The following is a 221,089-nucleotide window of genomic DNA, read 5'->3' on the forward strand; positions in this document are numbered from 1 at the left end:
TACTTGATTTTTTAAATTCATAAAATGATTTCAGTGTGCCGCACTGTTTTTATTAAAGATCATCGTCTACAAAAATTTGACCCGTAAATCTGTCTGAAAAATTGTGAAACCAAACGAAACCGGTGCTATATAGATAATAAAAAAGTCAGTTAAAACTCGATTCTGTAAGTATCACGTACAGACGTAAGTCGCCATATTTATTTATTCATTGCGATAAAATAATTAATTTATATGTATCGAGACCTTACTTGTTTCTGTAGAAGTTTCCATTATCGTTCATGTATGTATATTAGTAGTTAGTTTTATTCTAAAAACGATTAGTCATGGTTGCTACTACAAAGACATTTTAACAATCATAAATGATACAGTCTAACATATGCCGATCAGGTAATAATAGTGTGCGTTGCAACGATCCGAGCAGAGGTTCCCTGTGGAATATAAGCCTCCTCCACAGATTTTCAATAAGACTGGTTGAAGCGGCCTGCATCTAGCGTCTTTCGATGATCTTAATAAAGTGGTCAGTTTACATGGTGGAAATTTTACACTACGCTCGCTGGTCTGTGGTTTATATTCCAGAATCCTAAGGCACCAGCAGTCATCTGTTCTGTGTGTTATTTGACCGGCCTACTATAACTTCAAGTGACCAATTCGCTGGGCTAAGTCATATATATCATATAAGTCATATTTTCATTTGTCAATGGATAGCCTCATTTCTGATTCAAACTCTCACTGAAATCACGAGCATAGGCCTCCAATTGTATATAGCCTCCATTGCACGCATGTAATGTAACAAACAGTATATAACAAAGTGATATATTAATTGAACTATCTTACAAAACCCGATCGCAAAAATTTCCATTTATTAGATATGCAAAACCAGTTAGTGCTTGCGATATTCATGCCCTCAATAAAACACCAATGAATTTAAATCGACATTGCTATTCCTGTGTGTTACCTATTTTCTAAGTGGAAATCTATTTTAAATAAGAAGACTTTTTGAAAGAGTCCAATGTCCACGAAACACTATAGTTTTATACTGGAACTAAGTATATAAATGCTTTTACACGTGGTTATCGAAAATGTAAAAATGTGGGATGGTCTATTTCTGAATGTAGCAACACCGCATTATCATAACTTTCAGGCCTCTTTAGACATCAAAAACCCTCTTAAAACCTAAAAGATTTTGCTTACTTAAGAGTTAATTCATATTACTAAGTATTCTGTCGATTTTACTTTTGAATATACAAATTATACTTTTTCCTAAATTATTATTGCATAATATTACAATTTTTTCTAATGTGTTCAATATTTATTTGCACTATGCTCCTCCAAAAACTTTTCCTTATATACTCCCTTGTCGTATGTGACAACTCGAATTGATAACGTTGACAGTTTGTTGGTACGACCTTGATTTATTTTAAATTTTGGTAGCGAAATGTCATCGAAAAAAATGTATTGTGTATTTTTAAGGCTATCCTAAAAACATTTTTTTAATGCTCGAAAGCGATTAAATGAACTACGTATTCACTAAATTGCAAGCAAGTAAAGTTTCCGTAAAAGAAAATGTATAATAAATTATACATGGCGGTTTTAAACAGATAAAAAAGCTTTAAAGATGCGCTACTAATGTACACTCTATTCAAAAATCAATGGTTTCATTAATGATTTAATTCACGGTATATAGTCAGAAACAGAATTTTCAAAATACGATTAACTACATATTAAAATTTATAATATATTTTGTACCTGTTCCCGCAGACTTTATACTGCTATAAATTATTGGTTTGTTGCATTATAATAGAAAAAGTAAATAATGTAACAAATTTCGCTGTGTTCATTTTTATCCCCTATAAAAATTATTAGAAATAGATGTAAAAGCTTTTAAAGCTTGTTGCTATGAAATTTTCAAATGTTCATTGAAGCTATATATTAACCCTTTTAAAACATTTACACCTATAACCTATCGCCATGTGTGTGTATAAAATGATAACACGGTCACGTTTGTCATTTTTCGGTATCAAATGCCGAGTCTTATTTCCCTAGAAATTTCATCAGTTCTTTCATAAACAAGAACACATAATCGCTTGTCAACTATTTATTATATGTCACACAAAATAGACTTAAATTTAACTATCCAGTCAGGTTGTAAAAAAGCGTAACAAGAATGAAAATAAAGAAAATATTTTGGTTGTTCAATTATTCAAAAAGACAATAAAAATAATATTTTTAAACTTTATAAAATAAATATCACGATTAAAAGAATAAACTCGCTGTAATAACAACTCCCGAGGCACATTTAAATGAATACTATGTGCGTAAGCACTGCCCTAAGCATTGTTGCATAAGGTTTCTTCAGTGTTATCAATACTCTTGAGAGTCGCTCACACCCAAAACCTGTTCACTGATAATAAAGCAATTACCTTCGACTTCATGTAATAGAGCGGTCTAATCACTTTCTGTTAATGGCGAATAAATGGACCTTAGACATTACACATCGATTGTACTACGTATACTCAATTCAATTCTTTTTTAATAAATTTTTAAATTTAACACTATTATACATCTAATCTGGCAAGACTGGCGGCCGCTGGACTTTTCAGGTTCTGGAGTGGAGACCATGGAACGGCAAGTGCAGCATAAGACATAACCATAAGATGGATTTGGTCATCGGATGACCTTGGATTCTAGTTGTTTTGCAAACGATTTATTGGGAATTCATCGGGAAAGATTACATCTAGCAGTGGGCATCCTACGGCTGTAATGAGGATGATGACACATGAAATCGTTAAATCATGGTAACAAATTTGTAAAATTGATATGATTCGTTAGTCTGACCGTATCAGCAAAAAATAACGTTGTCATTAAAAATAAGAAAATACCAATTATAAAAATATAACACATTCTGGTCAAATTTAGATATTGTAAATGTACATTAGTTTAGTTGATGTTATTGATGTGTGGGTTGATGAGTTGTTTTTTTAAATCCCATAGATGGTATTGATTATGTAAATAGAGGTAGTAATTACTACAGAAACACTTAATCCAAAGACAATTTTTTTTTAAATTTGCTCGCCGTACGTCACTGTATCTTACTTATTTATATTATTTAATATTTACCTTTTCACGACCTGTTTACTTAAACTTTTTTCTGATATACTCGTCTCATTTAAAATGTTATAGCAATAAATTTTCTAGTTCTATAATTTATTTAAACCTTTAATTTGCACTAGAAGTAGTTTACAAAAGCGTAGTAAAAATTTTCGAACGTGTATTTTTTAAAGAATAAATTATACAAAACGTTCGATTTTCTTTCACCCCGTATATTAGTGTTCAAATAAAGTAGAACTTAAAACTACAAGAATAATTAATTATGTTTAAATAAAATGTATCTAAAAGGAATCTATGCGGACGAGGTTACTAACAAAATCGACTACAACTTCACAAAGCGGTAAATAGATAACGATAAACCATTTAATTTTTTTGATATAACCTGTGTAATGTTCCATCTATCAGGTATCAGCCAATGAAGATTATGCCGTGGAAATATATATAAAGTGAGTAAAACAAACGTGTTGCAATAAAATTTTGTTTTAATAGTTGTCTGAATGTGATGCAGATCGCACGCGCGCTCCGACCTGTAACAATTATTTTTTAAACCTGATTAAAATAAGTTAACTTTAATTTTCAGTAACGTATAAAAAGACATTCTGTGATCGATATGGGCAGTGAGAAAAAGAATTATGTGAAGAAAGAAGAAAAAATGAAGAAGCAACCGACGGCTAAAGAATCTCCAGGAGTAATTCAGCGGTTGTTCTTCTTTTGGACATTTCCCTATTTTTATAATGGAAATCGTCGAGATTTAGAAGAATATGATTTAGTGCCGGCGAAGTCTAAATATAATTCTAAGATTGTTGGTGACAAATTGGAAAGGTTAGTGGTTTTTAATTATTTTAAAAAGTGTAATAATAGGTTTTCTTCTACATCTCGTTACTTATAGATATGACGGTTATTATAAAAAATCTAGAATACTTTCTTCAACAATATATAACAAAAAATTGTTATTTTTAATTTAAAACTTGATAATAGCTGGATTGAAACCAAAAGTTCCATCACGCATATCCTACATTGAAAGAGTTTAACTATTTTTGAGTTTAAATCATTTTAAAATAATTTTAATAGACAAATTTTCATTGTTCATAGTATATTTGCAATTTCAATTTTTTATATCTATCTATATAGTTAGTTATATGGGTAAAACATTTTAAACTCCACGATAGATTTTATAAATATAAGTGTATTTATATATGCTCCAGTGGGAAATTGTTTTGATTTAGTAAAATTTTAATTTTTATTGTTATTTTTTTATTTCTACACATATAATCAATTTTTATTATGTTTTAATAATGAATCATTTTTTCGAATTAAAATTGCCAAAAATTTTATTTTATATTGTTAAGCGATTTTATTCTACTTTAAAATTAGGTAATAAATATAATGAACTAAACAAATAACGAAAAGAAATCTGTTCATAATCGGTTAGCAAATTTTATTTAATAAAGTGAGTCAGATACTCTTTAATAGTTGGTGTCTTGTTGAGTATGCCGTTCTAAAAACTCATTAATCCAATTTTTTGTTATATTACGTTGTTATAAAACGACGCGTATTTTAATGACAATCAAATCTTTAAGTCATTACTAATAAAATTATACGTGGATTTCCTATATATCAAATATTATTAAATAAATATACACGATATTTATTTTGCTTCGTTAAATAATAAAAGAAAAGCATATACTTAAATACAGTCACTATCACTGTAAACGAGATTTCTATGGTTTTGCATTTAAATAATGCAAGACCATAGAAATCTCGTAATAAAAATAATAATTTAAATAATTAATGCTCAATTAATTCATTAATAACATTCAAACAATAACAGATTACTATGATGCGTAAGCACGTATCTCAATATTTACATTGTACTTGTTACCTTCCCGGCAAAAAAGGTAGTATTATCAAAATAGAAATACTGAATTAAGTCCTGTCGTGTTTTTTTTTATTAAAAAATGCAATTGACTTTAGTTGTAAAGCTTTATTACTCACAAAGATATTAAAAACATGTGTACTTATGGTTCTAGTATGACTGTTGAAAATGTGGCACGAAATTTGTAACATACTTTTTTATTTAATTTTGAAAAAAATGTAGACGTTAATGAATAAAATTATTTTAGGGTCATACCTCAAGACTCTTAAAAAAAGTTTTTGATGATTGACCTTAATTCGGTTTTAGTTTCCTATATTTTTTACTATTCGATTTCTATTTAAGTTTAATTATTTTCATTCTAATAAATTTAATAATAACTAAATTAATAAAAATATTCCGTGTTAGAGAAAACAGTTCATAATACCTTTTTATGGAGAGAACTGAAAATAAAATTTTAGTTTGTTTTAACAATTTAAATGACTTCTAACATTTAAATTGTACAAAATGAGCAACTGTCTTATATTTATTTATCGCGATGTGTGACTGTAGAATTTGTTTTAAATAAAAATATTGTTCTTAACGGTTTTAGTTCACAGCTGAATAAATATACAATTTTTATTAATGTCAAAGAATTCTCGGCGTAATGTATGAATGTCCAACGAACTATAAATTATATTTTCTAATATAAGCTATTGTATTGTGACATTTGTTTAAGCAGAATAATTGAGCATGCGTGTTAAATTGTAATTGTCTTAATATATTATGAGCGTTCCATATATTTGATTATATATTGGGCGTTGCATAAAAACGCGTCAAGATAAATGCCATTAATATTTTTCATTAAAAAATAGCCTAAAACATGGTGCTAATTTCTTTCAACAATAAGTACTTTTTTTCTTTTTAGCCAATAGATGCCTACTACAAGGCATAAGTCTCCCCCAAAGATTGTTACTACGTTAGTTAACTTAGAACAATATGAAGTTTTACGACTTTTAAAAGATTGTTATCATAGTCATTTCATAAAAAAAATATTCTTAATGACAAATGTCTAATTTAATAATTGCTTTTCTAAAAAATATGTCGTTCTATACAGGGTTTTAATTAGAAAGTTAAGTAGTATCATGAGTTTTTATTTACATTATCATAATTTTTTTTATTATGTTAGTTCAATTACGAAAATTTGAAAAATAGAAAGTGAATAGCATAACTTAGAAGATATTTATGTTTAAAATTTAAATCTCGTTTCATTAATTAGGCACTTACTTCATGCTCTGTGCTTTCACAAAATTAATAAAACTTAACTTTTTACGCAATGTTATCATGATACTGCTGAATTTTAAAAATAGATAGAAAATATTACTTCACCAGATAACAAGTACAATATTTAAAGTGAACATTTTCTTATTGTTACAATTATAATATAGTATTCGTCACGACTCAACAATAGCTACGAAACAATATCATGACCGGCAGCAATGAATACATACTACATTTTTATATACAAGCCTGTATTAAAGTTAGATTTTCGTACTTTTAAATTAAGAATTGTATTAACTTGTATTGAGAATTTGTACTGAAGGGTAAAAGATATTCAATTATTTTGATGTTTTACGCAAATTAAATATACATGCACGTCTTTGAGACTGTGTCGATGGGATCACGGATTCAACGATTTTGATTTATTAGGCGGTACCCCGTAATAACCAAAGATTGGATAGTTATGTATCAATAAAAATAAATTGTAGATTTATGGTTTTTTCGTTCTAGTAGGAATTACTTTAGTAGTTTATCTACATTGTAGTTCTACACATAAAAGAGTTTACAACAATAATTCGTGGTTGTTATAAAGATAAGAACTCTTAAAAGTTCGTTCTTTGTGACATGTTTTTAATTAAACACATTTACTATTGCAAATATCTATGTTAATACTTTTCCGCCCGCCACGTGTTAAGCTTAACGGCATTAATTCAATTAAAATTGTATTCTTCATCATTATTATAGCAACTGTAGAACGTTCATAGCAGGAAAAATCTTCCTCCATATATTTCATATAGGACCTGTTCGAAATGTCGTGTCTCAGGCGCATTCCGACGGTCGTACTTACGGTAGTCAGTTTGTCAGATGGAGGTTTCTACTCCAGACCTTAAGGTACTTAAGGCCATCTGTTCTGTGGGTCTTATGACTTGCCAACCGTCACTTCAATGACGTAGTTAAAGAATTTAAAAACCATTAAAAAATTATAATAGACCGGAATTTCTAATGTATCAGTGGGATGAAGTGTGAAGGTTTATTAATATTTTCTAATTAAAATTTCCTTATCTTAACCTCTCTCTCAAAATTTAGTAAGTATTTAATAAGTATGAGAAGATAAAAGTCTCTTTAAGAATGATAAATTGTAGACGCGCGTACATGTTATTTCCGATAAATAATATATTTTTGCAATTAGTTTCTTTACATTGACCCAAATATTCAATGTCTTTTTTTTATTATTTATACTCCTTTTACTCTGAGTGATAACGTGAGTAGGATGTTAAACTAATGATAATTTTATCTAAGTACAACTTACAACTTAGTTCCTTCGGGTTTTAAATAACAATAACAAACGCAGCGTCGAGAATACTATTTGGAGATGTAGTTCGTCTCCTAGGCGCAGTAATTGATTATTGTTTACTCGCTATGGCAATAGAATAAAAAAATTGTTTGTATTTTTAATTGAAGATATATAATGTATTCCTTTCCACAAAAATAACGAATAGACCTAACGTCAGATGAAATATACCGCCGAATTATGTAATAATAAGAATTATGTACGCTAAAAAAATGTTCTGTCAAAATTATGGTGGTAATCTATTTGTTCTTTTAATTTTACTAACTTTTTATATAAACGTGTGCATGATTTTTATTATTAAACAAATTGTTACATGGTTATGAACTAAGGGAGATTGCCGCCATTTATATATACAGAGACTAGCTGTACCCTGTGAACGAATGTATTCTCGCCAAGTTTTATATCTATACGTGTTATAATTGCTTCTTTATTATTAATTTTCTAATTCTTTATTATATTTTCAATAATGATGATGATGATGAAAAGCTACTGTTTGAAAATATTTTTTGATGAACACTTCGTAAATCTTCCTTGCGGGTGGAAATTCGGAAAATCCTTTCTTAGTTGATCTGTGTTTGGCAAAAGAATATCCCTACCAACTTTCTAGTTTCTAAACCTTATGTTATATATATATATATATATATATATATATATATATATATATATATATATATATATATATATATATATATATATATATAAAAGGTTCACCCCTTAAAATATTCTTAATTCATTACATGTTTAATTACTTATGGTTATTTAATTATATTAAAAATAAGTTGTGTAGATTTTTTTTCATTAAAGTCGATAAACGATATTTTATTAAAAAAAATAGGCTTCTGAATCTGGTGATAGAGCATGTATTTGTCTAACCTCAAAAAAAATTAAATGTAATAATATACGTATTTTTAATATAAGCTTTGAAAATTTCGCCGTTATTCAAATTATTTAAGAAGTAGTACTTAAGTTTGAGGATAATGTTATCTGCTGTTAAACTAAGATATAATTTTGAGAGTAGTCTGTTAAATAATCTCGGTTGAAGATAGGAGGCGGTCCGCACGGTGTACGTAATATTATCAATCAGTACGTTATATTCTGAATAAGCGTATAAAGTTTTAAGATGGCCACCAAAATTGACATACTCCCAAAAAAGTATATGACATCATTATAATATTTCTTTAAGATAAACTCCTAATCTTGATAATAATTGGTCTGCAGTCTATCGTTCTTTAACAAGTTTTTTTTTAAGATTATAACACTAACCATTATTTCGGCCCATTATTTATTTATCTGATGTAACCATTGGTTTAACTAACTGCAGTTTTATTTTATATTGACAAATGTTATTTTAGAATTCTATTTTAAAATCCTCGATAATGTTTTCAAGTTATAAAAAAATGTAACCTTACTTTTCGCGTCTAATACAATTAAAAGATACACATTTGCTTAATACGTTCTCATTGTACTTTTTTTAGAAATTGGTTACTAGAAGAGGCGGCTGCGAAGGCTGCCGGCAGAAAGCCATCCTTTATCAAAACTCTTGTGAAGACCTTTTTTTGGTCATTTATGCCAGGCGGAATCATACAGTTGTTGTCTGCAGCTATTAAGTAAGTAACTTTTATTGATTCTTTTCCAAATTTATTTCCTTAATCGCATTCCAGGACAATGTCGTTATTTTAATTAATACGAGCGTTTGAGTAGCCGTGAAGCATAGAAAATTATAATAATGTTAATTAGACGCTGATAACATTTTTTTTCTTTACGTATGAAGAAAATGTAGCTTATTTTTTATAGCATGACTACGATATTTTATGCTATTTTAAAATAGCTATGTACGGGGAAGTGTAGCACTCACGGAAAATAATTTGTATTTTTATTGTTTAAAACCGGAGTAAATTCTTAGAAATCCAGAGTATTATTCAAAGTGTTATAATATTTATAAAATTATTTATGTTCTTGAATTTTTTATGTTAACACAGGACTGGGACGCCCTTGTTGTTCTCCGAATTGCTTTCGTACTGGTCAGTAAATTCAACGACCACGCGACTAACTGCTACCTACTACGCTCTTGGAATGATCATAGGCAACTGGATAGCAGCCTTTTTGGGACATCATGGCAATTTCTTGTGTCAACAATTTGGAATGAAGCTGAGAATCGCTATCAGTTCTCTTATGTTCAGAAAGGTTATACACTTATAAATATTCTATCTTGTATTCATAACATGCTCGAAATGTCTTTTGGTAAAACAGTCGTAATAGTTAAAATACCTCTTCTACAGTTATAATTAATAGGTATATTTTTTTTGCAATATTGCAGGTAATTTTAATAAATTTAGTTTGAAGTTAAAAAGTTTTTTTACATAAAGCTTCAAATTTACTAATTAACTATAAATATGTATATGTAGAAGTTATATATTACGTAATAAATGTAGCCTGCATTGTATTCTTACAATATTTCATATGCATTACGTGTAAAAAATAGCTTTATACTGACTTATTGTTTCAATAGTTTATCAGTATAACTATCGTGGAATGTTCCATTGCTTTGAATTAACTTTGAGTTTATTGCAGATAATGCGGATGAATAACGGAGCGTTGGGCGAGACGACGGCTGGAAAAGTTGTGAACATTCTTTCAAATGACCTGCAGCGTTTTGATTTGGCATTTCTCTTCCTCCATTATGTTTGGATAATTCCGCTGCAACTTGCTGCAGTCTGCTATCTCGGTTACCTGCAAGCCGGCATTGCGGCTATAATTGGGTTGGCGGCTTTACTTATCATCGCGCTGCCTATTCAAGGTTATTAAAAATATATAAATACATGTTCTAGCGAAAACAATCGAGGATTAAGAATGTACAATGTACATCATCAGATATAGTCTATTTTATCATGTGTATGTAACCTACATAGGTAATAATTTATCTACGTCGTAACGTAATCTATAATTGTTAAACCGCTATTAATGATATTAATAATTAAATACATATTATACTTTGAAAGTAGTGTTACAACCTAACAATTTTAATGCATTCATTTAAGGTCTACTCTACTTTTAAAAGATGTAACTTGATTTGATGTACTATTCGTTAACTTGTGAAAATTTAATATTCTTAAAATGCCGGAAATATATTATATTTGGACTTTCAACAACATCATATGTTTAAGTAACCATTGACATTTCACCGCAAAAGTAAAAACATGTTAACAAAGTAAACATTTTTTTAAAGGTGGTCTTGGAAGATATCTTGGTACAATAAGATTCCGTACAGCAGAAAAAACAGATGATCGTATCAAAATAATGAGTGAGGTTATTAATGGAATACAGGTAAAAAAGTATTATATCGTAGTATATATTATTAAGTAGTATATATTGTTTTCTGTAACATATAACTTAGGCTCTATTAAAATAAATTGACTACACGATATAAACTCCACAAAAATATTTAAATTTATTATTAAACGTTTTCAATTTAAAATTATAAAACTTTAGAACCTTGTATTTGATTTTTTTCAGGTTATTAAAATGTACGCATGGGAAATTCCTTTCCAAAAAGTTGTCGGTCAGAAACGAAAGGACGAATTGAAAGAAATTAAAATAGCTTCAATCCTGAGAGTGATTTTCCTCGGATTCATGATTTTTACTGAAAAAGCGGCACTTTTTATAACAGTACTTGCTCTAATTTTATTCGGAAATGTTTTGACCGCAAACACCGTAAGTGTATTTTTTGAGCGTAATCATTTAAAATATTTTATAAAAACCGTAAAAAAGTCAACGCACTTACAAACACATTATTACTGATCTATTTTTCACAGATATTTAGACAAGCCATAAATATAGATTAGGATATGGTTATCATAACACAAACGTATTTTTCCTATCATAAAATGACGAGGTATCATCCGTTCACTTGGTCCCAATTTAAAACAGCCACTGCAGTATAACAACATTTTTAAATCAACATTACATTTAATATCTCAATTAGGCATTTATAATTATTTCTTTTCTATTGAATCAGCAATATCGTCCGTATCTCTGCTTGCTATTCGAGTTTTTATTAAAAACTTGTGGCAAATGAGAATCGTTATATTCTATAGTTATTTAATTAATAGCTACAGCATTCGTTTTCATGCATCATTATTATTTTCCCGCTTCTCCCAAAGTGATCTAATGAAGTTGGTCAGGACCGGCTTGTGACTAGCCTCTTTCGACGACTTTAATCAAGGTCCTCTGTCGTCGAGAGATCATCCTTGCCATAATAGGCTAAACAAACATTTAGAAATTAAAGAAAAAAACAATTTAGTTATACAACTACTTGGAGGTGTAAATTTTTTTAATTTTTTATTCCAGATATATCCATTACAACAATTTATGAATGCCGCTGAATTTAATATTACGTTAGTACTACCTTTAGTGTTAACTTTCGTTGCGGAATTAATGGTCTCATTAAAAAGAGTCCAAGAGTTTCTTGCTTTAGGTAAGTTAACGGATTACTTATGTTATATATTTTAATGCTTAGCAAGCATTTTTTATAGCATCGAATTTCGAAAAACTGTTTTACCAGTAATAACCATCAGAAAATACAATTTGAAACACGTGGTAATAATTATATATGTATAGTGTTAAATTTGAGATATGTATAAACAATTGTAAAACATTTTAGAAAATAATCAATGTGTTTTGCAGAGGATCGGGTTGATTTAATTGCTAACACAGATCTACAACACAATCTGTTTCAAAACGTCGCTGGAAGCTTTAGAAAATTCAAAGAGCCCGCAGTCAAACCTATTTCGTATCAATTAAAATCAGAACTGTATTCAAGTAACGGTAAGAAGTATTTTTTGTTTCCTTTCACAAGATCTTATTACATTTTTTCTTAAGTATATACTATTAATTCTATTCAAACATAACATAGGCTTACGATATATAGATATTATAGTTTGGCTAAAATTGAGGTCACTTGAAGATTTCGCACGATAACATGTCATTAACTTTGCTCATAGATAACCTAATAAGGCATTCTAGTTCTAGTGTTTCGGTTTCAAGGGTGCCATATCCGGCAAATTTTCAAAGCTACATATATAGTATACAAGGTGATTGATTGTAGATGTGAAGGTGTTAATGTATAGCTCTTTTGATGTCAATGAATGTATGGCTTATGCTAAAAAAATTCAATGGTTTCAGAAATATTAAATAAAAACAATACTAAGAAATTCGTATTACTAAACTTTAAAATTAATTATTGTTTACTAAATGTCCTAACAAATTTTAAACTGCATTAAGTTATTGCTGCTGTGGGATTCCAAAAGAAAAAAAAAATGGTACATATTTCAGAGTGATCAATTCATACAGAATGGTCGGAAATAGGTCTAAAAACTTTAAAGCTTTTTTCTTAAAAATAAGCTTTGCATTCACTCCTTAAAATCTTTTACACCTATAAACAATAACCTTGTGTATTTCAATGTAGCTATCTGAAAGAAAAGATTAACAATTATGTTTTCATCATTTTGGGTAATATAAGAATCAGGTAGGTAAATGAAGGAAGGTAGCTACGATTACAAACTGTGCTACAATGATTTCTTAAATTGGTGTAATGTATCTTTCATTCGTAAGTAATGTAAAAGATCTACCTGTATCCGGGTTGTAAATATATCCTTTGTTCTATAATACTATAAACAAATCAAATGTTCTATCTAAATAACTTTCAAAAATTTCAATTATCAAAGTTTATAAAATTTGAGGATTCTAATTAATAACTTTATGAAATGATTGAAAAACAAGTGAAATTAATAATAAAGCTTTTATTTTCTTAGGTTTTACACCAGCGCCGAGGCAACTTCGTAGAAGCCAATCGCAGCCGAACTATGACATGGCAGTGGAACTGCGGGACGTTAGCGCCAGTTGGACTGGCGACCCGAATTTCTTGGCACTCAAGAATATATCTGCACGCATACGCAAAGGGAAGTTTTACGCAATCATAGGAGCTGTGGGGTCGGGGAAGGTACGAACAAAGCTTTTTTTCTTGTTTTTTTTTTTGGTTACTCTGTTACATAACAATTAAATAATTTGATTACTTAACAACTCTGAAAACTAAGACATATTTTAATTGACTTTTTATCACACACACTTCTTATGCCTGCCTTTACTGCGTTGGCGCGTTTGCAGAGAATAATCAATGACGCCCGCTGAACCCCTTTTGGCAATGGTAGCTACATATTCTTGATAGTACGACGTATAGGTCATTAATATTCATACAACAAATACGCTGCTTAGTAACTTAATTATAGGTTTTATTTAGAACAATGGCAAAATTAAAATAGGTCTTTTCGATTGGAAAATTTCAGTTCAGTTGCATAAGTAATTCTAAAGAAATTTGTATAAATTTGAATATCTAATTTAGATCTGTGCATAGCATATACTTATTTCGATATTATATAACAAAACTATACGGGATTTATTAATCAATTTAGGATAATTTTATGTAAAAAAACTTAGAAGTCTATGTTGCTCAACAAAGAATAAATTAAAATCAAAGTTTAATTAATACCTTGTAATATTTTTTAGTCCTCGTTATTGCAACTTCTACTGAAGGAATTGCCCGCAGCTACTGGTAGCGTTTCAGTCTTCGGCAAAATTTCATACGCAAGTCAAGAGGCGTGGCTTTTCCCGAGTACGGTTAGAGAAAATATTTTATTCGGCCTGCCGTTCATCAAGGAAAAATACCGCAATGTACGTAATAACAATTGTTTTAGTGTACTTATAAAACATATCGCTTTGTGTAAACAACGTGGTAAGAATTATTGTGCAATATTGTGTTATCAATATAAACGTAAATAAAGTTGCTGTATTCACTACTAAATATGTTTATACTTTACGTTGTTAATAACAACATGGATATTAAAACGTGAATTAACAATATCAAAGAGTTGTATTTTTTAATTTTTGCTTTAATTTAGTTAGGTAAGTTTTTTTTTTAATTGTAGTAAGAGTAATTTGGCGTAATTTAAAATGAACGGCAAATATAATCTGATTAATTTTTACAGGTATGTCGTGTTTGCGCTTTGGAGAAAGACTTCAAACAATTTCCTTACGGCGATCAAACCCTAGTTGGTGAAAGGGGTGTATCTCTCTCGGGGGGTCAGCGAGCTAGAATCAATTTGGCTCGCGCCGTCTACAGAGAAGTAATTGATTTTTTATTTGTACAACTACAAGCAATCTTTTTCAGAGCACACTTTACTCCCAAAATAAAATTAAACCCTGTTCTATGTATCATTAAAACTTTTGTGCTAAGTGTTTTGAAAGCTCCTAAAAGTCAATAATTGATTTATTAAACGTAATAACAAAATAGAAAAAGTTTCAAAACTACATTTAATGCAAATGTTATTAAATAAAAAACATAAGTTTTAATATTATTTTTTTACATTTAGTCTACGTAATATTCCTTTTTATTTGTGAGTGAAATTTTTCAGACATATACATTACAAGCTTGTGATTACTGGAGATGAACATTTTCTAAGGAACGTTCACTATAATTATTTAATCTAATCATTCACAAATACATTTAACAGGCAGATATTTATTTACTGGATGATCCATTGTCGGCTGTGGACGCAAACGTGGGCCGACATCTGTTTGAAGGTTGCATAAATGGCTATTTACGGGGGAGCACAAGAATCTTAGTTACACATCAAATTCACTTCCTGAAAGCCGCTGACTTTATTATTGTTCTAAGCGAGGTTTGTTTTTGAAGTTATATTATTCCAATAACTTTCGTACAAGCTTGTTTTTGTTTCTGACAAAAAATTCCTTCCCTTTTATTGATATTTTCAGACAAACAAGTTTCCTTTCTTTTTACGTTTAATTATATTCCAGGGTGGTATTGAAAACATGGGAACTTTCGATGAACTGGTGTCATCGGGTAAGGAGTTTGCAATGATGTTGGCTTCTTTACAAGAGGGGAAAGAAAAAGACAATGAAAACAACACAGCTGGGGTGAGTACTTGAAACTGCTTCCAAGGTAACTTTAATATTAAGAAGCTTTGGAAACCATTTAAAGTTTAATTTACAACAAATGGAAAAATAGTTTTCAAAAATAGGTCCTGCAAAATATTTAGCCTGTCAGGAATATTCCCTTTCAGATATTTCCATTTCATATGCATATATGTATATATTTTGTTATATACATATTTTGGTAAGGTTTTAAATATGGTGTTTATGAGAACTAGCTGTGAAAATGTTTGAAACTAGAACGAGTCTGTAAGAACAAAGCTCCTCGAGTTTGCCGAACTCGAAATGCCGTTTTAAAATTCAATAGTGGAGCAATGTCGTCTTACAGGTTTCAACATATCAGTTGCTAATTTATATACGTTTTTGCTTATCGTGTTATTTATTATAACATGTGCTATTTTACTGACTCACAATTAGTTGGCAATTTTTAATCAATGCTACGTAAAAAAACAAAATCTATAAAAATCCTTGAAAAGTCAGTTTAATTTTTGATTAAAACGCTGTACATACCTGTTCTCTCATTAATATTGTAACTACTTTTATTTGCTTGAACGACTTGATTATATAATATATATAAGAGATATATATAAGAGCCAAGATACCATACCAAGATCTCATCTTGGTATGGTCGTTTCAGCCCATAGACGCCCACTGGAAGACATAGACCTCCCCCAAAAAAAAAACCTAGGGGAATATACCATAATCTCCACCCTTAGCAGGCAAATTCAAGATTACAGTGTGGTATTATAGTACGCAGGAGATACTGCTGCCCATTCTCTGGAAAATTGTTTATGAGCAATTCTATAAAAAAAAATTATATACAAAAGTGTTAATGATATATAAGACTGAGGCGACCTACGATTGCAACTTTTAGTCCTGCTTTTTGTTACTTTGTTATGGGAAGAAATGCAAATATGTTAATTAACATTATCTATTTATCAAATCGGTCAATCGAATGCACATACATGTGTATTAATATATGAAGTTAATACAATTACTATTTGCTAGGTGTGGTCGTAGTAAATGAAAATAAATAAATAATATTATAATTAATTATTCTATTATTAATTGCAATAAATAACGGGAAGAAGGTAATAATAGAATGGTTTTAAATATGACAAAAGTACAAAATAGTGAAAATTGTTACATGTTTTTGGGTGTCAAGCGCTCGTTTCTATTTGTGACCGATTTGATTGTGATAAATTTCTGATATTTGCAACATACATTGCAACTTGTAATTATCAGAAAATTATAGAGAAAACACTTTCAATTTTAATGAAAACTTAATAATTCTTTGTAAATTTTTTTGCAATCACAGGAGACGAGGTATGTACTCGAACGTTATTGAAATTGTTTTAAGTTTTCTACATTTATCATCAACAACGCATATCAAATTTATGTTAATAAAAACTTTTTCAAATGATATATTTGTATATTTATGATTGAAATACTTTTTTAAAGTATATCCTGACGTTATTGTCCTTATTGAATCAAAAGAAAAATTAAGTTCATCCGTGCATAGCGTATATATAGTATGTAAGTTACTACTGATAGCCGATAATTATTATTATAAAGCAGTAGATTGGACTGCGTTAAAGTAGATATACAAACACATAAATAATTGTACCAAGGCAAATAACAGCAGTCTTTGTATAAAACAACCAAGTATTTAACAATCACTAAGGGGAATGTTAATTTAATGAAAACAATTTGAATATAAATACGTTGTTAACCCTGTGATACAAGTGTAATTCTTGACTTTGATATTGTCTTTTAATAGATTTTATTCATTAAACAACTGACCATTTTAATAACAATGTTATATATTACAATATTATAGGACAGCAGAACGATTTTCTGACTTCAGTTTTTATAATTACATAACTACTATAAAGCCCTGCCATTTTTTTAAATTTATTTACCAAACCAGTTGTAGTGTATGCGTTTTGATGCCTTTTCTTGGAGGAATGCAGAAGTTATTTAAATAGGTTTCAGTTTGTCACTATTACATAATACTCATTGTTTACCGTCGGGTAGGATTATTATAAAGTTCTTATGCAATAAACGGAAAAAGGTTTGATCAAAGAAATAGTTTTATACAAACTAATAAGCGTATTATGTTAATGTTTAATATTTATTACATTATTTCAATCATTTCTTTTTGTTTCAGAAAGTGGATGAAAAAGAAAGGCCAATGACAATGAGAACAACATCAATCAACGAAGGAGATGAGCCAACTCAATTTGAGGAGCAGAAAATGGCTGCCGAAGAAAGGCAGTCAGGAAATCTTCGTTGGGAAGTTGTTGCTACATACTTTAAGTCTGGTGGAAATATTGGCTTTATCCTCTTTACAATATTCGTTGTATTGATGTCATCTGCCTCAGCTGGCGTTGTCGATTACTGGGTTAGCTTTTGGTAAGTTAAGATGATATTAATGTAGATCAATACCCAATAACTTTTAAAACTTGATAAGAAATGTCAAAGTCAAAACATATTTTTTGTTCATAATAACATCAATAAAATATACATAAATTCTTTAATTACCTTAACATTTTAGGTCTAATCAAATGGCGACTTACGAAAAAGAAACAGGAGGAGATGACATGGGTAAGCATGCAATTATTGGATATGTTGTATATGATATACATATATGTATGTATGTTATATATGATTTATATTTATATATATATATATATATATATATATATATATATATATATTTGATATGAAATCACAAATAACTTGTAAGCTTTTTAAATTGAATAGTTAGCATATAAATTTCCTTGTTTGAAAATTTTGTTTATTGTATTGTTTAGTGTATTGATCGACAGAAAATAATAATAAAAAAGAAAAGAAAATAATCGATTTTTGGAAAAAGCACAAGTCATAACATATTACACGTATTAATTTTTTAATTTCAGAACCTGGTTTAGATGTGCAAGTTGGTCCCTTAACCACGGGACAGTACTTAATCATACACGGCTGCCTTGTGCTGATATCGATTTTAATTACAAACTTCCGAGCGATACCATTTGTTCAATTATGCATCAATGCATCAAGAAGGTTACACAATCTTATGTTCTCGACTATGTTAAAAGGCATTATGCGGTTCTTTGATACCAGTTCATCAGGTAATATTTTTACTTTTCATTATTATAACGCGACTTCAAAAAACTCATTTTTAACATATTTGCAATTATATACTTAATACTTACATAAAACTTATTCATACACAAAAATAATTAAATTATTTGAATGCACGTCTAGTGAAGTATTAAATTTCAAACGAAGTGTTTGAAATATATTTCAAATATGCTTAAAAATTGCTCTCGTAATCTATATCAGGACGCTATTTGTCGCAACAAACTAAATGTTATTAACAACAATTTTTCGAAGAAAATTATTGAGTCTAAAGTCCTTGTTTAAAATAAATATTTAGTACGTCTCATTAGCGTCCCTAATAATACAAGAAATACTTTTAAAAATGTGTTTAATTTAATTTAGTTGAAAAGCGTCATTTTACATTTTTTTAATTTTAGGTCGAATCCTCAATCGTTTCACTAAAGACATAGGTGCGGTGGATGAGATATTACCAAGAACTTTATTGGATGTGCTACAAATATACGGAAATTTAGCTGTTATACTAATACTGAATGCCGTGGCCTTGTACTGGACGTTGATACCATCAGCTGTACTTCTTATTTTGTTTTTCCTTTTCGTGAAGATATATACTAAAGCTGCTCAAGGAGTTAAGCGACTCGAGAGTGTCAGTAAGTTAAACATTGTAATACACATACACACACGCACTGAATTTTGAGATGGAACCGCTATTGTTAAATATACAGTACAACATGAAATAATAACAAAGTTGTAATAATTATGTATTTGATTTTTCTTTTAATTAACTTCTTACAACAAATCTTACTTTCAGCTAAGAGTCCCGTGTTTGGAATGGTGACGTCGTCACTAAATGGTATCGCTACAATAAGATGTTGTGAAGCCCAAGACCGTCTCATTGATGACTTCGACACACATCAGGTCAGTATTCATACTAGTATAAAAATAGTTGTCCCAGGCCCTCTGTGAAAACCATTTGAACGCCCCCGTCAATCACCCTAGGGGTGAAATTTCGACAAGTTTTGGCTGATCTCTACTCGGCGAAAGGAATTTTCGAACTAAAGTACCTTTTAGATCTTTAAACCTTGTTCCGAGATATCGTGATGAATAGAGCTGTTCCAGAGATATCTTGATGGTTTTGAACTATTTAATGAAGATTTGTATGAAGTAGTTCCGTAAAATATCCCTAAGTCGTTGTGTTTAGGGCGCATACGGCATTCGCACATTATTTACAAACCTTGGACTTGTCGCAAAGATAACCTTTTTTTCTCTCGTAGGGAAATCCCTGATTATAAAATATATACCTATTCATTGTGAGGGCGATTAAACTGTAATACTGGACTCTTACTTCCTAAAACCTCACGGCCGTCTTTAACCCTTTTGTCAAAATTATGGGAACGTTTTAATATACCACCGAAATTTCACGGCAGTGGTCTAGTGCCTCAACCTCGTATCGTACAGCTGTAGCCCGTTACCTGCTTCTAGGGGTACTAAGTAGTACTGGGTATCTTTCACTATCCTATATCAATCTCCTAAAAATAATTAAACTACGCATTAAATAGTTATTTTTTTCAATTGATTTAACTTACTTTTTAATTTGTAATGTATTTATCTGCAAATTATGCACCATACTTATTGTATTTAAACAGTTTTGTGATTTTTCTTTTACTTAGATAATATTTAAATAAGCTGGGGTGTATTGTTACGCACAATAGACTAAAAATATTATATGTTTTATATTCAATTTTAATAATTTATAAAAACGCTATTTGCTTTTAGCTGGAATATATTTACGGTTTCGTCGATTCATCTGAGACAGGTTTCACAGAAAAAAAATTTAATTCCTTTTAACGTTTTTTTAGGATTTACATACTTCGGCATGGTACGGATATTTAGGAGGCGGGTGTACATTTGGATTTTATTTAGATACAATGTGTCTAATTTACATAACGACTGTCATCTTCGTATTCCTGTATCTTGATTTTGGTAAGATATAACTTTAATAATTTTTAATTTATAAAGATAGAAACAATGTCTTCTGTGACTGGCTTATTTTATTTATTATCTTATATTTGTACAAAAAATAATAAGGGACATAGTTTTCTCTATTCGTTATATCCAATTTCGGAGAGTTCTAGAACTAATATAATTCAAATTGTCATCTACTCAAAAGGCGATAAATATCTATTTTTTTTTAAATAAAATGTTTTATGTTAATTAAACATACAAATGACGCTTCTTTTAAAAACCGAAACTAAGCCAAGGATTAAATAAACTCATTTGATTTTTTAATGATTATTTAGATGACGTTTCTAAATTTGTGTTTTTCTTAGAGGGAGTAACCTAATATTTATCCGGTGTATATTTCAGGTGATCTGATTGCCGTGGGGAGTGTCGGGCTTGCTGTAACTCAAAGCAACACACTGACTGCCATGTTGCAGCACGGTGCTCGGATGTTGGTGGAATATGTCGCCCAGCTTACCAGCGTCGAACGTGTGTTAGACTATACCCGAGTTGAAAGTGAACAAAATCTTTTTGAAGGACGTAAGTAGTTAATATTAAGTAATCCATGTCGACATTCAGTTTTTTTGACCTTCCTTGTTCTTTTTCTTACCGGGTCTTATCATTAATATATGGTTAATTTTCGGAATTTAATCTCTCGTTTTCTCCCGTGGATCTTTTTCAAACGTTTCGTGTAATCGTTCATTTGACTGAAAAATTGTTATAAGTTAAAATCTTGAATTACGAGTGAATAATAAATAACCGCTTGTTAATACCACTTATGAATTTATAAGTTTATATTTAATATACAATATCAAATCAAAGTCAGTTTGTATATATACAAATAATACATCATGACATATTTTGTAAGGGGTGGGGAAGAAGGCCAGACAGCAACATTATGGGCTTATTTTATTTCTTGTGTTAGCTGTACATATATATTCACTTTGCTTTTCCTTTGAGAAATGTGTTTATAACAAATTTAATCTTAACGGCCTAGTTGACAAAAGAAAAGATTTATGTTCATTTAGAACTCTAAAATTGTAAATTGAAATCTTATTTTTTATCTGCGTGATTTTTTTTCACTTCTTTTTTTTTCACTCTTCACACACACACAATTTATTTTTCACTAATAATATGTGTCATCACATTTTTAATTAACGAAGTTATTTAAATTCTATTTATTAATCATTTCATTGTTGACAAAAAATTTACATAGGTATTATTTTAGACACTACAAAAAGCCCTTTTGTAAACAACTTGTAGTATTCAAAGGGGAAGCCAACTGCCGACGTTGCGAGAGTATTCTAAGTCAAGGGTTTAAGTAAGAAAGCTTTAATTTTAGGTCAAGGATGTAGTGTGTTACACGTGGCTCAAAAACATTGTATAAATGCAAACATACCATAGAGAAATATTTATATTTTTAGAACGTAACATTCTAAAAATAATTTTGGAATGCCAGAAACTATGCCCCATTTTAATTTACTTTTTGTACCTTGTATGTTTTTCCGCACAATTTCGAAGCACTGGTAGACACGGTTTATCATATTTAAGATGATAACATGGATTTATAATTTATTTACGCGAATATTGTGAAGTTTTTAGTAAAATACAATAGACTAGTGAACAGGGAATTTTTTAAAGTATTCTTATTATAATTATAGCTACACCGATTCCTCCAACTTGGCCCTCCGAAGGAAGAATTGTCTTCCAAGATGTGAGCTTACGATACGCTCTTGATGAAGCCCCAGTACTGAAGAATCTAAACTTAGTAATAGAAAGCGGTTGGAAGGTAAATTAAAACTATAAGACTAATATTATAATATAATAATAATTGAAACATATTAATATAATTAATTACTTGAAGTTTCAACAAAGGACATATTTAAAAATATATCTATAAATCGAAATATATATATATTATATATATATATATATATATATATATATATATATCGTGTTATTCGCTGCAGCAATTAAAGTCTTTTGTTGTAAAACGCCTGATTTCAATCCTTTGAACCATGAATTTTATCTCTTTGATGTAAACTATATGTTACTTTTCATATAATACACTGGCTGTATATTTTATGACAAAAAATATCATAAATATATTTAAATTTTAATACCCTGTGAAAATAACTTTATAATAAACAATAAATATTCTTTGACATGCTATTATATGCATCTCTGGTTAGTAATCAGTTGTAGCATAAATTACAATAATTTTTTTCAGGTCGGCATCGTGGGCAGGACTGGGGCCGGTAAATCTTCCTTAATATCAGCTTTGTTTAGATTTTCCTTTTTAGATGGCACTATATCAATTGACGGAATCGATACATCTATGGTTGGAAAACAGGTAATTGTCTTTATAGATATTAATTTTATTACAATTTATTATAAATCGTTGCGTTTATCAACACCTGTTATTTTTTCAACACGACTATTACTGACTTGTTTAACAAGCTAATTAGGTTATTAGTACTTTCTATCTTTATCATTAAACAAAAATAACTGGTCCCATAAACAATTTATTATCTCCATTAATAAACATTTTTTCATAATTTCTTTGTAGCTACAGATAGTTTAGTACTGTCGCAAATGTAATAAACCAATTGAAATTTTTTCCAGGGATTACGTTCAAAAATTTCCATCATACCACAGGAACCAGTCTTGTTTTCAGCTACAATTAGATACAATCTTGATCCGTTTAATATATACAGCGATGACGATCTCTGGAGAGCTCTGGAACAGGTAAAAATCAATAAATATAATAATTCGTTAAATTCCATAACTATTCACCAGTATACATTAATGTTTGATTTTACAGGTGGATATGAAATCGGCCGTCCCGTCTTTAGATTTTAAGGTAACTGAAGGTGGTTCTAACTTTTCGGTCGGTCAACGACAACTCATGTGTCTCGCGCGTGCGGTTCTCCGCTCAAATAAAATATTAATAATGGATGAAGCCACAGCAAATGTTGATCCACAGTAAGTTTTTGAAAAATGATATTTAAAATGTATTATTTTTTTCTTGTGGTACAATAATGTTTCATTATTTACAGGACCGATAATTTCATTCAACAAACTATACGGCGTCAGTTTGCATCGTGCACTGTTCTTACAATAGCTCACCGTTTGAACACTATCATGGATTCTGACCGTGTCCTCGTGATGAGTAGCGGTAGAATTGCAGAATTTGATCACCCGTACATTCTCCTATCAGATCCCAACAGTAGTTTTTCGAGCATGGTACGAGAAACTGGAGACAAGAGCAGTCGGCAGCTGTTACAAATTGCCCAAGAGGCGTATTTAAAAAATAATCTGAAAGAGAATATAACATGAAATTGAATATGTAAATGTAAATGAGCCCAAAGATATTTTGTACGCGAAGACGTTTCTTCTTTATAAAACAAAATATAAATAATATTTTTAAAAATAATTTGTGGAATTGAATCATATATCTCAATAAAATACTGCCATTACCATAAGTACCTATAAAATTCAAAAAGTTGTATAACTTTATTGAAATAAATGTAACGCTGCAATAAATCATATTAAAACAAACATTAGTTTCGGGCGTCAATTTAAGATCATTTCTATTACACATTGTTTTATAAGGAAATATTAGCTTTATAGCTGTTATTCCGTTAATAATAGTTATTTATCCTTTAATCACAATCTCTCAACCTAACTTTAATGCCCCGCTATTTCTAGGTAATTCAGATTTATATTTTTGTTTAAGTTAATCATACTGTCTATACTAAAACAACAATTTATGAAGCAAATTAAAAGGGACATGTATATAGTGCATGAATGAAATTAAAATAATTGTGTCAAATATTAGATTGGTAAAGTTATAATAAATCGTTTAAGTCATTATAAAGTAATTTAGAATATAGAATTTTACATCGGAATATTATCTTGGTGCCAAAGAACAAGGTGTAGTCATTGTATGTATTAAAATAACCTCAAATTTGTGCCGTACGGATATGTACAAATGCAATGTACCTTGATATGTTTAATTTGAAACTTTTTATGTGAGAAAGGTGTGAATGAAAATTTATGTCTCAGTAATAAAGAATCCCAGAATAAACATGTTATTTTCCTTCACCAACAAAGCAATCTCCTTCTTGGATGATAACACCGAAAGAGACGATATGCCAAAAATACTATCAAAAAAACCAACGTAAAGAACAACCAAAAGATTTTATTCTGGACTAATATATCTGTCCATTCGGCACCACATCCTTTGCAACACGAATACTGATTCATGACTTAGCTTAATTTGTCATTTTAAAGCTTTATTAGCTTCTAATAATAGATTTTACGTTGCTTTTGAAATTCTTTAAAAGACATTAATGACATCACAAACTACAAACAGCAGAATAAAAAGTTTTAATATATTGTCTATAGAATTAATATCGATAACCAATGTTACTTCGAAAAAATTTGAAAAATAAGGAGTCACGATTAGCGTTGATTGAACTTAGGCAAATTTTCACAATAATCCATATCTTTTATGTAGGCTTAATATTATATCATTTTTTGATATTTTTTATCTTTAGCAATGTAAGTTCTGGATTCATTTTTGATAAGCGTATAGAGCCATAGTCTTCTTTAGATAACTAATTCTTAAAAATATTAAATCTGAAATTGCCATAATGTTACCTCTAGTGTACGAATAAACCAAGACACTTCTTTTCAATTTATTTTCTTATATGTTCTAGGAGTGCATCAACAGTAATTATAATTTTTTGCCACAAATAAGCTCATAAATCACACGTAGTTGGCCATCATGAACGGTTGAACAGAACTACAAAGTTTTAAGCACACCTTTTGCAATAAATAATCATGTTAAATTCTTCATTAGGAGTTTAAGTGCAACCTCTTACTTGTCTACAGTAATGACACCGATACAAAGACCACGCCAAATAAAGGATCACCAACAATAAAAAACCTGCTCCAAAGTAAACATAAGGATTGCGGGTTTCAATTGAATCACAACAAGGTTTGTCACCGCAACAACCCATTGTTAAAACTGTAGGGGATTGTTACAAGTCTATTTATATCTCACTGCAATACGGAAAATATGACATTTTTGTTATTTTAGGCTTACATTTTGTAATTTTATATTTTACCGTTTCATGACATGTATTGAATATCAATAAACATGTGACATTTTTAATCAAGAAAGGGTTATCAGTATGCAAAATCTTTCTCGGAAGCTGAAATTTTTGTTTATTTGTAATTGTTATCATTTTAAAGAAAATATTATGCATATGACAATTTTTATGCCAAAAATTATCATGCGGCATCCAAAGTGTTCATTTTTTAAAGCAATATAAGTAATCATTTGAGATGAAAATAAAAATACTATAATTTAGCAACACAGTATTACTATAATTGTCAAAATTGAATTACAGATTTTGATGAAATTAGTCATGTATATTTGTTTAATTTTACTTTGTTTCCAATCGCTAATCGCCTCTGATTTTCCTTTGATAAAATATACGCCATTAGCGGGCGGAGGTGAGCTACCGCCCGAGCACGCTGGCGAAGAAGATGATAAACAAGTATTATCGAAGAAGGTGTATTCGCAAAAAATATTAACAATTTTCACGACCCAAAAACAGCACTGAACACATCACTAATGGCGACATAATTGAAATCGACGTTCGTATTTAATTTCGAACGCCCGAGAATGATTTTGCATAAAAGTAATATGGCCATAGTTGCCAGCAATACAGAGCATAAACGCTAATAGTTATCCAATTAGCGAAATTGATGATGGTTTTAAATTAATTCTTTATACTGTAACAAAAACTTTGATAGACTCCGTGTAGTAAATGTAAAGTAATCTTTCGACATTGCAAAGGATACAACGGATACAGTTATAACCTTTTATAAACTAGAAATATAGAGACTAGTGATGAAAGGAGACAACAAAAGTATACACTGTTTATTAAATAAAACTTAATATGAATTCAAAACTTTATTAGTTTTTAAATATTCTTAAATCACAAACATGTACTACATACATTATTTTCTAACATATATGTGCAACCGGTGAACAAAACATCTTATTTAAAATATTTTAACTAAGCTTACTATTTAACAAAGACTTAATTTTACAAAAAAAAACTTACAGGGCCAAGGTCATATTATCAGCATCAGAATCTTTATATTCAAATAATGGATGGAGTTACTTTTAATGTTAGAACTTGATAAACTAATGAGGAATATTGATTTTCGCCATTTTTGGCTATCACTATAATAAGAAACTTTCGTTACTAAGTCGACACACAAGTATCCTTTACTACAAATTACTTGTCGGGATTCAGCTCAAAATATTTCGCTTTAGCGATTTCGAACAACGTGTTCTTCATTTTATCTCCGGTTTCATTGACCATGGAACTAAATTTACTATTAGGATTTAATAAAAGACGGTAGGGATAATCGAATTCAATCACTTGGCCTTTATCCATTACGAGTACTCGGTCTGAATCCATGATAGTATTGAGACGGTGCGCGATAGTCAGCACTGTGCACGTCGCAAATTCACGCCGAATCGTCTTTTGAATTAATACGTCGGTTCTGAAATATTAATGTGTACTATCATCACGACAAATAATGAAAAACAGAAATAACGGTATAGTCACTATGTATTTTTTGCTATTAATATACAATGATTGGTTATAAGTATAATGGCTTTGGGTTAATATAAAGCTCGCTTGATGTTAATAATGTACTGTACACCTTATCCAAAAAACATTGGTTTCAGGATTAATAAATAACCTTTTGAAAATATAGTAATAAAAAGCGTTTTCTTACTACATTATCGGATAAATTCGGATTACTGAATATTGAAATTAATTATTATTTATTACTTGTTCCTACAGACTTTGCCAGAAGTTATTTGCACAGAAGTTTTTTTGCTGACAAAATAAAGTACAAAGTACATATCGGATACGATGTTCTTCTTCAGAAATTATATGCAGTGACGGTATCATGCAATTTACACAAAATGTTTGTCTGTCGGGATTTTAACCCGCGATACGATGTACGCTATGTAACACAAATGGATTTGTAACGCCTAACGGAGGAGATTTTTAATTTTTGATGTCCAGAAATTTCTTCGTGTCAGTGTTTACAAAGTGAATTGATTGTGTAATTGATTGTAGATAGTTATTATAAAGCTTATTATTAGACACTCACTGAGGATCAACGTTGGCCGTTGCTTCGTCCATAACGAGGAGATTATTGGAACGTAAAATAGCTCTCGCTAAACACACCAGCTGTCGTTGACCAACGGAGAAATTTGCACCACCTTCGGAAACTTTGAAATCCAAAGCAGGAATTGCATCTTTTAGTTCAATCTAAAATTAAAGAAAAAAAATCTGTATAAAATATTACTTATTAGCGATACATAGAAATAGAACAGTGTAAATAAGTTATGAATTCTTGCTGGGAAATACTTATGTATATTTAAAAATTTTCTTAAACGTATAAATGCAGCGTAGGGCGACCCACATGGTGGAGCAGACGACCTTGTTAAGGTCAAGACGCTGGATGTAGGCCGCTTTCCATCGTTCATTTCATTGGAAATCTACGTGGGGGGCCCTATGTCCAATAGTGAAGGTTTTACCGCTGAAATGATGATGATGATAGTATAAAATTGCAATGTATCATAACTATCCATAAATAATGAAATAGCTGGAATGGTGAAACACACCTTTTTCTGATTTAAAATAATAATGAATTGTCAAAGTTAATCTTTAAAACAATTAATGACCATTTTTACAGTGTTTTGGAGCGTATTGTGTAACAAATCTTTGTGGGATTTCGCAAAGATTTGTTGCACTGTTATGAGCAGAACATATTACATACAAATCAGATGAGAGCAATATTAAGTTCTTAATTCCGTACTATTAAAAACTATGTAATTTGTTAACTTAAATTCCATCATAAATAGCAAGAGACTCCGCTAACTTTCAATTGAATAACGTATTTAAAATAACAAGTAATAATTTTTGTCATATATTTTTTCAAACCTGCTCTAGAGCTTTCCATATTTCATCGTCAGAATAAAGATCAAAAGGATCCAAGTTGTATCTCAACGTCGCAGAAAAAAGAACGGGTTCTTGTGGAATGATCGAAATCTTTGATCTGAAAACCTGAAACATACATTAAGTTAAATTCGCCTGAAGAGAAAGTAAATACGAGTGAACGTAAAAATTCATTTAGTCACAAATACAAGGTCTTGCTGTTTATTTTTAATCATTACATTTAGAGTATCCAAATGTATTTCAAGAACTTCAAAAATTAGTGTAGACAATGTGTGTTAGACACTGTTTTCCAGAATTACAGCATCCGAAATAAGAATAACTTGCAACTTACAAGCAGGAAGATAAACTAAAAATATTTCGGATTATCATAGGGGAACATAAAGAATAAAAACTATTATGCAAGAATTTGATAAGAATCGTGTATAAAAAAGATCTCATATATAATAGGAAAATATTCCATTGAAGGCTATTCAGATTAATATGTTCATTTAAAATATATTGAATAAATTAAATCAAAAGTTTACCGATTTTCCTATTCCACTGGTGTCAAGTCCATCGATTTTAATATTTCCATCGATTTTTGATAAACGAAACAGAGCTGCTATGAGCGACGATTTACCGGCACCAGTTCTTCCAACTACTCCAACCTGTAAAACCGGCTTGTTTAGTATCTTCCAAAATTAAAATAACGATGATGTTTGGTAATAAATATCACGAACTTTCCAACCGCTTTCTATTTCGAAGTTCAAATCTCTCAAAACGAAGGGGCCGTCGTCATCGTACTTCATGCTAACATTTTCAAATTTCACTGCTCCTTTCGATGGCCAATCTTTGGGGGGATTGATAGCTAATAAAAATACAAAATAATATTACACATTTCTATAGTGATTTACTAATTAAATAAATCTTAAGAATAACTAAAGGTATGTAATCTGTGCAAAAAAAAAACAAATATTTTTTAAATTCAAATTACTCACGTCCTTCCTCCATATTCTCCTCGGATGGTAATCTTGAATATTCAAGTACTCTCTCCACGGAAGTCATTTGCCCTAAAAGATCGGCAGTCATTCGCGCGGCCATTTGCAAAAGCATCGTGAGAACCATCGATTGGCTTACCGCCAAACCAATGCTCCCAACGGGAATCGCATCACCTAAAATTATTATTTATTTTATACCTAAACATATTTATGCAAAAATTCAAAGAGGCATTTGGAATAACCAAAATACTACATTTTTAAATATTTATTAATGTGTTTTATAATAAGCAATCCAAAAACACGTTTAATTTCCCAAGCTCTAAAAAAATTATTGTACTTACCGAAGTCAAAGAGGAGAAAGATTGTTATAATGATTCCTAAATAAACAAGGCATAACACGTCTAAATATAAACCAAAGGCTGTAGAACCTCCCAAAAACGTAAAAAATGCACTTGTATTAATATCCTAAAATACAATACGAAATTAAATAAAACAGTCGGAAGTGTTATTATAAATATCATGTACAACATTTACCTGTACTTTATCGAAAATAGCGAGTAACCTATTTTGTGAATTCGAGCTTCTAATGGTTGATAGTCCAGCAATTGTTGAATTAATCATGCTGAAAACGGGACTTTTAGCTGTAATTAAAAAAAAGTATTTGTTTATTTCCTTCCAACTTAGTGCCGATGACATTCTCTAGCAGACAAACGTTCCGCCGATGTAGGTGAACTAATTATGTAAATATCATGAAAAAGAAAGAAAATAAAAATCAAAATGAAAACAATAATAATAACGAAGATAAAAAAGTCATAATATACTAATGACGTCCCCTCACTGTAATGGTACATAAATATAATATAATACATATAATAATAAATTCCAATTATATCAGAACAGTTTATAAACCTTTGATTTGGATAAGCAATGATTCCTAATCATCTTAATATCGAGATGGAGGTCGTTTGAATGAAGAACAAATTGTATTGCAAAGGAGGAGAAATTCAGGGATATCAAGTCTATCTGTGGGACATTTAAATAAACTATAGTTAGAGGACCGAAGAGTTTTTTTATATGTACAGACTACGAATAGAATTGAGATGGTAGGAAGGAAGAAAATAGGAAGATGAAGTGGGAGAAAAGAGTTAAGAGAAAAGTGTAATTAGTGCACGCAGGAACGGCGCTGTCGGATAGGTGGACATTTTATCTTCCTAAAATATGGTCGATTTTGTGAAGATTGAAAATGAATCGAATTCATTCAGAAGGCGGTCCAGTTTATTCAGTAGATCTGCTTTCAAATCAAAATAGCATAATCACCATAGTCAATTATTTTTATTTCTGCAATTTTTAAAAGTAATTATTAATTATTGTGCAAAATTTTCAAAAAAAATTTATACCATGTTTGAACTGTAGCTTATTAATTTTAAGTAATAAATATTTTTACAGATTATTTATACGTTTCTTTAGTTTTTTTGTTATATTAGACTGAGCGTGTCTGCAATAACACCTATTGTTGATTTTTCTATTTCTTTGTTTCTTGATCACAATCCTCTAGTAATAGTCAATTCACGCTTCTCTCATAGACACCCACGTTTTATTTAAATGAAAACATTGATGCAACAATCGTCGAAAAAATGTAACTATTCCACTCCTTTGGTGTATACATTAGAAACGACAAAGTAAATCGTCTTAGTTAGCATGCAAGGAATGTTTCTAATAATAGGTTAGATTGCCATCTTATTCTGATAAGAAAAGAGAACGGAGGAACTGAATCATGAAAATCTCAGGCCTTCTTCCAAAAAAGCAATCTGTAATTCACTGGAAGCTTGGGTAAACATCGTCTCTGGCTGTACGTCTTGTTTACCATCTTGTGCCTTGCATCACCATCATTTCTGCTGATAGATACACACTGCAAGACATAGGCCTTCCCTAAATCCAGCAACTTTCCGTGAACTTGATGTAGTCGGTCCACCTAGTGCGTCCATATCTACCCGCTTTACGCTATGCCTAAAATCTATCCTAATAAAACTAGAACAAATACTACCACTAAGTAGTGCTCTTTCATTATAATTGCTTTATTTCAAATGATTTATTAATAATGTTTATTTATTTTAAATACTTACTGGTGCCCTCTAGTCTTTTAACAGCTTGTGAGGCTTCTAAATATGCTTTTAGTAGAAACATGAACAAAAGGAATAGGACTAAAGTGGGTATTAGGGTCCACGACAGAGCTATAGCATTCAATACAAGTATACTTGTTACTGATAAATACATCTGTAGTGTTTCCAAAAGACTTCGAGGCAATAACTCGTCCATAGCGCCCATATCTTTTGAAAATCTGTTTAAAATTCGCCCTGTAAAAAATTATATTAAAAGATTCATTTTGACAGACTTCTTTTCAATCAAAGCAAATTTAAAAAGTTATATATATAAGCGTAAAAGTGCGTAATTATATATATTCTACAAATCTTTTACAGACAATGCAATAGATGTATATCAGTTTAGTCCATAGCCTACGAAAATAACAATAATACTTCATTACTCGTCTATTACACATCTGCCTTGAGATTCTATTATGGGTAACGTACTACTTAGGTATCACTTTAAACTAAAGCCTATGAAAAAAATATAATTTTTCCATCACGTTCTGATATCAAATATCAATTTATTAGATTTGCAGATCAGATATTTCACATTAAAATGTAATAAAGTTCTTAGCATTAATTGTATAAAGTAAGAAAACATTAATGAAACCTACCTGAAGAGTTTGTATTGAAGAACCGCATTACCGCATTAATTAAATTTTTAAACACTGTGTTATGAAGATTCTTTGAAGCACGGGTAGTCATAGTAACAAAAGTTATTATCCTTATATGGGTTATTACAATAATGAACAATATAATACAGCCGTAAATCAATAAATATTGTCCGGTAGTCAAATTTCCAACTTGAGTGTCCAAACTTGGGTCTGAGTGGGAAATAAAAATATTTTAAATTTATTTAAATCTTTGAAACAAACTTCTATGCAAATAAAAGGTATAGATAGTAATAAATTTAAGAAAGTGTGTTGAAATTTGATTAATCATTAAAAGGCATTTTTATTGATCATATATATATATATATATATATGATCTTTGAATAGTAAACATATGAAATTTACCTGGAATCGAATCCACGGGCAAAGATTGCTCATATAAATCAACTCGGTTCGTCCTGTAATTGAATTTTTTGGTAAATTTTGATACAGCACAGTGTTCTAAGCAAATTTATAATTGCTGGGACTTTATTATAATTCCATAGTATCATCTGATAAGTTCTAAGGCACTCTTAAATCGTAATACTTAATGAGTGACAGTTCAAGCCGAGGGCTCGCCTTTAAGCGATCGCTTTACGAGCTCACAGCGACATTTCGATACGGTGAGGTAAAAAATGTAAAATATTTTAGCGCCTCCAATATTCTGCCCAGTAAAATTATAAATTCCAACGACCGAACAGGACTTATCGATGTTTAAATTAATTGACTTCATGTCGCTACGAATTGAAATTTTTACGGACGTACGCCGTAGTCATATTTAAAAATTTAATAAAAAAAGTACGCTAAGAGCATTTCTGTACCTTTAATTATTACATTATTGCTAGCAGACTTTAAAAACTATAAATCAGAACGTAGTAGCGACAAAAAGTAGCATACCAAAAACTCAACCAATAATCCGCTGTTGTAGCTGAAGCCTGCGTCAATAGCAGGGTAAAAAGTGCTAAAACAAGGGCCCAAACAGAGTTGACTGAACGGAAATAGTTTGTAACGACAGCCCATTTTAAACTGCCTTTAGCCCTTTCTTCTGCCTCTTGTATTTGTTTCGTTTCATTTTCATCACCTTCTTCACTTTTTACAGAAACTTTGGATACTTCTCGTTTTACCAATGGTCGAGTAACCTATTTGATAACTTAAGTTTAGTACTCAAAATAATTGATAAATTTATGATAGTATTACTTGTACATGTGCTGTGATCACAAATAGAAAACAAAACGATTATCTTTTATCTAATGATACAAGAAACCAGTGGCGTAGCTAGGGGGTGGCGAGCGGGGCGGCCGCACCAGGCACCACAAGTAGGGGGGGCACCAAAGTTGAAAATAATTTTTTTGAATTTTTTTTTGAATGATGAAAATGAAATGTTAGAAGAAAAATGAAAACCATAAATTAAAGTAAATAACATAAAAAGAATATCGAATTTTACTATTTTTATGCTAAAAAAGTTGTTAAATAATATGAACACTAAAAAAAATAAACGGTTACGAATTATAATATACACAGTGTTTAAGCCTTTTCATTTACAAAACACATAGTGTTTTTTAAAAGGGCCCTAAATGACAAAATAATAAATTATTACATTATTGCAAGATTATTTAATGATAAATAGATTAAATAATCTTGCAATAATGTCAATAGAACATGAACTAGACGACACTATTGATTTTGAAATGTGATTAATGACTTTGCAGGCCAAAAAGCGAGTAATGTTCGTTTATAAATTTTTATTAAGATCTAATGTTATTTTATATATATTTATTATTATTTTGAACCAAAAAAAGATATATTAACAACATTTTGTTCTGAATTTTGAAATTATTTAGACTCTTTAGGGGGGGGGGGGGGGGGGGGCACCAAGCCCCAAATACCATAGCTACGCCACTGCAAGGAACTACTATAAGCATAAATTTCATAATGTCGATAAGAAAGCAAATATTAACAAATCGAATTGATTTTTTTGAAAAATTAATATGTGTAATTACCTTTGCAGAACCATCTTCATCATTACTCGATTCGCTTAGACTTTTTAATAGCAATGAAAACTCTTTTTCCGATTTAACCAATTCATTGTAAGTACCCATGTTTTCAATTGAACCCTAAAACATATTTGTCCATAAGTTGAAGGACACTGTACTCGAATTTATAATATTAAGTATACTAACCTCGTTAAGCACCACAATGTAATCCGCGGCTTTAAGAAAATGAATTTGATGCGTGACCAGGATACGCGTGCGACCGCGTAGATATCCGTTGATACATTGGTCAAACAACTGCCGCCCAACATTAGCATCAACCGCTGACAAAGGATCATCAAGTAAATAAATATCAGCCTAAAAATAAAACAATTATGAATTATTAGTTACATTAAACGACGTATTTGAAAGCTGTCGATGAGTCTCAAAACTTACTTCTCTATATACGGCTCTAGCTAAATTAATTCTTGCTTTTTGTCCTCCAGAAAGAGATACACCGCGTTCTCCAACTAGAGACTGATCACCATACGGAAACTGTTTGAAATCCGGTAACAGGCAACAAATCTTACAAACCTATTAACATAAAAAATTAACAACTAAAATGGTTATACATTTTATTTTTCTCAGAATATAAATAAAAGGTTAATATACAATAATTATTTTAACTTACCTCCTTGTACTTGAGCGCATCATATGGTAATCCAAAGAGAATATTTTCACGAACTGTTGCCGGAAACAACCACGACTCTTGACAAGCATAAGATAATCTTCCATCCACGGTAAAGTTGCCGTTGCTAATTGGAAACTCTTTTAATAGCACTTGCATTAAAGATGACTAAAATCAAGAAAAAATGTTTAGTTTCTGTAAGACTGATGATACCACAATCATACACAATTTAATTATATTCTTATCCTTTTGTACCGACATATAGCAATTTTTATGATGAACATTATCGATAATAAAAGCATCTTTCACAAAAATATTGTATTTATGCAAAAATATATATAAAAAAATTCCAGACCCAAAACGTATTCACCATTTTATTAAACTTAGATTTAGGGTTTATTGCATTCATTTGTTAGACAAATTTATTTACAATATTCTGTTGATAGCTAAATTAGCAATAGAGTACTAAATAACCAGATATACTTCATTATACTTAATAGAAAGAATAAATCTCACTTTTCCACTTCCAACGGATCCAATTATAGCGCATAGTTTTCCTTTACGTAATCGCATTGATATGTTCTTAAGGGTCATTTTTTCGTTAGAATCACTCCACGAAGCACTGATTCCATTCAAAACCACAGCGTGTTCATTGGACGCGGAGATTTGAGAGTCGTGTTCTGAATTGTAATTAAATCAATTATATTAAAAACATGAAGCGCGAAACGATGACGCTAGATTTTGAACTTTGATCTGTAATTCTCTTTAGATTTTGATAATATTTCTTAATGACTTCCTTTAAATTTTATGTAATAAAGTGCCAAATAACATTAATATCCAATATAAACAAAATTTTATGTTAAGGATTACTGACCTAAATTTTTACAATGATTAACTTTATTTTTAAAGTCACAATCAAAGAAAAAAGATATTCTTAGTATTAATTATTTTCTTGCTATCTTGCATATACTAATAAATGCTAAATATGTAGTGAAATAAACTTACCGGCAGCAGAAATTGTTGATGTGTTATTGTTAATTGATAAATATTTCTTTCCAATAACGTGATCATTCATTTTCATAACGTTATCCCCATTGAATGTTACTGGATTGATATTGCCTTTAGTATTTTTCAATTGCTTTACATCATCCCTCTCTTCTGTACATCAAGAAACATAAAAAATCACCATCATTATCGAGTAATGCAAAATTTTATAAATGAAATCATCGTTTCATATTAAAACAACGATTTAAGGAACGCGACTTAAAGGTTTTCATATAGCGTAATATGTCAAGCATAGATGCTTGACATTTGCTCGAGTCCGGCTTTAATATGGAGAGGTTTCTGACGAACACATCATCAATATAAACTTCTGATGATGGACAACATGTTAGCCCTTTTACCGAAAATATTTATAGGTAACTCTTAGACATCGGTGGCAGCCCAGCGGTAGAGTACTGGGACATGCGTAGGTTGCATCGTAGGTTGCCGGGTCGATTGTCGGGATATAATTTTACATAATTCGCAGCTTGTGCAATAACTATAAAGGATTGTCACTGCTCACAAACAAGTCCAGAGGATGGGCAGCAATTTTCTCTACGTACTATAATACCAAACTACGATCGCCTAGGCCTATGCCCTATAGTGGGCGCTTATGGACAGAAATGACGATGGCGACTCTTAGTTAGTTTAGGTTTTCATTTACAATAATAATTAATACCTACTGCAAGGATGCTAAAAGCAAGTAAGATATATAACTATATATAAAAGTAAGATAGATAGGCATATGAATAAACAGCATGAATATTAAAAAAAGCAAATAATTATTTATAAACTGTCATCAAATAGTCACTGTAACTGCATTTGTTGTCCATTTATATAGATAACGGCCTAATAGCCGTGAATATGATGTGAGTGTACCAATCTCGCCACATCTAACGTCTAGACATTTCATAAATGTCAACCCAAGTAAGAACTACTCTTTGTGCTTTTCTTTGACTTTATAATAGCGCATAGACGATGCTAGTAGACTATTACAAATATTACGTCACTTACCCATCATTAAAACTTCCTGAATACGTTCCAAAGATACAAACATTTCCGACAAACTTGCTATAGCTATAGGAAGAATAAAATTCAAGTTCATTTGTACTATACTGAAAAATTGTTGAATTGGATATATCTGCAAATAAGAAAATAAAACTGTAGTAAATATTGTATATCTAATAACAAATACGGGATGCCCACTGCAAGACATTGGCCTCTTCCAAACATATACCATAATAAGGGGATATACCATAATCACAATGTTTAGCCGACGGGTTGGCGATCGTAGTGTGGTATTACGGCACATAGAGGACGCTGCTGCTCATCCTCTGGAAACTTATTTGCGACCAGTGGCAATCCTATATAATTAATGCAGAAAGTGTATAATATTATAATACGTACCACTGTAGCAGTAAGCATTGAGCCAGTGAGGACTATGGTAAGTGACGTAAGAAACAATGTACTTCTTTCTGTAAATAACATAAAACCCACAAAAACGCTGCGGATGAAAATAGATTTTTTCAATACTTTTAATTCATTAATTCTGGCCGCGTTAACTATAAACTGGAACGGTTTCTCCCATGCGTACATTTTTATAACCTATAAAAGCAAAAAAAAATTGAGACATCTTAATAATATTAACATAAATATTAATAAGCAGTGACCAAAGTACTCCAACGATTTTAAAACAGATATTTAACAAGTTAAACAATCGAAATTGTACTATCGGTTATAATTTAATTTGATTCATAAAATTCAATATACTTTTTATAGTGTTAACAAGGTAATTTTGAAAACAATATATATATAAGATTGGGATTTGATACCGAGGCTAAAGGTTCTCTTGTCGATGATCTTCGATAAAGGATATTGTTACCTTTAAGGACTTTACGTTTAATGCCTGATTATCAAAAATCGGTTCTCCGTTATTCTTAACTCACCCCAAAAACACAGCAGTCGTAAATTATGAATGATCAATGAAGTAAACAGCAGCTTACGCAATAAAATCAAATAATTTAATATTAAATAATATATATTTCGAAAAATAACACTAAAAGTCGTTTTAAAACAATCATTATAATTATCATTTCAGCCGTAGGACATCTAGAGCTAGACCCATAAAATAATATTTCCAATAAAGCAGCTTGCATCCAACATCTAACGATGACCTTTAAACGGTGGGCGCACGTCTTACGCTGCTCTTGCCGGTCCATGATCTCCACTCCTTAAGTCTCCAGCAGCCATCTATTCTGAATGCTTTGTCGCCTGCCCATTGCCATTTCAACTTGTACCACAATAGTACACAATTTTAAAAAAATAGACTATTGTTATCTTTAACGTACGTACCTGAATTCCGTTTATGAATTCCGTCATTAATTTTATTCTCTTGTCAGTACGCTGAGCAGTCTGTCGTCTTATGACTGATGTAAGTTTAGTTAAACCGACTAAAATAAATAAATAGTATTTAATTTTTAAAAGTACAATATAATTCCATGCGATTTTTTTAAATTATTAGTATTATCTTACCTTGAATGGGAAGTACAAGTAAAAAGACACCGAAGAGTCCTACGTATGGCGCAAATCCAGCCGTGTAGTAGAGCAATACCATAACAGCACATAACTGGATAGGCACCAGCCAGAAGTAATGTAAGAACATAAATGCGAAATCAAACCTGGCCACATCGTTCGATAGAAGATTTACTAATTTTCCTGCAGCTACTTCACCCAGAGACGTTTGACTCATTCTCAGTACCTATAAAAATTATACATATATAGTAAGAAGACTGTTTAATACAGATCTGTTCAGCGCTATATTTGCTTACGATGATTTTCATTAAAATTGCGCGCAGTATTCATGTTTTTATAAACAATTAATACGCCTTACTTTTAACGATATCACTTACAAGTATATTATTCATTTTTTATCATTTTACTTTGTATGTCATTAATTATTTTAAGGTTATCGAGATAGTCTTTATACATATTGTTAATGCAAAATTATTTTACACTTCAATAGTATTGTACAATAGTAGAAGTTTTTCCTTCCTTCTGTTCGCCAGAAAATATTTTTTGTGATTATAACTTAATTGTAAATGTGGACATAAAAATATAAATGAAAATTTATTTTAACATCATCGTTACATTGTTTATATTTAACAAATATAGATAATACTAAAGTGTCTTATACTTTTTGATGTATACTTATGTGTCGAATAGGATTTTACATTGCCAACAAATGAATGAATACCATTGTACAAAACAATATAAAATTATATATTATTATGAGTTATCTATTATAAATTTGTATATAGTATGGTGAAGTAAATCCGGATTAAGGTTGAGAGGCAAGTAACACTAAATCGTATATTTAAGGGGAGGCTGTCCGCGTACTGTGCCTCTCATAGAAAATTCATTTCTTTTTATCATTTCTTATTGATAACTCATTAGTCACTGATAATAATTTGATATAATAATGTCATACCTTTCTATAAATTATGGATGACGTTGCAACTTTAATTCTTAAACTGAACGTATTGACAAATAACGAGTTATGGTGCTGACTTAAGACTCCTATAAAGTTGAGACCCAACATTCCAACAGCATAGTAACTAGCCTCTTCAATACTTATCGTAGATTCTGCAGACCAGTAAGATAGCAGTTGAGTAAATAGTAACGGTTGTATAGTTCTGCAAAAAAATCATACCGACAATTACTCATTACGTATTCGTTAAAGTATTTTATAATTTCTTAGTTATTTTCATTATTGTTACTATTGTAGAATAAATAGTGTATCGCGGCTAATAAATACGGTTACGTATACTAAATCGTAGCAGTTATGCATTTTATATATTTATATATATATACTCGTTGAATTTACGTTACAATAGCTGACGCCAAAATAACAGTAAATTTTTAATACACAAATTTAAATTACTTATTGAAAATACCAAAAACTTTACGTAATATACACTTGCAGACAAGAATATAGGTCATTAGGAAAAAAAGCACTTAAAGCTTCGCGATTTTTTTAAACCAACTAAAAAAACGCAACCTAAGTTTTTTTACGCCGACATGTTTACTAAGGACTTTTTCACATACATTTTACGTACCAGTTTCTATAGTGATTAACACCATATCACTTAACGAGGTTTTAAACTATAACAGCCATAACCATACGAAACCTTTTCCTCGGAACAAGTTAAAATTAAAATTTTCAATGGCTGCCCTTAAACTTTTCGCCACCCATCATCTACATACAATATAATTTTTGATTCCGCTCGTTCCTTTTCACCCCATTCTTAGTCAATGTACGCGCGTGAAACGTAATCTTTTAAGTTTTGAACCATTCGCCGGTGTGAGATCAAATGAACTTAGCCGCCTTACAGTCTGCTCCCTTTCGATATGTCCACAAATCTTCAGATCTTTCAAGAATTATTATACTATGACGTTATGAACGCCTTTTAAGGTTTTGATTTGATAGCTTAAATACAAAAGTGTTAAAGCAAAGGAAAAAGAAAAACATATTAAAATATGTTTTTAAATTGAAGATATTAAAGTTTTAACTTTGTTGTTACATACATTTTAAATAATTTAAACTTTTATCACATACAACAATTAAAATATAAAATGCTGTTAATTTAATACGTTGTATATTTATAAGTTACTGGTTTTTTAATGACACGCATTATTTGACCGCAAGTCTAAAATTAAAAAGTAAACTTTTGAAAATTACTTCATAGTTATATTGAAATAATTATTATTTATTCTAACCTTATAAAATAAATTATTACAAGAACTGTATTAAAAAAGAATTATAACATCAACAGATATTTGTTGTAAAAAATTTGAAAAGTATCATAAAAGATCACATTACTTGCGATAAAATCAGATTAATTTTGAACAATAGTCCAGTCCCACACTGAAGAGGAAGCACTTTACCGCGAGATATGATAAAATTCACAAACCGGAAGCACACCCAGCCTCGAAATAAATAATAAATGTGCCCTCGCTACTCGGACCCACTCACTGGTAATAGTGATACTCTATTTATAGTTTAAGAAAAATTGCTAATCTTAAAATGTGAAAATGAAAATCATAATAATTTTAAGATTCTGTAAATTAGTCGAAACTGTAATTTTTTATAACAAACAAAAAAAAAATCTTCGTAATATGTATTTTATATAAGTATAACAAAGTTATAATTTATTGTGATATTGAAAAAATAGTTAAAATCTCAGATAACTTACCTTGCACTTGTGTTTATTAACAAAAGTATTGCTCCTGGCATATATTCCAACCAAAACGAGCGTACTAATGATCTCCATAATGAAGGTTTACGGTTCTTCAGTTTTGCTTGGTCTAATTCTTCCAACCAATACCTAATAGAGAAACAAAATGGTTACAGAATAAATAAATCAATGTATTATCTACAAATACAAAAAAATACAAATTATATAAAAGAAAATATGTTTTTCTATTTTTTGTCTTTGTTATTACTCTCATATATCATTATATGATATATGGTACAAAAACGTATATAAAAAATAAATGAAATGGTAATACATTCGTACCAAAAGCTCTGTTACTTCCTTATGGAATTAAAATTTAAAGTACTGTGCATAAATATTAAAACTGCAAAAATATTTTGTCGTAATATAAACTGTTACAATATTAAATATTAAAAAGATAGTTATATTGCTGCATTTCAAAAATATAATAAATGCGAAAAATACGCTGCAATGACGCTGAGCGGATACAGTGCCATTTCAGCTGAAATCTGAAGAGTTTTGATAATTTTGAAAATAACGCGTTCGTTGTTATTCATGTGTTACGCTGCTAAAAATTGTTAAAGATTCGTTCTTTAAAGACCTTAATACTCCTCTTACGGCCTTGGACTTGGTAAGCGTCCAGAATCTAACTAGACCCCGTACATATAAAATTGCCATTAAATTAAGCGTATCATTAAATTAAGTGCAAGATCATCAACAAACAGATTCGGTAAGAACCCAAGCTTTTGCAATAATCCTGTTATGCGATTACTTTGAAATATACATTAATATAAAAATAATCTTTATTACATACGCTAGTTATTTTTTTCTATTTGATAGCGACTGGCCACCAATTTCTGACAGTTCAAAGTCTATTAGGACAGATAATAAATAGTAACTTATACTTAATATTTACGTTATCTATTATTTTTGAAATGACTGACTTTTTGATAAGATATTCCATACATACACGTAAATGATTTATACATTCATCCCTTTAAAATCAATAATTAACAACACTGCTTAAAAAACACGATTTTTCAGTCGTAAAATTTAACGCCATAACTTTTTATTAGAAGTTATCGTAAACTAAAATAAAACATAATTTCTTTGACCTACATTAATAAAAAACTCGCCATAAAATAAGAAGTAAGTAAACAAGCGAATAGGCTTATTCCTAGGTTATTTTGTAGTTTTTTCTTTAACAAGTAGTTGAGTATCAAAATACTGCTTTACTTGAGTATCACCCAAAATTGAATTATCAATCACAAAATTAATAACAATTGACGTATGGCCCTCGATTACCAAAGTTTAAATTCGTCGTATTTTTTTACAGCGCGAAAAGTTAAAAGGTGGACACTGCTATCGACGAAATGGAAAGGACTTATAAGCGATAAAAAATGTTGGTCGACCATATTATAAGATTAAGAGAAGATATTTCGCAAATCGCAGGAAGGGACTGGGTGAACAAGGCAAAATATTACATACATACATAACATATTTTATGCGTATTTTTATTTTTTTATTTCGTGCCTATATTTCGTAATAATATAAAACATGTACGTACACGTATGATATCACGCGACAGCGCTAGGACCGTAACGTTATGAGGTTACGAAATATATTAGCTGTGTGTATTAATTATATTATTTTAATATAATAACATGAAAATATAAAATTATTACAATAACTCATAAACTAACAAAAAAATTAATTACTTGTTTATATACAAATTCACGATTTTTTGCAAAAGATAAAATTTTTTATAATACACTTGGCTGTCCATGTTAGATTGCTTATACCTTTATTTCTGATATTAACTTGGTGGTAAGTTTTGCAAAAAGATTCTTAGATGCTTTTGTCGCAATTCGCCACCATTCTATATGCAAGCATTATTGTAGTCCTACCGAAACCGTTGTACCGCGACACAGGAAAGCGCGGCGAGGTGAGCTCCAGAAAAAAAGAGTATGAACCCCATCCCCACTTTTTTCCATTGTTTCTATTTTATTTTCGTTCTCCTCTCTCATCCTTCACAATTTCTATTGCTACATCCTCTTTCATTCACTTTCTTTTGGTTTCTTTCTTTCATTCACAATATTTACACACATCGCCTCTCTTCTTTCACCAAATTCCTTGGTCCTATTTTTTTTTAATTTAACTTTTTCCACTTAATTTATGTGACCTTATATTTTTTTAAACTAATCTTTATTTATTTTTATAACCTCCTCGACAATTTTCCTACAATAATCTAGAAATTTGCGGCGGCATTCTAATCTGCTATTAGAAAGGCGATGGTGCAACTTTCCACCCGTTATTTCAACTCTACTTCACACTCATATCTTTCTATTGCGAATACGGGACAGCTGGTTATTACGTGCACCAAGGTCTGGTCCACAACTGGATCACAGATGCACGAGCGACTCTCCCTAAGTTTGGTTATATATAGGTACTCAGCGAATCCGTGCCCCAAGAATTTTTCGGCCAGAACCGTGTCCAGCTCCACAGTGCACAGTACGCGGTAGGCGTCCGGGAAGAACTTCTTCGCTGTCGAAGTCATCTCGCCTTCCACATACCTCCTATTCCACTAGTCAAGCGTATTCAGCATTAACTGTGGTTGGACCGATGAAACGAGAGATTTCTCTTATTCTGGTCTTCTTTTTCTTTTTGGGGCCCCGTTCTTGGCCAGCTGATCCGCTCTCTCATTTCTAACTAATATGTGCTATTTTATAAAATTGTAAATACCCTATATTTACAATTACACCGGGTTATCACTTTCAAAACCAAAAATAAACGTAAAAATAAAGGGCACAATAACAATAGCTTTGACTAAAGATGCAGCAAGCATTAGAAATTATGTCAAGATTTGGTAACTATGTCATGTTACATTTCATTATTCTTTATTACATGCACTTTTTGCTTGTTTTCTTATAAATGAAAATCATTCTGTCTAAATACAATTAAAACAAAAGAAACCAGGAAATAAAATTGCAACTACGGGAAATTAAAGAAATATTGCGAGTACGATTTTCATAACCAATATCTTTTCTTGGATTCACATTTTGAGTGAAAAATAATTGAAGCCTATCAAAGGCATTATTACTTCTTGTTATTACAAGGTGAAATACATTAAAACGTTTTTATGTAAGGTAAAGTTAGAATGGTTACAGTTAAAGTAACCAACAGGATAATCGATATCGAATTAGCGCAGTGATTACGGAAATAAAAAAGTTTATAGGTGAATCCATTTTAATTTTTTTCTTAAGCATTAACTTAAAATTAGGATTCTCTCTCTTGTCTATACAGACGTATTTAATTATAATTTTAATTCTGTATCGTTCTAAGACATCTTAATTAAATTATTTTATAAATTCATCCTTTCAATCTCACTGCAAGGCATCGGACTTTCCCAAAGATATCTATGGGGGGTATACCATAATCACCACGTTTGGCAGGCGATAGTAGTGTGGTATTATGGTGCACAGAGGACGCTGCTACCCATCCTATGGAAACTCGTTTTTACTTTACTCGTAATTACTATGTAATTAATGCATGATGTGAATTACGTAACATTGTACCCTGGAAATCGAACCCGCGAGATACGATCGCAAGTGTCACTCCTCTACCGCTGGGCTATCACTGCTCGCTACCCGCATAGCTACTATTCAAGAGATTATTTACATTTATTATCTTAAATAAAAAGATTGAATATTTAGAACTAACACTTTATTTGGACACCTTTATTAGAAATTCGTTTTTAGCTAAAACTTACATCTTCACGCGTTACTTTGTCACACAGAATACATTATATTCTTGTTATTTTAGTATAATTTCTCAAGTAAACCCTGTGTAATATTCACATTTACCTCTTGGGATCTAAATAGAATGCAAGTGGTGTCTATACAACTAGCCTTCTAAGTGAATATAAATTTACCCTACACGTAAATATTATAATATAAAATAAAAATATAGTCGATAAATTGAAGTTTAATTAAACAAAAGTAAACTGAAACATCGTAAGCAGTAACATTCGAATTATATTCAAATTAAAATTGTATTAAAGATTCATTATCATTATCAGAAAAGTTCTACTCTTCTTATTTTCGTACTGTCATTTACTTTTTTTATAAAGCGATAGTAAACATTACTTAAAAGAAACGTAAGATAATAAATGAACAGAAATTCAACGAGGTCACATTAAAGGAACCTGTGTTCGAATGTTATCGCACACACTTATAAACTACATCCTGCATGTGACATATATCGTGTAATCTTTATTATTGTTTACTTCAATATAAGACTACTTTCAATTATAATTAAAATGAAGTATCAACTCATAAATGATTTCTAGTTTTTTTTTGAAGACCCCTTGTTAATATACACATTTGAGCTTTAAGGACCCACTCCGTCTCTTTAGAACCGAGTGAACTGACGCGTTATCTTCAATGAATGACTCTGGTGCATAGATATTGTTCACGAAATTTGTCTAAAAGAGCAGGCAAACAAATTTTTTTTTACTGTTTATATTGTTCACGTGAACAATTGCTGCATAGCTTGTCTGACCAAAGAACAAGGCGTTTATCTCTTACTCTATGCTTTTTCCTCTCTTAATTTATTGCAATCCTTATTAATGAAAAACCCACTGTAACGATTAACTCTTGGTTTCAGGAACATAACAGATATAAAAGATCCAATTTCCGACACGATTAACAATTTCAAATACAAATTTCAATACCATTTAAGGCAATAAAAAGCCACAGTATTTGAAATTCGGTTAAAATATGTGGAACTCATCTAATATAAAGCTTCCTGATGCCAAAAAAACTGTGCAAAATATTAGTTATAGTAGTTTCTTCGTTGAAGAACATTCCTCACGCAGATCATAACTGAGATAACTACTTTTAGACTGGTTAAAACATAAGTAAAAACAAGCAAGTTTTATTTGAACAAGTGAACGATTCTAAAATTACTTTATTGCTGGCTAAGAAGTCGTATCAAAATCATGCAACAAAAATGTTCACGTGTTAAATCCATAATGAAGCTGAAACGTAACGTTAAATTTGACTGCAATTTGTGGAATAAAATGACGGAATAAGTTACGTAAATAGGCTTAATTATCTATTTTCAAATTTTTAAAAATTTTTTTGCCTGATATTTTATTTAAACTGGCGGTCACAGTTTTTAATAAGCGCAAAAAAAGGACGTAGATGAAATAAAGTTAACACATTTGGTTCAAAGACGAATCAGTGATTTTTAATGTTTCCTATCCACTTCTTATTATCTGTATAATTCTTCATGTTTAAATAGTCGCTGACTATTTAAATATACTTCTAAGAAAGCCCGCATAATACAGAATAATGTTAATAAAATAAAAAATGACATTCTGTATTATATTAACATATTTTGACAGAAACATACTTTGTGAACAATTAAAGCCACAACTGAAAAAATGTATACTTACTTCTCGGCTTATATATATTATGTCTCTAGATATATTAACCGCATTTTATTTATACATTTTTAATAATAGCGTTATATTCATTTACGTGGATAAAAAACTATTTTAATCCCATTAAAAAATTTATTAAAATACCTTAAAAAGTTATTTTGACGAAAACTCTTATAGGAAAAAACTTGCCGTTATATTTTTATAACATAAAGACCAAAAAATATATTTGGTAACAAATATTACTGAAACTGACTCAAACAGACCAAATCAAAAAAAATGCATTGCTAAAAATATTCGAAAACTCCATGTCACGGTTTTTAAGTTTGAAAAAATATGAATTAGACGTCACAACGCATGATATCTTGTTAAACAAAGAAATAATTCATAAGCCGATTCTAATATTGACTTCACAAATATCAAGAAAACGTTACAGCAATACAGCGATAAATTATAAACTTTGAGGAGATACAGAACAAAACGCACTATCATCCATATGCGCACTTTAAAGTTATGTACGTAGTAATATTTTCTTAAAAAGTAAATTATTATTTACTGCCTAACACCAATATCTTCATCAAATACTTACAATTAATACTTTTAACTTTTTACTAATCGTTTAAACGTAAATTCTAAATTAGGTTTAAAAAAATAAATTCGCATGTAAACCTAAAATCTAATATATAAAATTCTCGTGCCACGGTGTGCGTGATTGAACTCCTCCTAAACGGCTCGACCGATTTTCGTGAATCATCGCGTGAATATTGGCCAGGGTGGAGAATCGGCCAACTTCTATTTTCATCCCCCTAAATGTTAAGGGTGGTCTACCCCTATTTTTTGACAAATTTGTTTTTATTTTTTATGGCATAGCATACAAAAATATAAACAACCCTAAATTTTCACGCTACTACGTTCAACCCTTATTTTTTATTTGTTTATTAAAAACTTTGATTTTTTTTGCAAAACAACGTTTGCGGGATCAGCTAGAATACCTACAAAATTTTAAACTTTTAACTTATCTTTATTAATCCTGAAAAAAAGCACTTTGGTCTCTTTGTCATATAGTAAAACGATAAAGATAATGAACATATTTCTTTCGCCGACTTATATCAACAAGTGAAATACAATAAATCTATACCAAAGAAAAATTCCTAAGATTTTTACTTCACTATGTTTATAATGGTTTTAGTAACATTCACTACTTTAAGATTAAAATAAGAAAATAAATGAAATAACCATCTTATGGCAATTCTATAAAAACAGGTCACAAAATCAACATTGTTTTTAAATTTATTTAGTTTAGAGAATAACATTAATATTAGGAAATCGCTAGTTGTTACGGTGCACGCAAGATCATTAAAGTTCATTGTCGTAATGATTGTTTTTTTAATTTAATTTAACGAAAAAAATCCTAACAAACAAGATAAAAAAACTTTATTTAGATAATCCTTACCTTTCAAACTTTTCACCGAGGTAATCTGAGTCGTATTTCTTTTTAGGAACTATTAAATCACTTTCTTCTACGTCTCTTATATTACCTCTATACAACACAGGAAGCACCCAACAAAGAAAAAGTCTCGAAATTATATTCGGATTATTCCTTTTTCTTTTCAACTTTTCATCACTGTTATCCATTTTTGTAAATAAGAATTACTTATCATTTACTTACAATAATTATTATTTGCTACCGAACGGCTCCAAGCATGAAGGAGTATTGCTCTTTAGCTGATTAAACACAAACGCATATATATACCTATTAATCGCTTAGACCCAATTCGTAAAAGATATCAACAATAATCAGGCGCTAGTGATTACTGTTGATAAGTGTCGCAATACATTGAATTACAGTCAACGTTTATTTTTATTTATTTTTTTAGTTTCTGGCGTGTAGTAGAATTGTCTTTGGATTGCGTTTTTCGGTAACTTTTTTAATTCGTGTCGGGTATATTAATTAATTATATACCATTATGTATTAGAAAATATCTATTTTTTAACTTTTACACGCTATTTAATTTTGTACAAGGTCATGTAAACAAAAAATAATACAAATATAAGCAATGCTGACAAAAATGTGTTAGTACTATTTCTGTCAAATGTTTTCCATTATAACTTAAAATTCCTTAATTTTTAGTGTTTTTACGTTACAATAGATTAATGTAATTTGTTACATAAATTACCAAATAACGCTCAACTTGCAATCCTTTCATCAATATTAAAGTATTTTTATCAGGACTAAAGCTTTCGTTAACGAAGAGTAACATCTAAACATATTAGTATTAGATATAATGAGTCGCAATTAAAGCGAAATTTATTTTAAATACAATGAAGAAGTGTTGGAGCAAGCAATTCATGGTAAATGATACGCCCTGTACAGAACAATAGACCATCAGTAGTCAACACACATCAAGACGTGAGCAGAAATCCGGTAAATTAAATATTACATATTATTTATTTACTTTTTTTTCTGAAAAAAATAAATATTTCTTTAGTATTTCAATGCTAGTATTTAACATAATTTCGTACTTGTAATATTAGAACTATAAACTCTACTCCAATCTCAAAACCCTTCCTAGAGTATGCTAAGTATCAAATTTTAAAAAATAAACATCTTTAACTATAGATCTCAGAAAAGAATGAAAATTCAATTTAATATAAAAGGTGTATTTATTACCAAAATGTTCCATAAGTAGTTTTTACAAAAAAAAACTTTAAAGTTATATTGACTAAAAATGGACTGGACACACGTTGGGATTTAATGAATCACAAGTACACTTTGAATTCTCTAATTGCCGGCCTATATTATCAATTAACATTTTAACATGACAAATTGGAACCATTTCACAAGTACAACTTTGAGTTTTAATATCACTCATTAAAGCATCGTCGCTATCTGTTAGCGTTCTACTTTTTTCTATAGGTAAATGTAATGAGTCAAATAGTTTTTCTTTATTAGAACAAGCTTCTTTTAAATTTGGACAAAACGATGATTCACAATCATCCCAATCATCGTAACTTAAATAGTCTACGTCGTCATAGATATAGATGTGGGACGTATTAGTAAAATTATGAACTGCATTTTCTAAATTATGATTAGATGGTTTAAGCTTGATTTCATCTTCATTTTTGTTTGTATCCATTTCTTTATTACATGAAATCTTATTTGCCTCTTGCAAAAAAGAGTCAACGGTTTTCAAATCACTGGAATTACCTTCTACGACGCTTTGCATGATGTAAGACATATTTTTGTTTGCTTTAATTTTCCAAATATTATCAGTCTTAGCTTTGCTGTTCGCTAAGACAGACTTTGCGCAAACGCATGGACCTAACATTTTATCACACGGACAATCTAAAGTATAACCGATGTACGGAATAGAATTTTTTTTAATTTTAACTTCTTTACTAGTATAATTAACATTTTCATTATCTTCTGGAAAAATTGACATGAACACTTTTTCGTCGAGTATGTTATTCAAACTAACTGTGAATTGACTTGCTATATTTTTGGTATCTAAAAGTAACTTATCATTGTAGAAGGAACTATTTGCACTTGCTCCCTCAATTTTTGCCAAAGTAGCTTGTTCATTTTTGTCTTCGAATTTCACAAAATTTATCGACGCATTTTCTGTATTTGCATGATTCTTCAATGCATCGTAAACAAATATTCTCTTCGTATTACTGTTAATTTCGTTTGAATGCAAATCACTACTAGCTTGAATCTTTTGAGTTTGTTTTCCCTTTAAAGATTTTTGTTCCTTTTTCAGAATATTTTTGTTATAATACGTATCCTTTAATTGTTTAAAATCATTTTCTATCAATTGACATACTTTTTCTAGCATTTCAGGCAAAACAATGTTAGAATTTTTCATTGTAACCGAACAAGAACATTGAATTCGTTTAATTTTAATCCGTAAATACTCTTGTAAAAGACTGCACGCACGTTTCCAACTTGCATCAATATCGTCATTTTTACTGTTTTCACAACATTTACATGCTAATTCATTATTCATTTCTAGAATTATTTGTTTTACTTTTTTAAGTATTTCATTATACATACGCTCTTCTTCATGGGGTGCAACACTCGACTTACACATGGAGGACTTAAATTCTTCAACCTTTTTTTGTAGATACTCAGTTAACAACTCAAAGGTATTAAGTTCTAAATCATTATTTTCTTCACCTTCATTACAACAAATGCAATCATTTTTTTGAGTGAGTATACACATATTTTTGTAAGATACTTTCTTCAATTTTTCTGTTTTTAATTCGTCTATATTATTTTTCGGTTCTTTTTGGCTTTCTTGTCCAGTACACTGACACGCGTCAAGAAGCAGACGATGAGAAGTTACATTTTTCAAAATTCGGTTATTGCAGGGGTTATTACTATCATTATTACTTAAAGTCACTCCCAAAAATTCGACGTTACAATTAGAATTGAGGGGAATCTTAGAATTATCTACTATATAATTTGCTAATAAATTAAAATTATCCCGTTTGCCTTGGAGTAAAAGGCTTTGCACACTGGTCGGCATATTACAATAATTTTTTTCTATGCTTGTATATTTACAGCATTGATCATATGTTAGATTGTCCTGTTTATAAATAAATCTATTATTTATAAAATTTAAATAACGTTTGTTATAATTTTCTGTGGTTGTTTCATCGATGCCTAGTTTTTTATAGTATTCTCTGTCATATACACCTGTTTCCACGTTTTTGCAACTAATATTTTCAGTATTTTTAACATCCTTCTCTTCCTTACACATTTTTGAAATAACGTTAAATTGTTCAGAAAAATTAGAAGGATTTTTAAAATGACTACCGTCAACAAAAGTTTCCACACATTTATACGATTTACATTCATCCAATGTATTTGTAAACACGTCTTGACATGCTTTAACGTGATTTTCGACCTTGGGTTTACAATCGGAAATGTTTTCTTTATTAAGTAGATGGTTTAATTTAAGCTCTCCATGGAGCAAAGTATCTAATAATTTATTGAGCGATGTATTTGATGGTGTTTTATTTAAACATAAACAATCTTTGGAGCAAGGGATATCTTGAAATGTTTTTAGGTTTGTCTTCGAAATATGTAAAGGTAATGTAAAAAGATTATCTATCTCACTACAAGGAAAGGAAACTTTGTTTACGCCTTCTATTTCACTATTACTTTGTTCCTGAATACTAGAAGTGTCTACCACGTTTTTAGGTAATGGGTCTTTTATATTTTCATCCTTTTGAGGCTCACATAAACATAAATTAACTGCGTATGACTGTGTCTGTCTCTTAAAATTTTTTCCACTGTATTTAACAGAAATATCCGGGTTTATACTATTTTTCTTTGCATATTCATTTAAGGAGTTACGTTCAGTCTTATAGCTTTTGGGGCTGTCCAATGATATAGTAAAAGTGTCATTTCTGTCCGTGCTGACAGCCCTGTTATTAAATTTTTGGTTGATGCCAAATCCCTTTGGTTTTTTGGATTCAAGTAAGGTACTATTACCAGGGCCCTATAACAAAAAAATAGTAGTTAAAACAAAGAGTACAATTTAGATTAAAAATGCAAAATAATGTTAAAATTCTAAATTACATATGATCGTTGAACCTTATTATTGTTTCGATCTTTTGTAGATTTTGAAAGGTTTTTCTTCGGTAGTTTCTGTAAGAGTAAATTTCATTATATTAAAATTAAATAATATATGATGGCGAAAGTTTTCTAAACTGATAAAGTACCATTTTTCGCTCGACCGTCGGAACGTGTACTTGCATGACTTGATTTTTATTATTTCTTTCAACTATTGGGCTAATATTTTCTTCAGTACTCTTTCCTACATGAAGTTTATTCATGTGTGTGTTAATTATACATGGGTATGTAGAAGCTGTTAAGTACAAAAGGAACATTTTTAGTAATGAATGAATAAAAAATACGTTTTTAATTATGAATATGTACTAACACTGTAAAACCGAACATATTATGTCTAGTTTTTCCTACGAATTTATATATTCTTATTATATTTACATATTCTATAAAATTAAAATAGACTTACGTGTCGGAGGGTTTCCACATTGACAAGGCGGTGGTGTTCCGGCTAAGATACCTTTAGCCTTTTCTATTAATTGATCAGCTTTTTCTTGGAACAACTGTTCGGCTAATTGTTTTGCTAGTTTCTGGGCTTTATTTTCTAAAGCCTGTTGCTGCCATTCTTCTACTTCAACGTCATTTGGAATCCTCGAAGTCTCGTCCACACATGATGTTCCAACCCACTAAATTATGACATGGTTTAATTTAGAAGGATATTATTTTTATGAATCGACTACAAACTAGACTGTAAAGTTTTTTACCTTAACGTGGTATTTTTCGATCGAAGAAGCTATTGCAATATCAAGCTCTCCGACGAGCAATTTCGAAAAGAAACTTCCAAGATTCGACTTAACTGGAGTGGAGCGGTCCCAGCTATGTTTGTCTTCCAAACATTTTAACAATTGACAAGGCATTATGGATCCATTGTCACCTAACTCTGATTGCAATCCTCCAAAAAGATCTTTAAGCAAATTCGATAGAAGACTACTACGTAAAGATGTACAAGAACATGAATCCTGGAAATGAAAAGAGTATTATAGGAGACAAGAAAAAATAATGTTTACCAAAAATCTTACTATAGCAAAACGTCGTACCTGAATGTTATCTTCAGACGAACATCGACATATAGCAGCGAGCGAAGGGGTTCGTTTCACTTCCACGCAGGTGTCTTGTGGGAGTTTACAACGGCATTCCAAAAGTTTTTCTTTTATATCAGCAAGCTCATCTGTTTTTTTCTTTATTTCCGCTATTTGCCCTTGCATATGATGATCGCACATTATTTTACAAGCATCAAGATCTTCTAAAATATTTGATTTATTTACGCGTAACTCATCCAGCTAAAAATAATCCGATTCAATTTATTGAACAAAATTGTCTCTAATTTTTTACTCATAAATATTAAAAGTAAAATAATACATTTATATCTGATCTGATTTAATGATAAAGAAACCTGTTCATACGATACACTATTTTTTTTTTCATATTTAAGTGAAATAATAATGTCGCAAACCAGTTTCCACACAACACAAATACCACACTTGTTTGACAGATAAATAATTTAGGTAACATTTAATAACACGTAAAATCCTATGTTCTTTTTTTGCAGCAGTAAACAAAAAAAATATTTTATGAATAATTCTTCCAAAGCATGTGAAAAATAAAAGATTACCATAATATCTGCAGGAATGCAAGAAACTAGTTATTTTGCCATTATACAATAAAGATCATAAGAGATGTTTATGTACAATAACTATATAACTTCAACGTTAAAATAAGGTATTGAAATTCTATTCGAAATAGAAACAAATTAAAACCGCAAAAAAGTGGAATCGTGTTTAATTAAACAGTGTTTTACTGAGTGAACGAACTTCACTAAATTTGTCAAGATACTTCTTGCCCGTGGGATGGGTTTTTATACGATTTACTTTGAAATTTGCACACCTTATTTGGAACGCAACGACTATTTGCTCACCAGAAGGCTTTAAAGTTATTGTTTTATTTTTCCATATTTCGTTGAGTTTTATCTATAATATGTAAATCTATAATATGTTGTTTCTATATGCTGTCTTGTCAGTTATTATTAATTCAGAGGTCACTTCATAACGTTACCATGTTTGCACAAACGTTTTACTCCCAGTTTTGTGTAATATTTATTGGGGATATTATCACGATAAGCTCATCTGTTTTATAATATATGTATGTATATATATGCGAATATTATGTTTGTTAGGTCACTATAAAATCATCTTTAATTTTTGTAATTTAAAAAGTCGAGATGATCAAGGCGCACGTACAACGGACTGTAAATGTTACGTCATGCCGTAACAGTATATATACACTCACGCTATACATTATCACGGCTATAGTTTTTTCTACTCTAATAGTTTTGAGAATATCACAAATTGAACTAAGTATTAACTTAAATATGATTATATTTAGTATTGACTCGTTTTTCAAAATAGCCACCTCGACAAAATTTATGAACACTTTTGTGACGTACAACCATGAAGACAATCAATAGGTTCACTCTTCTTTGAAAGACTTTTCCACGAAGTTTTTAGATGCAGTCACCACTTATTCGATAGTTGGAAACCGTACTACATAAAGTTTATTTTTTATTTTTTGTAATAAACATAATTAGCAAGGTGTAAGGTCGTGACTGCAAAAAGGATGACCCAACGACGCCAAAACTGCCGTAATTTGGTTGTTTATTTGGCCAAATTCGTTGATTTTCGAGAATAATTGTTCACCTATATGGCCGAAGAATTTTGAAGCGGCCAAAGCAGTGATCTTTTCCTTACGCTTCTTCCTGTTTGATCTAGGTAATTCTAAAGACCATTGTAAAATTTGTCTTGGTTTAAGCATCATAACTGTGCAAAATATTTTGAATTTAACTTATACGGATGCCCAAGTTTGCGCGAATATACAGGTGCATAACTCTCTTGCCAGGCTTTGCCATGTGCCGCATAACTTCAAAGTGAATTTCATTAGCCGCTCTCGAAGGAAGTCTCTCACATCGATCCTCAATCCGCGACCACATTTTAATTCGTTAAAACAGTTAGTAGTACAGTAGCGCGAAATAGAGCTTCAAAAATTAAAATTTTCACTTGTGATACCGAAAGGTATTTTAAGTTCCCGTATATTTGAGATTGACACCAAACTACACGCACGACAACAACGTACATGCACGTCTCGTTAGGACAGTAGTTTCAGTAAGTCAAGATAATAAACTATAAAGGCAGTATGGATTTTAAGCAATAGCAACAGTATTACGGGCCTTTTACTAAGTGACGTAGAAGTAGAGTAATATATGAAAGAGATATTATTATATTACTCTTTATATATTTATGATATATTCGAGATATTTTAAGAACTATCAAATTGACAAAACAAATATACCAGTTGGACTTTTTTTAAACGTTTGCATTACAATCTCTAGAAGTGTTATCTCCTACATTGTATTCAAGTTTTATTTTTACATAATAGTGTAATTCATATACAAAAATGTTGTTTAATTACATATACTCGTTAGAAATAATATATCACTTATGTGTATATTCTATCTTACTTTTAAACGTCAAAGAACGCAGACTGAATGGTTGGGCGAAGTTAACATTTAACTTTAATTCGAAACAAAAAATTTTAATGGGTAATAATATTATTTTAATGATATTATTTAAAACTTCTTCCGCTATATTCTCCAAAAGTACCGGTAGCTAAGTAATCTTAAATCATTTTAATTTTTCGGGAAAAGTTTACAGGTCATTCTTATTTGTGCACAGCTCACAATTATAACCAATTCGTATGTACATCAACATACGAATTGTTCATTTAATAGATTATAAAAAAACACTATTTGTAGTGCTCTCATTTGTGTAAAGCCTAAGAAACGGTCGCCTCTTAGGAACGGATTCTTGCATGTGATACCTGTACTATTTTAACAAAAATACATTTGTACGTGTAATATATTTTTTATCCATGAATAAATAACAGATATAGTGATTACTACCAATTTACGAAATATAATAAAAGCTATATTATATATATATATATATGAAAACATCAAATGATACTCAAAAAATGAAATCTAGGACTAATTACTAGTATATTACAAGAGTAATTATACTTAGCAAAACATCACATCAAACTACCAAATATCACATATTAGTAAGAATCAATTATGGTAAATGGTAAATATCGTCTGATAATTCATTCTTTAAGAGTATGAGATGAAAAGATTCGATAAGCAGAATAACTGAGCGATTTTAATAAATTTTTTTAATATTACAGATTAAATCACAAATTTTTAACCTCGTTCCTGATATTTGACGATTCTGCTTCTTCCATTAAAAGGCGTTTTGATATCTTTGCAACTTGATCTTTTAAGGCTCCTAATTCGTTACGTAAAGCCCTTTCAGCCTCACATCTAAGTCCACGAAGCGACTCAGCAGTGTCTTCTAAATTTTTTACCTTCCTACGGACTTGCTCTTCTTTAAACTTAAAAGAAATATATTTATTGTTATTTACATAATTCCTCAATTACTTGAAATTGATTATACAACAGTTTTAAAAACAATTGTACAAAAGGCGATAGTGATACTAGGGAGCGTTTTTTGCCAGACTATATATGTGCTGAGCAGTAAATAACACACATGACATTTACAAACACTTGGTAAAATATTTGAAATCTTTAATAATACGGACAAAATTGATAGAGGGTAATTGATTTAGTTAAGATACTGTTAAACTTGGATTTGACTTCGAGGTTATCGACCATTTATCATAATTAACAAGTCGTGTTTTTCTTTGCTTAACTCGGCTTTGAGGTTTACTAACCCGAAGGTCTCTTTCTATCTGCGCCGCGCGACATTGATGTTGCGCAAGACAGGACTCGGAACATGCCATATCCTCTGTTATCTTAAACTTCTTCCTCGCCCTCTCACAAACTTCTGCCTCCACTTTCTTTAAACTTTCACCTTCCTTCTGCACAACCGCTCCTCTTTCTTCTAGCTGTTTTGATAAGACTCCACAAACGCTCTTGTAATCATTTCGTTCTTCAATAGAATTCTTTATCTAAAATTGAATTTAATCAATGTGACATTCATTAAATTATAATTTACGATTATTGTTGTACGTGTAACCTTGCAACGTGCAATTAAAATCATGCAAAAAGTAATTCAACAACTTGGTAATAGTTCCGTTTAAATTTAACTCTTCGTCGTAAAATTATTTTTATGTTTATAATTAATAAGGATTATATTTTATATTGCAAAGCGTATTTTTTGGTCTACGTTACATTCTAGAATCATCACAACGTTATATCATCAGACGCATATGGTCGGTGGCAGCAACTTTTAATGTAACACAGCACGGCTCAATATCCCAACGTCACTGGATACGCGCCCTTCAAAATTAAACACAATAACATTTAAATCTACGTAATCACCGAGACTATCGCTATATAATTATATATAAGAAAACTTGAACATGTAGAAAATATTTTCTTACACAATATTGATTCAAGTGTAAAATGTCTTCGCCGACGCAACTTCGACCGCTTCCCGAAATTTCGAAATTTCAACGTATTTAATACTTTAAACTTCTTTGGATATTGTAGTTAAATATCACAACTATCGAGAATACGATAAATATCGTTGTCGTGTGGTACATTGCTAATTGATTTATTGGTCAAGTAAAATTATAGCAAATGGAATTTTAATTATAAAAATTCGTGATCATACTTTGTCTTATTGAAATTTATAGGATATTGCAAATTTGTTTATTTGCAAGCAATAATGTTTCGACATCTAATAATATAATAGGAATCGGCTACGAAAAATTTTGACGTAAATATGTCGTGTAATGATGATAAACAACTTAATAAAGAACGATCTAATGCGATAAGCGATATTAGCTATTACAGTTCCGGAATTAAATCCTCTACTTTTTACTAAGAAAAAAGCACAACGGTATATACCGATTTTATATAAAGACCATAGCTTTGCGCGTAGTGTAAATAAATCTTACGACTCCATTACTAGAAATTTGAAATAATCTTTTAAAATAAATGACTAATGAAAAGAATGAACAGCCTTTAAGTCGTTTTTTTTTTACTTCAGGCATCATATTTTGTTTACAACAATGAGATTTTGTTAGAAAAGTAATCTTGATAGCTATTGTTAGAAGTGAAGAGCAGTGGCAGCCCAACGGTAGAGGACAGAGACTTGCGTTTCGTCCCGGGTTCGATTCCTGGAACACAAACTTATTTAATTTACACTTTGTGCATTAATTACATAGGATTGCCTCTGCTTAACAAGTTTCCAGAGGATGGGCAGCAGTTTCCACTGTGTACCATAATACGACACTGTGATCGCCAACTCGCCTGCCAAGCGTGACGATTATGGTATATCCATCTTGAAAAAAAAGGATAATAGTTCAACAACTTTGAAGGAGGCCTTGCGACAAGGGTCTATGGCAGAAACGATGACGACGAGACGACGACGAATGAAAGAAAGTAATTTTAATCTTGCTTATTACTTTTTTCTGTTGTCTATTTTCCGTATATAGATAGGATATCTTTATACCTGTTTAGATATATCTTCTTCCTTTTCTTCAGCAAGCTTAAGGCGACGAATGTAATTATTTTCCAAGTCTCTCCAAGAAGTCTCAGCGCGTGTTAACAATTTCTGACGTTCCTCCTCGCGCTTAGCCAGCTGTTGAAGTCGTTTTTTGAGTTCACAAGTAGACGCATCCATTTCAGCTAGACGTTGTTTGCACGCGGACTTAACGCAACATGGCTAAAATTAGGCAGCAATAGGTTATATTTTACCTACATAAAATTTGTTAACCACTAAATATAAAATTAGTTTGTAATGAAAGAGTAAAATGTTTTTGATTTTCGCAGGCTATTGCATAAAAACTGATACGAATTACACATTTATATTTTATACACAAATTTTAGATATAAATTAGCTTTTCCAAAATAAATTATAGTGCATAAACGATACAATATATATAAGCTAAAGGTCACAACTTTTATAGTATTGAGATATACGGTAATTTCTAAACTATATTTAATGAGTAAAAATTACAGTCATATCTACAATATTGATTAATAATTAATTAACATATGTATATATACTAACACTATAATTTCCTAATATGGTTTCCCTGTACTTAAGTAAATATAATTAATAACAATTAACAAAACCAACACTTTAAAAATATATTACTAACAATAAATTTATAGGAATTATAAATATTAATGTGTTCCATTCGATGTATATAACAAGAAATTACGATTAACTAAGCACTTAATAGTACAGATTTAATTTACATTAACACCGCTTAGGGGAATCGTGTTATGACGGAGGTGCATATATCGACTTCTATAATAGCACTTACATAATCAATACATAATAAAAATATACTATTTACGTATTGTATTACAAAGGCATAACATCATAGCAAGGTACTCGTTCTAGATTATTCTTAATAACTAAAATACGCAATGAATTCTTCAAGATCAATAAAATATACATTCGATTTGAATCATTAATTGCATAGCAGAATAATATCATTCGTTTAAAGCGAATCGATACATAAATCATTTCAGACGTTTCGTACTGTTATCTAAGAAAAAGAAATATTATCTTTATCAAAAAAATACCTTTAGGTACATATATAATACATCAAAGTATCTCAGCTTTTTATCCTCAAGAATTATCTAATAAAAATTAGAAAGAAATACATGTACGGTGCATTAAAGACTAAAATCGTTTACCGATATGCAATATTGCAGTTGCGATCTGTTTTAAAATAAGAATAAGACGTTTTCTAGAAATTATAATACACATATACATAGAAATTATAATATACATATACAATGGAAAATATATACATAAACATATTAATAAACATGAATACGAATTAAGTTCCCTACTTTCGCTTGTAATTGAAATTAAAACTAAACTGTAAATTAAAACATGCCATAGTTTCTGCATAAAACCCGCCAAAATTTTTAATTTTTTTACGTACTGTTCCAATTTAAAATACAAAATTTTATTTACCCAGTTAAGAACCTTAGATGAATAAGAATTAAGATTTTACGCAAACAAAATAGCAGGCAGCACCTAGTTAAATATAATTAGTCCGCATATGCATAAACTTATCTATTTTAAAATCTTCCGTATGTAACGAGCAACTGAATTGCAAGCAGAAAATATTCGGAATAATCATGACGTTTCTACCGGATAATGTAAACCTAGTTAAATTTAAACACAATTTTAAAATATAAAGATCACGTCTTTGTTTTAAATATTATGAAATTAATAGTATGACACATTTTTTATCTCTCTACAAAAATATTAAATAAAGCATATATGAACTATCAAATCAGTTAAATGTTTGTCTGCTATTCATAAAAAATTGCGAAACTAATGAGTTCAATGTACAAGTAATACCTTGTTTTAAATTACATTACTACGTTTTATTATTTTCCTTGTGTCGTTAGTGCGACGAAATAACTTATACGATATCCGTGATTTTACATAAAGCGTAACTAACCGTCTCTCCTTTTTTCTTTGAGTCAGTATTTGCAGGCTTTGACGGTTTGGGCTTACACATGTCACAACGCATAACAATTTTCGTTTCAACAGGCATTTTCATGAAAGGTCTTAATTTCAAGCACTGTTCTGAATCAGGTGATTCAATCTTATTAAAAAGTTCTGAGTCTTGTTGTCCAACATTTGGCACGTAGGTAATTTTATCAGTACTAACAACATAATTAACCTCTGTGACTAATGTTTCACTGTGTTTTGCATAAACTCTGTCCAAATTAGTTTGTATAAAACTGGAATAAAAAGTATATAACAATTACGAACTACAAAAAACTCTTTAGCATAAAACAACGCACAACCCGGTAACGCAAAATCTAATAACGTTTCTAATACCATAGGTATAAGACTAAAGGTATAAAGAACATTAAGATATTCTATGAAAGATAATTAAATTGACGTAATAAGAAAGAACTGGTGTATACAAGTATAAAATGTAAAAAAACTTCATATTTAAATGTAAAGAATTTCAGAACAAAGTTTTCAATTGAGAGGTGAATATAATGTAAATATCTTACATAACCTAAGATAAGGTTAGCATACCAAAGATAAGGTTTGTCGATTAAATAAAATTCGTTTCTGCCAACCTCTTTCCTTTAACCTTACATGTAGGATTATGTTAAACGTTATGCACTGTCATTATTGTAATGGGAACAGAACCCGCATCAATTTCACTCGAAAATGGACCGCGCATAATGTTCCCTTGTAGAGGTCATATGTAATAAACAAACATACTGGTACAAACTGTTTGTGTCCCCATGGCCCATCTGCTGCCACGCCAAGAGAGCACACGCCAAATATCGCTTGTCAGGATAGTTGGATATCACAGAGTTCACATCCCACAAATTTGATTCCAATTGCTCTTGCATTGCTGTTATTTCTAACTATAAAACACTGAATTATTGTTACATCATAACGTAATAAAATTAAAAAAAATTCCTTATGTTCTATGATATATTATTCACAAAGGTCATTTACGTGTAAATAAAACACTTTAATGTACACGTAAATGACCGTTTTGCTTATCATTTTATACTATGTATAACGTGCTTCTATATTTTATTAAAACATTTTAAAATATTCTTGGAGAATCATTAAATGCAAAGTAGGATAAAAGAAACGTTCCTGAAAAGTGATCGTTACCTTCAAATCTATGTTTGGATTGCTTCTCAAAACTTTAGAAACGTTCCAAGCTATTAGCGAACCCATCGATTGATATTTCTCATCTACTTCTCCGGCGTCAAGTTTTTCGATTCGCGTACATTTCTTGAACAACTACATAGTGTCAACATTGGATTGGCTCTTATTTATATAAGATAAATCTCTTATTTATATAATATAAACATCACATACCTTTTTACATGAAATTTCTTTGTTGTCCATACTGTAACAGTACTTTTTGTAATTAAATAATTTATAGATAATTGTTTCTGCCCTCTGGTCACTTTATAATTTTACAATTTTTATAAATTATTCAGTTAATACAAACATACATTTTGAAGCAAAATTTACATTTATGGTTTTGCCAAATTAATTATAAATATATGACGTGTGTCCAATTACTCGTTCTATCATTTGTGACGTTATTTTTTAATGTATTCTTCTTACTGTCTGGTCACAACGATTTATTTAAAATGTTCTATGTATTTTTTCAACTATAACTACAAAAATAAAAATTCAAGTTTAAATCTGTTTCAAGCTATCTATTTTAAAGACGAAATATCCAAGTTTTCTCATATGTAAATCAAATCTAAGTTTTAAGAAAAAAAATCTAATTGTTTCACCAGCAAGTTATAAATATAAGTATTTTTGCTGGTTAGGGATATACATTAATCTTCTAAGCTTTTTTTAATTTTGTCTTAGAAAAACCTATTTTCTGCTGTGGAACCGTGCAAATTACGTAAAATAATTATGCCATTCAAAGCGCTCTCGTTGGAAGTCATCAGGTCTTCGTCTTCCACATATCGAATAATATCTTCTTTCAGTTACTCAGTTTATTCTTTTATCTATATTTCTAAGTTTGTACTTTCTTACTGCCTTTTGTTACTGTTTATATCCAATAAAGTTAATAAGTATAAAGGGCAAGGGAGTCTTTAATACTTATAAAATATCAATGATCTATTATTTAAATTTAATTTACTGTTAATGATGCGTCTAACGACTATAGTTTTAATCTATAATTGACCGTGAGTATTTAGTGATAAAATATCTGTTATCAAGACTAGTAAATGATAAACTGCAATTCTGGTTTAAGGAAATTTTTTATATGGACGTTTAACAAAATCGAATCACTGTGCCGAGAAAATTACTTAGCTATTATACAATTATAGAAGCGTGGAGTTTACTCTGATAAAATATTACGTTATATTTGTTACAGTAAACATTGATATCATTTCAGTTATCGTAACAGTATTACAAAACATTTATCCCCGTGTGTACACATCAAACTACTCCCACTGAGTAGTTATCGGCGATATATGTCGCACTGAAAGATCAGATGAAAGAACTAATAATTATAATGACTTCTTATGAAAATACTATTGACAGTCAGAATGACGAGCAAAAAAGCTTTATTAAATCCAATAAAGATAAAGTTATGTGTATCGAAGTTTTCTTGTTAAATGTTAAAATACACTGAATAATTGTGGCAATAACAAAATAATAATTACTGGCCGACGTCATTAAAAATGACAAAAATATATTTTTCATATTTTGATTAAAATGTGAAATATAAAACATTACTTGCCATATTTTGTGAAAAAACTTGTACGATTGTGATGATTTACATTTTTTGTGCTATTTTATTCCAGATCTTTCGCATAAATAAATGATAATGAAAAAAATTACAACACTTAAATTTATTAAGTATTACACCCAGTATTATTATTATCTAGTCAAGGAAATTTGTTACTTGTGAAAACAGTTTTACTTATCATCAATTACATATTTTGTTCCTGAATATACCATAAAGCTGTAAACGACAAACTTGCCCGGGTCAGTGCTTCGGTCATAATTTTTTTTGTGAGATAAATAAAATATGTTCTTCTCAACTACTCACATAGTAGACTAGCTATTTCAACATCGCCACTTGAAGATAAACTATAGTCAGTACTCGACTTTTAGCTTACATTACTGAATGTAAAGAGAAAAGTCGCTTACATAAGTGTAAAAGATTAACAATGCGAATTTCATTTTTGTAATGGTTCACATATCCGTCTAAATACCGAGTAAGCTTTCAAATAATTAATATTATTACAAAACAGGCTAGTCTAAGAGTCTTTTACACTTGCCGCCATAGGCACCAACCATTGAACCATTATAACGGCATTTTAATCCGTTTTAAAGAACAAATAATCATATTATCTACTGTGTCTTGAAGTCGCTCGATTTTTCTTTTGTAACAACGCGTATTCATATTACTGATTAAAAACGGACTTTTTTTAATAATAATGCACGACCGTGTGAAGACACATGGCACTAACATGTTTTTTTATTTTTCGGGCTTCATTGGAAAGCTTACTGTCACTGTGTCTATAACCGCAAAAAAAGTTATTCTCTAACTTTCTTTACGAGATCGAACCAGGAATGAGGAAGTTCGTAGACGAACGAAAGTAACCAAAAGATAAGTGTAGCGTTGAACATCCACCCAGAAAGTGTACAAACGAGCTTTTTAAAATCGTCGGAAGGTACTGAAGGTGCAAGACGGTTCCTACCGGGATTATTGTAAATCTGTGGTGAAAGCCCATGCCCAGTAGCGGACATCTTACGGTTTAACTGATATGTTGATGAAATAAAATCAATATTTTTACGAAAAGTAACGGATTTTTGGGATTATTCGGATTAACAGTAATGACATCGCAACTTAAGTTAAAGTACGCCCACTGTTAGTTTTAAATTCAAGGAAAAAATTCCTGAAAATAGGTATTATACGTAAAAAATACAACAAGTTTGGCTATTATATCTACATATTTTCAGATCATCAATTTTGTTAACATTTTATAAAATTAAAATAATAAAATAGATTATTAATTTTAACGTTCATTTCTCGACATAATATAATAATAATGAATAAAAATGACGGTGCGAACGATTTCGACTACTGCGTTTGCAATAGTGGTAAGGTTATGGAATATTTTTCGTATCAACCCAGGCATCAAAATGAACTGCACATTAATTTGAGTGCGCCACTAAGTACACCGGTAAATGTTCGGTGGGCTGCCAATACCCCGCAAAAAGTTGAGATATGACCTCAATATTCTTTTATAACGGGTAAAACGTTTCGTTTTGAGTTGTGATACCACTTTCGATTTCATGGGGAATGCGATGTCTTGAATTGCGTCTTGAGGGCGCCAGCCAGTTCTACAGACCTAATTTCTTGATAAGCTTCATTTGAATCTCTTTAATGCGGTTATAATTCGCATTTCAACGTATCAAAATTATTAGATCGATTAAATTACATGTTATGTTTGATGACACCTATGAACAGACAAACAACAAATATAATCATTCTTTATTTATTTATCTATTTACGTCATCTTAATTACTTTTGAATTTTTTTTTTAATTCAAAACACTTTCGGTCACTGCAAAAATAACAACAATGTTTCAATAAGTATTTGCAAATATGTTACAAAAAATAAATCACTGGCAACTTCATAAGAAATAAGTAACGCAACGATGATTCATCATGTATAACGTAAGTACGTTGGCATGTACAGGCACCCTTTAAAAATAAAAAGAGTGAAGGGTCGATACTCCTGGCCGGCGTCGGCGCCAACAGCCGGTTCCCACTGCTAACGGTCCAAGCCTTCCAAGTATAGCCAGCATTAGCTCGATGTAGGTACTATTTTTAGCACAGCCTCCATGTCAACGAGATCGTTGCTTTTGTGCGTCATGTGATGTGAGAGGAGATGCCCGCTCTACAATGCCTATTTTAATTGAACTACTCCGTGCTTAATTAAGCTTTAATCTAAGCTTTATTCGATTGTATTACCTTGATTTTTTGGGATTTTATACAATCTACTCAACAATCTATTAAACAATCATTTTTGTACTTAAAAATCAATATTTTATTAACCTTACATAAGTATTTTAAAGATATGATTATTTAGAAACATTACTTAAATTGTAGAGTCATATGTAGATATGAATATACTTGTAAATTTTACAGAGGCATTAACATCTTAGTGGAATAAAACAAAACAAATTCAAACATCAGGAAACTAAGTCGCAATCTTGTCAGTGTGTTTAAGAATTAAATAACTTCTTCCTTTAGTAGCGTAGCGTTGTTAGATAACATATTATCCTTATCATTCAGAAGTTAAAAATCATCGTGCTGTAGTAATTAAAGAGATTTGCTTCAATTTAACCTTCTAATAAAAAAATATGACGAAATAATAATACGCTTAGTTATTAATTTCTGTAGATATGACTGTCGGGTGAAATTAAGGCGCGACTACGGCGAAAATAATTTGTAGTAACTTTTATAACTCGCCTGCCGACTATTCGAATAATGCAAAACCTCAATAAGTTGTATATACAGATACATTTTTGGACGATAAAATGCTTTGGGACATTGATAATTACTAATAAAAAGTAAAAAAAATAAAGACATTTTTTTACTTTTTATTTAAATCAGTAGAAGTCACGCTGGATAAACGTAGTAATTCCACCTTGTTACAGGGATTCCCAGAATCAATCTGTGTTACGTAAATATTTGCGCCGTATAAGAATCATCTCGTCTTGCTGCATACACTTAAATGTTTGCATCAAATTAGTACCAAAATCATTAAAAAAGGATTGTTTTCAAAGGCATCGTAAAAGAATATTAAATTTTTTTGACTGCAGCAAACATTTCATTTATTTCACTACTTCAACTGACATCATAAGCACATTCTATTTTAGGGTAAAAGTTAATACTACCAGTAACTAACTTAATGGGGAAATAATTGACCTCTATATGTTCAAAATTATTCATCGTTACAAAGCCGCCATGTTGTATATTATTTATTGCCACTGTTATTAAAAACGCTTCAGAAGAGCCTTTAAGTAAAGCGGAGGTTCCTTAGACTGTAGAGATCCAAAGTAGCGACTACTATTAGGTCATAAACAGATGTTACTTATAAACAATTTAATAAAGTATAAAAAATATATTTTGTTTGGTGCTTAATAAAGGGCGTTTAACATATCGAGTGCCTAACAATTCTATATCAGCTTCTATCTTCTCTCATAAAAGACAACCACGCTTATTTTTGGTTTCTCAAGTCGCAGGTTTGAAACCGGTCGGTATAATCCTAGTTTTTTAGCGCGGGCCCATAATAGATGAACAGAACCCACGCGCTTAAAGTATGCTAACGCCGTGTTGATGGGAGGAAACTGTTTATTAAATAAAGAAGTAGAAGAAGAGCAAGTTTCAAAAGTCATTTGATTAATATTTGTGCGAGTAGTTAAAAATATTCATCATCTACTTATATAACAATTATTTTAACTTCTCGTACTATGTATTAATAAATAATAACAATTTTTAACCTCTATCATGTAATAAATCTTATTCCAAATTCCTATAAGTAGAAATTCACATACAGTAAATAAAATTGTTTAAAAATAAATTTTCTATACGTGTACGCTCAAACTGTAGAATTAAAACAAATTGTTTCTCACTCGGTTGAGTCAAATCAATTTCAACACACAGCTTCTAAGGTACATTGACGGCTAAATTTTTATTTCGTTGTTGTATGTACCGGGCAAATTATGTTATAGAGTTTCGTAAAATTTTGATAACATATTTTTAAAAAATTCGTGTGAAATTAACAAAGATCTTGCCAACACAATGTTTGTACTAATTTAGGGTCGAAACATAAGGTTGTAGAAATAGTATATTAATTTTGCCTGATTGCCCCAACAGTACTGGCAAAATAAACATTTAATGTTAAGCAATAAAAGAAAGTTAAAAATTTTCACTCTTGCAATCAAAGTTAAAACAAAATAGTCAAATAGGTCTTTAACAGCTCTTTTCATTATGTTAATATTTTAATTTTGTATACAATTATGTAGTGCCACACGTGGAAACTAGCGACGTCTTAATAATAGAAATATAAGTTAAACACATTAAATTACTGTGTGAATTTTACAGAATAGAATGTATTTGCAAATTAAATCTCGCTGCGTGCCATCTACGTCACTAGAGGAACACAATGTATTCGCCATACTTTTGATCTTATATTCTATGTCTAGAAAAAGAAATATATTTAATTCATCACAAATAATGCATTTATTTTTTGTATCTGAGAGGGACATATGTAAATGATTCAATCGATTCCTTTTTCTTTCTTAACGTTCCTGAAATGACGTCGAAGTACTTATACGCATTTTTTGCCATATTGGTGTAATAAAAAAGAAAAAAACATATCGGGTGTAAAACCAGATTATAGCAAAATTTTAAGAACCGGCAAGTAATATTAGAGTTAAGATAATTACGAAACACAAAACTTCTGCGTTATATCTTTCTATTAAATAAAGTAAAAAATTGCTTACTGTTTAAACATAACGTAACGATATTATAAGTATAATGCTATGCATACCGTAATATAAATGAAACAAGAATCGTATGTAATTGTAACAAATCGAAACCGGTTTCTCTATTCTTATAGCCATCGAATATGTTTATAATTTCCACTAAGATCATAAATTGCATTATACATAAGCTAAAACCGTGAGCAATTCTAACTCGCAATAATCATATTTGCCTAGTGGAGCAAGTTAGATCCTCACGCTAGCTCCTTGCAATAAACTCACTATTTTGCATAAAAAATTAGGGAGGTTTTTTCGGATAGTGATTCAATTTATGTTAAATAAGCGTTGCTGAAGAATATCACCTAATAACACAATGTAAATATATATTGTGTTATATTTATTTGTAAATACCATTATCTAGTTCATAATTTTGTGAATATGCGTTCATTAATACAATACAAACATTAATAAATAGTTTTCGTATGACATAAATTTTCTTCAATTGAGCAGGTAGGAAAAGAAAAAATTAAATTTTATAAAATTACCAATATTCCCTAACAAGTTTATCATAACTAACATAAACTCATTTGGGAACGTAGAAATTTTATGTCCGTGATTTAAAACTATTAAAAATAAAAAAGAAACAATTCTGTCAATTTATAAATATCGATTGGATGAACTTGTCGTTCGCGTACGAAGCTGGGTCCGTTAGTTTATTATGAATGATTACCAGTATTGGGTCTCGGTTTTTTCCAGTTTGATTGTATGAAGCAATACCTACACGTGTGGGTAAACGCACCGGACAAAGTATTGCGCCTGCGCAATTGCTAAACTGATTAGATGGCTGCAGAAAATACATATTACTTTTCATAATTATTATCTTTAAAACTACATGTTACTTAAAAATTGTACATGAAAAAAGACACGGTAAAAATTATATTGATCATAGATGTAATATCACTTAAATTCAAATTTGCTAACGTAAGCGGCCTGTATATTTTTTATTTACATAAAAAATTCTTGTTACTGGTTTTCCGGTTTGGTGATTTACCTTTGCCATACTTGAAACCTTTATTATGTTTAACAATTTGCACTGTAGTACTATATGTTTTAGCAATCAAGTCTTTACGCTTGTCATTGACAGATATTCATTGTTTTGTCTTATTTGAATGTTATATATTATAAATTGATAAACTAATACATCGCTAGACATGGCTTTCCTCATAAGGAAATAAAATTAAAAAGCCTTTTAATTCCATGTCGTTATTTTTACATTACAATGTTGGTAATACTCTTAAGGAAACCTATCGGTTAATATATTTATTTTGGTTACGGACCACTCTTTGAACGAAGGTTTCCTTCATCGTCTTCCATGTCTCTGTCGTTCTGGCTAGCTAGCCTTTCTCTGGTTAATTGATTATGTTATCAGTCCACTATCTACTTGGTCTGTCTATATTTCTTGTTACCACTGATCGCTTCCATATTGAAGCTTGTATAGTCTACCATGGCTTTTAAACTTTAGTTTTAAAGTTCACAAGGTAATTTAATGTTTTGCCTACTCAGTTCGCTTTTAATTTTGTGTATTTTTCTCAGAAAAAAATATGCATCACGCCATACTTCTTTGTGTCGTTCGAATTTTACTTAACTAAATAATGCTATTTGTAGACTCGTGTCCAGTTGCCATACAAAGCAATGAAATATTTTTTTTAAACTTATTCGATATTTTCATTTAAAAAGTCCTTTTAAGTCATCAAAATTTATTGCAGGCTGTGTTTGCTCTTCGTTTAATTTCGTCTGTATTGCTTTGTTTGCTAATTGATAACAATTTGCCTAAATATACATATTTTTGGTTTTAGTTATGTTCATGTCTGTGTACTTTCTTGCTCTTGAGAACTTGATAAATACAAAATAATAAATATTATTAACTCTAAAATATCATTAGTAAATCTGCGATGGGTTTTAACACAATGATTAATTTTTAGGTATTGTTTCTGCAAATTACGTTCTGAAATATACTTTCCCATACTACAATAAACAATTATGGCTACCCTTGTCTAACGTCTCTTTCTATTTTTATCGCTTTTTCTCTTTTTTTTATTTTAAGTTTTCATCTGCTCACAGCGCACACTTTCTTTATGACATTTACATATTTATTTCTGTTTTAAGGCTTAGATCATTTCAGATACATGTGACTTATTCTATCAATGCAATTAGTCATCACGGCCACTATAGATTTTCATTAGACCAGTTAGAAGCGGCCTAAATCTAACCAGCTTCCGTCAATTATAGTATACCTTGTGGGTGAATGTCTTACAAAGCTGCGATGTAGTTACTAATTAAAGTGGATAACATTAGTAAAAATATTGATTTTCAATCGTTTGTCTTCATTTCAAGGCGTATTTTCGTGAAAGGCGTCATCATCATCGTTTCAGCTGTACGACATCCACTATACGCAACACACAGGCCTTCTCAATAGATTTCAAATAAGACAACCCAGCGGCTTCCGATAACCTTAACAAGATCTTCTATAGACCTTTACCGGTTTAAGCTCAAGGAGGACCCCTCGTGCTTCTGTGAACCGGGCGTAGAACAGACCGTGGTCCACCTGGTAGCCCACTGTCCCGCATTCGGAGGACTCCGGGTCGACTCCGAATGCCGGTTGAACGTAAAAATAAATGAGGGAAACATCGCCTCTATGTTAGAAGATGCCAGAAGTAGGTAATAGTTTCTAAGTTTTTGTAAAGTAATAGTTAAACATGTTACAAAAATAAACAAGTAAAACAGTGTAAGCATAAAACTTATAAAAATATGAAATAATGTAAACAAAATTGTAAAATAGAGAAATAATAAGGCGATGTATGATGTATGAGATAGCAAAGTGCACAAATTAGAACGAAAGATAAAGATAGAATAAATTGTAGAAAGAAAGAATGGAACTATTGATTATGTAAAGAATGATAGTAGAGAATGAAAATAAAAAGGACAGTGAAAAAAAAATTAGACAAAAAACGACCCTGTCCTTCCCAAAAAAGGGAAACGAGAGGCCCCCAATGGTGGGGAACATTTAAAAAAATAAAAAAGAATCTTCTGTTCACTTTGTGGGTGGACGACGTCCGCTGCGCGCTGGTCTTATTCTCCTCTCCAGAAACTTAAAACTCTAGCGACCATCTGTTCTGCGCGCTTTTAGGCCGAGCACTGCTGCTTTAATTTGCCAATCCGCTGAGCTATGCCGGTTACTTTCATTCATCTACGAACCTTCTCATTCCATTAGCTAACTAACCTAAAACCAGAGAAATATATTTTAAGCCGGTTCGTAAACTTCTTTATTTGGATTTTTCAATTTTTTCTGCTTTACTGAACATCATATAACTAAACTATTTATACTACTAACTATTTATACGAAAATATTTATTATAACAGACTATCTGTTATAATAAATATTTTCATAAATATTATCTCCTTTAACACAAATCTTATTATTGTCGATAACCCTCTATACTTGAGGGTGTAAATAAATATTTTTTCCATAGATAGACATTAAAAGTAATAATATTTTAAGAATTTTTAATAGATAATCATATCAAAGAAAACGTAAAATCAAGATAACGTTTACTAGTTATGCCGAGGGACTCACGGGTTACACCGAACGTCGCACGAGATATCAATAAAATTATATTGTACTTGCTTTGTAGTTGGCGCTTTGTAGTCGCTTCGTATGATGACCCCATTGCATTACAATAACTATTCAATGCGGTAGTCTGCAATCACATGACGCCGGAACCACCTAAACTCGTTCCTAAACTAAATCAAAATATTACTCAAGATATTTATGTTTTATTTGATGAAGATGAATTTTTAAGGCTCCTCGGGTAGTTAAAGTACTCCAAAACTCGCTAACAAAACTTTAATCCAGTGATGTAAAAAATTACTGCGCGAAACAAGGGAACCAAAAAGTTAAATAAAGCGATCTGAACTGAATGCTATATGCGCTCTGCCACCTCAAACATGGTAAAGCTATAAATGCCAACGGGCAAACAGAATTTCTTAATAAAAAAATAATAATGTACAATCATCGATCTCTCAATACACGAACGGATAAAGCGTATCCTACGTGAAATGCGGAAACAGGGTTTAACATGTTTTTGAGCTAAGCTAGGCCTGGTGTTTAGATGTATCATATTTTTGGACTCTTTGGTGGCTAATACCTTTAAAAGAAGTTGGAAACTTATGACAATATTGCCATGATATATTATAATGGTTGCTTATATTCCATTACCTTTTACACTCCACACCATGCAAAAACTTATGCAGTATGTAATAAATATATGTTGCGAATAATCAATTTAGATTGCTTATGCTTCAATCGTCGCTTTATATGGACTGTGGAAATGAAATTGAATAAAAAACTGTTCCACATGAATATTTTTTTAATTTAATCTAAAAATAAAGGAGTATTTAATATATATAAAACATCAATTAATATTTTTAGAAACAACAACATTCTGTATGAATAGTAATATTGATATAATCGTAAGACATATTCAGACGACTTAAAACGACCAAAATAAATTATTTTTGGCAATATATATATTATTCGGCAGATAAAAGTGGTATTTAATGGAACAAAGAAAATATTAAATCAAGTTTAGTTCTTCGAGAATGTAGTCTAGACGCGATTGATAATAATTTACAACACAGCAATACAACTTACTAAGGTTGTCTAACACATTTTTACCTTCTCCGTCTAAAGAATGCTTGCAAAACAAATAAGATCAAAACGAAGTAGAAATGCATAATGATTAAATAATAAAAAGCATAAGCAGTCATTTTAAGTCCAGCGATCCTTCAACAACAGGCTTCGATGAAATCAGTATGCATATATTCTTTTGTTTTTTCTGTTTCGTTTTTTTTTGTTAGTTCTGTGTGTATCAAGTGTATGTTAACAAAACTGATAATTTATTTAACAGCATCACATGTTCTTTATTATAAAAAGCAATTTAATAAAATAGAATATCACAGAATTCGTTAACATTTTAGCTATCGAATCATTTTCCCTTCAGTTCCAAGGAAAATTCACCATAGAAAACAGGTGATATAATATATATACTTGCGACATTTTTAAGTTTGCACAGATGTAAGCCAAATCCTCCGACGATATTTGCCTTATTGAATTATTGTGTTACTCATCTGTATTGTTACGTTTCTCTCATTCAACAGAAGGTTGTATGCTAACCCATGTTTTACTCTCATTGCACATGCAATTGAGTTTCCAATCTGTTTCTGTCAATACAGAGAACAGTGTAACTTCTTTTTCATTCCTAATAATAACAATTCAAAACGACTCTGTAGCAACAAGATCTCAAATTGTTTTTTTTTTTATTTTCTTGGACGTAATATTAAAGGAACCACACAAGAAGACATCTTTATATATTTTAAGCTTTACATAATCTCGAAAGAATTATTTGACCATAGAATGAACTACAGATCACAAACCTTTACCAAATTGAATGTAAAGGTAATCCCAGTCATTCCCCTACAGTTTGTGTCTCAAATATCTTGAGAAATATTTTTTCTAACTTCTCTATATAAAAGGTCATTTGACTTTTTGCAAGCACCTGAACACTAGTTTATTCTCTTTTACGAAATATCAAGGTCAAAATATTATTCTATTACTAAACGCAATTTAAAGTTCTTGTTTTGTGCATATAATAAACAGTGACAAAAAACCAAATTGGATTACTAATACGAAAAGTGATTGATAAATAACTATTATGAATAACTTTTACTGAAAATGTACTAATTATTGATGCTATTATTATAACAAAGTAAGCCAAACAATCTCGTTCCAGGTTATCTTGTTATTTGCAGGTTGAAGATAAAATAGTAATTGAGGAGAGCTACAAAAGCTCTCCGACTAGTGTTAATGAGGCTGTGAAGAGTAAAATACGTCATCATCAAAGAAGACACTGGCGCCACTCAAACTGTATTCATATAAACGTGAAGGTAGCGCGCGCGCCAGTCAGTGGAAAAAAGGTTGGCGTTCCGTCCGCGTCGTCAATTGTCAGGCGCTGTGCGTATGCGCATCCCGGCCCCGGCGCCAGCGACGCGACATATTATTGTATTCAACAAAAAAAATGCTGCATCTCACGCAGCACTAACTTCGAAGCATAGGAAGCTCGGACATAAGATTTAATTAAATAAATTTTCGTTTCCTTTGTTCATTTGAGACAAAGCATTGAAAAAAAAATAAAAATGGTCAGTGGCAACAAAGACCCCAGCGATCCCATGAAAATACCACCGAAAAATCGTGAAAAGAAGACCAATAATTATAAACGGGCAAATGTTCTGTCACGGGCATGGTTCGTTTGGATGATGCCAACGTTCTGGCGTGGATACAAAAGAGACCTCTACGATTCCGATCTTACTAAACCAAAAGACAATCACTTATCGGACAAACTTGGCGACCGCTTGGAAAAGTAAGTATTTGTTTTAATTTTTATTTTCTTTTAAATTCAGTCCTCTTTTAAATTAAACTTGTTATTTAATTTTAAATGTAATGTAATGTAATTTAATTTAAAAAAAAACTTGCAGTATCGTCAATTCATTTTAAATTCATAATTTGATGATGACAATTAAACGTTTCGCAATATTTGTTTAAAAAAAACATTTAAACATTATCATAAATAATTTATATTTACATTTATGTTATCAAAATTGGTTAGATCGGTTTAACTTAAATGAAAAATATTTCCTATTACTTTATTTATTTAAAGAACTCTTCGAACCAAATTATTTTTTATTATCCACTTGATACAATAAAACGATTTTCATAACACGTCGAATACTGACTGTATAATGTAACATATTCCCTTGTTGTAGTTTTTGTTTAAAAACTTATTTACGCATGCCATTTACTCCAAACACACCAATTAACAAGTAAAACTAGTTGTACGTTCAGTTCGCTATCGTAGAATCTAAATAACAATTGTATTACATGATATCCACAGTGTTTTTACGCTTAAATTTTCATTTAAGAAGTAAATAAAAATAATGTGAAATTTTACATCATGACTTTCTTCAAATTTTTACGGAAAGATGTCGCAAACTGGTCGATTATTTCCTAAAACATCATTTTGTCAAGAAATTCATGTTTTACTTAATTAAAAAAATTTATTTACATAGAGCAAAAATTTAATTATATAATACCGGAATTACAAAAAATCCTTTAATTATAGCTCGCATAAACTTTGTTTAAAAATTGCTCTTTATAAAAATACATTAAGCTCATTAAGTAACCATAGTCTCTTTTTCTGACAACATTTTTTTGTTAAATCTTTTCACTGTACGTTAAATATTATTATTATTATTATTGAGACTTAACAATATATATTTAATTTATTACATTAACAAAAAAACTTTAACAATACGTTAACGAAACCGGATCATGCCAATTTAAAATACGAACCAAAAGAAACTTGCGAATCTCCAAAAAAAAGTTAAATCAACTTTAAACAACTACTTACTTAAATAATTAAACAATGAAAAACTAATAAAATTTAAATATTTTGAAATTCTTTAATCAAATAAAACAACAAACAGTTGGTTTTTTTCACTATAACACTAATTAAATATATGAACCATGTTCACTGTTCATAAATATTATTTGCGTAGTAAAGTAACAATGTTCACAAAGTTACTATAAGGTTATTTTAGGAACCTTTTCCATGTGCAAAATGAACTATCACCGTTACACTAAGATACTTTTGGTATTTTCAATAGACATTTTTTTTAATCCGCTTTTCTTAGTACAAAACATTGTTAGTCGACTCCGTTTTTAATTTTTTTTTGTAATACATCCTTCCAGAAACTTTCAGCATCGTAATTAACTTAATTTGTATAAATAGTTTTTTTTCAATGTACAGCTATACCACAAAAAACTAATTGCGTCTTATATAATAAATTTGCATCTTTGTCTTAAATAATTGCGCCAGCTTAAGCATGAAAATAATATGTACGTATTCATTCTTTAAAATTTTATCATTCGCCGTAATTCTCTGTGTGAAAAAATATGATTATTTATTTATCATTTAATATGGTTAAATATATAGACGTTTTCTACATTCGTGAAGAAGTTATAATATGTAATAAGCCAATATGTCTAAATTCTCGTCACTAAATATTATAATTGCTTATTATTTTTAAATCGCTTATTGAATAGATTAGTTTATTTGTCAAATGCTCACTGCGAGACAGAATTAAGGAGAGGTTTGCCCTCCAAATTTTAACATTCCTTTTGAAAAATATTATTATTAACAAGTGACTAACTAGCCTCAATTGTTTATGTTATGTTGTAGTAGTTAAGTATAGTACCTTATCATTAAAAGTTCGTCAACAAAAACTATATCAATCTACATCGTAAAACTCATCACCATATGTTTAACTGGTATCTTCTTGCCTGTTACCTGAAACCTGTTATAAATATAACTTGAAATTTTTATGCAGCCCTTATAAATCCACTAACCGCGATACGATAAAGAAAAAACTATAACGAATTCCTTTCTCCCTGGTCTATTTATAAACGGACTACGATTACATTACTCCCGTCGAGGTGCATTTACCTTAAGGATGCACGTTTTTATAACATAATGTTAGGTACATGCTTTATTTAGCTTGCCCATCAACGGAGAACAGGTCTGCGATATTTTTTACAGACTTAGAACCGTGCCTTTTTTTGCTTTATCAAGTTTTAAACTTTAACTACGCTTCGTTGTGTTAAAGTTAGAGAAGCAATTCTGCTCTTTATTAACTAACAATTAATTTAAAAGAAAGTAGAACTTATATTATTGTAAACATTTATTAAGTAAATTTGCTGTAAAATTGCTCAATAGACAAATGTTAGGTAAACTTCTTTGTTATGCTATGTAAATATGAGCGTAAATAAGCTTGAGATTTACGCGCAGTATTTGACGCATTAGTATAAAATTAATGTTAATCAACAAGTAAAACATATGACATTATTTTTCCTTCTGAAGCATTACTGGGAAGTACGGAAAATGTTCCATTAGGTACGTTCGAATTAGTTTTACCCGGCAATTACTTACAAAATGATAAAGCAAATATTGTTCTCAAAAGTCCTCATGAAGATGTTAAACATTTATAAATGTTCTTAGTAATAAAGATTTTTGTGGCATCGCAAATTACTTTTTATAATTATATTAACATTCTTAATGGTTGTTTCACAATTAATATGATTCAACAAATTTGAAAATAAACATTAACAACTTTATTTAGATTTCGTACAGGAGTAGTAAAATTGAAAATAAGTTAGAATTATTTCGTTTTGCGTTGAACCTACACATGTACTCTGTTTAATTTAAACTTCTTACTATTAGTTAGTAATCGTTTATACTTTTATATATTGCAGGACATTGTTTCAATTCGTACAATTGGTTTTAAAGTATAATTTATTTAAATTTAAAAGGTGTGGAGTGGACAAGGTAATTAAATAGAAATTTGTATAAATATCTTTACTGCATCTTCACAGTGTATTTTGTTATTCAAATAGCTAATAAACCAATTTCCTGTTTAATTTACCGCATTTGGGGTAATTGTGATAACATACCTTCCTATTGGCTAATGTCGACGATGACAACGGCAGTTCGATAACTATCTCGTACGCGACAGGAACCGGCCCGTCATTAACCAATTCCAGATGGTACTTTGGACCCGTTTAGTTAAAAGCATCTCAAATATGTAAAGATAACAGGTTCTCCACTACTTCCGAAAGCAACTCTGCACTTCACTCATTATTAATTATTTATTATTACTTAATTATGTGCATAACGAAAAGATTAGCTATTAATTATACAACAAAACTGGTTACGATTGTTCTGTTATAATTTGTTATTTAAAAACTGTTTGAAAAAAATTATAACTTTTTTTCATTAACTTACAATGCTTCAACAGGTTATTATTGATTTACTTATTTATTGTTTCTAATTGATCCTAATATTTTTTTTTAATAACTTAGTATTTCAGTTAGGCCAACATCTCTATCGTAACATCTTGTGTAATTTACTTTAATAATTTTTGTGTTATTGATCCACAAAGTATTAATTACTTTAGATTTAAAAAAGCAAATACGAGAATAACCTATATGATAATAACCTGCTTATTAATAAATAATGTCACCAAAATAATAAAAAAAAATGACCAATCTATTATTATTGTAATTATTGTATTTTGGTTTTAGGTCTCATACTTTCCTCGTTATCCGCCCATAGAAGGAGGCAGAATTAAAGTTATTATGCTTGGTACCTAGATTAATAAAATATATCTTAATAATAAATAAGATTAACTAATAATAAATGTATCCCTCGTGGTTTTACTCCCCACCTACTGTAACTGTACTAACTACACAAAAAATATATACAAATATCTCCGGTAATCAAATCATTTTTTATGATAACTTAGTGCGACTGTGGTAATTACATAACGATACTGTTTAATTTATCAATTACGATTCGAAATTAAACTAATTTATTAGAAGAAATAGTCTTCTTGTCAAATTCATGTTTAGGACAAAATTTAATATCATTTTATTTAGATACTATTACTTTGTAAATTTTTTTATTTTGTCGATTTCTTATTGTGTTTCCAATAATAAATTATATTATTTCTTTTTTAAATCTATGTTATTCTGTTAAACTGTTTTGTTCATGGTTGTCTATTAAATCATTTTATTTCCACTTATTGGCTGTTTACTCGGTACCGTCCAGAGTAAACTACAGTTACCGTTGTGTCAATCGAGAAGCCGGCCACCGGGGACGGTTGGTTCACGGGAGGCGAACAATACACAAAGGCCTAGAATCTGTGAGAATGGGAAGTATTAATCAAGGAGAGTCGCGACTTGTTAACGCGTTACATGGCAAATATAACATAATACAATCAGAAGCTTAGTCACCACGAGTGACATACAGCGGCGTGCCATGCGCGGTCGCCAGTACCAATTACTAAATACCAAAGGCCAAGTACGCATTGCGGCAGATCAAGTTCGATCCAAGTATACATTACAGTTGTTATAGTTTATTATTATAGAAACTGTTGGGACATATGTATAGGGATTTTTGGTTTGAACCTTAAATTAAACGAAATTCGGGTGAAGAACAAATTTACATTTGTATTTTACGTCTAGTCCACAGCGATAAAATCGTGTTAAACTACTTATATTGAATGTTAATGCTAGTCGTGTTATATTTAAACATTAGTCAGTCACCTTTATTAAACTGAACTATTTTATACTAAGCTCACGTGAGAGAATCATTCTGGTCATTACGTAAGAAACTACAACGAAAACTGGGTACAAGACTACTCAGAGAAATAAAATATAGCAGATATATTATTTTCCGCTTCATCTGTAAAAACTATTGATAATTTTCAATTACAAAAAAAATAATCGCTTAAATATTGTAATCTTGTTTGTAGTCAAGTGTGCCTTGAATGAGTCACATTGTTCCCTGAAGACCAAGATGTTGTGTCTTCGTGACAACAATTGGGTATCACGCCACATTTAGTACACGTAACAAAACAGCAATACCCAGTAATCTTTAATCACACCACTGATTTTATTTATGCGTGATTATAAATAATATTATTTTTTTTACATTAAAATAAATTATCTAGAATATTTAAAGTGCCACCACAAATCTGTGTAACACGCAAAAACAGTTATTAGCGCGGCAACAACTTAACTACAGCTTTGAAAGTTAGTTTTCATTATCACCAATAATACAGACTATACAATAAACATTAAATTAAAACCAAAATAAAGTCACTGGGATCGTTTACGTCTTCTATTATTTCATGGTTGATCAAGCTTTTAATAAAGCAATTTATTAAGCTATTTATCCTGATCCAAGGTGATTTGTGGCAGAAGTTGCATCATCTAATCAAAGTCAACAACTTGCTGCAAACAATCCTGACGGCGATGCTGCAACGTCGCGTGAGCACGTGAACGGGCAAAACACCGTTCAATATCGTCGCCATTGATTTCAAAATTTCCTTATTGCTATAACTTAATAGTTTTATAGAATTATAATATTGTCATGACTTTAAATTTTAAATAGCAAGAAGTTGCTATGGGTTGCTTACAATGTATACAAGATATTATACTCTGAAACCTAGTCAAATACTTAAATTGTACAATATTCGGTACTAAATATTGGCTTTGATTTTTTTATGTAATAACTAGTATATACGAAATACAAATTGTACAAATTTGTAGTACAAAGGCCAAACGTGAGTGAACAATGCAAGCGAAGGTTACTAGTTTTATGGTTTCATACCATTTTGATACTTTCTGTACCAAAATATATAGGATTAAGGTTCCTAAATTAAAAACAGGAAAACCATGAAATATTAAAAATATGCCATAGAACTGATCTATTCTTTGCACGAAATATTTTCTTAGTATTTGTAACAGAAGGCGACCGTTTACTTTTTGGTTATCAAATGTGAATGTAATACACCATTTGATTGCTGTTAATTTACATAATACAATATTTGCATACTAACAGCTTAAATATACGGGCGTTCTACTTTAACACTTTTCTCTACATAAAAAGTACACAAATGTTTTTTTTTTAATCAATGCACATGACGTAGGTACTTATTGCTCGGACCATATAATTATTATACACTGTTTCAATATGTACAATAGACCACGTGTTATACTATAAACAAACTTGATCACATTTACATTTAACTCGGTGTTACGAATAAATTCTTTACTAGCAGTTGATACAGGAAAAACGTAGAGGTGGAATTTATTGATAGATTATAATAAAAAAATTATTGTTGTTACATTTTAAATTAAATCATTTAATAGTAATATTACAGGAAAATAACACGTATCAAATGGTGTGGAGAATTATCAGCATGCGGTAGACGGTACATAAACACCCGTATTTGTACTCAAAGATAGATTATAAGAAAAAGTATACAGATAATAATGTTCATCGGCGCCTTTCCCAAGCGATTCATTCTAGCATGTACGTACAGTGACATCCGCGGATATTACCAATGAGAACATTATTTAAGTATCCTGTCGGTCACTTAACTATGTATCTACTTTTTATTCTTCCAATTGTCACTTATATGACTCACGTTTGTATGACACGAACTTTGTAATTATACAAAGTAAAATGTAACACGTATATAAAGTCATTCATGGATTGTTTGGGTACAGACGGAGAATTTTTAAACTTTTAACAATTATTGTATGCTTATTCTCCTTTTTTGCTATCGGTGATATTTTCCGCTTTTATTAGCAATAGCTAATTGATTTAATTCGGAGAACAAAATTTCCATTTTTCCGATAACTCCCTAAACATCCTTTTAAATGTGTGATTGAAAAAGGCATCTTGTAAAAACTCTGAAAGTTATTAGCGTTGGATATCATCCAATATATACAAAAATATATATTACATTGTAACAAGCAAACAAAACGTTCCTGTGATTATAAATGGTGGAAGTGCTTATCCCACAAAATTTACTTACAACATAACCTCATATAAACAACTAGCAACCAGATATATAGGTACAAAATATTTTCACAAACAACAATGAAAATTGTTACATATTTTTTTTAATTTTCTACATTATCTTTGAAATAACAATACTTTAATATACATTAAGTTATAGAAGTTACTATTATTTAATCTTATTAATTAACTGAATATTCTTTATTTAAATAGTAATTTCTTTGTTGTAATTATAACGGTTAATTGCAAAGAATTTCAACCACTTACGGTTAACCGACAAAGAGACAGTCTTCCAAGACTTGAACTATTTACATCCTCGTCTTTATAAAAAATATTCTAACAAGTCAGGTCAACAAGGTCAACGTTGACCGAAATTATTGCACAATTTTTAATAACAAAGATAACATGTAATAAAAATTAAGCCATTTAGAAAAAATTTCCATAAATTATTTCGTCCAATCTTTAGCGTCCTTCGCAGATTAAACATAATAACCGGTTCAGTTCACTTTCATGTATAATATTAGCATTTTCGAAGATTAAATATTATTCACACATTTGTACTTATTCATTATTCAAAAATAATAATTTAAATTGAGGTGGAATCAATAATGAAATGATGTAATAAGTCACCTTAGCATCAGGTTTCTGGATTCGGTCATATTTATGGTGTAACTCACGAAACTAGAGGAATTTCCTTTACTAGACCTAGAGATAAGAAATTGTATCTCTCCTTATTTCGATTCACCACATGCGCATTGCAAAGAAAATATATTACACATCGATTCGAACGAGATCCACGCCGTAGGGTCTGCAGTCTCTCTTTGAAATAATTGACTTAACGGCAGGAATACTACTAATAAACGAATATACAATATATTTATATTCTAACATAAAATCATCTTCTTCGTTGATGACACAGAAAGTTTTTAGAATTGTCCAGTTTAAAAAAAACACTTAAAAATATTTTTTAAAAAAGAACTGTTGAATAATCTTTCACGTACATTTATTTTCATAAACGTGCAGAAAGTTAAAAATCACGTTTCAGTGTCATTATGAATTTACACGTAAATAACACACAAATTTTGATTGTATATTTTTTTTACGATTTTCGTTGCGGTATCACTCAACTACATTTTACAACTAAATTTTGCTGATAAAGCATCATCTCGTGCTAATAACAAATGGTTTCACGAGTTTAAACGTGACCGTACAAATCGTATGGTAATCGTACGTGATGTCTTGCTTGAGGGAAAACCGTCAACACCTTCTACCGAAACTAACACCTAAATTCTGCAGTACATGATAAAGTCTAATAATAGAATTACCTACCAGTAAATTCGAATAAGCTTGGGCAACTGCATGCTTCAAAATCAAAAAATATTTTGCACAATCATTTAGGCGTTAAGTAGTGTTATAACAGATACCTAATATCTTGACCAAAATTTTAAAATACTTTCGCATTTAAATATGCTGTTTGATATTGTCAAAGGTGACGTAACATTGATATTTAGGTATTATTCATAAACCAAAAGATAATCTTCACGGTGGATGTTTGCTTTAAAAGAATTGTCTGCAAAAATTAAGAGAGGAATAAGCATTGGGAAAAGGTCATGGCCTCTTTTTTAGCAGGTCAAACTATAACACAATAATTGGTCTAGAAGATAAGAAAATAGTAACAGCATTACACCAGCATTTGTTTGTCTCTACTGTAAACAATGTCCACGAATAAAGTCCTTTTTTATGAAAACAAAAGCGTCTGTACATCCGAGTATTTGACTATGGCAGGTGTGAAGTTGTAGGAACATCCATCCTTACAATCCCGAGCTTGTACCGTGCAACTCAAACTTATTTCCAAAAATTAAAGAAAAACTTTGGGTAGCATGAGAAGCGGTGACTGCATTCTAAAACGCGATGGGAAAGACACTTAAAGAGGAATGGGCCACTACCTTTCTCAACTGCTAATAAATTGCAACAATTTGTAAATTTATCAACGGTACTATTTTGAAAAACAATACATCATTTATAAGTCAATACTTAGTTCAATTTGTGGTATTACTTGGTAACTATTCAAATGTATCCTAACGTCTACAATAAAGAACATTAAATAAAAATTAAAAAATGATTTATAAAAACTTTCGGTATAACTTCTGTTGCATAAATAACAGAACCTAAACAAAATATCAACATTGCTATTGCTAAATAATTTAATACCACTAATTTAAAATAAAAATAGGCAATATTCTATACTAGACACAATTATGTTAATGTCCAGACGTTAAACGAGAATAAGATAAACCTTTTGAAGTGTTTATACATTAAAACTATTTTTAGTTTTAAATATTTAATTAAAATATCCTACAAAAATACCGTTTTAAAACACAGACGTTAAAGCACGATACCGACGTCTTGTGATAGTAATTATTAACAATTACGGATTGCGAAAAGGCAAAGCGTCAAACCAAAATAAGGACAAGGCAAAACATCTATCAATCTAAGTATCACAGATAATTTAACAACAGCCTCACAATTTGACATATTACACTTATGTTAGTCCAGTATAAACGACTATCGCGTATGGTCAGCAAAACCTAGTTTTACAAAGTTTATTTATTTAATCTTTTGTAGAATATTTGGGATTAAAAAGTTTTCAAAAGCGATAACTATGACATAAATAATGAACATAATGAAATAATGATAAATTCGTAATTATTTTCAAAATTATTTTATTAGTTTCGACCACCATAATCGACCTGAATAAACTCAACTGTCTAAAAATAAATAATGGAAAACTTGCAATTTGTTTATCTTTCAGCTTGATATTTGTTTAACAAAGTATTTTAACTGCTCTGTGGTTAACGTTTAACGTGACCAACGCCGCTTCAATCTAGTGTTTAAGAAAACATAAAGAATGAGCTGACAGTGAATAAATACATAATTAATGAAAAGGTCTTTGTTTTACATTTTTATTGATTTTAATTAACGGAACCAAATTTTGGTTCCGATAATTAAAATTGATAATTAGTTCCGTTTGGTAACGCAACCACAAATTAAATAGCAAAATGAATTGAGTGAAATTTAATGGTAGTGGATAAAATAATGCTACATGGATGGTGCAGCAAAAATAATGCTAGATCCACATTGTTACCTTGTTTGGAAATTAACATCACATTCGATATTAGCATAGTCTCACTACGCATAAAAAAATCAAAAACTTTTTCATGTACGTTACTTTACACTACCAGTTAACGTAAACATAAGTCTTAATTATATAGTTTTTTTTCTTGTAATTAAAATTTTAAGTATTTCCGTTGAATCGGATAGATAAACATATTTAAGGTAAAGAATGTAAATGTATGTATCAACTGAAATGTGGATGTACTAATACGTTCCATATCGAAATCCGTTAAATCCACATGGCAGACCTTTAAATTGTAGTATCAAGCAATACTAATTATTTAAATAATTTACAATTAAGCTACTCAATTAGCCAATCGTTTTATAATGTTAAAGATACAACTTTTTTCTATAAAGGCTGAAGGTCGTACACCCAGTGATTTAAAATTAAAATCCTAAAATGCTGCGTAATCGTGGAAAAACCATGCGTCTGAGGATGCCATGTACGAACATTAATGTTAACCATTCAGAATCAATTCACAACTATAGTTTGTCATGGTGAACAAAAAAAATATTTAACTACCAGCGATAGACCATTAAACCCATTTGAGTTTTTTTGCACTTTCTTTTTAAAAAAATTGTTTATACCACGTAAGGATGTTTGAAAAACAACCGAGCGTATACTGTTGTTCTCGTTTAAAATTATGTAGTTATATCTGATAAATTGACCATAAAATTGATTTAAAAAACAAAAAAACTAAAATTTGGAATAAAAACTTTTACATTAATCAATCAAAATTTAATTTGGATTCTTTATCGAATTTTTAACTAATATTCCTACCTCTTTAAATATAAATAATCAACTTACTTTAAAACGATACCTTATTAGTAAATTAACAAATAAACTAAAAAATCAAATGATACAGACATATTTGTGGATCTGCGTTTTAAAAAAATGTATCGGTTGTAAAAAATTCAAAACTAAAACATTACAATGACATGAGTGTCATGTATACTCAACGTTTAGAAATGATAACATTAATATCGGTCACTAGTTTGAGACGAGAGGTCCATATTTGCTTAAAACGGGGCCAAAATTTAAATACTTCATGTACTTGCTACATTAACGGATCTCTTCATCACTGTTAATTAAATATACATTGTTCATAAAAGTTTATTTCTAAAAATATTTTATCTCGAACTTTCATATTTGCATAGCTACCTGTATAAGGTGATCACTTCGAAATACATTCATGTTTTTTTCTTTGAATTTCTTTTTCATGAATTTTGACGCTTTTTCTTACTATGTTATCATTACGCTTTTTAATTTTTTTTTGAAACTATAGTTAGAGTGTACCATAAAATAATTATCAACAAATAAGCTATACATTCAACTTTTGAAAGCTTTTACACCTATAGCCTCACCCTGTATACGAGTATAAATATTGTAAATCACAACAACATAAACTACTGCCAAGATTATCGAAATCATTAAAATTAAAAAAATACACTAAATAATCACAAAATATTGTAATTCCTGGTGGAATAGGATAAAAAACTATATAGCGCTTCAAGTTTTAACATGTGGTTTTTTGAGTTAAATTCACAAGCAAAACAACAAGTAATGTTCTATTTCAGCTTTGGCAGCACAGTATACGCATACTAGCCTTGAGGTATCCGAATGTTATAAATAATTATTATGTTAAAATTTAATACGATTAAAGATGTTTAAAAATTTTTTTAGCCTTATAACTTTTAAGCAGACACATTTATTATAATGAATAGTTTTATACAACGAAAACACACGCGCAAAAATAAAAAAAATAGCGAGAGTTTAGGAGCTATGATTTGATTCAATCGAATTACTTTATTTAAATATTACGGAATACTAATGAACATGCACTGAAAACGCTTTCACTTTATATGTCGTTCACTATTTTTATGTACTCTAATTAACCATTACCATAACTCTAATTTACCATTCGAATAAATTTAACATTTAAATATTAGGATTAAATAATTCTTTAATTATTTTTTCAAAACTTTAATAAAATAAATGCTAAAACATAGTCCTGAAAGTTGTAAAGTCCGTCATACTGGTACATATACAATTTAAATCTATCTATAATTGAATTCATGTCAGTCAGAAGATGAATATGTGAAGAATGTTTGTATTTTTATTTGGTTATCGTTGTAGATAAAACTGTTTTGTTTTATTTCTCTATAAATTATTTATACAATGTCAAAGCAGACAAATTACTATTCTTTTAAATCTAACATATTTATGTATGATATAGTGTATAAACTGCTGAAGAACGCACGTAACAGATCACATGATGGCATCAATCGCCGTGACATAAAAACCTGCTTAGCTTTAGCACGGTTTCATTTTTTTTTCAAACTATTCGTCCTCGCTATCGCACTTGATCTTGAAAGGAATCTTCAATCAGTATGTTAAGAGATGTTCAACCGCCATATTTGATTCAATACATTATACAAATTAGTACTATTACTTTCAAATAACTTATGAAAAAATAACGCAAAATTTCGTTTAAATCCTTAACCATGTAGATGAATTTTATACATGAACAATGCATCTAAAATCCTACACCGAAACTTTACTCAAAATGAAGAATAGACACAAATTTAAAGTAACAAATTCGAAATTCATGCACAAGGAAATTGTCTTATGTTTGAATATTCCATGCGTAAATCGACAGTTGCAAATATGAACTCTATGCTTCTCTTTTGTTTAAAAGTGATAAAATGATAATAATCGTAAACTTTACAGACTACAAAATTAGTTTTTTGTAACTTTTTATTTTGATTTGATATTTATTACTATTACAACCAGTCCTATTGGAAATCTACGAAGGTGGTCTATTGTTTTACGGCTGAAATGATGATGATAATGGAACATAACCTTTTTACTATTAAAATGCACCAATTAACAATTACTTCATTGATAAATGTTTAGTTCATTTTAATCTGCTCAATACAAGTCATTTACACATTGATATTCCGTAAACGGCGTAGTTACATTTTTGTAACCTTTACAGCATATTAAGATTTGTACAAGTTGCCAACACAGTATAATAAACGCGAAAACTGTGACAATGACACAACGCACCGGACGCACATAGCGTCAGACGTATATTATTTCATTTAGCACTATTAACTCTTACTTGTCAATCTTTGACTTGTACGAAACTTGAACAAAATACTAAATTATATGATATCTAGATTCAAAACAATGAGCATCAACGTGTTCACATGTGATGATCACTTGCCAAAGTCATGATACTTAAAAGTCAAAGATTAAATGTCTCATAATTAGCATATTTAATGTCGGAGACATTTAAATAAAGTAATCAAAAATAACAAAAAAAAAACACGCTACTAAAATAAATAGGCAAGAACATTTATCTTTCGAAATTAAATATTTTTATTACTTGCTCTGATGACCGATTCCTTTAACAAAATGCATCAACCTAAATTTAATGTTTTATTTGTTCTGTATGCTTTTGATTTAACATTTGTTTTATTATGAATACTAAATGCGTATTGTAATAATGGCTTTTATCGTCATTTTGAAAAACTGAGATTATTAAACTTTTTTGCAAATTTCACTCTTTACAACTTTTAACCTTAATACAATAATATACATATTTAATGCAAAAAAACTGTTTCAAACATATTAATAATTTAGCACATATTTGTTTACAGGAAATGGTTGGAAGAAATCGCACTGGCGAGCAAACAAAGCCGGAAACCATCGCTGCTTCGTGCGATGACCAAGGCGTTCTGGTTAAGCTACGCTCCTTCCGGCATCATGTTTCTTATTCAGGCTCTCATCCTCAAGTAATATTTAATTTAGTATTTACTTAAGTCATTTTTCTAAGTAATTGAATACATGGTTCTTGGCATTTGAATTGGCACGTCGGAAATATCTTTCATCGTATTTAACCACTTTTTATTTAAGAAAATTTACTAGATGCTTCGCAAGACCGGTCATCGTGGCGATCTTTGGGTGAGGTCTGTGCCCTGCAGAGAGCGCGTACCGGCTGACATAAGGCCATAGTTGCATGTAGCAATTGTGCTTATAAAAAAAAGACTCTGACGTGACAAATCAAATGGGCACTAAATCTTCGTAATTATTATAGTGCATCTAATGTCTAATAATAGTATTTAATAACACCATACAAATTGATAAATTTGATACAATCCCAACCCAACGACACTGCGTTCATCAAATCTCTTTACCCTATTGTATTGCGGATACATCAGCTAAAGGAAAGCAATATCATACCACCCAGTTAACAAATGAAAACACGTCGCTGACATTTCAATGGATTCTGGTATCTAATAAAATTATACAAATGAAGGAAGATATGATATTTCCGTTTAATGTCATGGTATAAAACGACTACGCAAATAATGACAAACAATAAAATCTTAAGCGTTATAGGTAATTATTCTGATCTAAAATTATCACATTGCTGTTATTAAAGAAATTATATTATTTATTAATAATATTTCGTACATTTTTTATTATTGATTCATGAAATCGTGGGAAACAAAAGTTGTGTATTATATACTAACGAAATTCTCTTTTCGAGCTGACCAAGTAAAGATCATCATCAACGTTTCAAACGTAGAATGTTTACTGCTGGACATAGCAATAGCAGGCCTGCGTGCTTTTCTTACGATACGAGCGCACAGACGACCTTCGTCTCTGCACCGACTGTCCGTGTAAACATTAATAATAATTAAGATTTTAATCTGTTCGATGTAAGCTAACCTTAAGGAAATTTATTTTCACATAAAAATATCTTCATACTCTAATGGTAATAACAAATATATATGATCTTTCTTTCGTATGAATGAGTGTAAATATTATAGTTAATGTAACATTCACTATTTCATATATTACCAGTTTTGTTATGATCTAATAAGACGAGTATATCTCTTGTCTCTTCTATAATAATTAATTCTAAAATAATTAATATTATGCGACTCAAAAATTTAAAAAAGTATATTATGATACATTTGTATCTGTTAATAAACATCTAAAAATTTTATACATTATTATGGATAAAACGTATCACCAACCATATAATGTCCATCTTATATTTTCGTGACTACATTATATATATAAAACTCATATATCCACGGTAATCTATAAATTACATATTTTTATTCTATAGTGATTATTTCTTTATCAGACCCTTCCAACCTGTAGCGTTAAGCATGCTATTGGCGTACTGGGAACCAGGTTCGAACATGACCTACGAGCAGGCGGTGTATTGCGCCGCTGCAGTCATATTGATGTCTCTACTCATTGCGTTCCTTAACCATCACGGCACATACTCCACCCAGCAATTTGGTATGAAGGTCCGCATTGCGGCGTGTTCCCTTATATACCGAAAGGTAAGCAACTTTTGACATTTTATTTTCGATTTTTTTATTATTGCGGAATATGTAATGTAATATTCCGCAATAATAAAAAAATCTATTTGTTAATAATTTCAGTATCAAATTTAGAAGAAAGCAAAAATCTTGTTAAATACTCTATCTTACAATACCCGTGACCGTCATTCACTTATCAAGAGATCTTTATTATGTGTACGTCAGTAGCAAACGTAATAAAAGCAATTATAATAAAAATATAAACATTTCAGCAACTGGAATCGCAAAGTTTATTTTACAAAATTATATATACCGATGAACTTAAATCACAAACCATGAATGTTTTAAAAAAATAAGTTGAAAAAATGTCAATTAAAATATTTTAGATTTTAATTCGTAAACGATAAACCGTTAACACACTGCATACATAATAAGGAGTGTATTAAAATACCGTACGTAGTTATTTATATGTATAATTCACTATTAAATATACTTTCAAGGAAAGAAATAATGTAAATTAAATTAATATAAATAAAATACTATTATATTGCTTTTCTTATTTTCTATCGAATAAATTTAAATTTAAGCTAAATAACAAAGACCTTTAGTATTGTATTTTTCATAGGAATAATAAAATAAGGTTTTACTGGTAAAAAACATATATTTTAACGCGGTATCTCTAAAATGAGTTAACATTTTATCCTAATTCTTATATATTTATGTTATACTGCATGCACGACTTCGAGCTAAAGACACCTTAAATTATATACTGCATACTCATTCTTTTCATGTAATTATCACGTGCTAAGTATATGTCACAAAGGTAATTAAAAGACTCTTGTTTGTTTTAAAAGGTGATGCGAATGAGTTCCGGGGCTCTTGCGCAGACAACGGCGGGACAAGTTGTAAATCTTCTATCCAATGACGTGAATCGCTTCGATTACGCGTTTATCTACACACATTTTATCTGGTTACTGCCTCTGCAAGTCATCGTTGTTTGCTTCCTAATCTACGCAAAGATCGGATATGCTGCCATCATCGGCGTGGTCGGAATAGTCTTGCAAACGATTCCCGTTCAATGTAAATATAATAAGCCTTTTTTATCATTACTCAAAAGAAAATTTGCTTCTTTAAATAACACCTACGATATTTGCGCTCATATGATAATTTAATTTTACGGGTTGTATATTTAAGATAATTTAATTTAAATAATTGCCAATTACTTACATAAACGACGAAGAAAAAATGAAAGACCAACTGTTAACAGTTAATTTATATTGCAGCTTACATGAGTAAAATAGCAGCTCATTTGCGAATGAGAACAGCATGTAAAACTGATGAACGAGTACGCATTATGGATGAAATAATTAATGGGATGCAGGTATGGATTTAGTAACACGCATAAAAGTTAAGATCTTCAAATCCAAATAGCATACTATATTCTTTTATATTTAGGGAATTTTAACAAATCGACAACTCTCTTTTTTCTCTCGTTTCGAATAGATAATATGAAATGATCTGTAAACATTTGAGTATCGTTTTTATAAGCTTCTTAACACAGTATATATTTTTTTACTAAACAAATTTCAAACACAAATTTGTAAAAAAAATGATTAAAAAACCTTCCAATTTTAGGTCATTAAAATGTACGCATGGGAGAAACCGTTTGAAAAAGTAGTGGCGTTGGCTCGTAAAAACGAAATTAAGTGCATTACATCCGCATCATATCTTCGCGGTGTCTACCTGAGCTTCATGGTCTTCACGGAAAGGCTAACACTTTATATTACATTAACGTCGTACTCCTTATTCGGCTATCAAGTTACTGCTGACATCGTAAGTGTATTTTTATTTAGGAATAATGTTAATTAAATTCAAAAATGGATTTTGGTCAGTTTTGTGTATTCGATTAAATAATTATGTAAATTACAGGTTTTTCCTTTGGCGCAATTTTACAACACACTACAAGGAACCCTATCAATTATAATGTCAAACGCTGTGTCCTTCTTGGCGGAAGCGCTGATTTCAGTGCAGCGCCTTGAAGCTTTTATGTTATTTGGTACGTGAGACCACTGGTCTCTGCTTGGCATGCATGAAACTCGTATACTTTTGGCCTTCTAATTTATTACGAGTCTCAAATATGACATTGACTCGGACACTGTATATAATTATAGATATTTCTGTAGATAGAATTACTAAATTAATCAAAGCGTCTTGATGCACGCCGATGTAACAAACTTTCGCCAAATTTATTTAATTAAGCCTTAAATAATTTTATGTAGACACAGTTGCGTGTAAGTCAACTACATATAAGAAGAATTAGATATTATGAACGTAAACAAGGCGTTGGTTTCCACAGGCGTTCCCGTTGGCTCAAATGTTCAACATTCTACAAGCAACTGTAGCCATCCTCATGCCGATGACACTTTCACAATCAATGGAGGCCTATACTTCTGTACTTCGTATAGAGGCTCTTTTACTATTGGGTACGATTGTAAAAAATGATTGTCGTGTGAAGCGTCTTAAAGTGTCGTCGGTTTTGTTTGATGTTTAAAAATTTAATACCTGTCTGCTATGTATTAACAATGCTGCGATTCTGTCTTGATTATCAAACACTAACACCTTCTGCGTGGGAATTGTAACAACATACGGAACTTTCAACGGTCTCTCACTAGTAACAAAATTTATCCTTATTGCTTTTATTGTGTGATAATTTTTTTTTAATTCCTTTTTAACAAATAAATTTTTTTACCCAAACAGCTTGAAACATGTATTTTGTTGTTAGGTTAATGTATGTAAACCATTCATAATTTCTTTTATTTAAAGACATTTTTATTTTCTTTTAATTTTTTTACTGACTGTTTAAATATCCTATAGATGAACGCGAGGATCTGCGAAGTGTTCCTGATGTAGATATTGCGAAACTGGTACAACGAGTGGAGAAGAAAAAAATTAAAAATTTGAGTGAAATCGACCTATGTCCTGACACATTTAAAAGCATTGATGAAGATGGAATTTATAATCCCGGTGAGAATATTTTCTTTAATTCCATGAACGGATTCACAGGGGATTACTTTTAATTTTACTTTTTGTCAAATTAAAAATAAATTATCTCACTGTCTCAATAGATTCAACTGTGTTTACGGACAAATATTCGTTAACATTCTTACAACAAAACTCTTTGACTAACAATCCTCTTAGTTATATATTTAATATTATTAGCTGCTCTGCTCGCAAATAAATATACTCTTTGTTTTACAAATCAAAACTTCTCTTTTACAATTTAACAAATTTAAATTTAGAGGGATCCGACATTGCGCGATTTAGTTATTTATTCTGTGTGCTATTCCACTCGATTATACATTCGTCGCGACGAGTCGTTCTGTCTGGTGATTACACGTTGAAGCCTATGCAAGCTAAATCTTTCCAAACGTTATTTATAGATGACAACAACCGCTTAATAATGATGAATGAAAATAAATAAATAATTCAATAAAACAGGAACAAATTACGCTGTTCAAACTAATAAAAAATATATCACTCTCACTGATCTTATAAATTACAATCACGTTTAAACTTTAAACATGCTTCGCTCGATGTGGAAAGCGATTGAATCTCTCGTTTTCACACCAAGCATTTAAGTCACGGGTCCATTGACCCCGTCTTTTATACAAATATAAATTATTCATTATCATTTAACCGATATATATTAACGATTTATATATTATATATTAAAGGAGAAAAATATAACTTTTCAAGTTTTACTAATTAACAATTACGAAGTAAATCGTAAGATTTAGACACAATATCCAAACATTTTCCTATTACATATTATATTACATTGAGTCACGACAATCGACAGCCAGTGATGGTAAGTATTTACACAAACACAGCGAACGTTTGTATAAGTATTTACAACAGAATAATATACACTATGAACTTAATACTGATATTTGTGGCAATACTAGTAGATAATACTTAAGTAATATGCTTCAATAAGTTTAAAAAGGCAAGTAATATATCCAATTTAATTATTAATAAGCAAACAAGAAGTATAAAATTATAATTAAGGTAAAGCGATAAATTTGTAATTAAAATTAAAAAATGGACTAAAGGTATAAAATTTCTTAGACGTCATTTAGCCAATATTCAAACTAAAAATAAACGATGTTAATTATAGTAGCAATTCTAACATTTTTTAATAAAATTTAGGTACTGTCATTTTTTATTTTTAGTATTGATTATAATTATGTTATTTTAATAATTTTAAAATGATTTATTTTTAATACTACTGATTTACATCTACTTACTCTACAAATTAACATATTACTACATATGTTTAATTAATTTACATGAAAATTATAAAGGATGTAATCAAACTGTTTTGTAAATTACACGGAAAAACTTAAAAATCATCATAATTAATAATAAATGGTTTAAGAGTTTTCAAAATAATATTATTCCTACTTTTAATTTTAGGATTCGAATACAACGAGAAAGGGTTAATGAAGCAAGCGCTGTCCACCGTACCTCCGTGCCCAGATGTAGGAATACTCCTGCAAGACGTAAGTGCTAATTGGACTGAGGGAGGACCAATAACCCTACACAATATCAATTTAACAGTGCCGAAAGGTAAACTCTGCGCTATCATAGGCTCCGTTGGATCCGGCAAGGTATGTGAATTTTTAAACTTTTAAGATATTAGAAAATTTCTATTTATAGTTTCGATGACGTACTATTAAAAATCTTTAATTTCAGAGCTCAATTCTTCAACTGCTCCTCAATGAACTTCGTCCTACTCGAGGACGTATACATCTCTCCGGTCCATTGTCTTACGCAAGCCAGGAACCATGGCTTTTTGTGGCTACTGTACGTCAAAACATACTGTTTGGCCTGCCATACCATCCCAAAAAATATAAAGAGGTAAGTTGTAATTCGAGAACCATTATTACATAGATTACTACATACATATAATTCGATAAATCGCATGTAAGCAGCACTCTCAAACCAGCAAAATAATGCAATAATTTTTTCAATCATTTTTTAAATTTTCTTTTTTTTATTAGATATAAGTTAAATGTTCGTTTCAATAGATTTAACAATCTCGCAGTCTTCTGAAGGTCTTCTGAAAAGACATAAATATTTAATTACACATGTCTGCAAATTAAAGTACCATTTAATCTCAATTTGTGCCATCTAATGAATTGCAGGTTGTTAAAGTCTGTGCTTTGCAAAAAGATTTTCAACAATTTCCTCATGGAGATCAGACCTTGGTTGGTGAAAGAGGTGCTTCCCTATCAGGTGGACAACGTGCAAGAATTAATCTCGCCAGAGCGGTCTACAGACAAGTAAGTTAATATTTAAATTGAGAAATATATTCTGAAAGTAAGTCAGATAAATAAAATATGTATAAATTTTGTTACATAAAACGCGATAACCGATATCGGAGTATTCAAATTACAATAATGCATTTTCGTAACAAGCCAATTAATTATTTTCTCCCTTTGGACTAATTTTATGTTTGCTAAATTAACTTAAATAAAATTAAATATAAAAAGAAATCCCACTGATAGAGCGAGCTCTACGCTCTAATATTATGAATTTGTAAAAATTTTTATGCAGTATTCAGGCAAAGTAATTTTAATTCATTTTTGAGCATCTTTTGTGATGTTGATTAATATCACAAATGATACTCGCGATAAAGTTATTGACTTTACATAAAATCTTCATCATTAACAAAAAACCGTTTTTTCACAGGCCGATATATATCTTCTAGATGATCCTTTGTCTGCAGTCGATGCTCACGTGGGCAAACAATTATTTAACGAATGTATCAATGGTTATCTGCGTCACACCACACGCATCCTCGTTACTCACCAGCTGCATTACCTTAAAGCTGCCGACTACATCGCAATCGTGAATAATGTATGTTATTGCACACATTTACCTCATTATTATTTAATCATGTCGATTTACTTCTCTTTGGAATTGCAGTGTTCTCATGTTTTGACCCACCTGGAAATATTTAAAAGACGCAAGAGTCTGTTAGATGAATAGTTAACAACTGTAACCAATATCATTGTGGATTTTTATATATCATTTATATAAACTTTTAATTCTTACCTTTGATTTACTATTTACAGGGTTCTATCGAAGCTAAAGGCACATACGATGAATTGATAGTTTCGGGAAAAGACTTCGCTAAACTGCTTTCTTCCACTCAAGACGAAAACGACACTAACGAAAATGAAAAACCTGCCCCAATGTCTCGAAGAACTTCTGCCCGAGTAAGTATGAAAGACAAGAAAAGATAGGCCTACAAGTAGTGCCAATAATTTATTTTCGTAGCTTTGAATAAGTGTTATTCTTGTAAAAAATAACATTACGTTATTTCGTTGAATACGTGAGAAGTCACATTCTTTCAAATTTTTCAATTAGTTATAATTTTCTACACCATGTGAAATTGTAAAATTCTCATTCAACAATCATTCTCGATCTATCTTGTATATATTTATTTACTATCTTCACACATTTTGCAATTACGGACTTAACGCCTTATAGACTTTCTCTACTTGTCCGTCAATCGTGGACTCGCCAAATGAATATCAGGAAAACAAAACAACTGTTAAAAAATGTGCACACACAAGTGTATTGCATATAATGTACAGAATAAATGCACGGAAACTGCAATCGACTTCATCGATAAAATTTCGCGCTGTACAAACGTCTATCCAGTGAATGTGTAAAAATTAATAGCGTTTATTGGCAATTTGATTCTTATATTAATAATTTCTATTCATGTTCATTGAAGCGAAAAATATCTTATTTGTAAAAAAAAACATTTAAAAATTAATCTTATTTTTAGTACCTTACAACTACAGATGTTTACGTACGGACGTAATGTTTTCTTTTTTCTGGTAACTGAATTGTTGTTAAAAAATGTTAAATCCTTTTATTGCATTGTGTTGCTAGACGAAACATATTTTATAATATAAATTAAAATAGTAAGGATTGAAGTGTAATTTTTCTCTTACTTTATTTTTAATCTTAATAGCTTTCGACAACTCGTCGGCCGTCTTTAGCGGAATCTACCACGGGTTGCGAGATACCTGCACAGGAAATGGAAGAAGAACAACGTGAATCTGGCTCTATGGGATGGCATGTCTACGGTGCATACTTACGAGCCGGAGGGAAGACTCCTAGATTAATATTTATGGTCTTACTTTTGGTGATCGGACAATTATCTGCAACGCTTTGCGATTACTGGGTTACCTTTTGGTATGTTTACCTTTATTTTTTAACCTTTTGTACTTGTTTATTTTACCAACTTAATCATATTCCACGATTAATCATCACGGAATCTGAATTTCTTATACTGCCTGTTATTTACAACGTTTTACTTATAAATTAATCCAAATTTCTTTACTACTTATTTGCAATTATTATTTATATACATAGAAGCAATTAGACACGTGCCCACTAACTGACGATATGTTTTTTAAAGATAATGTAAACAATTCATGTAAATTAATTATGAAATAATCCATAAAATAAAACTGCTGATATGTTCTTACCGTTTAATGCATGAAGAAAAATTACTTGTTATCAATAATTGCAATTGCAATGTCGAGGCCAGCCCCTCATGTCTTATTATTTATTAAAACACTTCATCTATTCCTGTTTTTTACCTTTAAATATACATTTTGGAATAATTTACAAAACTTAATTATTATTACAGGACAAACGAAGTAACTCGGCAAAAGGAAAGAGAGACCAACAATACTATGATTGACTATGACCGTGTACCAGAAACTACAAACAGTACATTTAGTATTTTAGACTACTTCTCTGGAATTGAAATTCAACCAGGTTAAATTTTAAATCAATGTTTTTTATTAATTTTTTCTTGACTTCTGATCAACTGTCTTACCAAACATAATGACATAGAGATATAGATAAAACCTATTCTCACTGGAATAACTAAACTCTAATTGTTCTTGATAAATTTTCTTAATAATAAATTTAATTATAATATGAAACATCATAAAGCCTTATTTTAATTCATATAGTCAATGTAAATTGCTTTAATAGTTATTTAATTCCAGATCTTAACCTTCACGCGTACATCGGGCCACTTGATACATCTCACTACCTGTATGTGTATTCTGCACTTATTTTATGCTGTATATTCTTCATTACTGCGCGCGCTTTCATGTTCTTCAAAGTTTGTATGACTGCATCAAGGAATCTCCACAACGACATGTTCCATTCCATGCTTCGGGGAGTGATGCGATTCTTTGATACCAACTCGTCAGGTAACTTGCTTAAATTTTCATAAACAAATACATAATAATAAATTTATTTAAACTTTTAATGTTTAAATCATTTTAATACATCTTAGTGCACACACAAGCGAGATTGTTCGAAATCTAATAAAATATTTGTATCTTTTAGGTCGTATCTTGAATCGTTTCTCAAAGGACATTGGTGCTTTAGACGAACTTCTGCCGCGTTTCTTGTTAGAATGTATTCAAATATATTTGGTAATGTTCAGCATCTTAGCTCTGAACGCAGCTGCCTTAGTATGGACATTGTTACCAACGACAATCATTCTACTCTTGTTCTACACAATTCTACAGATTTACCTGAAATCTGCGCAATCCATAAAGCGACTAGAAGGCACAAGTAAGAATTCAATAATTATTGTTATACATTCGTGTAAATTATCTTATTTTGCATTAAAATTGTTTTTGGGAAATTTCAGCGAGAAGCCCTGTTTTCTCCCACATGTCAGCAACACTTAACGGCATAAGCACAATCAGATCTGCTGGAGCACAACAGAGATTGATTCAAGAGTTTGATCGTTTCCAGGTAACACATAATAACTGACACACCCTTTCATTCGGCAAAGTATTTGACACAAAGACTATGCCTGTAAATTAACTCATATCATCATCATTTCACTGACACCTCCACTGCTGGATACAGACCTTCCCTATAGATTTTCAATAAAACCAGACTCTTTTCACCTAATATGTCTCAGCGGCTACGAAGGTTTAAAATTTGTATTACCAGTAATTACTAACGTTAGAGAAACGTCTTTCTCGGCTGGGCTCATTAGGAAGGTCACAATCGCTCACAGACCCGTAGACAGGACTGTCTTTCGGATTTCTCTACTAGATCAAAACAGGAATGTGGATTTTCAAAGTAACCGGCATGGCATTCGCTGGGAATTGGCAAGTTGAAGTAGCAGTGGGAGGCCACGTAGCGCACAGAACTGAAAGCCGCTGGGTTTATGTTAATGAGTAGAGATAACGGTTCGGTAAGCGCAGCACAGGAAGACGCTGGATGCTTGCTTCCATCTGGTCTATTTGGAACTGATATATTTTAAATTATTCTTGTCACAAAATTGAAAAGATAAATAATAGATACAATGTGATACAATTAAAAAAAAAAACAAGTAGCAAAATAAACCTGTTCTTCTTGCAGGACATCCACACGTCGACTTGGAGCAGCTACTTAGCCAGCGGTGTCACCCTCGGCTTTTGGCTTGATTTCATTTGCGTCATATATCTGACTATTGTTATCGTAGCATTCCTCGTTATCGACAGCAGTAAGTATTATGTTATAGTTAAATTTAATTTTATTGAAATCGAATTCATTAATAAAAATTATTTTACTATTTTTTTTTACGGATAATAACTGTTTGTCATCATGACATTTCCAGTTTTCGCTGATAGAGAATGGTACATACAGCACTTAGTGTTAACTTATAATGAATTCACTAAGTTCAAGGGCTCTTTTAGTAACGCGGCACAGGCCATGACAAACATATTTCACTAGATTAAGAGGCCGCTAAGCCCTTAGGCCGCTTGGGCAGACGGCAGACTAACTAAGCGAAGGACACTGGTCCTTTGTTGTGTATTGACACATTTAGCATTCTGATTTAAGAATGCTCGTTCGATGTAATATTTAATCTACCGTGTACCTAAAATTAAATAAACAGAATTTTTAATAACATTAAGGTGCATAGAATAACACCCTATAATTTTTCCTTGCATTCTGTAGATCAAAGCTATGTGCTTTTGTAACAAAAAAGGAAATTAAATAAAAAAGTAAAGTTCCCTCTATTATAAACGACAGCTATGAACACCAATACGCGATTATTCATCTCTTACCCTATATAATTTAATTTTTTCTCAGAAACAATATTTTCCGGAAACGTTGGCTTGGCGATTTCCCAAACACTCATTTTAACTGGTATGCTTCAATTCGGCGTGCGCCAGACCGCCGAAGTCATTTCACAAATGACCAGCGTTGAGCGTATTTTGCAATACACTCATATCGAACGTGAAGCGCAATGGGATAAAGGAGGTAAATCATAATCAAACAATACATTAATTCATTCATGTCAGCAGGTATATGCCCACCACAAGGCGTAGGTCTCCCCCAAAGATGTCTACGATGACCGATCTTGTGCTCGCATCCAGCGACTTCCCGCGACCTTGATCATGTCATCGTTCCACTTAATGAGGAACCACTTAGTCGAAAACCTTTCGGTAAATTTCGGTTAATTTAAAGTTTTATACAGATCAGGAATATTTAATTGTATTAATCTCTCTGTTGTAGCAAAAGAAACGCCTAAAGGATGGCCATGGCAAGGGCGTATTGAATTCCGCAATTGCTATATGAAATACACGCCAGAAGACTTGCCAGTTTTGAAAAACCTTAATCTAGTTATAGAAAAAGGCTGGAAGGTATGAAAATTTTGTGCTTCTAATTATATTTTTACAGAAGTAATATGTATCTTATTACATAAAAATCTCTATTTTTCACTTCTGCAACAAATAGTCATTACACGTCTTTAAGGAGGATCCGATCTATGAAGCCTTACAGTTCATGTTATAACGATAATACTTACTATAACTGGCTTCACAGTGCATGACTAATCTAGCAACAGAATATGAAATTGCCGTCTTATGTAGCCGTCGAAGAAGTTATAATATAATGGCTTTTTCCTTAGATAAATACCTAGCTTAAAAGCGATACTAAAATGTATAAGCTAAAATGACTTTTATGACTGAATTTAGTCTAATGACATATATACATAACTTAGAAAAATGCAACTAAGCAGATTTATTTAAATTTAAATTATAATTATAATTAGTATTTTTATATAATATGTTTATCGCACACCATATTAATATACTATTTAGCTTATAGTAGTTGTAGACGCGAAAAATATGTGTTCGTGTATGTTGTGTTTTTGTGTGTATATGTGCAAGAACAATCACAAGATCATGTTTTTCTTTTATTTTCAGGTGGGCGTAGTAGGACGTACTGGGGCTGGCAAATCATCTCTTATATCTTCCCTGTTTCGATTAGCAATTGTCGAAGGTGAAGTACTTATTGATGATGTTGACACAAGCTATCTGTCACTACAGGTAAAGTACAAAATTACTTTTATTCTCCATAAAAAGAGACTGTCTTTAACTAAATTATATCTATAAACAAAATTAAATTTATTATCCATTCATTTATATTATTATTCACACAGGACCATTCATTGTAACCACTTGTGTACGTCAAGAGAAGAATGCCAAAATAGCTTAATTTGACAAAAACTAAAATCAGATTGAACTCTCCTAAATTCGCCCTTTTCTGAGAAAAGCCCGCAACAAACTAAACCGTTTTTTGTGGTTACAACATGCTTAATACAGTAGTAAAGCAATTCCTTTATGATCACTTTAAAATTTCTTTACTATAAAAAAAATTCTAACTTTTGTGTTATGAACTTTTTAAATTCAATACAAGATAACTTAAGAGACATTAGACTTGAGTGTATTGTAATATCGTCCACAATTTTTATTGTTTTTCATATTAATTAACTTACTCTTACAGGAACTGCGGTCTAAAATCTCTATAATTCCACAAGAACCCGTCCTTTTCTCGGCTACTGTACGATACAATTTGGATCCATTTAATAATTATGAAGATGAACAACTATGGAAAGCTCTTGAAGCGGTAAATTATATATTCTATAATGAACTTAATTCTAAGCATTTCTATTTCCTAGGCATTTTGATTTACTTAAATATATTTTTAGGTGGATTTAAAGGAAGCAATCCCGGCACTAGACTTTAAAGTGTCTGAAGGCGGATCAAACTTCTCACTGGGTCAACGGCAACTTGTATGTCTTGCTCGAGCTATATTGCGAGAAAATCGTATTCTTGTACTCGACGAAGCCACAGCAAACGTTGATCCAAAGTAAGTATTCTTAGACATAAAAACATAACCTCACAGAAAAATATTATCATTATCTACAATAACCGTCAACAAATTATTAAATTAACGTAATTAAAAAAAAAATACTGGTATAATCACAAGCAATTCCATGTAAACATTCTAATATGGCTATAACTTTATGCTATTCACGATGGGTACATATTTTAAAACCAACGACTATAAAACTTTTTAAGCCTATACATATCATTTTTTCTGACCTCACCAGAGGTAGTCTATGTAGGACCAGATAACCATATTACACTCATTTTTATAAGTATTTATACATGTATTCATATTAACATTCACAGGCGTTTTCATGTATTAGGCAAAAGTTTTATGAACTGAAATAAAAAAATAAATCAATACTTTTGCAAACTTTTTCTCGCGGCTTATTTGATTAACATAATTAGACTACAAACAATATGTAACAGATGAATGTTTTTTCATATTAGGTACAATCCTTTCGGGTAATTTTAAAAAGGTCTGGAAGGAAAGCTCAACCCGAGCATCCTTCGCGGAGACAAAGCTAAGCCAATCCTGGATCGCCTCTTTGCTCAATTTAATAGGAAATATAACAGCCTAACCCTAATATTTATAATAATAAAAATGTTATTTACTGGAATTACTTGCTACTTTACTCATTCATTATATTTTTTATTGCAGAACTGATGAATTTATTCAAAATACGATAAGAAAAAAATTCGCTGACTGCACAGTGTTGACTGTCGCGCATCGCCTCAATACAATTATGGATTCGGACAGAGTTATGGTAATGGACTCTGGTAGATTAGTAGAATTCGATCATCCTTACCATTTACTCAACAATCCAGAAGGGCACTTTACCAAAATGGTAAAAGAAACTAACGAGAAAATGTCGGCACAGCTTTATCAAATCGCGAAAAACACTTTCCTCAACAATGGTGGAGTGATTGAGTAAAATTTAATTTTACATATATTTAGTTATAATAGTAATTCATTCGAGTAATGTAATTATATTCAAATTATGCTTTAAATTTTTAATTTACGTACAATTTGTAACATAATTTGTCATTTGCTTCTAATAGAAAAGACTACGGTTTTAATCGTAATATTAACTGTTATTTAATAAGCTGCTAGGAAAAAATCATTATATAATAATTTTCATTCTCACCTTTGCGCTAATATATAATAATAATTAAAATTAATATTGCCAAAAAATCACCAACACTATTTATAAAGTTCGAATATTAAATAAAAGATTTAAACAATCGACATAAATCTTAACCGAATTAATTGACTCCTTCATTTTCAAGATTCTTGTTAATAAAATTAATATCAAAATTAAACTGATATAAACTAAAGTAAATATAAACATGTAGAAGAAAATATTTTTTATTTGTCGATAATTTAACTAATTAAATTATAAACAAATAAATAAATCTAGGATTAAGGTTTACTTTTTAGAGTATTTAATTATAAGTAAATAAGTGTTTGATTGCTGTAAATAGAAATTTGTTTTTAATGTCTGCTCTTAAATTTAGATTAAATTAGTGATTGAAACAAACTATTTTTCATTAGGCATAGTAATATAAAATCTTATGTTATTTAATTTATTACTATTACCATTAATTACATTTATATAATAGATATGTACTGAATATTATCGTTGTGATTTACTGCAGGATTAACCTCAGATAAAATAAAAACTATCCTTGAATAGTTATTTTATTTCCAACTTTTATTATTACTTTTTCTATTTTATAAACAGTTTAAGAAAAAAATCATACAAACCCTGAAAATTGTAATTATTTGACCCTTTAATTACTTCCTCATTCTAAATTCATAGCACTGGGAACTATGGATTTAGAATGAGAAAGTAATTAGATTGTCCAGGTGGACCCTCAGGGGTTCCTAGGAGACTTAATGATGGTCTAGGTTGGCATGATAAAAAATTGGGGTTCACAAATCAAGGGCCTACAAAAATTTATCAGCAATCAATGGTGAAGAACTAAAATCTAGGCTTAATATCATCTAGGCAAATATTTTAAGTAGCTCACCCACTGTTACTTGTAACTACTTGAATATTCTACATTTAATATGTGCTGTGACTTACGCTGCCACAAACACAATTTCAATGATATGGTAGACAGCTAGCCGCAGGAGGTCCACCAGAATCAGTAAAATTTTGATAGTAGTTTATAAGCAAAAAGGTCTAAGAATCTCTGTTCTAAATAATATCTTCCTATAATATGAAGGTACCGCTTTTCCACAGACAAATAACTACTTTTAGTATTTGTTGCAGTTTACTGTACATAAATAAATATTTTGGGAATATTTTTCAGTTTTACTTCCAAATGCATGTATTTTAATTCAGTTAAATACTTCCTCCGATGTTAAACATTGAATGAAGATAGTATTTATTTCCAGATTATGCACAAGCTCAGTGAGATTTTCTGTTCTATTAATATCTTTTCCTTATTCTCACGTATTTTATATATTATTATATTACATTGAATAAAATTATAATGTGTTTTAATGTTACAGGTGACAAAATATTATGAATAAAGTACTATGAAAATATTAAATATTTATAACCTACATATTTCCAAATTACTTGTTAAAAACAATACAATTAGTTGTCATTAAGACTAACATAGAAAACTATTTATTAGTAATACAACTTTTTTACACATTCTTACCATAAAGCATGCACATGATTTTTCCCATATAAGATAGTAAATAGAACAAAAACATACTCAGTCATCCTAAATAAAGGAATACCTAATTTATAAACAAAATTTAAGATATAGAAAACAAATCATAACTTTTTTCATAACAGTAAACCATTTAAACAATTGAAGACAAATACCAGTATATAGCAAGGATAATAAAAAGAAACAAGTATGTTTATGTACTTTCTTTATTAAAGATCAATGTGTTGGTTTCATTAAAGCAATACATCAGGTATGCAGTAAGACATGTCAGCATATACTTAGGATTCACTCAGGTAGCCTATAAAACCATGATAAAAGTCATAGAACATAAAATTTCTTATGATTACATTACTCACTAAAATATAACCAAAACCAACAAAATGATAGATTTTATTGAGGGAATGTGCCCATGTTAATCATCTTAGTCACACACATTTGTTAAGGCTGGAAAACAGATTTATAAAAATTTTAAATGCAAGCTAGTAAAAACTTCTAAAACCAATTTTTAAACTCGAGTACCTCACATACATTACTTGTAAAACAGGTGGTACTTTAAGGGTGCAAATAACTGCCTATTCTTAATAAAAGCTACCATAACATACTTGATATAAAAAGCACATTACAATAAATTTATTGTTCCAATGGGTTATCTAGCCAGTGGAAATGAACACCAAACTTTACTCAATATCTGGAAGATCTTCTTCTTCCCCAGAGCTTGAGTCATTTTTTTCGATGTCCTCATCAAAATCTGAGTGATTTCGACATTGTTTATTTGAAAACATGTCATTCATGGAGTCCAGATCATCTCCGCTTTCATCTTCATCTTGCCATCTATTGAAGTCAACCTTGAGCCAATGGTGTTTCTTTTTATCGCTTGTTAAGGACGGCCAAAATGGCTCATCAGTCTTTTCTTTGATAAGAACAACTTCGATGAGTCTTCCTTTATTAACATGTGTACTTTTTTCGGGGTCTATTTCAGCAAATAGAGGTATTTCAACTTGATTCAGTTTTTGTTCCGGAGCGCAAATACCTTTGAATGACACTGTTGTTTTGGCTAATTTTATGTCGGGTTTATCACACTCCACGTTAAAAGTCAAATACACACGAGCACTGCTTTGTGCCCATGATACCGATGGAGGCGTTGCAATTTCTGTACTCATTTTACTAATAGTTAGTGTAAAAACAGCACAATAAGGCAACAAGTTAAAATTAATTAACAAGAACGTACACCGGTTACTTTAAAACAATATTTCCTAACAAACGCAAATTCACGCCGAACGCGTTTCAAGTTAATTATAATAATTTGTAAATCCGGGCCTTTGTCAAATAGAACAAGTTGGGTTGCCAGTGACGTGACGAAATGCTCATATTGAATTTTGAAATAAAATATTAGATTGATATTTTAATCTTTCTCTTGCATTTATTAATTATGACTTTTTAATGTAGAAAGGCTGACGCGTCTGTAGTTAATATTTTCTATTTAAAATTTATTTCAAACTTCGATGATATACTAATTTAAACATAATCTGAGTTACAGTCTATAGTTTAAACAAAAATTCGGTTACAAACCGGGTAATAATCACTAATAAATATAGAAAAATATTAATTCATTAACAAAAACTTCACTCATATTAAATTAATTTATTATATTATTCAGTGATATAAAATAAATTAATCCTTAAGAGACTGAAGAGGATTTAAATAAAACTCCTCTTTTAACTAAGCCACATAATAGTTAAATGATGGCCCTGCAAAAAAATATTCCCTTTTTTTAAATCAATTGACAAACATTTTAATTGTTTGCAAATTAGAAGGTATTTTTTTATGATTACACATTTATCAGCGGGCTAGCGGGCGGTGCACTTTGTTGCATGACTACCACTGCATATGCGGAAGTGGCTAAATATTGGTCCTTTTCTTAATTGCTCTCTATTCTCCATTTCCGGAACCATTATCTTATGAATTTCGCTGCGACTTCGGCAATACCCTCCTATAAGGCCATCATTATGGTTATATTCTCTGAGATCGGAGCTTGAGGGGGTGCATCACGTGCGGACAGTCTGTCTCACCTAGAATGGATTATCTCGAAAACGCCTTTATATTTTCAATCCACCATCAGGAGATGGCTTGGGTCTTCAGGTATTTAGTCACTTCAGTAGTCCTCCAGACTGTCGATTATGGTCTGGGCGTAAGAGAGGAGGAATGATTGCCTCTCCTTTGAGTGATTTGGGAATCTGCCTTAAGGCGACATTAATTTCTGGGAAAGCGGTATTCAATTTCTCATTAAAAACTTGGGCATACTTTCTCGCGCCTCGTGTAGTTTATGCGTGAGCTTGCGGTTGGAGTCGAAGAAAAACCAGTCATGCGTACGCATAGCCGCGTTCTTGCATCGATCAATCCTCGACGACTGATTGTAAATGCCTTCTGAGAGAACCGATTTGCATAATCGCACCATAATTAGTGGATGTGTTGACAAGGATAGCATCGTTGAATTGTTATATAGTGTTGTACAAACTTTGTACCCATTATCTGCTTATTTTCGTAGCCGGATAACCCAGAGCCGTTTTGAAGTAGTACTGGTATCGACCAGGCCTACCATGGCTCAGATCATCGTATCTGACTGTAGCTCATGCTTTACCGCGATGTTGACATTCGACAAGAGTACTTGAGTACAGGGAGATTTATACCTTTGTAAGGGGAAATATCTAATAAATAGGTAAGTGCCCTTAGTTTAATCGGTCTGAGAGAGCATTTAGTAGTTTGTACTAAACAATGTTTCGTCTGGTGTTTGTCAAAGTCGCCAACCAGAATTAGCGCATCTCCTATCCAAACAGTGCTTCAAACTTCGAACTGACTGAAAGAAGTATGGGATTGTGTTTATTTAATTATTTAACATTTACCATTTTCTATATCAGTAATAGCATTTTCTATTTTCTGCGTATTATCGGTGTTACATATAATTATCCATATTATATCTTTCATTACTTGTCTATGTCGATGAATATTGCAAAACATTTATTATCCAGTAATAATATCATCATATTGAAGTAGTAAACACGTTTCTGAACTGTTATTTTGAGATTCTTAGATAAGATAAAAAAAATATGAGGAAAGAAGACAACCATGGACATCATTGGATATATGAGCGTTGATAGTGCCCGAAAATATCACTCTAATTTATCACAATTGAAAATTTTAAGAGAAATTCGTTTAGGAGAAAGTTACTTTGACTTAAACCACAACATAAAAGCTGCTGACAAACGAACTACCGATAATAACAATGAGATGATAAGTCTTTTATTACAATTCCTTCAGGATAAAAACTCTTACTTGCTATTGTAAACCAAAAACATAGATTTTATTTGTTATAGAAGAGTTTTGATAAGTGTAATGTGTAACGCTTTTGATGCAGTTGAGCCCGTACTAATTTCAGCTTGTTTATACAAAGGTTCTGTATATTCATGTTCACTAGAAACTTCCCAAAAAATATTGAAAAGCCGGAATCAACAATATGTGTTGTCAGGTAGTATTTTAATCAAGGTCACAAAGATTTAAAAAAGTTTAAAAAATCCAGCTATCTAAGTATAGTTTTTCTGAATACTGGCATATCTCCATTTTAAGGAAAGAAACTAATAGAATAAGAATTTTGAAGTAGTAATTTAATAACCAATTGGTTATGTATAGACAGTTTTGCCCTTTTCTAATCATTCTTTCCTTCATGAGTATGACTACTGGGGCTTTAACAAAATGAATTTAGTATATTTCTTTGAAAAATTGGTTTATTGGTTTCTTTTAGATTACTTACAATAAATGATTTAATTACTAAAAGTACATCAAACTGTATCTGTACATAATGGTGAAAAAAATAAATAAAACAACATAAATCATTGAAATTAATAACCTAATTCAAATTTAATATACTGTTACTTGGAATGTAGAACGAATTTCTGTACACCGAGAGGCAGTACGTACGTAGTACAGTTATATGTCCGAAGGTCCTTGCACACGTCAGCGTGCAAATAAAATGCCTTAAAAACCAAGTTGTGTGTACTGTTTACCTTTAACTACCTAGAGATTTATTACAACCATATCTTGTAATCACAGAATGATATATAAAAAAGTTTTGTACACGTTAACTACCCATTATTTATACTTTTACCTTTTCCAAACTATGGTTATCTGTAAGAGATTGCCGTGTGTGGTAAAACCGTCCCTTTTACTTTTTTGTTTATTATCATAAAACTATTTAAATGTATCCTAGCGTGAACAAAAAAGAATGTTAAACAAATAAATCCAACGTCCTGACATCAATAGCCTTCGTATTGGCTTTGTACTTAGGGGTAATAGAATATTTATATTTTACAAATATATTATTATCCTCAAGTGTTAAATTTAATTTACGGCCAATAAGAATCGCAAAAGATTATGTGAAAATATCCATCAAGATATGTATTATTCTCGGTGTATCTCCTAGATGTCGCCATATAAACAAGCAACCTTACGAATGATATTTGATAATAAATGTAAAAGAAAAATTGACACAACTGTCATCTATCGATTTGTATGAAATTTTTAATTTTTAAAGAATTTAGTAGGTCTAAATCTTTAAAATGCATAAACGGTACTCATAAAGAAATAAAATGGATTCTTCCAGTATAAATCAAATACCTTTAATGAAGTCATTCAGTGATAAACAGTCATGTTAATTTTTACTTTATTGTCCAAAAGAGAATGTGGAAGTTTTAGAGTACCTTTTCATACTTCCTGTTCAGGAACCGACCCTGTACATGCAAGAACTGAAATGGGCAAGAATATACCTGCTCGATCAAGTTCCAGCAAAATAAAAGAGTTGAAAGAGTCGATAAGTTTTTCCGATCCAAAAGTTCAAGGAGTGTTGTTAATTGGACTTTTAGTTGTACTTTCTTTGGCACTTTGGTTCGGTTTTACACACGGTTGTTTATCACGTCGTCGTAGAAGACGATCCGTCTGTCGTAGGTAAGTTGCGTTGACTTTTAATGGTAAAATATATATAGCGGGCTGTATGCCTATATTAAAGACCGCTATTATGTTATATGCATAAGGCCAAAGTCCCCCAAAGTATAGCTTTACTTAATGATGTAATAAAATTGTTATAAACAGACTTCTAGTGATAACATATTTAGGTTGACTTATTTACATTGTTTTGGGAACATTGAATTTTGTTAACCTTAAGGTTAAATTTTATCAAGTGTCTTAAATCACTATCGCTCTATCTGTTGCTAACTCATGGTAATTACTTAGGGTCAACCATTAGGAACAGGCCTCCGCTATTGAAGTGCTCCCAGTGAGCTAAAGCCTTAAGATTTCAAAAACTATGTGTGCCATCTATGTTGTGATGAACATGATGTTCGACCCAGGCCAGGCTTATACAACGTTGTCAAGCAAATTAGTTAGATTTAAAAAGTTTATTAATTTTGTCTATAAGTTTTTTTTTAACATATTTCTCCCTTAACTCACGTTTTGTCTCTCCATGAGGAGGTTATGAGGCGGCATATATTTTGATGTCATATAGGAGAAAATAGTCCGACATTAACAGCATGTCAAAGAACTGGAAAAGTCTTACTGATGCTGTTGATCATAGAGAACACAAAACTCCTGGCGACCCAACAATTGCTTATTTTTGATAATATTTGCAACAATCCATCATAACCCTAAACTCTAATTATTATAAAGTACCAGTCTTTCGAGCAAATTTCAATGAAGCAAAAAAACACTGCTTTCTCTCTACATTAAACAACAAAAGTACTTAATTGGTACAGTTAATACCATGTTATAATTTTAAATATTTATTAACTACATATATGCAATGTCATAGAGGAATAATTTATACTGGCACACACAACAGTACAACAACAACAATTACTTGACTATAACCTGGATTTTAAACATTAAAAGTAAATGCAAAGAAATACATCTTGAATCTCAGTTTTAAATATGTATTTTTTTAAAGTTAAATAAATTAAATAAACATGCTTCTTTTGAATTTCAGGTAATGAATCAATATCAATCTTAAAGCCAAAGCTCGACAAATAAAGCTTTCACTAGTACCATGGAAAAAATACTTTTATTAAATAAAATATAACACCTCTATCAAAATAATTTAACCAGGCAACATCAAAGCAGTTCATAATTTGCAGGTAAAATAAAAGCTTTGTGTACTTATATATACTTTATTTAATGGAATAAACTTTGACAACCTTGTATATAATGAAATTATTGACGTAGTATCGCCTTATGTAGATATGAAATAAGTATGTACTAAAAACAGTAGCACACTATTAAATGTATCTGAAACAAACAATGAAGGATGAAAGATACAAAAGCAATCTTATATTTGTTAAAATAAAAATTGTGAGTTTTTTTGTCTTGTCAGTCTATAATTCAATGTTAATTAAATTCATTCTATTATATTTAAGTTCAACTGTATGTGTACACATATTAACAGAAATTTCCTCAGTAACGACATTTGGCATGTATTTTCAAGCTTTGCATGAAAACAGGAACCTATTGATTGAAAAATTAAAAAAAAATTGACAAGTCACTTTGGAAAAACATTGTCTGAAGCAGTGATTCCCAAAGTGGTCTATATCGACCCTTAAGGGTCTACGTCAGCGAAAAAAAATTTGAGGGTCCATGAAATGAAAATGGGGGTCCACAATAGTGGATCTCAACGCATACACTGATAGTACCTATTTACTTACATCATACTATCTTATAATATCAAAATATTTACATTATTTATAAAAGTACCTATGAAGTAAAAAATTATGTTTATTTAATGTTACGTATATTTTACATAACATATACAAAATTTTATCTTGAGTCGTTTTAATTTAAATTCAATTAATAAATGTATAAATTAACATGTGTTTTTACTAAGTTAACACTAAACTTCACTACAGTTAGAAATTTACAGGAAATCAATATCAGGTAAGTAGGGGGTCTACCCAACACGGAAAAACACGGCAAGGGGTCTACGACACAAAAAAGTTTGGGGAACTCTGGTCTAGAGCATGGATGCACAGACCGCGGCCCGCCGGTCGAATACTGGTGGCCCGCCGACAGCAAAAATAATACTCTCGTACATTCAAAAATTATTGAATTCTAATTATTATCAATTCTTTATTGTCTTTAATTACCTATACTTCTGGCGGCCGGCCCGCCATCAGTTCATGATTTGCCCGAGTGGCCCCTAGTCTTAATAAGTCTGTACAATCATGGTCTAGAGCAATGTGGAATAGAACACTAAGAAAATAAAACAGTTGTCATAATTCTGTAATTTCCAAAATTGCTGCCATGGTCCATATTTAACACCTTGTGCAGAGAATACTTATCAGTACAAATAATAATAAAAATTATTAAAAGCTAGGGTGAGAGCATATAATAAAATCTATCTTGGAAACAAAAAGGTTAGTAATATTATTACGATCTTTGTAATATTTCCTTAACTGGGATGTGAACCTATATCTTTACTATTAGTTTATATATATTAAAAATACCATTACCATTAGATAGTTTCAGGTTCATCCCATGTGCCACTTCCATTACCCCAATCAAAATCCTCTTCTTCTTGGCTGCCAGTCGTCTCACCTTTCTCTTCTTCCCCAACTTCCATCTCAGCAGATTCCTCTGTATTGTCATTTCCTTCTCCTGTTTAGATACAAAACGTTAAGTAAAATTGCAAAATAATTACTAAATATTTCTATTTCCATTTAAATACCTTTCTCACCACCATCCTCCTTGATGTTTCCTTTGTCTGGAACTATAATAGTTGATTGTAATTTTTAAATAAACAACATATATAACAAGAAATAAAGACCCAAGAGATAAATACCTTCTTTGCTTCCACCCTTCATCATTTTTAGAATATGTTGCTTCTCCTTTGACAAATGTCGTTTTCCATTTAAGTGCATGGTCATTTGCTCCGAGCAGGTAACAGATGTCTGAAAAACGTTTAGGAATAGGTTAGTGGTTTCAAAAATCACGTTTGATGTGTTTAAATATATCTACATATTTAAACACATCAAATTTGCTATAGATCTTTGCATTAAAAACACTGTGGCCTCTAGATTAACATAGTGTTTAAGAGCATGGCATATTCTTTAGTTCAGCAAAATGCTTCTTATCAAAATTAATAAAACAAAAAACTGTGATCAAGGATTCTGATAGTCCTCTAACAGCAGTGCAATGATGCTAAAATTTTACAATTGAAGTGTTTGCACAATATTCCTTTGGCTATAAACAAAAATAGCAGCACCTTTAAATAATAGTGATCTACAATAATAATATATTTTATTGTAGCAGACCGTGTCACCACTAACGCTGAGTTAAATCGTTTTAAATCTATATTTTGTTTCAAATACCTGTTCATTCACAGTTTATAGCCTAAGTTATCAGTATGTATAATGTTAATTTTAAGGTCCTTAGTATGGAAATTCTATGTCAAACAAACGAAATGCAAGTTGTTTTGACGCAGAGTATGAACATACCTTGCATATCATACAATATAGATCTGGTTGTGAAGCTTTAAGCTCTTCTAGCTCCACCCCTTTTTCCTCATCTTCAACGGGCTTCAAATTTTTCTTCTCTCGCCGGATAAGCTGTTCCCTAAATTAAAACATTTACTTATTATTTGTAAAATTTAAATGAATAAGATTTATTCAGGACCAAGTTCCGTCAGTTTTAATTTTTTTTAGCCATATATCAAAATGAAAAAGCAACTTATTATTATAATTAAATTGTTCTATATATTGGATAGTTCGTTATTCGAATCGACGACTGCCTATGAGCTTTGATGATTTGCTTTTAAAATTAAGCAAGCATTTTTTTAACTTTTTTACTCAAATATAAGGCATACTTAATTTTATGTAGAATGCAGTGTGTGAAACCTTGTTGCATGAGATGCAGAGAGCTAATACAAAAAAAAGGGTTCTAAAGCATTACTATAAATGTATGTATTAGGGGAATCGGAAAGTAATGTTGCCTTCCTAAATTAAATTCACAGGATTACAGTTTTAACAAGTTTTTATCTCTAATCCACAATATTCACCTTCGTTGTCGACAACCTTTTGCCATCTAGTATACAAATTTTCAATGCAGGAGTGGTAAAAATCAATCGGTTTTTCTGTAAAATATGTTGGGATAGCATTTTGGACATCATCAAAATTTTCGAATTTTTTGCCACTAAGACAATGTTGCAGTGATCAGAATAAATGGTAATCCGAGGAGGGAGGGATTAGTCCAGGTTTTAACATTTCAAAGTGAACCACTCCGTGTGTATTCCACCAAATACACAGAAGTGGCTTTTTGGGATGTAAATCCGGGTTTGCAGTAGTTCGTGGTAATTAATTTCGGCTGAGTCACTGCCTTTTGCGTTTCGGATTGTCGTACATAAGCCGTTTTTCGTCTCTAGTGATCAAGCGATTAAAAAACGTTGCTCGACACACACACCGTGGCTCGACATAGACTACCTAGAAGCAGTACGAAACACTTGTTTTCAGGTCACGGAGACGAACTCGGTCAACGAGACGACTGATTGACTCCTCTAAAAATACACACACGCACCTTAAACTAGAACTATTGCAGGCGTTGCCTATTTATTATGCAGGAATTGGGTGTTCCCATTCTGACAGGGCGTACCTCAATGTGCTGTGGGCGACACAGGCCCCGAAGAGAGGAATAATCGTGTTCCTCTTCCAACAATTTGAAAGTGATGTGCACGTGGTTCGCAAATCTTCTTGATACGGTCGTAAATTAGTTTAAGGACAAAACCGCGAGGAAAACTCTTATAACTAAACTGCCTCCGTTGGCGACCGTCTCAAGTGCCGGTACATGCCATGGAATACCTAATACGCATCAGATCTATCGGCTCGTGCGTGCCTATATAAAGCTTTGGCTACAAGTACGGTAAAGGACATACATACATTTTGCAACACTGTATCTTTTGGCCAGCAAGCCTCGCCGCGGTTATAGAACTTCATACAGTGTTGTACGTACAAAGGATTTGCACATTTCTCATCACGTTATAGCAAAACCGTGTTATAGGATGCCGTTTTGAAGAAGGATTTTCGCAATTAGCAAACAGTGTTATACGATACCGTGTTGTATGTGGGCTACCGGTATATATATAATTATATGAAACGTATTTATACATTTATGTCAAATATTTTGCTAACTTTGGAAAATTTACGACCTATAAGCTTCGACAGTATAAAGTTCTAGGACTGCTATTATATGAGAATATAACTGCTGTAACATGCTATTCATTTCAGAATATATTTATCAAAATACAAATTTATAATTCAAATTGTAACTTTTAAATTAAAAAAAATTAGAACTATACTTACAAACGCGAAGCCATATTTTTTTGCAACAAAGCTGGATTGCGAGGCATTTTGCGCCCTTCTACGATACTGTAAATAAAGAATGCAAAAGTTTTATTAAAAATCTAATTTTCAATCTAAATCAAATTTAAAAATAAATTTAAGCTTAAATTTATATTTTACCTATATACTATCAATATACGCACACTAAAAAAAAATTAAATTAGTGCGATTAATTAGTACTTTGCATAGCGATGTATTGTACATGATCTAAAATTAATAAACCTGCATAGAAGTTTTGCTTGTTACAAGATAATATATATTATCAACACAATTATTTGGCTATATACGCCTAGTGGTATGTCCATGAAAACAACCACATTGTAATCTAACTTGTGGGGCCTAACTATCAATCGTTAATACTTTTCAACCAAGAACATAGCTATCTCTGGGATAGTATGGCCAATCCAATTAAAATTTTTGACGCATAAATAATTTTTATATAAGTTTTAGTACTTTTAAATTTTCATACAATTTTTCTCACAATATATTTCGGTTTGTGTCTTAAGAAGATTTGAAGGGAAGTTTTACTAAAGTTATTTCATCATGTTCTTGGAAAAGTAGCCAAAAAAAGCAGAATAATTATAAGTTTTTTGTAACTTATGAAAGGATTCAAAAATGCGTGTAAATGCCTACTGAGATAAAGATATTTTTTAATTTGAATGAAAATGTTACAAAAATTTAACCATTTTATTCAGGGCAGAAACGTTTTTTTATCTTTAGTTTGTGAACGTATTGTTAATTGCAAGGGGTCAAAATTTGGATCACATATCTTCAATTACTCTGTTTGCGTTATTGATTAACTTTAATTATTATACTTAGTAATAATTAGTATATTAGTTAAAACTCCCACAGTAATGTAAGTTCTGTTAATCTTTTTCCACGCCAAATTAAGAACTGTTGTTAATATTAATATTAGTTATATAGCAACGAATTATTAACACAATCTTTTTGAACACAATCTGCCTTACTTACAGAAGACTGTGTTATTTTTAGAAAACACGGCAAGAACTATTATAATTACTTACGCACGATGCGGCTTTCCTGCGTAATGGGAGTCAGCATGTGCTTTAGATGTAATATGTACATCACACAATTCGCAATATAAGTCGCGCGACTTAAATGGTATCTGGAAACAAAATTTGATTGCATTGTTATCTACAATGAAGCAAGTAATTTATCCCTAAAATAATATGTTTGACTTTTGACCACATAGGTTCCCAACAGTGACGGTACCGCCCCTTATCGGGCCTTAGGATTTTTTTAGCGGACGGTTGTGTGGTCATAACAAATGCAAATTAAAAATATATTTTACCCCCAAAATGCTCGTCTTATAATGGCGTAACTATTTTGTAAATGAAGGAGTTGGAATTTTTCTGGGGGGGGGGGGGGTTTAGTCCAAAAAAAGTTGGGAATCTATGACCTATCATTTGAGTAAAGTAATTATCAATGAATAACTATCATAGGCATTACTCACATAAAGTGATACAAAGACTTGCAAAATCATATGGATACACTCATGCAGGCTGTTTCTTTTGAATATACTGACAGTACAACAACACTTCGGTATATTCTCAGAACAGTGCAGAGTCATGTATTAAAAAACCAAACGTTAACATAACGTGTGGCCAGACAATTTGTTGCAATGTAAGCTTCAGTTTCATCAACAGTGTTCACATAAGCTTCACTTGGTATTTGACTGTCAACAATATGATTGACAAAGTGGACAGCAATGCAAGTGATCAATGAATATTCACTAAATATAGTCCCATAAACTTGTTTGTTTGGAGTGTGAGTTTCATTCCTGTATTATGTGAACCAAATAGTCAATAAAACTCCTAAGGAAACATTACATTGACAAATTGTCCAATTACCTCTCTATTTTGCTGAAATCCTGGATCAGAATGTTGTGTTAACCATTTTTTCTGATTCTTGAGATGATTTTTGGAAACATAATGTGTGCGAGCTGCAAGAATATGGAATAAAGTTATAAATGAATCTAAATATGATGAGACTTACCAATTTTTTAACTAAACATTAAATGACTAACTTACATATAGCAAAAGAATTGAAATTCTGTCCGCATAAGCCACAACTTTCTGGCTCCATTAATTGCAACAATGACTTAGGTAAATTTTTCAAATTCTCTTTTAGAACTCCACAACCTATAGAAAAATGGACCTACATTTTAACATATGCTGTTAATTGTTCAAATTTAAATGATGATAACATACTGTTCGACAATTTGATATTAAAACATATACTCTTTATCACAACTAATAAAACATAAATACTTACGTATTAAATAATTAACTGTCTTGTTATCCATATTATTCTTTTTAAATTTATTCGGACCTCGGGGGCCAAATCCTCTACCCATCATAAAAGGAACTTCTCCAGGTGAGAATAAAGCTCTTGGACCAGGTCCAGGACCAAAGTTTCTGGGTCCGAAATGTCTCGGTCCCATATTTGGTGGTCCAAAACCACCACCATTCATTGGTCCAAATCCTCCTGCATTCATTGGTCCAAATCCTCCACCATTCATTGGACCAATAACACCCCCACCAGTATTCATTGGTCCATATCCCCCTCTATAATTACCATAGGCATTACTATAGCGATCTTTCCTAAAACAGAATGTAAATCATCTCATTTTTCGACAATAAATGGTGGCCTATAAGCTAGTATTAATTATAAAACTAAGTTTTGCAACAAAAACTGGATTCTAAATTGAAATAAAAAACAATTTATAGAAGAACTCTCCAACTTTTTATACTATTGGAAATAGAAAGGTTTGACAATTATAAATGAAAAGTAATGAATGAGCAGGGTTATGCATTATGCAATCAGGCATGCAGCTACAAAATTTCTGTCTTGCTTTTACACAGGGGGACTAATCGTTGACATAGCACTACAGTAAATAATCTAGTAATATTTAATTACTTGATTATGTATGAATTAAAGCAGAAATTCACACAACCACCAATTTTCTTTGCAATAAATCATTGTTTAGAATGCTGAGTGACATAAAGTGACCACCTCTGTATGATCAATAGGCCAAAATTTAGATAATAGTATTTCTCAATCTTCTTTTCAGCTGCAGGATGCCCACTGCAAGGCATAGGCTTCCCCCAAAGACCGTCACGATGACCGGTCTTGCGCTGCCTATATCCAGCGACTTCCAAGAGACAACAACTATGTCGTCCCCACGGCGCGTCTACCAGCTCGTGGTCACCACTCGAGAACCTTCCGGCCAACTGCCACTTCAGACGAGCAATTCTTCGAGCTACATCGGTGATCTTGGTTCTTTTGCGGATCTCCTCATTTCTGATTCGATTTCGCAGCGAAACTTCGAGGAAAGCCCTCTCCATTGCTCTCTGGGTAACCTTGAGCATTCTTATGAAGCCTGTCGTAAGTGACCACGTCTCTATTTCCTATGTCATACCTGGCAACACACATTGGTCAAAGACCTATGTCTTCAAACATTGCGGTATTTTGGACAAGAATAGGTTTCGGAGCTGAATGCTGCACATCCGAGTTGGATTCGGCGAGTTGTCTCTTTCTCGAAGTTGATCTTACCAAGCTGGATGTTTTATCCCAGGTACATATAGCCCTCTACAATAAAGAATTAATACAACTTCGAGTGTAGCACCTCCGACAACTACTTAAGTAGGCAAGACATGATTATTAGACATCATTTTCTTCTTATTTTACGGTCTACTTGTCCAGAGACTCTAAGAAGATAATCGAACATTGTACCCAGGTCCTCTATGGTCTCAGCCATTAAGAAATATCATCGGCAAACCAAAAGTGAGTGAAGAACACATCATTTATGTTGATACAGAGCCCACTCCAGTCCATGAGCTTGAAGACATTTTCCAGCACAGTGGTGAAATATTTCGGAGAGATAATGTCTCCTTGTCTAACACCTCTCTGCAACTGGATTGGTTTCGAGCTCTGGTTCTGTAAGCTGGGTGGTTTTCATACTAGCACTTCAACATTTCAACATAGTCAACCAGGCATGTTTGGAGGGACTGCAGCACTGCCTAAGTTTTGACCGAATCGAAGGCTTTGTCATAAACCAGAAACAACAAGCATAGTGGCCAATTATACTAATTTATCTTCTGTGTAATCTGCCGCAGTGTATATATGTCATCTGAGGTGTTAAAACCTTTACAGAAACAGGCTAGTCCCAGAGGCTGGGAGTCATCAAATCTGCATGCAAGACAATTCATAATGACTCTCAAAGACAACTTTTAGACATGGCACAGAATTGAAATGTGTCTATAATTCTTCAGCATATATATCACCTCCTTTTTTGAAAACAGCAATACCATACTCCTGCTCTACGTCTGTGGTGTCTTGCCTTTGTGAAGGATGGTGTTAAACAGGTCCTGAAGGCGTTTCAACACTAGTTGTCCACCTATCTTCAGAAGCTCACCCACAATCCATCCTCAACATCCTTGTTGTTTTTTAACTGCTTAAAGGCTATACTAATCAAGCAGACTGATGTCCAATTCTTAATAAAATTCCCAATAGCATAATATATTCCCTATAAACCAACTCCAAACCACATACTTCACAAAATAATTGATAGTTGTTATATCCACAAAAATATTCTTCCAGAATGAATTAAATGTTCCTCCTCTTAAATTTATACACTAGTTATACTATGTAAGGTATGAAAGCCAAAATCATTGCCCAAATTTTGGAAAAGTTACAATATTTCTCACCACTTTATGGCAGGCTTCAGTTTTTTGATTAAATTCTTAATACTTAGGGAGACACTTAGATAAGCAAAAAATACTATGAATTTTAATTAAAGGAGCTATTAAATGTATACTCAAATAATACTTCCAGATCATCACAGTCTCATTTTTTCTTAAAAACACCCTGATGAATAGATTAGATAATTATGGAATTAAAAGCAAATATAGGTATTGTAAATAGTTATAGTAACCCAATCAGCAGCAGCAATAAGACCCATCTAAGAAACCAGAATGGAAAAGAAGTGCAATCACTCAGATCAATTCACTGACACAATTAATGTAATAATTCCAAAATTGACTGCAGCATGCAAAGCTTTCATTGTTCATATAATTTTATGAATTTTGTAGACTGACTTAAAATCAAATTTTTAAAAATTTAACATACCTAAAATTACCAAAGTTAGGGCCAGAGTAGAAATTATTCCACCCATCATCTGGGCCATTATTAAAATTAAAATTTCTTCCTCGCATAGAATTCATAGCTGAAAATAAAAATAGAAATTTATTTAAAATGTAACCTACTCATTTTTGAAATCGGGGATTATAATCCTTTAAAATTTTCATAACTTCTAAATAGAAAGAATTTAGGCTTTAAAATAACGCCTTTGGGCATGATTAAAAGAAATAGAACAATGAATAAAAAATTTACAAATATTAATGTTAAAAATTAATCGATTAAACAATTAAGAAGATATTATTTCGACCAGCCATTGCAGTAATGTATAAAATGGTAGCGTTAAATGTTATTGTAAAAAGCTCAAAAACAGTGAAATTATTTTATACCAAGTTCTTCGGCTTACTACAAAATTGTTTAATGCTTTTAAGTTGTATTAATGATTACAATATACTAAATAATTCTTCTGACATTGTCAAACTTTTCAGATTTATATATTCATTGCATTAACTACAAGTAATAAAAATCATAAAAAGCATTTACCTTTTTGATATTATTTTAGATATTTAGATACGCTTTATACGTCAACGATTTAGATACAATATATTTGCGAGATAACTTTTCAAAAATTATTTCTTTGGCCAAGTCACCTTACCCCGGCGTCTTAGTGATGTACGTTTTTCGTACATTCATTAAACTTATGACATCTTATTCATTCTGATAACCATAACTTAAATATTCATCATAATATTATTCTTTTAACTTTCGACTTTGTATAGAAATACATTTAATAAAAATTGCACTTAAGTTAGTTCTGTACGCAAATCAGCCTCCATGTATAACATATTTGTTTTACTGTCTGTATTGTAGTCCACGTGTAAGTCATTATAAAAAAATGAGATTAAGAAATTTCATTTAAAATATTAAATGTATGATTAGGGACATTTAAAGATAATATAATAAAATACTTAGATAAAAGTAATAGTTTCTTTAACCAAACCACCTTAATTCGGACCACCTACTTTCCGGACATTCTTAAATTTTCCATATTTTATTTGCGGAAAAGCTTAAATAATTTGAATTTTGTTCTAACAGGCTTATTTTTAAAGCTTGAATTATCTTTAAAATAAAATACTTTTTCTACAGGTTGCAATAAAGTTATTTCGATAATGCATTAAAAATTTGCTTGTTTAATGCATATAAGTTGTATTTATTTGAAATATACAGTAAAGTTAACATTGATTAAGAAAGTATTGCCTAAAATAGTAAAACGGTTACTGAATATTTAAATAATGCAATCACCACCGTGTTATCAAGTTGATATTATTCCGACAAGGTAGAAGTTATCTATGGTTTTTTTCAGTATGGTATCATAAATTAAAAGAAATTCAATGGGTACGTATTACAATCTATATTTTAGAAGAGCGTGCTTTATTTACTACAACCTCATAAAAAATATTAGTGTATGAAATGGTTTTAGTTCTATTTTAAGGTTATTTAATAATTACGGGAAGACTTAACTCATTTAAAAAATATTTATGATTTCATTGCAGATAATTATACCATTTTTTAAAAAATTAAAGAAATAAAATGAGTTGTTCAAGAGGAAATACTAACAGAACAAGAGGCCAAAAACACCAAAACAGGACTGCTTTCAAAAACGATCTTCATGATTCAAGTAGAAAGACTAAATTTTTAAATTCATTAGATGTTACTGGCGTATGTGCACGATGCAAAGAAATTATAGAATGGAAAATTAAGTATAAGAAATATAAACCACTTGATGCTCCTAGAAAATGTGTCGGATGTGAACAGAAAACTGTGAAATTTGCTTATCATGTGCTCTGCGTTAATTGTGCATCGGTGAAGAAAGTTTGCGCTAAATGCTGTAAAGATAACAAAGTGAGTAACCTACAGCAAATTAGTAATAAACAACTAGGTAACATTGATTTCAAATCCCTACTTAATTATTGTTGTTATATCAATTTATTAATTACAGGAAATTGAAATGGAAGCTAAAGAAAATGTAAATCAGGATAAGATAAAATTAATGTTAAAAACATTGCCAGAAAGAAAACGTCGTACTTTATTAAGGTATCATCATTATTTATCAAAAAAACATTAAACCTTAAATTAACAATCAGTATTTTTTAAATACAATTTTATTAGATAGGAAACTGATGTGACTATAATTCAGATAAAAGTATATTTGTCTAAAACTATATTTTCTCTTAGAAATTAAGGAGGATAATTCAATGAACTATTAATACAAAAAATAAAATAAAGAACTATATTGTTCATTGCATTTGATTAAGTGGGTATAGTCACTGACCAATAATAATTCCAGAATATTTTGATAGTAAAATGCTTTCTGTATTTCGCAAATCTTCAATAAACATGCATCCAAATATCTGATTTATTTTGCATACATGTTATATTTTGGTCATGTATATTGCCAGTTCACTTAATAATAATAACTAGTTTAGCATAATACATAAGTATTAATCAGTCTGAGGTACACAGTTCATTACTTCACTGTACAGTCATGTGTTTTTAACAAAGGTCTGAAAATGAACTTTATGTAACAATCTGATGCGAGCATTTGATTTCTGAGATTCACCAAATCTTTTTTTTTAACCTAGCCTTTCTCATCCAGGTGTTTGCTAAACTTTTTAAAGCACATATCCCTGGGCACCCTTGGATCCCTCAGATACCATGCCTGGAGCAGTGGCGTACCTAGGGGGGGGGCGGTGGGTGCGGTCCGCACCGGGCGGCACTTACCTTGGGGCGGCATTTTTTATATTTGCTTATGGTTGTAAAAAGCAACTTTTTCATTTCAAATTTATTTTCTTTCTTGAATAATAAATGATTATTATAAGTTTAATATTTGATTTATATAAATTATGATTAACTTTATGATTTCGAATATTATTCCTCGGTGTATATAAATGCATTTTAGTGTAAATTTTGCATTCTAATTCAAGAACAAGATAATAATTTTATTTTATTGTATTCATTAAAATTCGTTGAATTCGTAAAAGGATCTTTACGACTTTGTTCGGCAATTTTTCCTAAAATTTTTTGATGTCAGTTTATAAATGTCATTTCTTTTGAAAAGTTTATATGATTACTTTGAAGTAATATATCAATATTTTTTTAAATCAAAAACCACTATTTGATTGACATATAATAGAAAGGGTAGCAAACTGGAGATCGCCCCGGGCGGCAAAAGTTCTAGGTACGCCACTGGCCTTGAGAAATGTTACTAGTCTACATAAGTTATGAAGATTTTGCTTAGTATAATTAGGAATGGATTAACTCACAGAAGTCATGTACACTTATCTAGAGAGTATTTTATTAAAGTACACATTTACCCAGACTGATCATGACAATATTAATACAATAATAAGCTTTTGTTTACTGTTTTGGCAAAGTGATTATTCTAACTAATGTGGATACAAGTTTATGAGTCCCTCATAACACAATAATGTCAATAAAAATGATTATAGTGTTAATTATAAAACCTATTTCTGTATTGTAGAGTGTAATAGGTTGTTTGACTGACTATAATAATGACAAAAAACTACAAATATTTCAATATCTTATTTGTTAAATATCAATTTTCTTTGTTGCTCAGTATAACTTTCAATTGATCATTGTAATAGTCGACACCATGTCAAACAAGCGCAAATAATTCATAGTGGAGAGTGGTCTGGTTGGACACTAGACTTTAGATAGCTATTAATTTGTATAATCCAGGACCATTGACAATGTACCTGAAGATTGCAAGTGGTAGCAAAGTGTAGAGTATTTTTATAATTAAATTCATCTGATAGCAACTGAAATCTGGAAAACCAAAACTTAATTGACCTAAAATATCAAATGTAAATAATGTTTATAATGCCAGAAATAAAAATCAATAAAATAGCAAAATATATGCACACACTGAGTGTAGAAAGATGTATGCTGATGGTGATTAGATGTTTTATTAAAAGCAGCTAAAGTGTTAGTATTCATTTTCACACACTGTATCAAAATAAGTAAACTTTTTTTATAGAATTAAAAAAGTTACCTTTTATTTTCAAAAATTTTTGGCAAGAATTGTTAAGGATAGGGTATTGGAAAACCCTTTCCTTTTAGATAATTTCCTTTAATTATCAATTAATAATTTAATGTAAATTGTATCAAATATATTTCTAATTTAAGAAAAATTTCAGATTTTTAAAAAAGGAAGAAACTGTGAATGGCGACACATCGCTGCGTATTGAAGATTTATTATTGAAAATGGATAACATGAACATGGATGATGATTCTCTCAGTCTTTCCAGTTTTGAAGAAAATGTTTCCATAGACGACAAAAATCAATAAAAAAAATTTTACTAGATATAAATATTGTATCTTTGATAATAATTTTTTATTAAAATTTTATGAGCTGTTAATACTTATGTTAAGGGATGGGCTTACCCTTAAGCTTTAAATGTGCATAGATCATTGTCATAACCAATGAGTCCATTTTGCATAACAACTTTCTACTACCTATCTACAAATTATTTTATTGAGTAATTATAATTACAATATAATTAATTTGGTGCATAAATTCAGATAACGTCATGAAGTCAGATGTAGGCTTGTTTTTAAGCCTGGCCATACTATACTAATAACTTGTTTTTAAATGAACCACCTTTCAATCCTTTTCACACATAACTAAGTAAAATGCCGTTTATAGAATCTATTCTTCTGTATCCTTTTTACAATACACAGCAACATACAATAGCACATGGTTATATTTTTAAAAATGCAGTGTTTGGATACATATTTGAATTTGTTAAATATGCACAAACAAAAACTTTCTTATAAAACATCTAATAATTTAAAAATAAATATTTAAGTGAAAAAATCAAGTTTTTCTCATGTTTAGTTCCATGTTATTATGTTCGCTTTGTTTTATTATAATTGTTTTGATGTGTTACATCTTTCTTCTGTTTTGTTGTTGCTGGATATGTTATTAGGCAGTGATGTGAAAAGTGACAAAAATGTGTTACAAGAAATTGGGGAAGCACGGGCTATTTGATTTGACTAATGAGGGTGGCACAATGACTGAAATAGTGCCAACCCTTTGCTTCAAGTTGTACCACGATATACTATATCCCAATATAATGTATGCGTGACTTGTGCGCGCCGAAATATATAATTATATATCATTCAAGTTGAGACTATATTCCACCAATCATGTTACGAATAAATTGGCTTCATATGTGTTTTTTTTAAGTTCGACACCACATGCGACTACTGTAAGCTGCTTTTTATTACATAATTCACGATTAAGTTAAAAGGAATCTACATGGCTTGCGCGAGACAGCTGCTCATTGTCGGCATTTCAGAGGTAAGAAGGTGAGCAGCGAATTTAAGCAGAGTACTTTTGCTTCTACAACGGATTCGAAGTGAACTTAGTGTCGGTATTGCATTGCGCTGCTCTTGCTAGTCTTACCGACTTTGTGGATACGGTAGCTGTAGGGAGATTAATTTTCCTTTACGGCCGATTGCCTATGGAGTAAAAGACCGGATCACCTATAGAGGGATGGACACCAGCTTACTTGGTCCTCTGGGTAACAGACGAGTGACGTGCGCAACTTTCCCTATAGAAAGTGCATGTTTATCTACCCTCAGATGCCTGGCCGGCCATCACGGACGCACCTGGATTTGTGTAAAAATGTTAACGTTTACATATAATGTTATGCTTGTAAGATATTGGATGAAAAAATCGGTTTAATAAAATCAAAAATATAACTAATGTTTACTTCTTTGGTTAACATTACCATATATTACTTATTAAACTAAAAACAATAAATTCGATCAGATATTATACATATAAAAGTAAGAATTCAATTTCTTTCTGGGTAGTGATATTCCTTATAATACAGATAGCTGTTATGTTTTGGTACTGTTTCTTGCTGACCAGGATTCCCAGAAAATTGAAAAGGTATTTTGTTACCTCCTTTAGTATTCCAGGTATTATCTGTGTCCGGATTTTCTTTCCGTTCAGTTATGCTTTGCTCAAAAGACGATACATGTACATCTTCGCTACATTGTAGGTGAAATAAAGTCGTCGCTGCTCTAGTTGCTCATTTTGGAGACAAAAATTGTAATTTACAGAACATTTGTGAAAAATTGTATATTAACGCACTTGAAATTCTTACGTTGCATTGTACTTATTTAATAAGAACCGCCGACACTTGGTAAGACATGCAGTGTCACACACTTTTTGGGGTTTGATACAGCAAGGTGAAGATCACCAAAAATTCAAAGTTACTGCGCTGCCTACTTTTTTTAATCCATAAATCCACTTTTTGACTTATGTCTTTACCCCTTTAAGATTAACATCTAAAAAAGGTTATCATCGCACATAAATAAGTTCAAATTGCGAACTGGTGTACTTTTTCAACCAATGCTTACGAGGATGCATGACTTCATCTGAAACAGTTTATATATTCCATTTGTTTCATTTCAGCATAGCCTTAAAATATTCTAAAGATATTAAAATTTGAGAATTAGTTTGGTTTTTCTCATAAATTACAATTTAAATAGCTAATGATCTACATTCCTGACGAGTTTAATCGTCCATACACAAAATTTTACTACATCTCCATGACGAGTACACTCTTCAAAAACAGTTGCTGGTTAATATACAATTTTATAGTAAACTGCTTCTGAAAAATTTTTGTGTAGTCAACTTGTTTCAATTAAAAGTACTCGGGACAACAGCTAGTAAATACTAAATTTTGTAATGCTTTACTCATTACGGTTTATGAAATTTCATTGTATATTATATTGTAAAGATAACGCTAGTGCGTTATCTTTACAAAATCTTTTTAAAATTTACATTAATTTATGAGACGCCTAACCTAATAATATTTAAAACAAAAAAAATCTGAATTATCTAATGCCATGTACTCGATCTCAATCAGTGACCGAGAAATATTAATGGTAGTATAATTTAGGATTTTGTACAGAGAAAGACTATTTCTTAGAAAATTTATTTGTAACATTAAAATTACATTTGAATAAATTTATTTTCAGAAATAATTAAAAATGACGTCACATACCGGGCTTATAATTTATAATAAACAAACAACGCGACGTAAAAATTCCTAAAAAGAAATGTTACAATAGTTGTTAAAATGGAAATGTTCGATTTGGGCGGAAAATTTTCAACTAGTATACAAAACAACATATTAACAGTCAACTGCATATATCTAATTAACAACTATTTGCAGTATTTAACTATTTCATAAATAAATGTTTTTTATTTCACTAATATATTATAATTAATATACAAAATAAATTACATTAATTAGTACCTCTAACTCAATTTATTTACAAATGTGACATAAAATTATTTGTATATATTATATGACTGTGTTTACACAATTGCTTTAGGCGCGCTGATCTCAATTATTCTGTTGTCAATTAACATATTGCAATATGTATGTATTAGGTTTTATTCAATTAGAAACATATTTATATACAATAATCTAGAAATAAATGTTTAAGTAAAATCATTCTATAACTGAAAATACTTAGGCTATTTTTCATCAGTAAAAATATGCATTTAAATATTGCAACTTATAACCCTAAAGAATCACTAAGTTATTATTAATAAATACAAATAAAATGTTCCCGTTATCTGAAAATTATATAATATGACGCTATTATAATTAAATTTTAACGCTATTATATTTCCAAAGGTCGATTAAATATTGCACATCGACCTTTGGAAGGAGACAGTCGGCTAATTTCGGCTTCGTAGAGCGTTATCTCTGTCGCACGAAATACAAACAGTGTAGTATCTATTAGGAGCTGTAATACAAGTATCATTTGCTTCTTTTGATAATTATTTTTATTCTTTATATAGAATAGACCAATTTTTCTATAAGTGGTGGCTTTAGGTTGGGATAAAATAAAATAAAAAAAATTTTCACATTATGTTTACGTATTTAATTATTTAAGAAAATTACAACGGTTCATAATAAACACCATTGTACCTATTGTCGAGACATTGTAATAAAAATAATAATAATTCTAATTCTCAGTTACTTCCATTTCACTATCAGTGCTCTCAAAGAGGTCAATATCACTAAATCAGTATAGTTTATAATTAGTGTTTATTATGTACAGTTGTAATTTTCGTAAATAATTAAATAGGTAAACGTAATGTGAATATGTTTTTTTACTTTATTTTACCCCAACCTAATGCCACCACTTATAGAATAATTAACAAAAGAAGCAAATAATACTTGTTTTAACAGCTTGAAATAGATACCGGACTGTTTGTGTTCCGTGCGACAGAGATAAGGCTCTACGAAGCCGAAATTAGCCGACTGTCTCCTTCCAAAGGTCGATGTGCAATATTTATTCGCCGGGTACTATAGATGATAATAGAACTTGAAAAATGGCTTACATTTTGTGGTAAATAATTAGGTACCATTATGTAAAGCTGTAAAATATTTATCGTTGCTAGTTATATGCCTAACTAAGATTAAACAAAAGGTTCTTGGTGCCAAAACGACAATCTTATGAAAAAAGCAATCCCTTGATATTCATATGTAAATGTTAAATAGTAACCAAATATGTTCCATTTCTTGTAATGCAAAAGTAAAAGTAGTGCACCAGCCATCTCTGTAAATTATTAACAGCAATAAAATACTGTTAATACACTCCTTTAAATATTAATCATCATTTTAGGCCCAGCTGTCCCAACTGAAAAACGGAAGTTAAATAAAAATCAGAACCCACCAGTTCACTATTTTACTTACTTTATAAATTTACTTACAACACCTTGCCTTTCCTTTTCTTTTTGCAAAACAAGTTCAGTTTGTGCTTCATTAAATTTTACTACTGCTGATAAAACTTTTGCCAAAGTTAATGAGTGTGTCCCCGAACCAGTTAAATATTCATACAAAATATTTCTCAGATACTCCAACTCTGTGTTTTCTTGGAGTGAATGTAAGTGCCTCAAACTCACAAGGGCTTCATCTAATCTTCTACCTAATTTATCATTTGCAAGCCTCAATTTTTCATTATTATCTTGCATTTGTTGCATGTTAGTGGTAACAGATGAATTAATATATTCTAATTCATTAATTTTTTTTTCTAAATTTTTTTTACTTACTAAAATATTGTTGTATCTTTCATGGATGTTATTATCATCTTTGTCTTTATAAACTACTTCATCAGGGTGTACTGGTTTATTGAAACTTTGAAAACGAATTTGATCTTTAAGTTCTAAGTTTTCTTCTACAAGCAAAGTGTTCTCCCTGATTAAGTTATCAATTTTATCTTTTCCTGATCGTATTTCATTTTTCAATGTTTGCATGTCATATTGGGAACTTTCACATTGTTCTGTGAAATTATCATTTGATGTTATAACCTCTCTCAATTTATCATTTAAATGGCTATTTTCTTTAGATATTTTAGTCAAGTAGGTTTGAAGGCCTTCAACATCAGAACGTAGTCGCCGGTTTTCTTCTTTTAATGAGGCATATTCATCAGAAGTGGTTTCAATAAAACTTTGATGTTGATTGCCACCATTAGTTTGAGTACCTTTAGCAATTAAATCTTGTGATGTTAATTTGTTCAGCACGTTTTTGTGATCCATGTTTTGCATACTAATGTTGTCAGAAATATTAATGTCAGCCTCACAAATATTTTCAAAATTAGGCAATATGGCACTGAAAGTATCTTTTACTTCCCTTATTTCAATACATGAGTCATCTGCCGAGAGGGTTTTGGTTTCTAACTCTTTCACTTTATTGGAAATATCTGTACAGTGATTTTTCAATAACATATTCTCTGCTTTTAATTCTTCTAATTCTTTTTCCAATTCGTTACAATGTAATAAGTTCAAATCATAATCTTCAACTTTTTTCTGCAAATCAGAATTTTTATTTTTAATTTCTTCTAGTGCTGTTGCATCATCTTCATTTTGCATTTTTATAATATTGACTTTTTCTTGTAAGTAGATATTACTGTCTTTTATTACATGTAATTCCTTTAAATTAAAATTATTTTCAGATTCAAGAACAGAATTTTGTTCTAAAATATCTTTTAATTTGTTTTGTAATTCCTGATTCTCAGTTACTAGAGCTGAATTACTAGTTTTTAATTCGAAAATTTCATTTTTTAATTTCTTGTTATCTGCTTCTATTTCAATCTTCTGGTCTTGCAATGTTGTTATTTTTTCATTTAAAATATCTAGTTCATTTTGTTTATGGTTCGTGGATTCCATTTCAGAATTTATATCTTTAAGATTTTTAATTTGATCATGCAATTTTTCGTTTTCGGTTTTTAAATGGTTGATCTGATCAACAATCTCATTAAATTTCTTTTCTAAATTTTGGTTCCTTGAATTAAGATCATTATTTTTCTCTTCAATATCTTTATTTTTCTGTAGTAAATGTGCATTTCCTATTTCCAAATTAATTTTATCTTTTTTATGTTCTTCAATAATATCCTCTAGATACTGTTTATTCTTTTCTGCAGTTGTTTTGATATCCTCCATATGTTTAAGTTGGCTCATAAATTCTTCATTCTCTTTTTTTATTTTTATGTTATTATCTCTAAAATCATTAAGTTTTTGTATTAGTTCGGTCTTTTCTCTTTCAAATCTATTAATATTTTCTAATGCGTCCTTTTTCATTTCAATTTCTTGTTGTAGTATTACAGACAACCGCTGATTTTCATCTTTTAAATTCGTCATTTCTCTGAGCAAAATATCATGGGTTTCTACATTCTTATTTAAAGTTTCTTTTAAAGCTTCAAGATCCCTTGTTTCCTGTTGTCGTAAAGATTGTATTTCTTCATTTTGTCTAATTTGTTCATTTAAAGTAGTTTGGTTACTTTGATATAAATCAGTAACATTTTTCAAATCATTTTTTAATGTGTCTACTTTTGACTCAATATTATTTTCTCTTTCTTCTGCTTGTTTTAATACATTGTTAACTATAATATGTAGTCTATCTCTTATAAAATCCCTCATTTCACTACTAACTTCTTCCAATATGAATTTTATTTCTTGTTTTATAGCTTGTACATTCTGTTGCAATGTGTTCACTCTTTCAAATAAGGTTTTGCATAAAAGGTTTAATTTTTCATTATCACTTTTTACTACTTTACTATTCCTATTAAGTTCAATAATTTCAGCATGCAATTTTTTGTTTTCAGTCTGCACAGATTCATAATTGAACAGTAGTTTTTCAATTTCCGTTTGCAATTTAACCAATTCATCTCGTTCTTCTTGGATTTCAGATTGTAATTTAATGTACTTTGTTTTCCATGTATTTAATTCTGTGACTAATGACATATTTTCGGAAGGCGAGTCAGTTTGTGATTCTTGGCTGTCTTTAAGCAATTTAATATCAGTTTCTAATTTGTTTATTTGTGTATTCTTCTTTAAACAATCTTCAGACAACTGTGTATTCCTATTTTCTAAATAACTATTTCTGTCTTTCATTGCTAGCTTCTCTGCTGTTTCTTGCTTTAGCTGTAATTCTAAGCATTTGTATTCTTCATCTAATTTCACTTTACAGTTTTCAACTGATTGACATTTATTGCCTAGATCTTCAAGTTGTAATTCTAGTTCTTTAATTCTATATTGAGCTTTATTTAGTTCATTAACACTTTGGCTCAGTTTAGATTGTTCTTCTTCTAGTAAAGAAATATTATTTTTGTAATTACTAATTACATTATTAAGTGATTGAATTTCATTTTGACCAACTGTTAAACTATCTTTTAATGATTTTATTTCTGCTTCTTTAGATTCGAGTTCTTTATGTATACGTAATTTATTTTCTGCTAAAGAAATAGCATATTCTTCTTCTCTCTTGCTTAGACCTTCAATCCTGTTGTTTAATTTTAATATTTCTTCCTGTCCCTGCTCAAGATCCTGTTTAAGTACTGTTATTTCTTTATTTTTCGAAAATTCTAGTGAATTATAATCATTTTGTATCTTTTCAATTAGACCATTCAGCTCATCTACTTTTTGTTGAGTTTCTATTAATTTTGAGTTATTTGCCTTTAAATGTTCATTTTCTTTGTTTTTGCTCTCTAAATCTGTTGACAAAATTTGCATCTCCGCAGTCAACTGCGCATTTTTTTCTTTACTAACTTTTAGGGATTCTTTATACTTGTTCAATAGTTGCTCCATTTTTGTGACTTTATTATTCAAAGCTGTAATTTCTGAGTTTAATGGTTCTTTTGTAATTTCTTGTTTTTCATCAGAACTTAAATCAATTAGTTGTGCATTATTATCATTTTCATTTTGATTTGCTGAATCTTTAATAATGTTGTCATCTTTGTTCTCTTGCAAAAATTTTAGTTTCATATTTAATGTATCTATTTTCAAATTTTTTTCTTCTATTTCTACACGGAGAGCTTTTTCAAGATGTGCCTGTATAAGATCATTTATTAGTTAGTGTCTTTATCAGCATTGACAATGTATTTTCGTTTAGAAATATACCATAAGTTACAATGAGTTTACTACTTTTAAAGAATAATAAAGAAGACTTTTTTCTTCAAAAGTGACATTCTTATGTGTTGTTTAAAAGGCACTTTTATGTCGTAAATAACACGGATTATGAAAAAAAAACAGCAAAATATTTACCTTCGCACTTTGTTCTAATGAGCATTGTTCTTTCAATTCTGATATTCTTCTTAAAGCTTTATCTTGAGTTTCTACTAACACATTCTGAAAAATAAACATTATTCTTATAAATGATCTTTAATGATGATTATGAACTCTTTATACTTTATTGAAAAACTCTTCAAGAGATTTTTAATAATATGCATTTTCAATGCAAATCTTTGCTGTGTGGCCAGTATGACCATTGAGTAATATGTTACTTATTTCCATAATTATCAAATTATCCACAATATTTCTTACACTAAAGTTACTAAATTTTAGCAAGAGAGCTCCCTCGGGAACTTCTATTTTGTTACATTAGATATTACCAGATTAGGAGGTGGCTGAATGCTCAACTCACTTTATCGGATTTTTCATGTTAAGTAGTAAAGTCCTTCAAGAAATAATTTAGGCAGTCATCCACTTCTGAGCTCCATTTAGTATTGTGTTAGAAGGAAACTAGAGGGGCCTTAACCTCCGCTCAATCGAGTGCTACATATGTTATATAATAGATAAGAGTAATAAAAAAGTACTATTATGTCAAGACGCAAATGTTTTCTTTAATATAAATTTCATGTTTACAGCTAAAATAAATGCAAAATTTAGATTTAAGTTAATCTTTTCGTTACGTAAAACGTGCCAGTAATGTAACAGCTTGTATGAAAAATAATTTATTATCCATGTGCATGCATAGATAAGGACATTGTGCATTCATGTATATATGGTTTACGCCAAACCCGTGTTGATTTAAGCTATAAAATTTTTTTTAACAGCACCATTAATAACAAACTGTGAAGCAATATATTGGAATAAAATCAAAACATGCTAAATTTTAAAATTAAAAAAAATTGTTGTACCCTCCAATTCAGACTAAACCTTACTACCACCATCATGCATTACCACCCAAAAATATTTTTTCAAGAGAATAATATGGATTCATTAAAAAATTAATAGTGACGCAACAACAGGGTAACATAATACAAATATTAAAACACTTGAAAGTTAAATAAAATACTTACCCTTGCTTTAGCATTTTCCCTTTCAAGAAGCTTATAATGTCGTGCTAAATCTGCATATTGGGTTTTGAATTTTGTGCATCGATCTTGAGTCCGCCTATAGGCAAAATACAGCTGTTCCTTTGTAACTCTATCTAAGTTAACAGTACCACTGCTGAAACCTTTTTCATCTGTTTCACTAGCAGAAACATCCATGTCTGACTAAAATGAAAAAATGGTGGGAGATTGGGTACAATAAAATTGTTTGGGCCTTGGAAGGGTTCTGAACCATTCATTTTATCTATTAAAATGTATTGCTTCCAACAGAAAAAATATTGTTTTGGAAGTCTTTCTCAAGCTGATTATTTAAATTTTATATAGCAAAATTTAGTTTCAAATAAAAAAAATATAAATTGCTATGTCATATAAAAGATAATTTGTTCAGAGAAGTCATAAGCCTTTTTTTTTCAAAATGGACACATTTTCATAGTAATATATGTAAATTTGTCTATAATTGAGTGCATTTCTGATAAAGTGTCAGGGATACATATCCAATTCAATGCCTGGCAGTATACATTTTGTGTTAATTACATCATTACAACTGCTCAAATATTGTTAAGGAACACATAGTGAGAAAACTGCTAAGTTCTAAGATTAAAAATCTCAAAATATACCAGTTTGTGTTAATTAAATAACACAGTAAATTAGGCTAAATGATGTACAAAGATATAATATAAAGATAGTATTATAAAAATAAAAACAGATTGTTTTTGATAATTGTATTCAGAATAGTAACCTATTTTTTATATGATTTTTCTACATAAGAACCAAACTGAACCTGTGAAAATCTCAAATGTATTATTATAAGAAAATAATGTTATTTATCCATTTTAAATGAACATATTTTGTAGGCATACCTGAAGATGGTACATTGAAGGACTTTCATATGTGGGTAATCTGAAAGATATGTCACTGGCTAAAGAACTGTTAGACAACCGTCTTTCCCTTGAAGTCTCCTAAAGAAGAAATATTTTTTTTATTAAAAAAGATAATAAAGACTAATAGAATATAAGTTTAACTATTTTACTAATTTATGTTATGTTTGAAAGTTCAAGGTCTAAGTGCACCTTTTCTATTTCTTTCGTAATAAATTTAGCCATCAGATAAATTTAGTATTTTTAAATAAAGTGAAAAAAGTCCACTATAAGTTACTGAAAAATTGATTTTTTACTCTAACATATCCATAACTGGCTATTTAAAAGTTGTTGACATCAAATAAAATTTGATGATTTTTTTTGCAAACTAAGTCATTCAAATTATGTAACTTTCTTTTTTAAAATAAGTAAACTATTATCTTTTTAATTCTTTTTCCTATCATATCATATATATGTATAATAAACAATGACTATCATTTAATAGTTAAAAAATAAAGCTTTCTTTATTTATTTTACCTCTTGATTAAAGGTGTCCACATTTTCTGAGCTTGTATGTAACATTTGCTGCTGGCCAAGTGAAATTTCATGGAATGAATTTTTGTGTTTAGCTGTTGAAACAGGACTTCTATTGTTTGGGTCTGAAAAAAGATAATTATTGCTCCCAATATTGTATTACTTTATGTAGGTCTCTTTTTCAATAAGCTATCAAGGTGAATGCAACTAAGAATAAATGTGTATAACAGTGTTCAGATAAGAATCGTAATTTACTGTACTAATGAGATTCAACTATCTCATATCTAATCATCACATCTACAACAAAATTAATGCTTTGAACACTTTTCATATCAAAGCTATGTAACCGCTTTGCAGTTATGAGACGGTTGTATTATTTACTATCAAATCCTAACCTTATCATTTCATATTCCAAAAATCACTTATGTATTTGTTGTTAACATATGATTATAATGTATACTAATTAGGTGTGAACTAATAATGAAAAAAGTATCAAAAAATATTCAAAAGTTAATTATTGTTAATGATTTTTTCACTTTAAATATTGTACAACATACCATTATCTCCAATTGAAAAAAGGTCATTATTTGTAATATCCGAAATGCTGCTGGATGCTGATGTTACAACAGCCTACAAAAAGAAGGAATATATATAAATAGTTTGTTCTTAGGAATAATATTGCAGTAAGGGTTCTGGTTTCTTTAACGTCAAATAAAGTGTTGGCTTGCTTAAGTTCGAACTGTCCGACGTATTAGAATGATTTATTATGTTATAGAAATGGTTAGATAGGTGATCCATTGTTTTACTTTAAAATTTATAATATGATAACAATAAAACATTTTTTCCAATGTACCTGAGCAGCTTGAGCGAACTGTTGGATTCTCTGTGGAGAAGATTTTACTTCTTCAGTAATCTTATCTTTGAACTTTTTAAACATTTTGTAAAACAATCAAATAGACAGTAGTAAAAGTTCAAATAACACAATTAGTCATATATTATCATAATTTTCAATTAGACATTTACTTATAGTGAATAAACTTGTACATAGTACTTCGACAAGTTGTCAAAATTCATCAAACAGCTACATCACACCACAGCCTAAAAATATTAAGTAGTAAATTAAATAATTTAATACTGTTTACATAAATGGATTCATTTTCGGTCCATATATATGTCGTAAGTGGTATAAATATAGGCCATACATTTTTTGTAGTTGGAGAGAGGCGACTTACCAGTCTTAATAATTTAAAAATCTACCTACATGGTCGAGGTATAGCGTATAGCAAATATTAGTTTTAGTTGGGGCGATTATGATTCACGACTATAAACTATCAGTACAATATGTTAAAATAACACAAAAAACTTAAAGGTTAAGTCAAGATGTGTAGTATAGGTTGTTTTATAATGAAATATCTCGCGGATTTCGTGTTGAGGTAATGAATTCCTTATAATTAGTAATCTAAGTTCGTTTCATATATACGATTTTGGGTAAAACTTGCTGGAAGAGTGGTGATGGTAATTGTCTTCACTTGCCATATACTTTGCAGTAAATTCCTGATATAGCTTAGTTTAAAAGCTTTATGCGCCACGGAGTCCTTAGGGAACGTGTAATTATTAGTATATTGTGTTAATTATGTTAATTAGCCCTAGTTCTTAGAGAAAATTATTCTCAGTGATAACATATCCCTCGCGAAGAAGAGATAATAACAATTGTAAATATAAATAAATTAAAACGATAAAGTTTAAATATGAAATGATTATTTTAAAAGTACAAAATATTTAACGTTCAGAGATGTTAGCTCATTTAAAATAAAATTTAAATTATTGAATTGATGTTCTGGTTATTTACGTTTTCGTAATTATTTTCTGTTTACAGGTGTTATATATGCAGTAAACGTCAGAGCCGTTAAGTATCTTGCCATTATCTACTGAACGTATATAACATCTTTAGCGAGTACTATATTTCAAAATGCCCGTCGCTACGAGTACTTTAGTAAAAATTGCAGGTTGGGGTGGTCTTGTTGTTAGCGCAACTGGTTTTTACTTACAAAACAAACTTATCGACAGGTATAGAAATTTTGAATACTACAAAGAGGCCTTAAGAAAATTACGAAATCATTCTGGTGCTGTTCTTTATCTCGGAGAACCCATTAAAGATAGAAGGTTTAAAATAAGTGATCGTGAAAATAATTTTTCTGATCAAACATCGGCCCGATTTCGTATTCCAATACACGGACCTAAAGATAAAGGATATTATTATTTCTGGGCAAAGAAAGACGGAGAAAATTGGTTGCTCGTCAAAGCTGAAATGGAATTAAATTCAAAACCCGGTGAACGTTTAGTCATAATAAAAGAGAACAAAAATTGAAATAATCACGTTAAAATCTGCCATGTAAGTTTTAAGGATTGTAGATTGCTTACCATAAATATGTTGTATTATAAAATGTATTTATGAAATATATCTATATACACTGTACTAAAATTTTGTTGTAATTGTTAAACATTTTTTATATCATTAAATACTTGTGAATGGATTTATATTGAATGGATAATAAATTAATTTTAAATAGCATCTGTTTCTCAATAGTTAAGCTTTTTCTTTTGAAGATAACTTTTTTCTATCCTTTTTTAAATCCTTTACTAATGGTGATAAATATTAATGATTACATTCAATAATTGGAAGAATTTTTACGCAAAAAGCAAAATTTAGTTATAAATAATTATTTATGTAGTCTATGAATAATTGGTAATTTAAGCAGTAATGTTATTTAGGACTAACAAGAAAGTAATTATAAATTTGTGCCTTACAGTGCTACTATTTTTTTTTCTCTAGCTTTATTTTCAAGTTATATAATAAGATTGTGATTAAAATTTACATTGTGTCTATGTAAAGATGAAGCACTTATGAAATTGAGTTTTGGAACCATTTATCATATAATGTAGGTATTACTGTCCGACATTCACTACTCTGTTTTGCATTATTTTTTTATTTCACAATAACTAAGAAAAACCTCTTAAGTAGTTTCTGAAAACTTTGTTAAATATTAAAAATATAGGTTCTCTAGAAAATCAACTTCAAACTTATTTTTGAAATTATTATTATTCATTAATGTGGATTAATTTTATGCACCCTATGGTGTTCTTTCTAATATATCTATAAAAACTATTTTTCTTATTTTTTCCTTTCATGTAACAGTGCTCTAAATAACAGACAAAATTCATACTACTGTAGTCAGATTTTGGGCGAAAATTGCCCTTTTTATCAAATCGTGAACTTAAAATTATTACTATATTTAACTTTAACAATTGTATCTCATGATACAGATTACCATTGTGTATAAGAAATCAAATGCAAAAAAAATAATATCAATGTCATTCCTTACATAATAATAAATAATTATCAAAATGTAATATTCTTTATTATACATTTCAGCAACCAACATGAGTTCACCATTTGTAAAACGTGAGCCATTCATTGGAACTTCAAAAGAAAAGTTTCATTTTCACAATACATTATTATGCTTGGTTAAATCTCTTCAAGGACAAACAATTACTGTAGATCTGCGTAATGACACTTATGTGTGTGGAGTTGTTCTTTTAGTGGATGGGTAAGTGGTTTGAATTTAAATATGAAAAATCTTATTAATGAATACAAGCAGTTAACTTGACAGATTCATAAGGTAGTTTTAGATTTCTTCTTATTTTACATTACAACAAATTTTAATATTTTTAACTTAATTTATTAGTAAGGATTATTGTTTGTTTAAAAGATACATAATTTTGAAACTCCACAGATATATGAATATTTCATTTTCCAATGCTGTATATTGTGATCCACAAGGAAACGAATTCTCATTTGAGAATCTTTTTATTCAATCACGTAATATTAGATACATACATATTCCTGAAAATGTAAGTATCCTATTTTATAAATTTTATTCCTCTGAGTTCCTCTTATCACTTTACTATTAAAAACATTTAATATTTGAAATTGGAATTATAATCACTTACTGCCAATAAGTTATTGGCATAGAAGATCAACTTAAAATAATGCTCATGTTTTTCTGTAAATTATAAGATAATGTACAGTATTGATCATGTCTTTTGACAAATTGTTTGTTTAATTTGGCAATTAAATACTTTACATACACATTTATCATGATGTATGTTTCTGTTTTGATTTGAAAGGCATCATACACAGAAATAATAAGCCTTTTAAGACTTACAATATTAATACTAGCTTTATTGAATTATGTTTAACACTCAATTGTATTAAATAATGTAAATTAATCAAAAAAATTAAATTATTTAATGAACATTTTACATTATTGAAATTTGAGATTGTACCCAATTAAAATAAAAATGCACTATTCTAAATAAAAATTAATTCAATGTTCAGGTTTCTGTACTAGCTAATATAAAAAAGGAAGTGAGTAAAGAGAATAAGACAAAATCATCAGGCAAACCAACAGAAAAGTCCAGAAAGGCTAAGAAGGCTCTTCAGCGGCACTTGGAGACTGTAGCATCTTTGGGAGTTCATAAGCAATAAAATATATTTATATTAGATTTAAAATAATAAAACTTATATAGTAATACTTTCAACTTTTTTACTTTAATTTTAATTTAAACATATTTTTACACAAGTAACAGTTATTTCACATTTATTGACACTAACAAAATTTTATGTATAAAACATTTACTTATCAGGTGACCCTTTATCCGTATGTTCAGGATATACATTCCCTGTGGATGTAATCATATTTTGTAACTTTTTTTTATCTGTAGAATTTAATGTAGATTCGTGCTTGAGCATGTTAGGAATATATTGAATAGAAGTATCATTTTCCAATTGCATCTGATTCTCAGTATATGCTGGCAAGTAAAACTCTGGTTTATTATCCACAAAACTAGTGATCTGCACTTTTTGTGGTGATCCCTCATTTTTAAGTGATTGCTGGTGTGGGAAGATTTCTTGTTCATACTGATGTTCACTATTATTTATTACTAAATTCTTTAAATCATAATTTTGTTGCTTACTTGAATTCAAATCGCATGATATTTCTAATTGACTATTTATATATTTGTCTGGAATTTGTTGACACTTTGGTAAATCCGACGTAGTGTTTGAGTTTTGTGCTTGTACAATTACGATTTGTTTAAAAGAGTGCTTAGACTCGCGTACGATGTTGTTATTTGGGCGTAGAAATATCTCGGAAACTTCTTTAAATGTCGGCGGAGGCGGTATTGAAGGTGACGAGTCTGGACCCTGACTACATAAGTAATTCGATTGATTTATACTTGTAATTATAGATGTAGGGCTAGGCGATGATTGCATTGTGTTGGGTCGGGCAACAACTTGAGGATTTAACAAATCTGAAACACAATAAAAGTATAAAAAAATCAGAAGTATAAAGTTAAAGGTTTTGATGTAAATTAATAAAATGATAGTGTAGAAATTGGTTATTAGCAAAACTACTAAGTGCATAGAATTTATAGCAAGCTTGATTAAGTTGTAATTAAGCCTTGAAGACGAAACAAATTCTTAGTTAATTGATCTAATGGACGTGGTGAATACTGATGTCATTTTAAATTACTTAAGTGTTAAAAAGTAGAAATCAAATATATAGTATATTGTTGTTGTTTACTTTATGTAAACTTTAAATGTTACTAAAGAGCTTCGAGGCGTGGGTAGGCCCTCACTAGGTAGACCGACGACGCAGTGAGGTCGCGGAAAGTCGATGGATGAGAGCAACGTAAGATCGGACGTCATGGCTATCTTTTTTTTTATCGTCACCCCTTATTTGATGTGGGACAATTTCATAACATAATTACAATTTCATTATACAAGTTACAATTTCGGATAATAAGTTTTTCACATATATTTTTTTTATCATGTCTTTCTTCCTCCACAGTATCTTTCATGTCCACTCCATTAGCATTATTGTCAGTCAATCATCGCTTTTCATCATTCTTCTCCATTTCCATGGCATTACAGTATATATATCACATTATTGTTTCCTAGTTTTGTGTTTTAACTCTTGTATCTTACATTTTACAAGTAATTTATTATTATTCATCTTTAGTACATTTTTATCTATTCTTAAATATTTCTACATTCCTTTGGTCATACCCGACTTCATGGCTATCTGTGAGAGGCTTAAAAAAAGAGCTTTAATTGGGGTTTTCCTCTAAAAACTTACCATGAGGTTTGAACTTTGCGAGCTGCGCATAGACTTGTTTTATACGTTCGATGTTCATTTGCGAAGCCTTCGCGTGATCGACCATAGGCATTGGATAGTCGCGTCCAACAACGCAGCGCGCCGACTGCTGAACTGACTCGGGCGCCACCCACGGTTCATGGATGTACCGTGTCGGCATATTTTTTAATGCAGGAATGTACTTTCTACAAAACGATATGGATTTCTTTTAATTATATAGGTATATAAGTTCAAATTTTCAAAATTTTAATTTTTTTTTATCAAAGAGTACAAAAGTCCACAGTGCCTTAAAAGGAAGGTTTACGACCAATGTGAATTAACAGTGAAAATTTATAGCACAGAAACATTGACCCTCGCTTCGACCCTTATTGGTAGGCTCGCAATCGTGCTATGCGAAAAACTTCACTACAAGATCGAAAGAGGAGATCTATAGAGAAACACAATTTACCGAAGTAGCACATCGGATTGGGAAATTGAAAGGGTAGTGGACTAGCCACATTGTTCATTTATTTGTTCATAGAGGTAATCTATTCTGCGCGCTATAGGCCAAGCCCTAGGTAAAAGATGGTCTCAGAAGCCTAAAGGTAAGGAGTATCGACCACGGATCGAGAAACGCAGAGTAGGATGTCCACCCACAAAGTGGTCAGACGATTTTGATAAGGTCGATGGAACACTGCACAGCAAAAAATAACTAGACAATTAATTAATTCGAATAACACTAGAAAAAGTAAAGTAATAGCATACCTAATAAAATCACCGTTAGGATCAGTTTTTCGTCCAAAACGAACGGGACAGTAGCAATGGAAGAACTGCTGGAAAAACGATGAACATGATAGCCACATCCACATTCCTGCATTAACTGACCAGTCAGCGTCCAATAATAATTCATCAAATACCTGCCGATAAAATTACACATCATTATTATATTTTGAAACAAAATAACAATATTTTAAATTAGTTTTTATTTATCTAACTGTTTATATATACATTTAATGGATTCAGGCGTTACATTGCGGGAGTCCATCCCAAATAAGAAAGGACCAATATGTAGCCACTTCCGCACATGCAGTGGTTGTCGTGCATGAAAGTGCACCGCCCGCCAGCCCGCTCGTAAATGCGCATGCGACGGACAATGCCAACTACACAACCGCCACCGTAAATTCACTCAACACGTGCTTCACCCCTCCACTGGGCATCTTCAGGAGTTGTTACACCGGTATCGGTATCGGAAGTGGCTACATATTGGTCCTTTCTTATTTGTTTATATATACATAAATACAGTTTTAAATATGTATTAATTATTCTTTAATTACCATGGAATTAGCAATGTAAACTTCATCAAATTGATTAAATCAATGAAATAGTACATATTTATTTACATATTATGATAATTTTTATCAAAAATTATATATTATAATTTTGAACAAAAGTATTAAAAACTTGAGGAATGTTTTCATCGATGCTCATCAGGATAGTAAAAACAGGATGAGATACAATAGATTTTAAAGAACTAATGTAATTGAAGACTTCTCAATAAATATATTGAAAATTGATTATTAAACAAATAACCTTTTCTTTCTGTTATAATATTAATATCAGAAAATGTGAATGGGAGAGTGAGAAGGATATTTGTAAGCAAAACAAAAACATTTGCATTTATGCAGATGAAAACTCTGATAAAAATTCCTTTTGTTAATTTATCCATTAGAAAATCTTTAACCTTTAGCAAATATGTATCCTATTATACTTTCTCTTTGCTATTACATTTTGAAACTAGTGTTGGCCATAATAAAGTTCACTTTTATTTTTATAGTAATTTTTTGTAACCATAAGCATTAAGAGTTCAATATGTACAACTCCATCACTTAGTTTCAGCAGGACGAGGCTAATTGTCTTACAATAAATGCCATCATAGAGGTCGTGTGAGGAATGTTCTCAAGAAAAGTCACGATTCACATTATTGATTTGTCTCCAAATACTTGGCAATGATTCCAATAGCGACATGCAGGCGTTGTTTTGAAAAGCTTCAGTGTCGTTTAAAAGAATGTTGTCGAAGATCTGGAGGACATCCTACATTTTTTATTAAAAATATATTAATCAAAGCACGAACAAGACTCTCCCCGGAGTTCTCGAGCTTAGGATACTTTAATAAGTGGTCTTAGGATACGCCCCTCTTGGTGTCCTGTCACCTCAAACCTGCAGAAACTGAATTCTATTCGAGCAGCAGTGACAGTCTGGTCCAACAAAATCAAAGCACGTAGGTGGTGTTCGCTGAGTACGTGTATTTTTTTTATAATTTTCAAATGTGAACTATATTAAGACCAACCTTTATTTAATGTAAGGATAAAATATGTAAATAGCACAAAAAATAATAATACTTTACTAAACACTTCTACACTGACAGTCGCTTATGAAATCGATTCTTGCCTTCATTCCTTCTTCCCAAGATATCCATAGGTCACCTCTAGTTAGGAAACATGCGACGGCATGTCTTGCCAAGTGGTGTATCCAACCTTCCTCTCTAAGTTGTATCATTATAGAATCTATCCAGGGGTAGCCTGTCTGGCCCTGAAAATAATTTTTTAGCTGTTATATCAACTTCTCCAATATATATTCTATCGACTATATATATTTAAATTTCTCTTTTATTAGTTTAAAAACAATAAATCTATTTTTATTTTATTACAAGAAGTATGTAGTCAAGTTTCATAAATCTGAGATCTCTTTTTTAAAAAATTTATACAAAAATATAGAGCTTATTATATTGTCTAACTTATCTAAGAGTCAATTTGGAGGCTGTGAGTCTGAGCTAATAGTACTCTAGTGAGCAACGATTCCCCTGAAGCCTAAGCCAGAACTGACGCTATGACCATCCGATATCCCTCAAGTTCTTGAGTTTCTTGGAAAGGACGCCGGATGTTTACATAGTTTTGCAGACAAACTTATTTGGCAAATGGAAGTCTAGGAAATAGACATAACTTCTTCCCTAGTTTGAGAATTATTCTGCTTTTATAACTATGTATACAATTATAATATTTCCTATTATTGTTTTTACAATCATTTAAAAATATTTTATCTTACATTCGCCCATTTAGCGAGAGCATCCTGGTTTTTTTCCCAGGGTATTTGCACACATATAGGATTGCCTTCCATTCGATCGAAATTAGGATTTCGAGTGGCGGCGCAGTAGAAGAATTCCCTCCAGAGTATTTGTCCGTGCAAAGACAACGGTGGCCTTACACGTTTTACTCTCTTGTATAGTTCCGTTAGTTGATAATAGAATAATCGCGTGGATAAACATCCGAACCTAAAACAAAAAAGTCATGTTTGTAGGTTACTACGGGAAAATACACAGCAACACTTTTTTAAATTCATCAAAATGGCGACCAATAACTAGCGGTATTTAAAGAGGTTTAGTAGTGATTTGCTATTCTGTCCCTTTTCGGAGAACGTTGTAGAGCTATATATGAAATAAGTATTTATAATAATAACTAAGTTAAAGTGATTTTATGACATAGCGCGGCCAACAGCGTTTTTTGGCGCTCGACTATAGACACTCTCAGCGTACAGCGTCTTCTGGCGCATGGCTAGACAATTTTTCTCAGCGAAAAGCATCTTCTGATGCTCGACTATAGACACTCAGCGTACAGCGTCTTCTGGCGCACGGCTAGACAATTTTTCTCAGCGAAAAGCATCTTCTGATGCTCGACTATAGACACTCAGCGTACAGCGTCTTTTGGCGCACGGCTAGACAATTTTTCTCAACGAAAAGCATCTTCTGATGCTCGGCTATAGACACTATTTCTCAGCGAACATTTGTTTTACATTATCGTGTCAATAATTGCATGATGACGGTCATTAATTTGTGTGTTACTAACGCGGTAGCTGCATATGCTTCCTGTGCGGATATTTTGTCATACAATTATTCCTTAATTTTGCCTCTATCATGGATAAATGGCTGAGAGACTAATTAATCTTTAGGTGCTCCGCAGCGAAAGGGGTAATAACAGTGTAATACTAACAGTAATGCATATTTGTTCCACGCCGGTTAACCTACGCATTATTTATACCGAAGAGATTATATGTTTATCTATACTCAACAAAAATTTTTTTGATATCACACTTTTTAGTTAAAATTAGATATTTTTTGATTACATTACAACAAATACATATGCATTTAGCTCTTTAATTACTAATTAATACAATGCATCAGCTAATAAACTGCTGATATTTTCAGTTGGTTCAGAATATTAAATTTTGATTTAGAATGTTAACTTTGGGTTTTTTAGTGTTGTGTGGGAAGAATGTCTAGGTCAGGAGTCTAATCTACGACCAGCTAGTCATATGCGACACTTTGAAGGATTGTTTGTGGCTCTTGATAAATGTAACCTAATTCACTTTTCATTTTTGTATGTTTATATTTAAAAACAATAATATCGATCCGTATACGTTTCAAAACTTCTTTTAAATTGCTGCACTATTTAATTTTAAATACATATTTTGAAGTTACGTAAAAAGAGTTTATACATTTTTTTATTCCTTTGAAATAAGGTATTTATGTAGTAAATTAGGACACGCGTAAAGTTTAAAATTTTGTAAAATGGCTCTGACTACCAAGGTGCTAGTCCATGCAGAGATCCACGATGAAATTGAAAGGTCCAATTGGCAAAAGAGAAGTTGGTCGGCCAAACAAGACACGCAGAAAGGGATCAAGTGAATAAGGCAAAAGCCTGTCTTTTGCCTTATTCACTTGATCCCTTTCTGATGCATGAAATATGTCTAGCAAGTGGGTGTATCCGAAAATGGGTGCAAATCAGAGAAACAAAAATTACTGACAATACTAAAAACTACCATTAAGGAAACTAAACATTACCAAAGTTACTGAAAATGTAATTTTTGGAACTAAATGACTATTCATTCATGCATCGAACAGTGGTAGCATTGCGGAAGACGACTGAAACTTGCGATCGTTAGTCATGGATTCGATTTCAGGGATACAGTCTTATATATAATTCATGCTTTAATATACAATTGCTACTGCTCACTAATAAATTTCTAGAGGACAGGCAGCAGCGTTTTCTGTGTAACCATAATACCACACTGCGATTGCCAAACCACATGCCGAGCGCGGCGACTGTTATATCCCCCCCGTTAATATCTTTGGGGAGGCCTAAGCGTTGTAGTGGGAGTCTGATACATTTCATATGTCACCATACCTTAAATATGGCGACAGCCCTGTAGGACTCGCCAAAAGAGATTGTGGTGTCATTTTAGGTCTTCCAAATGAAGCCACCCAAGCTTTACGTTCCAAATGCCTTTCTAGTCTCGCTAGCGCTTCGCTTTCGCCTCCAATCCATATAGGCGGCTTTAGACCTTCCGTTTCGAAACCTGAAACAATTTTACTCATTAGCCATCAACCACACTGAAAACTTATCTTAAAATATACAATTATAATCGACGACATGATGCGATGCTGGGTGTAGTCAACATTGCATTGGAGACGTTATTTGAGGTAAAGAACTAAATGTTTATTAATTATACCTAGAAGTGTGCACTCGGGATATCAAGTATCATAGTAAAAATGTTATCGTTTACCAAATTAAATAGATTAAATATAATTCATTTTATTTAGTAAACGTGTTTGTAGAGCACGACAAACGTTGTTAGTCTGCGGCAGTATTAAGCGTTTGTTTCATTTAGATTTATCTTTTAATTAAACGCATGTTGTTTTATTTATTTTTTCTTATAATATTAGATGATTCATATACAAGTACTGTAGTCACTTTCAATGCTAAGTTAGAAAAAACATGTGAATAAATTTGACTGGACGCACCTATCCGATAAGCAAATATCATATTTTGTCATTATATACAAATAACAATAGATATTACCGAAGTAATGTAAGAAAGTCACGTTTATATTTTAGTAATCTTTTTCTACTGAATTAGTTAAAAGTACATTAAGGCAATAACTCCTATTATTTCAACCTATCCTATTATATCAACTGTACGTTATTTTCCAAAATATATAGCGCTCTTTGATTCGCACTTTTGTAAGCAATTACAGGAAAAAACAGGAGGAACATTTCATAAACAGATTATAATAAATTTAAAAACGTGTTTGCAAGAATCTCCTTTCTTATTCTTCATTTTTATTATAATTTTTTTATAATCCATATACAAGTTTATGAAATGTTTTTAATGTACATACCACCGTTGTCCGAGAAACACGTTAAGGCATAGATGAAACAATAATCACTGCAAAAACTTTTAAAATCGCAATGTAAACATGAGTGATCAACGTAAAATCAACGCAATTAGCTCCGAAGACAAAAAAAATCAAATATTAATAACGAAATTCCCTCAAATTTCTTAAAATCATAATAGGAATGTTCATTAAACATTCAGAATAAAGAATATTTTTTTCATAAGCCTTAGTTTTTTATGTATATTGATAATTTTGGCTTTAGCTAGAAATTAAAAAAATCCAGTTAAAGAGTTCAACATGCGATCAGAATTATTAAGTAAGATAACACAGTTATTAATAAATTCTAAACAAAACAGTTTTACCCAAAAAATAATGCTTATTGTAACGCCAAGGGTCTTAGGACTAGGGACAAGCTAGTTTTTGGTTCACTGCTTGAAACATTTGCGCCCGATTAACGAAAAAGCAGACAAGTTGCGAATTTTGTGATACTAACTCTATATAGAGTGTCATTCTAAATGACGCTATTGTACTAAATATAAATCTCTTGTAATAAAAAATTCAGATTATACTAAATTGGTTTCAAAATATCTTTTAAACTCTGGATTGTTTGCAGAAAATAATATCATTTTAATAATAACATATTATTATTCCAGTAGTTACAGTGATGAATTAAAATAGGTCGCATAAAAACAATGGTAAACTGTAACACAGACGTATGGTAATTTTATAGATTAATACAATTTAAATATGGCTTCAAACAAAATTGTGGGATTTAATAGTTTTAATCATTATCGTTAGTGATGTTTATTTAAAATAAATAATACCAGCGTTCATTCTAATTAAAAGATCCACGATTGATAGTTGTATCAATAAACGTAGAAAAAGTGTGTGTGTGTGTAACACTGACCCAATTCCTCAAGCGTGGGCACTCCGAATCGATCGTTGTGGTCATCGGTCAAAGGAGTGGTGGCGCCGTTGAGGGTCTGAGCAGTAATTGCGGCCTCCGCTGGTGGTGGAGGTGGCATGCTGGCAATTAGTGCTTGGAACTGGTGGTAGGTCAACGGAGCTTTGCCGCCATTACGCTCTATAATCCTGTACAAATATAGTACGATACTATCTTACAAACAATTTCAGAATACTAGCTCAAAATAATCAGCTTCGCCGGCAATGATGGCCTATTGTATACTCGGCGATATCACTACGTCATCATTATTTCAGCTGTAGGACGTACCGCTGCATATAGACCTGCCCCAGAGATAGACCGACTGATGATTTCTTCTTTTTTCCTAACGCTAGTGTTTCGAAGAAGAACAGAGATTCAGATCTTTCAATGGGAATCGGATCCGAGATACTTATGGCATCGGGAGCTACAGTGTCCAGTCGTTCCGTGGAGATTCCGCCTAAGCAACCGTTGGTCCTAAGGTTTTTTAGTAATAACAAAAAGGTCTCTGCCTACAGACTCAGTAAAGTTGTAATAGGTAATCAGCATTTTGGTTTATGACAAAAATTTTCTTAATAACCAAAAATAATAATTATTTAATAACATTGTTGTAAAGGTTACAAATGTATCGATTATTTTTAAATAGTAGGTATTCGTGGAATACCGGACTCAAATAACACTGCACTAGTTATGAACGCTTGTATTTCGACAGCTCATAGTTCGTATTGCGATCGTTGACAATTAGTAAAAGGAATGCTTATGTTCGCATTTTGAAATGAAACGTTTAACCAAACAAAAATAACGCAATTTTGTGGACGTTTTTTTCTGGATAGGCATTCACGTAAAAAAATGGAAATCAACTTTTAACTTTAGTTAACATATCTAGATTTCATAAAACCCAATTCCAACAATGAAATATTAAAATTTCCGTTCACGTTTTCAAGTGCGACTTTCGAGTCAACTTGTTCAACGAAGGGCCATAAAAAAAAACTTAAATTTATGAGATGTGCCAATTCATTTAAAACAAAAAACGGATAAATATTTGTTACTGTTTAACTTACTTGTCCAACTTATAAAGTGTATGCGAAACCCGCGAGTTTACGCTGATTCCGACCTCCCGACATTTCGTCATAATATTATGGTCCCGAACTTTGCCATAGGGCTCGGGATCTTCTTCGAACGTCAGCGCAGTGGTTCCCCATTCGCGAAACAACTTTGGTAAAGCATCTGCCGGTTGTCCGCGCACGACAAACAACCGAGAATTTAGCTTTCGTAAGCTGTTGTCTAAATCTTCTAGACATTGTAGAAGAAACCTACCGAACAAAAAACATACATGTACACATAAATAAACATCATCGAAGGTTATTAAATCATCTTTCAAGCAACCGAGATATTTGCAAATATGTCACATACCAGTCTTGTATGTAATATATAGATATTATTAATCGTTACATTGTTATATGAAATCGTATTCCTTTTAGTTTGCGAAACTAGCTTTCATTTTAATAGTCATAAGCTAATTCTTTCAACTCACCTCCACTTATTTATACCAACATTAGATGAGCTAGCGAACCAGGGATCGATAATAAAAACGCATCGAAATGTGACAGCGTCGACGAGGCCATCGCGTAGAGACGGGTTGTCATGAAGACGTAACCCCTTCCGGAACCAATGCACAATATGTTTGCCGGGCCTAGTGGGCGGGGCAGCAGGCGCAGGCGGGGCAGGCGGGGCCGCCAGGGGCGCGGGGATAACGGTTGCCGAGGCTTCGGAAGGCGTGCTCGGTGCCGGCAGAGTTTCAGCAGCCGCTGACATCGCTAAGTTACCCACATTACATATTCGACGACAAATTCTAATTCTTATTTCTCATTTAATGAGTTCGGTCTTCTGTCACTCATTAAAGACTTTTGAGATTTAAATGTCTTGAAAAATAAATTGATATTTACGATATGTAAATCTGAAATAAAAATTATGATATATTTATAAATATGTAGTATATAAACCAAGGCGAATGGAGAATTTATAAAATAGTATAAACAATAATAATTTTTTTGCAGCTTTCTACATCAAAATGAAGGAACACTAAGAAAATAGCTACAGGTTCTGTAATATCCTAGTTTAAAACAAATTTGAGTTTTTTATGTTAATTTTGAGATTGATTTTGTATAAGCTATAATATTTTGTTGAAAACATAAAAGGAAAGAGGTGTGGTTATGCAGCCTTTTCCAAAATTTGAAAGTAACATAAATTAAATCATAGATCCATCTTTGTTTAGTCAAATGATTATGTGAATTTTTAATCTTGGAAGTTTTGAGTTTAAAAGGAATGCCCTCATTTTATGGATGACTTATGACATCATAAAACAAGTCAGAGGTCTACAAGCAGAAGTCTTTTTGAGCAGAACTATGGTCAAGAGTATTAAACTAAGAATAGACAACAGGTAATGGAAGATAAACAGCAATCAAGTTAAAGCACTCTTAAGCTTCAGAGAGCTGTTATCTCTAGGTTTGTATAGGCAGTATTGAATAAATTTAAAGAAACCTTTAGACATCAATGATAAGTTATGTGGAAAGAAATAAGTACCAAAACTTCACTAAAGATTTAATGAAAATTCCCATAACACTAAGTAAACAAAAGGCATATCTCGTGAATCCAATAAGAGGTAGCAGTTAATATATTATCATAGTTACAAATATTATGGTTCTTAATGTTAATTTTAAAACAGGGTAGCTATGTTGACTAAACAAAAAGTAGGACATTTATATAAATTTCAACCAGCTTGTAATCATTTTAAAAAAGGTTATACTAGACAACAATTTCATTACCACCATTTCAGGTATAAGACATCACATGCTGGACAAAGTTTCTCTAAGATATTTCCGACAGTTTACTGTAGCTTCAATCCAAGATGGATAAATATATATGGAATAAATGTCTATGAATTAGTTAATAACTTTTAAAAAAAAAAGTCAGGTACACAAACATCTACAGCATAATTGAACTTAACAGTAGCCTTCAGCAGTGCAATTTTCAAAAATCCAAAGAGTTCATTAAAGTTAGTGTTTTTAGGTATGAACAATGTTCTTATATCAAGCTTATCAATAGTTCAGTAGTATGGATATTATTATGACTATCCTATTATAAATATTCCATCTATAATTATAAATAAGGCAAACTGCTAGTGGGGAAGAGACATTGTGGTGTAGACTGATGTGGAATGTAGTCTGTTGTAGCAAGCAAGCCTATTGGCTTGTTGTATTGTTACCTATATCATAATATATTTAACAAACAAAAGTGTACATTACAGCTTCTTAGAAGATAACATTAACTACAAAACTGTGTTGGTAATGCCATCATTAGTGAAAATTACTTCCTGATTTAGCTTCTTAATGTTATAATATTAATAGTATAAAAAGCAAAAAAAGCAACTAAAACTTAAACTCGATAAATGATTGTTTTTTCTCTAATGGTTTGAAGCTCTAAATCATACCTAATTAGATATCAATTAGTTTCACAAATTTGGCAATTGTTTTAGTAAAATATAACACAATTTCAGTCATAATTTAACCTGAAAACTCTTTTTGTTTACTGAGCAAAAATTACAAACAACTCTTGAAAAACGTTAAAGAACTAAGTAGGCTATTATTTTAAGTTTACTTTTCTTTTGATTTAAGACATAATATGCAATGATATATTTAATTTCATATTTTTTTTCTTATTAATTATTTATACTTATTTTATACTTACTTATAAATCTCATTTTAATTATTTTGTATTTTTTATTTCTCAATCAAATGTTCAAATCTATAATACTTTTATTATAACAGATTTTTAACTTTTGGTAACTAATAACAAAAAAACACATTGCATTACGTTCTAATTACAACTTCATTATGAAATTCGAGTTCAAAATATACGCTTTTTTATTATTTAATAGTAACAAACATTTTATTTAATACAACTTACCTGCAATCTTTGTTTTCGCGAAGATACTAACGAAAAAACATATAACTTTGTGAGAAATTACTACTTGGATATTAAGTATTTAACTAATAGCTTAAATTTTATGTAGTAAATTGACGTAACACTAAACATAAACAGTCCTGGTTTTCGTTAACTTCGTAGTAATGGAAAACAATAATCGAGGTAATAATTTGGTAATTTATATTGTACCCGTAACAATTTATTATAATTCACATAAATACATAAACATTCATCTTAATAAATTGTGAACGTTTGTAATTTTTTAAATATTACTTAATGGATAATGAAAGAAATTATTAACTCAAGCGTCACAGACAGATTATTGTTAGGTATACAGAATTGACAGAATCAGAAGTCGTCCACGCCGCTTGCAACGTGACCATTATATTATATATAAGGAAAATCATAAATGTACTGTGTTTTCTACGCAATAAGCATGTGTTTTAGTTCGAGGTGACCATCGTAGTTAGAGCTAATACATACTAATTTCCTCTTTTGAAGCGCTCTTATTCTCAGAGGTATAACGGCTACAGTTACATAAAATGTAAAATGATAGGAAAGGTAGTATTGAACTCCTATTTTTTATGGCTATAAACATAAACTTTTCGCCAGAGTTTTTTATCTATAAAATGTTATATACTATATTTATTTATAAGTATGTATGTACCTACCGCTTTTATTAACTAATTTTCTAAGTCTTCCGCAAAATAAAGTATAGCATTTTTAAAATCAATCCTTGCTCAGATGTACTACATTGGATTTTGGTTTCTTTTCGCATCTGTGATTTTCTAGTATTTTCTATAAATCAGAAGTTTAATAATAATAGCTTTTTTATTTAAGCAAGTCTAAAATGGTTGAAGCTTATAGTTGGGTGGTAAAATTAATTCGGTTTTAAAAATCAAAATAAAAGGTCTTATTTACTTAAAAATAAACTACTACTACAACGCGTAAGTTTCATTTCTTGTATCAAGCGAAAGTTTGACTCTTCTAATAAAAATATAGTGGCCGAGATATTTTTTTAAATTATAATTGTATGATATGAAAAAATTTTAAAGTAAACATAAATGGTTTCAAAATTCAGATCAAAGCAACTCCACAAAGTTTTTAACGTTGAGTTTGTAGTTTAGTCATCTAATGATTTTTCAAAAGTCATCTTTTGTCTAAATGCGTTAATGTAAAAAAGTAGATTATTTTTAATATGTGAGATTACCACCAGAGAGTTTTAAAACCAAAATTAAAAAAGTGTTATTATAAAAATATATTATTCTATCTAAGAATATTATATTGATGGTAATGTTTGGAATTAAAATGTTGTTGATGCTCACGCAGGAAGCTAATTATTATCAATCTCTCTTTGTAAAACTATATTTGTAAAGAGAAACTATTGAGTTTTTCGCCGGCTCTTCTCAGCAAAACGGCTTTCCGTTCCGGTGGTGGCTTGACGATTCGAAAATTCTTGTAACAACCTATTCGAATAGAGAAAAATTATATTATTCTGTGTAATTGTTTTTTTTTTATTCTGGTATGTTTGAAGCGCGCACTTTTACAGTGGTCCTACACACAACTAATATTGATGTAATGCTCTAACTTTTGTAGGTCTCTCTTTTGTAACAATATTATTACATATTTTGATAAATTCGAAATTGTTGATAAAATACTGTACAAAATGCATAGACTTTGTAGAATAAATTTTACAAAAATGACGCAATGCTTCATCAGATCCCAAGATGTAATTTAATTGAATTACTTAATGTAAATTATAAATATGTAAATAAATTCATTTTATTGTACTAACATAATACTATGTTGATATAGTTTAAAAAATAATATTGAAATATCGATTAAATTTGAAGTGGGCAGCCCTAGCGTTTTCGCATTGAAGTAGAATTGTTATCTGTGCTCGTTCTTTGAAATTTTCTTTCAAAAGTGTCCCTCTTAGTAAACGTACGTAATTATTTCACAAATAATATTATCCGTTGTGATCTTAATATTTTACATTAATTTTGACTATTTAATATTTAAAAATAAATTGAATTGGTGTCAACATGTTAAATAGTTCTTTATTTGTAAAATACATTATTATTCTCATGTTGTTTTTAGCTAAGGTTCAGGGGACCTGACAATGGGTCGTGTGATTCGTGCTCAACGTAAAGGTGCCGGTTCGGTCTTCGTATCGCACACAAAGAAAAGGAAAGGAGCTCCTAAACTTCGTTCTCTAGATTATGCAGAACGTCATGGTTATATTAAAGGTGTCGTGAAGGTAAATAAATAGTTTGAGGTTAATAATCATCATTGAAACTTCTCCTAATTTCTAGTATTTTATGCGTTTTTTTATGCACAGGACATCATCCATGATCCCGGTAGAGGTGCACCACTCGCCGTTGTACACTTCAGAGATCCCTACAAGTTCAAGACTCGCAAGGAACTTTTTATCGCACCTGAGGGACTATACACCGGTCAGTTTGTGTACTGTGGAAAAAAAGCTACCCTTGAAGTCGGTAAGTGTTGGTGTTTTGAGTTCTTTTTTCCTTAGGTACTTATCTATATTCTCATTAATAATTTAAACAATAATGTAATAAGTGTATAACATGGTAATAGTAATATTTGCTATGGTAAGGTGTTAAAATTCTTTAATTAGGAACAGTAACAATGTTTGTTAACATAAACACAAGTCTTATAGATTTATGATTTTAAAAAGTCAATTACACTTTTTTGTCAGCTTTAATGTTTAATATACCAGAGTAAGGCTCCCATCTGGCACTGCTTAATTAATTACTTAAGTCTTGTCCTCAAGCAGGGATTGTTTTGTATGTTATTTTATAACATTAAACTGAAACTTACATTCCTTATAGATTACTCTGTTTTCAGCTAATATTTTGATAGGCTAAATTAAATTTTATTATTCATTAAATGATGACTTTCACTTACCTACTCTGATAAACAATGATTACACAGAGGCTCTTTCTGACAATCCATTAATTTTATTTTCTCTAAGTTTTCATTAGTTTATTGTACTCTAAAAATATTTTATTCTCTTTTTTCAGGAAATGTTATGCCTGTGGGCATCATGCCTGAGGGCACAATTGTGTGCAACTTGGAAGAGAAGATGGGTGACCGAGGTCGGCTAGCTCGTGCATCTGGCAACTTTGCTACTGTAATTGGCCATAATCCTGATGCTAAACGTACCAGAGTCAAGCTTCCATCTGGCGCAAAGAAAGTACTGCCCTCAAGCAATAGGGGCATGGTTGGTATGTTATTTTATAACATTAAAATTGATACTAATACATTTAAGCTAAAATGTGCAGTTGTAAGCAAATAAATATTTTTCTCACCTTGTTATAGGGGGTTGTAATAGTAATGATGATTTTCACTTACCTACTCTGATAGACAATGATTACACAGAGGCTCTTTCTGAAAACCTGATTAATTAAATTTTTCATAAACATGTAAAAAGTGTTACTACAATATTCATTAATCTTCAGGTATTGTTGCTGGAGGTGGTCGTATTGACAAACCTATCTTGAAAGCTGGTCGTGCTTACCATAAATACAAGGTTAAGCGTAACTGCTGGCCATATGTGCGTGGTGTGAGCATGAACCCTGTTGAACATCCACACGGTGGTGGTAACCACCAACATATTGGTAAGTAACATTCATTATGTTGAATGGTATCTTTTATTAAATAGGAGATTTTACACAAATTGCATATCTCTTATCTTTGCATGGTTTTATATAAAATATAACTGAAATGGTGTTTTATTTTGTAGGTAAGGCTTCTACTGTGAAGAGAGGAACATCAGCTGGTCGCAAGGTTGGTCTTATTGCTGCTCGCAGAACTGGCAGAATTCGTGGTGGCAAGACCGACACAAAGAAAGAAACATAAAAGTGTTTATACTTGAAATAAAAGTTTTAAATCCCAATACAGCTTTTTTATATTTGGACTCAAATGGCTTCTTATTACTCATTAATTGTTGATATGGTGATCATAGATTACAGAAGGATTACCAACTATCTTAGGAAGCTTATTAGTCATTCAAGAAAAATATAAGGTTCTGAATTTAATAGATAAGGTTTTAGTGAATTTTCCCTATTAGTCATATTTCCATTTCATTATGATGAGAATAAAATATAGATGTGAATAAGTTTCATCAATATATAGTATACTTAATAATAGTTGTAGCATATTTAAGAATATGTTTGAAGAAGTTTGCTTTCAATCTATAAATATAAACAAAATATTAAATTCTGATAAGAATAACTAGGATCATTATAACTACAACTGGGAGATCTAGTTTGTAATAAATGGTAGAACCAAAAATAGATAAGTCGATAAGTAAATTTAAAGTAATTTAAGAGTTGAAAATGTTTTTGAAAACTATTTTGCAAATATATCAGTTAAAGTAACTTTTTAAAATTATCTCCATCAGTTGTAAGTCAGTTAAATTTTAGTCTTAATGTAAAAATAAACTAGTGACTGGGGTATGTCTGTAAAGCTACTGAAGTCATATTGCATGTCAGCATTTATGTTCAATAAATGTGTTGAATGTATTTTCCTTGATATTATGAAAAATAATAAAGGAGTGCCATTATTTAAAAGAGAAGAAAATAACTATTCTAACAACTGCACACCTGTATCTGTACTGCCATCACAGTAAAATTTTTTAAAAATTTATCTAATCACATTACATACAATAAAACTAAAAAGCACAGTATGGTTTTACTCGACACAGATTCAGGAGTTGCGCTCCTACATATTTAATACTTAAGAGAAGCCACAGCATGCAATCGCAGATACATACAGCACATATGGAGTATTTTGAAAGGTTCAAAATGAACTTGTCTTGACAAATTTTAGACCTCGACCCCCAAAAAAAGTTTTCGTTTATGTTGACATCTGGGAAACCGATTCTGCCTCAAGAAGTCGATACCGATCTTATGTTAAGGAATCTCCGCTGTTGATTAATAAAAACTTTGGTAGCATAAATATTGGAAGGATTTTTATTATTTATCCCAAAAATTAAGATTAACTTTGTGTTCACCTTGTGGTAAGTCATAAATATGACCCACTCAAAATCTAGTATTCTTAAAAAGTACGACATTAATATGGTGGTAGATATATCAATAAATTAAAGGCAATAAAAATTGTAATACATTTATTTTATTAATTATTAAATCTTAAAATAATATTGACTTAAAACGACATGTTCTTAAAGTTCTCATTTCTGGCTACTAATTCAGAGATGTCAATTTCGCTGTTATCTTTATCTGCAATATTTTTAAATTTTACGAACGCTGTGTGCTTTTCTCGCATCTCACTTTCAGAATCATCAAGAATTGAGCTTCCTAGGCTTGTATTGCTTCCACCTAGGCTTGCTACTTTTGTTGTTGGCCCTTTTATGATGTCCACTCCTCCTACTGGGATAGTAGAAAGAGTTTGATTACGTTTCGTTAGTTGCGATTCGATACTTTGCTTTAATTCTGCAATTTTCGGGCTCGTACGAGTACTGAGTTTTATTGTTTTCTCTTCGTTTTGTGGCTCGATTTCAATGCTATAATTAAAAAAAAAACAAAGTTTATTAAGTTTATAAAGCTTTGTAACTAGTATTACCACATAAGGTTCCATCAAACACATCAACATGGGAAATATGATTTATAATCTGGGCAATGATCAAAAGGATATAGGGTTAATGTTAGTATGTACAACGTAATATAGGTATAGGAAAAGAATAAAATAGTTTGTTTGTTTGTTTATAATTAAATTTAAAATGTGTTTGTGATCATTAACAGTCTCTCATACAGAATCGCAATCAAGCCCTAGTATGTCTTGATTAAATATGGTTTTTGCAGTGTATTAGAGATACTTACTGTCTGTGAAGGCGTACTTTATTAAATATCCTCTTGTAGTAAATTGGCGTGGTTAAACTGTAATATTTTTGGGACCGACAAACGAAAAAAACCTGTTAGGGTAAAATTCGCAGTGAACTTGGAAACATCTCTCGAAATATTGGTCTATTATTCAAGGGGTTTTTGGAATTATGGGTGATGAGAATGAAGGCTCTAAACTAACGAAACCATTCAATAAATATGTTTATAAAAACTTTAGCGTTAAAAAGGATTTTCACTTGCCTACCTTTTAGTCTGAACGTTGAATGGTATAGGTAATTTATAAAAAAATAAAACATTCAATATTCGCATTTTTCAACAAAAAATGGAATCAAAACTAATTTAATATATACCTCGATATGTCCCATTCATCTGTGGGATTTATTCCTAGTCCATTGGAATGATTAACTTTTATTTCATGATTTTGAACTGTGTTACTATTTTCGTTGATACTTAGTGAAGGAGATGCGCTCACTGATTTCATTTGTATTGCATCCAAGTCAAATATTACTTTTTTTTTATATAAGGAAGACATCGAAGAAGCGTTTTTCAATACTCCCTTTGCTTTTTTTGGACTAACAATGTTTTCATCAGAAAGGGCGTTTCTTAATTCATGTTCCGTTGTTAATTCCACATTATTCTCGGTGTAGTTATCATAATTTGTTAATTCCAATTTATGAATTTCGGTGTTTGGTTTTTTAGTCCTTTCAAAGGCATTTGAAATTTTTTTTGGTGACTCTCTTTCATCGCTTTCTGATGTGTTTTGGTCATACGATTTATAAAAATCGCTGCGTGGGGAAGAAAGTACATTTCGTGATTTAGTTGTATCCTTTGTTGATTTCCCAGGTGATCCCCCTTTGTTAGTAGATTGAGTAGGTAGTTGAAAACTTCCAGTTGTATTTGTATCAGAATCATCACTAACTTCATAAACTCTCTTCATTTTACCTATACTACTTTTAATTTGTTTAGGTGCATGTTTATCGTGGTTAGGTTGGTTTTTTAATAGCTCAGTTTTTACAGGCGAATGACGAACATAATTGTGTTTGCTTACGTTAGGGCTTGATGTAATGGACTCTGGTGGTGTTTTCAACAAAGACAACGTCTTCTTCGTAATGGTATCATTTGCGACACTGTTATCTTTTCTCAAATCCTGATTTGACTTTACTAATGCCAAAGCTTTAGATTTTACATTAGATATAACTGAAGTTAAGCTAAACGCTTTTGAAGTTCTATTAGGAGAAACATATCTGTCATTTTCATAACTCTTACTTTTTGTATTTGAAGATTTATTATCCAAATAAGACATTATAGAATGATGGACTTTTTCGCGTTCGGGATTTTTCTAAAAAAATATAATTGTATAATTATTTATCACTAATTACTAGATGTAAAGTATTAATTTCATTACTAAAATTTTTTTCTCATTTTGGTTAAGGTTATGTTTATTGAATCTATGATGTTTATTGTTATGCATTCCAATAAGAGAAATATGTGAAGGGCTACATGAGTCTATAACTTTTAGTATATTAGAATTAGAAAACAGTTAATGAGGAAATTACTTTTATTGAGTAACAATTAAAAATAGCAAAAGTTAATATGGAATAAAAAAAATGTTGACAATTAGTAATAAAATTACCTTTGCTTTTATTTCACTTTTCTCTTGAAGCTGTAATCTGTATTTTTGAAAAATATCACGCGGCAAACTTTTTTTCAATGGATCAATTCCGAGTAATACAAGCCGTTGATTAACTTCTTCGGTTAATTTAGCTCTTATTACTTTTATGGGACTACAAAAGAAAATATTAGAAATTATAATAAAATTTAATTCATTTATTATATAGACTCTCATTATAAGGTATTGGCTTACACCAAAGATCGCCACAATGACCGGTCTTGCGCTGCCCGCGACTTTGACTATGTCGTCGGTTTGTTTAGTGAGGGCCTACCCATTCCTCGTCTTTTCGGAATTAGGAATACTTTGGAAATTGGGAATAGTGCTTACCTTTCTTGAACTTTCGTGTATTCGCTGTCTTTTTTAGACAAAGGTCCGTGTTTGATTGACTTTTTGAGCTGAGCATTTGTGTTAACTTGTAGTACATTGTGATTAGATTTTAGATTACCATTTTTCATTCTTTTTATCTTATCAGCGTTTATTTCAATTTTTTTCTTTTTTTTGCTTTTACTGCTTATAGTTTTCAGTTTTTCATTTGACGAATGAACCTTATTGTCACTTGTGTTTGAAGTATCGGACGTGGATATCGATTGATTAAGTAGCTCTTGTGCCCTTCTGTGAAGTTTTTCTAGTGTCTTACAATCAGGCACTGGATTTGAGATTTTATTGGCTTTAATGTTAACGTTTAAAATATTTTCAGTATCTTTAATGTTTTTCTCTATCTGAAACGATATTCTACATTCATTATTCCTGTTTAGTTACTTAAATCTACTTAATAAAAAATGAACTTACCCCTGTTTCAATTTCTAAGTTATGGTTATTTATACGTGGTTCAGAATTGATGTTTTTTTCCAATAATTGTTGTAATTTAGTAGCTCGTTTTTTTTCAAGTTCAGCTTGTTCACGTGACTCCTGTGCTTGTTTCGTGATTAATTCTAAGTTTTGTAGCAGTTGTTTATACTCTTCAGATTGATCTTTAGTTCGTTGCACCCAAAATGCAATTTGTGCTTCTGTCTCTCTCTTTTTTTCTGATTCTTCTTTTTGAGATTTAAGTCTCTAAAACGACAAAGTAATTCCACATAAGTAATATGCAGTGAAAGCTAAGAATTTTTTAAAAATACAGTATAATTTTGCTTGGACACTTTATGCTGCTGATTATCATTAAAGAACGTCAAAAAGTAATACTGAACGAGATAACTATTTAGTATTTGGAATTTTATGTGGAATTTTGGCATAATCCAAGCATCGATTGGTCAAATACTTCTTAAGAATTAATAATAGTTGTTGATCATATGTGTCAAAATGTAGCAAACGTTTTTTTGGGGAGTTTAAAATTAAAGAGACAAAAAAATTGGGTCGAACGTCTAAACTGTTATGAAATAATTTGCGTTTGTGGAAACTATGATTGCACATTACGCAAATGAAAAATTACATAACTATTTGTATGTATACGTGTTTATCTACATACCGAAGAAGTTAACTCCTCCTTCAAGGATGCTATTTCCGCACTTTGTTGTTTTATCGTTTCATGGAGTTCTTCCATGATTTTATTATTATTTACCTCCGCTTTCAATTTGTCAGTATTATTGTAACTATCCACTATGCCAGTGATTTGTGCTCGCAATAAACTAATTTCCTTATTGTATTTCTCATGTTCTTCTTTTTTCCATTTCTCTAATTTTTCTAAAATATTATCTTCACTTTCGGTAGCAATTTCAGCATCTTTCATCATCTTTGCTTCATTTTTAGAACAGTAATTGGTTGTTGTTGCATTTATGTCTTCTTTTAAAACATTCGAATCATTAATTACAACGGTGTTCGTGTGGTTAATATCCGATTTTGGATCATTATTTTGGCTGTTGAAAGCTTTAATAAATTGTTCTAATTCTCTCACCTTTAACTTAAGTTCTGTAATTTCATTTTGATCTTTCGTCTCTTGGTTATTGCTTTGTTGAATTTTGTTTTCCTCCACATCCCTTTGTGGAATTTCTAAGACATTACTATGTCTCCGTGATAAGTGACTTCTTAAATATAGTTGATTCATAAATACTTTGTCACAATAAGTACATTTATTGTAATGAACGTTTTCATTTTGAGCCGCATTCGTAAATATTTCACTTTTGTTTGCTAAAGTTTGTAAAATTATACTAGCAATATTATCATTACCATACGGGAGTGGATTGCGAAAGCTATACTTATTTTTTCTTTTATACTTTCTTATTTCATCTTCTTTTTCCCTAATGGTTTTCTTAGCAAAGTCAAGTTCCTGGATAACAGTTAAAGCATTGTAACATTCATAGGTACTCCTAGCGTACTTATTAAAGGAGACGAGACAAATTATTAGACAGACAAGCTATAACACAAACATAATTAATGTATATAAAAAAATAATTATCCATATCACTTATAATTCAAATTAATTATGTCCACTATTAGAAAGACATAACAGATTTATATACTTTAATAAAATTATGAAACCCTAGAGAACTCTCTTATTTTAAAATAACACATTTTAAATCGTTTTAAAATAATGAAACGTCTTAGTAAAAAACAATAGTAGCAAAATTTTGAAAATGTTGCTATATTTTAATAAATGCTTAATTTAACCACTAATCAACACTTAATTACGTAAAAAATACAAATAAACGTTACCTGTGCTAAAGTAGTTATTTCTTCTCGTAAAACGTAGACGCTACGATCAAGATAATGTCTACAGAATTGTTGGTACTCAACAGCCAGTTGTGCTAAACGGAATATTTTCAAAACCCCTTCGTCAAGAATTCTTACGTCAAATTCTGATTCCAAAACACAATCTAAAATCTAAAAATAAAATTTCCAAGAAGACAGAATATATAGAGTCACGATTAAGAAAACAATGTGATGTATATGAAAGATTATCACCAAAATGTGTTAGCTTTTCAGGATATTTCTAAAACAAAACTCAGAGACTTGAAATCTGGTAGGAATATTTCTTTTTTACGAGCTTTTCTTTATAGGTTTTGATTTATAATAACTAATATTTAATGTTCATTTTCAGTCAACTTAATGATACGATTGTAAATTTGGGATTATTATTAGATAATAAACTTATTCTTACATCATTTAAATGCTGTTCAATTATTACAAACTTTCTGTCACGTATTAAATTATCAAGATCAATTAAACCTGAAACAGTAAATCATTTTAAATCTTTAGCATAGTACCTAATAAAAAATTATGTCACTGGTTAGTTTAACTGAACTATTTACTTACGGATTTTGTTCCATTCAATATGGACCCGAGGTTTATGTGTATTAAATGTAAAACCGGACTCTTCTGCAATTTTCGGAAAGTTGTGGTGAAGTTCAAATGACGTTTTGCAGGCCATTATAGTGTTATTTATTTCCTTAAAAATTTTTGTAAAGTGAATTCACTGCTGACAAGGAGTCTACGTATTCTGTTTGTATAATGGTTGCTTAGTAACGGTAATGTAGACAGAGTATTAATTTTGCAAGCAGTTATTATAAATGGATTACCAAGTATACGAAATGTGATATGATAATGTATATGATGTTCAATGTAAATGTAATGGAACAAGACTGCTTAAAGAATTAAGTTATTGTAGTTAAAAACTTCTATAATTTATGTTACGTTATAACTATGTAAATCAGTTTCTTATTTGAATAATTTGTAAGCCAATCCCGACATAATATTAAATAAAATAATATCTAGCTTTTTTTACTTTGTCCAATGGTTATCACCAGCGTTTTTACTGAAGTTTAATTGGTTCAAATTAATTTGAATTTTTTTTTGTTTTATGTTTCATGTATCAAAATTTCTTGATCTTGTGTTATCACTACTTCTACTTTTACTATTAAAGTATTATCAAAAGATTGTAATGGTTTCATCATCTTATAAAAAATATGTGTAGCTGAAGATAGTAGTTATGGTATAAGGCTGTAGTTAACAAAAAATAAGTAATTTTTATGTGGTACTTTCTAAGAAACAAAATAGTTGTTAGTTTTAATTTATTATGACTTTAAAATTTTCTCAATTATTCGACCTTTATTATAAATTCTGTGTGTTCTAAAACTAAATAAATTTGATGATCGGGGGATGATGTAAAAATAAAAATTCAAATGTTTTGTAACCGTCGTGCTGTTTATTTGTTTCATTTGTCCGAGGTACACAGCTTATTTCATCGCAATTATCCGTCGTTCTTATTTACTAGAAGGAGCAGTCTCTTAGGTTATTGGAGTGGCCCGACGATCTGTTGTTAGGTTAATATTTTTTTGGTATTTTTAATCGTCAGCCGATGCATATAAACGAAAAATATTAATTGTGTGCAACGCCGAACTTGACACATTAAGCATGAAGCCGAAACTTGTTGAAATTGACAGTTATTACTTTGATTACATTGATCTGTTTTGGCTCGAGCTATGTGTTCAAGTTTTACATTTTGTATAGTAGTAAATGTTTTTTGTATAAAAATAATAAATAACGTATTGCATTGGCAGAATCAGTCCAAAATACAGCGGCGGGTCGGTCTTTGTTGTTAGTTGTCGATCGGTTGGAGAAGACTCATGCGGATGGTTTTTCTTCGCAGGCAGTTGTAGCCCCAGAAGCCACGGAACCAGATTCTTCAGGCGATGGTTGGCACGCTAGCGATGGGAACTTCTGGTACAGTGCAGCTCGGTATTTAGGGTGGCTGTAAAAGAAATTTGTACCGTTAACTGTTAATATATCCATTTTTACTAAACTTTATTTCATCAAGTTAGTATTATTAGTACGTCATATTCAGCAATATATTGTAAAAATATATTGCTGAAATAATTCTTATTTTGAGTATAAAAGTACTAACCTGATACCATATACAATAGGATTGTAGACGGCGTTGGCCTTAGCAAAAACTGATCCCCAGATGGTGGCGAGAGGGCTGATAGAGGCGTTCTCGAACACTCCGGCGTAGTTGATCACCAAGTATGGTGTCCACGCCATGAACCATAGCGAAATAGTCATCAGTGCAACCTGAACAAGGACAGTTTATTTTGAGCAACTGATTTTGATAATTATTATGTATTACAATATAATGTCTTTAATTTAAACAAAAATGATTCATACTTTGGCTAGTTTACATTCAGCGCTAGTGTTGGCTGCTTCGGAAGATCGCAGAGAAGCAACGTTCATTTTCTTGGCCTGTTCCCTCATCGCCCTCTCGTGAGCTGCTACAGCCTAAAAAATTTCATAGCAATTAAATATTTATTTTTATTACAGATCTGTAATATGTATTGTATTTTACTGACCTGTACAATGAAGAAGTAAGAGTAGATGATAAGAAGAAGAGGCATGTAGTACACGAAAATGGAATAAACAAGGATGTAGCTGCGGCTGAGCCAACTCTTGTTCAGGTAGTCAGTTCCACACGCGGTCATGTTTCCCTCAGGCACGTACCTACACAAAGTTTATATTAATATTTGATAGCAAATAATCACCCATGAATTTGACAGTTATTCAGTTATTATCAGACAGTTATTTTGATCTTACCTGTTCCATCCTAGGAAAGGAGCAACAGTCCACGCAAGAGAAAACAGCCAAATTCCAAGAATACGCAATAGTGCTCCATTGATAGTCATTGGTTTAGCGGCAATACCTTTGACAATCACATTGTAACGGTCAAAAGCGATCATTGTCATCGTCCATATCGAAACGCAGCCGTATAGTGAACCAGCGCATGCATACAGCTCACAAGCTAACGGACCTGATGAATTAATAAATAATTGTTAAATTATGTGCACAAAAATATTTCACGAGTTGTTATTTAACTTTGGAATTCATATACGGTACGTACCGAATACCCATGTTTCGTAATAACAATTAATGACCATCGGTGGAGCCATGCAGAGCATCATTAAAAAGTCGGAGAAAGCCAAATTTACAACGAGTAAGTTTGATGGTGTTTTGAGGCTCTGTAAACATTGTACATCGTTTAATAATCTCAAAACATAAATAATTCAAATAACTATAATTAACAAAAGAATACCTTTGTGGATGTGAAGATATAGACGACCATTCCATTGCCCGTAATTGAAATGAAACCTAAGACACCGATGGTGAAGCCCAATAAACCGTGCCACATGGGGTTCATAGGTGGAAATTGGTACCTGTAATAAAAAATGAGGAAATTATTTTTTTTTGATGGTAAGTATCATAAGATCTATTATTTTGGCCTATGTTTAAACATTTGGTCAAGTAAATTTTTCTGAAGATGAAATTTAAAAATATATTGCTTGTCATATCTTCAATAAAGGATATGAAATAAAAAAATAATTGAATGGACTTACCAGTGTGGGTCGATAAGATGCAGCATGTCCGGGGAGACTTTATCGACAACGGTCTGGTTGGAGCCGAATGCTGCAACCTGGCCACCCCATGGTTCCGATGGTACTGATTCAAGGCTGGCAATCGCCATTGTGTATTAATTGTTTATGTATGGATATCTGTAATAGAAAAAAAAAAATACTTTTTAAAATTTAACAAAATTTATGTGGTAATTTTAAAGGGATGCAATTTAGTTATAAACGATAAATGAAGGATTTATTTAGTAAGTAATTTTATTTAACTACTAAGTAGTTATTTTCTATGCGGACTTACAAAAAAAGGGAAGGGAATGTGGGCCTGAGATGGTTGATAACAAAAATACTGAAGAAAATCGTTATACGAACTACTCCAGTCTTTAGTGTGCTATAAACCAATCTCCGGCTGGGATGCCGAGGCTGTGTTGCGGAGGCTACTCGTCTTCTGCTTTGCTGTCGGCCCCTTTTATACTCATCGCCCGTACTGCACAGTATGGGCACTCAAAATCGATATTCATAATTAGATATAGGTAACGTCTTAGAAATAAACTCCCGCCTTATACTTCGTTCGATACAGGGAGGACTTGCTATTCACAATAATTTTAGAAACATGAAACATCGCTCATGTTCTTACGGGGAAAAAAAGAAGGAACAGAGTGTTTCTTTTTATTTCTCCATCAACGCAAAAACTTGATTTCTCTGTAACCGAAAAAAATAGACATAGATATTTCCGTGAAATAGAAATTTTGAGTTAATACTTTTATTAATATGCTACAATAAGTGTAACTTTCTTATAAATAAAACAGCTTAAATTTACCTAATTACTTGTAAGTCGAAGTCTTGTTCGAATCAGGAATGAGAGATCCGTAATCGAACGAAAATAACCCAACGGACTGACTTGTTGAAGTGGCGGTGAAAGGGCCTCATGGCAGGCCTTATGGACCTGGAGTGAAGACCACAAACCGGCAAGCGCAGCATCAGACGTTCACCCACAACACCTTAACAATGTAGGAAGTCCACTCCCACATTGTTAAGGTGTTGTGGGTGGCGGAAGATGATGCAGACTGCATCGAACGGGTCTTATTGAAAATCTTTGGGGGAAGGCCATTGTTCAGCAACGTTCTACAGCTAAAATAACGATGGCGATGATCATTTGTACTTTATGCGTATATTTGGATAAAAAATAAAGCGAACTCTTTCATCAGTTGGACTTTGGCCTGCATACAGGTTTAGGTTTTTGAAATATTTATGAAGAACTAGATTAGTCAACCTTCATCTGTAAATATGCTTCACTTTGTTTAAAATGTGTGTATTAACTTTTAAGGATTTACTTTTTGAGCCTTTATCTGATAATAGCTTACCTCCCATAGCATCACGTTGTACATGGGACTTTTAAAACATGGGACAATAAAATATATGAATACATACCTACACGATCCGCTCGAATATTCAGCGATCCTCTTCATCCAAAGTCCGGAATCAAGGAGATATAAAAGTAAGTGTCCATATACCGTTACAGGCTTTTGCGGCGAATCGAATTTTAGTTCTGTCATAACCATAAATAGCCGTGGAGGATATACTTATCCCAAGCAGCCACATCGCCGCCGAATTCGCGGCGCGAGAATATCGCAGAGTAAACAAAATACAGCGCTTCGTCATCACACATTCCTCTCAGGCCGCGGTTACTTTTTCTTAAGAGTCCGAAAGCCTAAAATGTCTGCATTCTGTAAGTTGAATTGCTATTCTCTTAGTTATATTTTAAATTACACATTTATATTGATTTTGTAACGTTTGATACATTTATAATTTTAAACTATAAAGCAGATAAAGGTAGTAATAGCGCTTCTAAGTTTACGTGTATAACTTCTTGAAGACTCTTGTTCTCAAACTACAGTTGACTATTTTGATAACATCAAATAAAAATGGCAGCAATACTTTTTCTTTCAATTTTAATATATAAAGAACAGTTGAAAGATTTGGTAGTCAGTATCTTGTACTAACTAGTCACAAAAATCGACCTAGGTTATATTTGTGCTATCAGTGCACTTGAGAATTAATTTAAAGTTTTAGAGAAACTTTATTATCTATTATAAAAAATACATCCCTGTTTTTCCATAAATAAGCAGGTTAATGCAGTTACGCCTTAAGACCGCGGTAAGTGGAACTAAAGAATAAAAATATCGATACTAAGTGGATTATAGTATACTTGCTACATACATAATAATGTTATTATAGATAAATGCATTTTTAACGTCCTTATTATTAGAACAATTTTACAGTTTGGAAGCAGTATATGTTGCAGGGCGCTTTGAGTTTGCTGCCTTGTTATAAGCAATATTATCAATTAAAATTATTAATAATAAGAATTAAGCCTTTTTATTCCAACATCTACATGCTCGACATTTCATATGTTTGTTAGTTATGTTAGCACAAATAATTATTCAGTTATAATTGATTAGCAATTGCTTATGCTCATGATATGATAAGCATTCTGTGTTCAGTTTACCTAGTCCCTAGCCTATGCTTACCATCTAAACCGTTACTTTATTTTAACTCGATGAATTTGGTTATACCAACAAACAAAACGTAAAAGTTGACAATATTATCAATATTTTCCAATAGCCTGAAGAAGGCTGGTATGTAGCAAAAAAGTTTTTTTTTAAACCGTAGGGCATGGGGGAGAAACGGACCTAGTTAAAGTGGTTGAAAGACAACGGACGCAGGCCGCTTCCAACCGATCGTACTGGAAATCCATAGCATTCCTATGATTATAAATATTTTTCCGGATTACATACAATGAACATCGAATGATTGGTTGATTTATTGATATACAATTCATAATAATCGCCTACAAATAGAAATCAAACTGACTTTAGGTTTTGAAGTCAAAGTTCATCATGGCACCATTAAGCGTCGTTGTGAACTTGGCGCAGGAAATCTCTCGTTTGTGAGGCCAGCTCATATTAGGGATATTTTGGATTTTATATCGTAAACGTTCTGCATAAATAACTTTCTTGAGCACATAGCATTCACCATTATCTAAATGCTTTGATTCATTAGGTTTTAAAAAAATAGCATAAAAAAAGTATTCGCCCAAAAATATGTTGGATTACAAACAAAATAAATTTATATCCATTTAAATAAATAAATAATTTAAAGCAGACATTATACTAAAGAATAAACAAATTTTACCTTCATTAATCACTCCTGAAATTATCATCGATCATTAAATGTTGGCGCTTTGCTTAAATTATTACATTTTTTTTTTCAAATAAATAATTTAAATTAATGTCAATATCGACATTCTCTTGAAACACATATTGGAAATATTTATGTTCTTGCTATTGTGATATCACTGTACACTCGGGATCTCTAGTTATGAAATGCAAACAGAAGTCATTTCTACGCTCTTTGAATGTAAATAAGCTTAGCAAATACTTTAAATTTCCAGACGTAATTCCTTTCAAGTGCGAATTCCAAGACAATTAACTTATTGCTTTGTGAATAATACTAACCACTTAAACTAGTAACATTCATACATGATCTTACGTAATTATTTCTTTATTAAGAAAATCTTGTTTTTTGGTCATTGTTACATTGGTTTCCAATCCGAAGGAGTATGTGACATAACCGAGGTTTCCGGGAAAGCCCTCGAGCTTAATTGCCGTGAAGATTAAATAATATCAAATTGAAAACATTACTAACCCGTGGTATAAAAGTTGACTTCGTTATATAGTTTGTCTAGGAAAAAAATACTTATTACTATTTTTACGTAGAAATTTTGGATTGTAAAATTACTTACCTACTAAGTAAGTAGGAGAATCGTTTTCTATAACGATAGAAACGATAAAGATTAAAAATACTACAGCAACGGCGTTTATGTCCATTGGTCCGAGACTCATTGCTAAGATTCAGTAAAAAGCATACGGCCCGGTGCAATAAGTCACCGTTCACGAACACAGAGTTCCATATTTTATTAACATGCAAAAGTATCGAATCCTATTTAATAAGCCGCTTTTTGTAGCCCCAAGCCTATGGAGCTGCTGGTAACGAAGACAAAATCACGGTTGTGTATTTTTTTAGCCTATAGGAATGTAAAGTATGCAACAATGGGTGGTAGTTTAGCCTTAATCTTAAACTAGATAGAGAGACGAGAATTGTTCGCGCCAAGCACGCAGTGAGGAAGCTCAGCTCGCGTCTTCGGTATTATTTCTACCTAGCTTATACTGCTGCCCAAAAAGGCATTTGTATATACTTCGGGTCGTGGGGTGTCTTGGTATAGGCGATTTTCGGACGTGCGAATAGTGCGTTTAATTGTATTAAACCTCTTTTGTGACCCGAACAATGCGTTGTCTCTTTGCTATGTTTTATGACATGTTAGGTCAACTTTGGAAAAATAGAGACCGAACGAGAGAAAACGACATGCGTTTGGTAGGCATATGTTGGAGCACGGAGTGCGCGTGCGGATTACAAAAGTGGAGCCATGTGAGAAAGTTATGCTGTGACCGATAAGTGAGACGGTCAAAGGCCTTACATGGTCAAGTTCTTGCACGATGACGATTGGTTAGTACTTACCCTTGGTCCGGATAAGATGCACAAACCATTTTTATATTAACTGTTGTTTTATGGTGATGTATATCGAGAGATAGCTTATAGACCGTATTAAGACGAAGGTGATCGTGATGGATCTGTAGGGGCGAGTGCGGAGACCCTTTACGTACCAGTGGTCCGGCTTTGTTGTGCCAGTAGCGAATGACGGAGGGCCTACCTGTTTTACATAGGCGCCGTGACTGGAGTTCTGGAACTTCTAAGTTGATCGATGTTTCACGATCGGTGTTACTCTGTGGTGATGTGAATCGGTAGACGTTAGTGGCTGGAACGCATTTGGCAACGGGCGTGCCCGTCTTGTGAGTGCCGTATATTGTTTGGTGGCTCCCGGGTGCGTGTTAATGCGGATTTAGTTATATATGTTTACATTGTTGGGTCTGGATTTCTCGGTATACATCAATGTATTTTGCCTTTGTTACCCAATTATTTTTCATTTGAACCTAAACTTAATATGCGAAGTAGATTGTAGTTTACACTATTTATGACGGTAGTCTTAGTGTAGTTTTCTAATATGGTACAATATGTAGAGCAGCGACAGGGAGCAGGGCGCAAAGGGTGCTTAGCCTAAAACCTCTTAAGGTTAAGCTTAAGCTCGAGAGCTTTCTGGGGATAATAGCAATAATTAAATGGTTTCATATAGTTTCACTGGGAGACCACAAAGCTCTTAGATCGGTTAGGTGGACGCTCCACGGAATAACTTGGCACATGGACTTTTGTCTGGAATCATGATTACACAAAGAACTCACAGTCATTAAAATTAGGAAACAGTGACTATGGCGTGCGATTAAATTTTGAATCAGAATTCACACGTCAAGACAGAAATTAGTGTTCCTAACTCAGAAAGATGCCTAGTGCGAAAGTAAGCCCTTATGTGTTAGCGCGAATATTGAAATCAGTTGGCAACTTCGTAATTCTTAGTCGGTTGCTATAAGCGATGATCGGGAAACAGAAAAGAGGGTTATTAATTCAAGTAATGCTAGCAACGACAATGGCACCATAAACATCGAATACAGGATTATGTCGCGAAGGTTTCTTGTAATAACAGAGTGGTACAAGTTGCTCATCGAAAAACAGGAATCCACTAGCACGTAATGGTTTCGCAGAAATAAATTATTGTATATGTTAAGTATTGTTTAATTATAAAAAATAGAAAAGGTACGACACAGTTACGTAATCTTTAAATAATGTACATATACCTGAATGAACGACTTTTTTATTTATCATGTAAGTGAAGGTTTTCTGAAATTGAGAGTCACTGTGCACGTAGAAACAGGCTAGCCAGTCTTAAGTAATTTATTGTTGCAATATATTTTAATAATAGTGAAATTAGAATTTTCTGTTATTATAATTTATCGGTACAGTAATTTAAAGTTAGGTTTGTGAACAATGTTTCGATTAGTACATCATATAGGAATTGTGATACATTATTTGCTATTTTTTAGAATGTATTGGTAGAACATGCCTATCAGTATCAGACTCGTGAAGTCGGCGGTTTTGGGGAGCACCTCGGTGATTTGAGATGGGTAGCTCTATAGGATCTACCCTTATACAAAAAAATAGTACGAGAGCAGCATTCTAATCCTCTTGCAGGCATGCCTTGCATAGAGGGCTATCCGTAACACCTAAAATAACCAGATGTTCGTTAAAAAAACCATGACCAGTAAAGATCCATGCCACCAGACGCAGTCGGGGTCGCATCAGCCGAAGCAAGGTATTGGAGAGCCGGCAGCTCATAGTAGGCAATGTCTCTTAAGCTTGTTGGCATTCTCCATGGTTTATCCGTTGCTCAATGTTTTGACTTCTATTAAGCTCCCGTATTGGATTCTGACCTTATTGATTCTCTCGCCTTGAGGGAATATTGTTTCATCTAAACGAGCTCGTTTAGCGGCACTTTATCATTTTTGCTGATTCAGTTTGTCGTCTTACTCGCACTGCTAGGATATGCCGCGGCAATAACAGTTCTACTAGCAGTGGGTCCTGCCACAGTACTCTCACGCGTCAGAAGATCAGCACCTGCCTGCTTACCCAAGTGTGGTTTGGCTGATCCTTTGAGACAAGCCTAACATGGTGCGGAAGAGGTAACAAGTTTGCGTGTAGCCACCGCCATAACAGAGTCCCGTATTGCGTTGAACGCTTGGCAGATAGGACTTTTTATTACTTCTTTTTATAAGACCTGTTGGCCATGTCTACTCAATAATTGTTTTGTTTCTATACAAATTACATGTAAACGCTTTTTTGTCCAATTACTGTAACAGTATAAAAAAATTTTGAAACTTTATTTAATTGTATATTTATTGCATAGCGTAGAAACGTCCAATAATGACAATATAAAAACACAAAAAGAAATTGTTGATCATTGCTACAGTAGTTTTTTGAATAAGAGTAGGCAATAATCGTAGAATATACCAATTTTCAACTGATTATGATATTGGCATTCCTTATATCTAATACTTGTTATAAGATTGTTATAACTTAAATTTTAAATTATATCAATTGATGAACAAAGAAGATTAAATGTTAAACTAAATAAATTACAAAACCGTTTATTAATAAATATATTTTATTATTTGTGGATTTATGTAAAAAAAATTCAAACTTGTTCATTAAATAACGTAAATTTTTTTGTGTCTTTAGTTTTAATTACTGAGAATAATTAAAGTTGTAAATGAAATAAATTATTAATAACTGTAAATTTTATTTTTATTTTACGATAAAGGTATTTCATATCAAGTTATTATTGTGTTATGAAACGGAACGGTGTTACTATTTTCATTCGCTGACATTGACAATTGCTGCTATTGTGTACCCAAAACATTTTCTAATATTTTTGTTATTTTATTTTTATTTATATTAGTTTTAACCTTTTACTTCAGTTTATGTAGTTTTTGTTTTCTCTCTCTGAATTTTTTATGTACGTATTAGTAATGCTAAGTAAATAAAATAACATGGAATATGACAACATAGATTTGAGTGACGATGAAGAAGAAATTACCGCCCAAGCAGTGCTGAGAATTTTACAAAATTCTTGGCAAAATGAACGATTGGCACCAGAAATTCTTCCCCATCAAAATGATATGGTCGAATGTATGCTCGGACAAATACAACATATGGAAAGAAACATAAACAAACTGTCTAAAACTGATATTCGCACATGGATTCATAAAATGGAGTTGAGTAGAATAAAATTTATTATTTGCAATTATCTTAAAACTAGGTTGGATAAAATAGAAAAGTTCTGTATATCCATATTAAATGATGAAAAACTACGACTGGAATCTAGGACAAATTATTTGACTCCTTCAGAGTACAAATATGCTCAAGAATATTTATCAAACATGGAAAGTCATTTAAAAACAGCAGCTTTAAATCATGTTCCGGGCAATATGCAAACTTTTGACTTGGATAAAATAGCCATTTATCCTAATTTACACTCTTATGTATTTCTTAAAACGAATGAGACTATTATGGGAATTGTTTTGGAAGACCTAATGGGTGACCAGGATGAAGAAATAGATTTAGAAGGTAAATGTTTTATTCAAAATTTCTCCTCAGTTCTCTTTTTTTAAAATACTTAATAATTATCTTTTTTTCAGAGGGATCACAACATATCTTACAATACAAACCTGTTGCAGATCTACTAAAAAATGGAAAAGTACAACTCGTGTGAATTTGTGTAAAATATTTCATTTATAATCAAATTTAATCTTGTAATAAATTCTTTTTTTGAAATTTTCTTCCTAAAGCCTTTTTTATTATAACCAAAACCCATGCAAATACATTAACAAGAAAATTAATTAAAGGCAGTCTGGCTCTTTTATTTACTCTGCACAGGTTAATAATAATTTGCAACAAAGAAAAAAGTGTATGTACAGTCAATCTAACTTGTTGAGTATATATAGGCTCTATTATCTAATACCAATTTCTTCTTTCATAAATTTTATATAGGAATTGAGATTAGTTTTGATTGACACATTTGTCAAGACAATATAAACAAATCTCACATATATTAAAATACATGTAAACTACCAACAGTAAGGTTACATACATTTTAATATATGTAATATACAAAATATTTAACAAATATAATTTTATTTCAAAATCAAGCTTAATGTTGCTTTTTGCAGCTGTTTTCTGGTTCCTGGAAAAAATGTGCATTTATTAAGGAAATTGGGTATAATAATTAAAAAAAAAATCAATGACAAATACAATATAATTATGTGTTACACACTGAAACATTTTTTCAAATACACAATCATACATTTAAAATCTGGACATGCAATTTAAAAATATATTGAAGTACACAATTAAGTAGAAGGCAATTTGTAGCACCTTGTCTCTTATTAAATTTGTAACACTGTGTTTAATATTTTTATTTGTGTCAAATTACTCAACATTTTATTACAAACAGTAGCCTTTGTGCTCAACTTTGTCATTAAAGCAGAGATTAACAAGACCAAATGAAGTAATATATGATTTTTAAAATGGTATTATTTTTCGCATAACAAAATTTACTATTTGAATTACTGTGATCACTTCTTGTATCTGTATAAATTTATAATAGAACTTTTTCTGAGGTGAATCTTTGCTTTATCTACATCATTAGTCTGGTTTTTTATGATTTAGCTGTGTGCCTGTGAGATGTTCGTTTGATCATTACATTTTCATTATGCTTTCATAACTTTTTGGACATGAGATATTTTTATTGCAATTTTTTTGTTTGATTTTTGATCCATTGATATTTTGAAATATCGAAATGTGTTAACAAATACGACAGACTTGCAAAAGATAATCATAGCTTAACTAAGGCTGGAAATTATCGAACTCAATTAACTAAATTCTAATCGAAAATTTATATTAGCAAGCACTTTAAAACCGGTAATGAAATTACTTAAAAAACTATAAAAATGTAAGTTGTCACTCCAGCAATGTCTGTTATATTAACCTACACAAATTTAAACAATGTTGCCATAACCCACACGAAGCATCCATACTTCTAATAATTTGGTCTTTGTCTTTCACCAAACATGAGTCAGGAAGCAAGTGTACATTAATTATATTTTTTTTAAATATATTATATATATAGATTACATATATGTCACAAAATGACAAGCAAAAATAGTGCAGCACATGAGCCAAATTATGCCAAAAGCTGTTGTATTATACAAATGTATACCCATCCTAGACCTGAAAAATCTTATCTTGTGGCTTATAAAAGATTTAATCTTATATATTATATATAATACACAAGTTTATATTGGCGCAATATCAGCAAAATGATTTACATTTTACTTAGAAAATTATAATTCAATAACGTCTAAAATAAATTCTAGATAGGCCCTGTAAAGTTTTAAAATCTTAGTATCAAAACATATTTTTTTTATTCGAACAAATAACATATTTTATTTGGAACATTTGTTTAAAGTTTATTTTTTGCTTAAAACTTTAGTTGGAGGTTTTAATATTATAGAGTTTAAACATTTCAAAATTATTACTATATAATACATATAGTCATTTTACGTAGAGGTTTTGAGTATATCACATAGAATAATTTAAATTACATATATTAAGTACCTATATCTATTACTATAAAACTGCGTAAATAGGTGTTTTGTGTTTATAATGAGAAAGAACCATTAGAAAACTTTATAGGAATTTTGTATTTTTAAATATTTGAGGTACCTGTAAAATTCGTTTATGTTACACATCTTAAATGAATAATTTTTTGTAAAATGGTTTCAAAATTTAAATAGTTAAATACTATTCCATTTCATCTTGTTATTAGCGCTTATTTATGTAACAGAATTGCGAAGTCAATAAGTACATTCAGCACAACCATTTTATTTAATATAGGATGTAATGTTAATAATTAAGTTTCTTTTCTGACTGAAATTGAAAATGATTAGAAATTTATCAACTTATTATGAATGTTCATCATCGGAGCTTTAAGAATAAATGCAAGTGTGATCAAGTAAAGATTAAGAATGTAGCCTATAAATCTACAAAAATTGTAACACTTGTTAGGAATTTTTCACATCAGTATACAAGAAATACTTTACATAATATTTGGGGAATAGTTAACTGCGCCCTGAGTAGACTATGACGATCATCTGTTTTCAGACAATGAGTCTTAGTGAGAAAATAAATATAAGTAGTATGTACCTCAGCACACCATGTAAGAACAAACAATTTACTAAACCCTACTTGCTACTGCAAAATGGTATAAGTTTATGCAATAGCACCATGGAGATACATTAAATTTAAGATCACGGCACTGGACATGAAGTTTGCATTTAAGTAACAAAACAAGATAAACTATCATTGAATACAAAAGTAAATTCACTATATGAGGCTAATTAATTAAATTATTCAATGGTATTAAATTGGAGTTAAATGCGTCTTGGTTTGTCATGGGTATCACCCAGAGCTCTAACCACTATATGGTTACAATTTAAGTACTAGCTTGTGTTTGATCATCTGCATCTACATATCGTATATGCTCCGCATAAGCTTTGCTAGCAAGTTCTCGCAGGCTCTGTTCAGACGCGGGACTCAGTTGCTTGACCATACGGGTGAAGTGTCCCTCGTTGTTCTGCAGCAACTCGTGAGGGTGACCTGATTCAACTATTTGACCCGCCTCCATTACCTGTTATTGGTTAAAAATAAAATGTTCAAGTTTAAATAGTTATGTTAAAAATATTCTTATTATTTCCTCTTTTCTGTAAAGTGCTTTGCCTGGAAGAAATAACCGTTTGCGATTTGACGGCCGTTAGTAATTCTTCTAAAACCTAATTTCTAAGATTTATTTTGTTTTCCTGTGTCTTAATGAATATGAAAATAAAAATTTTGTTATGATTAAATATCATTTCGAAAAAGATATATGTCAATATAAATCTTCAGCTTATGTATCAATCATAAATATAATTAAGCTTGTCATGATTTTTGATAGGTACATGAATAGATGTTTTATCTATATTTTAATCAATTAATGTTAGTTATTTATATTGATCTCATTGAAATGGGAAATGTTAATAATAAAAATTTGGTGATAGCACTTGTGAATACAAAATTAACTAATGACCTAACGTAAATAATAATTCAATAGTTGTTAAAGTTGAAGCTCACTAAAATGTATTGTCTAAACAATCGATGAGCCTAGTTGTAAAAGTAATACGATAAAAATACTAAAAGTTTTTTAGTGTTGAATGTTTTGCATTATTTCCAAGTTACTTACAATCACGCGGTCGGAATCCGCTACGGTGTGCAAACGATGTGCCACTGTGATGACGGTACAGTCGGCAAAGTGTGTGCGGATTGACTTCTGGATTAAGGCGTCAGTACTGCAAAATAAGTTATATCAAATACTTGCTGTTTAGCTATCCGTATGTCTCGGAATCCTTTTACTCTAGAATATTGTCTCAGTTATATATGCTTATTCTTATGTCTTATGTTACGTTAATATGAATGGTTTTTTTTTATTAGAAAAGTGCTATTTTAGTTTAGTCCTATTATCAGTTATCCAAAATGTTAAAAATTGAAAAACTGTCCGACATCCCATTAATCGCGTCTAAAGATAAGATAGCCTTAATTTTTATGGGTCCGTTGCTCACTAAACAGTCTCGAAGCATGGGATATGGATCAACATCGATTCGAAACGAAGGTCGTACCTTCCTTTGTATACTTGAAAATTTTAGTCAGATGTAATTAGTCGAAATCAAGCAACCTTTAACAATTACTTCATAACCTTTCGATCATAACTTTTCGAAAGCAACAAAACCCGCTTTGTGAGATCGTTAATGTCTCCAGTGCTGCTTTACATGGTATAGAGACAAGGATGAAAGGAGAAATAGGAAGGAAACAAATCAATGTTTTGAATATGTTGTCCTGGAGAAGAATGTTGGGGATATCACTTAGCAGTATACTAATATCTCATTCACCAGGAGTTAAAGTTTTTTGGCAATCTTTCACTTACGTATTAAAACACACTAGCCACTTTATTCGAAAGAAAGTGAATGGTTTAAGAGAGCCATTTAGGCCTCAGTGAGAATGACTGTTGAAAGACCCTAATGACCATGACTGGATTGCCAAGAGTATATAGCTGAGACGCCATAGTGTAGGTCTTTAAACCTAGATGCAGTATAACACTTGAGCGACCTGGGACCTTAAGATTCTAAAGGGGAGATCATGGACTGCCGGGTTCTACGAGAACATTTGTTCACACACGACCTAAAAGTCATCCGAAGACGTATAACGCAAGTCGCCATCAACCAGTTCTATTGGAAATCTAGGATGATAATATTCTTTTTTTGATTCAGCTAAAGGAGGAGGTCCTATTTAATACGAAAGAGTTTACATTATAATTTTACCTAGATTTGTTAAATTTCTCATGTTTCTTCAAAAAAAAAAAAAAGGATTTTTTGGGTGCTTGGGAATAATTTATGTAATTATAGGAATTGGTCTCTTGGGTTTTATTAAATCATATATGTAAAGATAGTAGGAATATTTATACTCGAGCTTATTTCACCTCAGCTATTATAATTATTTATATACCATCAAGGATTGAAATGTTTAGTTGTTTGAACAGACACTGAATATGCTACGACTGAAATAATGAATTATGACGCGTCGACTTTGTGGATGATAGTGCACGTACTTGGGGTCCACATTGGCCGTGGCCTCGTCGAGAACGAGCAGGCGGTTGCGTGCGAGAGCGGCGCGTGCCAGGCACACCAGCTGCCTCTGCCCTGCGCTCAAGTTGCTACCGCCGGCAGCGACTTCCGTCGACAGCGACGGTGCGATTTGCTTCAACTCCACCTGTGACAAACTACTATTAATACCAACATTTTATGATAGAAGTTTAATGCAATTATTTAGCAATTTTTTATCTAAAACCTCGAGTACCTGATGTTGCCATAGAACGGCACGACTGTTTGCTATTACTGGATCGCTTAATGTTCATGCAATGCAATCTTCAAGTACGAGGGTTCTAAACACGCTATGATCTGAGAAAATCTCACAATAAAGACAGAGATATTTTTTGTTGCCGTCTCCTTTACAACATTCTTAATAAAGTAATAAAGCTATTTATTCCCAAGCTTAATTATCACTAAAAATTATTATCAATGTAATTCTATTTTTTTAATTTATTGAAAATAAGGGATGGTCAAATATTTTACTAAGCGCATAACTAAATCAATAAATGTTGTAATTACTTTTAAATACATTTTACTTATTTAATTTTTTCTATTGAACTGCGACAGGCTTATAACAAAGTCAGTAAAAATCTGTAAGGGCATTTAGAAGTTCATAAAAAATCATACAGTATACCAAAATAAAAAGATGATAATCTCTCCTATATTTAATTTATATAATTATAATCAACCTTATCTCTGATTTTATCTAAAATTGAATTAAAATGTGTGCTACTTTATGACTAATTAAAAGAGAAGATAAAAACAGTTTTCTCGTTGCTAGATACTAGAAAAAATTTCTTACTCTAATATTAACAAAAAGTATGAAGAACGCTTTTATATTACCTGTTCTAATGCCTTCCAAATATCCGCATCAGTGTATTTGTCAAACGGATCCATGTTATACCGCAAGCTGGCAGAGAATAGTACTGGTTCCTGAGGAATGATAGCTATCTTCGATCTCAATTCCTGCAAACAATTTGAAAAATACAAATACCCTCAATGAAAATCGTGAACCAGTATTACAAGTATGTACTTCACAATCATTCGGTTATAGTACATTGTGTAAACTATTGCATAATATTAAATCGAGAAGTTCCTAGACTTTTTCTCATACTATACCATATTCCCAAAACTTGGATAAAATGTAAAGATTTGATCTAAATTTGTATTGCTGCTGAGTTCTACGAGTTAATAGTTTCTTTTAGTGGGAATCATTTAATTAATGATTCGATCAATTGAGTGGATGATGCCTTCTTAAAATATTGTCTAGCTACATTTATAAGCGAGGAAGTCAACATTTTAGTGCTTTATCATGAAAAGTAGACATTTTTGCCGACCCCGCTAACGCGTTGTGAATCCTTATTTTTATCAAAAATAGTTACACATCGATATCTAGTTATAGCAATTGATATTAAAATTAATTAATTCTTTATGCAATATGGGATGGATTATCTATCTATCTGTTTATATTTTTTATTATTTACTAACTATAAAACGGTGTTAAATTACATATTTTATAAACATTGGAATAACTTGGAGTTAAACATATCATTCCCAAGATGGTGATATCTTCTATGAAGTAATTTAAATGAAGTAATTTAAAAATGTAGTAAACAAGTTAAACAAAACACAGTTCCAATATTACTTTGCAGCTTATAAAGTGAAGCAAAATAAAATTAATACCTTAAGGGCGATACTGCCCGTTTCAACATCATCGATGTACACGTTGCCATCAATCGGTGCGAGGCGGAACAGAGCCGATATGAGCGATGACTTGCCCGCTCCTGTGCGCCCCACCACACCGACCTGCGTTTGTTTTTACACATTAATGGTCATACATCAGATTACTCCTGTCTTTAAACAATATAATAATTTTTTTAAAAATAATTTTTGACAGTACCAAATCAATCGGGAAAAGTCGAAAAAGAATAAAAATCGATTGCTTACCTTCCAGCCACTTTCGATAACTACATTCAGATTCTTGAGTACTGGTTCTGCTTCTTTGTCGTATCGTAGATACAGGTCCTTGAAGACAAGGCGAGCACGTTGTGGCCAGCCGCGAGGTGGAGACGGTCCTTCGGTGTTCTCTTGCGGAAGCGACGTGAATTGAACCACACGTTCTACGCTCGTCATCTGGGATATTACTTCGGTCGCTTGCTTTATACCGTACTGTACCATGTTCACTAAAATCAAGCCTTGTGACAACGCCAAGCCTACATTTCCAGACATTGTCGAACCTGAAAATAATTGTTTTTTAAAATTTGAGAATTTATCAAAATAAGCTTAGCATATTGTGTAAAAAATAGTTAACAAAATGAAATACCTAAATTAATAATATTTTACATTACAATAATTAAATTGTGGGTGAAATAGAAACTATAATAAGCTATAAACATATACATTGAATTTTTTTTTTAATTTTATGACGTAATTACAATAGTATTATTAATCTCTTATAATCTATGCCAATATCCAAAAAACAGAAAGTAAGATTCTTGCAGAATAACGCTTACCATCATCTAAGAGCAGGAATGTATAGGCGACGACAACGACGTAAGAGGCAGATATAAGACTTAACCAAAGTGAAAAAGCTGTATTCGTTATCAGAGTCAGATACCTGAAAGTAATAAGAAAATAATAACAACAGATTACCAGTAATATTTTGTGAAAAAAGTAAAATAATAATTTATTGATTATAAAATAGCTTATCAATAATCACAGTACAGATCGGAATTTACAGGTACGGCTTTATTAAGTTATTAATAGATAAATTAATAAAAAAATCTTTTTTTCGCAATCTGTCTATCGCAAACGCTTGCTTAACTTCTCACACGCACATTAGCACGCTGCATTTTACTTTAGATAAATGTACGAGGGTGAATCAAAAAGTTCTTAGAAGTGCATATATATGAAACCTTTTTAGATCAAGTTCGATATTCAAATTAAAGAGTGTCTATCACACTATATTTATGCAGACTGTCACTTGTTTTTGTCAGTTTGTTCGCATGTAATAAATTTTTTTGTGCAACGAGTTGCTAAAAGTCAAAATTATGGATAAAAGTGAGTTACGTGCGGTGATAAAATATCTCAGTTTAAAAAAAAATGTCTACGAAGGAAATTTTTTTGGACATTCAGCAGATATTAGGGGGTGATGCTGTACCCTATTCTACGGTTGCGTACTGGGTGGCTGAATTTAAAAGAGGTAGATCAAACTGTAAAGATGACCCGCGTTCTGGGCGGCCTTCAACCTCCGTTACAGAAGAAAATGTCAAAAAGGTTGAGAATCTGGTTTTGGAAGACAGAAGAATGACTATAAAACATATAGCTGAGATCCTAAAGATATCTTTTGGTAGCGTTCAATCCATTTTAATTGATTCACTGGGGTTCAAAAAAGTGTCTGCAAGATGGGTGCCACGAATGTTAACCGACGAAAACAAAAAGCGACGTTTGGAAATTTCCAAGAGTAATCTCGAAATGTTCCAGCGTGATTCAGATAATTTTTGCCGCCGTCTTGTCACCATGGATGAAACGTGGGTCCACCATTTTTATCCTGAAACTAAAAGACAAAGCATGTCTTGGAAATGACCATCCTCTCCATCCAATAAGAAATTTCGAGTTGCTCCTACCGCTGGCAAAGTTATGGCCTCTGTGTTCTGGGATAGTGAAGGAATCCTTTTTATTGATTACATGCCAAAAGGCCAGACGATTACTGGACCCTATTATGCAAATTTAATTCCGAAAGTGCGTGAAGCGATTAAAGAAAAACGTCGTGGAAAACTGTCGTTGGGCGTGTTGTTCCTTTAAGATAACGCTCCTGCTCATCGATCGGAAGTTGCGCTCAACGCAATCCGCTGTGCTGGCTTCAATCTCCTTGACCACCCACCATATTCTCCGGACTTAGCCCCAAGTGATTTTCACTTATTTCCAAAATTAAAAGAGGAAATTCGTGGAACAAAATTTCACGATAATGACGCGGTTACAGCTGCCGTAGAGGACTTTTTCGAGAGTCAAGAAAATAATTTTTTTTCACGAGGAATAAGGAAGTTAGAAACGCGTTATTCTAAATGCATTGCATTGGAGGGAGATTATGTAGAAAAATAAAATATTATTATTTAAATCTTTGCATTTTTTAATATTGATTCCAAGAATTTTTTGATTCACCCTCGTACTACCAAAGATCCGACATCTTGTAATATTTTTTAAAAAATAAATTACACATAAAACTTGAAAATGTAAGCTATGTTTGAATAGTAAGAAAATATAGAAGCATAGTTTAAATGGACTCCCTTTTTTCGATCACAACAAATTTTTAAATTCTGTGGCTGTGTTATACAATAGAAAGACGACGCTGGAGAGACTTTTAGTCACAATTTCGTGATAAACGTAAAAGTGAAAGCTTTGTTTCTGTGCGAATTCCTCTATTAGAGACAGACAGATCAGGAAATTAAAAAGAGAACACTAAAGTTGATTGTGAAAGGAATAGTTTACCAGGCGGCAGTGTGTACGTCCTGTTTCTCATCAAATTGTATTCGTAGCATTTCCTCGGCGTTGCACGCGCGCACTGTTGTTAGACCGGCCATGCTGGCTGACACATGAGAGAACACCGGACTGCGAGACACGCCTTCCACTCTAAAAACAAAATTTATTTATTAACTGTTACAAAAACAATGTCATAATTTTTTTTATTTTATATTTTATTTAAGTCTATTTACTATTGAAGCTTATGTTTATATATTGGATATTTAAAAATTTGTCTAAAGTTGAAAAACGCTAATTTACATTAACGAAAATGACGAAATTGTTTCTTTTTATTATTTTCATCATCATCATTTCTGCTAAAGAAAGTTCACTACTACACATTGGCGTCTACCAAAGATTTTTTATTTCTAATCAACAATATATTAACTTTCGTTGTCAACAACCTTTTGCCATCTAGTATACAAATTTTCAATGCCGGAACGATAAAAATCAATCAGTTATTCTGTAAAATATGTCGACAGAAATAACATTACTTTCCGGCTTTAATAGTAATACATGTTTTAAATTACCTTTTTATATCTTGTGCTGTACTGAGGTATATGATTGTCCATAAATACATGAATATACCGCATCCGGCAGTCGTCAGCAACATGTACGGATTAACAATTGCCACCATGACCAAAATCCCAATCATCACCATAAATACCTGTAATCATAAAAAGATGAAATATGCATCATTTATCGATCAATTATGAATTTTTAAGTGTATACTTTATTTAAATAATTTATTGTAAAAAATATTTTACACCTATGCTATATGCAGTTGTTTTTATTGGTCTCTTTAGTAGTTGACATGAAAAACGATTTCTATCAAGGACTATCGCTAGCAGGTAAATATACCTCGTCTAATTCTTTATACCACGACAAGTTACTCCCTAAGTTTCTGTTTTTCTACAATAACTTTTAATGTTTTTTAATCTAAGATTATTACACGTGGCCTTTCTGATCATTTTATGTGTATAATAATCAGAAATTGAAAATTCAGATGAGTTCAATCATTCATGTTCCCAAACTGACTGACCGGTCTTGCGCTGCCCGCATCCAGGGACAACACAACCTACGCTGTGTTTACAGCCGTAGGTAGGCGTAATTTATTAGTTACTAATGAGAAATTAATAAAACAACTATTTTCGCCGACTCTATTTCTATTTTGTTGTTTTTCTCGCGCAAACAGGTATAGTTTGCAATAATCCTTTCGAAACCGCTGTACCGCGTTTTAGGAAAGCGTAGTAAGGTGAGGGCTGAGGAAAAAAGTGTGGTAGCTGCTGTTGCAAATGTTAACTTCGGACTGATAAAAGGGAGCAAATATAAGGCGCGGTTTATATCGATCTATATCTCTATGGCCTTTTTGTACCCCGGGAATTTATCAATACTCAGTGCTTTCCAAAATAGTCCAATAACATTAAAAATTCAGTTAAATTGACATACAAATACCCAATTTCTGATAGTAATACACGTTACGAACATTATGAAGCATCAAAATAATTTTGAATATTACTTTAACGAATAAAAAGTAAAAACCTGCATGCTGTCTAAGATCATTCTCGGAAGGATTTCATCGACGATACCCATGTCCTTAGAGAAACGATTAAGAATGCGACCGGAGGGATTCGTGTCGAAGAAACGCATCGTAGCCGCCAAAATGTTACTAAACATCGAGTTATGTAACTTTATTGAACTGCGCATGCACACCCATAAGAACAGCAGTGACCTGAAATAAAAATGTTTACTTAATTCGGTTAAGCTTTTAATCGTGCAGTTAACACGTTTATGTTCTTAAGCCATGTGTATCTAAAACGCAATTAGCTTGCTATATTTTCTTTATTTTTTTTTATTACTGTCAAACGACACGACTATGTGAACTTGATATAAGTCAAGTGACACAAGTCAAAATAGCTTGAGATACTTAAAATTGTTTAGAATCGTCAGTTTAGTGTACGAACTAACAAGCAATTCAGCGGGGTTTTGTAATTTTTTTTCTTTTCATAAAATTAATTAATAAGATAGGTTATTATTAAGGATTTTAATCAATTGTTCTGCAAGTTAAACTTATACAAAATCATTTCACAGATACTAAATAAATCAATGATCTTATTAGACATTGATTGATCTATTTTTAACTGTTACTAAGGCTATGTTAACAAAAGGTTTTGTATAAATATAATTTCTTTATGTAATTTTATCTTTTTGTCTCCGATGCTTCTTTTTTATCTTGACAACATTAAACAAGAGCGAAAATCCTTAGAGATAAAAGTAATTTATTATTTTTGGCTTTAGTTGTAGGTACATGTACAAAATATCTATACTAAAGAATTTACGACATCGAATAAATTGCAGTTTCAAAATTAAAACAATAACTTAGAACTTAAATTATTTTTAATTGTTAAGTTTTTCCATACGTATTGAAAATAAATTGCAATGTGTCGATCTGTTAAGAATCTGTACAATTAGAAATAAATTGGAAAATGTGTTTTTCATATTTTCTTTAAAACACCAGATTCAAATGACTTATGATATTTTCCAAATAAAATGGATGTTAGCGTATAAACATAATTAATATATTGTATATAATAAAGCATAAAAAAGATAATATAATCACATGTTGCCATGTGCGAAATAGATAAGATATTTTTTGAAATTTCTCTTTGTTATTGAGACATTAAACCTTTAAATAAAGTGATCATAATAAAATATGTTTTATGTTTTTTTTTTATTTGAACATCACAGGGTAATTTTTAAAGAACGAAGTCTGTCAAAGCAACTGTCTTTTTTGGTCCTAGCACTGCTGCCCAAGTGGAATTTGCAGATACCGCTTTTCACTTTACGCTATCCCATATGTAAGAATTAGTCTGATTACAGCTTTATTATAGAGGGTCACTTTATTTACCAGTGACAGTACTCCGACTGTTAAGTAATAGATAGAGGCGGCCGAGAATGAAAGTCGCCTCTCGCGTTAGCGTCGTGCACACTAAAGTTTAGTTTGGCATCCAAGACAAAACCTAGATAATGGACTTGACAAAGGCAACTAGTAGTAGTAAATAGATTTATACCTTTCAGTTGTTAGCACGATGCATCCGAGTATGGTGACCGCCCAGATGTAAATGTAAAATGAATGGTCCATTTCATCCTCTTCAATTGAAGTTAAATTCTGCATGGCGAGCGCAGTTTTCATCATAGTACCGATAACGCTAACATTTGCATTCACTGTAGAGTCGGATGCGTCTAAGGATTCTGTTTCGTTTAACGAATCGGTGAAATTGTTTGGACTTGATAAACTTGTATAATTTAATTCGTTTAACATATTTGAATGCTTTGCTTCAACATTGTTCATCCTACAAAAAAACATTAAAATAAACTCGAGTAAAATTCTTCTTATATGTATCGATTCATATTTCAATTTGAAATTCAAAATTTCTTTATTCAAGAAAGCATTTTAACATGGTAAATAAAAAGCTACCACTGGCTCGGAATGCTGATCTGCTGAGAAGAGCCAGCGAGAAACTGAACAGTGACATATTTTTTAAAATTGTTATATCTAACATATGAAGGAGTCAACGCAACACTCACATTTCGATCAACGAAAAATTCTTGAATAAGATTTAATTAATAATATACTTTTCATTTTGGATTTAGAAGATATCTTAGAACTCGTACAACTTTATTATACATGCGTATATTCAGACCAATAAAAGATTTTGTAACTATTTACTATTTAAATAAATGTACATATAATAAAGTAAGGAATGGCTCAAAATCTCACCAGTGGGTGACCCAGAGATCGCTAACAGAGGTAATGACTTGCGCTAGTATGATTGAAAGCAGTGTAAAAAAGAGCAAAGCCCAGCTGCCACCTGCGCGGAAATATTTCAGGTAAACGGAGCCCGATACACGACCTGGAAAAGTTTTAATTAGTTGTCATATATTAGTATGTCGCACACAATTATTTACCTATAAAGAAAATGTAAAAATTATTTTCAATACAAAACTTTTATTTAAAACACTCATCGATGTACACGTTACTATTTGAAGTATATATTATAATTGAGAATAAGTTGTCGCAACAATAAAGCATGTATTATGCGTGTTAACATGCATGATAAGAACTTCGTGTTTTTATTTGATACATTCAATTATATTATTGTTACATTATAAATGTACAAGGTTTTGATTATTCCTTTATTACCCAGAAGAACGTAATAAGTGATTTAATTAGATATTAGTGAAAATTTAAATCTATGAAAATAGCAAGTTTTTTATATACTAATTAAAGATCTTTAAATCAATTAGATCTAGTATTATTTATAAACTCTGCATTCATTTACGCATGTATATGAATTACAGTAAGTGATACACCCACAAACACAGACACACACACACTTATATATATATATATATATATATATATATATATATATATATATATATTTGTATAAGAATATATGTGTGGAAACATGAAAATGTATGTGAAAAATTCGTGACACTTTTGGTGCTGAAGTGTTTGTGCTAAATCTTCTACTTCGAGTTTATATTTGGGACATTTCAAGCGCCATTGACTTCATACATACATATTATTATGCTAAGAATAATATCTTACAAAAATTAAACATAAATACAAAAAATATTACATTTTGATATTACATTTTTTTATCTTTCATTTAACAACCAACTGTGGCAGTTAGAATTGACAAATATTAAAATAAGGACATCTTTATCTTTGCGTCACAGGGTGGCAATTACTGACAGATCTTGCGTTTGCGTTAATTAAACTTATTTTTATCTACATAAAAAGTTTCATATTATTTTTTATATATTGTTTTAAATATTATAAAAGGTATTATGTGACAAACATTATTTATTACTTATTGTGACATGTAATTGTTTCCGCAGGTCTTAACAATATTACATAACTATCTACTTTTTTAATAGTTTATACCTTTTTCCATAAGCTCAGCAGTTTCTTCAGGTTCGTCAGCGTTTGCGTCAACAACTTCTGCTGCCGTGCTCGTGCTAGTGTGCGACTGTGTAATAATATAAAATTTAATAAAAAGCAGATAATAATATATATCACACAAGTTAACACTATTTTTAAAGTACCATTAAAATGAAATTCTAAAAATAAATACGATTTATTTTTAGAATGACAATGTGAATCTACTTTTTATTTAGTTTTTAATCCAGTGTATAATAAGTAGATTTTTTCTTGTGAATGGTCTGTATAGCTGTCTCTTTCTATAAAAGTATCTATATGTTGTTTATGCTATTGTGTATGCACGTCCTTTTATCGCGTAACAATGGCTTAGCGGGTTGACGTCATTGTTTTACGACATTACACGGACAAAGCAATGAGAGACAAAAACAATTATTTCTTTCCATTATATTATCTTGTCCACTTCGAGATAGCAGTTGCTCCCATTCACTAATGTTGTTCACGTGTTTCTATCAAGTTATGTTACGTTAATGTTAGACAACAAAGCGTCGTACTCTTCGAGCTTTCAATGCGAGTTTGGAAATTACCTAAAGATACTTTTATACAAGCTAAAGGATTATATGTTAGATTCTATTTTAGTGCGAAGACCTTCACCGAATTATATTGACTAATCTGCATGTCCCTGATCTCGGGTAAACTTTAAAAAATCACTTTATTTCTGTCTTACTTTATAACTGATAAACTTTTTAATTCAATTTAGGTTTTACAGAAATTTGTTAAAACAACAGATTATATTAAATTTTGCAACAATACAGATAAAAAAATCAATATTTGTATTATATTAATTCACTTAAAACTTACACAAATATAGTTTTTATTGCGTAGTAGAAGCGTTAAAATCGTAGTTATTTAATTATAATTAATGCGGAGTAAATAGCATAAAATACGTATGTCCTGTTTGTAGCGGTCCGCGTCGAGACTCCCCAAAGAGCCCCCGAGTTGCGCTAACATAACAAAGGCTTTAGGCTAAGCACCTTCTGCACCCTGTCCCCTGGAACCTACGTAATCAAATGCAAATGCCACATGGGCAGCTGTAAAACACGTAAAATAAGAGTATGTCCTTGGGTATTATGGGTTTACCTGTATGGATAAAGTACGTTGACGCATAAGATCCGTACGTGTTTTAGAAGCCACATTATCTTGCTGTTCCGGCTGTTCATCTTCTTCAAGTAGTTCTTTAAATAGCGGGGAACGTGACACCTCTTCGAAGTTTCCTTGTGATTCAATTTCGCCCTAAAAATAAATATTCTTGAACTAATTTATTGAAATACTTTGTGTATTTAATTTATATTATCGATATAGCCTTTACATATATCCACATATCCCGATGCCGTCATATATTAGGGAGGTTAATTTTCAATTAAAAGAGGTGCTGTAGTTTTTTCGCTCAACTTTTTTCATAGCAGTTACGCATTCCAAAATGATAGCAAAGTTTGCTGCAGAGCCTGTTAATTCGATGCTAATTGCGTATAAAGTGGCAGTTTAAGCTGAGGTCTCCTTGAAGGGGTACTTGACCCTGGAACGTTCCGTCCGTAACCGTACATAGAGCACAACAACCTACGACGACGCAAGATGCTAAGCACGGCAAAGACTAAGCATACATGCACTGCCCGTCTCATCGTGCGCTCTAAAAGATATTTAACAAAAAAGAAAACATTTATCATCCTAAGGTAAAAAAAAGAAAATTGGTAACGTCATAATGAAGACGCAGATCGAATGGAATTTCAAAACCACATAAAGCGATCTTAATGTAAATTAAATGTAATTAAGTATTATATATTATTATATTACGTGTTATATTTTTAATTATTTCATAATTACTATCCTCTGCCCCAAGCGCAAGGAGACAAAGAGAGAAAGAGTTAAGTTTATTTTCAGTGATTATTAAAAGATACTAATTGCCTTTATTATTTAATTATTTTGTAAAATTAATATTTTTATTGTAAAGTAAAATAAGTCATTAAAAGGTTGGCAAACTATGTTTCGTCTACATCGTCGTATACATCGTCATTGTACATAAACAAGTGTTGACATCTAACAGTGGTTGTCTGGGAGTTATCGCGTTTTTTGTACCCTATATACTTCATTTTTTGGCCATTACATTTGAACTTTTTATGTCCTGTTAATATTACAATGAAGTGCAAATACAATAAACAAGTATTCTAACCTATATATCCCAGTTCCGACAAGTTATTGATGCTCAAGAAAGAGTTTTATTTGTGGTATATTCACATAGATATAACGAAATCTATGTTAGATTTTTATATGATCATTATACGTTATGTTGTACTTATATTTTCAACTAAAACATTCTTGTTGTATTTTATCTTTTGTTCGCGGTATCGAACGCAACCAGCGCAAGATATACCTTTGTTTTAACGAAACAATAGCCGACAACGTCCGATTCTAACTAATAAATGCAATCATCAAGTGATAAGAATTCTGAACAAAGAGTAGAAATAATAATTATTGCAGGCATAATGTAGACACTTTTGACTAATTATAAGATTTTATGTCATCGTCATAATTATTATATCAGGCGATGCGTCAAAGATCGCCACGATGATTTTGCATGTTCTCTGTGATTTAGAAGTAAGATGAAATTGTCATTTAAAACTCCCGAGCAATAAGAAGGCGGGTACATTTTTGTACCAGGTTGGTAATAGACTGTCTATAACAATTGCCGAGCGTCTTTTTTTTAAAAGTTGTAATATGATTCGGCTCATAGACTTTCCCGTAGATTTACAATAAGACCGGATGGAAGTGATCTACATCCAGCGTCTTTCTCAACAAGGTGGTCTTTTTACCTTATAAGTAGAAGTTCTAAGACTGCACTTTGCGGTCTATGGTGTATGTACTCTAGAAACTTTAGACTCCAGCGACCATCTTTTGCCAATGTAGCCCGCTCATTGCCACTTCAACTTGCCAATCCGCTGGGTTGGCACATTCGTTCGTTGAATATTGTTCGATCGTTGAATGACCGTGAGCTAATGTTAAATGTCTCCGCCTCAGTCGTATTCACACATAACTACTCATATATTATCGTTACAATGAAAATGCAAAAATATAGTTGTAGTGTTGACCTTTAATTATGCAGACATAAAGACAAGATGGTTAAATTTATATATTACTTATTTACTATTATTTATTACTTATTTACTATTAGACAATTATTATTAGCCAGGATTTAAAAATAAAATTTACCATAAATTATCAATGACTTTCCTTAATTTCACGTAGGTTAAATAGGTTTGAAAAGATATTTGATTAATTTATTTAATCAAAATTATTTAGAACATTTATTGATAATTGATCAAGTTATGTTCTATTAATTATTATTATCGGATGATATTTGTAGATAAAATGCATATTCTGCATTTCATTCTACATATGGACATTAATTACGGACAAAGCGTCTATGTATGTGAAGGTATGGGCGTCATACTTTTGTAATTACATACCTATCATGAATAGACGATGCAGGTATATGTTTATATAAATATATTTTTACATTTCTGGCTATGCAGACGACGGACATTTCTCCAATACGTGTACATTTAAATGGAAATAAAAGATAGTTACGTAATTGGTAATAAACTTTGGCATAAAATTTCTTAGTCTTTCATCAGCCGTCATAATTGTTTTGTCTGCAAAAATCACACAACATAAAATAAATGTCTTGTCATTGTTTTATTCTTTACGGTTATCTCTGAATCCAGACTTTGAGCGATGACAATTCATTTTGTTTTTTTTTATACTTAGTCTTGCCATAAATATTGTTATAAAGAAAAGCACGATTTTTTTTTTATACGTAACATTTATTCCTTTCATAGTGAGTTAGTTTAATACATCAATATATAACTATTAAAAATATACAATGTTTATTCGAAGTGGTCTCCATTGGCTGCAATACAGTCTTTTAAACGTTGAGGCCAGTTATCAATAGCAGCACGAACTCTTTCTAGAGGAAAATTCTTCACTGCCAACCGAATGGATCGTTTTAGGGACTCCAAATTATCATGGCGTTTAGAGCAAGCCTTACTCTCTAAAACTGACCATAAATCATAATCCAATGGATTTAGGTCAGGACTTGACGACGGCCAGTTTTCAGTGCTGATAAAGTCCGGAACGTTAGTTTTCAACCAAGATTGGGTGGATCGAGCTCTATGACCCGGTGCCGAGTCTTGTTGAAAGCACCATTCTTTGTTATTGAACATGGTGTTAGTTAAAGGCTTAACTACCGTCTCAAGAATGGTATTTTGATAAACTTGTGCCGACGTTTTAATACCTTTTTCACAAAAATATGGCTCAGTCACCCCTTCATAGCTAACACCCCACCAAACCATCACTGAAGTGGGATAATGCCCACGTTGTACTCTGTTTACTAATTGCGAAGCTTCTTTAGAGCTTCCAGCATAAATACGGTCATTTTGTTTATTAAAATACTGCTCAATTGTAAAAATTTTCTCATCCGTAAACAAAATTTTTTTGTGACCTCCCTTTGCGTACCGCTTAAGTAGTTGTTTGGATTTTACCACCCTATTCTTCTTTAAATTATCAGTTAAGAAGTGACCAGTACGTCTCTTATAGGCTGCAAGTCCTAAGTCATCTTTTAATATACGCGACATGGTTCTAGGAGCTATCTTCATCTCCCGAGATAAAATCTTTTGCTTACGGACAGGATTTCTTCGAATTCTTTCCCTAACTGCTTTAATCACCTTTTTCACACGAACGGTACGTGGACGGCCAGATCTTTTTCTGTCACAAACAGAGGAGGTATCATTGTACCTATCAATAGCCCGGTAAACAAACATTTGACTAATACCAAGCGGGTGGAGGGTTTTAAAAATTGCACTTTTCTCCATACCTACTTTATGTAAGGCAATCACAGCGATTCGGTTCTCTTTATCACCCCACTCCATTTTAATATAACAAAATATTTAACAATATGATGGCGCGAAAATAAGAAAACACATCAAGCAATCATATAAAAATGACAGATTCCAAATTCAAACGTAATATTTTCTTTTTTTGAATAGTAACAGTATTTATGGCCAGACTAAGTATACATATAATGTGTTTAATATATATACTACGTAAGGCTGTCAAGTGACAGATTTATCGTTTTGAATTTTAATAAAAATTGGAGTTTTATATTAAAAGAACTGATTTAGTTGTGTGTCATCCTAATGTCTTTTTAAACATTATTTAACAAAAATGATTGCGTGAAATTTAGTCACTTTCTTACAGTTCTTCAACAATTTGAGTTTTAAAGGGTTAAAACTTCAAATACTTTTTAAATGAGAGTCTGCCCTTATCCATATTGTAAGTCGAGGATTTTTACGTAAGCTTTAAACCAGTATGACGTTTTCGAGAGTTCTCGAAGATCGACTAGACCCTGGCTTTGGGGAGATCATAGCCAAAGCACCCAGAAATGAATTAAATTTACACTCAATCCATCACCGTCGAATACTAAATTGTGAACAAAATTATCCACGAGCAAGTAACGTAAGAATCATTACTCTTAAAAATGTCACCGTTTATTACTTTTTCAAATAATCGTATTAAAAAACATAAAATAAGAAAGAAAAACATAAGACAGGCACTATATCGGTCGATTACAGGAGCCTTGAGCTTTATTTTGGAGGTCAATTACGGGTGCCTTGAGAACGAGGTTGGAGGTCGGATGCAACAGCCTGAAGTTGAAGGTCGTTCGCGGTGATATCGGTTCTCGAGTGAGTTGTATTATAAGATAATATGGCGCACATCAGACACATTTATATTTAAACAAAATATTAAGGGTTTATTTGTGTACACATACATTCAAGCGAACACTATAACAATTAAAAAGATCCACAAAAATTATGTTTGGCCTCAATAGTAATTCCAAATGAAACAAGCGAATCGCACAACACAAATATCTAGTCGCTAAGTGCAGGTGATAATCACCATTGTAAACTACAGTAAAATATCGTTGGTGCTTTAATCTGGAATCCCGTGTAAATAGCTCACGTAATATTATAAAATAAAAAGCAAGCACTAGAATACAGCAACCTCGGCGGCAATAAAACGCTTTATCATATTAAATGGTATTAAACATTGACTTAAGATTGTATCTTTATTATTGTCTATTTTATACTGTACTTCATAAATACAAAGACATGTATGACCACGAATAAGTCTGTGTTAGTCTTATTTATAGGATGTATGCCAAGAACAAACTGCATTTATCGCGGTTCACGTTTAAAGTCCCAAGAGCAAATTTTATTCCCTTATCAATGGATTACTGCGATGTATCTCATCTATGTAAGTAGGATATGTCTCGTTATTACTTCTTATCTTTAGAAAAATATTTACATATTTATATACTCGCGCGAATTGCGATATTGCAGTAATACAATATGAAATGCAAGAGTTTGTGAACCATCTAAAGGATTTATCTACTTGTTTATTGTGCGATATGGATACGAATGTCAAGAAATAAAGTAACGTTATAAATAAAAAAGGTTATTTAGTTTGAAAGTAAATTCAAATTTAAGTAAGATAAATTAAAAGAAAAAAATAATAACAATAGTCATAAAAACGGATCGAATGATGTCTTAGAAGATAATAAGAACTTCATGTAGTGAAAAGAAATAAATACAAAGTTCCGAGCGCTTGGCGCTGGCGGCGAGATTTCCAGAAAAATCCTGTACAATAATGTGGAACAAGATTTCCCAGAAATTCGATAGTAGCGACCTGCCAAGCTGCGATTCGATTGTCTCGGGACTTTCTTGATTGGGAATACATAATCTATATCAAGCCATTGCGCCCGGTATGCGGCGTCATGTAGCGTCCGCCTAGGCGAAGAGTTTAAGGTCTTTCCAATGAAATATCTGATGTAACGGCCCGAGCCGAGGCTCCCCAAGAAGCCCCAACTTATTATAAGAATGTCTAGGGTAAGCGTATATAGCGGTCTGTCAGGTCAAAGCCGATAAAGTAAATGCACACTGGCAAACGGCATTTTAATAAGAAACGAAAAAATTTTAAACAAAACTGTAACTTCACTTCTGTACAAATTTACGAGGGTACTTTTTTAATTTAGAATGTTATCGTTTCGAGACAAAAGCATGAAAAATCACACTGTCGGATATACGTCCTGTTTATGTGTTTAGCGAGCGCTTAATTAAAATTCGCTGATAAGCGTCGGTTTGTACATGTGTGCTTTAATTTTATTCCGAATTTTTTTTTCCGTATTTATTTGTAATATGAATAAATAAAAGGAGCAATAAAAGACATTGTAATGTAATTTTTTATTTGTATTTATAGGTTATGATGTTAAATAATAAAAATTGTTACGTAATTTAGCGTCCGTTACACGAGTAGGTCTATAAAAAATTAATTCGCATTGCAACTCTAAACAACAACTCGTGTAATTAATAAATAAATAAAACGTGTGAGTTTAATTTATTATTTAAAGTGTAAAATACAAGTAACGATACAGAAAATCTGTTTGGTTTGTTTTGGTGTAATAATGACACATGAATTTGCTTCCAATGTGACATATCATGTTCCATGACAAAGACAATTTCAAGTACTAACGTATAGAACGCAATTTATTGGAAATTTTTATTTGAAGGTTACTAAATTACGCAATGAGTATAGTCGGATAATTGACTTTAATTGTCATTTTTATTTTAGTTTCATCATTTTTACCTTGAACCACCTCTAGTAAGTGTTAAGTATATATAGCAAAGGTTAACCCATTTTTTATAGAGGAACGTTTAAACACGCATGTATAATAAAGTTCCACAAGATATCACAGACCTTCCTTTTCTTACTTTTATAATAAAAGTGAAATTATAAATCCCATTATTCAGCACTCAAATAGTTTTTAATGTGTTGAAATAACATATATCGACAAATTAGAAACACTTGTTCATTGAGTCATTAACAGTTTTGATATTATAAAATTACACATCAAACATCGTTAAATTTCTTTTTAAAAGAGCAACAGTTAAGTTTCTCCTCTTGTCAACAGATCAGCGTTCTCAGCCAGTGATAGTTTACAGCTTATTATAGTAAAATAATTGAGGGTTCTAAAGTATTTACCCGCACTTTACACGACTACTGAAATAAAGATATTTTAAATAAAAAAATACATTAGAATGAACACTCAGTTGCATAAATAGTGTCTAAGTCGATTGAGCAAATTTTAGCAATAGTATAAAACACTGAACGAAGGAAATAGCGATTCATTATTTCGTTTCTCATGTCATATTTTAAAATATATAGTATAGATATCAATATAAATTGACGGTATATGTAGTCGTGTTTGAACACATGGAGGACTTATAGAGGATTATAAAAATATTTGTAAAGTTAATGTGGGAACGCGCGTTTAATTTTATGATACGCGTCGTCGATGTTTCACACTTCCAAAGACATATATAGAGGGATAAACTTAAAAATGGGCAGCTGCGTCCTCTACGCACCATAATACCAAACTGCGCTAGCCCAACGTTGCGATTATGATCTGTTCCCCCATAAATATCTTTAGAGAAGGCCTATGCTTTGCAATGGGCATTTATGGGCTGGAACGTTGACGGTCAGCAACCAAAAAAAACCCGTCTGCGTTGGTTGTGAGTTCTTCTCAAATCAGAGTGCGTTTCGAATCTTCGTACTTTTAAATCGAAACATTATATATAAAAAAAATAGAGCTCTTCTCTTTCACAAGTAGTAAATAAATAAGTCTCAATCGTTAATCACCAGGTATATCACATTATTTTTCTGTACATTAGTTCGACTTTACGTTGGCTATAATGCCTACATCGACACCCAACTGTAAACATGATCAATAATTCACGTAACGTCCGCCGATAACGGTAGTACCATACATTAGCAGAAAGGTTACCAGTTGCGATAAAATTGAGGACGTCAAACATCTGCTGATCAATCCGCACAAAATCGATAAAAAAATACATTTGTGTCAATTCATCTAAGCCAGCCTTATAGTGTAGCGTTACGCAAGATTTTATTTCATAAAAACATATGCAGCGTCAGGTCACCTTTGTACATCGACATGTCATGTGCTTATTTACAAATCTATTGCATAAATATTCTTGTCTGTTTCTCATGTTTACTTTTAAAATTCGAACATATTATTTTAAATTGCTCAAGCACCTCTTAAGCGCATTAGAAAAAAATCCTTACTTTTATTCGAAGACTTTTAACATGAAAATCAAACACTAGACACAAGGTTTCTTAAAGCTATACTGTATGTTTTACAAAATTTAAATTTCAGATACTTATTACTATAGTGCTATCGTAACTGCCGTAGATATGTACGCGGCGGAACAGAAGAGAGGATTAATTTCCATACATCTTTACCGTGAACATAACCTGAAATAGAGTAATATGCCTTTTGGCAGTGTATGCTTAATAAATTTCTTGAATTTACTAATAGATAAATTTAGAGCGTAAAAGTATAAGTACTTTTACGTAAGCCGTACTAAGGAAATGTTCAGAAGACTACGATTTTTTTAAATTGGAATAAAACTAAACATCGTTTTAGCGCGGATTTCAGTACTTATTTTTATTTTTTCTTTTAACATAGTTATTGTGGTCTTACAGTAAACGATGTAACCGACAAATAAACATATGGCAATAAAAAAATATTATACTTAGAAAAACTTAAGTTTTAAATGACAATTTTATTTTAAAATAACGCTAAAGGCACGTTGACGTTTTGTTGACCGCAAAAATGACGACACCAGTAAATGCATACAAAATACTCGTTTTATCAAAACTTACTACAGATCATAAAATGTAAGGTGTGTCTGAATTTATTTTTGTTCTAAAATATGGGGCCTACACCAATCGACGCTATATTTTTTCTCAATTAAATAAACAACATTTTTTGGGTTTATTTTGTAATAAAATTAATAAAGATATATATTACACATAAGGAAAATGTGCTATTACGTTCCTTAGGATAAGTGAAATTTTACAATTAAGTAAGCCCAAAATTCAGGAATGGCTACAGAAAAAAAAATGAAAATTTGCAATGAAAACAGTGAAAACTTCTTTTTCCACACAAACCACAAAGTAAAATAAAACTCTTACTCTTGCGGCCAAATTTGGCTTCAAAAGATAAAAAGTCGTGTTAGAATGTAATTTAGCGCGAAATATCATATATAAGCATATTATTACGGAAGCCTTAACAGTGTATGAAATAGAAAAATATGTTGTTTATTATTAAGACAATTAAATGGACGTAGTGATTACGGGCGCAGAGAATAGTCCCAACCATTTCCTCCTGTGGTTGCTGTAAGATCCGACTAGGGAAAATATTCACGGACGATGGGTAGCAGCTTCTTCCGAATATACGCAGAATAAAAAAATCTATGACGGAGGGCGTTCAAGAGTGAACAGTAGGCTGTAGTGATGTTGGTGATGAAATAAATAAATAATAATATCACTGTAAAATACGGTTAATTATTTTTTTCTTTTCGAAAATGACGGAAAGGCGAAAAACTTTTGACAATACGAATGTCGAATTTGCTAGCTAGATACAAGTGTGTATTTGTAAAAAAATAATGTACTTACATTACGCAGGATAATAATGTTGTCTGCCGCTTTGAGATGATGAAGCTGATGCGTGACGAGAATTCGCGTGGAATGTTTAAGTAGGCCAGTTACACATTCAGACATAAGATGCTTGCCCACGTGAGTGTCCACCGCCGATAAGGGATCGTCCAATAGGTAGATATCGGCCTGTTAAAATTAGCATTTTTTTACATTATAATCCATCTTCATATAAAAAAGTGCCGGTGACGTTTGGTAGAATAAAGTTAAGACTGATAATATAATGTTGGTAAACAATACCTTGATCACCAATTACGTAGCAAACATAATAGCTACATATTTCAAAAGTTATCTGGCCACTACATATATAATGTCCTATAAATCTACACCAAGCCGAAATTGCACATAGGGCAAGTACTGGCTAACCGCTAAATTGAAAAAAAATCTACGTAATGTATTTTGAAAGTTTCGTTTTCAGAAAAGTACCAAAATGTTTGTAACGTCGCATGGTTGCGGAAACCAGCCCGTTGAAACAAGAAAAGACATTACAAGAAGGTAAAGATTTGTCTTGATAACAATAGAGGCAATGATAATTGTTTTAATTTTAAAACGAAACATAGATTTTTTTAAAATATTTTCTGGTTTTTGTCACAACCCGCCCTATCCAATTTACAAAACTTCAGCTTGATGTTAAATCATGGGACAATCTGTATACACACTTAATACATTTACAAAAAAATAAAGGCGCACGCAGAATCAAAGAGAACCAAGTATACAATAAAGAATGACTTGAATATTAAATTTTGTTGTAAAATAAACGTCATTCTTAATTATATTATTCAGACGTCATCACGATATATATTCTGTCAAGGTCATTTTAACTGGAATACCATTTTCCTTTAAAGATAACTTTTCGTATAAAAAACATAGTGACTCATCGTCGTCTCAACCACGCCCCTTGACCAATAAGAAAGTGTTCATATTGATCAGTTGAAGTACGTCCTTTAGAAAGTACGAACGCGTCTCTATAATTTACTGTAATCAAATTTGTACTAAAGTTATTATTATGGACCGTAAATATTAATGATAATTTTTTAATTTCCAATTTTTTTAAGAACGGAACAGCAATGTCAATATTATCACAAAAAATTAATTTACTTCAATAAACAAATATTTTCTATATCTACCTCTATCCTAAACTAGGACATTAAAAGGTACCTAAAAGCTAATATGAACTAAGAATGTTCTTTCTTTCAGTAAAGCCAAGTTGTTTGTTAAAGATGTCGTTTCTACAATTTCAGTTTAGGTAAATACACTTGATAAAAAATGGTAAAAAATTAATTTGCATTACTTTTGTTACATTTATTTGTTGGTTATACAGCGGGAATTGCGAAACGAAGTTTAATGAAACATATATTTAATTTGCAAAGTTACAAAAAGTTAACGTTACATTCCTGTGGTAATTTTTTGAATGAAGCTTTCAAGTTCATCACAATCATCATCATTTTATCCGTAGGACGTCCACTACAGAATAAAGGCCTCCCAAGTCGATTTCCATTAGATCCGTGGTCTCTACGACAAAACTTTAAGGTCCCAAAGGTCATGTGGTCTGCGCGTATTTATTGGGCATTCTTCCTATTCCATGAGCTTTTCAAGTAGTCATTATAAACGATCCAATGTGGATAATGTTATGAATAAATAAATGAATATGTGGCCTCCTGCCTACTGCCACTTTGACTTGCCTATCAGCTGGACTACGTCTTACTTTCGTCGGTCAACGGATCTCGAGTATAGCTTTCTCTATAGCTAGTTGAGAGATTGTAAGCTTGCCAATAAAGTAAAAGACCTCGTTTCTGTGCCGTAAGTAAACGTTGGAAATGACGTTAGAGAAGCGTACATTATTTTTCAAATGTTAAATATTTTACATCAAAGTTAGTAACAAACCTGTCTGTAGCAGGCTCGAGCCAAACCGATGCGAGCACGCTGTCCACCACTGAGACTAATACCACGTTCTCCCACCAACGTCGCATCACCGGCCGGTAGCAGCTCAAAATCACGAACTAATGCACACGCTGTGACGACCTGTACTCGCACATTTTTTTTATATTAGTTACGTAAACACTACACTAGCGACGTATTTCTGAAAGGTCAATCAAAGAAACAATCACGTAACATTATGTTAAAGATGTACTGTTAAAATCTTGATGAAAGGTACGTTCAAGATAAATTACCTAATCACTTTTTAACATAAGATTCAATATTTTAGTTTTGTCTTATATTAACGTGTATTACTATGACTATTAAATATTATGTACCTTTGATAGCAATGATCTAAGAATATTACTTTTAGAAACTTGATTTCCTTTTTATCGTCCGCTAATCTGTGATTATTACTAAATCAAAATCAACGCAATGTTCAGGCGTTCTATCAATCCAAAACATACTTAACGTCTTACAAGAGATTAATCATAAACTAAAAATAATTGACCGTTCAGAAACAGGCGTCTGTGTTTACATAAATTATCTTGATTCTTAAATTTCTATATTTGAACTGGGTTGATAATAAAAGTGATTCATAAATTTGCTTTAATTATTTCATCGTACTAACACCTGTATAAATACTGGTTAATTTTAAATGAAATTATCATCATTCGTCATCCGATGCCCGATAACACTACTTTTAATGAACACAAAGTATTAAATACAGATAATAAATGAATGAAAGATCTTTCTATATTGAACTAAAATACACAAGTTCCTTATCAGGTATTAAATTGATTAACTAAACATCATAAACCGCTATTTATACAATGAAATAAGCTATTTAACAGATAAAGTTCAAATATCTGGATTATTCCAAATGTAACATCGATTACGTCATTTTCACTTCCGCTATCTAAAACAATTTTACAATCCAGTCATTGACCTTGTTCAATGACTGGATTGTAAATACGGAGGAGCTATTTTAAATAGAAAATGTTTACCTTTGCCATGCGCTGTTAAGTAAATAGTCTGATTATTATTAGTTTATACGTAATTGTAGAATTGTAATTAGCAGGTTGTAATGTACAGCCTTGACCAAAAGTATAATGGGCCCCCGTAATACACATGCACCTAAACAAATCGATGAGGGTTTTTAGGAATCCATAAAACATTTGGCCAGTAAAATTGTGAGAACGATGTTTTAGGAATATTAATACGATATTTTTGTCAGTTTTGCTTTGATTCTATTGATTGAATAGAGACAATCTGTGATAAAAAATGATGATGTAAATCAACAGTATTAACTTCGGTAATTTTAAAAGTGAACTGGAAGCGAAATGCAAGTTGTTGCGACACGTAGCGATCAATAAAAGCGACTCGTTTTCGTATGACCGGGTTACCTTCTTATACCGCACGCGATCGTATGGCAGTCCGAACAGAATGTTTTGTCTCACTGAGGCAACGAATAGCCATGGCTCTTGGCTAGCGTAAGAAATTCGACCACCGCCTAGAGACACGGTTCCGTGCGATGGTTCCAATTCACCCAATATCAATTGCAAAAGGGAAGACTGAAAATAAAATGCAATTTATAGAACTGTAAATAATTTCTCTGAGCGCTTTAACGCTATTAAATTCAAATTAATGTATTAGCATATCCATATTTGAATACAAATTAAACGTTTAATGAACTGTACATTTTTTTACTACGTTCGGTTACGTGTTTTAGGCCTCTATCTGATACTCGCTTATAAAAGAGTATGTTTAAATATAGGATACATATAAATACACTCTTTTGTAATTATCAATGTGTATTAGTGACAAAGTAATGTATAAATAAAAACAAATCAACAAAAAATTTTCTTGTTGTACTTTATTATGCTTATGTTAAAGACAGAGAATTACCTTTCCTGATCCAACAAGGCCGGCCACACCTAAAAACTCTCCATGTTTTATACTTAGTGTAATATTCCTTAAAGTTTCCACGATCGGGTTCTCTTGCCAACTGGCACTGACATTAGCTAGCGTCAGACCTGTTGGCTGGGATTTTTCTTTTTCAATTTGTTTCTCCTTGTCCACACCATTGGTAATGAACCCGTGTGAATTTAGTGCTAGTGAATAAATTTCCTTTGCTTTTATAGATTCCAGTTCGGGTAATAATAAAAATTCCTGAAAACGTCATTTTAATTTAAAAAATGTCCCCATTTTATATTCAAATAAAATATATTTAGAAATAATGTTCACTGATGAGTGAGCAAAACATTTTTAAAGGCAAACATCCAACAAAAAAAGATTTCTTTGTCAATTAGATGGGGTTGTAAAGATTTGGTGTACTTTGAGCTGTTTCCAAGGAACAAAACCGTTATTTCGGAGATCTACTGTCGGCAAGCACGCGTCAAGGATAAGCGACCAGAATTAGTCAATCGTAAGCGTCTAATTTTCTTCCTTTTCTTTCCTTTCTTTTTCCACTCGGCAAAAATTGATCGATATCGGCCGGTAATTGAAGTTGCACCCACCATATAGCCCTGACCTCGCGTCATCGGATTACCACTAAGTTTGATCCCTGAACAAATTCCTTCATGGTAAAACTTTCAATACTGTTGATGGTCTAAAATCTCTCTTAACTTAGTGTCGGCCGAAAAAATGATCGTGTATTTTTCAAGTTGTCATAAAGACAGCACAAGGCCATCGAGTAAAATTAAAAATACATCCTATATTAAAGTTCATTTAAATTAAAAAGATATCTCGTCTATATCATTGTACAAATCAGCAATTAGTTAGTCACCAATCCGATAAATGAACAAGTTTAATCCGGTTTTTATCTTCAATATTTACATTACGATAGAAGACTTAATACAGTCTAGCAACTGGTATCAATTCAACGTGATAAAGAGAATATTTTTTTACCTCTAATCTTCGCACAGATACCATAGATTCAGCCAGAAGTGATAATGCCAATGGGAAAAATATGTTGCAAGCCAGTTGCAATAGGTTAAAATATTGTACTAAGGAGAAAGTGATTTCCGCCCGTACGTCTCCGCCCATAACCACGAAAGCCACAATGGCCGCAAACAAGATAAAACGCTCCGTGAACACGCTGAGAGCAGTCGAAAAACCCTTTATTAGAGAAGTTTTTAAGATGAAGCTCACTTCCATTCTGAAAATAAACAATATATTCAAGCGATTGATGTTTTTTTGTTTTTATACTATTAAGCTTTTATACATTTTGGTATATTAAATAAATAACTCTTAGGTGTGAAGCAAAACAACACCTATTAATGAAATACGTTATTGATTAATATAAAATTAAAAATAATGTCATGTCTAAACATGAATAATTTAAATAAAAAACAATTAGTTACAATTCAGAAAAAAATATTTTTAATAAAATTTCATCAATGGCTTTTCAAGTTCTGTGCAAAGTAATAAACGTCAGGCAAATTTAATTTCGTAACCACTTGAGTACATGAAAGCTAATGAACATTTTTATTACGGGCGCTGTTGATTGCTTTGTTCAATTATTTACATTTATTTCTTTTTACAATGTTGTACAATAATGTACATTAACATTTTTACAAAGCAATCGTCCTTTATTTATAATAAAAAGGTAAATATTTAATAAACTAGTGGGCCATGACATTATTTGGAATTAAGTTATTACTGTTGTGAAAAGAAAAGAAGAAAATATTTTATAGTAACTTGATGTTTTAAACGACTCCTGTTTTCACTAACCTTCGTAATTTGTCTACCAATTTCTCAAAAGGCTTCTCCCAGGCATACATTTTGATGACCTGCACTCCGTTAACAAGTTCGCTCATAACTTTAACCCTCTCATCCGTTCGCTGTGCAATCTTTCCGCGATATTTTCCTTGCAGATTACTTAAATATGCTAAAAATTTAAACAGATGTACATAAAATTTACGATAACAATTTCAATGTCAACACATTATTATATTAATAGTTTATACAATATACACTTGCTTGACGTGAGAAAATGATAGTTGCACTACGTTTTAGTATCAACTTCTCTGCAAAAAATTAATAACATTGTTTCAAAAGGTGAATGATGTGAACAAGAAACCCGTTTACTGGCATTGGCATGTTCCGATTTGCGAATCCAGATTTATAAATATCTTTAACATGGGAAATTAAAAAATCGAGCGAGCTTCGCATAAGCTTTACTAACCTGTGGTAATATATATATATGTTCTGTGAAACATGTATCCTATATAGATTGTGCGAAAGACAATGAGAGAATACTAGACAGTTTTGCTTTAGACCAGTGTTTCAACGTGGAGACCATTTCGCACATGGAGGCAATTAAAAAATGGACTCGAAACGAATTTAACCCTTTCGCTTTAATATAAAAATTATGTATGTTACATAAGAGGGCGTAAGGGTTTAAGAAAGGCAGTGGGGCATGGCACAAAAAAAAAGATGGGAAACACTGAACTAGAGTTTTTGAAGAGCGAAGTGAAAGATAAAAATCGGAACGAAGTAGAAAAATAAAAAAAAGACTATTTAAATTCCTGGCGTAATTTCTTGTAAAAAAAAATAAAAAAATTAAATAATATAAACACATTAATTTATTATTGTTAAAAGAAATAAACCTATTTTCATTAACTCTGACACTTTAAAACACGAGGAAACTTACATTTAATAAGAAACAACATGTTTACAACTACAGTATTTTTTATTAACAAAAAGTGATTGTTGTTTGGCTTAGTAATCGAGATAACTTGAATTTAAAATCGAAAAATAAATATTCAAAATTGTATCATCAAACCTCAGACATCAACAATCAAATACATAAGGCATTTTCTGCGAGGTTTAGACTTTAAATTTCGCCTTGTTTATATCGCCAAAGAAAGTTGTAGCGTGTTATAAAAACATTGGTCTGAGGCTAAATCTTTCCACGTGTTCAATTATATTGAAATATTTTTCTATAATTGTGACATTCCAACAATTTTGTAAATAATAGAGATGCTTAATAGAAATCGGTGGTACCTTGAACGACAACGGTCTGTACGAATATAACAGCTAGAGCTGCCAGTGTAGCCCAGCCCACGTGTTGCCATACTAAATACGATACGACAGGAACCACTATCGGCATAACCCATATGTAATTCAAGAAAACCGCGGCCAAATCAAATCTATTCACATCGTTGGACATTAAATTTATTACTTGACCAGGTTCAGTTTTACCCAACGCCCTGCGGTTAAGTTTTAAAATCTAAAAAATAAATTTTAATTATATTATTACCATAATAATTACATTTTTAATTTTACCTGTTGTAAAAACAAATTACCAACCTTTCTGTATACTATCGAACAGCAAGCGATCCTAACTCTCATTCCAACGCGGCCTTGAATCAAATGTAAATGAGGTAATATGAGGGCTGTAGTGATGCTTAATAAATTCATAAGAAAATTATGAATATGGGCATTTCTATAATTTTCCGGAGTTTTTTCTCCAGAAAAGTACCCAATGAACAGTGCTAGTGTATAAGGAACTAAAGGCCTAAAATAAAACAAATATAGTTATATTTCTGAATTAATAATAACTTAGATATTTCAAATACTATTTATATACTCACCATAAAATTATAAACAAAATTCCAACAAGGAATCCACATATCATATATTCGAACCAAAAGGATCTAAAGATAGCCCTTGATAAGGAGGGCTTTGAGCCATTGCGGTTAGCATTTTCGAGCTCTTTCTGCCACGCTTCTTCCAAGCGGTCGCCAAGGCGTCCCGATTGGTCTCCGGAGCGAGCTTGAAACAAGTCTTCCAATGTTAGACCACGCTTATAGCCTTTGCGAAACAAGGAGAAGCTCCACCTGTTAAAAACGATAAAGAATAAGCAACCAGATGAAATTTTTTAAAATATACCATAATGAATTCACTAAACATTATTAAATTCCATTTAAAAATAACAACTGTTTAGTTGCTGGCCTGCACATCTCATCAGGATTCCGAACCGCTGGTAGCTGGTAGCTTACTACTTGATTACTTCAAATAGCCTTTAATTTGTAAAACACGTAATTTCTTATTTGTATCTCTAAACGAATAAAAGAAATTTATAGTTACATCTCCGTCGGTTGCAACACATTTTATGCGTATATTATATGTTCATACTGCATAACATAATAAAGTCATAACTATTAACGATCGTGTCAGGCTAGTTACTGTCAGATTATCGTATTTATGTAATTATCATTAACCTCATATATATAAATATCAGGTTAATCGATCTATAGACAATAAAAATTAGATCTATCGTTGGGCACTGATTTTATTATACTGAATAAACTAAGCTAGAGTGCTATTTTTAGACAGAATGAAATGTTTCGACATCATCATTTCAGCTGTATGACGTGCACTGCTGAACACAGGCCTTCTTAAAAGATTTTGAATAAGACTAGTTAGACATGGCCTGCATCCACCGTCTTTCTTAACAATGTCGTCTATTCACCTTATAAGTGAACGTTCTACCCTGCGCTTGCCTGTCTGTCGTCTGCCCTCCAGAACCTTAAGACTAGCGGCCATCTGCTTTGCACGCTAAGTGGTCTACCTACTGCCACAATGCATACAACGCAATGTGGCAGTTATAATTCTAAGTACAATTTAATTGCTAATTAGCAATAGTTTTCACACACGTATATTGTACTTTGGCGTTTCACTGGAATAAGCTAAATCAAGAGTAGTTGCAGCCCAGCGGTAGAGGCCTGAGACTTGAGATCCTAGGTCGCGAGTGGAATTCCCGGAACGTAATCTTACTCATATTTGACCGAACTCCCCTGTTGCGAACGGGTCAGATCTGCCCGAAATAAATTAGGCTACATTACATCGAATCGCCTTAAAAATACAGTTTGCTCTAGATGTGCTACAGACCACAGGATCATAAACAATAATAATTCATTAAAAAAAATGACAGGCGCCATGTTCCGGCACACGAAGGATTAATTATATTATAACCTAAATTTATTTACAATAACAAAGCTCGAACCCTCTTGCAGGAATATCGGCTTGAATGAAACGTTTTTCCGAATTTCGAAGCCGCCAAGTATGACTGAGAACGGCACCCGAGAGAGAATTGTTTAGGTAATCTCCAAACAATCGGATTACTAAGAGACGTATTGCGTATAATAAAGTTAACAAATTAAAATTCTTTTAACAAGCTTAGTGCTGATTTCATTAATAAAATATTTGCTTAATAATAAATTATCGCAAGTTTGCAGACTTTATTCTACACAAAGAAACTAAAGCAAATTTGTTGTATAGACATACGGTACATCATACGGTATCTTTGAACGCGGTTATTGTTGGTAAAAAAGCTTAGTTTATCTAAATATTTGTCATAATTTTTCTTTGCCGTAGAATAACGATACATCTACATCCCCATTCTTGACTACGCTGACGCGTGCTACCTGGATGCCACTGAGGAGCTTCTAAACAAACTAGAGCGTCTCCAAAATGTATGTATTAGATTTATTTTCGGTTTACGTAAGTACGATCATATTTCCCAGTTCCGATCGCAACTCAAGTGGCTTCCAATTCGTCACCGCGGGAACGCTCATGTTCTTTCTACTCTCTATAACATCCTATACAATCCCTCTGCTCCTTCTTATCTCCGTAACCTCTTCCACTTCTCCCGGGCCCAGGACAAACCTTGTCGTTCGAACGTAAGGACGTCACTGGCCATCCCCACCCATCACTCTGATTTCTTTTCCTATTCCTTCACTGTCCATGCCGCAAGATTATGGAACGCTCTCCCCTACGAAGTACGTGATTGTCCATCATTACCTGTATTTAAAAAGCGAGTCAAAGAGCACTATTTATCGCTAGTTGTCTAGTATATATAATATTTTTAGTTATATATGTTATATATGTATTTATGCTTATATTATGTATATATATTATTTATTATGCTTATTTATGTAAGTATATAATATGTAAGTATACATTTATGTTCATGTTAAGTATGTAATTATGGTCAAAAGTCGTATCTATTGTAAATATTTCAATTTAATTATTGTGCACGTTGTGTCTGCCTTACTTTTTATGAATCTCCTTCCGTAGGCCTACTGGAAGAAATTTCTGGTTAGAAATAAGTAGTGCCTGTTGTGTCAGTTATATTTGTATTGTTACTTTAGTGTTTTTATTGTGTACAATAAACTGTTAAATAAAAAATAAAAATAAATCTATCTATATTATTTTTAAATTGAAAAACTTTAGACGTAATTAAAACATACCATTAATGTATAAGTTATACACATGAGACGCATGTTTTAAGGTATATTCTATATTTTATTATTATTAAGTTATATTATTGTTATTGTTTATTGATATTTTATCAGATTCTAATTATTTAATTTTAACTTTACATGCTTTTTAACTAATCTGAAAAAAATAACAATATACCAGTAATTTTATAGCAGTAGTGACATCGATACGAGATTACAACGTCGAGGATCATTTCAGTCGTTGAACCCAAAATGACATTTTTAAAAATACTTCTGCACACGTTGACGTCATTATGAACAAAAAGATAGCAGTTATATTACTTACACTTTATAATACAACTGGTATATATATATAGTGTATACATAAGTACACATTTTGAAAGTAATTATTTTGTAACTTAATCAAATGATTTCACTTCCGTTGATACTATAATAACATTTTTAACATGATACTTGTGGAGTTAAACTTTTATCATTTATGTTATTGTAGACTAAACGTTAATTGGTATAATAACATCATAAAATATAATTATTTGTATTTAGGAAGACAACTATTTATGCCACGTGTTTCGCGGATAACCTCAAAAAAGAGCACCACTTTATGAAACATTGTTGGTTAAATCTTTGTTTTTTACGCATACAAAATATAACTTATAATAAATTGATACCAATAAATGAGAGTGACAAAATTTTGTTTCAATATTTTCGATACTAGATATTCCTGCGATGGTAAATTTACAGTGCTATCAATGTCACTAACTATTTCCCACATAAATATTGCTACACTAGGTTGTTTGTTCAACAGTCTTAATTAAAGCAATTGAAATAGATGAAGTTCTTAATATCAATTGTCAAGATGCTTCAATGGAAACAAATAAGTGCTATATAACTATTATAAAGTATATTTATTTTTGTTTAAAACGAGCATAAAATGATTTGCTTATGATTCACATAATTATTCATGAGAAATCAATATTCTATTCTTCATTTCATAGTCAAAGCGTCAAATTAACCTTTACATAATAGGAAATAATGTAGAAATGTATTACCAAACGCAAATTTTAAATGTAATGTTAGGTTATAATTTAAAACCTCAATTTTTCAAAGGTTGTGACATTTTTTAAACCTAGAATCACTATTTTTAATAAAATACGTTACAATTTTTAGCGCTAACTTTATTTACTGCCATTTGGTGACTCATTTTAAGGTTTTTTCTCTGCAGACTCATAAGTAAGCATCTATGGCAATAACATATACCTATATTATATTTACGCAATTGCCTATGATGAAGTAGGCATTCAAAATTATTTAATCTACTATTGTGATATAATAATAATCTAATAATCTCATACATTTTTATCCATTGAATGGAACTCTAACTAGATCATTCCAAAAATTGAAGACCACAGTAGTTTATTATTAAAACTGTTTCAAAGAAAAATATACATCGCCAGTGGAAGGTACGCTTCTAACGTAAACTTATACACGAGTTGCCTCTATTACATTGATGTCGGTGGCCAGAAATAACATCGGATCTTTTAATACTTCTCACGAAGCACTTTAATAAAAAATAAAATTAAAACGAGAAAAATAGAAACAGATCAACAGTTAACTGTGAACTATTCTGATAAGAAATTACACGCATGTTGCGCGTGATGTTTTGTTACATATAATAAACACGCGATGACTAGCAGTCATCAACTATTAACACGAGTCAATGAAACAGAATGTACTCAACTAGTGTAGAATGCGGGCTTGGCTCTTATTCAAATCTTATATAAGCACATATTATCAACCCAACTTAAGTATATTTGAAAAGACTATGGATAATTTTTTTATTAGCTGTAAAACAACTGCCAACAAATGTTAGTGACGTTTGGTTTCCTAAATTAAATCTGATGCACTTGCACATGACCAAACACATTACTTTTAAGAACATATATATATATATATATATATATAGATATGTAAATATTTATAAGTAATTTTGAATATATACCATAGTCGGAAAAAATATATGATTATAAGTATCGCATCGGCAAGATATATTGTTTTGTAACGTAAACAAAATCAGGGCTCAACCGTGACATTAACACTAACATTTTAAAGTACTGGAAAAGGACTTGTGTTAATGATTTTGAAACTATATATACATTTTGTCCTTGATTTTTGTAACCGGTCGTCGATCGGGTTATAGCCTGACCATGCATGAATTTCGTAAACCAGACTTTAAACAGTCGTACGGGTACGACTGTATGAATTATTAACCAGGTATAACATTTCTTTTTGTATAGCAAATTTATTTAATACAGACTGCTTTAAATTAAAAGATTTTTTTACGAAATTCTTTAATAAACTTAGCATTTCTTGCTATTTTATCTTTTTTAATATAGATAGCCGGCAAAAACTAGTGAAAATCCTTTTTACTAACGAAATATTTCATGTATGTACATATGACATTTAAAGCTTATTTTGCATAACTACGCTATTATTTACGGAAGGTTTTTGTTGCTTTACTGACATTTACAACGGGCTTGAGCGCGCAGAGCACAGGAGCTGAGCCCAGACCTCATTTTATACAAGCAAGGCTCCAGGCTTCCCACGGTAGCTCCAGTTCGACCGTAATTTATTACTTTCATAACCGGGTTGGTAGATCGCGAAGCTCTTAGTTCTATTGAGCCGATGCTCTATGGTGTCTTATCGTAAGAGCTCCCAAGTGGGACCTCAGCTTGGGCTGTCATTGAGTTCACGTATAGCATTCTGATTAAAGAGCGCCCCTGAGTGTCGGACCTAGGCTTGGTCAGTTGCTATTGCCTGCCTACCATTACTACCACTTCGAAAAACGATACCGTCGGAGGAAGTGGAAACTACAATAACGCTTCTATCTAGGATGGTCGGTTTTCACCTCTTATACTTCCATAACTGTCATCACTGACGACATCGATCGTTAAAAAATATATTTTGTTGTTTTTGTTTGTCATGGCAGAGTCAAAACCATGACTATATCGGGGACATTTTACCAGTTCTTCAAATTAGGCTACAGATTAGGTCCACCTGGGAGTCTTCATCACAAATAAACCACGATGCTTCCGTATTTTTTACGACCTGGAAGTCTGTGAATGACACCCGGTTTAGCATGCGTGAATAACTGTGTAAGTATGGATCAGCTTACTGTTTTACAATTTATGACTTTAATTTGACAGTGACATTTTATTCTCGTTGTTTAGTAATGGATAGAAGCGCCTATGGGCGAAGGCTGCCTTATTTTCAAGACTAATGACGTGCACACGAAAATTGAGACTGTCATCCGGTTGATACCTAGATACATATATATAAAACTTGTTTAACCTATGGATTCGGACTGTTCATATACGTAATGAAACTGGGGAAGCCGAGATTAAGCTTGAAGAAGAGCATTTATGACCTTTTAGACGGGTTCATCTCTATCCTTCATATCAGAAACCAGAATATAGTTATTCGGCTGTTTATATATATTTTATTTGATGTTCTTTCTTGATTTATTTCTTTATAAGTGTTCTGATTAATAATTAACAGTCGTGAATTTTTATTTTGAGGTTTTTTATTTTTCTATTTTAATGTAAGCACATTAAATATTTCATGAAGTATTATTCTGAGCTTTTTCGTAAAGCCTTCCACATATAGCGAGGAACGACATGTGCGTACATTCCCATGAAGTAAAACAAAATTTATGACGGTACACATTACAAATTGACAAATATTGCAATTAAAGTGCATATATCAAACATGTTTTAACCAACTAATATCACTTAAGCTTTTTTGTAGTATTTTAATGTTCTACTACGGCTGAACCTAGATTTAAATGGATGTTGACAAGATTTTTCTCCTTGAGTAATGTAAAATATTATATAAATAACATTGCAAGTTTAATTCCATTTTTAATTTTGCGTTCATTCAATATTTTTTTCTGAATACGTATTTAACTATGTGTGTAAAGTAAGCAACTATTTTCTTTAAAAATGTTTTCGCAAAACCGTTCCGTGAACGTGAAATCCGTGAAAAACGTTTCCGTGTTTTTTATTAAGACCATCGATTCTACGAGATTAAGTTTGATTACATCATTTTGTGCGTGGCCTCGTCGTTGGCACCGTTTCACCATTCCCCATGAATATTGTCGCCAACCAAGACATAAGTGTGCCAGTCAAAGATCTCTTCGCGTATTTTAATTAATATATTGCATCGAAATTAATGATTTTGATAATATCGTCAAAAATTTGCATTATAACATAATCTCACCAAATCGATACTTTAAATAAAACAAATGGAAAACATTTAATTGGAAAATTAAAAATTGTAACGTTTATTATATTTTTCGGAAGGACCTTAATAGAAATCTTTTACTACAATCTATAAAAGTTGTTTGACCTTAAAGCGTAATAATTATCTACTTCAAAAGTAAACAATAATTGATAAGTGAAGACCTATAAAGATAACATGATTTACACGCACAAGATTAGTTCAGTCATATGCCTAATGAGAAACGTGGATCTGGGATTTTATCTCAAATCAAATGCATCTTCATCATTTCAGCCGTCGAACGTCCACAGCTGGACACAGGTCTCACTATTACGTAGGTTAATATGGATTTTTTGTAGTATACGAAAAATTAAATATATAGCATCGATTAATTTACAATCAATACTTTGACTTTTATTTAAATATGCGTTTTAACATGGAAATTGATTTATCATATATCAAGGTATTTAAATTCTTCGGCAGAATTGCATAATAATACGCATACGTAATAATAAATAGTATTTGATGTATCCGCAGAACATCGAAAAAACGTATTTTGCATACTTGAGCATAAAATATTACTATTTCGATTAGCTGACGACTTAAGTTTTTAAAACAAAAGTAGTGTCTTTCTATACCATACACGAGTATTTTGATGCATTTGCTTGCTTCGTTACTAACGCAAACTAATGCATTATCTTGCGGTCAGCAAAACAACAATGCGAGATAATTCGTCATGGTCTAAAGTCTATTTAGTGTTTAGGTCCAATAAAAATAATGTCATTAAAAGCATTCTAAATTCCTAAGGATAATAGAAACATTTTTTTATTTATTATGTATCATAGGTAAAATATACTAAAATTCTTATTTTGTGGCTGCAATACATAGGTTTTCTTACATCGATATATATGCAAAATATAGATGATGTATAGAAACAAGATTATATTTTACACATTTTCGAAAAACCTTTATTATGCTTATATAGCATCTACCAGTCATGTACTATTTATTTCAATTTAGCTTTTATTTTGTGTAATATTTATCTATTGACTCGATTTGACAAAACCATGGATTTAAATTTAAAAAAAAACGGCTACAATTAATACACAATATGTGATAGTAGTAATTTTCAGAAGATGGGAAATAGGTATCGGATATTCAAAAGCACCTAAAGTAATTTTGTAGGCCAAAAATGATTGAGGCGACTTCAACTAGTTACTTATAAAATAATTACCGAAAGGAACTTTTTAGGAGTCTACCTACGCAAACACACAAGCAGGTATAGTTATGCGCTTCACTCGCGTATTAGCCCTGCCGTCATTTTCACAATACAAAATTCTATTTCATAACAAAACTTTCCGAACTGGCAATAATGTCAGCCAGACGATAGCAAGTTACCAAGTCGGGAGAGTACAATGCTACGCAGTAAACCGGTCGTGGCGGAGGGCCGCTCTTAGCCTCTGCCATATGGATGTCATATTCACCTTCAAGTCGTCATGTCTGGGTCATATTGAAATAAAACCGACCAAGTTGGGTTCCGGCCCTTTGGACCGCCTTCAGTTGTAATACTAAACGGGTATACTCTATGGAACGCCCGCCTTGGCCATCTAAGTGCTCGACGGCAATCCCAATCCGGTATAATAGTAGAATTCAGCATAGCCGGGACTCCCAAACTTTGCTACCCATAAGAAAAGTTTTCTTTGATATTTTGATTTAGGCTAAACGCCATTTGCACCTTGCCCCCTGGAAACTGCAAATGTCACCTGCGCACTACGTTAGTCCAGTCCAAAAAAAATTTAATAAGCCAACTATTCAACTTTACAAAAATACGCATCCGAATATCCAATCTCTGATTGATTTCTTTGATTACAAGCAAAAAATTTTCGTCATTTTCATAAGCTAGCGCTTAAGCACAATAGCTTATGGATTAAGTTGTAATACTTCAAATTACATATTATTTATTACTATATACCAAGTCAACTAATCTCGAACATACATAACTTTAACAGTACAAATGATAACAGCGTTTAGCGATAACCTAGAGAATTTATAGCGAATTACACAATGGAATCGAGATTTAAGCACGCTGTTGTTTATAAAATAAGTAATACAGCATTTCTCGCATTGCTAATCGCTGAAAGAATAAAGCCATACTAATTATAATCATTATGTTTTCTACGTTCTAAATAAAAATTGAAAAAAAATTACAATAAAAAATCCTTGGTAATGGATATATGTATTAAGTTATGAACACATTTTTATTTAAAAAGTATCACCCAAAAATTTTAACGTCGTAATCTGAAAAAAATAGAATTTGGCGAAATATTGTCTATCGACAATCAAACCTATGGCCTACGGTCATACGAATAAGTTGTATGTTCATTATCTTCATTTAATATACACAAGCTGTCCTGATAGGATTTGTACTGTCAAAAGTGATTAATCTGTTGCAATCCAATAGAAAAACTGAATGAATAAAACCAATTCCAAAATGATTCATTTATTGCTTTAATAGTATACAACTATTTCTTACAAAAATTACTTTTCTATTTTGTTACTTAATATATTAATGTGATTATAATTTCGTTGTAGCGGTTTCATCCTAACACGCCTTTTTGGTTTAATTTCAATTAAACAGGCTTTATTTACTCGCACATTCGCTTTTTCCTTCCACGAGCCTTAATGTCAATACGAAAAAATCAGCCAAATCCGCCGTTTAGGAGTTTTTCGCTCTACACCACATTAGGCGATATTTTTTATAGATAATGAAATACTATTATTTGAAAGAGCGACTTTTATATTTATTTTACTGTCTTGAAACTATAGACAGAAAATTTCATCTTCATCAGCTTTGTGTTTTTAAAAACGCTTCGAATAACCTGAGCAAAGAGCGCTATGGATTTGGAGGCGGCGGTGACACTAGTTCCACACGTTTATTAGAAAAGGTAGTAAATAGTTGCATGTTAAGTTTTAGGTACATTTTCAATAATATTACAAAACGATATCTATTGGAATAAACATTTACACTTTTACATTGCTTAGTTTATTGGACAAGTTCAAAACTTTCCATGCATTACCAGTCTCTTTATTTTATATTATGTAATGGTAGTAATACCCATATAAAGCTTTCTTAAGTTTAAATTAGGTGAATCTTTGACACAGACGTAATTATTAGAAGACGATGTGTTTCAATGACTCATTTAAAAAAAAAAAAAAAAAAACAAGAAGCATAATTTATACATAAAGACATCCTATGGTACTTGTATAATATTAATACATAGCTTCAACGCACATCACGATCTCTCGATAATGACTATTGTACTGATTTCATTAAGCGTTGTAATAATAATAAAATAATTTTGTTCAATCACGCTTACTATCATTCAGGAAATAAATTTTATCTAATTCTAATTAAAACAATATTATCAATAATGAATAATTTATTTTCCAATGAGTAAATTTTATAAATCTACTCGTTAGTTTACTTGTTATGACATTACAGGTATGAATTTAATTACTTAATATTTTACACTCGTTTTGTATAAGCACTAATTATTTAAATCTTTTTATCATCTCGTGTAACTAAGGTATTTATTGACACTAGTGATCACATTAAACGAAGAAAGGTTAATTAGCGATCGGTAACATGTATGGATGATGTTAAGCCTATCCATACATGAAAAAATGCAATAAGGAAATCTTAAGTAAGCTCAAGTCGATAAAACCGTAAATTGAAATAGTGATGGTGACAACCTTAGATGGAATCTGTTGACGCAAATATTAAAACAGTTCTTGCAACGTATCATTGCAAGAAAAAATAAAATATACTATTAATGAAATAAAACTTAAAAGTCACAAACCCAATTTGCTTTGCCTCGCAAAATATAATCATAAACAGGTAACAACTTCTGTTAAAACAAATTACCGGTTATAACGCTAACGGAAGAAGTAAATACAGTAACTATACAACAAATAATATATAATAGGAAGCGAAGGTTGGTAAACGTCGTCAATAATTTACTATATCACCAAGACCAAATTTCTAGTACTGTTATCTAAATTTCTTAAATTTAACGAACATGTAAATCATTTATACTTCTTGGAGTTACAGTCTTGGAGATACGATAGATGTATGTTCTACCCAATACATGTTATCCTCAATAACCAATTACATCGATTATATAGACAGGTATATAGGCGAAATTATTCTATTGTATTTTAAAAGTTTTCACATATATTTCAAAGGTTTATAGCTTATAACTAAAAATGAAAATAACTAATTTTTTTTAAATAGAATTTTTTAAATATTACTTACAGTAAGAAAACTTTCGATAGAATATTGGCTTTATCGTGAGGATTCTTGTCTTTGAGAATGACTTTTGAATCCATCGCAACTGCTCATATGTTGGTACCACTAAATAAAATTAAATAATTACAAAGTTTACTAATTTAACACATTAAAAGTTTATAACTAGTTAACTCGGGTATTAATTACTACGTTTATAAACTTTATTGCAAAAATTGCACAACAATCTGGCAACTCGGTCTTAACCAGACGCCTCGCGAAATTGTATCCCGTGAATTTTTAGTTTTTACACAACGGTATTGCACGTTTGTTATAGTTTACATAAATATTGATTTCATTTTGACTGCTTTTATTCACGAAATTGCAAAAATATTTTTTTAGTTACAGATTCTTGATAATTGTAAATTTAATCACAGATTTTACGACACAATATTTTATAAAACATGCGCATATTCGTGCACATGCGTCAGAAGCCGATAACGTACTGGCAAAGCAGACTTAGCCCGGCGAAGTGGCTAGGTCGCTCTGTCAATCGTTCATCTGCTACATCGGTTGTAAGCATGTTCCCGTTTCATTATGCTGAATCACTGATACTAAGAATAAATACCATTAAAGAAATCTCCTAAAATATCACATTTTAAATCAATTTAAACTATCATCTTTAATAGTTATGCTTACATTCATACGTGGAAATCGATAACTAGACGTGAGAGACTTCTTTATTTCTGGTTCCACACAGAAATGAAAATTTAATTGAAATTTTATATAAAAAAGGACCTTTTTAGTCAGAATGTAAAACGAAGCTTTTTTTTTAGATACAGCCTGAAATATATCAGGAATTGGAAAATATATATGTGCTGATCGCAACGTAATTGCGGGACCAACATTTTAACAAGCTACAACGTATTTTGTAAAACATCGACTAGATGTCACTAAACATTCTTTAAAATTAAATATTCTTTTCAAAACGATATATAAAACTACTGCCAGTTTTTATTTTTTATTTTTAAGAGAAACTTAATCTATCAAAGAAATCAAGGTATGATTTAAAAGAATTAATTTTAATTTTTATTTTGTTAAAAATAAACAACTTTAATTTCTTTTCAAATTCTCCCATAGTAGTTGCCCTCCCTTAAGGCAAAATTTATTGTTAAAAAATTTTTAAATAAGAATTGCAGCGGCCATCATCAAGAACATGAATGATGAGGAATAATAACGATATTAATTAATAATAAAGATGAA

General features: G+C 31.1%; 16 protein-coding genes across 22 annotated transcripts; 7 read left to right on the plus strand and 9 right to left on the minus strand.

Moving 5' to 3' along the window:
- Nucleotides 1-3,602: 3,602 nt before the first annotated feature.
- LOC137929671 (ATP-binding cassette subfamily C member 4-like) lies at nt 3,603-24,801 on the plus strand. Its single transcript, XM_068772725.1, has 25 exons — nt 3,603-3,930; nt 9,068-9,199; nt 9,572-9,776; nt 10,164-10,389; nt 10,819-10,916; nt 11,106-11,303; nt 11,940-12,066; nt 12,276-12,416; nt 13,403-13,590; nt 14,154-14,318; nt 14,633-14,770; nt 15,158-15,325; nt 15,462-15,581; nt 17,767-18,011; nt 18,154-18,203; nt 18,518-18,727; nt 19,136-19,366; nt 19,528-19,634; nt 20,576-20,699; nt 21,084-21,257; nt 22,379-22,506; nt 22,948-23,070; nt 23,343-23,465; nt 23,542-23,702; nt 23,777-24,801. The coding sequence occupies exons 1-25, from the start codon at nt 3,719-3,721 to the stop codon at nt 24,054-24,056; spliced, it is 4,074 nt and encodes a 1,357-aa protein (XP_068628826.1). The 5' UTR covers nt 3,603-3,718; the 3' UTR covers nt 24,057-24,801.
- Nucleotides 24,802-26,703: 1,902 nt separating this feature from the next.
- LOC137929672 (ATP-binding cassette sub-family C member 4-like) lies at nt 26,704-48,674 on the minus strand. Its single transcript, XM_068772726.1, has 25 exons — nt 48,420-48,674; nt 41,503-41,634; nt 39,738-39,942; nt 38,783-39,008; nt 38,603-38,700; nt 37,658-37,855; nt 37,265-37,391; nt 36,215-36,367; nt 35,726-35,889; nt 35,213-35,377; nt 34,978-35,115; nt 34,732-34,899; nt 34,552-34,665; nt 33,449-33,690; nt 32,918-32,970; nt 32,516-32,725; nt 31,881-32,111; nt 30,292-30,398; nt 30,099-30,222; nt 29,758-29,931; nt 29,500-29,627; nt 29,305-29,427; nt 28,766-28,888; nt 27,930-28,090; nt 26,704-27,308 (listed from the first exon to the last, which is right to left on the minus strand). The coding sequence occupies exons 1-25, from the start codon at nt 48,599-48,601 to the stop codon at nt 27,038-27,040; spliced, it is 4,017 nt and encodes a 1,338-aa protein (XP_068628827.1). The 5' UTR covers nt 48,602-48,674; the 3' UTR covers nt 26,704-27,037.
- A 1,015-nt stretch (nt 48,675-49,689) lies between these two features.
- Nucleotides 49,690-62,542, minus strand: LOC137929867 (centromere-associated protein E-like). Its single transcript, XM_068772991.1, has 13 exons — nt 62,513-62,542; nt 62,303-62,434; nt 61,895-62,043; nt 61,110-61,395; nt 59,129-59,341; nt 57,381-57,617; nt 56,856-57,041; nt 53,639-53,881; nt 53,306-53,560; nt 53,011-53,227; nt 52,697-52,842; nt 52,554-52,622; nt 49,690-52,473 (listed from the first exon to the last, which is right to left on the minus strand). Exons 1-13 carry the CDS (start codon nt 62,540-62,542, stop codon nt 49,690-49,692), a joined length of 4,947 nt encoding a protein of 1,648 aa, XP_068629092.1.
- A 12,162-nt stretch (nt 62,543-74,704) lies between these two features.
- Nucleotides 74,705-104,640, plus strand: LOC137929670 (ATP-binding cassette sub-family C member 4-like). 2 transcript variants are annotated; one of them, XM_068772724.1, is made up of 25 exons: nt 74,705-75,146; nt 89,052-89,186; nt 90,551-90,755; nt 91,589-91,814; nt 92,018-92,115; nt 92,370-92,567; nt 93,091-93,217; nt 93,609-93,758; nt 95,211-95,404; nt 95,490-95,654; nt 95,942-96,079; nt 96,489-96,656; nt 96,875-97,018; nt 97,786-98,009; nt 98,470-98,600; nt 98,837-99,046; nt 99,186-99,416; nt 99,496-99,602; nt 100,221-100,344; nt 100,935-101,105; nt 101,361-101,488; nt 102,053-102,175; nt 102,633-102,755; nt 102,838-102,998; nt 103,680-104,640. In XM_068772724.1, exons 1-25 carry the CDS (start codon nt 74,923-74,925, stop codon nt 103,951-103,953), a joined length of 4,179 nt encoding a protein of 1,392 aa, XP_068628825.1. In that variant the 5' UTR covers nt 74,705-74,922; the 3' UTR covers nt 103,954-104,640. The 2 variants fall into 2 exon arrangements, with proteins under 2 accessions (XP_068628825.1, XP_068628824.1); XM_068772723.1 differs by lacking the exon at nt 93,091-93,217 and adding an exon at nt 92,664-92,790 and having other exon boundaries at nt 103,680-104,636.
- Nucleotides 104,641-105,901: 1,261 nt separating this feature from the next.
- Nucleotides 105,902-107,041, minus strand: LOC137929656 (prostaglandin E synthase 3 homolog). The gene has a single exon (XM_068772704.1). It carries the CDS (start codon nt 106,867-106,869, stop codon nt 106,387-106,389), a length of 483 nt encoding a protein of 160 aa, XP_068628805.1. The 5' UTR covers nt 106,870-107,041; the 3' UTR covers nt 105,902-106,386.
- A 4,871-nt stretch (nt 107,042-111,912) lies between these two features.
- On the minus strand, nt 111,913-122,098 carry LOC137929438 (uncharacterized). 4 transcript variants are annotated; one of them, XM_068772384.1, is made up of 12 exons: nt 121,837-122,097; nt 121,285-121,381; nt 118,429-118,757; nt 118,185-118,295; nt 118,005-118,096; nt 117,159-117,259; nt 116,095-116,160; nt 114,238-114,355; nt 113,583-113,691; nt 113,469-113,504; nt 113,254-113,398; nt 111,913-112,036 (listed from the first exon to the last, which is right to left on the minus strand). In XM_068772384.1, the coding sequence occupies exons 2-11, from the start codon at nt 121,377-121,379 to the stop codon at nt 113,256-113,258; spliced, it is 1,200 nt and encodes a 399-aa protein (XP_068628485.1). In that variant the 5' UTR covers nt 121,380-121,381; nt 121,837-122,097; the 3' UTR covers nt 111,913-112,036; nt 113,254-113,255. The 4 variants fall into 4 exon arrangements, with proteins under 4 accessions (XP_068628485.1, XP_068628484.1, XP_068628486.1 ...); XM_068772383.1 differs by having other exon boundaries at nt 113,469-113,510; nt 121,837-122,096; XM_068772385.1 differs by lacking the exon at nt 113,469-113,504 and having other exon boundaries at nt 121,837-122,098.
- Nucleotides 122,099-122,669: 571 nt separating this feature from the next.
- On the plus strand, nt 122,670-126,797 carry LOC137929975 (uncharacterized protein C9orf85 homolog). Of its 3 annotated transcripts, none has more exons than XM_068773141.1 (4): nt 122,670-122,688; nt 122,847-123,195; nt 123,293-123,387; nt 125,511-126,797. In XM_068773141.1, the coding sequence occupies exons 2-4, from the start codon at nt 122,884-122,886 to the stop codon at nt 125,659-125,661; spliced, it is 558 nt and encodes a 185-aa protein (XP_068629242.1). In that variant the 5' UTR covers nt 122,670-122,688; nt 122,847-122,883; the 3' UTR covers nt 125,662-126,797. The 3 variants fall into 3 exon arrangements, with proteins under 3 accessions (XP_068629242.1, XP_068629240.1, XP_068629241.1); XM_068773139.1 differs by lacking the exon at nt 122,670-122,688 and adding an exon at nt 122,696-122,756; XM_068773140.1 differs by lacking the exon at nt 122,670-122,688 and having other exon boundaries at nt 122,809-123,195.
- A 2,768-nt stretch (nt 126,798-129,565) lies between these two features.
- LOC137929974 (golgin subfamily A member 4-like) lies at nt 129,566-137,485 on the minus strand. Its single transcript, XM_068773138.1, has 8 exons — nt 137,266-137,485; nt 136,970-137,042; nt 136,416-136,537; nt 135,882-135,980; nt 134,989-135,186; nt 133,952-134,035; nt 130,124-133,738; nt 129,566-130,050 (listed from the first exon to the last, which is right to left on the minus strand). Exons 1-8 carry the CDS (start codon nt 137,347-137,349, stop codon nt 130,027-130,029), a joined length of 4,299 nt encoding a protein of 1,432 aa, XP_068629239.1. The 5' UTR covers nt 137,350-137,485; the 3' UTR covers nt 129,566-130,026.
- An 896-nt stretch (nt 137,486-138,381) lies between these two features.
- Nucleotides 138,382-138,780, plus strand: LOC137929868 (cytochrome c oxidase assembly factor 1 homolog). Its single transcript, XM_068772992.1, has one exon. The coding sequence runs from the start codon at nt 138,382-138,384 to the stop codon at nt 138,778-138,780; it is 399 nt and encodes a 132-aa protein (XP_068629093.1).
- On the plus strand, nt 138,716-140,988 carry Lsm10 (U7 small nuclear RNA associated Lsm10). Its single transcript, XM_068773121.1, has 4 exons — nt 138,716-138,804; nt 139,846-140,020; nt 140,207-140,324; nt 140,812-140,988. Exons 2-4 carry the CDS (start codon nt 139,854-139,856, stop codon nt 140,959-140,961), a joined length of 435 nt encoding a protein of 144 aa, XP_068629222.1. The 5' UTR covers nt 138,716-138,804; nt 139,846-139,853; the 3' UTR covers nt 140,962-140,988.
- LOC137929958 (cryptochrome-1-like) lies at nt 140,781-154,167 on the minus strand. Its single transcript, XM_068773120.1, has 10 exons — nt 153,744-154,167; nt 151,312-151,734; nt 150,839-151,090; nt 149,745-149,929; nt 147,847-148,018; nt 145,712-145,937; nt 145,058-145,198; nt 143,375-143,526; nt 142,613-142,815; nt 140,781-141,785 (listed from the first exon to the last, which is right to left on the minus strand). The coding sequence occupies exons 2-10, from the start codon at nt 151,590-151,592 to the stop codon at nt 141,109-141,111; spliced, it is 2,289 nt and encodes a 762-aa protein (XP_068629221.1). The 5' UTR covers nt 151,593-151,734; nt 153,744-154,167; the 3' UTR covers nt 140,781-141,108.
- A 1,455-nt stretch (nt 154,168-155,622) lies between these two features.
- Nucleotides 155,623-157,680, plus strand: RpL8 (ribosomal protein L8). Its single transcript, XM_068773073.1, has 6 exons — nt 155,623-155,705; nt 155,862-156,021; nt 156,103-156,259; nt 156,806-157,009; nt 157,244-157,402; nt 157,528-157,680. Exons 2-6 carry the CDS (start codon nt 155,884-155,886, stop codon nt 157,641-157,643), a joined length of 774 nt encoding a protein of 257 aa, XP_068629174.1. The 5' UTR covers nt 155,623-155,705; nt 155,862-155,883; the 3' UTR covers nt 157,644-157,680.
- Nucleotides 157,681-158,951: 1,271 nt separating this feature from the next.
- LOC137929869 (cilium assembly protein DZIP1L-like) lies at nt 158,952-164,682 on the minus strand. The gene is made up of 9 exons (XM_068772993.1): nt 164,568-164,682; nt 164,413-164,480; nt 163,968-164,135; nt 162,784-163,581; nt 162,108-162,371; nt 161,646-162,037; nt 161,280-161,430; nt 159,997-160,985; nt 158,952-159,309 (listed from the first exon to the last, which is right to left on the minus strand). Exons 1-9 carry the CDS (start codon nt 164,680-164,682, stop codon nt 158,952-158,954), a joined length of 3,303 nt encoding a protein of 1,100 aa, XP_068629094.1.
- A 769-nt stretch (nt 164,683-165,451) lies between these two features.
- On the minus strand, nt 165,452-169,124 carry LOC137929719 (opsin-1-like). Its single transcript, XM_068772786.1, has 9 exons — nt 169,076-169,124; nt 167,636-167,791; nt 167,335-167,455; nt 167,143-167,260; nt 166,839-167,052; nt 166,598-166,745; nt 166,416-166,526; nt 166,156-166,322; nt 165,452-166,002 (listed from the first exon to the last, which is right to left on the minus strand). Exons 2-9 carry the CDS (start codon nt 167,761-167,763, stop codon nt 165,876-165,878), a joined length of 1,134 nt encoding a protein of 377 aa, XP_068628887.1. The 5' UTR covers nt 167,764-167,791; nt 169,076-169,124; the 3' UTR covers nt 165,452-165,875.
- Nucleotides 169,125-175,060: 5,936 nt separating this feature from the next.
- On the plus strand, nt 175,061-175,929 carry Sld5 (DNA replication complex GINS protein Sld5). The gene is made up of 2 exons (XM_068772835.1): nt 175,061-175,777; nt 175,849-175,929. The coding sequence occupies exons 1-2, from the start codon at nt 175,201-175,203 to the stop codon at nt 175,920-175,922; spliced, it is 651 nt and encodes a 216-aa protein (XP_068628936.1). The 5' UTR covers nt 175,061-175,200; the 3' UTR covers nt 175,923-175,929.
- A 778-nt stretch (nt 175,930-176,707) lies between these two features.
- LOC137929778 (ATP-binding cassette subfamily C member 4-like) lies at nt 176,708-220,339 on the minus strand. The gene is made up of 24 exons (XM_068772884.1): nt 219,857-220,339; nt 208,615-208,860; nt 208,331-208,538; nt 208,025-208,250; nt 206,750-206,906; nt 205,925-206,174; nt 204,923-205,186; nt 204,421-204,588; nt 202,982-203,119; nt 201,059-201,226; nt 191,552-191,704; nt 190,418-190,502; nt 189,245-189,377; nt 188,535-188,816; nt 187,006-187,195; nt 185,994-186,130; nt 185,434-185,574; nt 183,459-183,562; nt 182,893-183,182; nt 182,629-182,751; nt 181,789-181,911; nt 180,906-181,066; nt 179,487-179,592; nt 176,708-178,898 (listed from the first exon to the last, which is right to left on the minus strand). Exons 1-24 carry the CDS (start codon nt 219,928-219,930, stop codon nt 178,704-178,706), a joined length of 4,122 nt encoding a protein of 1,373 aa, XP_068628985.1. The 5' UTR covers nt 219,931-220,339; the 3' UTR covers nt 176,708-178,703.
- Nucleotides 220,340-221,089: the final 750 nt, after the last annotated feature.

Source organism: Battus philenor, unplaced genomic scaffold (assembly GCF_028537555.1).
Source record: "Battus philenor isolate CCGP_79_NKW_IND1 unplaced genomic scaffold, ilBatPhil1.0.hap1 SCAF_5, whole genome shotgun sequence".
Classification (NCBI taxonomy): domain Eukaryota; kingdom Metazoa; phylum Arthropoda; class Insecta; order Lepidoptera; family Papilionidae; genus Battus; species Battus philenor.

Coding starts and splice junctions, on each gene's coding strand:
- LOC137929671 (XM_068772725.1), top strand. CDS start 3,719: ATGGGCAGTGAGAAAAAGAATTATGTGAAGAAAGAAGAAAAAATGAAG. Junction 15,326..15,461: donor TTATTATTGTTCTAAGCGAG/GTTTGTTTTTGA, acceptor ATTATATTCCAG/GGTGGTATTGAAAACATGGG. Junction 23,703..23,776: donor ACAGCAAATGTTGATCCACA/GTAAGTTTTTGA, acceptor CATTATTTACAG/GACCGATAATTTCATTCAAC.
- LOC137929672 (XM_068772726.1), bottom strand. CDS start 48,601: ATGGATAACAGTGATGAAAAGTTGAAAAGAAAAAGGAATAATCCGAAT. Junction 35,890..36,214: donor ATCAACAATTTCTGCTGCCG/GTAAGTTTATTT, acceptor ATTACAATTCAG/AACACGACTCTCAAATCTCC. Junction 27,309..27,929: donor ACGGCCAACGTTGATCCTCA/GTGAGTGTCTAA, acceptor TTAATATTTCAG/AACCGACGTATTAATTCAAA.
- LOC137929867 (XM_068772991.1), bottom strand. CDS start 62,542: ATGGACAACAAAGAAATTTCATGTAAAAAG. Junction 53,882..56,855: donor CGTCAAATATCAGGAACGAG/GTTAAAAATTTG, acceptor GATTATTTTTAG/CTGGATGAGTTACGCGTAAA. Junction 52,623..52,696: donor CGACGGTCGAGCGAAAAATG/GTACTTTATCAG, acceptor TTACTCTTACAG/AAACTACCGAAGAAAAACCT.
- LOC137929670 (XM_068772724.1), top strand. CDS start 74,923: ATGGTCAGTGGCAACAAAGACCCCAGCGATCCCATGAAAATACCACCG. Junction 98,601..98,836: donor TGGAATTGAAATTCAACCAG/GTTAAATTTTAA, acceptor ATTTAATTCCAG/ATCTTAACCTTCACGCGTAC. Junction 102,999..103,679: donor ACAGCAAACGTTGATCCAAA/GTAAGTATTCTT, acceptor TTTTTATTGCAG/AACTGATGAATTTATTCAAA.
- LOC137929656 (XM_068772704.1), bottom strand. CDS start 106,869: ATGAGTACAGAAATTGCAACGCCTCCATCGGTATCATGGGCACAAAGC.
- LOC137929438 (XM_068772383.1), bottom strand. CDS start 121,379: ATGAATTCTATGCGAGGAAGAAATTTTAATTTTAATAATGGCCCAGAT. Junction 118,097..118,184: donor TTTCAATTCTTTTGCTATAT/GTAAGTTAGTCA, acceptor ATATTCTTGCAG/CTCGCACACATTATGTTTCC. Junction 116,161..117,158: donor GCAGGAAAGCCGCATCGTGC/GTAAGTAATTAT, acceptor CTTTATTTACAG/TATCGTAGAAGGGCGCAAAA.
- LOC137929975 (XM_068773141.1), top strand. CDS start 122,884: ATGAGTTGTTCAAGAGGAAATACTAACAGAACAAGAGGCCAAAAACAC. Junction 123,196..123,292: donor AATGCTGTAAAGATAACAAA/GTGAGTAACCTA, acceptor TATTAATTACAG/GAAATTGAAATGGAAGCTAA. Junction 123,388..125,510: donor AAACGTCGTACTTTATTAAG/GTATCATCATTA, acceptor GAAAAATTTCAG/ATTTTTAAAAAAGGAAGAAA.
- LOC137929974 (XM_068773138.1), bottom strand. CDS start 137,349: ATGTTTAAAAAGTTCAAAGATAAGATTACTGAAGAAGTAAAATCTTCT. Junction 135,981..136,415: donor TGGACACCTTTAATCAAGAG/GTAAAATAAATA, acceptor TTTCTTCTTTAG/GAGACTTCAAGGGAAAGACG. Junction 135,187..135,881: donor CTTCAATGTACCATCTTCAG/GTATGCCTACAA, acceptor TTTTCATTTTAG/TCAGACATGGATGTTTCTGC.
- LOC137929868 (XM_068772992.1), top strand. CDS start 138,382: ATGCCCGTCGCTACGAGTACTTTAGTAAAAATTGCAGGTTGGGGTGGT.
- Lsm10 (XM_068773121.1), top strand. CDS start 139,854: ATGAGTTCACCATTTGTAAAACGTGAGCCATTCATTGGAACTTCAAAA. Junction 140,021..140,206: donor GTTGTTCTTTTAGTGGATGG/GTAAGTGGTTTG, acceptor GAAACTCCACAG/ATATATGAATATTTCATTTT. Junction 140,325..140,811: donor ACATACATATTCCTGAAAAT/GTAAGTATCCTA, acceptor TTCAATGTTCAG/GTTTCTGTACTAGCTAATAT.
- LOC137929958 (XM_068773120.1), bottom strand. CDS start 151,592: ATGTCAGCGGCTGCTGAAACTCTGCCGGCACCGAGCACGCCTTCCGAA. Junction 149,930..150,838: donor ACACTTTATAAGTTGGACAA/GTAAGTTAAACA, acceptor ATATTTGTACAG/GATTATAGAGCGTAATGGCG. Junction 148,019..149,744: donor GCCCACGCTTGAGGAATTGG/GTCAGTGTTACA, acceptor AAATTGTTTCAG/GTTTCGAAACGGAAGGTCTA.
- RpL8 (XM_068773073.1), top strand. CDS start 155,884: ATGGGTCGTGTGATTCGTGCTCAACGTAAAGGTGCCGGTTCGGTCTTC. Junction 156,022..156,102: donor ATATTAAAGGTGTCGTGAAG/GTAAATAAATAG, acceptor TTTTATGCACAG/GACATCATCCATGATCCCGG. Junction 157,403..157,527: donor TGGTAACCACCAACATATTG/GTAAGTAACATT, acceptor TTTATTTTGTAG/GTAAGGCTTCTACTGTGAAG.
- LOC137929869 (XM_068772993.1), bottom strand. CDS start 164,682: ATGGCCTGCAAAACGTCATTTGAACTTCACCACAACTTTCCGAAAATT. Junction 164,481..164,567: donor TATTGAATGGAACAAAATCC/GTAAGTAAATAG, acceptor TTACTGTTTCAG/GTTTAATTGATCTTGATAAT. Junction 162,372..162,783: donor AGGAGGAGTTAACTTCTTCG/GTATGTAGATAA, acceptor TTGTCGTTTTAG/AGACTTAAATCTCAAAAAGA.
- LOC137929719 (XM_068772786.1), bottom strand. CDS start 167,763: ATGGCGATTGCCAGCCTTGAATCAGTACCATCGGAACCATGGGGTGGC. Junction 167,053..167,142: donor TTACGAAACATGGGTATTCG/GTACGTACCGTA, acceptor TTAATTCATCAG/GTCCGTTAGCTTGTGAGCTG. Junction 166,527..166,597: donor CTTACTTCTTCATTGTACAG/GTCAGTAAAATA, acceptor GAAATTTTTTAG/GCTGTAGCAGCTCACGAGAG.
- Sld5 (XM_068772835.1), top strand. CDS start 175,201: ATGGAATATGACAACATAGATTTGAGTGACGATGAAGAAGAAATTACC. Junction 175,778..175,848: donor TGAAGAAATAGATTTAGAAG/GTAAATGTTTTA, acceptor TCTTTTTTTCAG/AGGGATCACAACATATCTTA.
- LOC137929778 (XM_068772884.1), bottom strand. CDS start 219,930: ATGGATTCAAAAGTCATTCTCAAAGACAAGAATCCTCACGATAAAGCC. Junction 189,378..190,417: donor TGCTGAGCTTATGGAAAAAG/GTATAAACTATT, acceptor AAACTTTTCCAG/GTCGTGTATCGGGCTCCGTT. Junction 183,183..183,458: donor ATTCCTGCTCTTAGATGATG/GTAAGCGTTATT, acceptor AATTATTTTCAG/GTTCGACAATGTCTGGAAAT.